This window comes from Tympanuchus pallidicinctus, unplaced genomic scaffold (assembly GCF_026119805.1).
Source record: "Tympanuchus pallidicinctus isolate F22 unplaced genomic scaffold, pur_lepc_1.0 scaffold21, whole genome shotgun sequence".
Lineage (NCBI taxonomy): Eukaryota > Metazoa > Chordata > Aves > Galliformes > Phasianidae > Tympanuchus > Tympanuchus pallidicinctus.
Genome location: NW_026294733.1, coordinates 6,024,633 through 6,312,990, shown reverse-complemented (window position 1 = coordinate 6,312,990; position 288,358 = coordinate 6,024,633). Strand labels below are relative to the sequence as shown.

At 36.2% G+C, this 288,358-nt stretch overlaps 2 protein-coding genes across 6 annotated transcripts; one reads left to right on the top strand and one right to left on the bottom strand.

Moving 5' to 3' along the window:
* Positions 1–23,742: 23,742 nt before the first annotated feature.
* On the bottom strand, positions 23,743–47,220 carry GABRA6 (gamma-aminobutyric acid type A receptor subunit alpha6). The gene is made up of 10 exons (XM_052684849.1): positions 47,019–47,220; positions 46,737–46,855; positions 46,423–46,490; positions 44,619–44,839; positions 44,424–44,506; positions 43,736–43,879; positions 43,196–43,348; positions 40,093–40,352; positions 27,823–28,083; positions 23,743–24,368 (listed from the first exon to the last, which is right to left on the bottom strand). Exons 1-10 carry the CDS (start codon positions 47,054–47,056, stop codon positions 24,318–24,320), a joined length of 1,398 nt encoding a protein of 465 aa, XP_052540809.1. The 5' UTR covers positions 47,057–47,220; the 3' UTR covers positions 23,743–24,317.
* Positions 47,221–67,988: 20,768 nt separating this feature from the next.
* On the top strand, positions 67,989–219,828 carry GABRB2 (gamma-aminobutyric acid type A receptor subunit beta2). 5 transcript variants are annotated; one of them, XM_052684773.1, is made up of 12 exons: positions 67,989–68,073; positions 89,163–89,280; positions 90,023–90,255; positions 90,371–90,462; positions 91,378–91,445; positions 133,024–133,244; positions 154,205–154,287; positions 196,871–197,008; positions 198,169–198,321; positions 199,237–199,481; positions 210,257–210,307; positions 213,744–219,828. In XM_052684773.1, the coding sequence occupies exons 3-12, from the start codon at positions 90,179–90,181 to the stop codon at positions 214,089–214,091; spliced, it is 1,476 nt and encodes a 491-aa protein (XP_052540733.1). In that variant the 5' UTR covers positions 67,989–68,073; positions 89,163–89,280; positions 90,023–90,178; the 3' UTR covers positions 214,092–219,828. The 5 variants fall into 5 exon arrangements, with proteins under 5 accessions (XP_052540733.1, XP_052540734.1, XP_052540732.1 ...); XM_052684774.1 differs by lacking the exon at positions 67,989–68,073 and adding an exon at positions 87,804–87,903; XM_052684772.1 differs by lacking the exon at positions 67,989–68,073 and adding an exon at positions 88,265–88,535.
* Positions 219,829–288,358: the final 68,530 nt, after the last annotated feature.

The following is a 288,358-nucleotide window of genomic DNA, read 5'->3' as shown; positions in this document are numbered from 1 at the left end:
TGCTTTGCAAGTCTTTGAAGAACTAGCATATCTCCCTAAAGATTTCCCCTAGTGGAATGTATTCGGGGAAGGATCTCTCAGTAGTGTCTGGAATAAAATAATGAGAAGTTCATTTAAAAAAACACAGATTTTTTTCCCTTTAGAAAACTATAAGTAAATAAAATGAAGATAGTGTTTAGTACACTGGTAAAATCATATGTTGACTCAAAGGAAAGGCTAGATTGGCATACATGTCAACAACAATGAATTCAAATCTGAAATTATCACCTCTTTCAGTAAAGACTTTCTGAAATCCTCAGCATTTCTATCATGCATGAGGTCTAGGGTTAGTGTGTAGACTGGACTTTGTGAGTTGATGACATCAAGCAGACACTGGTGCATCTCTTTACCCCTCTGCAGGTTTGTCTCCACAGTTATGGATGAGCAGGACCACTATCCTCTTATCCAATCACAAAAGGCCACTCTGAGAAGAGCCTTAGTTTTCTTCTCCAATTTGTTCTCTGCATTTCTGAATGAAAGGCCCTTTCCCTGGAGGTAGCTCTTTATTTCACAAATGAAATAATTCCTCAACCAGAGAATCTCATAGGACAAAAGTCAGATAGATAACTTGGTTGAATACTAGAAGTCAGGCTTCTTTGGTGTGATGCATGTGTAGATTTGCTTCTACAGTTTCCACTTAAAAATGGTAAGACTGTCCTCAGGGCCAGCATGTGTGTGTTTGTGGGCCTGCCAGGGGTTTTGCACACTCTAATTTGAGTGTGATAGCTGATTTGGGGCACACTTGTCCCAGGTCTCTTCTCCTAGATGTACTTTGGGGAATATTTTCATTAAGAACTGCATGAGAACATACTGGAGAGAATAGAAGTAAAGGAATAAATTGAAAAATAATATCTTTGTGGTCATCTATTGGAAGATTCTACATCTCTAGATTCTTGAAAAGATAGGGCTATGATTTAATAAGTATTGTTTTCTGGCAAGTTTGTTGCTCTTGGGTGCTTCTTTTTTTTTTAAAAAAAAAAAAAAGAGTAGAGAGCTCTGTATGTACATGGGAATCTTCAGCTGTGGACTGTAATTAAATCATTTTTATTTCTCTTTTTAGGAATAAAGTCTGAGGTGCTTAACCTAGCACAATTTTTAGACACTAAGTACAGTTTTTCTTGGTGCTACAAAGGAGTACTTTCCAAATAGTCTAGAAGCTGGGAATTTAGGAAGAACGTGCTACATTCTGGACTCCAGTCATGTATTCATATACTATGACATTATTTATAGGGTTAAAAGATTTATGATGCTTTTTCCAAGTATTTCTGGAGTGTGGTTTTCATTAGTTAGAAGAACCTTATTACATCAAAATACCACTTAGCACATTTAGAACACTAAATGTGAGTGTATCTGCTGTCTTTCTTTACTCTCCCTTTAGATAAGCCAGATTTGTCAGCAGGATGGCAGCACGTGCTGAACCAATCCATTCAAGACCTGTTGTCAACTGCTGACATAGTGGGAGCAGCTCTACCTTTGCTTAATGTCAGTTTCCTTCACCCCACTCTTAAGTGAACACCTCTGATCCTAACTAACTGCATTAAGATAGCAGTCAGGTGGCAAAACTTCATGGCCTGTGCTCTTCAGCCCTGCAAGCAAAAGCAACTAGTAACTAAGGGCTAAGTTTTAGGAAACTGAAAATGAAGGTAATAATTTTATCCTTGGCAAGATAAATTATCTGAGAAAATGATAGTGGATATACTATTCTAAAATGTAGTGTAATATTAATAGGGAGGAATGGGAATAGTTTAATGCTCTTTTCTTAATACATTTTAACATTGTTCTCCTGGATATAGATATATAGATATATATGCACACCCTTTCTACCATAAGAATTTATTTTCTTTTATTTCACATCCTTCTGGAAAAGACTGGGGAAGCTGAAATATAAATAATAACATATTAAGTAAGCTCTCACTGCATTTTCTGGATATTCAAAATGCCTGTCTTTTCTGAAAGGAATGTTTTGACATTCTGCAATGCAAACAAGGTCGTAATGTCATGCAAATTAACTTCTGGATTGGAGATGTCTCCCATTCATACACTCATGCTTCTTTTTCGTGGATGCTGGTGACTTAAAAGCATTTAGAAACAATGTTTTATTGCAGTAGCAATACAGTGAACTGATAGATGTGCAATATATCCCACAAAAACATTGCGTATAAAATGTTAACATAAATTTGACAACATATTCCCATTGATTTTCATAAGCATAATTTGGGCTTAGTAGTTCACAAGAAGTTATTTTAACAGATGTTATTTTGAGATATCTGTCCGAAATGAAATAATGCAACATTGTTGTGATACTAAGTAATAAGGCAGAAAATGCTCTACAATGATGCATAGATATCAATTTTGTAATCAAAGCTGCAGGAAGAAAAACATCAAATTTGGCTTTTTGGTTTATAAAGAGAAATAGAAACTTCATATATATTTGAGATGCCTTGGAGTTGCTACGTCTCCTATAAATAAGCAGAAAATAGTATGCTGAACAAATACTGATTTACACGGGTAATACCCCCATGTAAAAACTTATGCTGGGGAAACTTTGAGTTCTGAACATCCTTCTCACTTTTTACCTGAACACCATTAGACTTGACGTGTGTGGGGCATAATTTAAGAGAGGAGTGTGTTATTTGAATAGGTCTCATAATTGTCAGGGCCATTCTAAGCCACAGTTTACGACAAACAGAATCTGTTTTTAGCGTTTGAGGAATGTCTGCAAAAGTGAATGTCTCAAAACTGGGAGATTTGTCCTGATTATGTCTGCTCTGCTTTCCCAATACCTGTAGAGAACATATACATTTAAGATAGTAATAGTAATTGCTTTGGAAAACAGTAATTCTTGTGGGAAAGCATCCCACTATCTTCCAACATTGAATTCGAAAGTAGGATCAGAGGAGTTGCTGTGTAATTATTTCTTGAAAAACTATTTCCTAACTAATCAAGTATACTTAATAGCGGGATAAAATTCCTAAATTTTGGTGACCTAACACAGGTGTTGCATAGATTAACATTTCCATTATTAAAGTTGTGAGAAGTCAAACTTCTTTCACTTAGAGGTACTTGGAAATATTTCTGTAGAACTGAGCAATAGTTCCGCTCATTTCATTAGGCAAAAGTTTTCACATCCTGGATTAGTGTTCCAGGCTTTAGTATTATGAATTGAAATTCTGATAAGAAATAGACAACACCTGCTTTGCGAGGAAAAGATTTAAAAAAAAATTAAAAAAAAAATCAGTATGATATAACCATACTGTATAGAACAGACTGATCACCCAATTTCACTGTAAAGAGCAAGAAATGGATTGCTCTGTCTAAGGAAATGGAAATTCTGAACAATTCCTTTTACTGATTTTGTCATATAGTGTCACTAAACACACCCAAATAGCACAGGACAACTGTATTTTCTATCTGTGTTTCTGACAGTATGAGCAAACTGCTAGATTTTTCCTAGCCTTTCTATTAACAACTATAGTCTTCATGGAAATTATAATCTTCTAGTGTTAGAAAAATACTTTATTGCCTGTGTACTAAATGTGTGATGGTGATAAAAGCCTAAAGCAGCTTACTCTAGAGAAGTCATAATGAATGTTTCTGACATCAAGGGAGTAATTTACTGCTGACCCAGTGGCAGGTTGTGACTTGTTTCAAGCTCCAATTAGAAAAGTCTATTAAAAATGTGGAGGCTTGAAAAATGTCTTCCTATATTGTATGAGATGGCACTGTGAAAGCAGCAGACTTTGTAACGTGAGAAGATGAAAATAGCAAGAATGCATACATTTGCCAAATGTTAAAAGTCTGAAAATTAGAAAAATAAGAGAAGATAGGAATGAACAAGAAGGAGAAAAACCAACTCTACTGAATCTCTGTCTCACTCTAGTATGAAACAATTGCGGTGTTTCTCTGTCTTTCTCCAGTTTTCTTGATGCTGGGGACAGCCAGAGCGTACAAATATATTTGTTCTAACTGAAACTGTAGTTTAGTCATGAGTCCCACCTCTGAGTGGTCTGAGAGATGAGCTGATGGAAAAGAGCTTATAAATTGGCTGCTGAAGAAGCTTTCAACTAGATGAGGCTGTTTTTGAATACTGATGAAATAGGTTTAGAATAGGGATGAAAAATAGGTGATTACAGATGAAGTGTTGGAGTAGATGAAGTGGGAGTTTGGAGCACAGAGGTGCTGCTGACACCACACCAGGGTTCTTTGGTTCCCTGTGGCTGGGTCTGGTGGCTTATGGGGGGGTCTGTGGCGTTCACTGGGTGTGAAGCCCTACAGGAGGGCAACTCCCCAGCATGTTGCCACAGCCCTCCATCAGCGTTAGAGCTGGCTCTGAGGTAATGGCCTGGCAGCACCTCTGGGTGCCCAGCTCCTCCTCTGGCACCTTGCCTCTGGTGCTTCATCTCGTCCGTGAATTAAATGCTGGGTGCCATGCTCTCCATAGAAAAACCTGCCACTTGGTAAATGGCACAGATGAGGAGCTGCAAAGCAATCAACGCTCCACTCCTGTGTACAGCTCTGTGGGGTCAATGAAACCCCTTCAGCCTTTTGCGTGTTGCAAATTTCTAAATGCCTCTCCTGGCATCTAAATGCTGAGGGAAGGCCTGTGCATCATGGGAATCAGACACAGCCTCTGGGAGGGGAAGGACAGTTTCCAAAACTCGTGCACTGTGTTCTGTACAGCGAGCCTGAGTCTTTGCCTACCAAAATTCCCCGACCTGTTTTAGTTCACTCATTCAGTTTCCAAATCCTGTCTCCTTGTGCTGCCCTTGTGCCTTCCAAAACTCAGTTTAGGATTTAAAACAAGGCAGGTGACTCATGTTGTCCTTTCAATGCAAGAAATCCTGACATTGAACTTGTACAGTGTATGCTCTGAATGGATGCCCAGCATGTATGCAGTCATGGAAATTGCATTTAGTCAGCACTCTTCAAGGGAGGTTTCTATTGTAGTAGCACCAAAAAACCAATCAGCAGCCCCTGAAACCTGCTGATGGAGCAGTATTGCAAAATGAACAGGGCTAGGTGTGAGATAAGCTTAAATGAAGGGAGAGAGGTTGGGGAGAAATGCAAAGATCAGATGCAGCAAGCACGGATGGGTGTATTTAATGGAGGCTTCATAACAGTATGAATAGCATGTTGACTTTGGGTCTTACTTTTTGTCCTTCTGGATAATGCAGCTCAATTCCCCTTTTCCCAAGTCTTTTTCATTATCTGAATTGAATCCTAAGTGCTACATTCAGAGGCTCATTGCCTTTACTCAGAATTCCTGAGAGGGAAGCATCTCTTGCCAGGCAATTTTCAACTCCTGCCTAGAGTAGGCTGAGTTGTTTATCTGGATTTTACTTTTCAAATGGTTGATGATAATGAACTGTAATTGAGAACTGCTTCAGGCTCATTAATATGTATGTTGTCATCCATTTATCTCCTTGTTTCCTTTGAAATCACCTTCTCAAAGCTTTGGAGTGATGTTTGGTATTCATATTTTTTTCTGCTATCTTGCTAATATTTGCAGAGGGTTTTTTCTTTTCCTTTTTTAGAACTATGTTCTTGTAATGTCTCTTCTGAGCAAATTTCAGATATTTCAAATACTTTCTGTAACTGTAGACTTGATTTCTAATCACTCCTCATATTCTGAGTGTTTAAATGTATTTCTCATGTGCAGAGAAGTTATTTCTTCTCCTATAATTTTCACTTATATCTTGCTTATGCTCTTGTCATTAACTTTTCATTAACTCTAATCTTTTTGGCTTAAGATGCTACTGAAAACAAGATAGTATATTTCTAACTTTTAGTTTGCTTTGACCAAGGCCCTATTATGCATTAATAAATCTGACCTTACTATTTTGAGAGCTCTTTTTATTGTTATATGATATTTTTTCAGGATGTGATTTTTCAAATTTTCGACTCACCTGCTTTAAAGCAGGTTTAGCAGCTTAAACAACTGTCTACATGCTAGTCTTCTGCAGGTAGAGGAGTAAGTACAAGTACAAGGTGCTTCTAACCTTAGAAGGGCTCAGCCAGAAGTGAATGGAAGACACAAATGCAAGAATCACTTTTGCCCCTTCCCAAGCTCCAGGAATATTTTCATGTCTACTCTATTTAGTAGCAAGAAAACTGTATTTTGAGAATATATAGTAAAATTAAGTGTTGTATATGTGAACAGTCTGTATGAGCTGCTGCTTGCTTTCAGACATGGAAGATTCTTGCTTCTTTATTGCCAGTTGCACGAGTATTTAGGAAAGTGAACCCTGTACGAATGAGCTCCTGTAGCCTTTCTTAGCTATTCATAATGCATCTCTGTTTCTTCTTCTTGTGTTTCCATCACAAGTACTGGGTTTGGAACTTGTTTTTGTAATGTGTATGTGTACTGCTTGTTGCCTGCCTTGTTGTGTACAAACCAGGGAGATATGCGTGTATTTAAGGGGCATCTAATTAGGTACTGCTGGATGCAGGTAGTTCAGGCTCCTTCCTCCACCCTACCATCCTCCCTTCATAAGTCAGTGGGGCATTCTGAGGATCTTATCCCGGGCATCTTATGGATTCATTCCTAAAGCTGCTGCTTCTCCCTTGCTTCCATGAATAGTCTATCTGTGCTTTCTGCTCAAAGTAGGAAGCAGGAGCTCAGCTCTGAAAGCCTCATTAGTGTGCTTCAATCTGAGTGATCCTACATGAAAGAAGACTGTATCATTAGTAAGAGAAACAAATTTTCTTCATGATCGTTCACAGTTAAATGGAGAGCTGAAAATAATAACAGATGAAAACCAAAATGAAATTGTGTTTATTCTAGTTCTATTCATTCTAATTTTAGTCAGCCTTGTGAGAACACTTTTTCAAACATGAGTTTTGGAAGAGATTCTCTTCTTTAAGAAAGCCAACAAAACAAACATAGAACAACAACAAAACAGTCCTGAATATTTGTAACTATTTTGGTGACAGTGCTTGTTTTTCCTGGAAGAAAAGTTTAATATTTTGGTGTTAATGAGAGTGCTTAATTGTCAACTCTTCTCCTTTGGAAATACTGCTCCAAACACCAACACTGGAATTCTGAAAAACTGGTTATGAGAGCTACTGGCAAACTCTGTTTCAAGGATATCTTTGCCTGCAGACACCCCCGATCCAAAGGGAGCTCATTCAGAAACACTCCACTCTTATCAAATGACCTGCACCCCACTTTTTAAACACAAATCCTTCCACTCTTTACATGAGTGCATTGTTCAGGCTTTGGCCTACTAACCATTGGCAGGACACTGATATTATAAGCTGTATGCTTTTCTTTTGTGTTTTATTTGTTCAAATTTCTAGTTTTCCTTTTCTTAAAGTATCTTCTATTTAAAGATTGTTTTGATTTTCTTCTATTTTTAAAAAATAATAGGATAAAGTAGGTAATATATTACTGCATAGCTTTTTCAAAGTGGAATTTTGCTTCTTATGAAGGCTTTTTAGGCATGACCAGCTAGGAGTTCTAGTTACTATTCAGACAGTAATACTGAATGCAGTGCTACAAGCAAGAAGTCTGGCTGAAGTTAGACTTGATTTCACATCCTACCTTTTTATATTTGCACTAGAAAACTATTTTGGGGTCTGAAACTACAATAAAGGCATTCTTAGTACCCTGCATTTTGATGGAGAATGCCTATTCTGCAGGGATCAAACTCAATTATCATGTGTTCCATTGAGTAGCTCTTTGGGTACCTCACTGACATTGGCACAGAGCTTAAGCAATGAAGCATCAAAGTGCAGAACTGTGCAGAGCCTCATGAAGGTTCTGCCCAGGTTTGTTGTTGCCCATGAAGCAAACACACAGGCATACATCCTGGGGCCACTCTGGCATAGCACAAGGAAACCAAGCTGCCATAAGTTCCTCAATTCATGAATGATGTCTTATGTACAGGACCTCGGAGACAAAATCGTGTCACTTCTGACAGCTGCACTTCATAAAAAGGGAAAATCTTAATGTATTATTGAATCTAGCCTTTAAAAGTTTCTTCATTTCTTATGTGTTACAGTTTAAGTTCCTTTTCATCATTGCTATACATCGTAACTTTTGTCATCACAATGAATAGTTTTTGATTCCTGGTTTGTTTCTGTAGTACTTGTTCTAGTTGTGCCAATTTGCTCAGCTTTCCCAAATGGAAAATAGGCAGGAGAGTGCAATTGCATAATTAGAAAATATACATTTGTATCTTCCCCCACTGCTCTGACAGCAGCTTGCCGCCATGACTTCTGCAGGTGGAAGAGCAGCTGTTCTGCAGCTGACATCCGCTGCCCTCGGCCAGCTGGCAGGGGAGCTGCGGCCCTGCCTCCGCACGGGCTCACAGATGTCCTTCCTGAGATGTCTTTGCACAGTGAGATCAAACACTGCCAGACTTGGCACTGCTGTTTGGGACAAAAGGGGGAGATGCATGTCAATGAGTTGGTCTGGATGCACTGATTTAAAAACAAACAAACAAAAAGCAAAACATCTGCATCTGGAGTATCATAAGAAATGACAGTTATATGGATTGTGAGTTATGGTCTTACTCCCATCCTGTGTGTCTCCATGTTCCACAGGGCTCAGCTGCCTCCAACTCATTTCATTGAATGCTCTGTTCAGCTTTGGAAATGAAGTAGGAAGAAAGAACAAAAAGTTTATGAAGAAAAAGAGACAACTTGTAATTACTTGAGATTCAAGGAAACTTTGTATCCTTGCTCTTATATTTTAACAGGAGGATGATAATGCAGAAGATAGCTGTTCTTGGTCATCTATTGCATCACTGTGTGTGAGCTGCATATCAGCAATGTTATAAGTAACAGCTTCATTTTTCCAAGCAGGAACACTGGTAATGCTACTTTTCCTGGATGCCTCTGTTTCCTACCATTACCCAATCTTCTGCTTTCACGAAAATCATGTTGAACTGAGACTGTGAATTGGTCGTATATCAGCCTTCTGTGAAATGTGAAATAGCTGTAAGCCGTGGATACCTTCTGTGAAAAATGTTCTATATCCCTATGTTGCCTGTGGACATGCAGAACAGAAAATGCCAGGTAACATTTCTCCTTTGCAGTCTTTGACTGCAAAGCAGTGTGAAATCAGGCTAATTTATCAAGTAATTATCATAGTGTGATGTCATTGCCAGAAATATTGGAAGTATTTTAAGAACAGAACTTAAGAAGACCTTACTTTAAGAATAGAAATTTTAAATATAATCCTGTACTATCTGCTCCAACTGAACAAGCAAACAAAGCAATGTAAGGTTGGTCTTAAAAAAAAAAAAAAAAAAAAAAAAAAAAAAAAAAAAAAAAGGGGGGGAAATGTTATTTTTGTGTAGTTACAGAAGGTGGGGAAAGATTCATAATAATGGCAGATGTGTTGAATGTAGGAAAAGAAATATTGTTGTGATCTCTTCCCAATTGCTTTCTATAAAATAATTTAAAAGCAATTTTTTGTAGTTGGGACAATATAATGGCGACATTCATTTCAAAACCTTTTGATGTCAGGTTAATAATCTGTCCTTTGTTAGCCCTGAGATGCTTCAGGGTGTGTGTTAGTAGGATATTGATTTATTTTTCAGGCCCTCAAAATCATTTGTCTTCTGACCTCTGCTCACAACTTAGGCGTGCTCCAAGTGTGCTAGAGCAGCCAGCCACTTAGAGGTTGAGAGCAGGCTGGCTTGGTGGGGCTTTGCTCCATCGAACTTTAAAGGTAATCCTTTCTCAAGCACTGTCAGAGGAAATGTGAGTTGGTCGAAGATTATAACATGGAATCAAGTATCTGACATTAGGAAAATTATAACTTTGCAATAAAAACAGGGATGAGAGGAAGGAGGGCAGATTTGGAAAGATTTCTTCCTGTTCAGTGCATAAAACTTAAACCAATGGTCAGTTAGTTCTGTATGAACTGGCAGACAGGTCACATACATATAAACTTGCTTGTGATTACTAATTCCTACTTTCAGCAGTAACCAAACAAGGAGATTTGACCACTACTGGCTGAGGCAGAGAGGTGTATGAGAGTAAGAGTAAGCTTTGCTTTGACAGAGGAGCTATTCTGTCTCCTGGAAATACACCAAATATCTCACTGTTTCACAGCAGCACCATTCCCTAGTTTCTCAAGCTTTTTCTAAAATGACATCTAAATTTGTGATCCATCATGGCTAGGAACAGAAAGGATTCTAAAAAAAAAATCCCTTCAACTATTACAGGGTGGAGGAATCCCAGAGCAACTCCTTCTCCTTTCTTTTATCCACTCCTGAGCTACTAAGCACTGCAGTGATGTTTATCTAATAACTCCATTCCCCTTGAGGCAAATTTTCTATTAATAGTAATTATCTATGACTTATAATTTATCTTGAATTCTCCTTACTAGTGCAGCACTTGAACTGATTATGTACTCCCACTATTAGAATAAAAAATGATGTGACTGCAGTCTTAATAACAGCTGCATATAAGGGTGTGCATAAAAATATCCTATCTTCTGAAAGTGAGAGGTGTTTCTACCCACAGTGAGGTGGATGAATGTTCACCAATTGCAGAGTAAGTGGGATGAAAAGACTCCTGACAATGTCTTTAACTAGATAGAATGTCTGCTGACACTGACTTGCATGATTTGGGAGACTCAAATTATTCTTAGTGTGCTTATATATTATAGGAACTCCAAGAACTATGATAATTTTTGTACTATATTGGGGATTTTCGCTGCAATGTGCATGTAATAAGGCAGGCCATGATTTCACTAGTTGTGTAAAAAAGGACAAAAATCATTACAATCTGTACGATGGGTAATCCCAGAAATTCCAGACGGATCATGAACTTTCCAAGATGATATATGAGATAGAAACATTCTGAATTGTGGTTTAGTGCATGATCGGTAATGTCCTGCATCTTACTGGTGGAAAATAGTGTCCACGTGGCTGCACTTCTAAATGGATTGTAGTTGGAAACTGTACATAAGTTTTTTTCAGTGCTTGGAATATTTGAGCAAATCTATCTAGGCAATGAATGCTATCCTTGCCTGTTTGAAATAGGAGATCGAGTTTTGCTGAATGTGCAAACATAGGTTGGAAAATTCCAGCTAGGAGAAGAGCAGGTGGATTTTATCCCTTTGCAATATGATTTATTTTGAACTGTACAACTCCTTGTGTAGATATCGTGATTCCATTGGTGACTATGAGATGTGCTGCAGAGGAGGAAACTTATGAGTTCTGATTTTTGTTTTATCTTGATTCATCTGAACTTGGAAAGCTGTGCTGAGATTTTTAAAAGCAGTCTATAATTTTGAATGTCCTCTGTCAACTTAGCGGTTCATACGCAACATAAAATGAGCAAGTGAGAATTTTCCAGCATATTTGGTGCTGAATGTTACACTGAGCTGGTAACACTGCCCTTCAAATCAAGAAAATCAAAATAAAAAAAAAAAGAAAGAACACACCTGCAATCACTTCACAGGAATGATGTAAAATGCAGTGGCTTATCATTGCAAAGTCTTCTGATTTTGTTTTTTCTCCTAAGAACAATCACTTCTCCAGCAAGTGAGAGAAAAAAAAAAAAAAAGAAAAGAAAAAAAAACATTGAATTCTTAAATCATTTTTTAAAGCATTTTTAAAATTATGTTAGGAGAAGGTGTCAGGCACTTTGGACCTAAATCTTCCCAATTTTCTATGTACTAAAAAGCTCTTATTTCTAAAGTAGATAGCAATTTGCATTTCTGCGTAGTCATTTCTGCAAGGGGCCTCGTTGGTTCTCATTCACAACAGCTACAGGTGTGCCAGTGGTTGGGGAAAATGTACCTTTTGGGTAGGTTAAACCAGGCAGGAGAGTGTGAACAGCACAAGTCTGTTTGAATATCAGCTGGGATAGAGTATTCCCAAGGGAGACAAATCAGTGATATTGAGATCACCCAGCAAATTAAACAGGAAACATTAATTTGCTTGTGACTCTCTTTCTTTTTTCTTTTTATTCTTGTGCAAACATTGGTGGTTTTGGGGGTTTTCCAGGGAACACTTTTTCTGAATATATTAATTACAATTGAAAATGAACTAGTAATACTACATGTAACTGCATTGTCTGGTGACACCTGTCATTGCAATACACTCAAATTACTGTGTTTAATGCCTCTAATCTTTCAAGGAACATCATATTCTGTTTTGTTTACCTCATTTTAAGAAATAAAAGTTGAAGTTACATCAGGTGGAGGAAAAGACTGAAGGTTAGAGATGATTGCAGGCGCATCTATAGTCACAAGTAGATAATGCCACAGAGAATTTGCATTTGAGGATGTTAATTTATTGCTTGTTCAATTGAAGACACCATGATAAAATATATGGCTAACTTGAGTTCTTATTTAATATTGAGTTCTTGTGCTTTGTGGAGATGAATGAATGGGACTAGACAATGCTGAAGCAATTAGTCCTCTGTTCTGTGGATACAGTGGCATTTATCTATGTTACTTAAGAATTAACTGATGAATATACAAAAATAATGTGCTCCTTCTGGTCCTTGAAATATCTAGCAGTTAATTCTCTGAACAGATGAATGGAATTAACACTTGCTCACGCGCCCCTCAGTCTGCACATCTTTACTAGCAAGTCTTGTACCTAAAAGCATTTTAATAAGCCCACAAAGTGAGAATTAGTCTGAAAGGTATGCTTATGTATGAGTTTCTGTAATTACTTGTTAACAAGCACCTTTGACAATTTTTTGTATTTAACAAACAGAGTGAAGCCCGCTGAAGTTCCCTGAGTTCTGTGAGCGCTTTTTTTCTCTTAGTTAAAGCAGAACTTCAGAGCTGGCTTTTAGCTTCTAGCAGTTAACTGCAAATTTTGCTAATCTTGCAAGGGAGTAATGAGAAGCCGAGAGCAGGAATGCTTTTCACAAAATTCAGTGTAAAATGTTATAACCCAAACTGCTTAGAATGCTTAAAAAGTGCTTGAGAGTTAGTTTGCATAGTAGTCTTTCTTCAGCTTGTAAATTTTGGATCCAAGCTGATTTGCTTAGAAATCCTGTGCTTTGTACCTTTCTTTCTTTGTCTTGTTCCAAATGACAGAGCAATTTCTGAGCAGTGCTGCCAAAGAAATCTCCAGTGTTGGTTTAGCATGTGAGGTAGTTGAATAATCAACTCTGCAGTGCTAGTGATCTTCAGGACTTTGACAAATTATATTTTTCTGAACTTGGCCTGCTTTTTATTTTGCATTTTGCATTGTATAGGGTGATATCTGCTTCACACCTGCTTTGGTTATACAGTACTAGGATTCCAGAAATTAACATAAAAATACTGGATTTTATTCTCTTACATCCCCAAACCTGGAAAAAAATGTACCACCTTTATTCTTTCTGCTTGGAAATACAGAAGCAGAGGTAAGTGGCAGCAGAAGCTATTAGATTTATTTATTAGATTGTAAGTGATATGGAGATATTTTAGGTGTTCCCCAACAGAAGCAGGAAAAATGTGTCCAATAACTTTTCCAATCCAAGAGAATTGACTGTAAATATGCTTACATTTAAAAAGTATCCAATAATCAGAAAGGTTATAGTTCATTTAATTTAGCGTAGGAAGGAAAAGAAACATATTCATATTAGAATGTCAGTTAATTATTAGAACTGGCTTTTGTTAGTTATGAACTGCAAATTTAAGACAACACAGAGCTAATGATAAAACTATGATAACAACTTCAAATCCAAAAGTACTGATAAAAGTGACAAGTATTTCCTGGAGTATCAAGTAGCCAGTTAAAAAACTTGCAAAATGAATGCCAAATGAAGATACAGAAGATATTTGAAGTAAAGTTTACTTGAACTTTCCACAAAGTGATGCTTGCAGAAGTAAGTCATACAAGTCTTTTTCTAAAAGTAAACAATTTTCTAAAGTAAATTTTCTAAAGTAAACAATTTTGTTTTTAGCAAGAGAAAATGCTAATTCTATCCTGAAATTCCTCCAAGCATTTCCAGTGAGAAAATGTTGGTCATAAAAGCCATCAGACTTACTTGGTCTATTTATTTAAAAACAATTTCTCTCTGATCTGCTGGCTGAATGGGAGCCCCTCAAGACTGGTGGTGGGATGTCAGGCCTGGAGCTAAGCTTTGGACCCATCAGTGCTTCATGGTGTCCTCGAACATGTTTCTGTCTCCTGCATGCTGTAACCTGCCACCATGGCAATAACACTAGTTAATCTTGATGTACTGAAAATTTTCAAATGTTTCTGAGTCCTACAACGAGTCAGCCTTTTTTTACAGTAAACTGCATCTTGCATTCAGATCTTTTCTCTGTTTAGATACTCTTTTTTCTTTTAGCTCTCTTTTCCTGAATGGATTCAGCTCAGGTAAGTCCACATTTTTTTAATAAGTATTTCTATCAACACTGTATGGAAATTTTAATCAGTTGTTATTCCAGCTGTAGTATGATGAGGTGTTTTAGAGGTTTCTCAGCATACTTGCTTGTGCAACTGTTTTGACTGGAAACATCTCCTTTTTGCACTACATCTTCTGCTTAATTACTTTGTCATGAGGTTAATTAATCTGTGTGCTCAGCTGGCACATGCAGTACAAAATACAACTCTAGTATCATTTTATTACTTAAGTGCACCAGCTGTTATTGACCGGAAAAACTGGGTCCCAGCAAGCAACTGGCATTGTAATCAATAAGCCGTGCATTATAGGCACTTAATTGACCTATACTGAAAGGACAGATTAACCAAAGTGCATCAGTAAGGTAAGTAAAAGGTTTATATATTACAGGAAAACTGTAAGTATTTTAATAAAAATGTTTAGAAGTCAAAAGGTAGAAATGAGCCCTTAAAGGAAACTCTTGTGGAAAAGTCCCTCTTAGTGTGGATACAGTATCACAAGACGAGTGGTGATTTGCACATCATACAGGGTGTGTGTGTGTGTGTGTGGTTACACAACAAAGTCAATACTGACTTGCTGCAAATGTCTGTGTTTGGAAGCGATCACTTTGTGCCTTTCACAGCCTCTTCTCCTTTTATATGAACAAGTTAGACTGACACTGTTGTTGTGTCTTGGGGTTTGTAAGTGGTGTCCTCATATTTCATGGAAAATTGGAACCTGTTTCCTGTTTAGAGCTTGCTGTGAGGTGGTGAAACTAGTAGGAAGGAGGACTGACACAGGTTAAAGCAGGATGAGTGGTGCTGATGGAAAAAAGCTCTTTGGTGCTACATAGGTATGATAGGATATAGTTTTTAGAGGCAGATGTGTGCTGTAGCAACTGTGAAAGATAATGACAGAGCTCAAATAAATCAGTGTTTTTTCCCGCATCATACATGCATACATATGCTCTCCATACATGCCATAAAAAGCTAAGGATCCTCTTGCCCTCTCCACAGAAAATATTCTTGTAGTTAAATAGTGCTAAAGTGATAAATTGTTCTTTCTGCAGCTGTCCATTCTAAACTGGACATAAACCTCTCATCATATGATAAATAAATATTATAAAAACCATGTTAGTAGTTTTGATTGCAAGTGGATATTAAATAGTACGTAAGATAATAAAAGCTGTTTAAGATCTAAGAGTAATTAACTTATTTTGATATTGTGAATTGTCGCGTTTTTGCAAAGACACCCCAGTAAATTTTATAGAAAAATAGAGTTTTGACTGTGAATAGTGCAACCAAAAAGCACTGCGAGATTTAGGCATGGAGCAATCGCTTGCTATATGGATGGCACAGAACTCTGGAACAATCTTTTACTTTTAGAATAGCCACCAGGAGATGTTCTTCAAGGCTCCTCGTGGCAATGCAGTTATGAAAGCACATTGTAACAGGAGTACTCTGGCCCTAAAATGAACCCAGTATATTGGATTAAAAAAATAATGCACTCCCAAGTCATTTCATTTTATAAAAATAAAAGGCATGGTAAAACTACTCAGTGCACATTATTTTACTATTTCTAGTGCTGGTTCAGCAGTAACAAAAATCTGTTCACAAATAATGTATTTGACAGTTGGCAAAAATCTTATAAAGTAGTGATTTGTATAGTTCAACCATATGTAGAAATATTTCTGTTATTATTATTTTAATGTGGAAAAAGGATGAAGTAGTTATGTAGAGCAAGTTCAAGTTTTCAGAGGGATGAAAGAGAACAGCCTTCATGTTTTGGAAGAAAATACTGTGAATGCCGTTTGAAAACATGAGAATGAGTTTTTGAAAACCACATTGTACGGAAGTGAGAAATGCTGAGAGATTGCCTGTCATGGCCTTGAGCGGGTGATAGCAGGTGATGGCCACAGGCTTGTTATAAAAGCCACAGCAATATGCATCTGCCATAACCCAACATAACATAACATGTTTAAAGCAGAATCTTCTTTTTGTTTTTAATTTAATGATCAAGGAAAGAAATCAGTTGTGACATTCAGCAACTGAAGGACACAAGAACCAATTGGTTTTGCAGGACTGGACACCTCAGTGGCCTTCCAAGCAAGAGGAATCTTTCAGGCACACTTGGGGCAAGGTGACTGCAGCAGTCAGGGCTGTCTCCTGCCCAGCAGAGAGCTGTGGCCATGTGCCCCTCATGCCCCCACCAGCAGCCACTTGTCATCCTTAGCAGAGCACTCACCCTGCTGCAGGGAGCATGAGTCAAGAGGTCTTTGGTCGTGTAAGTCAGGCTACAAACATTCTCTGAGATCCTGTCATAATTCTTACTACTTTATGTGATTATCTGCACCAGCTCTTTTTTATTCTTAGAACAACCAGATCAAATTGCTGCCTTTACTTCCTTTAGTCACTTTGAGCTCTTTCCAAAAGCCTCTCAATACTCCTTACGGCTTTCTACCCATGTCTTAAGCAGTACTGAGAGAGGTGCCATGATCCTCTACGTGTGTGCTCTTCTCCTGAAGGACATGTGTGTTTTTGGACTGCAGACAGTGCACAGCTCTGGTACGTGGGGACTCGTGCAGTGCTTTACCAAGCAACAGGCAGCTCAGCACTATGATATAAATGATATAATATGAATAAATGCCCAGGGATATTCCAGGGTTAGTGTCCTTGTCAAGTTTTGTGTTGTAACTAATTGGGCTTTGTGCAGTCTTTAGGGAAGAAACAACTTTGTTGAATATCATGCCTTTTATTTCCCACCTCTCTTTCATTGGGTCTACATTACAGATAATGGAATTTTGGTTAATTTCCGTTGAAACAGTTTATCAGTGGAAAATGGTTCTCTCCACCAAGCGAAATTTAGTCCACAGTAAACTTTGTTTATTTATTTCATAGAAAATATTGTTTTCTTTAGGGAAGGTGCTGTGGGAGCAAGATGTAGTTTAGACCCAAGCCTAAAACACTCTAGTCAAAAGTATCAAAATGAAGAAAAATAATGTTTTGGCTTTAATAAAATCGCAGAATAACTTGTATGAATGTTCTGTGTTAATTTATGTTCACCAACATCTTGCAGGAAGGGGAGGCAGGATCTTTTATAGGTGTGAACTGGGCCTTGGAGTGGGACACGCTGGAGAAATAAGCACCCTGCTCTGAGACAGATAAATCCGTGTTTCATCCTAGGAAAATGTTTGTATTAATAACAGCTTAAGTAGGGATGACTTAATTTGGTGTCAGTACAGATTAATATTTATTGACCTCAATCTATCAAGTTTTTATTTAATTATCTAGAGATGTAAGCAGAACAATATGAGCACTGACTGAGGAAAACAGTTCACTAACATTCTCTAAGGCTTCAGAAGTGGTTTTTGTTGTTGTTTTTGTTTTGTTTTAAATCATCTAAAAGAGTTGAACTGAATTGAGTACTGTTTGCCTTACGCATTCTGTGGGTTTTGTCAATGTATGCCATCATATCAGAAAAGATCTCAGAGAGACTCCCAAATCTCAGGAACTTCCCATATTCAAATTTTTTGATGCTATTCTCACATGATGTTTTTGTTCTCCTGGATCCTGACGTATCAGATAAAGTACATTTAGTAGCAAGTTCTCAGATCGGGCTCAAGTTGAATTGTTATTTATTCTGTGGTGTTTAGTGATGTGAATGACCTGGAAGACCCACTGTCCTTCAACACCTGAGCAAAATCACTAGGTCCAGGATTTTCCTGCAACTGCAGCAAGACCTTTGCCACCTGTTCAGCCCTCAGGGCAATGTGAGTAGTGTCACCGAAAAGCAGAAGAGCTCAAATACTGAATGTGGTCTTCATTAATCTATTATTAGCAGAGTGCCTTAGAGACCACTGTGGATTACACGAATTTGAATAATCTTGGTGACCAAACTGCCTGCTGAAATATGTAACAAAATCCTGCCTTCTCTTTTTAGTAATAAAATCAGAGCAGATTTACATTGCAATCTGGTGTCTCTGGGAACTTATTTTCCTTGTTAGTGTATCGTGGGAGATGTTTTGAGATCATTACAGAATTGCTTGAGTTGGAGAGCATGTCACTGTAGGGGTTCCATCCCTTGGATCATTTCTGTGGCCCTCCTTTGGACAAACTCCAACAGATTAATGTCTCTCCTGTACTGAGGATCCCACATCTGGACACAGTACTCCAGGTGAGGACTGGGCAGCAGATTACCTCACCTTTAAATGGATCTCTTAGAGAAAGCCTTACGCATCACTGACCTGAATGTTTTCCTGATGATTTCAGACATTAAGGTGCTCACTTATAGTCATGACTGCTTGATCAGCCCCCAGTGTAATAATATCTTGTGAGCAAACAAATTCCTTTCTAATTTTAAAATTAAGAGGGAATGTTGTAGTCTTGTGAGTCTTAACTTCTAGTACAGCTGGAATTAAACTTGCTTACCTTCGTTTGCTTATTGGTGAATAGAGCACTTTTATCCAATAGTTTTAATTTATTTTTAATTTATTTCAAGCACACACTAATACTCTTGTGACTGCTCTGTAAAGAGCTGTTAATGAACTGATCTCTACTGTAGAAAGTCATTTTCTAATAGAGAATATATTTCTGTGTGTGCAGCATAGAGGTATATTAATAGGTGCATTGTATACAGAGCTTTCTAAACATATCTGTTTTTTTATGTCTTCTGATTTCCTGCACCCCTGAGTGTTTTTGGTCCTTTATTCACTGTTACAATATTCTCATGTAGAGACTTCATAGGGTACAGAGAGACGGGTTTGGCCTTTTGAGGCTTAATTCCTTAATTTAAAAAAAGTAATCTATATTAGCAGGCATTCCTGACTATAGCTTTTATTTGCCTTAATACATGTAATTACTGATATTTGTAGGCATTGCTTTTTAGGCATCTCAGTCCATGGTAAACGGATTTAGGTAATTTTTTGTAATAGCTTTATGCAATCATAGAATATCCTGAGTTGGAAGGAAGCCACAAGGACTATGGAGTCCAGCTCCTGAGTCTACAGAGCACTACCCAAAAATCAGATCCTGTGTCTGAGAGCATTGTCCAAATGTTCCTTCACCTGCAGCAACTTGCAGTTACTGCTTTTTCATATGTCCATGAAGTCCACCTGAAAATCATTCAGTTAGTGCTACAAGATGCCTGACTCCAGCTGTGAGACGCATGTATGCTGACGTCTGTCAGCAAGCCTCTGTCCACCTTGTCAGATTCACACTATTTTAAAAAGCTGTTTCTGATCATTCCCATTCTGTTACATCATGGCATTCAAGTCCTTCTCACAAAGTAGTCTAAGGAACTTTGCGATTCTCCAGTATGATTTTCCCAAACAGACTGCAAATGCTCTTAACTGGCTTAAATAGTGATTGGTTCAGTCAGTGGTCAGGATGAGGATAAAAGGAGCATAGTTAGAGTTTCAGTATTGTCTCTTACTATTATTTGTTTTACAAGGAGGTACAACCTTTGGCTTCTTTGCTAAGAACCTGCTTTTTAATCTTCTAACAATTCCCCTCATGGGGCATTGGGTTTCCAGGTATGTTAAATAAACACAGGCTTTTATAGCCCTTAGAAATGTCATCTTCTAACAGTAGCAATTTCCTAATTTTCACTAAAGTAAAGCTGCCATTCAGTTATGGTAATGCAGCTTATTTAATGTACATTAAGAGTAGGCATAAGTATTTAAGTAAAGTGTTAGATTGCTAGTTTTATTTAGTCATAAATTACAAAATATTTCTGTCTGCTCTATGAAAACATTATTATAAACAAAGCAGGTGTTTTGGGGGTAAGGGAGGAGAACAGCCTTTGCAATAGTATTGAATATGTAATTATATACAGCCTAAAGATATTTGCTCCTTAAGGCATGTAAAGAATTTAGTACCTTAAAACAATTAAAAATTACTCTTATTTATAAAGTAAAAAATGGTCATGACTGAGGTCAGATGATGATTCTGTGAACTAAAGACCTCTTTGACGTGATAGAATCCAAATGCATTCTGATTTAGTTGAAGTGCCTGTTTCTTTGTGTTACAAAGTTTTGCTATGTTGTCCTACTTTCGTACAACATTTAATACACAGGATTAGTGTTTTTCCTCAGCTGTGATTGACTCTTATTTTTACAATTGCAAGTGTACTTTAAGTTTCTTTGGATTCCTCTATTTGTCTTGTTTTACAGCTTGCATGCCAGAAAATACATTTGAATTCATGCTTTATCAGTAACTGTTACTTCCAACACACTTTGCTGACCCTCAGTGACCATGACTTGTATAAAACCACTTTCTGAAAAAAATCTATGGATATTTATTCTTTGTACACAAGCACCACTCAGCCACGGCTAAGTAATGATTTTGATGAAGTGTTGGAGAATGGAGTAGTTTACTGCCCAAGGTTCTACTCGTTCTGATAAAGAACTTCAGTCTTCACAGATGGACAACATTTATGCACAGAGTTGAAATGCTTTGTTTACTGATAAGAGATGAATCCTGCAATAATTACTTTTATAAAGAAAGCAAATAAGCAAATGGAGAGCGTTCTTTTCATGAATTGGAAGAGAAAAAAAGACTGTAATAACAAAGCAGCAATAAAATCTCCTCTGATTTTTGTATACTATGTACAAGAGAAAGACACTGAGCTGGTAGATTGACAGGATGTATCAAAATATCAAAACACTTGACAGTACTTGATAAGAAAAGCCTATTGAGGACATTCATGTAACATCTATGCTTCATTAATGCTTGGGTTTATCCCAGCTGATGATAGCTAGTTCTGGTGATAGCTAGTCTTTGAGCACAGCAGTGGATGACTTGGTGTGCCATTGCATAGTTTCTAGACATTAAATCTCTGAATTTTCATCTGGTTTTGAAATTATGAAAAAATGTAGAGGAAGAGAGAAAAACCCACAATGATATGGAAGATTATTACCTAGTTGAGGTTTCTAATTTTGTATGATATAACTCTGTTACTGTGTTCTTAGTTCTTGTGTTTCTCACATTTCGGTTCAAGCAGAACATATGAAAGATAAATTTAAGCCACATTCTGACAATTTTGCAGGGTTGTGAGCTAAAACCAATGCATCCTTTCTACTGGGATGGGTACGAAGTTAGGACAGTGGTGAATAATACATTGACACTGTGTGACAGCGCAAGGTAATTGCTTACCTTCTCCCACACAATGTCCTGTTTCCCACAGTAAAAAGTGCCATTTTACAGAAACTTTAGTTTCTGCTCTTCCTATTGCAAGGCAGTCAAAAGTAATGGGAAAAAAATCCCTTAATTTCCTTTAACTTACACTAAATAGAGAAATAAATATGTTATTTGTATATGTGTGTATATATATATATATGTACACATTTACCACTATTTGCTCTTTTTACTGCATATCTTTTTTGGTTATTTTTACCATAACCAGGATTTTTAAGAACTGACATTAATTTTCATATATTCTAATATACAACTTGACATTATGAGCATTATTGATGCTGAATGTGATTGAATATGAACTCTGAACAAAGTATTTAATAGGATAAATACATCGATCCTTCCTACTATTCAAACAGCTGGGGAGAACAAACCCTTGTCTGCATTAAAAACTCTGGTTTTTAAAAGCTGGTGACAATAGGACTTCACAATTAGAAAATTATCCTTATTTTGTATGTTAAAGTACTACGCTCCAACAGAATACTGACTGTTTAATAATTTTGCATTTGCTGTAAAATTCATACCTAAATTTCTTTTGAGCAAAGAATATCCAATATAAATCTGAGGTTTTTCAGTGTAACTTGCTTTTCCCCCTAACATTTCCACTTTTGTGCAAAAACCAATTCTAAAGCATTCTGAAAACTTTTACAGTCTGGTATATTCAAAATAGAAAATTAGTTTGCAGAGCAAGAATGAATATGGTTAAATCAAAAAGAATAACCTGTAAGTCTGAACAGCACAATTTGCTTTTTGTGAATGTATTTACAAATTATAAAATGTGATCTTTTGCAATGCTCAAAGTTCAATTTGAAAAAAATATATAGTTTAAAAAGGTGAAAGACTTGACCAATTTGGTTTCAAAGCAAAGTGAAGGCAGAATTTAGAGCACTTAAAAATATATGCAAGTGTATTAGCCTGTTGCCAGTCAGGAAAAAACAAATTACAAACATGACATCTCTGTGCAGACAGGAGTTATTATTGATGTAAGTCTACTTAAATTGTCTGCAACTAAGTCATACAACGTGAAGAAAAGTGATTTCATGTGTTCAGTGCAGCTACTACACTAATAAAAGCTACATCCTTCTTTTGAAACATGAGAAAAAACAGTTGGAGCTAGCTAGCTCTATGAGAACTGCTGAATCACGACCTGAACCTCTTGTTGACCACCTGTGGTGAGCAATGAGTCAGGCCTGGGAGCACAGGTGAAGACAATTCTCCTGTGCTACCAGAAAGTGTGGAGCCTGTCTGCACCTCTCTTAGATCCCATTTAAGAGCTGACTACCACTGGGGTAGGAACTGTTTTGGAGATCGCTCCTCTCGGAGTCTTTTCAGTGAGCCCAGGACAAGGGTAAGGTTTCCATCAGTTCTTCTTTAGCGTGATAACCTGTTTAGCCTAACTTTCCTGTATATTTCTTAATTATAACATCTGTATATTGATATTCACTGATTACACAGTAGCTCATCTGGTAGTTACAATTATTCTAGTGTCAGTGAAGCCAGCAGAGCACTTAACAATTTATTGGGGTTGATTGACCAACCCCTAAGTACTTTTTCAGTGACTAAGATATTTACTTAGACAAAAGACCTTCACTTTTTCAAATCAGTGCAGCATTTCATATTACACTTCAAATAATTTTAGGACAGTATACTTCAATTTCTGTTTGGCCACATCTAAGATGTGTGTGCTTTTGATTCCCACCAGTGTACGTTATACCTGCAAAGGCATAAACAAAGGTGGCTTGAATTTGATTCAATGAGGCATATATTTCCTAATGATGTAATTAAAAAGGACTGTGGAGGTGGACGATAAACCAAATAAATGTGACAGCTTTTGTTGAGAGTGAGAAATAAAATCCATACTGCCTTTCAGTTCTGAATTTGCTGGCAATATTGTGCCTCTGGAAGAAGTTGTAGGAAGTCTGCTATGTGCAGGTCCAAAGAATCAGCTGACAAAACAGAACTTGTTCCCTAATCAGCTATCAAGGCTTTCTTGCACTTAGCTTGATGGGTAGCTGCATCTTTCCATCCATTCAGCTTTTGACCATGAAAACTTTCTGGCATCGGTGCTGTACTTCCAGATGTTGCTGCCCAGAAATTGCTTGTAATTAGATTGTAAACTACCTTGGTCACTCTCAACAACAACAACGAAAAAATAGTATAACTAATCAGCTGAAATACATAACCAATCCTTTCTATTTTGTTCCTTTTATTTCCCCCCCCCCCCATAAAAATTGCCTCAGATTAAAGGAAATTAAGATAAATTACAGAAAACCAGGATTCATCATTCATCTGATCTATGAAAATGTTACAACAATGCCATGGGGCTTCAAATCCCTTTCATGGAATTTTTTTAGCATTATTTTGGGGCCAATTTTGACTGCACATCAGTGTGGGTCCTTGCATTTCAGTGAAAGAATGCTAATTCATATGAGTTTTGAATGTGGTTTCTTTGAGTAATCCTCACTGCATTTAGGAGAAAATCTTCTATTATTGATATTTTATATCAATGTAAACATTCAATTATTTGTAACAGAACTACAAGAAATACAAATGTTTTCTTTGACCACTGAACGAAATAATTTAACAATAAATTCTATATTAGAATCACTGTAAGAAATCAAAATTTTGTTAGAACTCTGTGCAGTTTCAATCTTTTTTTATTTGTCCAGTGTTTGTTTCCAGGTGATATCCAGTATGAATGCTCAGTGTTTGAAAACTGAGAGCGCTTGTTTCCTTTGAAATTATTTTAACTCCAGAAGACCTTCAGTGATTTCTTTTAAGCACTGCTGTTCTTCAGTTGGTCTGATGATCATTTCGGAGGTGCATTGCAGTAGGTTCGAAAAACTGGAGGAAGATTTAAGAGAGAAGTTTAAGCTGTCATTTGTCAACAGTGTAAGTAACCAACAACATCACCTGACTTGTGGCTGTCTCAACAGGTTTAAAAAAGAACTACATTATAAGGGAGAATCTTCTCAGAATCTGATGCTCGTTAGCTGTATCATCAAAGCTTAACTGTACGTACATATAGTAATGACTGCTTCCTACTGAACGTCATTTTTCTAGTGTTCAAACTGAAGCATAAAGCACAATTTGCTCTGTATTAGATACTTCACAAGCTCTTGTTTGTCTGTCCTTCTTTCTTCCCACTTGACTGTTCATCACTGGTATTTCATCTTCAACCTGCTACATAACTCATTTTCTGCCATGATTCTGTGCTCTGTGTGTTCAGCTTTTGTCTGGGAATCAGCACATTTACCACATTCAATTCCATTTTACCTTCTGTCCCCAGTCATAAAAGCTGGCCTCTCTGCCTGTTTTTCTGCTGTTTATCATTAAAGCTTTAACATCATGAGCTGAACACAGACATCATTCTGTGTTTTATTACGTTAAAAACTTTAACATAGTATGATGAATATAAAACACTGGGACAGGTTACTTTAGGAAGGATACATGTAAGGAGATGCAAGAACAGTGCATGCATTATGAATGATGTGACAAACAGACCAAGACTTATAATTAAAAGGACATGCCTTACATTCTAATTCAGGTGCGTTTTAAAATTATTAAAATAGAGCAAGAGTGCAATTTGCCTGTCAAAATCACTGTTATAAACTAGTGTTCAGCTCTAAGACCAGTCAAGATTTAAGAAATAAATAGTAAAAAAGTGTATGTGTGACAAAATAAAAAGAATAGCTTCTTCCTTTATTGCTGGACTGTTTGGTTTTTTTTCTCCCTTCAGGAGCTTCGCTATTTGGATAATCGGGACAAACGTGTATTGCTTGTCCCTATGTAGAGCTTTCTCTGGATGGCAGATACAGAGAAACACATGCCATAGAAACATGTGTATTTCATTTTCCGTGGATGTCGCATCCTCAAACCTTTCATACAAATTAATTACAAACTGACCTTATGTAGTCAGGGAGTAGTAATTCCTCTTAGAGTAATTTTAATGCTTTAATTTTTCATATAATAAATGGGACAGCCCTGCTGCCATTATTAAACATCTGTCAATATTTCTGCACAGGAAACTTGTTTATTTTGGTGAACTGATTTGATATTTTTCTATTTGTTTTTTAAGCAGAAGCCAAATGAGCTCTAATTAGTGACTCAAAAAGAAAAAATTGCTAGTATACCTGAAATATTTCACAAAATACACTCTTCTCAAAGAGTCATATTTCATAACTGAGTAATACCTTATCAATACTAATCTTTTTGGCTTGAGATGGTGACTGGAGTTTGAGTGGCTTTTCAGAATGCCATGCTTCACTCACCTAACTTTTGTATCTCCTCTGTTTGAATAGAAAGGCTTTTTTTAAAAGTTGGTGGTTTTTTTTGTTTTTTTTTTTTTTTTTTCTTTAAGCAAAAACAATCTTGGTTTTCCATGAAAATAAGAACTGGTAAAAGGATAAAGTGCATCAAATTAAAAACTTACCAAGGTATATCATGATTATATTAGTTACAGCTGAGCACACTAACAGGAAAATGTAATTCATGAAGAACTTGAGCGATGGTTTACATAACTGTTTAATTCTTCACCACTTAAATCACCCTAGCTGTTAATACTGTTCTGTTCTCTAAATCTTGTTGCAGGATTTCTGTCATTCTATAAGAGTCATTGCATTTCTGAGCAGGTTAGTGAGCTTGTGAAAGTGGGACTTTAGAAGTATCTACATTCAGCTCTAGGTCTTAGTTCTCTGAGGTCTTTTAGAAGCCTAGTTCTGATATAACTATTAATATACAAGGTAAATATAAATATTTCATCGCTAACAAGGGAAAATGGCAACTATGTTCCTAGCATTTCTATATCCAAAATGTGAATGGTTGAAGGAAATCACTGAAGTTATGGAAGATACACAAGCTAAGAAGCTGGCCTCTAAACAGAAGCTGTGATGAATATATGAGAGCTTTATTATATTTTCCTTCTTTGATTGATATAAGTAATGTGCACACTTAGTCAATATTTTAATAGCAGGATCAGTATCTCTGGCACAAATGCTAAATTTAGCATTGGACAGATTTTGAGTGGCCAGGAGGTAGCAGCTGTGACCTCTTGAGAGAGACATCTGCAGGAACATTTGCAAGAGACAGTGCCTCCTATCTTCCTGCCCTTCTGATTTCACATAAGCTGCTTGGCAGCACAGTCCCTCTTAGAGAGATAGCATTTTCCAAATCATACTAGTAGCAAAAATCAGCAAAATTAGGGGCTAGTAGCCTCTGCTTCAAGTAGTGTCAAGATGCCATCCATTAGCTGATCAGCACCATCTTGTTACTTTGAACTGCAGTATCTTCTGGCTGTCCAAGAGATTTCCCTTGGCCTCTTTACCTCTAATTTAGGAAATGAATGTTAAACTTGCACACTGCTTATATCAGATTGCTAGCCCCTGTTATTATTGATATAGGGACTTTGTGCTTTCAGTACTGTCCGAACACCATCGTTATCTCTGTAGCTGTCCTAAATAAAGCTAAGTGTACCAATCATTTTGACTGCAGTGTACACTGAGATTCAAAAACTCTATGGCAACAAACAAAGCAAATGAATGTATGTTTTTCACCAAAGAGATGGGGCCCCATTAGTTGTGTTTAGACAAAAATGAAAAAATAAAGAATTAAAACTTTAAAGACTAGAAGTTTAATAACTGCTTGAAAGCACAAGCTAATCAGTGACCGTACCAGAAATGCTCAGTCTTCAGGATACACAACTTTTCTACACTTCACGGATATCTGAAGACTCAGTAATTCTCAGCTAGATTCAGATAAGCTTAAGCAAGGAATTTAGCAGCTTTATTGGCATAAAATGGTTCCATTATAAGGAGAAAGAGGAAAAATTGGTTTTAAAAAGTGTAAAAACAAGGACTCTGAGTTCACAAATTGCATGTTGCAACTGTCTTAATATCTTAGCAGATATTAATGTTTTCCTTTTGATATTAATCTCTTGCTGCATTGTTGCAACAGTTAATTTTACCATTCCCTGTTGCAGACAAGAAGATGAAAAATGGGAAATTTAAGATTGATGTGTTGCTGAGAATGGTGTCATACATCATCTTGCATAATTTTCCTCGTTCTGTGTTCTGTCATAGTATAGAAGGGTTTACATTTCTCACTTTCGAATAGGCTTTCTACATTTTAGTGGAAGTGACTGTTCTTTTTTAGAGAAAGGTAATATAAACTTTACTTAGAAAGTACTGATCAATTGAAGTTGCATCAGCAAATGAACGATTTAAATAATACTGGCAAACTAAACATGTTATATTTATACATTACAAGCGTATCATTATTATTCTGAAATTTTAATACTCACTTCCATAGTGTCTTTTGAAAGGTAGACAACCCAGTATACCAGGTTGAATCCTGCAAATGCCACTGGAAAGAGGATCCTAGAATATTGGTCTATTTTACTTGTGCCTCCAACTGGTGGTGGTGCTGGGGGGGCTGGTGGAGGAGCAGACACAGGTTGACACTGGGATGCACTGTTTGATATTATGCTTGCTTCAGGAGACTGATCTGCATGAGATGTTACGGAGTTTACTCGCTTCTTCAGGTTACAATTGGAGTCAGAATGCTGAGGAGAAAAAAGATAGAGTTGATTTATGGCTTCAGAAATCTTAGGTTTTCTGCTTTTTACTCTTCTATCTCTTACTCATAGAGCAGAAGACAAATACTCATCCTAACAGTTAGGGGACTATTTTTATTTTATAGTAAAAAATTTTTGTGTATTTTGTGAAGTACTCATAGCAAAGTCCTATTATTCTTCAGAGAGTTGTATAACAGTTCTTAGAATTTACCTCTTAGTTGCTAGGCTGACATGTGTGTTTATTATGTACAGCTGTTTTATCTGGGGACCAACTTGCCATTTTTTCCTATGATCACAGAATCATAGAATGACCTGGGTTGAAAAGGACCTCAAAGATCACCTAGATTCAACCTCCCTGCCACACATAGGGTCACCAACCACCAGACCAGGCTGCCCAGAGCCACAGCCAGCCTGGCCTTGAATGTCTGCAGGGATTGGACATCCACAACCTCCTTGTGCAACCTGTTTCAGTGCTTCACCACCCTTTGAGTGAAAAAATTCCTCCTAATATCTAACCTAAATCTTCCCTGTTGCAGTTTAAAAGAGTTTTACAAGAGCTTAGAGGTCAGAGCTTTCTCCTTGTTAGTAACCATAAGACTTTACTGATGGCTGAGAAAATGCACAAGAATTCTTAAAGCATCATATTGTTTTTTATTGTTTTTGTATGAAGTACTCAGGTTTTCTGACGATAGGGAGCAGTATCAATTCCTTAGATTCTTACAAGCAGTGTAACATTTTGGTTGAGTTGATGTCCGAAGTTAAATCAATAAAAGATGGCAAAACTTATTCCCAGATTGCTGATGAATTATACTGTGTAACATAAATGGTTATTACTGGGTTTGAATAAGCAGTTCTGTTTGTCAGCAGAAGTATGTAAGTTGCTCCAAAAGTAATGCCCCCTATTTATTTCCATGGAAGCTGCAACAGACACAAAGAAGACAGTACTATTTGACAGAACACATTTTCAGCTACAGAAGACTATTTTTCAACACAGTCACCATTAGCAATGCATTTTTGCCAGCAATGAACACAAGCCTGAAAGCCACACTTGTAAAAATCAGCACCAGCGGAGATGGCCCACTGTTTCACAGCTTTGATGATGGCTTCATTCCTAGAATACTGTTGTCCATGCAGTCTTTCATTGTCTCAGATGGAAAATGAAAGGCACACTGAATCCAGGCTATATGCTGTATGTGTTGTACAACAGTCCAGCCAAGACTGACAATCTGCTCTACAGTCTTCAGACTGGGGCCTGGTATTATTATACTGCAAGAGAAATGTTGTCTTCTTCTCAGGCCTGACTGGAATTTCAAACCTTCAGCTTAGTCAGCATCATGATGTAGTGATCAGAGTTGATGCTTAACCCAGGTTCCAGAAAATCCGGGAAGGTTATCCGTTCTGAATATGGCTTTACCATGCATGTTACTTCATGAACTGAGGACTGTGTCCTGTACTTTTCTTCAATGAAGAATTCATGTGTTGCTACACCCCACACTGCCATTTTGACTCCAGTTCATAGAGGTGACATCGTGTTTAGTCACCAGTAATGATGTGATCCAGGTTCTGCTCCTTTGTGAACATTCATGGGACCAACCTGACACAAACTTCGCAATATTGCAAGGTTTCCACCATCGTTTCCAACATATTAGTCAATATTCAGCTCCATAAGAAGTTCTCTGGTTGTAATCTGTCAGTTTGCATAGATGAGGTGATTCAGACCCTCTTCATTTTGTGGTGTGACAGCTGTGCATGGCCATCTAGAACTTGGCTTATGTTTCATGTCACTGTTGCAACTGCTAATACGCACCATCCACCACTTCACTGAACTCATATTTGCTGTTTGGACTCCAAAAATATTTGGTAAGGGTCATTGGGTGCCATTTCTTCCACATGAGGGAATTCAATTCCACACCTTTGCTCCATATGCACTTCCGTGTCAGATGCCATTTTGTCAGACTGCCCTTCCATTGCCATCTGTCACACAGCAACAAAATGTAGTGGAATACTGGTAGGTGGGAGGGTTCAACATCTACTGTCATCCCATGAACATCTGCCTCTGATGTTGTGGTCTAACATAATAAAATAGGAGGTATTACTTTCAGAGCAGCCTTCATAGATGACTGAATGAAGTTGATGAGGAAAATTTTAGGCAGTGTAAATAATACACAGTACAACAGTGTGTAAGTAAATTTAAGCAGAATAGTAATGTTCAGGTGGTTCAAGATAGCACATCAAAGTCTGCAAAGTTAATTGTTTCTGAGTGATTTAATTACAGTCATTCACTGAAATTATTGTCAGCATTTTAGGGGTTGATCCTGTAGGATATCCTTGCAGGGAAACAGATTTTAGTCAAATAAATGATGGGGTTAGTAGAAGGAAAAGAAACATTTTCTGAAATAGACTGCCTACACATGTACTTGGGCAGAATATCTAGATAAAAGATGAGCATTATCAGATATTATCCTTTTAACAGTATTAGTGCCAGATTGTGAGAAGAAGTTAACACTGCTATAATGTAATGCTAAGTTCTCCTCAGGGATGGATGGACCAGTATCTGCAGAGATTAGGGAGGATGGATTCCTTACAGCTGAATTTAGTCTACATAAAAGGCAAAGAGAAAGATTTTTGTTTGTTTGTTTTGTTTGTTTTTTTTTGTTTTTTTTTTTTTAGGTATTTTTATATATACTTATATCTTTTAACTATTGCCTCTTTTTACTTGCTATAGCCTTCCCCCTTGCACTACAGATTAAAATGTCCTATTCTGGATTTGCACCTCTCTGGAATGCAGATATTTGTTTTTATATTTCCCAGTTATACAGCAAGTAACAGCTTTAAATGGAGGATGATCTACAGATGTGTCACAGAAACAGAAAGAGGGTTATCCATTTCCATTTGCGCTAATCATCATAATAATCCCACTCTATAAACAGGCTGACTGAGCTTGGGCCACTGCTTTTCAGTCAAGTTGCTGTTCCATTTTGCTTGTATGCCCTATGTTGAACTCAGCTGTGGGAGTTGTAAGGTAGCTTGTTTTTCGCTTTGCTGCAAGATAGCTTGACCTTCTATGGAGAAGGACTGATTTGTCAAAAGAGAACCATAGACCTTCTCATCTGCAATATTCTGAAATAAGAGGGTGAAATTCTGCTCTGGATCACTCAGGCATGAATCAGAAGTTACTGTGCTGATGTGATGGAGTTAAAATAGTTGGCAGAGCAGGAGTAGCACAGGGTCAGTGGATTATGTTGAATATTGAACATATTTTAGAATCCAGAAGTAGTAAAACCATTGTGATCCTTTGGATAGGCACTTGAAAAAGGGTAGCCCTGGTCATAATTCTATTTATTTATTAAATTTTATGTGCTTGATATGATTTCACTGGATGATTTCAGAGTAGATAGGAGGGAATATCTGAAGTCAGCTTATATCCTCAGAATTTGGGGAGAGCACTGACTGATTATATGCCTGCTTCAGTGCATTTTTATCAATTGAGTGATATTAATAACTTCTCACTAACTAACTAAAATAATTTATTTCATTATTCAGAAAGGATTTTTACTGTTTCAGTAATGCCACAGTTGTTTTCATTTATTCATTTATTTATTTTTGGCCATGCTCTTCAAGCGCTTCTATAAACTATTAAGAAGGTTCCTAAGTAATTTCTTACATAACATGATCCTGTGCAAGTCCAGAAAATAAGGGTCAAGACTATTTTCTTGTCTACCACAACCCAAGATACAGAAGCCTCAATTTATCTGAAAAGAGTAATTAACATGTTTCTCAATTTGGCAAGTGTCAGCAAACCAGTTACTGATGTAGAACAACCCATACTTTTCATGAGAATTTACTATTAAACCAAGAGGAAGAGGCAGCAGGAAGAGATCGCATCATTTCTTACAGCATTTGCCTTCTGAACAGCAGCTGCAACAATTTGTCTACTATTTTTAGATTTCCCTGTTCCGTTTGACAACAAATCCTACCTACAATGACATTGTGACAATTTGGAAAACACAAAATACAAAGAGCAGAAATGAGTGCTCTATTCCTGTTCCTGTTTTGCACACAGTCACTTAAATAGTGAAGACTGTTTTACAAACAGCATAAGCAAGAACAGGAAGCCTGAGACATGGCACACTGGATCATAATAAAAGAAAGCATTTTTATTCATTTATTGAAACTTGATACAGAGGAGTACTCTTGCACTTACACAGAATGCTAGCCCCATCAGGCAATTGAACTTGTCACTGAATATGACTGCCTAGTGACACAGTACAGCTTGCAAAATTGATGCTTAATGTGAGGTACCATAAAACTGGACAGAGATTGGTAGGCATACAATCTAGTAAGGTATTGTCCAGATTCTACTGAGGTTTTGCAACTCAGCTACCTGATGCCCTAAAAAACTCACAAAGTATTCGTGTCTGTAAAGATGTTGCTGATCTCTCACAGCTCTCATCAATATCACTAGAATTTGCTGGTGCTCAGAACATCTTAGGAGGCTCTAAGCAAATTGTTCTGCTTCTAGATATAAAAAATACAGTATATATAACTTTAAACTAAATGCATTTTTTTTCTCTTTTCTATAGATGCTAATTGTGGTGAATGCTCTAAAGATAGTTCTAAAATATATATATTTTTAATTCTCTACTGTCCTCTTTTGTTTATACTGCAGATGTCTATTCTTACTTTGAGTTTAGCATAGGATCTAGCAGTGGAATATCATACATATGTATGTGAATACTGACTATTTTAAACATATGTATGCCCTTACTTCTCTCTTTTCTGCACTTACATCCCTTTCTGCTGTGACTACCATGCACTAAGAAAGAGTTTTCATGGAATAAACTCTGAATGCTTAGAAAAAAAAGAACAACTCTCCTTTTCTTTGAAATTTATTGGATTAGGACTATTGAACTATTATATATATTGAACAAAACTATTTTGCTGGCATCACAATAGAAAAAAAAAAAAAAAAAGAAAAGAAACATAAAAGCCCTAGGATCCAAGCTCCATGTCTGTACAAGGCAGAAAACTAAACTGCTTATTTTTCCCTCCTGCCTCTCTCACCATCTCAGTAGATGCAGTTTCAGTAATTTCAGTGATTCATATTACGTACATGAAATCACATACTAGTAACATAGCTCCCAAAGAGCAAGTTAAGCATGATTTATCTCCCTAAATCCTTCTCAGACTTCCTTCTAACATGCAGCAGCATGATCTGTAAAACCTCTGCTTAGCTGCTGAATGATCTATATGTAGCACCTTGCAGCAGGGAAGTTCACTACATTATATAAGATCTTTTTTTGGGCATGCATTAAGGTACCTCCATATTTACTGTCATGTGCCCATGTCATGTCAGAGATTTGTTATAACCCATAATTTAGATACTCCTTTACATATCTCTTTTGTGGGATATGATTAAAAAAATGTGTGTTATAACCATTTGTGAACAGCATTCTGTATGCTTAACAGCTGAATGTAGTTTAGGCATCATTAATAGTCCCTAGATTCAGGCATCTCTTTAGGCATTCTAAATTTTCTTTCTTAGGCATATTATGAGTAATTAGCCACCACAAAATTGTTTTTTCTTTGTGCTTTACCCTGGTAAAAGGGCTAAATCAATCAACTGGAGCATGGTAAAGCAATGTTCAAATTCTTCCTTAACCTGCAGAGGCTGAAATTCATGTCTCTAAAATTATAGTCTAAGCCTCAGGTGAACGTGGTTAGGGGAAGAGTGTTACTTCATTACTCATTTCAATATGATTGTACCATAACAGAGTCTCTTCCTAAAATTTAGACGTAGAACATCATAAAACTCATAATTAGCACAGAGCCTCTGTCAAAATATATATTTATGTTGAATTTAAATATGCCATCATATTTGGACTCTTTAACTTATCAGTGTCAGTCTAGAGCAATCCCTGATGTTTAGTGGGAGTCTGAATTGGAAGTAAGGAGAAAGGAATGAAAATTCTGCCAGTCTGCAGTACAAACAGCACTACAGAGCTTTTATCCTTCTGTTATTTGACTTACTTTTTTTCACCAACCCCCTGCAATAAAAAGGGATTAAAGTTCAACACTGAGCAAAAATATCTGAAGCCAAAAACAAATTTTCCATCTGTATTTTTTTACATATGACTTCAGCTTCTTCTCAACCTTCCTTGTGCACTGCATTTGCTCTTCCAATCAGATAAGTATTTAATTTTGGTGGAATCTATCAATCCGCATCTACTTTCCTTGTAAAGATGACAAAAAGTCAATACAATTGCAAGTTGTTTCTTGTTTTAAATAGCCTACTTGATACCCTACAGTTGCACAGAAGCAGAACGGTCTCTTTAATTTGATGGAAAGTGCCATGTTCTCAGATAAGGCTTTTAATGCATGTAGATTTTCTAGGATGATTTCATAAAGGGTTGTTGATAATCTGAATAGAAGTGCTCTCCTTTCAACTGTACTACAGTTCTCATTAAACGTACTCACTGTATTCTGACATAATTATATGAAACTAAATCCTCTATACAGAAATGACATATGGCAGCTCTGCAGTTGGGCAGGGTTGTTAAAGAGAATGAGAGTCCTCTCCTGCTCAAGCCATGTTATTTTGAAAAAGAGGTACAGGGCAATGTGTAGGGACAGGAAAGCTCTGCCAGCAGCATTTCACTGTTCTGTGCTGTTTTCTGTTAAAACAATGGGCCTTTTAGAAAACAAACATAATCAAACAACCCTGTAACAACCTTTTGTCTGTTACATGTAGTGTCGTACATGGAAAGGCTTTCTTTTAATCGACAGTATTTTCTCCCTGTCCTGGGTGCTCCCTGAACATCTTGCAAATCATTACTTCAAATGGTGCACTCCAATCAGTATCACCAATTACCTTTGCCCTGCAACTCCTAGAACTAGAGAATTACTTGATAAAGAAAGACATAATAACGAATCAATATGATTAATGTAAGAAAGATATATTTGAAATGAATTAAAAACCAAATGCCAAAATGCTTTATGTACATATATATACATTAAAAAAAAAATTGGTTTTGACAAGCTAGAGCAAGCTTGTCATCACCATATGAATAAAAGGAGGCTTCTGTCAGGGTCCAGATGATCACCCAGCTTGTTGCCATCATATTTTGGAGTGGAACACCCATAGTTTTGTATTTCACACAAGGATTGCCTGCAGCTGACAGAGAGAGCAAGCCAAATTCTGCTCTCAGTTAACTGAGGTAAATAGAGTGGCTTGCCTAGAACCAGAACAGGCATGCTGGGCTGTCATCAGTTAACAGGGCAAGCAGTCACAGCACTGTAACTCTCACTGAAACCACTCTATTCCAGAAACTCTACGAGAATTTCTCCTACTTCATAAGAAAAATACAGCAGAATTTTGTCTTCTGCCATCGTTATTTTCTGAATGTACGGTTTCTGGGGGGATTTAATAAAAACCTGAGAAAACGAGTTGTTATTTGAATAACGCAAGATTTTGAACAGATTTAAGTAGATTCAAGAAGGTTTTTGGATAGCATTTTGAAATACTTTTTTTTTTTTTTTTTTTGCAGGAAACACATTTAATTTGGCATTTAAAACCAAAAACACAAACAAACAAACAAACAAAAAACTGAATATGTTCTGTAGATACTTTATCTTGGTGAGTTCAGGCCTTCACTGAAAGCAACTAAAGCTTCCAACAGTTTTATAAATTCTTATTTTCATTTGCATGAAAATGTTTTCTCTATGCCCGCCCTACCTGAAATAGTAGAAGATGTAGAAAGAACTAGTTCAGAGAGGGTGCAGATATTCCCACCACAATGTCTTTAGCCATATTTCAGGCAATTTTAGACAATATCATGTATAAAACATATACATCCTTGCTCCTACTACTGCTACAAGTAGAAGAGTTGCAATGGCAGTTTTGCAGCAGTGAATGTTTCCTAATAAGAACATCTCACTTTTCTACTTTTACCTCTGGATTGCCCAAAACTAATTAATTCTTTACATTTTTCAGAAATTTTCTCAGTGTAAAATATCATCTGATATCTCTAAATACAAGACAAGAAGCATATTTGACTCATTGTTCATTATTCTTCATCCTACAAATGACCCTCCATGTATCTAAAATCCTGACACCTTTCACACATTCCGAAAATGAAAGGCAAATAAAAATACTAGCATTGTAAGTGGATGGAAAACTTTACTACTCTGTGTAGAAGAACAAGCAAATAAGTAAATAAATCACAGACTAGGGGGAAAATAAAGTACTAGAGCCCAGAGCATGTCTGAAGGGAAAGATCTTAATTTTTAATTTTTTCTTAAAAATATGGAGCAGACAATAAGTTACAATGATTTGAAATGTGTAAGATATGGATTTTAATATATTTTATCTAGTGAATTGGAAGAGAGAAGGAGAAGAGATAAAAAGAGGTGCAGGAAAGGCAGGATAAATTATGCAAAGGATAAAGAATGAGAACTGTGCATTGTAGAAAGAAAAGTGAAGAAAGAACATGGGGGCAAACAAATGGAAAAATTATAGGCAGAGATGAGGAAACGACTAAGTGAAATTCAGGACCTCTGAGACAGCTCCTAAACCTACAGTAAGAATGGAATATTAAGTTGTGTGCCTTACTTAAACAGTTTGAAGATCAGTAATATAGCTATAAAGGAATAGAGTTCAGTGCAGGATGATGATCCTTAAGGAAGCAGACATACACTCATGCAATCAGCCTGTGCTTACTACATTGTTAGCACTCAAATCAGCTAGTTCAAGTCTGTTTCAACTGAAATTAGATTACTGAGAGCATAGGATGTTCATCTATGTGACAGTACAGAGAAACTCTTTCCCATTTGCCTTCATCTCAAACAGGAATATGAGTAATTACATAGATGTTTCTTGAAGCCTGTTATCATGTAATTAGTCCTTTTTCCCACCATGCCTTTCTGAAATGAAACCTTGGAAATCCAATAGTGTTAACTAGCTGAAGTCTTCCAGAAACCATTTTGACTGTATCTTCTTTCCTCCAGTGTTAAGTACTCATCATTTTTATGATTTCCTTGATTTTTCTTTTAATGCAGTGGGGATTCTCAGAGAGAACTGGGCCTTTAAGAGAAATGTGTTGGACTTAATAACACTTAAAAATTACCCTTCTAGATAATTTGAGCTCTGAGCAAGAGTAGCACTATACCATTTTGTGGATAGTGTGGACTGCCTTAGAGACTAAGTTTACCTAAGACCTTAGCATTGCTGGTTTTACTCTTCTAAATCTCTATGTTATTAGCTAGTTGGAAATAATTTTTTGAGGAAATGGTTGCAACGTGCTTGCTAGATGTTTTTAATATTCCATTTTTTGTTTGCTTTAATTTGGAAAAACCAACAAGGAAATATTTATAAAGTTGGGACGTTGTGTCTTCAGTTTAGCTCTGTGATTTTTTTGTGGATGATCTCCTTGATAAAGAAACGTGAGCTCTTACCATTTATTTATTTTTATTAACTTGCTCAATAGCTGTTTTTAAAATTGTGCTTTGTATTGTCTGCAATGGTATAGAAAACACTAAATCTCATCCACAGACTGTGGAACAACTGCAGTCATTAGGAATATATCTGGGCATATGTAGAGGGTTGGTTTTGAAACAGTTGTCTATTAGAGATCTGGAAGGTTTGGTGGGGCAAATGCATCAGCAGTAGCGCATGCAGAGCACCTCAAACCAAGTTTTCATATTACTAAGCAACAAATGCAGCTTTTATTTTCTTTGAGGAAACCACAACATAATTAATTCGAATAAGAAAGTGTGTACAGGAAAAGCTGTCACCCATCTCTTATCTATCTTATCTATCTTATGTAGATATTATCAGTATTTTCCTCATTCTACATAAGGTTATCTCTTTAGCAACTTTTATGATATCTTGTCATACAAAAAAAAAAAAAGTTATCAAAAAATAAAATTGCAGTGTTAGTATAATTTAGAGTTCCTTTGGTCTTAACACTGTTCTTCTCATTCTGTACCATTCTACAGCTACAGTATTCTGCTCACTCAATCTAGAATACTTTTCAGTCAAATACGGTACCATGGGTGGGAGAAAGCATGTTCTAATGTAAACATCAGCAAACATGTGCTCTCTTTTTCTCTCTCTTTTTTTTCTTTTTTTTTTTTGTTTATTTTGTGAAGTTTTAATATAATTATAAACCTTTTGTTTACTGGTTAAAATAAAAGAAGATTTGAAAGTTGCAAATATTGACAAAACTAAATCAGCTTTGCTTTTCTGCTGTCAGTCAGGTATCAGTGCAAGAATCTATGAACACTTACATCTGACCACCTCTTTTTTTTTTTTTTTTTTTTTTTTTACTTTCTTTTATGTTTCCTTTATGTAATGGTGAATTAAAAAGAAAATCCATAGTTCAGAATTAAAATATATGAAGATTTGATTCTTCTACCATTTACGCATTTAATGAAAATAAAATGCATTTTTTGTTTTCTTGTTATGTCTTACACATCTTTTCAATTTCTATTTTTAATATTAAAAAAAAAAAAAAGTATTAATCAACAGTCCTATGGTTTTACAAGCTCAATACTTCCCTGCCAATTGGCCAGTGTGGGTCTGGCGTGGCCTTTATTCTTTTCCTTAACTACAGAGATGGAAGGAACACCACCCAAAGGAACATGGATAAGCTTGATAAATGGGACGGACCGTGTGAACCTAATGAGGCTCAACAAGGCCAAATGAAAGGTGCACTATTTTGGTCAAGGCAGTCCCAGATACAAGTACTGACTGGGAGAAGAAGAACTCTTTGAAAGCAGCCCAATGGAAAAGGACTGGCAAATGAAAAGTTGGATGTGAACCAGAGCTTGCAGCCTGGAGGACCAACAGTACCTTGGGCTACATCACTAGAGGTGGCAGCAGGGTGACGGATGGGATTGTTCCCTTCTGCTATGCCCTTACGAGTCCTCTGGTGTACTGCAGCCAGGCCTTGGGCCCCCAGCACATGAAAGATGCAGAGCTCTTGGAACGAATCCAAAGAGCCACAGAGATGCTCGGAGGACATTCTATGATTAGCCCCAATGAGGACCAGTAGCAAGATGGTTTGTAACTCTGATTTTGGTATTATATGGAACTTATTAATTATACATTTAACACTTTCAATGTACCAAAATGTTACACATGTAACAGTTATGAAGAAATGTGGAAAAATGATCACGTGAGTGGAATAGTGCTACCCTGTTACCCTGGTGTGCTTCTAGTCTCCTACTAAACTTGCAGACCCAATGGTTTTGGAGGGGTCATTCACATTCTGTTATTCCTCTCAAAGTGGGTAATGTGGTGGTGCTAAAACTGATTCTGCAAACAGGAGGGCAGTACTGATACGTTGCAAGACAACATTAAGTATTTATCCTAAAATGTAAGGAATATTATTTACAAGTAATTCTGACATAAGTTTTTCAATACTAGAAAGCTTTCTAATCTGTTACATGTACTGAAATCTATCCCTAAACTTTACATTTACACATTCATTTTTTTTATTTCCCCAACCTTCCTCCAACACAGATTTTATGAAAGTAATAGGTGCCAAGTCTATGTAAAGGATAATTTATCTTCTTCCAGATGACCCACTTATGGTATATGCCAGGATACTACAGTGATCCTGTAATCATCTGGCCTATGCACACATTGGTTGCACTGTACAGTGTCCCACAGATTCTGCAGACTTACTCAAGGGAATAACACAGCTGCCTGGCCACAATGCCTACAGCACTGCTCAAGGAAAGTATTATGGGTAGCAGTCCAGTGTCACTCCTTATATGTATTACCAAATAAACATCTCTCTAGATTTAAATAAACAGTCTGAATAAATGAAGTATTTTCATTTTCTGAAAAAAGAACCACGTCTTTGATAAATAGGCATGATCTGGTTACATGATTTGTTTCAGGTTAAGATCACTTTTTAATATGGTTTCACATTCACCACTTCAGCTGTCTGTCCCTATATGATATTTATTATCAGAAAAGCATGCAATTACCGAGACAATCTCGTCCTCTGCCGGTACAGTTGCTGCTGATAGTGCTGCTGCCAGTGCTGCTGCCCTTGCTGCCTTCCTCATTGCTCTCTGAGTCTGAAGATTGGTAAAGTAGTTGACAGCTGCAAACTCAATAAGTGCAGAGAAGACAAAGGCAAAGCACACAGCTATGAACCAATCCATAGCAGTAGCATAGGACACCTTGGGCAAAGAATGGCGTGCGCTGATGCTTAAAGTGGTCATTGTTAGAACTGTAGTAATTCCTTGAAAATAAGAGAGAAAACAGGCATTAGAATTTTGCTTCATCCCTGTTGTTCTTAAATTCATCTGTACGTATCTGTGTGTGTTTATGTACGTACATAGATAACATAAAATCACTGTTCAAGTAACTAACAAGTCTTAAGTATTTCGTATTCTTACGTAATTCATGTTTAGTGACTCGAGTATCTAAAAATACACTTCTTTAATACATTAAGCAGACTGGAAGTTAGGATAACTACATGCTACAAGTTGCAGCTTCTTAGAATTGCGATAAAGCATGGCTATAACAAAACCCAGGCTCAGGCTCAGAAAAATTCTTTACTTGATGAGTTCCTAAGTGGAATGTTTGACAGAAATGTAAATTAACATGACATGATTTTCTAGCAGTTATGATCCTCCCTATCTCCCATTGTTGCATAAGACAGATCGTGGCTTACAGAACTCTCACTGAATCTGTTGGATTTTTGCATTAAAATCAGTGGTAGGCTGTGAGCCTAATATTCTAATAATAATGTAAGCCTATTTCTAATAATAAGAGTTTGGTCTTCTGTACAATGATCTTTAATTTCTGAATACATTTTTAAAGATTCACTAACAGTGTATCGATTTGAATGCTCCCATAGTAACAAATATGAAATGATGGGAAAAAGTACTTCAATAAAACTTCTTATGTATTTTCACACACAAAAAATGTTATCATATAGTTTGTGAGCCCCATAAGTATTCGTCACATCTATCATGAACTTATTTTTTCTGTTTTGCAATGTACAGCATGAATTATGTGGGAAGTATACTTACTTCCCACTGCTCCCTGATACAAGTGCAAACTCATCTGTTAAAACATACAAGCCTCTGTGACTCATGTTTACTTATAATTATGCCTGCTTGAATCTGAAAAATACAGGTAAAGACAGTAAGCAGGAAAATACCCTCCTCTGCTCCTTTCTGCAGTTGGAAAAGGGTAGGTGGGAAAGTAAAAGGTGTTATCATGTCATGTTGCAATGATGAATCAATATGCTATGAATGATACTGAGTGGAAAGGATGCAGTGTCATTGCATACTGCAGGGTGACTTGATTATTCTCAGGATTTTTTTGCAACTTTCTCACATGATGTAGCTTGCCAGCTGTCTGAGATCAAGTAATTCTCAATGTCACTACTTAACATGTTTTAATGAAATGCAAATAGAAGATATATAAAAATATGTAGGGTATCTACTTCTCCTAAGTCTGCCAGACTCATTTAATAACCTAAGTGCAACTATGCTGAGATAAATTTCAATTTCAGATGTCCAGAATGAACTTTTCAATATGATGCATGATTAGATTAAGATCTGCCTATGTGCTAGTTAATAATAATAAAAAAAAGATATTTTCTGTGTCTGAATGAAAACCTTCTACAGCAAGAATTTAAACTTAGGAATAGGACTCCTTTTCTATTAGAGATATAGATAAGAACGTTCTCAATGTGAATTTTGATGAAATTGTCTGTGCTGTGGAAAACTCCTTTATCAAACAGAATGCCACATTACAGTTGGTAAAGTGTGTAACTGATGATTGTCTTTCCATTTTGAAAAATCTGGTACATAATGCAAATACTGAAATGCTACTTTTTCTTTAAAAATAATTTAAAACTTTCTGTATCTGAGAAGTTACAAATAAAGCTTAATAACTAGATAATATGTTAAAAATTCAAAATTTCTAGGAAGAGGGTAGAAGCTGGCCATGGATCTGTGCAAAATAAGATCACGTTTTGCCAAACTAAAAAAAAGATTACATAAAGGTACCTAAAAATGTGAAACAGCCGTTGTTATATGGTTCAAAGCATTTAATACTTGACAGGTCATACATAGAACCTGGCCTCAAATAACCATGCTTCCTACACCAAGTAATGTCTGATAACACCATGCTTTACAAAAAGATACATATACTTGTATATGTATAAGCATACCTACATACAGAAGCTCCACACAAAATAAGGAATCTCGTATTGCCTATCTGCTGTTCTTTCCAATGTCACTATGATAAAGAGCACAATAATATCTTTTTCCTATATTTCATCTGTAAAGAATAGATGCTTATGAATCTTACTACAATGTTATCTGCAAAAGATAACTGGCCTCCACTCTGGAGGTAAGTAGATTTGCTAAGTGATTTTCTCTGAGATATTGGTTTGGTCACATTATTGTTATTTTTCTACCATTAATTTCTTTCAAACCTATATTTTAAGAAGGTGTGCTTCATAAAAATATAATGTTGTTCAGTTTTGTCACAGTTTTAGAACATAAAAACAAAACTGAAAAATCTTAACAATTCAGGTACTTGCAGTACGATGCAGAAAGGATGCTTACCTCCTCATTTTTAAACTGGCCCTTCTGCTTAAACAAGGGTATTTAGTTTGGCTAAATAAACATTCTGTATAAATAGTTTTGACTCTGGTGAGAAGATTAAATATCATTTGGTTTAATTTTTAGTATATGCTTTTGTTCAATGGAAAGTGCTTTCTGTCTTTTTCAGTTTAAAGGCTAATGCCCACTAGATTACTCTAGCTGATTAATGCAGTGGATTGAATATAGTGATGAAGCGAATGACAAAGGAAACAAAACATGAATACCAGCCACGGTTCTTGCTGGAACAGATTCTTTGTTGATCCAAAACACAACTTGAGACAGGACTACAGTCATGATGCATGGAATGTATGTCTGAATGAGATAGTAGCCTATTTTCCTTTGGAGATGGAAATAGAGCAGCTGAAGTGAATATTCACCTAAAACAAACAAGCAATGAAAGTGATGAATGAATGGTATGTATGACGTTGAGGTGTTCAAAGACCTTAATGCAGCATACCAAAAACTGTTCTGGCTGGAACAGACTCCTTGTTAATCCAAAAAGAGACCTGAGAAAGAATGACTGTCATAATGCAAGGAGTATATATCTGTATCATGAAGTATCCCATCTTCCTTTGTAAGTGGAAATAAACTGTCATGATTACATATTCACCTGTTAGGAGACAAGTATGTCAGCATTATTTTGGCAATGTATGAATAAACATTATTGGCTTAAATTCAACATACTGTGTCCTAAGGAAAGTACTGATAAGCTTTCAAGTGTATAATCAAAATAAACCAACAACAAAGGTAAAGTGACCTATGGGAAGCAGAGAAGAATATTAATTTTTACATATTGTTTTTGCTGGGAGGGGGAGGCCAGGGGAATTCTTAATGTGAGTCTTCTAGGAGACCACAGCTAAACTCTTTGCAAGGATTTTAGTCTTCAAAATAACAAAAGGCAATTACAGTAATGCAATTATAAACTGAATGAAAAAGTCTGTAATCTGTTTTCAAGATGGTTTATGTAGTCAGTAGTACCCCTATGGCTACATCTTACCTGTGTTAGATTTAATTGTTTCGCTAGATACAGTTTGTCCTATGAGATCATACTGGAGGAGACTGGAAGACTCCTGTGGTACTTCTACAGAATGCAGAGGTCCTTTTTTCCATGTATAAATTATTTCACTTTTTGGGTAAGCATCTGAATTACACAAGGAAAAAATACCAATAGACATGATATGATTTATAAGCTATTAAAAAAACAGAAGTAGCATGATCCCACTCATCAAATATCCATAGAAATTTGCATCCTACTCCAGTAAATTTAGCATGAATGACCATATGAAAAAAAAAAAAAGTATGGAGAGAATGCAGAGAATGGCTGAGATGGGAACTGATAGGTACAAACTTTTGCTTTTAATTTGCTATTAAATACATGCATTGATTGCTAAAGATTGTCTAAATGTTTTCAATTTATAAAATTAGAGTTTAATAAATGTACTACAGATTTTATGACTTGTTAAAGGAACAAATTTGAGTACTAATAATTTGTTACAGCCATCCTTCAGAGAACATATCCATATGCCTAAGAATTGTCCGAGCTTTAGAGCAAAGAGTAAGATTCTAGTGTAAAAACTTAATAAAGACTTTCAGTGTCCAAGGATCTCACTTCTGATCTCATGTACACGGAGACATGGAGACCAATTGTATTACTATATGAAATTGAAGGATATAGAAAAACATACAGCTTCCAAACTTCAAAGGGCAAGCATGTCCATCCATTGGGAAGTTCACCAGCCGCATAGGACAGTCAGCATTAATGGTTAGTCTAGAAAACATTGAAGTAGATGACAGTCAAAAATGAATGGTATGCCGGAAAACTGTTGAATGAATGAAAAACAAAGCAAAGGTCAACTAAAAGCAGAAGAAAAAGCTCTCACCTCATTGTGTAAAGAATAGTTCCATTCTGCATAATTCTGAAAAGTTTGTTAGGAGTTGTCATATTATGAGCAATTGATTTTTTTCCATTTCTAAAAAACGTGTCTGGTGTCCATATTTTACTGACCATTAAATTGTTCAATCTCAAAATTTCTGTTGGCCCACCAAACTTCAACCTCTCATCAGTCCATGTCTGCCGGAAGAAGACATCCATTGTGTATTCCTATGGAAAATAAATAGATGAATTATATGTGAGGGTCAGCAATCCTAAGCTGCTGTATATAGAGTAACTCCATGAAAGACCCTAACACATGTTAATAGCTTTTAATTTACTGCTTAGAGACCTAATCTATTATTAGATGTAATCTATTGCTACTATTAAGTAATTGAAAAAAAAAGGAAGGAAGGAAGGAAGGAAGGAAGGAAGGAAGGAAGGAAGGAAGGAAGGAAGGAAGGAAGGAAGGAAGGAAGGAAGGAAGGAAGGAAGGAAGGAAGGAAGGAAGGAAGGAAGGAAGGAAGGAAGGAAGGAAGGAAGGAAGGAAGGAAGGAAGGAAGGAAGGAAGGAAGGAAGGAAGGAAGGAAGGAAGGGAAGGAAGGAAGGAAGGAAGGAAGGAAGGAAGGAAGGAAGGAAGGAAGGAGGAGGGAAGGAAGGAAGGAAGGAAGGAAGGAAGGAAGGAAGGAGGGAGGAAGGAAGGAAGGAGGCAGGGAGGGAGGGAGGGAGGGAGGGAGGGAGAGTTCATAAGAAAAATATCACACTTCTTTGTTATTGTTCTAGAGGAGTTGCAAATTAACCAGAGAACAGATATCTTGATGTAAAAAAAAAAAAATTCCATAGTCCTCTCATAGAAAATAATTTAATTCAAAGTGACTGAAGTTGACGTCCAAAGAGAAATACAAATATCTACTTTTGTATCCTTTCAAAGTTTGAAAACAAACTATTAATATTTAGCTGCCAGGAACAAAAGCACATAATCGTGGCCTCCGTTGCAGCTTATTTTGCATAGTCATGAAGAAAGGACTGATGAGGAAAATATTAATTACAGTAACATTATGCTGACAAGTTTATGTTAGATATTCTCAAGGATGCTTAATATTGTCCCAACCATTCAGAAAGGAATTACCTGAGAAAGTCATTCAGAAAATTGAGCTAAACCTTGGCAGGAGGCAGATATGAATAAAAGCACACTTTCTCTATGCTTTCTCCTAGACTGACTTATGAAGAGAGGTAGAAAAAGTTTTGGGTGCCTTTAGGGTCACACAGTGGAACACTGCCTTTGTTGAGCAGGTATTGGAGGAAGGGTACAAAAACAAAAGTAGCGACTGCAGTCCATTTCCAGGAAGACAACGGTGATGGTTCACCCTTTCCCTGGGAGCTGCTGCCATAATCCATGGATTTTACCCAAGTCTGCAGCTACCTGAATTTTGGGGCTCCCAGCGTGACAAGGAGCTGCTGTCACAAACAGCACTACATCTGCAGCTGCATGGCAGGATGTTTCCTACCACACGGCCTCCTAGCCAACCTCTGTGTTAGCTGTTCATAAGGTTCAGGAGGCATCTTTAAGCTCTCCGTGTGCTTCAGAGGAGGTGAGCGCTGCCCTCGATGCCCAGCTTCATCCGGGGCCACAGGGCTGCACCGGGTGACTGGCACTGGGGAAATAGCTATATGCAGCTCCAGCCAAAGCACCCTGCCGGGCCATAGGGATTGTCAAGATTAAAGCTCGTAATCTGCTCTAATGACGGACAGCTCAGATGCCACCGTAATGAATCCCGGGAAAGGAGAGCAGGGACAGCGTGTGGGGCCCTTACCATCTCCACGTCGGACACCGGCCCAAAGCTGGTCACGTAGATGTCCGTTTTGACTTCTGTCACGGCACCTGCGGGACACGGAGACGAGTTGGGAGCGGAGCAGAGCGGGGCCGGGCCCCGAGCAGGAGGCTGCGGGCTGCCGAGGCACGGGAACTTTGCTCCGCATCCCGGTTTTCATCTCCACCTCTTCTCCCCCCCCTCCACCACCCCGCTGTGTCCGTGCCGCGACCCTCCGCCAGCCCGGGTGCGGCCCGATGCCCGGGAGCCGACGCGCTCCCCCACCGCCCCGACGGGGCGGGAGTTTCCCCTTCTACCTCCAAATCCCGGCCGCAGCCTGTTGTCGTAGCCGTCCAACAGCTTGTCGAGGATGCGAGTGATGTTTTCCGAGTAGAGGTCCCCCCCGTCGCCTTGGCCCCCCAGCGCCTTCTCGATGCTGCGGGGAGAGGCGAGTTCCGCCGTCAGCGTCCCGTTTCAGCCCACCCGCCAGACCCGCGCTCGTCGGGGAGAGCAGGGCAGGAGAGGCGGCCCGGTGACCCCTCGCTGGCCGCTCCGCGTTGAGAGGATGCTCTGGGGTGCGGGGCGATGCGTTCACTCACCTCACAGCGACGCAGACCCAAGCGATGAGCAAAGCCATGCCTCAGGTCTGCGCGAGGACGCTCAGGTGCCCTCGGATCCGTCACCTGGAGCAAGTTTGGGCTCTCATCCTTCCTTTCTCGGCCGGCGGCTCCGCCGGGTGAGGACGTGGAGCCCGGCTGGCTCGGCCCCGTCCCCGCGGTCCCCGGCCGCGCTCTGTCCGTGCTGGGCGAGTGGGGGTGGCTGTGGCTGTGCGCGCCCTCCGGTTCCGCCGCCGCTCAGCCCGATGTGACCGCCTCGGTGGGGGAATTAGGGTTTGAAGGGACGGTGCGCGGTCGGAGAGCAGTGACAATAATCGAATAAGGCATTAGGGGAGATTAAAAGGAAGAAATCCACTGCTAGTTTTGGCATGGAATTAGCAGGGACCCGTTAGGAAATCTGGAAAAGCGCTGGCATCTTGCTGATAGAGATTATGTTAGAAATGGCCTCAGCTTTTATTATGTTTATGGTTCACAGGGAGATTATTATGCAGCTCTGCATCATTAGAACTTTGAAAAAAAATCCCTGTTTTCCGATTTTTAACCTGTCTCAACAGATCTCCACATGATCAATCCTTCAGAACTGCACCGAGGGCTTCAATATCTCGCTGCATTAATATATAAACACTGAACATTCGGAGCTGGTTCTGGGTCAGGTTTTGAGATATTTTTTAATGCTAAGCTGTTTCGGAGGGTCACATACACAGATTTCACTCGGACATTAAAGCAGGGCATTACCAGGACTTCTGTTAGGACTGGAGCTCCTTACTGTAAAACCATGAGGATTGTATATCATTACTAATTTTGTCCTGATAAGTACTGGCTGGATCATTAGTATCTCCTCTTCCAGTAAGTGTGTTAATGTAGCCAGACCTGAAGGAAAATAAGGTCAGGCTGCTCCGGCTTTTTCTGTGACCTTATTACTTCTTATAGAGCCAATGAATGATGTAGCACATATGTCATTTAGTTATGCCATAAACAAAGCAATTGGTTCAATTTTCTTTCCATATGGTAACACAGAGGAACAGGAAACTAGTCTGAAAGCAAATCAGTTGTTGATGTAACTTTTTAACACATGAAACACACTTGCATTACTGGCTGCTAAGAAAATACATTCAATTATCAAATGATAGTAAGAATTTGAACAAAGCTCGGAGACTCATATATAGATGAAGTTCAGGACTGGGATTCTGTGCACAAGTTTTGTGTTTGAGAGACTGAGAAGCTAAAAAAAGAGCAACTCACAAGTGAATTTAAGAAGGATTAGAAGCACAAGATGCTGCGCCATTGACTCCCTTTACCCACTGTCATGGAATAATATCATATAACTCACATAAGTGGCCTGGCTGCACATGGCCAGAGCTCCTGCTTCAAGCAGTTGTGAGACCAAATTCTTGTGCTGTCCTGGCACCCTGTTAGCACACCAAAGATGTATAAAAAGTCTGTCTCAAAAGTCTACTCAAAAGTAAGCTAGAATGTGAATCAGAAGAATTGAATGTTTGTCTATTTGTTTATTTTTCCCCTGCAGAATGGAGTTTATTAGTATGTTCACTTGTTGGACCTAATTGGACCTGAGCATGGCCAGACATATAGTGCAGCAGCAGATGTTCTTGCATGACTGTGATTTTCTTCTCCAAAATAGGCATCTAAATAGTGCAGTCTTTAAGAAATTTAGTTTATATGCACATTCATGGAAGCCTACTTCATCACTTACTTAGATTGAAAAATTAGTGCTTTGTGGGGAGAAAGAAAGAGAACAGAACAGAAGCACAGTGTGAATTGAAATATCCTAGAAGTTCACTGTGCTGTTTATCCTTTCCCCCTAAGAGGACAAAGGAATGATTTCAACAGATAGACAATTTAGCATGTGCCTTCAGAAGAAAACTACAAATCATGACATTTCTCCTCATACGGGATAATTCCGTTGAATCCTAGCCAACAGTTAAAGTCTAGCAGTGGCATGTTTGGTTATCCAAGCTCAGTAACACTGCTGTGAGGAATAGCATACACCTCTCCTGCCAGCTTGCCTTACTGGAAAGGATAATTAACTGGAGTATCAAAGTTGGCATGGGTAGATTCTGTGCTAAACAAGTATTTCCTTTCCAGGCCTCAAGTTAGTTTTTATCTTGCTACACAGGGCTTTGCTCTGTCATTATGCTACTGTTGAAATGAGCTAATGAACGTTGTAAATAAGGAAATATTAGTTGGAAGTTGGGAGTTGAATGTAATTTTAACTACAATAAATCAGTGAGAGTTTGAGAAAACTCAGCTTCCTGTAACATGTGTATTGAGGAAGCTGAGGGAAAGTGAATATGGGTGTCAGCTTGAACACTTTCTGGATTGCTGTAGGTGCCCAGTGTAAGCTCACAGCTGATTCCAGTCCAGCAATCCTTGCACGGCAGCATCCCTGACAGCAAGGCAGGTAGCTTGGGCAGGTGGATTGCAGTGTTTGAATGAGTCATGTAATTTCAGCCTGGGATTTTAGTACAGGAAAGTGACATAATAATCTTCACTAGGAGTTTGCAGAGTCAGAGACTAGCAAAAAAAGATCTCAAAGCAATTCAAAATACAGCAGCCTATCTTCTAAATCCTAAAGAGTCCTTGCACAGGAAAGGCAGTAGAAGGGACTCTGCTATCTGTTGCAGAGCTAGATGGTGTAATGAGATGAATAAGTTTTGAATAGATTTTTGTCTATTTTACCTATATTTTTTCCTTGAACTTTCAGTTAATGTTTTCTTTTCTGTGGCTTTCAAATTTTCAAGAGTGAAACAAATGTATTCCCACTCTCAGCCTGAAATACTTTGGACCAAAAAGTTGTGTACTTTTCAATTTGATTTCTAATTATGAGAAGAAATGCTCACACTGTGGAAAGCGCAACTTCTTTTATTGAAGAAGATCAAACCACCAGCAAATTTTAATGAGACTGTGGTTATCAGGCCAGTTTGGAGTAAACATAGCTGAGAACATTCTTAGGAAATCATTTTTTTTATGTGTTCTGAACAAACTCCATGACGGAATGGTGATCATGGAGACAAAAGGAGGTTGCCAGCTCTCCTGGCAATAAGGAAAATATTTATATTATAAAGGGCTTGCCAGCTGAGTATGCTTTGGGCATATAAGCAAACAGTTCAGAAATCTGCTGAGAAAGTGGCATGAACCGGACAACAGCTTGAAGGATGTGAATTGCAAACCAAGGAGTGTGGTGGCAGGATTACACTTCCCAGCTGCTGATTTTATCAGCTAGTAGGATGTCATTAACACTGTGAGGAAAGATAATATTTCTGATTCATTTGGGTATGCTACTCCTGGAAATTAGACGAGTTTTGAGACAGGAGGAAACTTCTTGAGAAATTTGTTTATTTGCTTGTACCTTGGAAGTGAGGAGTTCTGAAGTATATTAGATAGTAACTATTCTAGCTGAAGTTTCTCTGGCAGTTGGTGTGTTTAAATATGACAGAATTTGCCCAAAAGCTAAAAGACTGCAGCTAAGCTTCTAGTATTTGTAGTTAATCTGATGGGTGCTAATTGTTCATCCCTGACAGAAACGTGCTTCCCCTGCTTTTTTTCTCTACAGCATCTACATAGTAGATAAGAAATAAGCCTTTATGATGTAGCTATAGTTGCTTAATTAATTAAAGTGACACAGGAAAATCTTATTTTAAAAGGGCCCTTACTTTGTGAAAAAAGCAGATTTCAAGGTTGTTTGTTTGTAACTAGGTCTATTTATTTCCCAGTGAAGAATCTCATTTTGTAGATGACAATCAGCAGAGGTATAGGTAAAAATATTTTTATCCTTTCACAATTCTGAGTAAATGAGACACATGCCAGGTTGATATTCATTGTTAGTCATCTTTCTGTCACAGGACAGTGCTAACTGTACTCTGTTTCTCCTTTCAGCATATTTCTTCTGTCTTACAAAATCACTGGGGAGAATGTGTCTCGCATATTGCTACCTATGGGACCCGCCTCACCCTGCTGCTGGCAGCAGTGATGGTAGGTGAGTCATCTGCTCACAGCTTGCTATGCTGCTGCCTCACAGCGTGGGGGGTTGGCACAGCACAGGGCAGCTCTCAGAGCTGGACATACCCCTGTTCCAGTCCTGCATGTGCTGTACAGAGCTCAGCCACTGCAAAAAAACTGTTTTCTAATAGTGATGTACAAGTTTCTTATGCACTTGCAAATATACACACTGATCCATTTTTATTTTCATATATTAAGTGCTTAAATATTTGAGCTTGTGCTCAAAGAAGGTTGAACCTGAATTTGCTTTTTATCCAAGAAAATCAAAGGTCCAAATGAATGAAGCCATCACCTATTGTTCCAAATCTTGGGTTGTTTCTTAAGCCATTGTTCGTAGCCTAGCCTGTACACTTCAGTAAAAGAAGGAAGCTTGCCTATGGCAGATTTATGGAGCAGCAAATTAAACAGATTTGTTTGGATACATTTCCAGCACTGGTGTAAAAGGTAAGGTGAGAAGGAGACCATTCTCCTGCAACAGCACCTGGGGTTGGATGCTCTGACAACACAAATTCACCACACCTGAATTAGGTGAAGTTTAGCAAATTCAACAGTGTTAGCTAATAGTAATGCTGTGATTATATAATAGCGAAGATGAGGGTGATTCTTTTCTTTATGGTAAACAGATAATACCCTGTAAGAGTGAAGTAGTCTGTAGCTAGGCATCTTCTTCAGGTTTGAGCAACCAATGAACGTGGATTCTTAAGTATCAAGATTTCTGCTTTTTTGGAGGTCAGTTCTTTTTTATCGTGTATAAGGAGAATTCTAAAACCAAATTCACAGTGGAAGAAGCCTAGAAAATCTACATTTGCCTTTTGTTATTTGTGTGGTAGTAGTTACGTAGGATTCTATTTGGTTACACAGATTATTATCTGTGCATATTTACAGGTAGATCAAAGTCACATTCAGTATTATTGTCTAATAGGAATGTAAGCCTGTCTGGAAAAAGACTGTGAAAGATACAGAACTTAAACAAGTGATTGAATACATTGTGTAACTCTTTAATATGCTGCTTGAATCTGTCCTTGAGCACATTTCCTTGTGAAAACATATTTAGGAATAAACTTAAAGAAAAAAAAAAAAAACACTAAGCCACTTCTCAGAGGTGTACTTAATAGGTCTTTACCATCTTTTACAAAACATAATTAATTTTACTGTGGAAACATAGGATTAAACTTGTTTGTTTTTTTCCCGGTCATTTTGATATGTGATCTTATTGTGAATATAACCTTCAGATATGTATGTTGCTATTGTGATTTTTCTTCCAAAGGTGTGAATGAAAATCATTTTAGGTCTGAAAAGAGGTAAATTAATGAGATTTTAATTTATTTTTTTTTTTTTGTTATGTCAGTGTGAATGTTTTTATGCAAGACTGAAATATAACAAGAGAGAGTGGGAGTTAGTGGTTTACCTTTTGCTTAGTCAAATCACTGTGTTGCTGGATGGCCTCTTATGTGTATAGAGAATCTCACAGTTTATTGTCAACCTTTGGTGTATGTGTCATCTAATATGTTAATGTAAAATGTTAACTTACTGCAGTAGCTCTGAATAAGATGAATGCATGTTAAAGCTGGGATGTCTCACATATATATTTTCCTATACTAAACACATTAATATTTCACTCTGCAGTAGCTGAGAAACATATCGAGAACCACTATTACCTCCTCTAACACTCATTGACTGTGATCTGAGATTTATGTCACTTTCTTGTAGGTACTCAATTAAGTACGTTAGTAAAATTAATTCACTTATATTTATCTCTATTTTATATATTTTCTCAGAAACAGTTGTGTAACTGAAATATATACGTCAAATGCATGAGTTCCAAAGTATTTTGCTTGTATTTTGTACATGTAATTATGTACTCTCTTGACCTTGCAATCCACCCAGTTTTTTTACACACAAAAGACTACAAGTGTTAAAGCCTTGGGCTGCCAGCTTCTCTAGGAGAATACTGAGAGAGACAGATTGGAAAGCTTTACTAAAGTTTAGGTAGATTATATCCACAGTCTTTCCCCTCAGTGACTAGGCAGGTCACCTGGTTGTGGAAGGAGATCAGATTGGTCAAGCAAGATGTGCCTTTCATGAATCCATGCAGGCTGAACCTGATCCACTGATTGTCCCACACATGCCCTCTTCTTGACTGCTGAGATCAAGATAAGCCAGTTAAGTGTTCCATAATTAGTCTCATTCTCAACAGTTGCTTAAAGTTATTAGAAAAGATTATATAGTTGCATTATGGAGAGCATTAAGATGCAGATTTAATGCTCTATATTAGTAAAAAGAATAATAAAGTGGTTTTCTTCTCAAATTCCCTGGCATATTAAGAACGTGACATGAAATAGTTCTCACAAACTTTAGTTGTGGAACTAGCAGCATTTCTCTGTCTTAATTTTTGTATTTAGCTAAAGGGCATATTAACTAGAATAGTACTGAAATGTACTTGCTGGGCTTCTATCACTTGTACTGAAGCATCACTAGAGTTACAGTACTGTGAAGGATTAACATCCTAAAACTTAGTCTTTGTAAATAACCTTCTCAGGTATTTTATACTTAATAGTTTTGCTTACCTGTTTGGACAGGTAAATAAATTAAGAAAATGAATAAAAGCATCTGGATTTTTGCAATATGAACGATTAACTATGAGTTAATATTTTATATACTTATATCTAAGGTACCACATTTATTGGTTTTCTAAAAATGTTGTTAGGCCTCTCAGGAAACACAAAACTTAGTTACCTTGCTGTATATTTCCATTATGGTTTCCCTGAAATGCCTTGCTATAAGTAGAAGGTAATTATTTCAGTCAATTGACTCATATTTGGAGGGTGAAATATTGACAAATGAAGCTTAATATAAGGCAGTTTTAGGATACGAATTTGTATTTACTAGCATAAAAAGTAAGAGTTCTTTAATTGTAAATATATTTTAAAATATAGAAGTAATTAAAAAAAAAAAAAAATGAGATGGGATAAAGAAACCCACATCAGGAATACATAAGTTGTTTACAATAAATATAAAAGTACTCCCTTCCAATGAAATCCTGAATAAGATACATTTAAGTTTGCTTATGTATTTGTGATTATTTCTCTCTACTCTGCCCAGAGAAGGGCTGCAAAAATTATCAGAGGGCTGGAGCACCTCTTCTGCGAAGAAAGTTTGAGGGATCTGGAGTTGTTCATCCTGAGGCTGAAGGCTCCAAGGAGACCTCATTACAGCTTTCAGTGCTTGAATGAAGTTGTAAGCAACATGGAGACCAACTTTTTACAAGGTCTGACCATGATAGGATGAGGGGGAATGGTTTTAAACTAAAAGAGGAGAGAATTAAACTAGATGTTAGGAAGAAATTTTTTTTACTCAAAGGGCAGTGAGGTGCTGGCACAGGCTGTAGGTGCCTCATCCCTGAAGACGTTCAAGGCCGGGTTGGATGGAACTCTGGGCAGCTTCAGTTGGTGGGTAGCAACAAGCCCACATGGCGGGGGAGCTGGGACCAGGTGATCTTTAAGGTCTCTTACAGACCATGCCATTCTAGAATTTGCCACATATTTAATGTAAAATAATTTATGATGCATTTTGCACAAAAGGTATATTATTTATTGATATTTTAATCCTTTGCTTTTTAACAGTCTCAATTCTTAAGCATTTTGACTAATCTACCCATATTTTAAATAAAAGCATTCAAACATGTTAGTTATTTATTGCAGTTGTTTTCATTCTTCAAAGGTTTGCAGTAGTGTACATGCTATTTACTCATGTTTTTACATTGGAGAAATTGATGTTTCTCCAATGAGCATGTTGGAATCATTAATTTGTCACCAGTTATTAGAACACTATCCAGATAATAACAAATACAAGAATGGGGATCTGCCGGGGCTGAACTTGGGGGGGGGGGGGGGAGGGGAATGGTTTGTTTCAAGTACTTTCCAGATGTGTCTGTATGACATATGCTGTAGCAGTGAAGTACACTACAGATCATTTTTAGAATAGGTAAAATGCTCAGATGCTTCCCAAATTGCTAATATTTCTATCTTAATCAAAGAATTTTTCTGTTTTGTCCTGGAATGGAAAGATATGAACGTGAAGTCAACAGCTGGACTGAATGAATTTCTGGTAGTTCACGTTTAGATGATGTTCAAGGAAATACTCCATTCCTATTCATGGGGAAATCTATTTCCTTATATAATCACCACGTCTGATCCTGAACACTAGTTTCTGTGTACAGATTTATGCAGGGAAGAATTACAATAGACCTTTGTTTTTATAAACAACATGAGGAGAGGGCTGTGGAAATCTTCTGTGAAGTGAGACTATAGATCTCAGGTACGCTGTGATAAAAGAACTCAGTTGCTACTTTGAACCTTGTACAAATTAAGTCAGCAGTTACTTTGTCACATGTAGCAAAACAAATATAATGGGTCTATCTGCATTAAACAACAAGAAGATATGCTTTTATCCATGGGCTGCAAGGTATTAATCTGCAGAAGATGTACTTTGTAGCATAAGCTGTATGTCAAGGACTCTATGGATATCTATTTGTTCAATCAGTATTGGGAAAGTTGTTTCAGAAAATATCCTTGTCATATTTAGTGTTTTTTAGATATCATTACTGATAACTATTCCCCTTTCCCCACACAACTTTTTAAATATAAACAAGGCATTTGTATTTTCCAAACAAATTAAGCCATAGCTTAATAGAATTACTAGAAGACTTGCTGTCAAACCTGTGATTTCTTGGGATGATGCTTATCTGTTCTGAGTTTATTTGCCTCCTTCCATTTCACTAATATGAGTGTATAAGTTTTATTTATTAGTTCTTGTATGTGCATAAATATATATATAAGAATATGTATGTATATATGAATATTTCTATGAATCCATAGAAGTGCATAATCTTAATCAGCTGTCATCTTTTCATACATGCATTAAATGCATTTAAGATATAATAGATTAAATAGTTTAAACTGTGGACAAAACATTGTCTTAGGACAACTGGAGGAAAAGTAATAGTTTAAAGTCGGCTATTTTTTCTCTTTATCCTATTTCCTGGTATAATTATTTCTGGATCAGTGTCCTCCTTTCTACTTGCAGGCTTCTGTGAATATACTATTTATTTTCTGAACTGTGATTTATCCTTTTAATTTGTTTTCCCGAATTTTCATAGCTGCCTTTTCCTGTTTGTCAGAAAAGCATTTATAGCATTTTAAAAACTCTTGCTCAATATTTACATTTTCTAAGCATATTATTTCTCTTTAAATGTCGGATTTCTTTCTTTTTAGTGCAAATGATGTTTTTTTCTAATGGAATCTTAAACACAATTTCTGTTCCCTTCAATACCATGGTAGACCTATGCAAATGTTACATTTGTAGACAATGAAATACAGATGCTGCTATTGACATTTTAATTAGCGTGTTAATTCATAATAGGCTTGTGTTTCCAAACTGAATTTAACTTTGTAAGTATTGGGGGGGGAAAAGCTATCAACTCCCTTCAAAATATCTCTAGATAAATGGATAAAGCTGACCAGTGCATGGAAATTGTTGCATAAAACAACTTCTGCCCAATAAGTTTCAGTATGCTTATAAAGTGCTATTATTGTGTTAGCTGCTTTTGATTGTTACCCAAAACCAAATGGGAGATTTTTACCAGATAACCCTTGTTTTAAAAATAACATCCTAGAAAGGCTACAACAGTAATTATAAATTACCTAACTGATGACTTTCTGTTGTCTTGCATCACGTCCAAAGTTCTGTTCACTTTTATAAGCCTTCCAAGTGCGGTTTCCTTCTATAGATTCATTTTAGATTTTTGAAGACTCAGCTACCTTTATTCTAGCTTAAATACCCTGGCACTGGAAAATATTAGTTGTGGTCTTATTTGTGTGTGCTTACCTAATTGTAACATATTTGCCTGTGATCTTGAGCACATGTGTAAGCTTCCATAAATGCAGGTATACTGGATTTCCAGTGAGAGAACTAGTGTGCATAATTCTTGCCTCACGAGAAGGCAATACGTATTGAAAGGATTGAATTATCTCATAATGGAGCTGATCTTACTAAAATTTGTTTCTCTGTGTGACTTTGAGTCAACAGTTGCGGTTAAAGCCAAATGGTGATACTAGCCAGATAAAAGAAATCTGACTTCAACAACATTTTTAATTGAAATCTGTTCCTCAGAATGAGTTTGAGGGAGCTGCTAAGTTTTGCCTCAGCTGTGAAGAACCTCAGACTTTCTGAGGTTTGTCTGAAGGGTTCTTAAGTTTCTCTATCCTAGTTTTTTGCACCCCCACTGACTGCTAAATAGAGGAGTATGGTCTGAGGATTTGGACTTCTGCTTTTTCAAGAGTGTCTTGGGAGAGAGCGACCACTTGCCATGTCTTATTATGTGGGCTCCCATTTGCTGCAGATGAGTCAAAAACCTTGTTGAAAGGTTGCGATAAAGCACAAGTTTTGTGGAGAATATCAGCATTTCTGAATTTTGCTGTCCATCTTCATAAATTTAAATGTTTAAATTCACTGCAGAGAAATTTGCCTCCTAATCAGCAGTAATGATGCTACTGCCTTCCTCTTTCCCTTTCTCTTTGCTTATTTGTATTCCTCACTGATTTAGATTATTTAGCTTGCATAGGTCTGTTGATTATATTGCCTTCTACAGTAGCTAGTACAATTGGATCCTGTGTTGCTACTGTATGTCAGCCTTTATTGATGAGTTAACATTTGTCTACTGAAGCTTTTAAAATTACTAATCAAATGTCTCATGGGAATTGGAAGCTTTCCTCAGTATATTTTTAAAATCAACAGCAGATTTAACAGCTAAGTTTCAGTCAGAAATGCTTTCTGTGTGGGAGTGCTGTTGAATGTCTGTCAGTTTCAGCAATCAGCAAATAGTTCCAGTTATATCATGGTCTGACAAGCAACATTTCATCAATAGACAAAAATTTTAGTTTTATTAACATTTGTTCAGTAGGGAAATATCTTCAGACCTTGATCCTCTCTGTTGTAGTTATTTACTATTCCGTTCTAAAAGCTCAGGAAATAAAATGTTGTCTTACTCTTTCTTTTTTGCTAATATCATCAGAAAAGGAAGTGTAGCTGCTCCAAAAGTAATGCCTCCTGTTATATTATGTTAGCCCACAACATTAGAGATGGATGTTGGTGGGATGGTAGTAGAGGTTAAACCTTGCCACTAATATTGCATTACATTTTGTTGCTGTGTGACAGATGGCAGCTGAGGCATAGTCTGACAAATTGATGTCTGACATGGAAGTGTTTATGAAGAAAAGGTGTGGAATTGAATTTCTCCGCCCGGAAAAAATGGCAGTGGGCATTCACTGACACTTCCAGGGTCTTCATGGAGATAAAACAGTGGATGTGAGCACAGTGAGTTGGTAGGTGGTGCATTTCAGCTGTGTCAATGGTGATGGTGGGTCACCTCTGCTGGTGCAGATCTTTATGGGTGCAGCATGCAAGTTCTTGTTCATAGCTGGCAAAAGATGCATAGCTAATGGTGGTGACTGTTGAAAAATGGTATTTTGTAGTTGGGAATAGAAATAAATAGGTGGCCTACTTCTGGAGCAATTTATGTAGTTTAGTTTGGAAGGGACCTGGTGGTTATGTTCTCCAGCTCCCTGGTCAAAGGGTACACCCTAATTTATGGACAAGTCGTTCGTCTTAGGATCAAATCTACTGCAGCTTTTGAACATTGCCAGTAGTTATGTTTGCATAGGTTTTTATTGTAGTTGACTCCAAAATTTGACTGGTACTCCTGTGAAATTTTATTCTTATTTATCTATCTGGAGTTTCCCTTCTTGCAGCTTGTCAGTTGCTCATTCTCTTCTTGTTTTATACTAGAGCACTAATAATTTTTATTCAGTAAGTAAATAAACTATCTAAATCTTCAAAACATATAACAAGATCTATCTAGAAGTAGGAGGAAAGGTGTGACTGGGGTTCAGTCTTCCTGTTCTGAACCAAACATCAGATATGTTGTCACTGAAACTCTTACTGTGTTTGAAGCTTTTTGTCTTCCTCTCCATACTCTTCAATCTATCACTTAGGTACCGCTGGTAAGAGTCTCCATTAATTTGCTGAAATGCCAACAAGAAATATGTAATTAGCTTTCATCTCTGCTTGTGGAAAACAGGAAATAATATTTGTCATATAGTGTAATAGACATCATGGAATTGTGGAAGAAAATGGGAAGGGGAAAGGAATGTCAATTGGGTTACAATGAGCCTGTACTTGCCCCCTTGCATTTCAGATGCAAAAGTATTCATATTGGATGCACGCTGCATATCTGAAAGAGAGAATAGAACGTATTCTTAGAAACAGCATGACTAAAAGAGAACACTAGCTATCACGTTGGTTTTGACAAATTCAGGTATCTAACAAAACAGTGTAAGCTCAATGGAAGTTGAACAGAAGTTGATTGCCATACATCAGTTTCATTTGTTTTCCTATCTCCATCTACTGGGAGGAGGCTATATTACACAATTGCCTGCAGTGTCATGTGCTGTTACCTGGACTTTAAGGTTATTTCAGAACTCAGCCAGATCTTATGCTATGCATTACATGAAATGCATGCAATCATCAATTAAGATAATATGCATGATAATTGGAATTTTTTTCTAGAAAAATATTGTTACTAATCTTCATCTTTCTCTATCACATAATTCATAGTTGCAAGGTTTTAGACAAAACCGGTGGAAATATTTACAAAAGAATTTGCATATTAGTGCATCACTTTTCTTAATGTGGTTTTGGCTCATAACACTAACGAAACATGTTAGACTAATATGCGCTTATTGAAGCATTTACAAAAAAATTGTATTGTTTGCAGTAGCAGTCTGTACATTTTAACACAGCTTATTACTATGGAATAAAGTAACTGGTACATTTTTTAATGGCAAGGGCATGATTGTTTTAATTCTGATTTAATAAAATGTTTATTATGTTCCATTATACTTTATCAGAGTTACTTTACCTTTTATGGCCATCTTACATGTCCATACCTGTGGGAATTCTGGTAAAGTTTCCTATTTCTTCATCCATAATGTCTCAAATGCCTGTATATAACTAAAGAAAGTAGGGTTTGACATCTTTGTCTCACTGTGAATTGAGACTATCTGGAGCAGTTATTGTTGAAGATGTATTTCAGAGGCACTGGAAATTCCCAGCAAGGTAGCTGTTGCTTTTTTTTTTTCTAATGCACCAAAAGCTCAATTTGTCTGAGTGTAAAATACCATTAAGAAACGATGCCTTTTATGTTCACCCTTTACTATGTGTCATATTTTACTTAAATTTTTGTCTGAGTAAAAACTGTGTATATAGATGTTCATTCAACAATATATGGATCTAACCAGCTGTCTGGTTTAACTCTTGTTAGATACTTCCAGCTATTTTTTTTATATGAACATGGTTATGTGACTAACTTGTGCTTGTTAGGAGGCCTGATCCTTATTTTATTGGAATACAATGTGGAAGTTACTGCTTACTTGAAGATGATGATCAGGTTATTAACTATGATGATATTGAAGTGATGTGTTTTAGTTATATATGAACTTGCTAATTTTGATCCGAACTCAGTATCAAAGATATAAAGATCTGAAGAAGTTTACGCTGGTCTGTTTGTCTTCTGCGTTTTTCTGTTTATTTTCACAATGAAGTAAGATAGATGTTATATAATCAACTTAAATGCAGATTGTCTTAATGTGTATTTGTTTCTTGATGTCTTCAGCAATATAGCACTGGTTTAAAGTCTGAAAAAAAATTGCACGTGCAATGACTTTAGAATTTAGGCCAACATGATGTTATATTTTACTGTATTTCAAGTCTTTATACCAAATATTACAACTCAGCTCATTTGGCCCTAGACAGATTAAAACTTGTGACTTTGTATTAAACTGTTGTGAAGTTCATAGATTTTACTGTCCTAAGGATGAAATTTATTTCCTAAAGGAAATAATATCCATGCTTTTAAATTTAGTGAGCTATTTATCTACTGATTAAGCAGGAGCCTTGAAATAAGACTTTTCTTTGGGAGCAGCACGATTGCTTCCTGTATGTAAGTTGCAGATAATTTTTCAAATTCTCACTCAAGTAAAAATAGAAGAAAAGATTAAAAATGACCAATCAGACTTAAAAAGCAACTATTCTTGGTATATGTTATCATAATAATGGATATTCAACAGATGAATAAAACATACTTCAGATGAGAAATATGATTCAAGAACAAGATTTTTGATGGCTGTGTTTTGTTCATTAATTCATTAATGAGGGATGGTTTGTCTCTTCTCTAATGTGAAGCATGAACTGTTTCAAAGTCCAGTTATTATTTAATAGCATAAATCTTGTAGAAAATTTGTACCTTTTTTAATCTGAGCAGCATTGTATGAGAGGTTAATGCTTATGCAAAACTTGTGTTCTCTGAGGTACTTTTCATAGATCTTTATGTGGAGTGTCATTTGTGCATATTATGTTACTTCAATTGCTGACTTGGTCAGTCAAAAAAAGAATCCATACAAATAACTGAGTTATACACACTGATGAAAATATGTTTACTTTTGGAAGATAGGTATTTCCATGTGAAAGACTTACAATACATTTATATTACACTTTATAAGCTCCACTTTGATGAGTTCTTCGAGGTATGCCAGGTGATTTTCTCCATCTCTGTAAAACCCTCTCCATCTAAACCTGAAATTGGACATAATTCCTAAAAATCAAGTAAGATCATGTGTTGAGTAGTCTCCATTTTGTGATTACCTTGTGAGTAAAAAAGTTTAATCTGATGAAAATAGGCTTTTTTTGATCTTTCCACTTTTCCTAAGTCTTACTACCTTCTTCAACTTTCCCAATAAAAACAGGTCTTTATTCTTTTCCAGATCACAGCACAAATAAGTCATTTAACTTAATGAAGTGTTAAACATAGAACTTAAATGATATTTAATAAAATCATTAGGTGATTTGCACTAGAAAGATATGATGATTGAACTTGAAATTTGTGGAGTCCTTACAGGAAGTTTTGTTTTTCACTGAAACTCTAACAAAAGAGTTGTGCAGGTTTGTTTTCCTCTTCTCTTTCCAGTTCCTGAATAATGCCAATGATACAAGATGTTCTGGAATTGATCTAATAGAACATAAACCCATTGTAGCTACTAAATAAAAGTTGTAAGGGGACTAAAGGAAAACTATGACAATTTTCAGGTTTATTTTAAATAGTTGTCTACAGTTACATCTGGACAACATGGGTGATGTGTCCCTATAATGGACAGTTGTTTCTTTCAGCATACTGATATGTTTATCTCCAGTACAGGTGAACATGCTTGTATGCAACTTCAGGATATCAAGCTTAGGGTTTTATTTCTAGCAAGGTATAATTGTTTCTGTTTTGTCATAAAATATGGTTTAGGTAATGTTTTTGTTGTTATTATTATTATTAATTCTTCAGTGAAATGTGAAGGATTTAAAAGCAAAAAATGGTTAATAGGACAACAGTATACTTGAGGTTTTGAGCTTTCCTATTCAGAAGAGTTAGCTAGCAAATCCAAGTAAGAGTCTATCGTTTGACTTAGTAAGAAATTAAGTAGGATTTGGTATATTATCTAATTCTCACCTGTCTTGTTTCTGAGTTAATTCAGAGAGAAGTAAGATGAATTCTTAGCATATGCTGTTATATGTGGGGTTTAATCACAAAATCTAAAGGGGGGAGGGACGGGAAGGTGGAGAGGGAGAAGAAATCCAGGTGGGTAGTGGAAGACTTTGGTCTTTTCTTTTTAAACTGTCATGTACTTCCACACTAATAATTTAGCCTCAATGAAATAATTAAATTACATAAATAATTACTGAGGAAAGCATTGTTTGACACACAGAATATGTCCTTTTCCCAGTATTCTAGCCTCCAACAGAGCATAGTAGAGGAATTCATTTGCAAACTTGCTAGCACATTATTACAGAAAATTTTCCAGGAAATTGGGTTGTTAGAAAGTTCAGTAGTTTATGGCCTGATTTGAAACTCATTGAAGTGATTCCTTTTTGAAAGAATGGACCAACTCTTATTATGGTAGTAAATAACAAAACAAAAATCTGGTTTCCTTTTATTTCAAGCAAGAATAAATCTTTCTTTTTTGTTCTCAGACAAACAGCTTTGATGAACTTAGGGGGTTTAAGTTATGGCTTAATGAAGTGGAAATTTAAATATTATACATAATCTTATTTGAAGTAATTAACAAGACTATTTCTACGTTAGTGTACAGTCATAAATGTGGAGACTTCTCTGCTAACGTGGTGCATAATGGATTATCTTAAGGTCCTTTATTTGAAATATTTTCATTATTCACTCTTTTACAGCAGATATTTTCTCTTGATTGTGTGGAAGTTGGGCCGTAGTGATTCACTTATGACTGTAGAAGTTAATCAAATTAGCTTTATATAAACTCTAAAATAAATAAATAAAAATTACCAATTCCTAGCACTATCTTCTAGTGGACTCCCTTCAGGCAGTGTAAAAAAGCTTCAAGTATTTTCTTATGTATATATAATCTATGGTGATTTCTGTTTGTTTTGTTTTTTCTTCTAAATGTTGACCAGTCACTGATCTGGATACAGAAATTCCACCCTTTGCTACCAGAAGTATGATTGAGAAGGATGAATGTAAATAGCTTGACTTTTCACAGGGCTATGTAGGTCCGGAACCTAACTGTCAATGTTTAATGATGTATTCTACTTCTGCAGTTTCAGAGAGCATTAGAAACTGCTTCTCTCTCTTTATCCATGCAAGAATAAGAAAAACCTTGGAAGGGAAAACAGATTTTATAATTAGATTGCCCAAAGCTCATACGTTTTAGAAATTTGTTTTATAGAATTAAATTTGTCCTCCAGAATAAATAAATTCACTATACTGAGTTCCAGTATTTTTCTGCTGTCTTTCTTTCTTAACTTCCTTCAGTTTGACCAGTAGGTTCTTGCTCAGCCCTGCTCATTTCCTGACTCTTCTGCTGGGGGGTGCAGAGTGCTTATGCTGTCAGCTCTGTTTCTCTCCTATGTCCTTAAGGACAGTTTCCCAGAGGATCCCATCCAACAGTTCCATCAACAGCCGTAAGTTCAGTCTCCCAAAGTTCGGAGTCCTGATTCTACTCTTTTCCAGGCTTGTATTCCTCAAGATCACAAACTCAGCTAGAGCCTGGTCAGGTTACTGCAGTCTGGACTGCCTACAATCTTAAACTCTTTAATGATCTCTTCCTTTCTTCCTGGATATGTTTGATAAAGAATGATAGTATCCTTAGAGCTGGAAGGGACCATTACAGATCATCTAGTCCAACTCCCCTGTGATGAACATGGACGTGCACAGCTAGATCAAGTTGCCCAGTGCTTGACCCAGCCTCGCTTTGAAAGCCTCTGGGGGTGAGGTATCAACCACATTTCTAGGCAACCTGTTCCACTGCCTCACTACTCTCACTGTGGAAGACTTTTTCCTTATATACAGCCTATAATCAGCAATCAACCTAATTAACCTTAATCTTCCCTTTGGAGGGGGAACAACTGTTTACATGGATTGATAGTGATAAGATGAGGGCAGAATGCTTTCAAACTGAGAGAGGAGGTTTAGGTTAAATATTTGGAGGAAGTTTTTGCACACAGAGGGTGGTGACACACTGGAACAGATTGCCCAAGGGGTCGATGGATGCCCCATCTCTGGAGGCATTCAAGGCCAGGCTGGATGTGGCTCTGGGCAGCCTGGTCTAGTGAATGGCAACTATGTCCATGGCAAGGGGGTTGAAACTAGATGATCTCTGAGGTTCTTTTCAACCTAGGCCACTCTATGATTTGTTCTGTGATAAATCTACCATCCCAAAGCTTGTCCATTGGTTGGTATAACGTGTTCAATATAACATGATCACAAGATAGTAATGATACAGGACTGAAATAAATGTAATTGGATAATTCACTATTTTCAAAACAAAATGCTTTCATGAAACTAGATGGTGAGCTCATTTAGTACTGTGGTAGGTATATATTCAGTACTTTAAAAACATTCTAGTCTTCAATTTGAGAGAATTCAGTGGAGGTTGAATTACTTCACATTGTGTTTCCAGGTGACCAGTTGCTTCCCAACATATTGAAGCTGCTTTGATAACTAGACAAAACAAAGAGGATGTGTGCAACTAGGTGTGGTCCAGCAATGCTGAAGATTTGGAGATGGATTTAATATGGAAAGAGCTATTTAGATACTTTAATCAGATGTTTAGATATCGTCAGATGTTTAACAGAATTTTTCTGATGCTATTATTTTTGTTTGGCTTCTTCCTTCTACTTTATTTTTTCTAACATGAATTGAATGAAAATTAACTGGTATGTTTATCACATGATTCTATGGCACTATGGAACATTCTAGAGTTTATTTTTTTTAAGATACTGCTCTACAATAACTTTTTAATTTAATCCAGATCTTACAATTTTGATGCTCTTATGTTGGGTAATTATAGGAATACTGAGGATAAGAGTAAAAGAAACTTACAGAGACTAAAATAGTAGCCTTACAGAGATGCCTTTAAAATAAATCTCTATGACAAATGGTTAAGAAAGATATGAAAATGGAGAAGAGCAAGTTTAACCGTCTTTGTTAGAGCAGACTATAATATGCTTCAGGTTTAATGGCTTCATAGACTTAAATGCTTTGGCATATTTTGGTGTCCAAGGCTTTCTTCTGATATTCTAGAAGTCATGGAATTGGAAAAGACCTCTGGGATCATAGAGTCCTACTAATGAATGCCAGTCTGGCACTGGTTTTCAGGGCCGAGACTTGCCCCATCCTCTGCAATCTAAAAAATGACTGTATGTTTTCCTAAATTTAGACAGATGAACTGCTTTACTCTTTTGCGTAGTGGTGATTTGATCAGATATAGGGAGCTATGTACTGGTCTGTCAGAGGCCACTATTGATCATACCTACTGTCTATCTGCCTAATCTTAATGATTAAAGACCTGAGAGGACTGTTTGAAACTGGTTTGTTCATTTTGGTTGTCTAGAAAGAGTGATGAGGTTCAGCACTGAAAGAAACTGACTGCAATGAATATAATTTTGTGAGAGTTACATTCTGTGTTCATAGTACAAAGCACAGTATTTCTAATGTATTTATTTTACAGGCTTGAATTTGACTTACCCGGCATCAGAATGTGTATATATAAGAGTTGACATTTTCATAAGTCTGTCGCTGATTGCATTGGAGCAATGCATTCCATTCTAGCTAATATAATCTATTTTGGTAACAGACATTTGGGTCAATCTGTTCTCATACAAATTCTTAATAAGCACATTCTTTTTCCCTCCTCTATGCAGTCTGAATAGATGGAAAAGATGTAAAGCAAATGGGCAAGCTAGAAGAGTTGCATCTTTATATTTCCAAGAAATGTTGTTATTGTTTACTACTATACAGTAAGAGGGCTATAAAAATAAATCTTACTTCTTATTGTGTTCTATGAACTTTTAGGGTACAATTTCAAAACTGTGTTTTCTGAGTCAAAGAATAAAAAACTGGTATTTCTGCAGACATGGCTAAGCAGGTAGTTATCCTGCCTGCATATGCAAACAAGGGTTATTGCAGTTTCATTGTCTGCACCTTGCCTTCAAAATTTGGCCTTCATTTTATTTACAGAGCAGATTATTTAATAATGCAGGAAGTTGATTCCACTGTGCCTCTTTTTCACAAGAGTTATAGAGTATAAATAGTGTTATGTTCTAAAGCCATTTTATTTTACATCAAGATTTAATATGATGTACATGTAATTAAAATTAGAAGTTGATTGTCAACATCTGATCTACTCGAATGCTTAAATATTTTATTATCTTAGATTATCATTAAATTTTTCAATAGTTGATAAGTATTATTGCGTTTAAATCTATTTAGCATCTACTGCACAGTTGTTAAATTTAATGACCTAGCCAGACTGACTGAAACCATTAAAAATCATTTGAATTAGGAGTGTGTTTTAAATCACTATGCAGTCAGCTCACCAATCAGTGAGCTTGAAGAGCCCATTTCCCAAGCTTCACCAAGCAGGTTTTGTGGCATTCAGTGCTTCATGAAAGGTAATTAATGCTTTCATGAAGGATTTGTCTTTGTAAACATGGAATTTTCCATTCAAATCTTAAAAACTTTGACCTGTCAGATACAGTAGTCAGAGGGCATAGAGAAATATAGATCAGTGATTGTAGTCTGACTGTGAGATGTGTGTATGTGGGGCGAGAGGAGAGTTGTTGTTCTATCTGTTGGATTTGTTTTTTTTTTTTTTGAGAAGGCAGCCTCATAGGCAGAGCAGCATTTTTGCTGTACAGAAAGTATTTCCCTGTTCTGGAGATCAAAGATTGAGTTCTTGATGAATTCAGAATGGAGAAAGGAAAACACACCTCAGGATCACATTAGATTCTGAGGAATGTGGTGTCTATTTGATATTTGGCTCTGTACTAAGAAACAACCAATAATCTTTGTTCAGGAGAAACTCAGAGAAGTGGTGCAAAGGTATTGTGAGGGAAAACCTCCTTGTATCAGAACTTGTAGCCCATAAGTGAGCTAAAGACCTTTTATCTTTATAATTACCATAGAAGATGAACTAATATATAATGAAATGATGTTTGGTGCTATCGTCACAAAACCTGTGTATTGTTAAATCTCAGTTTTAAGTCTTGGACTAATAGAAGCCCAGTTTAGCTCTTGGAGATGAATTTCACCAAGACCACTTCTTTTCTGAGACATTTTAAGTAGAAGAAGCTAGGGCCTGAAATTCTAGTGTCAGCATGAACGGTGGGAGGAATGACTTTTAATTTTTTTTCCCTGGCACATTCTGCTTTGAATGACAGGATGGGATGAGATGAGAAAAGCGAGGGGGAGGGTTTTTCTAATGCATAGTTTTGACTCCTCCTTTACAATGAAGTAATATTTATTTATTTATTGTTAAAGTTCTAATATAAATCAATGTAAAATCATTGTCTCACTGCATGATGACAGAGTTCATTCCTGCATTGATCACAGGTGAGCAAACATCAGTTTATTAAAGTGTTTGCATGGACAAAACAGAAGATCTGTTATTTGTTATGAGATGCTGCTCTTACTTTAAATGGTTCCCTGGGAGGGAGGGGTGCATGTTGTGGTTTATAAGGAGCAAAGCTTTAAGAAGGCGTTGTAGCCATTCTGAGTCACTGGAGCCAAAAGTGCTTGTTCATTGCCTTTCAGTTCTGCTTGGCTTTTGCTACTGTTTTTGTCAATAATGTTTTTTCTTGGTAGCATTTCATAATATATGATTCAAAGTACTGGGGGAAAAAGAAGTGGAAATGCGGCAGCTTTTTCATGCTCTTTTTTCCACTGCGTGCCATCCATACCGGTGTCTTTGCTTGGTTTCCTTGGAAACTGTTGCGGGGCGCAGTTGGATTGGCTGCATTCTCCAAATGATTGCTGGAGTCGTGGGCAGTTCCAAGTGGTAGACATCTCATAGGTTGCACCAAGTAAGTGGCACTGAATGATTCACAATGTAAGATTTTTTTTTTAATTAGCATTGTTATTTTGAAGTAAGCCACATCAAGTGGTCTGTCTGTAATGCCTTTGTGAGGTGTGACTGGAAAGAGAAATGGATTGCAAATGTTATCTATTTGGGGAATATTAGGGATTTTTAATTTTTTTTAATTTTTAATTTTTTTTTACTTTTTTTTTTTTTTTTTTACTTTTTTTTTTTTTTTTTTTTACCCCTTACAGTAGGTGCATCTAACTCTTCAATTAATGTCTAGAGCTATTTCCTGAGATTTTTTTGAGATGTGTGTTCTGGTACTAATCGGAAGGAGCAAAAAACAAACAAACAAACAAAAAAAAAAACCCAGCCCCCCTCCCACCCTAAAAACCTGAAATCACCAAGAAATACCCAAAGAGTCCCAAAACAGAATATATCTTCATACTTTGCATTGACAAATAAATAGGATTAGCTCACACCCCTTAACCTTGAGTAAGCTTTGCTTACAGTTTTTCAACTCTGTCCACCAGAAGTCCTCTTTTCTTTGAATTTTTACTGCTGGAATTTTAACTATTTTACAATCTGGCCTTGATAAACTTGAGATGCTTTAGCAGGCAGGTTTTGTCATCTTTTTCTGTAAGAAGCATGGGATCTGTGAGGGTTCTGCAAAAGTGGTTGGGTGAACAATGACTACAGGAGAGAATACAACTGGTGCTGACAAGAATTAGGAAACATAGATGGTATTGAAGAGGTTCTCAATGGGGAGAGGAAAAAAGAAACTAAGAATTGGAAAGGTACTGATGTGTAAAAACAGGCTAGAAAGCAGAACAGTGTGTCTGTATTCTTTTAATGTCATTTGATGTTTCTGTTGTATTTTCCTATGATAGCGAAGTATGATGGCTAAAACTATTTCTATTATTTATATATATTCAAGAATATTTGCCTAAATCATGATTGTGTGTGTTTTTTTTTTTAATGCTTTATGTTACTTTTTTTTGTTTTCTTTTTAAGGCAGTCCTGTTGCTATGTTCATTTTTGCCTTTAGATTCAAGAAGGATGCTGTTCTTGAACGTGTCTGTCAGGCTTCCTCAGCCTTGACTTGTTAGTCAGATCCATCTTTGAAATGCAATTGTATTCAAGATGGCTTAGAAAACTAAATGTGGATAGAATGACTCATATTGTCCTGAATTTGGATGACGGTCTTTGAAGACTCCTGATAGTACATCATGAAAATTTTGTAGAAGTTGTGTCTGAGAAAAACTTCCTTATGTACTTCTAGTGACTTCATTTAAAATGCTTTTTACAGATTCAAAATGTTTTAATTATTTCAACATATTAGTGAGCGCTTGGTTTAGCCCATCTGTCTTAACTTGTCAGAAAAGGTTTTGTTTCAGTTCTTCCAGGAGCATTTTAAAGTAAAGGTAACAACAGCAAAATCCCTCAGGTGCAGCTAATGGAGCTCTTACAATTCTACCTTGCTTCTAGCAGTTGTTTAGAATAGAGTTTTTGTGGCTAAAATTGTATTAAAGACTGTATCTCGATTCTACTTCACATAGTCTCCTCCCCTTTCATTTGGGTCAGTTAAGTGTTCAGGAACAAAAATCCATATTACAAGTGTCTTTTTTCAAATGAGACTTCTTCAAGGAGACAGACTTGACAGGATTTGTCTCATGTTGTTGAGACTCTGGTTTGGAGAAAGACCTCTAAACACTACTGCAGTTTGAATAAATACAGCAGGTGGGGAGTGTTTTTGTTTTTGTTTTTGTTTTTTGTTTTTTTTAACTTCGCTGTTTAAAAAATAAAATTCACCTTGCAATACAAAGTGATGCTGAAAACAATATTATTTTTATATCATACATTCAACAGTATAGGAACACTCGCTTCCTGCCCATCCAGGTGATTATTTTGAAGAGACAAACTCTGTGACATAAAGCAAAAAACACCGTATACCTAGATAGATGTACAATGGGATCTGAAGCAAACTCCAGTCTTATTTTTCATAAGTTTGCTTACAAATGGTCATTCAGACATCAAGTGTAGACAGCTTATCTGCAGAGCTGCTTCCCTTGGCTCTAATGTTGCCTTATTGTTCATTCTTTCAAAACAGGAAACCCCCGGAATTCACAGACTAACCCTTCAGAGCGATCAGCTGCCCTTTTCACCACACATGTTATATGAAACTGAATTGTGATAGCATCTTGATGCCTTGCAAAAATTAAGCTTATTTACATGTTGGCAATTACTTTCAACAATATTTCTACCCTTTTGAAGGAAGGAAGTCATGCATTTTTCCAGACCAGTTGTTTCTAAAACCATGTAAATGGGCATTAAATATTTTTCCATACTTAGTCAGTTGCAGCAGTTTTGTTATTCTGCCAAGAACTGAGTTTCGGCAGTTGGCCTGTTGTTACCTGATTCATCCCTCTTGTTTTTTTTATTATGGACATAACATTGGCTCTGTTATAATCTTCTGGATTTTCTCCAGTTTTTTCTGACTTAATAAGAAATTAGCACTATCAAATGAGATTTTCTCTGCCTTCTCTTTTTTAGTGCTCTTTGATACGTTTCAGTCCCCAGCTTTTCTGATTTTAAAAATCCTTATCCCTTGTAAAACTTTCTTAGCATCCTTCCTGATAATTTATCGTAAACAAAGTTGGTCTTCTGCAATATCTTGTACTGTCTCCCTCCTGTATCCTGGCACAACACAAGACCCTTTGTACCTTTTCATTATACCCTGTATTGGAAATTCAGATATGAATTATGCCGTGCGATTTTGTGTATATGTAGTATTTCTACAACTGTTTTTCTCCATTAAAGGAGATTTCTACTTTTCATAACATTGAAATAAATTATTTAGAACAGCATAGTAAACTTGAATGTAATTGGAAAGGAAAAAACCTCAAACTTACTCCAAATCAGAAATGACAGAACTGACTTCATTTTAGCAGTCAAGTTGACTAGAACGGGTCACAAATTTCAAACAGAATGGCTAGCATTTGCTAGCCATTTCCTATTAAAACATGAAGAATAGAAGTTAGCTTTGTGTGCCACTAATCCTAAAACCAAAGTTGACAAAAAAAAAAAAAAAAGTGTGTGAGATCTCTCTCTCTCATGCATTTAAACATCTTAAGATGTGCTGGAATAAAAATACTAACTCTATTTTTATTTGATCAATTTTCCATGCTTCATAAATTCTAATTTATTAATCTGATTTCCACCTTCATCTTATCCCTGAATAGAAGTTGTCTCATGCACAACTACACAACTGGAAATTTTAATATGGTAGTCTTTAGAAACCTTTATTAATTCACTCTAAATTTTCCAAATAATTGTTCTTTCTGCTGATGTCTTTCTTTTGAGGAAAGACTCTTCTTGAGCACTGTGGGTAATGGATAGTGTTGTCTTCATGTTGAAAGAAACTGGTCAGCATGATTAGTCTCTAAATGACCACCCAAGACCAGAATACCATCAGGTGCAGCAGATTGTGTTTTATAATTTTAATGGCACTTTTATTATGCTGTCTGTATCAGGTTTTTGGCCAGCCCTCCACGATTAATTTCTCATAATACACTGCTGTTGAGGCCAAGCATTTTGGAGGTGTGTCTAAGAAACAGTTCTTCTTTTGTCAGCTGGTTGAGAGATGAGTCTTCTTGGGCTTATTAGAGCATGAAACATGTTTTAAACCTTGATGTAGAGGTTCTCACAATTCTAAAACAAATGAGGAACTCTCGCCCACTTACAAATTTAAATTGATAATAATCAGTGTTTTCAGTTCTTATAACCACCATCATCAGTGACATCAATTATATGTATGCATAATTTTTCTCATCACTGAGAATTTGCAATTCATCTTTCATGTTACTCAGTCCTTACCATGGATGTGCAATCAAACAAAACATTATTTTTCTTGCTTCTTCTTTGTATTTGTTATGTTAGTATTTCAGTTAATGCTGTGTAATATACAGGCATTGATGTTTGATTAGCCTTCTATTCAGGAAGGTAGCATCTTCATACATGTTGGTTCCTTCCAACTGAGGATATTCTCTGATTTTGCATGTAAAGGTTGAGTATTAGGCTTCATTAAAGATGCCTCATGGAAATTTGATTGATATTCTGCAGATTAATATAATCTTCATACCACTCATCTAATAAATTATTTTTTCAATTATTTTTTGTACTTTTTTCCCTGTTTCACTAATGTACCTTTTAAGACTTATATTTAAAAACAAAGCAGAAAACCCACACATGTTTCTTGCACTCCTTCTCACCTCCGTGCCTTAAGGTTTGTCTGGAAATTGTCATCGTAGAATTATAGAATGGCCTAGGTTGAAAAGGACCACAATGATCACCTAGTTTCAACCCCCCTGCTTCCTGTGAGTTTCAACCCCTGTCTTCCTGTGTATTAAATTCAGCAAACTGTTGAGGTTTGAAGTATTAGCATTACAACATTTTCCTTTAAAAATTTTGAACCTAATGAATTATCTGAATCCTGATGCCTGTGGAAAATTCCCTAATGCCATCTCAATGACCTTAGTACTTTCTCTTGTGGTTACTTAAATGTTTGAACTGGGAATCTGAGACAGAGTAGCACCCTAATCTGTCCCCGGCTGTGCAAGCAATTTTAGGACACTGCATTATAGCAGGAATGGCTGCTGCCTCATTCAATCGTATCTACACATCGTCTTTGCTTACTCTCTTGCTTTGGCTTTTCTCCAGAATGTGTTGATCCCATTCTCCCCTTCTAAGATTCTGTGGAGCCATCAACTGTGAACAGGAATGGGTATTTACACATAAATATGTCTAAAAACAGTTAAAAGCTCTCTAATGTTTCTTTGTTTGTTTGCATACGTGGTTTATGTATTGTTTGAGTGTGGAAATAGCCATAATTTTGCCGTTAGGGTGAGGAATAATAATGATCTCTATGATAGAAACAATGCTAGCCTTATTTGTTGCTTTACACTGAGAAACAGACTTTGTCATGAAGAGTTCCAATACAGAATGTTTGTATTTATTTTGTGGTGGCTTTTCTTTTTTTTTGGTCACACTTTTAATAAGCAGCTCTTAGAAGAGCTAGTCTTGGATGCTAGCAACTAAAGCTGATGTACTGCATTGAATACTCACAAGTAATTGTTAAATATGTCTCATTTATGATAGGATGAAAACCAAAAATTAAATACGTTGGATTGGAAAAGGTGTTTAACCTGCAACACTTAACAGGTAATGTACTTGCTGCTGGTATAAGACTTTGTGTACACCTTTATTTATCCAGAACAGTCAAATATAGTAAATTAATTTGGCCAAAAATTGTTAATTTAAATGCATGAGTCAATTAACATGACTGTAGTCATGTTCATGTAACACGCTCATTCTAGGAGTTACAATACAGAAGCAAAACAAAACAAAAAAACAGGAAGAGGAGCCACTGCTTCTGTGAGTTGGTTTAATCAGCTAATACTTTTTCATTAAAAATCTACTTTAGATTGCTTTTCCAATACTCCAGTAAGGCAGATAAGTTTATGTATAGCTCTACTTTAAGGGCAGAAGAAACGATGATAAAAATAGAAATACAGATAGAAACTGTTTCCCTTTTCCACATGCTAATATTGAACTACTAGGCTTCTTAATCATCCATCTCACTAGTGGCTACATTTTCTAAATAGTCTTGAAAGGATCTTTACATGTGAGTATCCAGGAAGATATATTCACAAATATAACGGTGTAAAATATTGAGAGAGTAAAAATGAGATGCAAAGTGTTTGTTATCGGGGGTAACTGGAATGCAATTTTGAGTGTGCAAGTTGCTTGAGCATAATACATTATTTATTTCATTTTTAAGTGGCAATCTTTAAATGGTGTAATGGGAAGTCTATTATGTTATCTGCTGTTGTTTGAGATGACCATTTCTGTGAAATACTCAAATGATAATTTTTGTTACATATGAAACCCTGAGTTCTATAAAGGGATCAGTGTGAAGCTCAGAGATCAACTGATGTCAGATAGCAAGTTAAAGCCCAGTAGTGGTAATGCACAAATGTGGTAGCACTAGTCTTCTAAGCAATAAACATCTGTGGCAAAGATGTTAGGTGGTCTAACCTTGAGTACAACAGTCTGACTGTTTGAGGTTTGAGTACAAACCTTGAGTACAGGGATGTGTATAATAAAAACCTCAAATTCCTGTGTTGATGGATTCTTTTGAGTACAGTGAAACTTAATTGCATCTACCTACCTAGCAAATATTCAGTAGTCCCTCAAGTTATCCTTCTTATTTGCAGATGTACTGTTCTGCTCACGTTTTCTAACGACCACCTGTAAAAATGTTCTGCATTAAAAATGAATTGTTTCATATTGTTAAAAAAACAAAAAACAAAAAACAAATTCATGTAACATATGAAGTCATGTGACTGTGCTGATTTCCAGACCTGTTTCTTGACTGATCCAGACCATTTCACATGCTGTGCATACACAAATCATGTCCAGGCTTGAGACACTTAGCCACAGATATTTCAACCAGAAGGTATTATATAAACATAGTGTGTGTGTAACATCTTTAGAATATCTGGTGATTTTTATTATTATTTCTGTTTTTTCTTTATTACTTCTTGCTGGACTTAAAACAAACCTTGCTAAGGCATAGAACTACTTTGAAGAGTACTTTCCATTATGGTTAGTAATTAGGAAGTCAGTGCAAAAATTGCAATTAAACATAACAAAATGTTCCGGAATTTGCTTGGGCAAAACTATGTGAAGGACTGTAAGTCTTTGTTATTCCCAACTCTGAGCAGTTCTTACCAGATCTGTGGGCTGTTTAGTTAGGAATTTAGGTTTCCTATGTTTTGAAAAATAGTCTAATTTTAAAATTAGGAAGCAAATAGACAAGTACAAACTGAAACTGATGTTTCTAAATTCCACAGCATTCAAAATTTGGAGACGTGTTCCTGTTTTAAATAATTTTAATAAGGCTGTTCTAAGGCCTGAAAAAAATGACAAGTTTTCCAATCAACTGATACCTCTTCAGTTATCAAAGAGTTTCTAATAGTAATTGCTGATGTTTCAACTCTTGAATTTCTAATCCTCCGTATCACCTGTAGGTGTTGATTTATTGCGTAAGATTTTTACCTTTATCCAACCTTATTTCACCTGAGTTTGTCCTTGGTGGTTTTTTTAACACACAAATATCCCTTGAAAATGTTTTCTTGTGCTTTGTATTTTATGTAAATTATGCGTTTCTTCCTCCTATGTTCTTCTTTCTTATCTTCTCTAAATTCCTAGTTCCTAATGTGGGTATTTGGAAAGCCTTAAAAAAATCTCTTTTTAGGAACAAAGCTTCCTACCCAATTTGATCTATAACTCACAGAAAAGTGTTGTAGACTTGCACTTCATACGTCAATTTTAGTATATCATTCAAAATTTGTCACTTAGAAGTTAATTAATTATTTGGACTTTTTATGATACAAACAAAAAACCCCACCAACTTACAGCAAACAAAAGGCAACAGATTTTCTCCCCCCAGAAAAAACTGTTTTGGTTTTTTTTTTTTTTTTTTTAGATGTGATTTTTAGGCTCACCTAAAAATTGTTAATGTCTGAATCTATGTCATAAATCTATGCCATGTTCTCTTTAAATTTATAGTAACTTGCCTGTAGGACTTCAACCAATAAAATAGTACTAACATGTTTCATGCACCATGGAGTATCTCAAAGTTTTTAAGCTTTAGTATGTATTTTTGGCACTTAGTTGACTCAGTATCTTGGAAAGAAAAGGGACATTTGATGGAGTTACTCCAGAAAGTGAAGGACAGCATCGCAATGTTGAAAGAATGTCTGTTGCCAGAATTGACTGGTCATTTTTTGTGAAAAATTGATTTTCTTTGGATTCCTTTTTTTAAATAAGTAAAAGCTGTTCTTTAGGAATACATTTTTAATGTATCAGAATTAATTTGCCAAGAATCAGCAAGTTGCTTTGTGTGCACAGTGACACAGAGGGAACATATTTAGAAGGCATATGGTAGAGAAAGCAGGGTGTGCTGCACCCTGGGAAATCTCTTCCTATTTTCCTGCAGTACTTCACTGACTGGAGAGCACATACATATGGGGCTCTCTTGAATGTGCATTAACTGAATAAGAGGCCATTTCCCAATAATGAATGCTATGCTCATTTAGTTTCTTTCTTGTTTACAAAAATAACACCCTTGAACAGTCAGTATATAATAATTGCTGGTCTCCACTAAGAAAATGAAATATCACGCTGTTGTTATTCACAATTCAGTTGCTTTGTGCAGAATATACAACTTTCCAAGGATGGAAAGGGATAAGGCAGCCAGAAGTGTAAAAATATAGATATGTGTATATGTATGAATATCTGTGTGTGTATATATATATCTATATATGTGTTCACAAAATATATGTCCCAAAAATGATAATCTAGAGAAAATAAAATAAGATGTAATATAATGTGCACATGCATATCCTATGTTAATCGCCAACTCAGTGGCAACAAGGGCAAAATGTGTCTTTTTTTTTTTTTTTTTTTTAATAATTTCTTTTTGCTGGGTCAACTCTGCTGCAGTCACAACAAAGCTAACTCTTAGGCAGGCATGCATTTCTAGCACCAGCAGTACGCTGCAGCATCACAGAGCTCAGTGTGGCCTGCAAGTGCTTTCTGAGAAGCCTGACTAATTACTGCATGCTGAGTTTCATGCTGCTATCACTGAGCTCCTAAAGCCTAGGCTAAATATAGTTCCACAGGAAGCCCCGCCAAAGATACTGCAACATGGGTGAGTTTTTGTGAAAGATAGAAGCTTAGACTTAACACACGGCTCCAGTCTTTTCTGAAGTATCAAAACATGACTTCAGTGGGATAGGTGTAACATGCAATCTTTTGTAGCACACTCTGTATGTTTTAGTTTCCCACTATTCCTTGAATTTTGTCCTGAGCTATACATCATAAGGAAGAGTATGCCTTGGAACAGCTCCAAGATTAGCAGGTATCAGAATCAGCGTGAGTGCTCTGCATACATCATCCAGACATGAGGGACACAAACAAATGGTTTTATTGTATTTATTCTGTTCCTAACTTGTGATAGCGGCCTATTCACTTCTATGGTCAATAACAGGATTTAAGAGAGAGGTATGAAGCCACGTGACACAGTTAATTTGCCACCTTCATGTAATCTTGTTTTATGATTATATGAAAATTACAGTCCACCATTCACAGTGGGGAAAGGGCAATAGGTGTCCCCTTTTCTACTTTTGACTTCCTGTTTCTTGATAGAATCCCAGAATGGTTTGTATTGGAAGGGGCCTTAAAAGTCACCTAGTTCCAAGCCCCTGCAGTGGGCAGGGGCACCTGCTATGTTGTTCTTGAGGAAGTCACAGCCTTATTCTTCATCCAAGTGACAGAGATGCTTTGAAATGACATTTTTTTATACTTGCGTTGTTTGTTACATCATAAATTTTTACTGTAATGTTAGCATACTTGTAAGTCCTTAATTGCAATCTACATAGTATGTCATGTGTCTCATTCAGCCTTAATGTGAAAGAACTTTCTTATTCTTCACAGAACTCTAAAAATGTTATCTGCCTATTTTCCATTTTACTCTTAATTTGTCGAGTATTGCAAAAAGAAGGGAATCGATAGAGAAATACAATTAATTCAGAATGTATACACATAATACAAGTTTTTGTCAGGTTTCAGAAGTTTTCTGATAATGTTGCTGCTGTAGTCTTCAGTTCTTTGAAAGCCCTTGAAGTTATGAAATTCTGAAAACATTTTGATTTTTCATGTTTCATCCACTGCTCTTTTTAGTATCTGTTTCTGAGAATGCCTCTATTTCATTGTATACATGTTTAAATGTGGTATCTTCTATTCACTATATCTAAAGAACAAAGGAAAAAAAAAAACAAACATAAAATGGTCTCACTGCAAGATCTCTAGAGTTGCTGACATCTCACATGCATTCTGCTAATTGTACAAAGTTATTTTTTACCTTACTTTGTTTTTGTTTTTGGTAATGACATTTGAATCGTAACCTCTTAGCCAACTAAGAGGCCATAACTTTGATGGAGTTCCATTTAGAAGAAATTGTTTGAAGACCTGTATTTTGCATGTTTAAACCACTTTGGTATCTGCCCTGTTGGCTTTAATTTGTTATTTTTTGTGTAAAAGCTCTTTCTGATACTTCCATTAACTCTCTAACTGGATAATACCCAGAAGGTTTCCTACAGATTTTAGCTTTCAATGAATTTCTCTTTATAACTGTTTTCACCTACTCATTCGAAAAGTACCCAGGTCCTGAGTTTCAATGTCACAATATTTTATTTTAGTTTGATTTCACAAAACATGTCAAACTTAATTATGTTTACTCCTTAGTGGTTCAACCATACTTACAGGAATCCTTTCAGGAAGTTACTTAGGGCAAAGTCAAGAATAGCCTATTCTCTTGTATGCTTCAGAATGAGCTGTTCCAAGATGCAGTTGTTTATTACTTTCAGAATTGTCTTTCCAATTTATGTTGTGATGTGACATCCGATTTGTTTATATTTGGAGTGATATTTTCGTAACAGACCTTGTTCTGGATTGTCTTTCTCCCTCTCAAGACCAGCAAATGCTCTCAGTCGTAAGAGTGTTCCTATAACCAGGCTCATTCAGTATCGTGTGCACGATCCTAGGCTCTGACATATAAGCTAGATAAAGAAAAAAGCTTATTTAGAAATATTTCTAAATGGAATGAAAATAGACCACGTTAGAATAAAAGTTACACCTCAGATATATCTCAGAAGTAGAACTTTCATGTGCTAGTCCTGTGTGTGTCTACTGGAGGAACAATGAGGCTGGAGTGCTCTTGTGAAGGTGGCAGGAAGGATTCCTCTCCTGTCACACTGATACTGGACCACATATTCAGTGTAGTGCAGAAAGGCAATACAACATTGGTATGACCTTCAAAATAGTGGATGTATATAGTCATCAACAGAGGCATCATTTTTAGCTTAATTGTGAGTAAGAGCCAAAGGTAATGTTATTAACAACCTTTAATTTATACTTTCCTTTTTTATTTTCAGTAATGAGGTTACACATACAGTGGAAACTTATGATGTATTCAGCTCAGTTTATACAGCTCTGATTTTCTTCATAGGCATGTTTATGTATTTGTGTCTTTTGGCATTGACTGAAAATATTTATCTTGTCATGTTTCAAAAACATGAACCTTTTTCTCAAATGTTCTGAAGCTTCCTTTATGCTTTCTCATTGGAAGATGTTATTTATTTATTGTACTAATACATTTTTAAAAGGATTTGTCATACTATTCAACCTTTTCCTCCTCCTCTATAGGCCATAGGAATGAGAACTTTAAAATCCTTTTCTGAAAAGAAAGGAAGGATTACTAATGAGTGTATTCAAAACATAATGATACCGGAGTGTTTGCATTCCTTGCAAGAGATAAGTTCATTGCTGTCAATAAATATATGACATTATTTGAAGGTGATAAAATAGGAGAAAGGAATGAAAAGTAATTTGTTTTTTTCCTCAAACCAATGTCAAAAACTGAATGGTGAAAGAATCTCTTTTATTGTAAAAGTAGTATAAATTAAAATAAAAGTCTGTTATGTAGATGGCATAATGAAATTGTATATTTAATAACCCTAAGAGGAAAAAAAAAGTCATTCACACAGAATTGTATGTGTCAGTAACGGGCAAATCTTCTCTGTATATGCCATGTTCCCCTGTGGTTCTATGGACTCATACAACACTGCCTGAAAATTGATAGGTTCAGAAAAAAAAAATTGCAAGGGTGTATAACAGCAACATCCATCAGATTTCCTTGAAAAGAGAACTCTTATCTGTAACCTCAGCAATAGGTTTTGACCATGTTAACAGTATCTTTTATTTTGTGTAAAAAGTTACAATAGGGAACTAATGCTGAGAAGCAGAAGCTGATCATACTCAGAGCACTTAGTAGTTTATATTTTTTTGGTTTGTTTTAATGGGGACTGTTCCTTTGTTTCTTGTAGGTAGTGTTTAGCTCTCATTCCTTGATATGTTCAAATGACTTAATGCTTTATGGTGATATAAAATTATCAGTATATGTGGAGTGTAGCTGGAAAAATGAAGAGATGGTTAAAATATATATCCAGTTGTTTCTGGACTTGAACTCTGAGATGTGATGGATGTGCCAGTTTTTTACTTGTTTAGAGGAAAGATAATCAAGTTTTGTTGTGGAAGTTACATAAAGCAGCTGGCTATGACCAAAGTTGAGCTAAAGACACAAAGATGAATAATTGTTTTATTATAGTGAGGGGTTTACTACTCTGAATTCTATTTTTTTTTTTTTTTTTTTTTGTAATGTTATGAACTTTGTGGAGATACTCCTGATTTACATTGGCAAAGATGTCCAAAATTTCCACTTCAAAACCCAAGCATTTTTAAAATGTAGAGCACTACTTTGAGTTTGCTGTGTATCATCAAATATCAGTATTATTCAGCTGCTTTTTCACCTTAAGAATAAACGAAAAGCTAATATTGTGATTAGTATCACAACCCAGAGCTTTCCTATTTCCAGTAACAGTGACTGACCGTTGGTTTGACTGGTTGATTCACAGTCCTTCAAAGTAGCTCTGAAGACAGTTTTACTGCCTAAGATTCTACTGACCTGACCATATCTGCAACAGTAAAATAATAACAGTAGTTGTTAAAATGACCTTATGCGGGTATATAGGGGGATAGATATGATATGTTCATAGGCAATAGTTCACCCAAATCAAATAGGGAATGGTAATCTGCAAACAGTTGTTTCAAATCTCTATTATTCTCTCTCTACCATTACCTCAGGACTGAGTGTAATTGTACCAGACCTTTCTACAGTAAGACACACCCTCCATTTTGGAAAATCAAGCCTCAAAAACTTCTAAGAACCCGGAGATGTCTTAATGTCTGTTTAGTACTTTGTTAGATAAAATTATAATGTGTTCATTTTAATTTCCCTGAAAGTGTAGTATGGACCGTATTCACAAATTATTGGGTAATAATGACTTGGGCACTCTTCCAGGTTTCTGCTGTTGGATGCCTTGTAAGATGGGCCTTCATGTTGCTATTCCTGAGCTGAATGCGGGTTTTGTTATTATTCTTAGCAGGAGTTGGCCTGGGCACTTGCCCATGATGTGCTTATCTATATCATCTTTGGATTTGACATAATAATATGATAGGTTACTTATTTGCATTAATGAGACCTTCTTTGGTTTATGGTTGTTTGTAAATTACCAACTAGGACCACAAAATCAGGTGGGAGAATGAATGATAACTACGTACACAAATATTGAGGTATTTTAGAGAGATTCTTGGATGTATTACTAAACTCAGTATGTAGTTTGAGAAGTTTGATTTGGGATTGGTTTGCTGTTTGTTTGTTTTGTCCTAGCATTTTGAATTGTTTTCCCAAGATTATTAGTATTTCTTCATACTTCACTACTTCATAACACCTTTATATTCCATGCTAAGTTTATTTTATTTTCTGTTTTTAGCTTCTACTTTTGTGGTTCATTCACTCATCTGGTCCCACCTAATTTGCACTGCTGTAGATGTACTTTGCATACATGCCTGTAAATGTAAATTGCTGTTTAGTGTTCTTTCTCATAAGTCAAAATAGTGTATTTGCATTTGCCAGCTAGTGCCTTACCATCTTGGCTGGCATTAAGCCTATTTCCATGTTATACTCTTCAGGTAGTTATGTCCTTTCTGTAGGAAAGTGGTAAAGCTCTGAAAAACATAATCAATTCAACAGAACTGGTCCATCCAGTCTTAGAAGTTTCTGCTGAACAGTAACATCTGTATATGATGCTTCTACCTTCCAATATTTTAAAAAGATCACTTGCAAACCAAGTATTGATTCCACAGAATCTTTGTCCTGTGAGCACAGAATCAGAAATTATCAGTTGGGGCAAACTGTGTGGCAAGATGTGTATTTACACTTATTGCGGCATGGTGGGACGCATGCTCCTCCCCAGGACTAGCTGAAATTTTAGGGTAGCTGTGAAAGAAATGGAATACTGGCATGAGCTCATTTGGGGTGGGAATGCAAGAGAATTAAAAAAGCAAACAAAGAAACAAAAAACAACTATTAAGTCACAGAACTGTTTGAGTTGGACGGGATCTTTAAAGGTCATTTAGTCCAACTCTCTTGCAGTGAACAGGGACACCTGCAGCTCTATTATATTAGAGCTTGATACAGCCTGACCACTGAATATCTCCAATAACAGGGCTTCCACCACCTTTCTGAGCAACATGTTCAAGTGCTTCACTACCCTTTTCATATTTTTTTTTTTCCCATATCTCTCTAGCTCTCCCTCTTCTAGTTTCAAACCATTACCCCTTATCAACCAGGGTGATTCTGTGATTCTGTGATCCTCTTACAACAGACCCTGCTAAAGAGTCTGTCCCCTTCCTTCTTACAGCCACCCTTTAGATACTGACAGGCTGCTCTCAGGTCTCCCCAGAGCCTTCTCTTTTCCAGGCTGAACAGCCCCAGCTCTCAGACTGTCCTTGTAGGGTATGCTCGATGCCAACTGTCAATGTCATTGATGAAGATATTAAAGAGAGTCAGTCACAGTACTGTTCCCCTGAGAAACAGGCGCTTGTCACCGATCTCAATCCAAACATTGAGCCATTGACCACCACTCTCTGGGTACAATCTTGCAACCACTTCTTTGTACACTGAACAGTCCATCCATCAAATCCATGTCTTTCCAGTTTGGAGAGAAGAATGTTGTGTCAAAGTCCAGATAAATGATATCAGTGCCTCCTCCCTTGTTCATTGGTGCAGTTACGCTATCACAGAAAGCTGCTAAGTAGGCTGGGGAGGACTTGCCCTTGGTGATGCTGTGCTGGTTATCCCATATCACCTCCCTCTCTTCCATATGCCTTAGCATAATTTCAAGGAGGATGTGCCCTATGATCTTCTCCAAACAGGAGAAGCTGACAAAGCAATAGTTCCTTGGGTCATCCTTTCTACCTTTCTTAAAAGTGGGTGCCTTTTTCCAGTCATCAGGAGCTTCACCTGACTGACTGACTGGTCAAATATCAGTTAGAGTGGCTTAGAGATGGTAAGGAGCACAGCGTGTTCTCCATTTGCTGGGAGTAATAGATCTGTATATGTCTGCAGAGGGCAGATTGCTCTCTCCTTCTAGCACACCAGTAAAAGAGCACTGTTGAGCACTGTGCAGTCAGATTCAAGCTTGCGTTCTCCTAGTTACTAAACAAAAAACAACTGCTTAAAGAGCAGCTGGAATATTAATAGCTTCTATTACTTCTAGTACTTCTCTTCGAATTCTATCATTGTTTCTCTGTTTTGTTAATGCGGGTTGTATTTTACCAGATAAGAAACTTCTGTTAGTTGGAAAATGTATTGAATAATACTACTATTTTTTTTAATCCAATGTATAAAGTATTTGCCATTTTTAAAACTTAGCAATTGATTGTACTTGGCTGTCAAATGCAAGTCACAGTTTGGGCTTTGTTTACTTTCATTAAAATAGTTTTTCATGTGAAATCTCTTACAACTACAAGCATCCTGTGAAGGTTTGTTATTTACAAGAAAAGTAAATACATTGTTAAATCTCCAAATATTTAATCTGGATCAAAACATGTTTGATTGTTGGTATCACAGAGCTCAGGAGTCTCAATGATCGTTTTTCAGTAATCTTCTTTTGTCCAGAGAATAAAGAATTCATGTAGGAACTGTTTGATTTCTGAGATAGAAAGACTGTTTCATGTTTTACATGTTAGTTTAAATGAGCACTAATTTTGTTTTTTTTCTTTCTTGTTAAATAAATGGCTCTTCTTTCTTCAAATTTGTTTGTGTTGGAGCCTTGACCCCACTGTTCTAACTTCTCTTTCTCTTCACTTACCTTTTCTGTCTCAGTTCCTGCTTTTCTTTCCCAGTGTCAGCCCCTTAACTGGTCCAGGTGGTGGCCACAATGGGGAGAAATTTTGTGAGCTAGTGAGTCCTCCCAGATAAGAAAAATCCAGTTAAAACTATGTAGATTCCTATTTAGTCTTAAAAACATTTTTAACAGGCCCAAGATGATTTTAGAAGCTTAAATCACTTTTCTTATAAAAGTATTTTCATTTTTTATCAAAAGCTTCCAACCCAAAAGTTCTAGAACCCTCAGATAATATTTTTAACAGTATTTTGGAATGTATTACTCAACAACAGCAATAAAATGTGGAAGTTAACTCTGCCCAAGAGAGCTTAGAAATGAAGACCAAATCCTGCAATCAATTGATGCAGACAAATGCCACTCCATTAATTTAATAACAGGTTTCTGCAATCTGCTTTCAGGGCTGAATCTTACACAAACAGCATGGAGGAGATTTGGACACAGTCTAAAGACATAATCTTGGTATACATTTTGTGCTGCCTTTTAAATGTTTTACTATCCTTGTCTCTCCTTGTGCCCAGCCTTCGTGTCAAAGGATGTGTATACTGTAGATATTTGGGAGCTAGTGGAGTGCCAGTGTAGCTTAAATAAGGGAATTAAAAGCTTGTTGTCGACATAACTGTTAAACTAATATATTCCACCACTTTGAAGGAAATTGAGCTTTCAGTGGCGCTTTCATGATACGATAACAGGATTTCATTCCATCATAATTCCAAGTGCCAGACATTTTCTATTTCACTCCAGTCCCCACTGAGTTGCTGACAATTGCCTCCAATCAGAACACTTGTCTCATGCAATGTTTTAACTCCATGTTTTAATCTGTAATTTGATATCACACTAAAAGACTCAACGTGCATCTAAGATACAGCTTTTTTATTTCATTTATTTATTTATTTATTTATTTTATCCTGGGATTAATATCTCTTTGCTAAGAGCAAGTTCTTATCCATAGTACCTTTCATCTGGTGGGACACCATGCAGTGAGTCACAGAATGAGCACATCTCAACTTCAGTAAATAAAATTCTACATATAAATGTATATAAACCAACCAATGCAAACCAAATGGTTGCCCCCCCATTTCTCTTCTGCTATAATTAAGTGAAATTTACACTGTATCAAGTAATACTTGTTTCCTAAGCAACTTATCACACTCAGTTACTGTACAGTGCTGATGATTTCATCTGCTTTTGAGGGCCAAAAGCAGTATAAGAGGCAGATTGTACACTATTGCCTTTGTTGTTTGCTTTACTGCTTTGAAAATGTCTGAATATGCAATATTCAAAACCTATACACATCTGAAAATCCTAGAGTTTTTGCCGTGCAAAACCAAATTCTATTGCCTAAGAAGAGCAGAATCAACTTACACCCTCATGAGCCATTTTGCTTGTGCATGCATTGTAATGGCAGTGTGTGTGCTGATAGGCTGCTTGCTAATGACGTGGCATGGTGCATGGACTGTGCCATATTACATCTGAAGGCCTGAAATGACAGTGAAACCAAGATGGAGTATTGTGGACTTGGGACTTTACAGAAGTTGGAAATAGAAAACATATGAAAATTAATAATCACAAATGTTCTTCTGAAAATTATAGACTGAAAATCGATCTGATTTATGAAAACAACTCTTAGCAGAGAGTTTCTGATATTACTGCATCTTATCAAATTTTCAAGAGTTCAGGAAATACGGCATCCAAAGAACAGTAGGCAGGTCAAGCCACCGGTGTGCAGTGAATGGATTTCTTCGTCAGGGGGATTTTGCCTTTGTTATTCACAACCCCAGTGATGGAGGTGGAGTTCTTGGGATGGCATAAATCAGTACTGCTTCTGTGCCTTGGGACTCTAGTGGCAGTAATACATGACAAAGTGTCTTATCCCATACGAAAATGTATTTAACTTAATCTATATATTTACTGCAAACTGTTTTATAATTGCTTTACAGCAGTTCTCCATACGTGGCCTGGGCTGTTGCTCATGGTGACAGGAATATACTGCCATAGGCAAGGGCTGACAAGACAAGTGAAGTATGACATTATTTATAGCCCAGTTCTTGCAGTGTCACTCACAGGCCAACAAGGATAGTGGGACATCACTTCAGAGTATTTCAATTTTATTTGTGTATTCTTTTGTACTCCTCAAAGTCGAAAGCTCAGAATAAAAATGATTTGCAACTGGCATGTAAAACATGACTATCTTTGCTGATTTCTATTAAAGATTATAGTAATTTGTAATCTGAGGTATTTATAAGATGTAAGTAACTATCATCCAACTAGCAACTGGGTTGTTTCCCCGTCATAATACATCAAAAAACTTAGATAACAATCCTCAAGAGTATGACACGAATGGTTCTCCATCTTGCCAATGCTGCTCTTTGCAGCGGTTATTTAATTTCCTTTTCAAACAAACAAACAGACACAAGAGGAAAAGGGGAACGATTTCTTTGATAAGTGGGACATTTTAAAGGCACTGAAAAGTTTTGAATGACAGAGATGGACCAGAACTTGTGTTCAGACAAAAAGGGGTACTATCAAAAGAGTACAGCAAAGCATTTCCAAAAGGAAAAGTATTGTATGACTTCATACTCGGTGTCAGTGTATAATTATACCCTTATCACATAGGGCACACAGAAACAGGACTAAAGGTAAGGAAGTGCTACTGTCGTTGACCCACTTAAATGGACGAGGAGTCACATCTAACAAAAATCCTAAGCTATACAGATCATCCAAGCGTGGCTCAGGAGAGGCTTTATACATTCATTTTTACTTTGAAAGTGTGGGGTATATGTTAATCTTCTACATGGAATGCACCATTATATCTGTATGCAGTGATTTTATTTGAGAGATATTTCATTCATTTACTGGAAGAGCCGGCCTGAAGTGGGCTTTGCTGCACAGTGTGTCCTAGGCACAGAACCAACGTGCCTCATTGTCAGCGCATGCACCACAGCAGGGAACAACTGCTGGATATATTGTCATGGCTTGAATTCTCTGGGTGTACTAATCCAGCAGTCCAATGGAAAAAGAGTACTCTTCCAGCCCTAATACTATGCTAATATCATGCTAATATCTAAATAAAGAATTCCTGTCAGTCTAGCATTGAATATTAGCAGCCTTCGGCCTCAGGTTCTTATCTGTTTCACATTCAGACACGGTATGTGGAACGTTTCTGGGGCGTAATGACAGCTAATAGCAGAGAGTCAGAGCACAGAACTGGGAGTGCCAGATGTGGTCCCAAGTTCGCACTTACAGGTGAGTTTCACAGTGCAGGATCGAAGTGTTTTCCCTCCTGCTGTCATATGATTGCAGGAGGAAAAAAAAAAAAAAAAAAAAAAAGCATATTATGCACCTAAGGTAGCGTGATTCACTGCACTGTGTCCACCATCTTCCTTTCAGGGCCGTATTTCAAGAGGTTTGAGAGCGAAGCAGAGCAGCAGGGTGAGAAGGGAGAGCTGTGCTGGTGCCCGGTCGGACGGCTCCGCTACCGGAGCGGGGGGAGGCTGGGGGGCGGAAGGGCCGGGGCTGGTGCTGCTCCTATGCTGAGGTTGGCTGGGGCTGGGCTGTATGGAAAAACGCGAATGAGAGCTGGGATATTTAGCATCTTAAAAAAAAAAAAAAAAAAAAAAAAAAAAAAAAAAAAAAAAAAGTCTGTTTTAATTAATTGTTTACGAATGAGAGAAGAAAGTGAAGGGGGATAACCCCCAGCATCACCCCATCCCCCAAGGAAGCCCGGGTACTTCCTTGCTCTCCAGGGTACGACGTGATGTTTTAAGGAAGGGACAGCGGGTGGGTGCAGAAAGGGCGCGATCAGTCCGTGCTTCTGGAGCCGCGGCAGTGCGTTCAGCGTGTGGGGAGCGACGGGACGGGCTGTGCTGTGCTGTACTCGGGACTGCCCAGCCCCGCTCCCACGACAGGTGCTGCTGCGGGGCTGCCTCCGAGCCGGCCGCGGAGCTGCCGGGCCGCGTGAAATGGCTGCCTGCTATTCGGGGCTGCCGCCTGCTTCACGCAGCTGCTGTTCATTTCTTTAGCGGCCCCTCCGGCTCCCAGGGGCGGCACCCGCGGCTCCCCAGGTGAGACTTGGTCCCACAGCCTCCGCATCCAACCCACCCCTTCCCATTCAGGTCCGCCGCCGCCTCCTCCTCCTCCTCTTCATCGTCATCTTCATCATCATCCTCTCTTGAACCCCCCGGCCTTGCATCCCTCCCGGCTGCTCCGGGGCCACGTGGCAGCGCCTCCCGCTGAGCTCACGCGTGGCCGCGGTGCGGGGGCTCCGGAGCGCCGTGTGCGTGTGGGACTGAGCTGAGCCGTGCTGAAGAGCAAGCGGCTTACGCAGCCCGCTTCGTTCCGTGCAACACCCTCACCTCACCGCGTCCCTCTCCACCCCTCGTTTTCTTCCTCCTCCGGCCTCCTGCAGCTAGTTAAATATTGCTTTTGTTAATTGGAGCCCCGAGTGTTTCCAACCCCGCGCAGCCCGGGCCGGCCGGCACCGCGAGCACGAATAGATCCGAGCGGTGAGCAGCGAGGGGATGTGCGGGAGGAGGAGGTGTAGAAGGAGCGACGAACACAAGGCAGATTTGCGTGGAATCATTTAAGCCAGCTGATTTTTTTTTTTTTTTTTGGTCGGTCTGGGGGGGAGGTAGGCTTTTTTTCTCCCCATTTCTCTCTCTATCCTTTTCTTTTTTTGTTTTCCTGCTCAGGATTTAAATGTCACTCAAAGCATCCCTTAATCAGCTCTCTGCTCGTCTCTGGTTCCTTCTGAGGCATTAATTGGATCATACGCTGCGTGTGAGGAGCTCGCGTGCTTTACCCAAGGAGGTAAGGGGGCTGCTCCGGGTGGCTGCGGTCACTACAAGCACCATTACCTTCGGGGGGGCGGTTTTCCCTTCCCAGCCCCGCGGCAGCTCGAGCTCTACCTGCGGAGCTCCCCTCCCCAGGCTGAGTGCGGGGGACGAGTTGGGGGGGCAGCGGATGAGCCATGGGAGCCGGAGGCGGCAGCCGGCCACCTCCCAGCCCTGTGCCCCGGGAACAGCCTGCCAGCGCTGGAAGGCAGGAAGTAGCCTAATCCCCTTTTTCAATAAACTATTCCTCGTCGTTTTTTTTCTTTTTCTTTTTTTTTTTTTCTTTTTTTTTTTTTTTTTCGCGAGAAATACTGTAAGCTCCCATCTCTTCTCCTCCTCCACCGCCCTCCCTCGTTGCGAGCTCCGGCTCCTTTGTCCGCACCTCGCATCGCTTCGGGCGGTTCCTTCCAGGGAGTAAAAAGTTCAGCTGCCCACCTGCCTTCGGCGCTGCACAAGTTCCTGCCAACCTCCCCCCTCCGTGTCAATCCGAATCCGTTCAGCTCCCCCCTCCCCCCCCGCATTTAAACTGGGTTACAAAGCCGCCGGTGCCCTGCACAACTCCTTAAAGTTCTCCGCTTGCTGTGATTTATATTCTATACTAAGAAAAAGGACAACAAAAATATACTCGATCCTCCTGTGGATGACTTTTTTTTGTTTTAATAATGCATTTCCTTCTTCCCCTTTAATTTTTTTTTTTTTTTTTTTTTTTTTTTTGCAAGGAAATTTGCTCCATCTCCAGCAGCAACCACTGCTCCTTTTGATGTTGTGGTACGCCGTGCGCATGCGCTTCACATTAGAATTACTGCACTGGCCAGAATAAGTTGGATCTCTTCTTCTCTTCACTGAAACCCTAAATCATATCAAAAGCTAAAGGGATGCTGAGAGTCCGGAAAAAGGGTTACTTTGGGATTTGGTCATTCCCTTTAATAATAGCAGTGGTGTGTGCACAGAGGTAAGTGACGAAGGCATTGCTTTACTTTGAATTGCTCTGCATGTTACAGCTAAGAGGAATGTACAGCTTGGGTCCGAGAAATTAGAAATAACGCATTATTATTTTTCCTCCTTAGTGTCAATGACCCTAGTAATATGTCACTGGTAAAAGAGACCGTGGATAGACTGCTGAAGGGCTATGACATTCGCTTGAGGCCAGATTTTGGAGGTAATTCGACAGCTTTTCGATCAGAGATGTTACATATCCGGGCTGTTGGACCTTCTCCGTGCGTGCTTTTTAGACGTGTGGTGGGTGCTGTTGCTCTGGGTGTGCGTGTTGCCATTTTCTCAAGATGATCCGAAGTTAAGCTAATTGTTACTCTATTTTCTTAGCACAAGGCGCTCTTAATGCCATCATTTAAATCTCCTGCATATCTGGAATCGGCCCCTCATTGTGTGCATGCTGATAATTTATTAACCCCTCATTTAACTGGCTTTATCGAGATGCAAATCTCTGAAGTTTACCCAACGTTCGCTCCCGTGATCACACAGTTACTATTTTCGAGTACGAGATGCGCCGTTAACCGATAAGAAAATGTCATTTAACCCCCTGCGCGCTCCCACTCCCAACTACTTCGTGTGTTTATCGATCGGTGTCGGACGCGCTCGCCGGAGTCCCCCGCCCGGTACCGGCGGGACTGAGCCTGATGGGGGGCCGGGGAGAGGAGGACCGGGGGGGGGGGTCCCTACAGCCCCCTGCCCGCCCCGGGCTGCGTGCCGCGGGCTCCCCGGGGAGCAGCCGGCGCCGGAGCCGACACGTGTGCGCGTTATATAAAGCGGCGCTCCAGCTGGCGGGGCGCGAAGGGTGAATTCGGCGCTAACGCGTTCCTCGCGGATCGATGGCAAGCTTGCACGCTCGGGGGGGCGGGGGAGGGACGGGCTGGAGGACGCTGTTTTGTCACCTTCCCGGCTTTTTTTTTATTTGTTTATTAATCGTTTCTTCTTCTTCTTCTTCTTCTTCTTTTTTCTTTTTTTTTTTTTTCTTTTCTTTTTTTTTTTTTAGTATGTCTTAGTCCTTGTAACTCTGGTAAGAATGAGTTAAGTTCTTAGCGATCACATTGCGGACCATCTTGTTGGTTTGCAGGTCCCCCAGTGGCTGTTGGCATGAACATAGACATTGCCAGTATAGATATGGTCTCAGAAGTCAATATGGTGAGTATTTATGGTTTGGGGTTGGGAGCTTTCTGCTGGGAGAGAGGGGCTGTCCCTTCCCCCATCTCTACCGAGGCGGAGCGGCGCTCATTGCCGGCCGGGGAAGCGGCGAGGCCTCCTTCCCTGGGGCGGAGCTGGGGGGCATCCGGAGGGTTGCCTCGTCCCGTCCCGTCTACTTTTTCGCGTGGAAGGACCCGGGGAGCACCGGCCCAGCAGCACTGGCCGCGCCGCCGGTTGCAGCAGTTCCCCAGCGCTTCCCGCGAGCAACGGCGCCCCCTGCCGGCCGCGCAGCCACACTGCACCCCGCCACGGCCTGTCCGCCGGGCGGAGGGGCCGCTCCCGCGGAGCCCCCAAGGCAGTCCGGGCTGCTCGGTGCAAACTCTGCTCTCGTCCGCGGGAAAAAAAAGGGTGAGCTTCTAATCGTTAACCTGTTAATGCCTTTCTTAGTTACTCTTTCACCTCTCAGCTTTTTTTTTTTTTTTTTTTTTTTTTAAACATTAAAAAATAGTTTGCTGTTTGCATTGCCTTAGCAGGTAGCTTGTTATTATATATATATATTTAAAAAAAAAAAAAAGGAAAAAAATGAGGAAAAAAAAAAAAACCAAGCTGATTATCTTGTGCGTAACGAAAGGCTCACCACTTGCTTTTATTTTTTTCTACCTTGGCACTCTGTTTATGGTCATGACTGAGTCAAAGTTGACCTATTTGTTTCTCCAGACGCTTGTCTCTTATCTGAGCAGTTGGAAATGACTGTGCTCGAATGGTGAAGTTGCTTTAGGATAATAACTGGGTAGTTTGTGAAGTGCTTGTGTTACCTGGGAGACCGAGCAACTGCGGGGGAAATGAGAGAAGGCTCAGATGTGTGTTGCAAAAGTGACTGTGATTTGGGCAGAACTTTTCCCTCATTTACTGTCATCATTTGGAAATAATGAGGTCCAAGTTTTCATGTAAGCAGTGCGACTTTGTGTAGGATACAGTTGGCCCTGTAGTCTTGTGAGGATGACAAGATGGAGACATTGAAGCAGATAGCAGCACCTGACACAAAATGAATGTGCTGTGAGATGTTTTCAGGCAGTTGAAGAAGTCTGGAACAAACCTTTCATTGCTCTTGAGAAAGAGTTGCAAAGAAACATTCTCTCCTGTGTTCTGTGTCTGTAATTTGGAAATATCTTGGAAGTTATCTGATGTGTTGGTATGATTGTTCTGCTAACTGAAATGTTTTTGTGCTGTCCCAGACGTATGCTTGGTTTCTCAGAAGTGTTGCAGTGAATGAATTGGTCAACATCTGTTCTCAATCGGGACTTTTTTTCTCGATAACATGTAGCCCTGGGCCTAATTTGGGTGTGAGGTTACTGCTGGTTGTCCTGGGAGCTGTGCTGTGCTACGGCCTGGTAGCAGAGAGCTTGGTGTGGTTCTTTCAAGTTAGCAGGAAAATGCTGAATAATCTCTCCTTGAGCAGCGTCACCTGTGAAGTGAGGGCTGCTCAGCTTCACATGGGCTCAACTTGTAGTTCAGGATCTATTGCAGTCGAGTGTTCTTCTTTCAGGAGTTTTAAGAGCAAAACAAGAAAACTGCATTGCATTTTAAAACACTTATCATTAAAGCTAGTGTGGATAGGAGGTATACGGTGTTGTTTTCTAGGTGGTGTGGGAATGATGGGGGTTTTCTTGTGTAACACTGACCTGCAGACAACAGCTCAACCATCTCAGCTCTTCTAAGGTGGAAGACAGTGCAATTTTCTTTCTCCTTGCCTAGAAAAAGGAAGAATGTTTCAATACTTCCAGACATTTGGTCTCTGGTTAGAGGTGATACCATATCAGAATACTGTGATTTGGCACTCAGGCTGGCTATAAGGCTGAATATTATTTTTAGTACTCTGAAGTCAGTTTATTTTGTCTCTATCATGACATGCTTGACTTGTGTGAGACGTTTCAGACTACCTGTATATCTGCTGGGGGAGGTTATACATGGTTAATTTTGTCACACAAGCATCTCTGAAGCATTTAAGCTGCGAGCTTAAATTGCTCTGAGATAATACCTGTTTCTTAAAACTGACATTCGTTTTCCAGATATTTTTTTTTTTCCACTTTACAATTCCAGAAGAGATTCCAAGCCAAGATAGTTTTCTTAATCTTCTTCAGTATAGCATGTAACAGTTCATTTCACAATGAAGTGTACACCTCAGCAAATATTAATGTATCTTGATCAGCCTGAAGTAAATGAGAAGAGGGGCATTCCAGCACAGAACAAAACATTTGGTGTACAAGGCCTTAGCTTGTTCATTGACACGTTATTCGAATTTTGGCTTTGGTTTTTTTGGAGGGCACCAGAAGGAATGCCCCAGATGGTTTTTTTAAGATGTAAAATCTGAAATAAAGAGAGAAAGACAGAAGCACCTCCTGGATTGATGGACTTGTTTTCTGAGCCATTGGTGTACTCTTGTTTGCTCTGTAGTCCTGGCAAAATGATCAGCCTTCTTTTCTTGACACGTTTCATGCCCCGTATGAATTCCATGCCCTTATGCAGGCAGAAGCATTATCTTCAGTAACAGGGAGTTAATTGTTATATTTCTGCTTTATTAGACGGGAGAATTTACATCTGCTTATAGAAATGGAATGTATGTTAGGGATGGTTGTTGACTTTGAGTTCTTATAGAGGTGATGAATACATCTCATAACCAACTCCTAGTGTAATGGGCTTTACTGTTGCCTTGCAAAAACATTTTGTATGCAACAGACTTGAATGTGTGGCCTGCCTTCTTGCTTAACCTTTTGTAGACAGAAACCTCAACTACCAAATATCCTTTTACAAAACTGTTAAGTGCTGGTACTTCTGAACACAATTCCTTCCAGCCCAAGGGAATGTGCTGAATTAACATGAGAAAAATAAGAACTTCAGGCGTATTTAGTTGTTAATGGGTATCATGGCTATTTTTACTCAATCCTTGTATTTTTGGGAGGAAATAATATCCACTGAGTAACGGTTTTATGCAGTGCAGTAACCACTATCGCTAATTCCACTTACCTCTTTGGAGCAGGCCTTGCAGTTGAATGTTAGTTATACTGCAGATTTTCTTGAAGCTTACCTTAATTTTCGGAAGCAAACGTGGAGAAATGTGAACTCTACTTGAACTGGAAGGGTTTTCTCGTGTTAATGAGTTTGATTTTACATAAGATTAGCAGTGAGTCTAACACAAAATGCAATATAGCCTGGAGATTTTCCATATGTTTGTTGTTGTACTTGACTTTGCTTCTTGGCTTCCTATTCCTTAATAAAACCTCACTTAAAAAATAAAATAAATCTTTATATATATATATTTTTTTTTTTTTCCTTTTTATTTTTTTTCCTTTTTTAATAACCATTGCTAGCTGAGATGCTACATTTCCACATCTGCATCTCCAGGCTTAATTATTGAGCAGACCCCTTGACAACACCACAGCCAAGGGAAGAAAAAAAAAAAAAAAAAAAAAAAAAGGTACAAGTTCATTAAGTATTACAGAAATGATTTTATTCAGAAGTGCCTGAGTATTGCATAGAATATTGTGGACTTGATCCATTCAAATAAGACATGAATATTTCTATGGATAATGTTGATAATGTGGTGGTTGTCAGTGTCTCGGCTTATTTCTTATTAAATAGGTCAATTTGTTTTGTTTTCCCCTTGGTCTGTGGCTATTTTGGGATTCTAGTACAGGATGTCTTAAAAGAAGGAGAGATGTTCCATGGTTATATTTTTTACCCAGTAAATATATATGACTTTAGGCAATGGTTTGTGTGTTTAATTAAATATAGCTAACTATTCATATTGAGGTTCTGAGGAGAAGAATCAGAACAGTTTAAATTTAAATGTTTGCTTCCTTATCATCATTCAGATTTTGGCACGTTGCTTTACTGTGTGTCTGTGGAGTTAGTAGACTGATTTGTCTTAGAAGGATCCACTTGGATTGATCGTGTAATCCCTATATGGAGCGGGAGTTGCAGGAACAAAGGAGCTGTAACCGTCTATCAGGGTGAGATTTGCTTATTTGTTATGCCAAGCTTTACACAAATGGACCTACTAACTTTAGTGCTCCTAAGAACACATATGTACATCTTGTAGCATATTCTGACTTCTCTATTCAGAATTTATCAAAGTTGCAAAAAAAAAAAAAAAAAGTATAATACTGATAGATCTGAATAATGTCAGTCCAGAGAAGTATGAGCGCAGCAGTGCTTTGCTGACAGACATCTGGCTTTTTGTTGCTTTTGATAACAGAGACACACTCCTGGCTTTTTTAAAGTCTTCTGTGGCTCCTTGAGGTATTTTCATTAACAACGCTCAAAAGACTGGCTTGTATATCATGAGAACAACAGGATTTGTGTTGCAGCTTCTCAAGTAGTAGCATTTAGCTTAGGTGTGTAAGAAGGAAGAGATGGCTTGTGATCCAGAAAGAAGCAGGGGTTAAATGGTAATGAAGTAGTGTGGAGCTGTTCCAAACCAGAAAGCTTGGAGTAGAACATGGTGATCAAGTCAGGTAAAGAAAGACAGAGAAAAGAGGAAAAGACAATATCAAAACAGGGAAAAGTGTCTCATATACACTGGTATGGGAAGAAGTGAGAAAATGTTTCCTGTCAGCAGTATCTTCTTTTGTTGATCCACTGTGGTTGCACATGTTGCTGTTCTCTGTTGTGATACATACAGAGATCAGGGAGAGAACAGGACTGGAGGTGCACTGGAAAAGAAACATTGGAAATGCTGGAATGGTGTTGCTTCTCTAATACTAAACTCTTCCTGCTGCTAGAGATGGTTTTATTACATTTCCTATATCATAGGTATATGCTTCTTCATATAAAATAGTATTTTTTGGCAGACAGCTCGAGTTTGGCTCTTGCCAAGTTATTGTGCACTGCAGGCTTGTACTAAAGTGCCTCCCAGGACATCTCTCTCTTTTATATATATCTATATACCTATATTTATATATATACATATAGATATAAATCAGGGTGATATTATAGGTGATATAAGGTGATATAAGGTGATATATATATATATATATATATATATATATATATATTTTTTTTTTTTTTTGACTGAAATCTCGTTTAACTTGCTGCTTTAATTGTCTGGGATGGCTTCACTGTACCTTAAGTTTCAACTGTGGTATGTTAACGTGGATTTCTATTTAGCATCTCTTGTCCTACACCACTAATTCATGCATTTTTCTTTCTTAGCTTTAAGACAAGGAAAAATAAGAGCTTCCAAGTTCAGGTGAAACATTTATCCTTGGGGACCTAAGCAAATATTCCTATGGTATGTTGCATATGGATTGAAGTTTTCATGCTGGTTTTGATAGAATACCACAGTCTGTAATTACTTATTTAGGACACATACATGAGTGCAGCAAGTTGGGACCTAACTTTTAAGCTTGTTCAGAGGTGATTATATATTATATATCTTAACATACATGATTTATGTTATGTGCTATTACCATAAACAGTAACATCAGGCAATATCTGGAAATACGTATATTTTATCAGAAATTAAAGAAGGGAAAGGTATTTTAATTTCAGAGTATTTACTTGCTATGTCCTAGCTTCTACTTACAGATTTCAGCTGTAAAAGTTGACTCCTTGTTTTATTTTATGCTTGGGGAATTGCTCATAGGATGGTACTAACCTTTGTGTAACTGTAGTTCATGTGGAACATTTCTGAGGTCTTCAAATGCCTGGCAAACAGGGAACTCTTGGATATTTGCTTTTCTTCTTTTTCCTTTTAATGTTTCCCAGGTGAAAACTTCTCTTCAGCACTGTCATAGCTCGTGGTAGCTGTAGATTCAGACTCATGACGTTTTTACATGAGAAGGGGGGAAAAGTGATTACATAGGTATTCTGTTTGTAGTCATCTATGTAGTCATCATCTGTTTAGTTTTGTAGCCTCATCTAATTTTTTTTTGAAAAAGGAGCTCCTGGGAAGCACCTTGGATTATTACAGCAGTATGCATTCCTGGTTTCATTCATTTATTTACTTATTTTGTAAGGTGAGTTACACTGTGGAATCTCAGTAGGCCCAGGCATGAATTTTAATTCCACAGAGGTGAAAAGCAAACTGCTTGCTTACAGCTGTTGGTCCTGTAGGCATTATCCTTTTGCAGTAATAAGAACTCCATTTTTCTTTTTTCTTTACTGTAGATAGATTCTTGTATTCTCACATTTGAATGCATTGGGGTGCCCAGTTACCCTGCAGGTACCAGCAAGAGGTTAGTGGGTTTTACAAATGTAGTTTGGAAAGCAGTGTTGATCAGCTCTAGAGATCAACCTCTGGTCTTTGCTGAGCCATTGGACCTCAATCCGTACAGAACATTTTGACCTATGAGTAAGCAGCTACAGGACCTAGGGAAACCAGGGCAGATCTGTTAGTAAGTCTGTGTAATGAGGAATCACCACTTTTATTTTTTACTTTTTTTTTGCTTTTCTTCTTCAGGAAGCATGACATAATTCTTCTATTTCTTTTTATGGCCAATATAAATAGCTTGTTAATTGGATTGCACTTTGTGTGCTAGTCTTGCAAAACTTCAGTTGGTAGGATGTCTTCTTGGTTCGTTGGTGCTGGGGATTTCTGCAAGTGATTGCTCTGAATGTTTCCTGAAGGCTGGAGTATGGTTGTCAGAAATTTAACGAGATTGCTTTGGAGATGATTTGTACAATTGAAATAATAATTATTGCTACCTCGTTTTTTAGTAAGCCTCGACCTATAAATATCTAAGTAATTTGACATCTGCCATATAATAAGATAGATTTGTCTGTAATACATTTTATGGCCAGTATCTTTGTGTTAACATGTGGGAATGAACATGCAGTGTACTTTGTAAGCTCCTAGTACGGGGCTGCTTTTTCATAACTTCTCCATTGAAAATCACATAAAATCTTTATGGACGAGCTGTGTAGTAGAATGAAAGATTTTATTTTGTGCTCTATAAATTTGTTACAAGTTTAAGCTATTCCCATAGCAGTGTTCATGCTTCTTAGTGACTCTAAAAGTCTGTCAGTGCACCATGACTAAATCCTTATTATTCCTCCCTCCCTTTTTTCTCCTCATACTCTTTGCAGCCCTCTCCAAGATTTATATTACAGCCTTTATTACTCAACCATGTTAAAATACAGTCTTATATAGTAATAACTCCTTTTTTTCTTTTTTTTTTTTTTTTTTTTTTTTTTGGTTTAAAAGTAAGACAAATCCCTCACAGGCTCTTAGTGCCATAGGTCTCTGCAAGTGCTTGTATGAATTCAGGAAACAGGATTTGGCCCCTGATTTCAAAGGAGGGTATTCTTCCATGAAGTTGGTTTGTTTGTTCTTAACTCTTAAAAAAATTAAAAAAAAAAAAAAAAAACAAGTCTTCGGATTTAAGAGCTTCATCTAATGTCATGAGTTCTTAACAGTGGAAAAATAGGCTACTGCTGATGGATGCAATCTGTACTTTAAAAATAAATGGATGTGGATAATTACATTGAATTTATAGGCATGCTGTGGGTTTACAGAAAGATAAATGTGACAGAAGCAGCATTTGGGCTTTATGATAATGTATTTTGCTATACTTCTATGTGGATTCCCTCACATTCTACTCACATTTCTTGACAACAGTACTGTCTACAGTGGAACTGTAATGGCTAGCATAATGCAAGCTGTGTAGGAATAGCAGTATAATGGGCATGTATATGGTTAGTCTTGTCTGATGGCCAAGTTGCGAAGTACATGCTCACTTCATAGGCTTTGTCTTTGCATGTAAATTGTCTAGCTAAGTATTTTCAAATTAACTAATCAGTGCAAAGATTCTCTCAGACTTGCGATTACATCTACTGCATGAGCCCTTTTGGATGAGTTTTGCAAGCCATTACATATGTATTTGTCAATCAGAACCAAAACTTGTGTCCTATTCTGTAAATACGAAGAAATTCATTTATTAGACCTGGAATAATAAGAATGTAGCTTTTGGGGAAAGGAAGGGAATGCAACAACAACCCTTCTGAGAGATGGATTTTATACTTTGGGTGAGGGACTGTTCAGAAGATATAGCAGTTTGGTGATTTATGTATAAGAAAATCAGTGAAATAGTCCTGGTTTCATCCTGGTTGTGCTGAAAGACAAAATCAGCTTTCTGTGTTGAACAAGAAGTACAAAAAATATCTGTAAGAAGTTCAGGATTGGGCAGGGGTAGTATATTAAATTCTCCTAATGTATGCATATTGAAAACCAGCTGCTTGAAGTGCAAAGTCCTTGTTCCAGCCCTTGCTCTCTGGGGACTGTTAATGAATAGGCATTTCCATTAACTAAGCAACTCTGTGAAAATGGATTGAAAAGAAAGAAAAAAAAACAAAACAAAACCCATCAGATTTTTCCCTCAAAGTTGAGTGTCCTGATTGCTGCTATTGGATGCTTCCTTCCTTTCTGTTGTCATGAGTTTGGAGCTCTTTGCTGCATGGTAGCCAGGGTGCAGTGAACCCTTCCGTGTTCTGTAGGATCAGTAGCTTCTGATGGTTGTGTGTAGCAGTATTCACACTGCTGAAGGACAAGCACAGAGGTCATTTATGCCATGGATGAAGTTGGGAAAGGCTGCCAGGACACATTCTTTGCCTTATCCTCCATCACTGGAAATGTTTTTTTGAATGACAGTAGCTTTGACTGGTCATTGTGTTAGATATGACTTGAGCATACCAGCTTTAGCTGGTATCTCATGAGATTGAGACCCTGTTAGCCTGTCTGAATGTCCATACGTAGAAGCAAGTTGCCTGCTCAACTAAACAAATGCAGTTCTATGTAGATGTGCAGTACCAGCCTTGAGAAACTGGGGAACTAGTCCAGCTGGCACTAGCTTGTTGGTGTAATTTTTTCTGGAGTGTAATCATTACAGATAATTTTCCTGAAAAGTTGTTTTGGATTGTTACAAGTACAAAGATCTCCATGTCTGCTTACACGTGCTGGTTGTGGTCTGTTGGTTTTTAGTTATGATCTTTGGAGAAAAATTGAACTGAAAAGCATAGAATTAGGTAAAGGTCATGATAAACCTATTAAGATGAGAAAAATGAGTGGGTTTCATATATATAATTTGAAATATATATCTCATGATCTGTGGGATGTCTGAGAACTCAAGTCCTATGGTTTTGATTTTTAGAAGTGTTTGCCATCCAATGAGTTTCTTCCAATGAGTGCCTAAGTGAAATAGCCAGACGTTCCTGTTGCTTTTAAGCAGCTGAAGATTTTTTTCTTAGTGAGAGCAACATAATTAAAAACATTTAGTAATTAATGTGAACAAGTGCTGAAGAGTTCTGAAAAAACTATGTACTCCTACAGGTGTAGTCATCTTGCAAATCTCTTCCTAATTTCTATTGTAAATTTATTTTATGCAGAATTCTAAACTGTTTTTTAATAGTTGTAAAAGAGACCCATTCTGCTTAATGAAGTAAAATTGGTGCTCGTGTTTATTCTCTGTGTAGGTCTTTTTTTTTTTTTTTTTTTTTTTTTTTTTTCTAATTGCATGCATCCATTTTATTGCATCCATTTAACAAAAGTAGCAAAATAAGTTGAAGTTATGATCTGAAAGTGTAAACATGTGTTGCCATTTGCATAACAGCTATTACCCAATAGTCCAGAAGGCATTACGGTCCATTTTGCGAATCTATATTTATATTTGCTTTATAATGTGTATTTTGAGTTAATAGACCCTGCAGTTCCAAGGGAGCTGTAGAGCACTGTTGAATTCCTCTCTTCTTTCAAGGACTGCTGACCTCTATTGGGTCCCTTTGGAGCATTGGAGTAACAGTGTTAATCTGTGTTTGACAAGATTTGCACTGAAGGAGTCATGAAATTTAAGTGAAATGAAATTAGTTTGAAGATCCATTAGGCTGTTTCTAAATTTAGGAATGTAAGTCTTATCATTCCTTATTATGCAGTGACATTCTTTCAGATAATGTACAGGGAGGAGGGAAGTATGGTTAAATAAATACACGTTATATGTACATATGAAAAGCTTCATATTGCAACATTATTTCACTTACTGTGCAAGCCCAGAAATGTCCAGGGAGACCTTTTACTTAGTCTGAAATCTTGTTGAAATTTATATATGTGCTCGATCCATTATTCTGTTCTGCTGCTCTTTTTCATTGACACTTTGCAATGTGAGATGTATTTAGAAAATCCATCCCTAATACAATTACAAATATGCTATTCATATCTAGTACCATATACCTCTTTAGGTTGTTCAGGATAAAATACTTAGCAACCTAAGTAGATAGAAAAATTGCCTTTTTTTTTTTTTTTTTTTTTCCCCTGTTTTGATAGAAGCCTTTTCAAAGGTAGAAATTTTTGCCGATTCAGGCACAGGTTTATAACAAGTTTCAGGCAAAAGTATATTATTATAGTTGATATGTAAGTCCCTGAAAACAGATTTCTAATGGAAATGCCAAGAAACCCTTAACTATAACTGTTCTTGTTAGTGTGATGCATAAAAATGTGTTACATAATGGTAGATCAATGAAAAAGGCATTCAAGTGACCACTTAGAAAGAAATCTATAAATCTCGTTAACTGGCTGCATTCAAAACTGGAGTTAGAAGTACCCAGACCTACATGTAGGCTTTGCAGAATGCTTGTGTGAACTCACGTCCCACATGAGTCTTGTTTGGAAGCCTTAATATGTGAATCTGATGCTGACTTTTCCATTGAGGCTATTTCTGCCCTGCTTTCATTGAAGATTTGTGGGTACTGAAATGACTGGAAATGCACTGAAATATGTCTTCTGTATTTTCTGAGATGTTGTGTGTGAATGTGGCCAGGGTACTCATCTGATATTATTGCTGTGTGACAGGTGTGCTTTTGAAATGAATGGAAGTACTTAGCTGCTCTTATTGGCCAGAAAATCGTAACACTTTGTAGATGTATTTGATTTAAGGATTTTTAAAAGCTGAAGAGTCCAATCATAGGAAAAATGCAATTTTTCACTATTTAAACTTGAGTCTGTAAGATGCCTTAAATAAATGCGTTGGCAAGGCAGCGTTAAGGAGGCTTGTGTGGTTCCTACCAGGATCAAACTTCTACTGTTAATGAGCGGAAGACATCAGTTTACATCTGTATTTTTCCAGCATCTTGTTTAACTTTTGATTAAACGAATAAAAATTCACCTCTTCACTCCAAGCCATAAAATTATCCTTGGGAGTGCAGAAGGTAATGAGAAGACTCGAGTGTACATTTTAATTTTGGTCAACATTATACCTGCACTGATTTTCTTTTTGAAAACAAAATGGCTCCTGAATGTTTGAGATGTCATTTGACACTTCAGAGATTGGCATCTATGCTGTAGTAACATGCTGATGGGTAACATTTTGTCTTTATGCCGTTACAACAATTATTTGGTAAAGATTTAGACTAAGAGGTTTCATTCAAAATTCTTGCTCCTGTATAGAAAAGGGTTTTGCTGTAATTGGTTACATGTGGAAGAACTGCCTTTTAAGGTAGTGTTACATATTGCATGTGACTTTAATTATATCTTTTGATGTAATTACTATAGAGTTATTATTTTTTTTTTTTAATAAAAGGATGCATGTATGCGTTTTCTTCATTAAATATACTTGCAAAGAAAATGTTCAAATGGAACCTGTAGTACAAGTGATTGGTAAAGCTCTTATTCATGTCTCTTTTATAATTTCAAATAGTGTACTTTTATCCCTTATTCTGTTTGAAGAAGCATATATATATTTTTAACTGGATATTGTGTTATTATAGTGAAATAATGTATTGACTGGAACATCCACAGCCTTTTTATCTTTGTAAGCATTTGGCACCGAAATATTTAGCTGGAGAGATTAATATTTCCGCTTACTCTCTGCCTAGGAAAACACCATAAATTTCTTCCTCTCTCTCTTGCACATCTTTATTCTGCTGTGCCTTCCCCATTTTAAAGGTGAATCCCTGCATGTTTGAGCCTGGCTGTGACTCAGGTGGAAGTGCTGTTTGACTTGGGGAAAACCTTTTGAGAGCTCTGCGCTTGAGAAACGCTTTCTAAAGAGCTACATCAGTGCATTGTTTGGATGCTGAGGAGCTGGCATCCACTTCTGCCTTCTGAAATGAGTGTTGAGAATAGCAGGACGTAATGTGAGAAGTAATATGTTAAAACCACAGCAGAGTGATTCAGGTCAAATATTAGCAAAAGCTTTTAGAAGTACAAATCCAAAAGTGCTGAAATTGATCATTTATATTGTTAAAGAACCACCATGGTTTTGTTGCAAGAGATCACAGCTATGGATGATCCTACCATGGGAGAAAGGACGTGGCTAGCTGATGCTTTGCAGTCCATCTCAGCTGAGTTTTTTCTTTTGTGTCATGATCAGACAGAAGATGTTTTGTTAGGCTGAGGGCATCTGTTCTGGATGTGGATCTCTGCATGTATCTGAATCCAAAATGGGAGCTACCTTTTCAAAATTCCTTTGAGACTAGGGAGAGCTGTGAGGATATGCATTCAGGCCATTGTGTTTGTTTTGCTTTGTACCTGAGCCTGGTATAATGGCTCACCTGTTTTTAGCTGATCTGTTTTTGCATCTATTCTAAAAGCTGATATAAATCAATAGCAGTTATTTGTCATTAGAGTTTTCAATGTGAATAAAGTACATTTATTTTTCACATTTGTGTTCAGCTGTAGAACTGTTGCCTTACACTTAAAAGAGTTCTGCATGCCTGCTTGTGAAATGTGACTGGAGTTCTTCAAGGAAACTAGGGCGAACTTTGGGTTTTTTTTAATGTATTCTCTTTGTCAGAAAGAAAGAAATGAATGCACCATTTTGAAAGTAACACAGCTGAATTCAGAGAGGAAAGGACATCAACATTACAAACTGTCATTCAAGCTGTGCATAGAAACCAGTGTGTGGAGAAGTGGGTGAAAGTTAAGAGTGAGAAATGCACAAGATGCATTGTATGTCATAAGTGCATGACTTCATTGCACTTAGCATTCTGGACAAAGATTTGCGTTTTCTTATTCATCTATTTACTTTGAATGATAACTTAAAAGGGAATGAACTGTGTTTGGATGGCTTGAATTCAGAAATAAAGGGATAGGACAATATTTGCACTTCATTGTAATAGGTAATGGGGAGCTGAATATTAAATGAGTTTTATAGATAAATACTATCAATGCTCTGTCATTCATACGTTAATTTTATTTTTTTTTTAAACTTGATTAGGCTTAGTTGGGAAGATGGTGATCAGGAGGAGAGCTTGGCTGGAAAAGGTGTAAGGCAAAATCTCAAGAGGAAGACTTCAGGGGAATAGGCAGAAATAGAAATGTCAGGTCCTGTAACACAGCAGTGTGACATTCTATGCCAGTTTTTTAAAGAAACTGTTTTACATTTCTAATGTTTGTGATATTTGGGTATTAGTAGTACCAAACATAGGAAAAGTAATTCCAGCAGCTGTGGTAGTATTTATGTGTACTAAAGTTGTTTTAATTGTGGAATTTAGTCACATGGTAATATATCATAAGAAATGATTTTATTTAAAATTTCCTGTGTTCTTAAACCGAGAAGAATTGAAGTCAGTTTTGTGTGTGGCATCATCCAAAGTAATTGTGTTTAGCTGTTTTTCTGTGTGATTAAATTAGAGTGCTTGAGACAGAGTGGAGCTAATCAAAACAACAGAGAGCCTGTGCTGGGGTCTGAAATGGGAGAGGTTGTAGTTTTACTTCTATGGGCCATTCATCTTTTCTCTCAGGATGTAGTGTAGAATTTTTTCAATATATTTTTTTAAATTTCAAACTCTAGTGGGATGTTTTTTCACTTCAGGACCTTTACCAGACCTCGTGTTCAGGTCTGAAATATCACAAAAATATGACACTGAGAATTTTGCATGTTGTTATGTAAAATATATATTAAAAATGTAGCCTTACTTCAGTATGGAAGGACTCTGGCACATTTATTTTCAGCATATCTGTGCTAGTCCAGTAGTTCTGGCACTTACTGAGAACATACTATGAATGCAATATTTGCATAATTAAGTTCCTACTGATTTTTCCAATAACCTACTGCATCAATGTTAGTTTCCAAGAAAGTTTTTGAAATAAATGCAGTGTGATTATTTGGAAGCAGCACTGCATTGCTCCTTATTTTTCAAAATAATAAGATGACTTTCAACCCAAGTGGTTCTAGCTGATGTCCTATGAGTTTAATCCACCAAGATCTAAAGTTATAAAATGGCTTATTTTTTGAGTTAGTATTTATATCATATATGTTTTTCTGGGGAAGAGAGGCTTTCTGCCTTATTTATTTATTTATTTATTTTAAATGTTGATTAGCATTTGTGGCTGGACTTTCTAGGACCATTTGTTATTCCTTTAGTAGGTGTGCTGTTGTACCGGTGTCACTGTAAGCAATTATCTAAAAAATACTGTATGACAAGCACTGAGTGCACTGAGATGATTATTCTGGTAGGTGGGTGTGTATTTTTTAATTATCAGTTTAAGGAGAGGCAGTCTGTGAGGGAAGTTTATGGCTGTGGAATTGGAGTTATGGTTTCTATTAATGGCACAAGTTCTTGTCAGCTACTAAGTGAAGAAGAGCTGCTTTTTGCTCTTCTAGGCAATTAGACTGTTAATGGTGGCTCACACGGGTGTGTTAAAGGAAGTCTCTTTGTACCTCATCTTCCTGTGCTTCAGGACAGTATTCAGTTGGATGTGTATCAGTGCATCTTCCAAACACAAAATAGTGAAGGAAGAAAGTAAAAATGGTGCATGTGTATACTTTGGAGGCTGCGAAGAGAGCCAGTGGAAAACAGTGCCTGTCTGTTGTCTTTAATAAAGTTGTTTATGTAAGATCTTGTTGAGTTTTATTGTGCTTAAATTTTCTTGTTCTTAAATGTAAGGCATGAGCAAAAGCTTATATGAGAAAGATAGGTGAAGACAGGTTATGGGTGGGGGCTTGGTTTTGTAAATCAGTGTTTCTGTGTTTTAATACAGTTTTAGTTGATATTGGTCTCATGGATCTTTTAAAAGGAAAATATATGGCTCCATTTTAAATGTAGCATTTCTGACTCACAGCCTCCATCTTATGTTCAAGTATCCTCAGCAGAAACATCGATCTGCTCTTGAATTGTCAGTTATATCAAATCTATGAAGCACGTAGTAGGCTTTGAATTTTAAACATTAATTTCATTTCATTGTGGGGATTAGTGAAATTTGACTGAAGAGGTATATCTGAGATTTTCTTTCTGCTGGTATATGCCACTCTTTCATTGTGCCCTCATTTTGCATGCAGTGACATGACATTTTCTTGAGAGTCTTGGCCTTTAAAAATGTAGTTATTTTTTCTTGTCCAGTTTTAAAAGGTTGTGGTTGTTTTTTTTGTTGTTATTGTTTGTTTTGTTTTGCTTTTTTTTACCATGAAGTGACAGATTTCAGATGCTACTCTCTGCTTTTACTGTAAACTGGTAGACACAACTCATTGCTTATTATTATTATTGTCATTTCTTAATCTCTATTTTATGTTGGATTCAGGTTGCTGCAGACAGCTTGCTGACTGTAGATAAATGTAGGGAAGGGTCTCCTGGGGTGAAGTCAGTCCTGGTGACCTATATGATTTTCATGAGTTTTCCTGTCATGTTCTTTAGTTGGTGTTTGACCTCAACAGTTTGGGGCAACACAGGCGCACAAACAGCGCATGTACAGAAGTTGAAATTGTCTCATAGTCTTGTTAATATTGATTGTCAGCTGAAGTATGAAATTGCCTTCATCATAGCTGTCCTGTTTCACCAGTGTTTTATCTTGTTCCTCATGCTTGCTGTATGTAAAACTTCATTGGTTTCTGTCATGTTAGGCCTAACTGCAGTATATTTTTCCTCCTTATATGCACATGTAGTGCTTCCCATTCTTTCAGTTGCAGGATCTGTTATGTTTAATCTGGCTGGTAATAGTGAAATGATTGAGCATTAATGGTTCAGCAAATGTAAGCACATTTTCAAGCAAAAGATGTGAATGTCTGACAAGTCAGCCTTCATCTAGGTGGCACAGCTGTGGTTGTATCACGGTACTGCACTGTGGTATCCTTACTGCAGCAATAATAGCAATAGGATGCTTACCGAGCTAGAAAAAGACATTTTGTGCATTTTGTCTTTATTTTGCTGAAGATGCATATCCTTTAAGACATGAGCATGTGCTGGAAGTTAAGCTTGTAAGTGTTTTGCTGAACAGAGTCCTTTTGATCATCCTGGCTTCAGCCTGGATAATTGCACGCAGCTGGGAGGTGAGGAATTTCCATTGTAACGAATGGTATTGTCATAAACATTGTAACATCATGAGTTACATGTGGCAGATTAGACAATCATCAAAAAAGAGAATGTTTCCCAGCAATTATTCTCAGTGACTAAAATAACAAAAAACAAAAACAAAAACCTTAAGAGTCAAAAATGAAGTAATATATAGGTAAAATGATTTCCATGAACAATTCTTTTTTTTTTCCCCAATTTCCCTTGAGGCCTCAGCTGTTCTGTGAACATCTAAGAAGCACGTTGTGCTTCTGATCAGCTTCCCACTCGTTCTCACCCCCACTACTTTGCTGTGTCATCTTAATGTCATTTTTAAATACTAACAAAAGGATCTCTTTGTTTATCATGCAGAAATAAAAAAATCTTGAGAGGGAAAGAATGTCTTCTGTATGTTATTCTGGCAGATCAAAACTGACTCATGAGTAACAAATGTGAAATGAAGTAATTGATGTATTTAAAATGCACAGATCCTGAGTTAAGGATTTAAGAAGTACTTTGATTATGGTCATGAGATTTTACAGGCTTTTTTTTTTTTTTTTTTTTTTTTTTTGGGAAAGCATACCTTTTTGGAAAGCATTATATTTAAAATATTTAACAGTATAGCAATTTGTGGTACTGGATGTATAACTCATACTTCAAATAATTCTGTGTGTAGTTGAACAGTGAGCAGGTAAACTGATGGCCAGGTAGGAAGATGGAAAACAACCTTTCTCTGGAAGTACAGCTATAGCTATACATAGCATTTCTCTGGAAGTACAGCTTTGGCATAGCATGGCATGGGAAGTGTGTTAGCCAACTCTCATCATTTAATGATTTTCTGATAGCCTGGTATAGGGAGTTTCTAAAGAAAGTAGGAGTACGTATCTGGCACCACCAGAGAAAGTATTCATTTTTTACCCAAACATAAGTGGTAAGTACTAAACTTACGGTGAATGGTGTCTTGTAACTGCTGGAGTGGCATAAACTATTTCTTGAAAGATCAAGAAGTTTAAGTATTTTGCTTCCAGGGGTAAGGGGGAAAGATGTCAGTATTAGAATGGGAACTTGTTGATGGTACAGCATAACAAATGTCTTAAAGAAAAGCAGAAAAAAGAACTGTTCTAGTCATATTTAAAAGTCACTTTGTAATAAGGGCAAGATCATTTCCTTATAAGACTATTTTTATTTTTTTTCTTTGTCTCAGTGGTAACCAACAGTAGCTCCCTGTCTATCCCAAGGATGCCCCAAAAGATTCATTCAGCAAAACACACAAAAGCATCTACAAAAAGCAACAGAAGCATTGTGTAGCTGTCACTGAACATAGTGTTTTCCGACAAACCTTACTTCCGAAGCTCATGGGTGAGGAAAATAGTGCCAAATACAGAGTGCTGTAGTGTAAACTTGCAAAATATCCAGTGCAGAAACATCTGCTACTGGAGAGGCTGGGTTTTATCCTGCTTAGATTGTTTCTTTATTTAAAGCCAAACAAAATAAAAACAACCCAACAACCACAAGGCTAGCCAAAACGCTTTTCTTTCTCCAGTATTCCTAGAACACAATTAAGTCGATGACTTCTAAGGTAGAATGTCTGAAGTTAATTTTATGGATGTTAACTTGATTTTTCTGTTATTCTCTCTTTACATAATGGTGCTTTTGATATTAAAGAATCTGAGACTTTAAATGAATGGATATGGAATGCAATGGTGATAGCAAATCAATATTTGTTTGAGATTTTCAGGTAGAAGGAATCTAAGGGCATTCCGCATGAGCTAGATTATGGTGTTGAAACTTGGAACTCTCAGTTAAGGTAGACCAAAATTGTGGTCATTTGCTGTTAGGCAACTTCTAACTTTGTTTATTTCATATCTGAGACAGTAACTGCTAGCTGACACCTGTCTAATGTAGGAGGAGGCAGAAGGTTTTTTGTTTCTGTTCGGTTTACCATTCTGTCTCCTTACAAGATAGGACATTATTACTTGTTCTGGACCCTTTCTATAAAATAACAATAACAAATATTCTTTTTTGAATGGATACTTGTTGCTAATTCACAGGTGGAATTTACATGGATTTTTATTTATAAACAGTTGCCATGTTGCTTCTGTCTTGGAAGTCTTCAACAAAAAAAAAAGGATTGCTATGTTGGGCTGTTTCCCCTCGTGTTTTCTGAATACAGCTCAACTGCACTCTAGATTCTGACGCCCTCTGCATCAATATGTCTAGATAGAGGAAAATATCATATCGCTTATTTTGTAGGTGAACACGACTTGGCAAAAATGAAAATAGTGCTTAATAAGGAGCTACCCTTTTAAGCAGAGCTCTTAACACAAAGACGAGAGTTCTGTGAGACTAATGGTTTCATTCATTTCCTGTTTATAGGCACCCAACTGTGGAGTTGCTTTCAGAACGTTTAGGACTTAGTTTTGAAAGTGTGCTCATTATTCACTTTCCTTTGAGATTTTCATTTCCTCTGTTCTCAGCCAAAAGCGTTATTTAATAAGATGAGGGTGCTTCCTTTTAAGACTTATTTTGCACAAGGATGATGTGAACTGGAGTAGCAGAAGGGCAGAAGGTTTTAAGTGAACAGATGGGACTCAGGTAAGCCTGTGGTCCCAGCACAACAGTAGCATCTATTTTCCATAATTATTGTACTTATGAAAATAATATTTAGGGGGACAGAGGCTAAATAAAATAACCAGTATTTCATTTTTTTTTCAGTAATGTTTCTTGGTTTCTCACCTCTTTCTTAATTTTGTTTGTTTGTTTGTTTGCATGTTTCCTTTCCTTAGTGTGTTAGTTTTGTGCATTCACTAATGGTTGTAAACCATGATCAAACCTTCCTCATCATTCACACCTGCAAAGAATTTCACGAAAGGTCAATCATTTAAAAGTGACATCGCTTGAGGCATTTTATCCATTATTTCTCTTTCCTACTAGAATGGGCTATGCTGTTCTTACACTGAGCATACCAAAACTGGGGATCTGCTGCTCTTTGAGGGGTCCATCTGCCAGGCATCAACATGTTACAAGTCCTCAGTGTTGTTGTGGCTTTTTTTTGTTTGTTTGTTTTTGTTTTTTTTTTTTTTTTTGGCCCAGTCCTCCAGGTGTTGCAACTGCATTCCTTTATATTTCTGTGTGGCTTTTGTTCAGTTTTTTTGGTTTAGCTAACTTCCTCTCCTTTTCTGAGGCAAAGTGAGGCAATACCAGCAGATGACTTAAGGTGGTTTATAACTGAGCATTTGTTGTTATTATTGGTTTTGTATTTATTTTAAACCAGTAAAATTTTTTTCTGGAGGTAATAAGCTGTAGCATTTATAATGATGGGAAACCCTTATGAACCTATTTGTTCTTTATGATAAATATTGTTACAGTACAGATAGTTGGATTTATGGCTCTAGACTACCAATATCTTCCAATTTTGGCACTTGGCATGTTTCTCTGCAGCCTGTGCAGTCTGGATGCACATGACCTCTCATCTTGTATAAACGTGTTTTTTTCATTCAGGAGTCAAAGTGGCAGCTATAACAATCTTCAGACAGTACCTGAGTCTTTTAATTGTGTATGTGCATGTGTTCCTTCAGCCATATTCTTGCTGTAAATCCTGTGTAGTTAGGCAAATTATATGAGTGGTCTAGTTAAATTTAAATGTCTGGCTCCAAGCTGTTTGTGTCACAAAGGGAATCAATAACATAATGCTTGTTTTGTTGCCTCAAAAAGCAGTGGCAGCAGTGCTCAGGTCAGAGGCTACTGTGAGTATTCTCAGTTTAGAGAAGAAGGAATGATGTACTAAGTAGAACTAATATTTAACCATTTGTTAACTTTCTGTGGATACTGTTAAGCCTTTTGCTTAAAGGCTTCTAAAATTTTTCTTTGTTTTCTTAACACTTTCCAAAACTGTCATTACTGAACTAACAGAGTGAAACAGAAATGTACAGTAAGAGACTGAATAATGTTTCTGTATTCCTCTGCTTAACTGGTGCTTTGAGAATTTTACTCAGGGATGCTGCCTGTAAGAAAGGAAATCCAGCAGAGAAGACTGTGAACATCTGGAGTGCAAGTATGTAGGTCAGCAACTGATGGTTAAGTTGTTGCTTAAAGACGATACAGGATAGTACAGCTAAGGATAGTGGTTGAGCCTCACTTCTGTAGGATTATCTCAATTACTTACTTTATTCAATGATTTATTCTTCAAGTTACTATGAGAACACAATTTTCAGCTTCAGCAGCTTTCCATGTGCTATTGTTCTGTAGATCAACTGGTTTTATCGATGTTGTTATTAGTGTGCATCAGAAAGTATCGTTGCAACAAAGTTTGTCATGTAAGACAGTGTTTCTTGAGGAACACTTGCACTAAAGGATAATGTGCCTTTGATGCTTGAATGATATTTCTCTAGAGAAGAGAGTTTTTCTTTACATTTTCACTAAAGTATCGGAATAAAAACATGTGCCTTTCTATATTAATAATTCACAGCATTTTTACTGAAAATGAATGCATTTTTTTAAGTGTTTTCTTAGAAGCTGATTCCCTTCATTAACAAGAAGGCAAATACGACAGTATGTCCACATGAGAACATTTCTTGCAGACCTTTCTACAAGTTAAAATAAATTAGGAGTGGAGCCACGTAACAACAGAATAGCTTGTTCTTCATGCGTTCATGAATCATTACAAAGAAGCATCCTGAAGTGCTTGCTTCTGTCACTGTAAACAAGGATAAATAAATAAGAGGTAAGATGAATAAAGGCTAAAATTAGTAAGCAGCTACTGGTCTGCTCATTGCTTAAGGCAATGTGCAGCTGACAAGTGATGTGATGACAGACAGCAGAAAATTTCTATTATTAGTCCACAGAAGGTCAGAAGTCAAGGAAAATGTTATTTGACTTTTGTATTGTAGAAGCCTCACTGTAACATACATTGTGTTACCTACGGAAGAGTGCTTACATTTGAAAAATCTTCCGAGTCTTTAATTTGAAGCTAATTCCAAATGTGAACTCCCAACGATGCTGTCATGTTCACTGGGAACTGACTTCTTTGTCAGTCAGCTCTCTAAGCCCTGTGTTTTCAGGGACCAAAAGCTTTGTGGCATCCTTATGGCAGATGCTGGAGATGACTGGAATTGAGCTTTCCAGAAGTTGCTTCTCACCTCTCAGTATTGAAGCCAAGGTTGCAATTGCAGATCACATACAGAAGTGCTAGTATGCTATAATGCTTCATCTGAAAAGCTCAGTTTTTGGAGGAGAGACAGCTCTAACTATCATTTGTGATGCAATTAAAAATGACTGGAATTTCCAAGGACCTGTATTATAGGAAAAAGAAAAAATTAAGAAATATCTGGTATCACAGTAATTGCCTCTTGGATTTAAAGCTTCTATAATATATTTTTTTTAATTTATATGTTTCATACTGAAATGGTAGACTTAGTAACAAACAGTTATTCTAGAGCATAGCTGTATGCCATAATTCGTTTCTCAGCGCTGGTGTTGACTAATTCCATTTCATGAATAGTCTTCATAGTAGAAAATTTTATATTTTATTTCGCAGTTAACTTTCATAGCATCTCACCTGAAATAAAAAAAAATAAAATAGAATGTAAACAGATGATTCCTAGACCTAAGAAATATTAATTTTTAGAGCAGCAGCCTAATTGTCAATCACCAGTGTTCCTTAGCTGATGTTTAGTAGTGAGGACAGTGCTTTGTTTCTTAATTTTGCTCTTACTTCTTGTGACATTAAGTCAAGTGAACCAAGAACTGAAGAAGTGAATGAAGTTGAACATACAAGACTAAAATTAGTAACGGTGCTTTCTTGCTGTGAGCAATGTGCAGTTGATTCATGTTGAGTGTCAAGAGACAAATCTCAGTTTTCAGTTTGTGATCTATTTGTTCTGTGTCTTAATAACTGTGGAATAGGTTTTATTGACCACATCAGTTGCGACACCTTTCTGCCCTTGTGCTTTGTTTTATTTGGAAATCTGATGACTGAGGATTTCTTCTGTTTATTTATTCTTCCTAAATTGATAAATGTGGAGGTCTTGCCTATTTGGGAAATTCCACTTTTTTTCCTTCAAAGCATTTATATGGCTGTTTATGAAGTGAGTGGGATGATAGGCTGGAGGGCCTATGTGAGAAATTAAGTCTTTCCCCTCCTATCCTCTAGCAGGCTATGAAGAATGTCTCATTTGAGTGCACCCTAAAATGGGTTTCTAATTCTTCACTTGCTGCTTTCTGAGGATTTTGCTTTAACTCTCCTCCTTTTGCTGCGCTGCCTTTTTGTATGGGCCTGCTACCTGCTGACTGCCTCCTCCCAGTAGCAGGTGCTTTGGTTTCCTTTCTTGCATCCTCCCCATATCTTAATCAAGGCTCCTCAGGCTTACGCATAGGTAGATCCCTAAAAATTTCCTGATGGAAATTTAGAGTTGTGGTTTCACAGGCGTGTGCAATCTCAAATTTCTTCTTGCAAGCAGAGGAGTTTGAAGAATCTTTTGATGTTTAGGGATCAAAACTGCAGTCCCTGAGGTCTCCATTTATTTGTTTATACATTTGCCATGCTCTGATCCTTGCTGCATAAACTGCATGTTGAGACATAAGACAAAATACTGATTTTTAAAATGTGAAGCATCTCTACTTCTGAGGGAGAAGTAGAGGGAAACAGGTATTTCAGGAGCATTCTTTGTGATAACTGCACATGCTTCTGTCCTGTGATTTTACATTTTAAATCAGATGTACTAGAGTAGAAATGTATCTGGTCAATGCAAAAAAATGTAAAACAGCTGTGAGGGTGCCAGTCTAAAGAGGAAATGGGTCTAAGTAGGCATCTATTCAGTTACAGACAGTTTTTCAGCAGAGGGCCATGATACAAGAGATGGAGGATATTTGGATGGTATATGAGGCAACCAAAATGCATAGTTCTGTGCTGTGGAGAAAGCCAGCTGTGAAAAGAGCAGTGTTTGTGGTGTTTGAGATGAAAGTCTTTGTGAAGATACAGTTTTGTCAGCTTTGCTTTATAGGCACAGTTAGGAACATGTTTGACTGAGTAATTTTCAGCCAAGTTTTTGGAGGCAGAGATCATTCTTTTGCTACATTTGACTAGTGCCAAACCTGTCAGGGCTTTAATCTATTATCAGAGCTTTGAAGTGATTAACATAGGCAGAAATGTTTGTTATTGCTGTCAGGCTAAGAATCTTAGACAACTGGTCTTCAGGAAGGGGCATAGCTGTGTATTTGTATCAACAAAATAGCCAATTGCTGCCAGAAGAATTATGTTCAGAGCTATTCTTATACAGTGCAATGTAATTTGTGACTTACAGGTGTTTAAATCCACACAAACATTTAAATGCAGAAGAGTCAGTAATAGCAGCTGAGACATGAAGGGCCATTGAATTATTGGAAGCTGGGAGGTAATGAGTGTAAGACACCTTGCACCTTGTTTTTAAGTGACTGTGGAAATTAATGGATCTGTACAGGGAGACGCTTCAGGAAATACAAAACAAAAGAAAAGAAACTGAGTCAAAGGTACATCTACTTTGGAAAAGACCTGTAAGATCATGAAGTCCCACCATCAACTTAATACTACCAACTCCATTGCTAAATCATCTCCTTAATTGCCACATCCATGCATCTCATCAATTCCACCTCCAGGAGTGAGGACAGCACCTCTGTTCTGGGCAGCATGTTCCTGTGCTTCCCATTCTTTCTGTAAAGAAATTCCTCTTGAGGCTCAATCTAAACATCCCTTGGCACAACATAGCTTGAGACCATCTCTTTGATTCCTATCTCTTGTCACCTGAGAGAAAAGACCACCAGGCTCCTCACTTCAACCTTGCCACATAGTTGTAAAGAGCAGTGTGGTCTCCCTTCAGCCTCTTCAAACTAAGCAGACCCAATTCCCTCAGCTGCTCCTCATATATTTTGTTTTGTAAAGCATTTTCCAGTCTCAATGCTCTTACCTGACTGCATTTTGGTGACTCTACACCCTTCTTGTAGTAAAGGGCACAAAACTAAGCCCGGTACTCAAGATACAGCCTCACCAGTGCCTCATACATAGGGACAATTGTTTCCCTAGTCTTATAAGCTACACTATGATGCAGGCCAGGATGCCGTTGGCTTTTCTGGCCACTTGGGTACACTCCTAACAACTTTGGCTTCCCTTCTCCCAGGCAGCCTTCCAGCTACTCGTGCAGAAGCCTATACTGCTGCATTGGGGCTGTTATGACCCAAATGTGGCACCTGGCATTTAACCTTGTTGAATGCCATGCAGTTGGACGCAGTCCATTGATCTAGCTTATCCGGATCCCTCTGCAGAGCCTTCCTACCGTTAAGCAGCTTGATGTTCCTGCCCAACTTGGTTTCATCTATGAACTTGCATTCAATTTCATCATCAAGATCATTCATAATAATATTAAACAAAATTGGCCCCAGTATTGAGTTCTGAAGACTGCCACTTAAGACCAGCTGCCAACCAGATTTATCTCCATTTTTGTTGACCATCCAGCCAGTTCTTACCCAGTGAACAGTAAACTTTGTCCAAGCCACGAGCAGCCAGATTTGCCAGGAGGATGCTATGGGAAATAGTGACAAAAGCTTTGCTGAAATCCGAGTGATTAACATCCACAGCGTTTTACTTGTCCACTGAGCTTGTAGGCTTATCATAGGAGATATTGTATAAAAGGCAGGATCTGACCTGCCTTTTATAAGCTTATGCTGACTGAACAAAAATATATATATATTTGAGGAGTCTTTTGAAAAAGAGAACAAGAACTGCTATGGAGAAATTGCATGATACTTTTCACAGTTTCTGAGATAGAGAAGGAATGCAACTTACTGTCAGATTTGTGATTATTTTTTTTGATGACACTTTCATGTCACCAACCAAAAGAAGTCTATGATACAAGTGAAATCTATGATGGATGATTCATACCAGTTTATCTACAGTTTTTATGTTTTGTTCACGTCTAGGTCTACATTTCATAATAATTTTTTTTTGGATATGAGGTAGTGATATTTTCTTGCCTAGTCCACAACTGGATAACAGCAGTTACTTCTGGTCTGTACTAACTGAGAAAGCAACACATTTTTGTGCTACTATTTATATTCTTCTCCCAAGTCAAATCTGCAGGTAGACTGAGTCACAGCTTGTCTGGTGGAATGTTACTGTTACAAGTTTAAGGGGAATCAATATGCTGCTTCTATGATGTTGGAGGTATTCAGAATCATTGAATAGCAGTAGTTACAAATCCAAGGCCCCAGATAAAAGTAAAAACCAATTTTTCTCCTCAGTAGTAAGAAGGATGTATTTTGCTTTTGCTTATCTCCTTTCTCTGCTACCCTCCTTATCTCACATAATCAACAGGGTGAAAAACTCATGATTTATACCTGCACGCCTGTGAAAGCTCTATGGTAGAAATAATTACAGTTTGAAAATCAGTTTCATTCCACTCAGATTTTTATATGTATGTATAATTTCTTTTACAAGATTAATTTTGGCAATAGATGCCATGAGATCTCTTATGGGACGCCTTGTTCACAGGGCAGAAATAGATTCAGAAAGACAAATGTCCTGCCAATGCAAGACCCATTAGCCGCACAGGAATGATCAGGATAGACAAGTTTGGAACTCAAGGGCAGCTTCTGCACTGTGACAGTTGTTTTTAGTAGCTGTATGCTGAGTGCTTTGATTAATTTCACAGTATGCTTGCAGTTATGCTAACTAGGGTGAAAATAAGGTGCTTCAAGACAGTGACCCTGTTAGCATCTAGTTTTGGAAAGAACAGAAACATGTAATTCTGAGAGATCTTCATCCTTCTGCAGGACCTCTCTTAGAAGGAAACTTTAACTCAAAGACTGCTGCTGTAATTGGTAAAAGAACTTCTGACCAGAGATTTTTATAGATACTTTGGAGTAGACTTGTTTCTGGAAGTTTTGCTTGCGCGGTTCTTTAGGAGAGATTTGGTTTTTGAAGATGGCCTTTAAGCAGGAGTAATTCTCACATTTTAAGAATTTCTGTGAACCCAAGACAGCACTTTTTTTTTTTTTTTTAATTTGCCTGCACAAGTTGTCAGTGGCCAAATTATCATATAATAGCTGTATATTAATGTCATGCATAATGTAAAATACTATTCAAGTTCTTCCTGCTTTACATCTGAATCACGATGTGAGTTTGGGGAAATTATCAGAAATGATTCAAAATATATCTGTGTTTCTGAAAACTATAATTGTTTTTCCCTCCATTAATATTCCTCCACTTGTTATGAACAAAAATTTCTGTTTTGGTGCAATGCACACAATAGTTTCAAAGACATGCAAAGAGTTATAGAGTGCTTTATAGATTGTGGCCTGAAACATGTGAAATGGTTCTGTAACAGCATCATGATGATGATTTGTTCTTTAGCGATCTTATCAGTTGGTTCTGTTCACTGTGATGACCTTACGGTGAGAATGAAAAATTGGGGAAGAGTGGAATCATCAGGGCGAAAGATGCTTTTTGCCTCCCTTCTGCTTCGTCCCACATTCTTACAGACAATTCTATTGTACTATAATTCAGCTGTTCAGTTTATTTTCTTGTGTTTTCTTCCACTAATATCCAAAAATAGTGAAGTTGCAGGATGCTAGGCAAGTTGAAAAAATGGGAAAAAAACAAACCCTGAAACATGACATGTTGACTGGATGCTTCTGCACTCTACTGTGCACGTTTTTGCTTACTTAGAGGATAATGATTTTTTCTCACTAAAGGGGACTACTTTTGGTCTTGCTTAAAGCACCTTGAGTTTGGAGGCAATATACCAGATGATGACAAAGTGTGTTGTATGCATATTTTGCATATTTTTATTTTTTGTGTGTGTAATTCCTCCTAGCTGTGAAAAGCATGGTTATGCCTTGGGGTCCTTGCTACTGCATAATTTTGTAATGTGTAGAGGAGAGAGATCCATTTTTAATTTTCATTTTACAAAGTATTTCAAAGTATTTCAGTATACTTCTACTTTCAAATCCAGTCAGATTGCTTATATAAGGATGTTACTCATAGCTATATTGAAAACACTGAGGAACTAAAATGAACATATATCCTTAAAATATAATGGCTTTGTTCATTGTCTTGCCCAGAGATGATTAACATTGTATGAGCATGAGATATATTTATTCACTAGAATAATCCTGAAAGCCTTTTACTGTTCTTAAACACAGAAAGTAAAAACAAACAAAAATTAGATCTGGCAGTGATGACAGCAGAAACGTTTCTTCTCATAAAATTCAGTTTGATAACCTAAAAGAATGAAGAAATATCTTAGAAGTGATTAGCAGATGTCTGAATAGTTGTTGATTTTAAGGTGCTTTCACTTGCTAGTGCTAGTCATGTTGTTATAGTATGGGCTGCCAGATTTCTCCTGAAGTGCAAACAAAGTGATGAAATGGTGGAGGAATCCTTTTCTAATTTCCAAATGAGTGTTGGTGGTAAATCTACTAGAAGAAATAGAGCATCCTCTAAGATTGTATAATAGATTAGAATTTTGTTCTGAGTAATGAATTAGATCTAACGTACTGAATTGACAATTTTTGTGTTGCTAGTTTCCAGTGCAATAAGTTGCAGTACTGAAGCATCACAATGTCCAAGAATGTATTTAGCATTTCACTACTTCTGTTTTGTTCAACTTCATCAGAGTAAAAGACAAAAGTAAAACTTAGCAACTCTCAGTGTAGTGGAATCATAGAAGGAAGCTCTGTGCTTTGAAGTTCTACATATCTGAAGAAATCATCCAAATATTTGCGTGTACACATCTTCATACAGCTGAATACAGAAATAAATATTTTTCATGCTAAGAAAAAAATAGTTTTGAGATATTTATGGCAGTGTGGTCTCTAAATCATTGTGAACCATACTCATGTAGGAAGTTAGAATAAATGTATAGTGGGAAATAAAAAAGATATTTACTGTTTGTTAAACTGCTTAATAGTTAATTTTCTGACACAATATGACAAGAACATAAACAAAATGCAAGTGAAATGAAGTTACTAGAAATGGTATCAGATATTTAGGAACTTTCCATGCACCCATCTGGATCTGGAGGAAGAGTCTAAATATAATTTTAAAATCAAATAGAATCTCAGGATTTCTGTTATAAAATGGCCTGTCATCAATTTAGGGAAGATCAGAATTGCAGCTGTTTGTATAAGCTGTCCATAAAATTCAGATACCAGTATTGGATTTTGGCTTATGCGATGTTTTGTACCTCAAATTCTGAAGTTCAGTGTAAATGCAAATCAGAGCTATTATATTATTTTTTCCCCTGTGTGTGTTTACTTTTTTTTTTTTTTTTTTTTTTTAAATCAGTATTGATTTAGGAAAATGATCAGAGAATCTTTGGAATGCTCTGAAAGATATCCTTTATTTTAGATTCTAAACACTTTCCTCAGGAGAACAGCTTTCATGAAGCATTAAGTACATATTTACCTTCCCTTTGTGGAAAATCTGCTATAATTTTAGATAAATTCTTTTCTGTTGTTTCATTTAAAGACTCTTTAATTCTCACAGGTCCTGAGAGCATCTTCAGTGCTTTGTTTTCCTGGCCAGATATCTCAAGCAGATACTAAGAGTAGTATTACAGTGAATTCCTAAATAAGTGAGGGTTCATGTAGCATAACTCTTATTTGTTAATTATAAACTGCTACAGATAGTCGCATTATGCCATAGGATAGCTGAGGTCTGTCTTGACTTTTTGAACACTGTACAGATGTGGAGATAATTTAAGAGGAGTGCTTAGTTGTTATATTTGGTGACATTAATAACAAGTTGTCTAATGCAAGAAATAAAGTAATTAATTTATGATATACTCTTCTTGGTGTTCAGTAACCCAACATTCTTACACACCTTCTCTCTTCTTCCTCTTCATCTCTTACTGAAAAAAAACCTTATAATCTTGCAGCAGTTCTGTTAGTGAAGAGTGTGAATTAGAATATGAATCAGCGCCTAGGCTAGCAGTCACAATGTTTTTATTAGAGATACTAATGCTGTAACAATATGTTCTATGCATACTTTAGCAAATAGGAACAGAGCTTTGGTACAAGTAAAGAAATATCACCAAGCAATAAAGTATTTGTAGTAGAGCTATCAATCAAAATTTCAAGCCAATTTGGCATATAAGTGGTAAGTGATGACACAACAGACATGAAGTAAAATCAATAGTGGCATTTCCAAGAAGAGCAAATAAGTAGTGGTTCTGAAATGCTATTTGAAATTAATGGTAACTGTTTGTTTATTTTTTGGAAGACTTTAACTTAACATATTAGAGTTGACTGAAGCATTGGGATACTAATGGCATGAGTCAGTATATATATAATGTCTGTACGGCAAGGTTTATTGGCAGAATTTTCAAAATCCTCTGATTGTTTACAATTCCAAAACATTTGGTATATTCTCATCATATATTTTAGATTTTTAGGTCAAAAGAAAAATGTTCCTGTTCTACTCTGAGCTAATGGATTTTAGTCAATTTGTTGATATGTCTATCTATTGTCTATCCTTACTTGAACTGGTTTAGACATTTGTGAAAGCTATTCTTGCCTTCTTTTTTCAAACCTTCTTTTTCTAATATGCTGTAGATGTTTGTTTTTTATTTTAATGGTCTTAGATGTAGTGATTCTCACATGAAAATGCTATAAAAGAAGAGCTACTGTGTTTTTTTTGTTTTTTTTTTTTTTTTAATTCAATCTAGCTACCAATTAAATTTGAACCTTACACTTAGCATTACGTTTTTCTCAAAATAGTTGTGCTGCCAATATCTTGTAAAAAATGAGGCTGCATATGAGCTTCTACTCATGTACTCAATTTTTCTTATGTTTAATTCATTTTTCCTGTACTACTTCTGCAGTAAAGAATGTATAATCACTGGTTATTGGACTGGCTGGAAATAAAACAAAAACCAAAAATACCCCACTTGTCTGTAATACTGTAATGGAACTCAAGACCCCTTTCAAGTGGCTTCCTTTTGAAAGTACCATTTTTTCTGGAACTTCCATGGAAAAGGTGGTAACCAGAATTCAAGAATAAGGTGTTGACTTTACAGACACAAATTTCTAAAGTGTAAGTAATGTTGGAGATTTTGTGCTGGTTTTTTTTCTTATAGTGGGAGGGAAGAAAACAAGGAAGAAAATGAGAGACCACTTCAATGAAACATCCTTTTTGACAAGTGCAGTACTTAAGATTTCTTCTTTTTTTTAGTAAAAATCAGGAAAATCTCAGGGAAGTTCTGCAACATTTGGATATGACTGAGAAAGAATGTGTCTCAAAATATAATTTCCTAAACTAAAAAGCCCTTAAGCTTCAACTAACTTCATATAGCAACGCAGCAATACACTGCAAAGCATTTTGGTGGCTTTTGAGCAGGAAACAATGATGTTATTTAAAAATAAATAGATTTGTTGTAAATCAAGCCAGTGAACTGATATGTAAATGCATGCATTTCATGCATGAATTAACCATCTACAAACTAGTGGATTTCAAATTGATGTGTTCTGCTTGCCAAATATAACGTAGGGTTCTCAAGCAGAATTACTGTATTAAGCACATATGAGGTAACAGCCTGAAATATATGAGCTATTTGAGATTTTCCTTGTTCAACACCTGCTGAAGCTGTGCGCTTACTGCAATGGCTTCAAGTCTAATCATTTGAGAGAGTAGACAAAACACTCAAGCTAATGTTTTTTGAAGCTGTTGAGATTAAACTATTAAACCAAGTCTTTATTGTGGAGTTGGAAACAAGTGCAGAAACCTTGTGTTAAAAATTCAAGACTGACCAAAAAATTCATCAAGACTGACCAATTTGCCAGGAGAGACCCAGAGAGGGCCATTATTTTCAAGATGGTCTCGGAGGAATAATAACAGGGCTGCTTGAATTTTATTTATTATGTTATTGTATCTTATTTATTAATTCTGTGTTTAATGGTTTAAAAATGGATTTTCTTAGTGTCATGGAACCACACACGTATAGATACTGTATAACTGGAACTTAATATGCCTTAGATCTGCAATTTGTATGGTGCAATGGCAGTTTATTTGTCAGGGAGTAAAAGTGAACATACACATGGGTTTTAGTGCCAGTTGGTTTGTGTGTTTTGTTGTTTTTTTGTTTTTTTGTTTTTTTTTTAGCATGGTTTTAAATGAATTGGGGTAGGGAGGCACACCAGCAGAGGTTAAAGAAGTTGATTCTAATATGGATTTAAAAAAAAAAAAAAAAAAAAGAAAAATTTTCCTGGAACAATAGAGAATTTTCATGCTTCAGTGATTTTAACGTCAAGAGAGAAATACTTTTTGTGTCATTTCCAGTTAACCGTTCACCTTTCATGTCTTGAAAGGAGGCAAACTTCTGTCTTGCTCTTGATGTTTCCAGCTGTCAAAGCAGTTATTTCCATTTGGTCACTGAAGTACAGATGATGAAAAGCATCCCTGCTGTATTTGATCTGATCTTTCCTGTTGTCCTTCCGGTGTTCTTTCCGCATTACTTTTTTTCTCAGCTCTTTTTGCAGGATGTGCGTTAATCACATAACTCCATTATAGCATTCAGAGCATGCTCTCTCTTACCACCTTGAAAATCTACGTATTGAGTGCTGAATAATTGTGTGATGGGAGTGGAAGGGAGGTGTTTCCAAAGCATTCATATCTGCTTTCCTCTTTTTTTTTTTTTTTTTCCCATCCAAAAGAAGGAAATACCAGCATGAAAAATTCAACTCGTAAATAATATCCAATCTGTGAGAGTTTTAAAAAATATTTTGCGTTATGAATTTGATCCATAAAACCTCTGAACAAAAGTATAAGATGAATTCACTAGTATGTTGATATATTGTTTGAGAAGAATTGCCTTTTAGAGAATTCAAGGTAAACTGATTAAATGCATCTATTACATGATGAATTTTCAATAGGAGAAAGAAAACAGATTTGTAGATTAACATTTATTTTTTCCACATTAAGCTTCTAAACATTAAAAATTATGGGAGCACATTTGTCATGAATAGAATCATCTAAGTCACTCATAAGAGAGAAACAGCAATGTATTTATTTATGGAAAATAGTGATTTAATACAACTTAATTGTGAATAAGGCAGAATCCTAACAAAAATCAAAATGGCAAGGTACACCTGAATATTTACAGCGTAGAATGTAGAGTTCAACACACCTATCCAAGCGTGTCTACCTGTTGAGTCCCACGGTTCAGAGTTGAGTAGATTAAATATGCAGGTTAAGTATGAAAGCTAGATGGTTTTTTTTTTTTTTTTTTTTTTTTTTTTGTGGGTATTGCAGTTAAGAAGGCTTCTTTATCTGTCAAAGAAAAATGGATCCTTGTAATAGAGGCACTCAAAATGAAAATTCTTCCCTATGGGATATTCCGACAGGCTTTGGCTTTGCTGAACCATAAACAGTTTATAATTAATGCAGATGCACTGACTGTTAAAAATGCAATATTTTTGCAGATTTAAAAAAAAAAAAAAGTCTCCTTACAACATAATAATCATCTCTTTTTCATCTGAATACATCACTGATTCTCTTGGAAGCGTTTCTGCTAAGTGTATTCTCTTTGCTGAAGCGTTTGGCTGTCGTGCAAATTGGACTTTCTATCAATTTCCACACGCTTGTCATCACTATGAAAGGAATGATGTGGCGTTATTTAAAATTGTCCTTTTTACTTCAGTGCTGCCAGCACTCTGCGATGCCTGACATTTTTGAGAGTAGCAACCTGTCACATCTTGGGTTATGGGGAAAGCATTTAAAAGACCAAAAAGGCCTACATGATGTGGCACTATCTGTGTTTTTGTTCTTTTTTATTTATTCTCACAGTCTTCACTGTTCAACCTTATGAAATCTGTACATAAGGTTAGAGAATTCAAGAGCACTGCTCAAGTAAGGCAACTTAATAACGGTGCTTCGTCTATTCCCACAAGATTTATGTGTAAACAGTAAGGAAACACATTAGTCTAAAGTGCAGTGTGTAGCCTCCAGTGTATTAGACCGTGATATATAAATGCTTATAGGAATGTATCTGTGGGAGATTTGTACTCTCCAGAGTACACTGCTTCTTTAGAGACATCAGTTTGTCACTAACAGATTAATGAGCCATTTTAGAGAACTTGGAATCAGCAGGCTAGAAAGAAGAGTAACAGAATCTGTGAAAGTGTTTGAGAGAAACCAATTGCTGCTGGTGCTTCATATGTGAGTGCAAAATAGCTTTAAAAATAGCTGGCACATTCCAGTTGTCTGGAATCATTTCCATTTGTGCTTCCTAAGTGGGTGCGTGTACTAAGAGCATGGTGGGTATCTGGGATTTTATCTAACCATACTTACCATACTTTCTTATTTTTTATTTACACCAAGAAGCTCAATCAAGAAAGGCAAAATAGAAATCTAGCAGGATTAGTAGTAGAGTGTTTTACTTTTAAACACTAATTCTTAAAGATTCATTCTTTCATTTATAATTCTGAAATGAAAAGGGAGAAGATAACAGCCACTCATCTGAGCTTTGTAGGCACTCCCAACCTGGAAACTCCATGTATGTGTTTTCTTACATGGAAATAATAGCAGATAGACTTCAGCTTCAGAAAGAATAAATACTCTGGTGTCTCAGGTTAAGGGAGGTGATGCAAAGCTCCTTAAAATGTCAGGAGGCTGTATGTTAAAGGGATGGACTGTAACTGTTGACGTATGTTTAACAGATTTTGCAACAAGCAGCCACTTTCCCTATCTGCCTTGTTTATTTACGTGCTCCATAGTTGGTCAAACGACAACCTGTTCTAGTAGTAAACACTGAGCATATCTCAGTTCTTATTAAGTCTTAATTTCTATTGGACCAAAGTCTGCAGTTGGGAATTTAGCAACTGTACATCCTTTTGGATGTAAAAAAAAGGCAGACTAGCTCGCTCACACAATAGCAGACACATTAATAAATCTTCTGTCGCTGGAATCTCCTTGCCATCACAAAGTGATCCTTCTTCAAAAGAAAACTTGTTCATCAGCAAGGCTGTATTTAAAGTATCTCTGCATATGTGTATACATTTGTTTATATATTTATTTTCTTTTCATACAGTATATCTATTTATATTCTCAAAATTATTGGAAAAAAATTAGAAACAAGTATCATTCTTTAAATGAATGTGCATTCATTTCATTATTTATTTTATAAGCTGTTCAGAAGTTATTCATGATCATTTGGTGCAGCATTTACTTAACCATTCTTTCTGTTTCTGAATATGTTCCAAAGGACTCGTTTATATATGAGTATCTCCTGAAGCTCTGCTCCAAAAGTAATGCATCCTATTTATTTCTAAGGAAACTGTAATGGATGCAAAGAATACAACAGCTGTACTTGATCGAGTCAGTTCTCAGCTACCTGTGAGAAGTTTAGCTGTGTGTTTTCACCAAGAAGAAAGAGCAAGAGCCTGCATGCTGCGCTCATAAACTTCTGAACTAGCAGAGGTGACCCATGGTTTCACAGCTGCTATTACTACAGCATTGCTAGAAAAATGTTGCCTATGCAGTCCATCATTCGTTTGCCCAAATATGTGGAAGTCAGAAGGTGCCAAATCTGGACTATGCAGTGGGTGTAGTAAGACAGTCCAGCCAGGATTAGCAATGTGCTTCAATGTCCTTCAAACTGGTATGGGGCCTGGTGTTGCAAGAGAAAGGCTGACTTTTTCTCCACATAGAGGAGTTCAGTGACACCCCCTGTTCACACACAGCTCCACATCAGATGCTGTTGTGTCAGACTGCCCCTCAGCTGCTGTCTGTTGTGGAGCAACAAAATGTAATGGAATAGTGGTGGGAAGATTCAAACTATGCTGCTGTCCTGCCAACGTGGTAAAATAGGAGGCGCTTTTCGTAGCAGCCCTCATATAAAGTATTAGGAAAAAGAGCACTTGCTCAAATGTTATGTAAGTTCAGGTCTGCACCTAAGCACAAACTGATTTCCTGTGTTTTACCTAGAATCAATCTCGCACTCAATTACTGTATTCCTATCTTGTAAAAATATTATCATTGTTATGATGATTCAGAACGGCCAGTAAAACATATGTGTTTCTGGTGGCAGTCCCTTCTTCTGAATAATTCAGGCCACCACTTACTCTCATCAAAGTTTCCATTTACATCTCTGGTTCTGCTTAATCACCAGTTTATTTCCACTTTATTTAAGCAGTTATGATTATTTTTCTTATTTGAAATACTGCTAATAATGAGCTAGAGTAAGGGAATCTTGATAAAGATGGCAATAGAAGTGATTACTGTTGTAGGTATTTACCTTTCTGCAGATGTGTAGTATTGTTGAATTACATATGAACTCAGAATTGGTCTTTCTGGGAAGAATGTGACGTTTGAAATACAAACATAAACTAATTTTTGGATGTTTCTTGTGGTTCAAAATAATTCATTTTACTTCTAAGATCTGACTAAATAACAATACCACATAATTTTATGCCTGAGACAGAAAAATAGAGTATGTATATTTTTGTTTAAGGTGAGTATAGTTTAGATTTATTCATTTTAATTTGTTCAGTTGAGAATCCTGTGAAGATTCATGAAGAGAAGAGTAGATCCTTTCAAAAGAGAAAAATCTGAAGATATCAAGATGTGTGACTCCAGAGCAAGTATCTTTCTGCTTTCATTCTAAGTTCACTTTTTAAATCTTTGTCTTGTTATCGAGAGATTGCAAGTCAGAGAGCTAAAAGACATATAGCATCTGTTCTTTGATTGGAATGACATGCAGATTGCTGGATCAGTAAAAGTGCAGTATTATTGTTCAGTCTGGATGACTTGTTACAAATGAAAACCAAGTGTCTCAGTGTCTTGCTGAACTAATTTAACTGATGGGAGACACATTAGACATAATGGCTTTATTTCCTTTAAGTGTGTGAAATACAGTGGTGCTGTATTGAAGTGTAGTGGATTTGCTATAGATAGCAGATAGATATAGATAGAGCTACTGTGTTCTTTGCATCTGTTAGGATGCATTACTTTTGGAGCAATTTCCAGAGATATTCATGTATAAATGAGTCCTTTGGAACATATTCAGAAACAGAAAGAACTGATAAGTAAGTGCTGCACCAAATATGCAAATCACTGCAAAGAAACCTCAGTAGTAACTGAGGAAACAAACATTCACGATCTTGATGCTGGAGTGATGATCAGTCTGTTACTCCGAGTTTCATAGCTTTATATTTCAGGCTCCAATTAGTTTGCCTTCCTTACACAAGTCTCTAGCTTGATTCCATAGCACTGTGTTTTTCCAAGAACCTCGTTGCAGAAGGTAAACAACCCATCTCTTTATTTGTTCAGCGGAAGGATGAGAATTGCTGATAAATAATTTGGAGATGATTGCAGCAGAATAAATGGTGAGCTTTGATATTGGGATCTTTTCATGTTTTGGAAATATCATAGACTTCAGATCATACAATTCCCATCAAGAAAAATTACCTGCAAACTTTTAGGAGACACAAATAACTCAAGGAATTTAAAAGGATGTGGAGCCACCTTAGGAAGTGAGATTTGATGGGCTGAGGGAATTCAACTTTGATTCTGTGTTGGGTTCTTGATGTTAGTGGGTCATTTATTGTTGTTTTTGATGAAAATACTTAAGGAACATGTAAATGTTAGTGGTTTTTTGTCTTTTTTTTTTTTTTAATAGTTGGCAATATATTGTATTTCTTTTCCATTATCCATTCCTAAAAGCCACTTTTTCAACAATTTGTTCTGCTTTCAATCCAAGTGGCAAAACTAAGCCACTTAATGGTGTCTTCAGTGCCAACAGAGCAGACTTGTCATGTTGATATTCTTGACCTGTGTGAGATAGGTAGTTAAGAATAGAACATTTTGCAATAGTTAGATGTAAAGAAAATGAGAACTGAAGGGCTTCTCAGTGACTTGCTCTCAGGGAAAGCCATTGCTTTTGAAGTAAATCCACTGATGCTTCTTTTGCTTGAAGCGCTTTGCTTTGGATTGTTTTCTGGACTGCTCAAACACTGAAACATGCTTCCCAGTGTAGAAACTGCATTCTTTGTTAGTAACTTCATTTAAGTCTGAGGAGGGGGTAAATTTTATACCTCTTACTTTCTTCTTGACTAAATAGCTTTTAATATATTAAGATACAGGTTTTTTTTCAGCACAGATCTATGCTCTTCATAATTTACTTAAGCCGAACTTAAATATGTTGCAAGCAGCCAGCTATTTAAATATGTGTAGTAAATAAATACAGCATTCAGGCAAAATCTTCAGCTTCAAGTATTTTCAAAGAAAATTAGCTGGTTTTAAGAATGCCGTATTGGGAAATGCAGTAAAGCATTTTTTTAAATGCAAGTTAGGAATAACCGGGGAAGTGAAGAAGAAGGGACTTAAGCCAAATTGCAAATTAGTTCTCCATTCAATACTAATGAGTTGAAATAAATAGCTTATTCAACTCCCTGCTGCTGTACGTTGTATTTATAATACACAAAATGTTCCTTAGACTTATTTATTTTTCTCCTCCTAACAGTCCTGATTTTATTACTTCTAAAGCGTTACAGCAGCTGCTTTATATCCTTGTTAATACAAGTGCAGGTATACATTTTTAAGCTATCTGTGGATCAGTCCTGTTTTCTGAAATGCAGAAGAAAAAGAACTATATTTTTTATGTTGTTGTTGTTCTCAAATTGGAGTATCCTTTGAAATGCATGGAAGAAAATGTGTTTGCCTCCATCTTTTGCATGTCACTCTTCCAGTCACTTTGAATATTTATGACGTTTATTTCCTTTACTGCCTTGATCCTTCTTCTAGCATAAAAAGAGGACCAAAAATATACATTTGAAAATTATTGACCAGGGATGAGTCTAGTTAATACTGGTGTTCTGATCTTTTTGGCTTGTAGTAATCCCCAATAGGCATTTTAATTTCTTTTCTTTCTTTTCATTCTTTTTTTCTTTCATGGCTTAAGAAAACTTTCTGAGTGTTTATGATGAAAGAATATGTGTGTGTGTATGTATGTATATATTAAAAAATAGGTATTACTAGAAAATATAAGTAAGTGTGCTAGTTTTCAGATGTAATGCTTTCCTGTGCATTAACTTCCCCATGATCATTGGAGGTCATTGACAACTTGACTGCTTATAGCAATTGCATTCGTTTAAGTTTAAATCTCCCAGTGTATGTTAGCAGTAAATGCATTTCCAGACAACTTTCAAACAAAGGTAACTTGTGAACTCAGGGTAAAAAAAAAAAAATAATAATAATTCATAAATACACTAAACAAAATTTATTTTTTTTAATTTAATAGGTAATTTAATGGAAGTTTTTACAGTGCATTTTAAACCTTGTATTCAGGGTAACTGACGAACCTATTTATTTATATATGTGAACTATATCTCTGTATTCATGTATTGTAAACAGCCTGTGCATCCATAGCTGGTCTATATCATGTTTTACAAAGCATAGTTAGCATAGTCATTGTGAGGTTTGGTTTCATTACTCTTTGAGCCAGTTGCAGTTGGCTTCTGTTTCATCTATACACTTACAGTAAACTACCAATTATTTCACTGTGAATTTAATAGCATGCTAAGGTCCTACTTCCCAAACTACTATCGTATTCTACTAGCCACTTCAATTCTTCCACTTCTTCACAGTGTGGCTGTCTTCCTAAAAAGACAAGATACTTTTTGATATGTATTTGTTTCGATGTTTATCTTAACAGCCAAGGGGAATTCCCATATTTAATGTGAAATTAGCTGACTTTTATTCTTAGTAGTGTTTCTGGAGGGTGAGGATGGTCTTAATGTCAGAGAGCCATGGGACAGTACAGGACTATTTTATGCCTGAAAATCTTTTTGAATTTGTTGGATTTTTGAGAACAGATGTCTCTTTCTTTATTAGGGAATGAATTGAACCTTGTGTGCAAAGGTTTCATCTTGTTCTCGCTAATCAGACATTGAGATATGTAACTTGATTTATTTTTTTTTTTTTTAAATTAAAAAGTTTCATAAAGTTATTTAAGATATCTCAATTTGGCCATCAAACGCTGCAGCCATGTCAGAAAAATAGGGCCATTTGATGCCGAATAGTTTTTAGTTGATGCACCAGATCTTTTCTGGGATGCAGTCCCTGAACTCCAGCATGATGTCTTGGCATTTCTTTCAGCTATACCAGTGCTCCAAAATTTGCAGATTTATGTAATTCATTTTTATGCACATTTAATTTTCCTTCTCTGCCTTTCTTCTTCTTTAAATGAGGTGTGAAAGGGAAGAGTCTTTCATACATATGACTTACGTGGAGACTATACTTTAGAATAAGAATAAAATGTGATAACACAAGGGCGATAGGGAAGTGATTGTTACAGTCCATCTATTTCATGTTGTGATATGTTATAATAATCAAGTCTAATACATTTTCTTACTGACAATATATGACTGAACGTTTTCTTGTTTCTAGTTATGAAGCAAATACTGCAGTACAGTAGAGCACAATGGAAAAATTCTTCCTGTGTAGGTGGAATGCTCTTGCAAACGGACTCTAATCCTAATTCTGAAGGGGGGGGGGGGGAGAGGAACAAAAAGCAAACAAGAAAAAGAATGATCTTCAGATCATTAAAACTGATTAAGTTATAATATTTAACAGGTAAATACATTTGGTATTAAAACAGGGAGAAGATAAAACTCTGGTTGTATATTGGAAAGGAAGAAATACCTGCAATGGAAATATATATCTTTAAAGAAAAAAATATGTACTGATTCATCTCAGAGCACAGCGTTCTGCAGAAGAGGCAGGGTTAAATGGTTCCTGGGTACTGTGTCATTACTTAGAGAATTCCGCTGTAATAAAGAGCTATTCATGTGCAGTTTTCAAAGGCCTTACCTAGTACCCATTTTTAATGATACACTGTGCATATTTTAAAGGGAATAATTGTACCAAACTGGTGTAGGTCTAAAATGTTTTATCAGTGCAGAGAAGAGAAACAAGTTTCTGATTATTCAGGTATTGATATTATGAATTAAAAAATTTGATTTTGATTTCCATTTCAATTTGTGGTCGACAGTGGCTTTCATTCACTTCATTTGGTGCGTTGCTGAGGTACGTAGCTTAGGACTGGGTGCTCTAAAAGCAGAGGAGGGAGAGGTGTATCTGAGTGCTTGAGGATGGGTTGAAGCCTATCTCTGCATTACAGCCTGTGCTCGTTCACCAAGGAAAGCAACTTTTTCTTGGTTTGTTACTTGTCAAGAGCTTGGCTGTAGTGTGAAAAGGTAACTTCTGGAAACATGAAACTTTTTTTTTCACTAAGTATATTTCAGTGATTTTGTAAATGGGCATTTTTGGAGGTCTTCTGAAAGTTCGGATTGCACAACTGTGATGTGGGAAAATAAAATAATTAAACTGTTTGGTTTTGTAAGAAATTCTGTGTACAGTTTATGCCATCTTTTTTTTTTTTTTTTTTTTTTAAATGACATTGTTCATAAAATACAGGTATGATAGGTGTCTTTGAATGTTTTTTTTTTTGCCAGCTGAAATAAAAATGTATTTTCAGTCCTTTAAAATATGCTAACGGAACAATGAAATATAAAGCAACAATTGAGAGCCAGTATTGCACTTTTTGCAATAAAATATTCAGATCTTACATGATTTTCTGTTATCCAATGCTAGAAATTAGTTTATGAAATATCATCACAATACACTAAAAATGAAAATATCTCCCAGGTACTGTTTATTAGTGGCCTGTATGAGAAAAAGAGAGCCAGTAGTCTTCTAATACTGCAAATATTTAGTTAGATGCTTAATTGCGTTCTCTGAATTGTCCCATTGAAGTAACCAGAGTCACTTCATCTGTAAAATTGAGCATAAGACTCTAGCACAGAAACACTGGGGACTTCCCATTGATTTCAGTGCCCAGGGGAAAGTTAACAGACTGAAGAGATTTTAATTTAGAAAAGCATTTGAATGGGTAGCTGCAATTTTAAAGATGCAGGGGCTTATCCAGAGATCTTACCTCGCTGAATACAGTGGAGGCTGTGAAGTAAAATTTAGGTCTGTGAATGTTTACTTCCTAGAATTTGTTGGCTTGTAATGTGCTATAGAAATTGCAAGTTGTTAACCATCTGAAAATATTTTTTTTCTCTATTATTCTTTCTTTTTTCAAATATTGAAATTCCATGTCAGTCTCAAAAAATTAGTCTTTTATATTTTCTCATTCCTGTTAAGTAGATATAAGCTCTTCAGCACAGTAACAGTAAAGTTTACTTACAGAAATTCTAAACTGAAAGAAGCAAAATCACAACAGCTAAATTTGCATACTTATGTCTTTATGCTCTCTATTTTAATGTAAATCATCTTTTCTTGTTTTCATAACTACAGGACTATACCTTGACAATGTACTTTCAGCAAGCATGGAGAGATAAGAGGCTGTCATATAATGTAATACCTCTAAACCTTACTCTGGACAATAGAGTAGCTGATCAGCTATGGGTTCCTGATACCTATTTCCTGAATGACAAGAAGTCATTTGTACATGGTGTCACTGTGAAGAACAGAATGATCCGCTTGCATCCAGATGGGACGGTCTTGTATGGACTAAGGTCAGTGCGAAACATTTCTGACTCCTCATTTTTAGTCTTTTAATCGTGGCTTCAAATTTATGATTTGTTTGCCTTATTTATTGCTGTTCTTTGCATTTCTATGTTCTGTAAAACTGCTGATATTCCAGAAACTATTTTAAGTATTTAAAGAATGGATGAAGATTTTTAAAATAAAATTTGGATTATAAATGAACTTCGATTTTTAGTACAGTTCTAAAATATTTGCTTTAAGAACACATAAGACTATAAATACTATTGTAAATACACATTCTGGATTAAACACTGTTCTTACAACTGCATCCTCAAAGGAATTGAAATAACAATTATAAGGAGAGGATTGGTGGAGAAAAAGGAAAATGTATGTCTGAATTGGTTGTTTAATTAAATGATATATTTTATAAACAATGTTAATTAAGCATTTAATTGGTTTGTATGTTACTGTCATGAAAATCAGCTTTCTCATTTTTGCTAATATAATGTTTGACCTGAAATGTCATTCACTCACAAAACTAGGCTGAATGGCTATATACTCATTAAATAAATTTTTAATGACTGCAGAAATAAACAAAAGAACTTTTGGAGGTTTGAAAAGTGGAACCTCTTTTGTAGCATTCATAGAAAAAAGAAAACAATTCCCTTGAGAGATTTATGTATATTCCTGCAAAAGATGACTGACTTAATATGGTGTAGTATGTAACAAAGCAGAAAATGCTGACTGGCTTAAAAAAAACAAAAACAAAACAAAACAAAAAAAAACGAAAACCCTGCAGAACTTCAGTCTGGAAGGTTTGATGTTTTCATGTTGAGGAAAAGATAGAATGTGAATTTGGGGGGATGTGAATTCTAAAAGCTTTCTTTACTACATTTATCTTCTTGTGAGATTTTTCTACTCTGCCTGTAACTCAACTCAAGGAAGAGGTGCTTTTATGTTGATTATTTTTTTTCCCTAATGTAAAGGAAAGCAGCACACAGTTGTATGTATTTATTTCTGTCACTTGTACAGTGAATTTGATTCTACACTAGGAAAGGAACTGGGCTTCTTGATTCCCTTGTAAATTCCTTAAGTGAATTGTCTGTAATTTTAACTAAACAAGGTAAGGGCCAGATTCTATTTTCTTTACTCATGCAAATAGTTCAGTTGGCAGTCCAAGGGAATTCACCACAGGACTAGTGCTTCTGTTACTTCTAATCTATAAACTGAAGACCAGGACTCCCTTTGTGGCATGAAACAAACTGTACAATTCCTCTGCCTCAGTTGTTCCATTTATTAAATTGAAATAGTAAAACCTACCTTCTCACAAGGGTGTTGTGAAGATTAATTAGTTTGTGAAGTGCTTTGATCTCATAAAACACGGTGTAAGTGCTAAGCATTATTATGAAGAATTATAAATTGTCAACCTTGATATGCACTTTGGGATGGTAGCTGTTTTATAGATACAAATCTACTCTGCTGTCCTTAGAATCACTGTTGCACTTTTTCTATGTGGCAAGACATTGACAAAATGAGCCAATTTGGGGAAAGATGCAGTTTTTGGAATAAAAAGGGAGACTGCTGACTGTCTTAAGGATCTTTCTTCTACGTAGGACTCAAAGATTGGAGATGCATTTTTCTTCAGAACACCTCTATCCACAGCAGGAGAGTGGGTAGTTGGATTTTAAATACCTCCCCTATCCGAAAGAAAACAAAGATATCTTTTACTTCAGTTCCTTAATGAGATCTTAAGTATAGGATAAGTATTCAAGAGGATCTTTTGCTTCTGTTTTATATGAATAGCTGTTAAATCATTAGTATGTGAATAATTAATTCAATTAAGCTTAATAGGAAAAAGGCTTTAAGTCACAGGAATCTTTTCCATTAAAAGCCCTATTATCCAAGATTATTACATTGCAATCGAGTGAAAAAAATTCAGAGCTTTATTGCCTAACAGGCAAACTGTGGCATTTACTCTATTAACAAGAAAATCTCTATCAGCTAAAGAACCATGTAATAGTTTAAGTTGCTCTGAGGATATTGCATAGATGCATTCCAAAAACAAATAAGGGTCATCAAACATTTAATCTTAAATTGAAATTTAACTTTTAACATAACTGAGAATTACAGCAACATAAATCTATCTGATTTTTCTTCTGTAACGTATTCTATTGAATTGGTTTTGCTGATACTTGAAGATTCTGAAAAAGGAAATTTTTGTTTAGGAAAGATATTCATAAAGTTTTATTGCAGAAGGCTGAGATAGAGCCTCAGCTAATGAGATGGATGCTAAATGTGTACTTAGAGTTGCTATACATAGACTTAGATATATGTTTATATAATGTATATGTGGACTGTATGTAGATATAGATTATATAAATTTCTATTAGCATATTTTTAAAAGTCAAAATTTGAATTCTGAGATGGGTGTTGGGACTGGATCAGAACGTATTAAGAGTGAAGCTTTAAGGCCTTGCATGTGGAAGGAAAATGAGTCACTTGTTTAGAATTAGAAAAAACTTACCTTCCCTTTCTTACATAGATTTGTTCTTGTGATTCTATAGATAATTTTTCTTTTACATTTTGATGAGCATTACAGTAAAATTTTGGAAACTACTTAAATAAATTGATTTTCTATTTTTCTGATAAGTGTTTTAAGAAGCTGCAAGTACTGGAGGTCCTTGTTTATTTAAGTTATATCTCCCAGGATTTTTTTTAATTTTTTCCAAAATGTTTTTCTTTGAAAGGGAACAGCTCATTTGTCTACCTGCTGTTTCAACTTGTTTTGTCACAGAGCTTTACAGAACGGTGAAGACAGTTTTTGAGAAATAATTTTCTAAACTCCTGAAATCTGGCTGTTATTTTTTAATTGAAAAGTCCAGGTGGTTTCTGTATCTCTTGGGACTAGATACATATTTTTAGATTCCTCCAGAAATGTAAATTTCATTTGGCTTTCAATGTGCAAAGTACTTGAGGGAAGCTTTTTCTGGACCAGTATGCGGTCTTGCTTAGATATGGAGAAATCAGGTACTGCAAGAACTTCTGCTCTTGTGATATTTCCAGATAAGTTCTCCAGACTCGAGGGATATGTGTAAACAATTCAGAAGAGTGTTTTTAAGCATGCTTATCCTTGGTTGTTATGTTAGCTGTTTAGGCTGCAATGCAGGCATTTGCTGTAACCGTTTAGTTTGCACACATTTCCTTCTGAGTAGGCATCCCTAGAATAGTCTCTGCTTCTATTAGCCTAGAACCATGTAATTCAAGGAGAGAGAAAACAGAAAAGTTTGGAAAAACATTGTTTTAAATTCACTTGATTGTGCCATCTGTACGAGCAGATGGGAAAAATGTCTCAAGGCTGGAGGGAGACTACAAGATCAAATCACAGAGAAAGAACTTACACACAGGCATGCTCAATGTCAGAACTGAAAGGACCTTAGCAGTTAGTGCAGTGACCTGACCTGCAGCCTGGCCCCTCACAGATTGCTGGCTTTATAGTGGGTGACGTTTCAAGGGGGCATCATCTGTATCCTGTAGATCTCCATGACTTGTAGTCTGCAAAACTCTCAGTTCTGAAACAGAAAAGAACAAATGTTCATGTCCCCAAATTTTTCTCACATGTGAACTGTAAACCCAGATTTAGCACTTGATGGAGATGGTTTGCCAGAGCGTGTCATCCTCCCAGCTAATTTCTTAATTGGGTGATCGTTAATTATAGACTATAGAATATACCAACCAGGCTGTCTCCACTGAGACTGCTTTTAAAAATCAGACACTTCAAAATATTTGTTCCAAGTTTTGTCTTTAAAAGTGAAAGGTATTTAGAGGCATATGGCCTTTTAAAAGACTTTCAGATTAATGTAAAAAACCAACTACTTCTCTGGAAGCCTTCTGCAAGGTAACAACCACTGTTACACTGTCAGTTGTACTGTAGAAAGTGTTGCATGACTGCGTGTTGCCTATTTAAAACATTTATTGAAAAAGTGTTCAAAAGTTACTGAAAAACATTACAGTGCTTTCTCTTCAGTATCAGAACAGAAAAAAAAAACGAAAAGCACAGGGTTGAATAGCTGCTAGGGAAATGCTTTTGAGATGTGTTTCATGTACATTACCCAAAACTGATGCAATATGGCTAGGACCAAAATGTTCTGTTTTGCAGTCTTCCCTCTCATGGACTTTCTCAGGACTCTTGAACTGTAAAAATTAGTAGCAAGCATTTTTGGTACAAGATCACAAGTTAAAGCCGTTTGCCTTTGGATTTTGGGGGTTGAAATGCACTCTAATAAATGTAGTTAGTCTGTAAACCATTAAGGTCTGTTTTATCTTTCTGGAAAAAAAAAAAAAAAAAAAAAAAAAAAGTAATTTACTGTTGCAAAGTAGTTTTTAATTGTTTTAAAATCTGTTTCATTGAAGTGTATTGTATGTGGATAAAGAAGAGACATTAGGACTGACGTGGTAAAGGGTGGAGTCTTCTCTGACTCTTTACTCGGTTTGACTTAGGATAAGATGATTTCCTTCTCATGGGACAGAATGTCAATTAAGAACCACCATGTGTTTCGGTGTGGGAGAGACAGCATTACTTACAATATTACTTATTGGCTTGTTAAGATAAATGGCTAACATTAAGCCAATGTATCTGATACTGCAAAGAAAGAAAGATTCCGAAGTTCTAAATGCTTCTGCTTATATGGGAAAGTAACATAACATTAATTTACCATGAACATAAGGTTTATCACAATCTACTTTGTAGTTGTTTTTTTTTTTTTTTTTTAACCAAGATATTACAAATTTCAAGCAATGAAAAATACTTGAAGAGAGCTTATAAACTGCCAACATTATGATGACTACAGAGTGTTTTATATAGTTTGTCGAGGATGTAAATAATTGATAGACCTTGCTGCTAAGCGCCATTCTTTCAGAGATAGACTGTATGTTTCTTTCATTTTATCATCGTCTCTCATTATCTCTCTATCTACTCCATCTGGTTCTGTATGCAAAAAAATAGAGATGGCAATGAGTGCACAATCTGGGAAATAAGACCCAGGCAAGGAGGCATTTACTGAAACATAAAAGTTAATTCCTCTGCTTTTTACATTTATTAAATTATATGCACTAAAGTTTATTTCATAACCGCATGACAGATCATTACATTTTTATCTCAGCTAACATTCAGTAGTCCGTGCATCTTTAGTCCGTTGGCATTTTCTAGAAGAGGATCTCCAAATCACATAATACTTACAAATATTCTGTTATCCTTAATTACGTTTAAACGTGCTTTCATAGTGTTAGCATTACTGCAGAAATGTCATGTCATCCCCTCTCTGACTGCTATACATTTTTTACTGTTAGATTTTTAAAGAAGTAATGGAATAGCCATAAGACAGAGATGTCATTTGTTATTTTCATGTAATTTCAGTAGACCTTCAACAGAAGAAGTCTTGTTGTGGAAATATTTATCTAAAAAGAAATCGTGCCTTTCTAGGGGCTTTGCTGTTCATTTAAAACAACCAAGGGGGGGCGAGGGGATGAAAACCCCGTTATTTGAAACTAAAAACATCTTTGTATACACAAGGATTAGAAAGAAATCTTCCCTCTGCACATTGTTCTCTAGGTACCCACTTAGATGCTCATGATGTTGAAGCCAAACTTCCTGTCACCATCTCCTTTGACTTAGTTGGATGGACTCAAAGTCTACAAGGAGTTTAAATATAGTGGTACTATTCATATTGCTATATTTAACACTTTATGTGATCTCCAAAACTGTCCAGAAACATTACATAAGGGTGAATTGGTTATTGTGGTGATACGGTACTTTTTTTGATCCTTTTGTGTTAGTATTGTCTATCTATAAATACTGTAATTTGCATATATTGAACGTGATAGACTCCACCTGTCACATCTTGTCTGGTCCTCTCCTCTTTTAAGTTTCTTTAAGCTTAATCTGTTTGTTTTATTTCAGTGTAGCTTTAATTTCTTTATCTAATCTATCTAATCAATCTAAATCTATGATTTATGACATTGCTAGGAAAATATGCTTTGTACTGGTGGTAAAACTAATACTGAAAATCATTAGTGATGGGAATACAACCCCCACAAGAAAATACAACCCTGCTGAACTGGAGAGTAATGTTTTTCGGTGTCAAGAATGAAAGTAAATATTGTTGCTTTTATTATTCATTATAGTGATTACAGAATCTTGGAAATTAATTCAGAGGAATTAAAAGATATTAGATGAATAAAAGACAATTGGGAATTATGTGACTGATAGATGGGATGCCCGAATTATGTAAATTCAGAAAGGGAAAGGTGAATATGACTTAACCTTATGATTGAAAAGAAAGCATTGATAGAACAATTTTTCTCACTTAGATTTTGTTTTTTTTTTTGTTTTCTTCTTGTTGTTAGGTTTGCCAGTGCAATTAAATAGCGGGAATGGCTTTTAGTTTTGTTTCATAAGGTAATGGAACTGTTGCATATTGTGCTTTGACTTATGCTAGATACATTACTGATAGCTGAGATGACAAACCTAGAAAACTTAGTTTGGCCTGAGCAAATATCTCAAAATATCTCTCCTGTATTGCTGAATTTCTGAAGTCTGCAAAATGGGGTGGAAATATGCCAAGCTTAAATGTTCCATCCATAGCAGAAAAACACAAGTATCTATAGCAATAAGGTGAAGAAAGCGACGTCCTGATAATTCCAGATTTTTAATTCAACTTCAATTGAGAGAAAAGTTCTGTAAATGAGAATGCATTTATATTTGTTAGTTTTGACAGGTAGGAATAAGTGAAAGGTTTTATTCATTACAGTTTTTTGTTGCTCGGCAGTTCTCACTGGCCATGGAAAATACGATGTTCAATGTGTTGTTTAAAATAAGCTGATAGCTTGAATTTAGTTTAACAAATGATCTTTTGTACTCCATCTCAAAAGCATGATATCAGTTAAGAGATTAAGGTGTCAGCTCTGCATTGTAGCCTTTATTTACCAAGAAAGAGGTCTGTCTTGAAGTCATCTCATAGCCAGAAACCTGGCAGAGCTCCCATTTAGATAAACAAGTACCTCTCAGTGTAGACAGAAATGTCTGTGTTAGCAAAGAGTCTGAAGGGGAATGGGAAAGGGCCTCTCTTCTGTCCCCGTAGGATGTCTGGGCTTTTCTTTTACATCATTTTTAATATTGTATTCAAATGAAAATAAACAGAGTGAGTAAATATACATCAGTGGCTGACAGCAGTGTGGCAACTTGAGTGGTTCTGCCCCATTTCTAACTGATCATATTATTAGCATTAGCAAAGCTCTCTTCTCCTTTCTTTTGTTAAAGAAAAGCACTATCCTCTCCCCTTCTGACTTTCCTTAGTGTGCTTTGTTATTTGCCCCATCTAAGCATGCTTAGCCAGACTTTCTGTTCAATAATTTCCTATTGTAATGTCTATACAAGCTATAAACCTTCAGGAAAGTCAGTAGTATTTTCATGGTCAATTTTTCGTCCAGTTACAGACCTTGCTTATTCCTTAGTCGATGTTTTCCTCTGAAATTTGCCATGTGCTCTGTTTTCTTTTTTTTCCTCATAGAAAAACTGTTTGAAGTAGGGGGAGGGAGCAGTTATTGCCTTAGATTAGCAGCATTAAATTACCAATTTATCTTGATGTCATGCTTCTGCTTACTAACAACCACTTCAAAATGCACGGTTTTCACCCAAATCCAGTGGGGCCATTGTTTCTTTTGTTTATGGAGCTGCTGTGACAGCCACAGTAAATGGTGAGTTTTTAATTCATTTTCCTTATGAAGATTAGGATCTTGGCTAATGACTGCATAGTCATAAGTGATGATGCATTTTCCTCCTACGCTCTTGCTGCTTAGAACATATATTAATTGTGCAGATGGTAGTGGCTCAGCTATGTGTTTGCTTTCCATCTCTTTCTCTCACGACATTTACACCGTGCAAAGAGGGTGTATTGCCATCTCCTTATTTATGAAGACTTGTGATTCATCACCTGTCTTTTAAATCAAGTACTAAGATTATATTTTGTTGCTAAGAGGCAGAATTTGGATGTATGCTTTCTTGTTTTAATCACACCTGTGTCAAGCTTTGCCTGAAACCTTCAAGGAAATAACAGCCATAAGCACTGGATTTTCTTCTTCATTCCTTCATGTGAAACTTGCAGTGCCTGTTTTATTTGGGTAACTCTGTCATTCTTTATGTGTTCCAAAGATTCACAGATATCTCTAGCTAAACAACCCAAGATTTATAGATATTTCAGTTTCACCTTAAGGACTTCCTTGAACTGCTAGACATCAAGCATGGCTTGTATGTGGCAGATGATAGAAAATAACTACTTACATATTGTTCTGGTTTTCTTTCTTACTCATGTTTATTCATTCTTATGGTTTGTTAGAAACAGTAAGAAAAATAACAACTTAGGCATAACTGATAAAGATAATTGCTTAAAACTTAATTTCTTCATTGATGTCATATCTGTCATGACCACGTTACACATCCAGTTGATATTTCTTTCACAGAAAAGTAGGCTTTCCTGTGTTCAAACATTTGTTGGGTTTGTTCTTCACTGGTTTTATCTATTTTCGTATTCTTCATTTTAAGTCTTACTTATTTGAAGTATCACTCCTAGGCTGTTACTTGCAAATTCAAGGACCATTTATTTTGCTCTTCCTACTTTATTTTGCTGTTCATTTGTGTGGGAACATTCAAAGGAAGTGTATGGAATTACTTTTTAAAATGGATTTGTGTAATCTGAGAAAATGGTTCCTTTCCTGTCAATGAGTTCTACCTCTGATGGTTCCTTATCAAGTGTGTGTACTGCCTGTGGTGGTATAGGGATTAATACCTCTGTACTAGAAGCTGCTTGTGGAGGGGACAGGAATTGGTTAGCTTTGGAGTCAGAGAGAAGTGTTACACTGAAGGAGGTAAGTGTCAAGATTCCTGAAAGAAATGGTCATAAAATATTAAAGAAATACTTGAGGGAGGTGGAACAAGAAGGAACTTATCTCATCAGAGAATTGCAGGCTTGCACCCAGTGCGTGGTTTTTGTTACCAAGCACTGATGCAACAGCAAAGGCTTTGCATAACAACTATTTTGTCTTGTGATTGAGTTGCTGGTGTTCTGGATTTAGGAGTCATACTGGTGTTCCAAGTGGAGAAAAGTTACTGGGATCTTGTTAAGGCACTGCAGTTGTTATTAAACAAGTTGACTAACTAGAAAATAGCTTTATTGGGATAAATGAAAAGCTGAGAGAGATCTTCTGTACCGTAGATATACTTGCATGCTTTCGGTATTATAGTTTTAAGATCATTGAGTATTGAAAGTTCAGAAAAATGCAGCAGATTTGAGTGAGATTACTATCATCTCTGTTCTGTCTAACATGAGTTATAATGTAAGTAAGCTCCATTTGATTTCTAAGGGCATGAGCATCAATACTGTGTTAAGGATGCCTATGATTAGACTTACTATTTTTCAGCTTGGAAGAACACTGGGAAAAGGCATTTAACCTTAACAATAAACTTATTAAACTGTTGGTATTATTTGCTAAATCTCTGATCTGTGTTTAGAAATGAAATTTACCATCTATAAGAGGCATTTTGCTGAGTCAGTAGCTGTAGTTTAACTTAAATGATCATAAGAAATGTATGACATTAATGTTGAATTCTAGTCCACGTCTGAAATATCTGAAAGCAAATTTCTAAGTGAAATACTGGAATCTTGTGGTAGAACAAATAAGAAGCTTCTGGATATTTCTGAGTATTTCACCCTATGCAACATTTAATTAGATGAGAGTATGTATTGTGAAATGATTAAGTCTGAGAAGAGTGCTGGAGCTGGCCTGTACAGATCTATCTCACCTGCTCAAGACATGGCAAAGATAATTTCCATGTGCCTTACCACTTTTCTCAGTGGAGAAACACACTTGTTGGTTCATTTTGTAGCAATTGTCTCCTACTGTCCCCATATTGCAAGCAGTGCTGACCTGAAGTCCGTACCCATGCTATGGCTTTCTGTTGAGCTATTATTTAATAAAAAATCTCTCTGAACATCTTTCCAGTAAGTATTATGCTTCACACTGGGATTGATGTGAACTATTATTATCCTTGTACACTAAGAAAATTAAAATGTTCTATCCCTGTTGTTGATGAAAACTGTCATGTCCTATTACTATCATATGATATCAAACACCAGCGTTGACATGCTGGCATTCATAATGAATTGAAAAATAACATCTGAAAACCATGCGCAGTGGAGAGTCAAATCACCAGATTTGACACTGGGCAACAAACTTAAAGTCTTGAGTTTTGAAATTCCTCCTTCATAAATCCTGGAATATATTTGTTTTGTTGCTGGAAACTTCCTGCTTTAAAGCCTGTCAAACAGACTGAGTTTGTGAAGACACCTGTATCATTCCAAAGGGCTGTGTCTGGATGGCCATTACTCCATGTCTGGGCTCAGAAATGAGTAAGAATCTGTCAAATTAGACATGAGAGTTGCAGACTCACTGCTGTGCCTCCAAGTCTACTGAACGTGCTGTGCAAAAGATGCTTTCACCTCGCAGGCTTCTGCCAGTGCTTTCATTCACCTAAAAGCACCTGTGCATTTAATCAACTAAATGTTTTCCTGAGATAATGGTCATTGCTGTGAATTTGATTTACTGAGTTTTAGCAAGTGTTGTCTTATTGTTTATGAACAAAGGACTTTAAGTAAAGACAAGAAGTTATTTTAATGACAGTATTTTTTTTTTTTAAAAAAAAGCACTTTCTGCAGCACAATGTCCACTTTAAAAAGGTCCTTGGGTATATGGAATGAATGGCTCCAGAACAGGTCCAACTTATCTGGAATGAGCCTTTTTTCCCCATATTTTTGGTGTACTCAGGTATGACTGATATTTTTCAATTGAAAGCTCATGTACCTAAGATGTGTTCTAATTGTAAGTTTCCTTTGAAGAGAAGGTCTTATGAAGAGTCAGGCTACAAGAATAGTACATGAAAAGTAGTAAGGAACATGTTCTCCAAACTAAATTATAGAAGCACGCAATATAGAAAATAAAATTCATGTTACAGGGGGAGTTGAATTAATACATTAGTAACACATGAAATGTTAAAGTTCCAGATTCGAATATACAAAATGTTAAGCAATACTGTATGCAGAAGTATATGGAAAACATAGATCTGAATAAAACTGATTAGAGTCAATGGAACTCTTGTGTACAGAATCATCCCAGCCTGTTGGGCAGATCAGAGTTGTGTATCTTCCAAATCTATTTAGCTTTGTTGATCATAAATGCCGGTAAGTAACTATAGAAACCTATGGATCAGACTAGCATTAAAAGAGAAAATGAGAGAAAGGGATCTTGTTAAAATGAATGAGCTTTCTCTACAGTTGTCTATCTGCGGAATAAGCTGAGGAGGAATATGAGTAGCGTATAAAATAAAATGTGCAGAATAGACTGCTCACAATTAGTGTAAGTTAGACCTATCTTAAAGCATTCATTTGAATAAGGATTGCTCTTTCCATTGTAGCATTTTCATAGAATCATAAAAACATTTCAGTCAGAAATGACCCTTAGAGGCCATCTGGTCCAACTCCCTGCAATGAACAGGAGCACCCACCGTTCCATCAGTGCTCAGAGCCCCTTCAGCCTGACCTTGCAGGTCTCCAAGGACAGGGAATCCACCGTCTCTCTGGACAGCCTGTGTCAGTGTCTCACCACCTTTATTGTAAAAAACTTTCTCCTTACATCCAATCTAAATCTCCCCTCTTTCCATCTGAAGCCTTTGCCCCTTGTCCTATCACAGCTGGTCCTCCAAGAGTCGTGTATATGTTTTGTTGTTGTTTTTTTTTCCTTTATAGGTGTCTTTACTAAGATGAATTTGTGCTAATAGGAATGTGTCATTTGATGACTCTATACTGTGAATTAGGCTGAAAATTATCCCTTAAATTTTAGCTGTCCTCAATTAAACAGTGTTCAGATGGAAATAATTGTTTAGATGTGGTACATGGCTACAATACAAAAAGAAGATGCATTAAAGACAGCTTGAATGTGTCAGATCTGGCTGTTAATTGTGGTGGAGGATCTCCATTGCTGCTTGGTGAGCACACAGGGCAGGAGAAGGATGAAATTGTGTAACTTTATATTTCTGGGGGTTAGTTGTTTGTCCATACATATAGAATATTTTACGTAATGTTTCTCTGTAATTTACAGCTGCCGCTTGTTTTGCTAGCTGTTATTTGCATTAACTGGAATAAGCTGTTGCTACTCTTAAGAATTTTGGTTGTCATTTTAAGTGAACTATTTCCCTAGTGTTTTTACATAATTTCAAAATACTTTTTTAGAATGGTAAAAATATAATACTTTTTGTAGTTACATACTAACAATTTTTATTTGTATTTTACTTCTTTGCCAGACACAGCTTTTCATTTACTCAGTACTCTAGAATGGATTTCTGCTGTTCTCTTTTAAGAAGAAAAAGAAAACTAACTTTATTTGCAGTCCTGTCTCACATCCATAAACCACTAAATGATTCAATTAGGCATATATGCCAAGCAGGATATCATATCGTATATATAAATGTCTGCTGAAGTAAATTGGAAGAATAACTATGACCACTAAATCACCAATTGTTAAATAATCCATGGTTTAAGAATGTTAAATAGATCTATGTTCTACATAATAAATGACCTGTCTTTATTAATACAACCAAAATGTTTCTTCTAAGATTAAACAACAGTGAATTAAAAGCAAGCACTTCCAGCTCAATTAACAGGGATAGCTTCTTGTCTTTCTTTATTTGATAATAATGCCTCCCATGCACTTAGTAGTGCAGAATCAGGCTCTTTAGACAGTGGCAAGCACATGAGGTGATCAGAGGTTCCTGTGGAATGTTAAGAGCAAAAGAAATAGCTGGAAGTGTCCTGTGAATAACTGCATTGGCCTGAAGAATGTGACTGTTGAATATTAATGGCATTGTGTCTCTCCCAAGAATTCATTTTGCTTTAGAAATGTCTTTAGCCCATCCCTTTGCAGTTTTGTGAGGTTTCAGCAACTGATATCTCTAAAGTGTTTTAACATGCCTTGGTGTAGAAATTTTTGAGATCTGTGTTTCTACAAGTAGATGTATGTGATGTAATTGCTATATGGTGCATAATTAACATCAGTATTAAAACCAAATTTTAATATAGAAGTATGGTTTCGGTTTGTTTTCCCATTTTTTTGTTAAAAAAATTGAGTGATTCTAATACATTAAATTACTGCCTTTTATAGGGAACAGCTCTTTCACATGGAAACTCAAAATGATAAACTCAATCTGTTCAGTAATAACTAGTCTGTGGACATGACAATGGCCTCAGAAAGAGCCATGAAATCCTCCCCTCAAGCTTGTAATTTCACAGTGCCCCTTTTAATTCTACGTGACAGTCCAGCTTGCTATGTATTATGGCAGTTATACCTCTCTAATGCCTAAAGTAGGCCATCAGTACTGCTTTATGTACACTTTCAATGCGTGTGCTAATGGTTTTGAAAACTGGCTGTGGAATGTGGCCAATAATTTGGTTCTGTGAAGTGTTCATGATGTGCTGACATCACAGCTTTCAAAAATAGGTAAATACAGTCAAGTAGTTCGGTGCCAAATATCTTATTGCAGCAGTGGTGGTGGCAAAATCTTACCATCTGCTGATTACAAATATCCGTCACTTGGTAAAATAGAAAGTGAAATGATACGTTAGTATCACTGTGCTATATCTAGATAAGTGTTGTTAATATCTCCTAGCGTTATGGGCCTAAAGTCTGTAGGCAATACATAGGATATTTTGAGACTTTAAGATCATCCCTGTTACTTGCTTGCATTCTTTCTTTCTCTTTATTGACAGTTAATGTTATAGTGATATTTGAAAGGATGTCAGTAGAGGACAAGTGCCTCTTATTGTTCCCTAAATACCAGAGCAAAATTGAAATGTTTATTTGCAAAGCAAGAGATATTGATCAAAGATAATAGTCAATTACATTTAGGTTGTTCTGTTGAATGTATAAAGTAGGTTTAATCAGCTTGATTCCCGGTAGTATAAAACTGGGAAGTTTCTCATTCCAAACTTTTGCTGGCTGCATTGGGTTAAGATTTAGAAGGGAGGTGAAGACAGCTGAGAATTTATTTACGTTGCCTTGGAAATTTTTCTGATGTGCTTAGTTGCTGCTTGTGCTTTCAACGTTGACTGCAAAGAAAAAAATTCTATTTCAGATTGTGTAGAAGCAGTAGTGATAGTGAGCAACTTAGTGAGTTATTTATTGGGGGGAAAAATGTAGAAAGAACTGGTCTATCTGAAATCCTACAGCCACAGTCTGTATCCTACAGTAGGGAAGCAGTGCAACTATCCTCTTGTTCCAGTCTGTGGTTGAAATTTTCTAATCGTAATTGATTTAATAAGGATTAACCTGTGTCTGTTATTCTGTAGCACTTTCCAGAGTTTGCCTTGAATCTGACAGTTAACTGTCTTCTGGTTTGATTGCTTTTGAAGTGTCAGTCCCACTTCAGCTCAGGGAGACTTTGTTTTACTTTTGTCTTCAAATTTTCTGAGGGTTAGAATTTTACAGGTCACTGCTTGTCTTTAAAGGTTCTTGAAAGAAACATGATAATTTCAAGTCTGCATTATAGATTTTTTTTTTTTTTTAACTGACTTATTTTTCCCTTTTTGGATCTGAGGGTAATTCTGCTTATGAAGAATCCACATAAATTTAGTATTTCTATTGACATTTCCCTGTGGAAAATGAGTCTTCTTATTCTGACTCACAAAAGCCAGAGGAATAAGGCACTGTGGGCTCTTATCTTGCTGCTTCTAGAAGAATTATTAAATAAGCTGAAATCATAATTCAGCTTTTCCCTTTTTTTGCTGAAAGTTGTTTTGACTTTCACATTAATTTTTTAGTTGGGTAAAAATTCCCTTCTCCACAGTTCTGAAAACACCTTATTGTCAGATCGTCCATGTAAATGTTTTTCTGAATAGGCAGGTTGTTAGTAATTGGTGATATTTTGTGATTTTATTTTGCCGAATTAATTATGTCCTAGAACATAAATTAGGAAAATGAAGAATAAATAAATGCAATTTCTTTGTAAAATCATTGTCCTGGGCACGAGTTCATCACTAGCTGAGGAAGGAGCTGTAGACTGTCAGCACGAGTGCCACCCACCTTGCAGGTTTCATCAGCAGCTGTGTCCAGCTCTTGTTGGAGATTGGCTTATGTTGACATTTTTGGGATGCAAAGGAGAAGTTGCACACTGGTTAATAAAGGGGAGCACATGATTCTACATTAGGATACAATTCCTGAGGGAAACAAGACTTTAATGCAGGTACCAGTGTTGTGGCATAGAATGGGAGTGCTACTGTAGTTGTTCCTCTCTGAAGACTCAATGAAGAGGTAGTCTGAGGGCAATTTCATTCTAGATAAGCTATTATAATGTGTTGTTTCTTCTACATTTTTAATAGCACTATTATCTGCAGAATCTGTGCACTGAGGCAGTATGTATTTTCTGAAGAAGATACTTCCTTTTTTTTTTTTTTTTCCTTTAACTTTTCAATTATTTAATTGACTGTTGTATCTTTATCATCCAAGAAGAAAAAATGATAGTACTGGGTATGTATAAAGTTCAGCATACTGGTTAGAACAAACTGTGAGTTAGACAGTGAGAATTAGATACCAAATCCTTGTTGCTCATGAGAAAGCTTACTTCCAATTCATAATTTCAAAACAGTAAGACAACTGTGTTTAAAGAGATTGTACGGTTGTAGTGCTTTTTTTGCTTTTCATGCCCCTATGTGAAGTTGAATTTTTTGAAGAAAAATCAAAAGCAAGAATTAGGAAAGTTTGTGGTGAGGATGTTCCATACAGTCTGAAACACATCAACATTTTTCTCTTAGAACTTGAAGAATGATAATTTTTTTCCTTTTGAATATGACACAGCTTGTTCAGAGATGTTTTATATATGTGATGTATACTTGTGTGCAGGTTGACTTGTGTGGAAGCAGTGTAATTTTTTAAGAAAAAAATAGCTGCAACTACGCAATTTTTATTGCAGTGCTGGCATTGTCTCAGTGAGGTGCACATGTTGTTGTTCCTACTGGAAAAAGAAACATGTTTTGCAAAATGTTTGGAAGTAGAACTTTGAGTTTTCTAGTGTTAGGCCTGCAGCAAAACCCTTATAAACTGGAAAAGTAGAGGAGATGGACTGGCTCTTTCTTCCAAGGCTGTTTCTTTCACAGACTGACTCAGTCACGGTGCTCACGTTGCTTCAATGTTCTGTAAATCCTTTGTTTTTTTTTTTTAGGGATCTTCCTTTTATTTATTTATTATTTCTTTTTAAAGGGAGAGATGAAGTGAATGCTGAAAGACAAAGATACATTTCCCAGTGATAAAATATTGAAATTCTGAAGTGCACCTTCTAGTTCTTCTGGTATATCTGTTTCATTGTGTTCCCTTGGTGTTATCTTCTAAAGGAGCTTGTAGTATTTCAGGGAGAGGCTGAGGTTATTGTACCAGAAGATTTTCCTGTTGTGTGCTTTTCGCAGGGATTTGAATTATGAACATAATGTTGTGGCTGAGTTTTGGATTTAGTGATAGGATAGCAAGCAATGCTATCTAATTTAAAAAACATTAAGAAAGCTGTGTGGGAAAAGAGATGGAAGAAAACTAGGCATCACTACACGCAAATCTTCAGCAAAAATTTGATCCTTCATAATGACAATTCTTTTACTACAAAATAACAGCCAAATTCTACAGCTTTCCATGAGTCTTTTGAGATGACATTCAGATAGAACAACAGCCCATCCTTCACTGGAGAAAATTAGACTGAGAAAGAAGGAGCACAGGCATAGATATTTAATTTGCTCTGGAAAATCTTGTGTGCTCAAAAGTTCTGTATGCTTTCCAACTCCTCGTGTACTGTCAGCTCCAAGAATTCCTCCCTATCTTGTATTACCTTTAGAAAAAGTTTTAGCACTGTATATTTAGAGTTGTGCCTTCTAGCTTTAACAAGCACTCTTAGTGCTTTCAGGGACTGCTTACATATGTAAGTGTTGGGCAGGAAATAAAGAGAATATTTAAATGTCATTTTGGTAGTCCCAAAATGAAAAGAAAAGCAAGAGAAGTTGGAACTTAGGTGGAAATATAACATTTTGAGAAGAGGTATTAGAAGACGGCACAGATTCTGTGTAAAACTGAGTATATAATTTCTTTCCAAATTAAGCCATTGACACCAATAAAACTGTTTCTACATTTTATTATTTTATTTTATTTTATTTTTTTTTTACATTAAAGCACATTGAGAAACTCTGTGAACAATTTGAAAGATCTTAGCAGTTGGTAGCTGGATGTTTGGCACTAACGATTGACATGTAGAAATATCCCTTGTTTATCTGTTGTGAAAGCCAACACTCAATCTGTGTTCATATTATATTTTATGTGAATAAGCAAAAGAAAAATGTCCAAACTCTGTAACTAGCAATAAATGTATTTTAATTTAAAATCAGATCTGTTAGTGTTTTTAACAACCTTGAAAAATGTTTAAATCCAATATTACTGCTTAGGAAAGTGATTTAATGAATTACATTTTTTCCCAGATTGTGCTGCATAGTTGAAACGGGGTGCTTGCTGCTGCTGCCAGTGCTTCCAACTGTCACACAGCAGGGCTGCTTCCGAGAAGCAGAGGTGATCAGTGGGTGTTGCTGCAGTACATGACTTCAGTAACTGATTCTGAGAGAAACAGATAGCAATTCCCAGTCAGTGTGCACAGAACTCTCTGATGAAGTCCATGATAAAGAGCAGTCTTAAGGAGAATAGTTTCCTTGCAAGCTTGCATTGGTCCTGTTAATTGAGAATCAGATTCTGCCTTAAGATCTGAAGTGGGGTCTCACAATGTCTTCAACAGAATGTGTGTGCATGCATTTGAAGGAAGTATTAATCCTTGCATTTTCCTTGGCTTCAGCTTTGCCTTTTACTCAGTAGGGTCACAATCTGTCAGTGCTGGAGCAGAGAAGTGTATTATGCAGTTTTCGTACTACCACTCTGCTCAGAGGAGCTATCTGAAATTGTCACCTCCTTACTCGTCATTTCTGCTCTGTCTGTAAAGGTCAGAGCTGCTTCCTTCCAGGGCAACAATACGTTTCTGCTGCTTCTTATTCCTCATAGCTTTGCAGAGCCTCTGCAGCTCCAACAGGAATTCGGGTTCTGTCCGTCTCCACGTATAAGTAGTAGGGCTGTCCCGTCTCTCAGTGATGTTCTGTATTCTGCAGTGATGTCAAAACTGTTCAAGTTGCTATTCTGATTTTCACACTTGAACTTATAGAAAGGACAAAATGTATTAGATTTTGAAAAAATAGCCCCTAGGCAGTATTAAAAAAGAATTATTAACATTACCAGGACAGTATTATTTTGTTTTCATCTTTTAAATTTTGTTTTAAGAGTTTCTCATGATCTTCGGCTTTGGTCTGAGAAAGGAGCAGGACCACTTTCTGAGTCTTATATGGTGCATGGAATCTTCTTAAGGTTTGAAAACTGATTTTCTCTTGTTTTCTCTTAAGTAACAGTCATCTGAATTATTGTGAGTTACTGATATCAACTTCACTTTCCCTACAAGATATTTGGGGTGCAGGTCATTGCACTGAAGACTGCTTTAGATCATTAAGGATCACAGAATGGACTATCACAATGTTGTTCTCTGACAGCAAATAAAAAAATCAGTGTATGAGACAGTTCTGTACCGTGTTTCATTTCACACAGTGTATCCATGAGGGAGGGCATTGTTACTCTCTCATCACTCCTAATGACTGCAGTGTGTTGAGTCATGGAGTTGTTTTTATAAGGCTTTTGCTTTGTCCGTTGTTTGTTCTCAAGGTTACATTATACAGAAAATAAAATATATATTTTTTTCACTTGTCCAGGCTGAGTAAAAAATATTTGTAATTATTTTATGAAAATTAAAACAGCTCTGCTTTGAGTAGGAGGTGGTATTCCTGCTTCAAGCATTCCTAACTATAAGGAACTGCTGTTTTTTCCTCTGAAAGAAGGTATAGATTGGGAGTCATGAATTTGAGATCTTTCAAAAGGTGGTAATTCTTCGGTGCTCTTTCATTAGTAATGTTATTTAGCTATTCACCATGAATTGCAAGCCATTAATAATTATCAGAAGGCAGTTTTGTTGCTTAAATAATTTTGAAGATGAAAGGGATTTCTATTTTCCAAAGGTGAGAAAAGTCAGGGTAAAAAATACAAGGAGATGTGAAGAGAGGAAAGGACAGATTTCTTTTTTTTTTTTTTTTTTTTTCTCCAGTGGATTTGCATTACGGATAAGAATAAGCAAGTGAGTTCAATTGAAGACATTGTAAACTACTGTTTTGCTTTGATTGAAACTCTACTCTACTGATGATTTTTATTGCTATGCTTATTTTGTTTTTGTTTGTTTCAAAGCATGAGGACAGCACTATTTGTGCTTTTGCCTTCATTTGGAATGCCTTGGTTTTGTAGATTCAAGTGGGAAGTATGTGTTAATTGCAGAGAGGTATTAGAGAACTTACTAGTCAGCCAAGCTGGTGTTTCTCGAATCTTTTGTGCACTTAGAACTTAAGCACTCAGATGTATTCTTCAGTAGTTTGCTTTTGTTAAGTGCTGGCAGACTTCCATTCAAGAAGAGACAAAGGATGCTTGTTCTTGTTCTTTCCATTGCAGAAATTGCAAGGCTGCTTTTTTTCTTCTTTTTTTTTTTTTTTCCTGGAATGGCAGCTAAATGCGGTTAAATTCAGCAGTAAGGATACTAACAAGAAATACTTATTGTTTTAACAGTGTTCAGGTGTCTTGTGGAAAGGATTATTGAAGTCATTGTGGAGTGAATTTTGAGTCTATCTGAAACAGCTGTAACTTCTTGCTTCTAGAGAAGAGTAGGTATTTAAGGAGGAAGACTGAGGTCCATCAAGTGAAAGGTCTCTTTTGGTCAAATTGAAGAGTGTAAAAGAAGTTTATGAACAGTTACTGAACAATTGAAGTATCATAGAAAATCTTAGTTTCTCTGAAAGGGCTGTGTAAATTGCCAGGCTTTAGAACCTGTGCAGGACAAAGGCTCTTACCAGATGGAGAGGGAAAGAAGGCTAGAAAATGCTCCAAATGTCCGCTTAACTCCACTTGGAGTCTGTGTAGAATATAGTTTTTTCGAATATTGGCTGATGCCAAATAGTAGACTTTTTTTAATTGCTACATGTTCTTACAAGAGAAAAAAAAAAGATTGTGTACACACAAGGAAGCTTTCCAGGTACACAGTTAATAAAAAGCTGCTGAGCATTGTGGTTTGATTCATGTTATTATGCTTAGGATTATTCCCGTGTTAGATCTATCTGCACAAGATTTACTGATGATACAGATGTTTGTCTCCACTTCTGAGGGAGATGCCTGACCCACGTTAAGGTTTATTGTTGAGGCACAAACATGGTCTAAACCTTTGATGAAAAAGTTCCTGACAGTGTTTGCTTGTTAATGTGAAACTAAAATATTGGTTCATTTGCAAAGCACTGTGGAACAAAGGAAAGAATAATTAAGTTTCATATGAAGGGATTTGAGTATTAACCCAGGATATGAAGTACGCATCTTTCTTTGTTCATCCTCAGGTTCATTTTGCCACCTTTCTTTAAGACTTCCTCTTTTGGGCTTCTTCAGTATAAAATGGAAGAAGTAATGCTATCCTAATTTGTGGCGATTTTTTTTCAGGATAAACTGATTGCTGATTATTAACGCTTGCAGTACAGTGATAATGTGAATGAAGAGGACTCTTGTCTGCTTGCCCACCAGAGTGGCATAATCTTTTTGGAACAGTATTAGTTACAAGTAACCAGCATACACAGTATTTTAGTAAAAATAGGCAAGTGTCTGTAGAAATATATTTTGTTGTTTCAACTGTGTGCAGTCAAAGGAAGATTGAAATGAGACGCATTAACAAGCTCTTCTTTTTCCTTCCTAGAATTACAACAACAGCTGCTTGTATGATGGACCTACGGAGATATCCGCTGGATGAACAGAACTGCACGCTGGAGATTGAGAGCTGTAAGTACTTCTGCAAATCCTACTTATTCTGTAGTCAACTGCTTCAGACATTTTTATTTCCGTTTATTTATATATTTATTTGTTTTATATGCTACTAACCTAGTTGTCTCTGTCTGATGACATTTAGATCCTTGTAAACACATGCAAAAAAAATAGCTTTCCAGATGGATTAGTAATTTGTGGCACAAGGATTAGCAAAAGTTATTCTGCTTTGACAGTTTTCAGCTTTAAAAGTCTCATTCAGATGCCTTGTTGGAGTTCATGTGAGGAGCATGAGGATTATTATCAGTTCTTTATCCTCCCTTACAGCTGAACTATGTTGCAGCTTCTTTCCATTTATAAATGATGGCAAAAGGTTAAGACTGTCTTTTCAATAGGTGTGTTATGATTTGTTTGTTTTTCTAACCTCTCTGTGTTTAAGCTTTCAGTGCATTCAGTGCAACTACTTATATATTCTGATTTCATAGCTGATGTCTCTATCAAGATATCCATCTAGATAAAACTTGTGTTGTGAAATAGAATTTCAAACCTCTTTTCACTGAATCTTTAGCAGACTCTAAGTACATCGAGTCAAAACAATTCATGTTCATTTATGTAAAGCCAGCATTTTGCATGTGCAATACTTGATGCTAAATAAGATTGGATCAGCAGTTTCAAGATACATGTCCTTTTTCAAGGGAACCATATGTAATAGATGGAGTCTATTAGTAAGTTGAATGGAGCACGCAAATGAAAGGTAATGGCATTAAGATACAGTCCACAAAACTGTATTTAAAAAATACCGTATGTATTTTAAAAGATTGTATGGGACTTTTTTGTGTATGTGTGAGCAAAGTGATTGCAGCTTTTGTAGCGGTCTGAAAAGAGCTTGGTATGGTTGAACTTCTTTTTAGTGATCTACAAAGCATTTAAGAGTATGATTTAAACTCAGGTCTAGTTTTCATTCATTTAATGTAATTTAAAGATATTTCGGAATCTCTTTCTGGATTGCACTTGTGACACTGCTGTCTCATTTACATTCATGTAGTAAGCAATATAAGTCTTTACCATTAAAGTTCACCCCTTCTCTAGTCTGAAACACACGAACATCAAATGTGATGGACTTTGCTATTTTGAGAAGGAATAAAATCTTTGGGTTTTTTTTTTTTTTTTTTTTGCAGTTGGTTATATCACTTATTGATAGCATTTGATTTGGAATTTTATACTTGCAGCCTTTAAAAATCAGCCTTTTACGCTGATAGTGTGTAAAAGAATTTTGTGCTCATACAACTGTATTTAGGTTTGGAGAGATTCTTGTATTTGTTGCACTTGGTATGAAACATACAGTATTCATTGTAGCATTGAAAAGGAGGATGCTTAATTTCCCATAGCCATTAGGATGCTTATAGGAAAGCTCCTCTGTGGCTCTATCTCTTAGCTCAGTTGTAGCATTACAGCAGTAAAGTGGATTTAAAACAGGATACTGTGTTTAGCTGGCCTGCCTTTCATTGCAGTAATAAAGGTCATTAAAGAATGTGGATAGAAGTAGTGCTTGAACTGCATTTTGAAAGAATTTCATGCTGCTTTAGAAAGTTATTACTCTTTATATGTGTCACTCTGTCCAGGTAAAAATCTGAATAATCTTTATAAATTGCTTCAGAGAAAATGGTAGTAGGTAGGTAGAGTAAATAAGATTGAAAGTGACTTTTGAGTCATTTTATGCAGATACTCAAGTCATAATCACTGATTAATCTCAATAATCTCCATGCTGAAAGTAGCTTATTTTGTTGGCCTGCTGGTTCTGTTGGACACTTCTTTCACTAGTGCTTTGTTGTGATGGTTAGAAAGACTCTAAATTCCATGTCAGGAAGCATAAAATTATATTCACTGCTCGTGTCCGCTGTCCTTTTTAAAAAAAAATTATTTTAAAGTTAATGTCTTCCTCAGCCCTGCTGTAGTTGTTATTATATATCTAAAGAATGTGGTCTCCTCATAAGCTTCATATCATAAAACATGCACATTGCAGTTCGTTTTAGCTTTGTCATATAAGACCCTTCTGTTATTTTATGTTAAAAGAAATGCAGAATTAGCAAATGCTAGTTTCTGCAGATGCTGTAGTTTATCATTCTTCTTTAGGAACAACAAGTACCACAGACCATGCTCTAAATTCTCTGTTGCATTATGGCATTTACCCTGCCCTTTGTCATCAATGCGGTCCAAGAGCCACCTTTATGTTTTTACATACCTGCATAACTTCTTCAGATACTAGCCTTTCCTGGAACATTATAGTGAGTTTTCCATTCCTCACCCATCTTCCAGCAGTGGGATTTAGCTCTTGGTGGAAATCTTTTTGCATATTCAAAGGACGCATGACTTAATATTTTATAACACTCTTCACATAAATCAGCATTCTTAATTTAACTACAGACCTCAAAATTCTCCAGCTCTTCCTATTTTTTTTGTCTGTACAGTGCTTTCAGGTCTTGTCTCATTCAAAATTATTTACACAGAAATGCTAACAAATATTAATGATAACAAAGAAAGACTTACGTTGCAATCATTCTCTGTACTGAGCATTAGCTATTCTTTTACATTTTCTTACACATTATTTGTCTTTACTAATTGTCTTCTCACAGATAGCCCCATATCAAACATTTTTATAAAGTACAGGTTAATTGTGCTTTGATTGGAAATGCAGAAAGGATCTGGCTATAAAGATCTAGCTCAAAACCCTTTGGAGTTTAGCCATGATAGACTTTTATACCATTTCCATGCTTATTATTGTGTCTAATGCCCTTCCATTCTTTCCCTTCTGCCTTTATCTCTACTCCTATTATTGATGCCAGTTGTCTAGCTTCTTTTTAGATGCCTAGATTACTTTTTTTCTTTGTGTAATTGTAGTTACTGAAATATGGGGACAGTATCAATTTTTGTTAATGTAGATTTCCGTATATCTAGACTAATTCTCAAGTTAGGAATTATGGTTTTATGTTAAAGCAAAAACCTAAAATGGGAGAGGCTGTATAATCTGTTAAGGTACAAGAGATGTTACTTTACCTGCTTTACTATTGGGACTAGATGTTGAAAACGTAAGAGAGGATATTTTTTGTTGGTTCAGAGAGTATCAATTTTGAGAGCTTTTTTTTTTTTTTTTTTTTCTTCAAATAGGTAGCTTGTTTCTCTGTGATCATTTTTTGATTTGCTCAGATGTAAAGGGGGCCAAAATATGTAGAATGCTTGGTTTTCCTTGGTTTTACACTTTCAAACTTTTACAGTGTCTTTTCTATGGTGGTGTAATCTATCCACCCTGCTTTTCTTATTTCTTTTCTTATTTCCCAACACACTAAGTTGTAGGATTATAATACCAGAAGGAAATCAGTTTTTCTCTGCATTCATTTCTTAGATTCCCAACTTGGAGACAGCAGAGATCTTGTTCTTTTTTGCTTGTGTATTGACTTTACTCAGTCAAATACTCTCCTTTTTGCTTCCTATTTCAGCCATTGTAGTTTGAAGGTTTGTTGAATTTCTGATGACGCTCTTGAAAAATTTTCTCTATCTGCTGCTTTTCTGAAGGAAAAAGCAATTCCTTAGCAAATCAGTTAAAAGACTAAAGGTAGCTAAAAAGCAAAAAGTAGTACTAAGAAGTTGGCAGAACATTGCCTTGTATTCATAAACATAAAGAAAATATCATGTTGCACATTCTCTAGCGTTACAGAGAGAAATGATTGTGATTTGAATGTTTTCAAATGTAATTATTTTAGATTCATGTGGTAAATTTGGACTTCTGTCAGTTTTAATTACATAGTGACATACAGCGATGTTAAAGTTCACTTTAGTTTTTTTCTCTCATTTCATAATGTCTTTGGCACAGCTATATTTATGTTATATTGGAGTACAATTCAGAATACGCCTGCTGTGTGGCAATGATATTTTACGTTTCTTTATTGCTTCTGAATAAACAAGAACACACTGAGTTTCTTTTCAGAAATCTATACTCAGAAACATTTTCCACTGTGTGCTGAAGTTTTGCCATTGAAAGAAACATATTCTACTGTCTAAAGCCAAAGCAAATGGGGCACATGAAACCGGGAAAGTTGGCAGCATTAGAACAGCATGTTCAGCAGGAGAGGAAGGACTGCTTTGGTGATGAATGAAGAATGATTGTTTTGGAGACATTTACTTAACAGCCAGGGATATTTTGATCAGAAATACCTTACAGATCACTTTTTTTTTTTTTTTTTTTTTTTTTTCAGTATGATGGCAGAAATGCCACAGAAGCACGCTAAATAAGATCAGCTAAAAACTTCAGTTGGGTAACAATCTAGAAAAAGGCAGGAAGAACCACAGTGGAAGAATATCATTCCTCCCAGTGGCTGGATAGCCCGGTATCAAACACTTTCTAATCAGACTCTCTGAACGCTCATCTCAAAAAAGAAAACAACAACAAAACCATTCATTTTTGTGCGCTGAAGGTGACTTTATAAGCACGTTCAAAGCACTGAAAAGAAATTGAAAATACTTCTTGTTGAACTACGTTGGAGGTGGCTGATCTGGCCATCAGTCAAAGCTATAATCAGGTCACATGGGACAAAGGGTGCAACCCCAGGAGCCGACCAGGGTTTTGGGTTAGAGGTGGATGTGCCTGATGCTGAGCAAGAGGCTCTGCTGTTCCTGAGGGAACAGGATGTTTAATAGGGGAGACTACCAAGGGAGTATATAACTTTGAATATTTACATTGGCAAGTAGAAAGCTGAATGCATGATGTTTGGGCCACTGAATATCAGAATCTAAATAGTTGTTCATTTATTACTCTTCATTTATCAAACCTAGCATGTCCCCTTTGTTCCTTCAGTTAAGTAATTTTTTGCATAGCAGGCGTTGTACAGGATCACATGCTTCCATGAGTAGAAGCTGACCTCATTATCAAAGTGCACCTTTTTTCCTTCTTGATTATCATTTACATGTTGAGATGTCTTAATGTCTTAATTTGGATTGTAATGTGAATTCCTTGGGACAGGTGCTACAGACTGTATTTGTCCACAGTAATTTCATTTCAAGATATCAAGGAGAGAATAAAAGAGGTTTAATTTTAATGGTGTGATGCATACTGGCAATGATAAGGTAATCTGTGACTTCATTGTGTAGCTGGAGTGATTCAGTAAGGGCTAAAAAAAAGTACCAACAAAACTAGCACATGATTCTTCTAACTAGTATGAAGAGGGTAAGAAAGTTTAGACTAACAATCAGTGTATATGACTGGGGCAGGTTCTATGCAAGTGAACCACTCTTTGCAGTGTATTAACAAGGTTATTAGTATATGCTTATATTTAAAGATATATTTCTGGAATTATTCAAGATGGAACAGGCAAAAGGGATCTCTAGTCTATCTTCTGCTCAAGACAGGGTCAAGTTTGAGATCAGGCTATGTTTCTCAGTATTCTGTTCAGTCTAGTCTTGAAAATCTTGGAAGATGGAGAATGCAAAACCTCTCTATGCAACCTGTTCCAGTGTCTGACCTTTTTAAAAGCAAAGATGTTAAATTGCAACTGTAGTAAGTGACAACCACTAGATGAGGCTGCCCAGGATCCCATCAACCTGGCCTTGGGTGCCTCCAGTGATTGGTCATCTACAACCTCTCTGAGCAGCCTGTTCCAGCATCTCACCACCCTCTGAGCAAAAATTTCTTCTTAACACCTAACTGAAATCTCCTCTCTTTCAGTTTAAAGCCATTCCCCCTTGTCCTATCACTATCAGACTGTAAAGAATTGGTTCTCTTCCTGCTGGTACTTTAAGTACTGGGAGACCCCACTGAGGTCTCCGCAGAGCTTTCTCTTCTTCAAGCTAAACAAGCTCACCTCCGTCTACCTATAGGACAAGTGCTGTCGCCATGTCATTATCTTCATTGTGCTGCTCCAGACCTGCTCCAACAGCTCCACATCATTCTTGTGCTGGGAGCCCCAGTCCTGGACGCAGTACTCCAGATGGAGCCTCATGAGGGCAGAGGGGGGGGCGAGGGGGTGTCTGTGTTCATAACTGGTCTTTATCTGCACGCAGAACTGTTGACAACAATTCCATGGCTAAAACCATCCAACAAATTCCTTATCCACTGAAGAGTTCACCCCATCAATTTGTATTTTTCCAATGTAGAGATGAGGATGTGGTGCAGGACCATGTTAAAGGCATTGCACAAGTCCAGGTACATGACATCAGTTCTTCTTCCTTCGTCCATCAGTGCCATACTCCATCATAGAAGACCAACAGATTGGTCAGGCACAGTCTGCCCTTGGTGAAACTATACTGGCTGTCTTGGGTCATCTCCTCATCTTGCATATACTTTATCATCTCTTCCAGCAGGATCCACTCCATGATCTTCCCAGACACAAAGGTGAGACTCACCGCCCTGTGTCTTCCTTTCTCCCTTTCTTTAATGTGGGAATATCTGAATTTTATTATGATTTAAAAGCTCTCAAAATAAGGATTCTTTTACTCTGGAATAACGAGAAATTTCAGGAGAACATCTGACTGGGTAAAAAGTTTCTATTTGTATGTACATTTAAAAGGCAATTTTTTGTGTTTTGCAGCTGCACAATGTATAAATCATCTTTATTGTGCATGGAGTACAGGTATGGATAGTCTGTTCTGCAGGAATGTATTGCAAATAAATTTATAGCTTAAAATTTATGGTATGTCATATATTCTTCAGCAGCAGAACAATTGGCTACCTGTATTCAATATCATATGATTTTGGCTCATCTTGTTTGGTTGATGTAACAAGAATTTGAGAAATTGTGAGCCTAGGCAAAAAACTTACATGGTAACTTATAGGGCAACGTAGCAGGAAAAACAAAAAGAAAGAAACAAGGAATTGATGCAAGTCATTTTTAAGACATAAAAATATACCTTTTCACTTTAACGCTGTGTGTGAACGTACTGTGCTCTGGATAGGATTACACAATATTGGAAATATCTTTCAGTAGTAATCTGCAGTTGTCATGAGTGGAATTAAATACCTTGCTGCATCCGTTGTATGTTATTGATTTGTGAAGGATGATTATCCAAGGATCTGATGGTTTCTGAATAACCCATTGAAATTATTTCCTGGTAAAATCATGGATCTTATTCTTTTCTCTGAAGTGGTTAAATGGTAGCGCGTATTAGAAATGTATACTTATTCAATAGCAGGCACAGCTTATTTCAAGGGAAAGACTTGTGGGCTGCTACAAGAACTAGCTTCATTAAAGCACAGTATATTCACATATTTTACTGTACAGAAGCTCATCTGTACACATCTGGTGCTCTCCAAGAAAGCAGGAATTTTCTTCCTCACTGCAGCCTGGAATGATCATGTCTTTTGAACAAGTCACTTCTGGAAGACTGACGTTTATCAAAATGTTACACAGACAACCTGAGAATGAAATGCTGGTAAGTTACATTTTGCTTGTGAATTTAGTTTCTATTTATTATTAGTAGTAGTATTTGAACCTCTGTAACCTGTTATATGAGAGGTTTTCTGTCACTGTTTTGGGGAAATTCTGTAAAGGCTCAAAGAACAGTAGATTCTTTTTTTTATTATTTTTTCTTCTGTTTACCAATCGTTCCTCTCTATCTTCTTTTCTATGCAGAGCCAAAATGAATGGATATCATCAATAATATCAGTAAGTAAGTCAGAATGGTCCTAGGGACGTCATCAATGTCAGAAGCCTTCTCATTCTTCTTATACAACTAACACACTATGTGTGCAGCAGATAAGCATCAAAGGGATGGATAACTCACTCCATCAGCATAATGCTTTTGCACTGTAAGTTTCTCACTTTGTTATGGCTTATTTGGTGTTAGTGGCCCTGTGTGCGTATACTTACGAGTATTCTTTTCCTTTCAGGTTTCAGGAACAACCTTTTGCAAGTCTAGAGAGACCTACAATCTTATTAGGTAAATGCATGATACTTCTCTCCTGCAAAATGTAGCCAGGTTCTTATCAAAGTTTGTTTTCTTGCTTGCCAAGATGAGCTTCTGCTCATCTCTGTTTTGTTTGTTGTTTCTTTTTCAGTTGTGGAAAGGATTAAAGAGGGTTTTACAATTTTCTCTGAGGACAGAAAAATGTACAACTTGCTATATGTCTAAAATTTTTATTGTACCCTAAAATTTGTTACTATAGCCTTGCATTTGTACTTTACAATGGCATTTCTTGTACTGCTGGTAATACTATGGATATGGAAAGCTTAGTTTCATTATAAAATTACTTGATAAAAATTTTAATTTCCTTTAAAAAAAAAATAAATAAATAAAGCTCAGATTTTACCCTATGTCTGTGTGTTTCACTATGTGCATTAAAGAATTCTGAACATAGTAAAGCATGGGAAACTTGAGAAGTTATGTGAGCCTGGGCAAAAATCTTATGTTAACGTAACATGGGAAACCTTTAAGTCCGCTAAGACTGGAATCCCTGTCAGCTCCAACTCAAAAATTCTTCTTTTTATTTTGGAAGAGAGAAGTTGAATATTTTACAAATATGTGGCATCTGTGTTGTGCACATCATTACCATTTGTGCTATGGAGTGATGCATTTACTGAGTTTTAGTCATCTTTCTTCTTTGAAGATCTACCTTTGTGTAAATGCGCAGTATGTTCCTTTTTGCACACATTGGCATATGTACTAGCTCTTATTTGGCCTTGAGACTGTATTCAGGGCCACATTGTTCTGTGGCTTGATGCCAGTTTGCTTTTCATCTTAAGGGATACCAAGAATATGCTTGATAAATTAGGTCGTTATGTCTGATGTAGATGGCATGTCCATCCTTTTTTAGTGAACATTAAATTATAGACATGTTCATGTAGCTATCACTTAAAGATGGTTTTCATTGTTTTAATAGCCATATATGAACAGGCACCTTAACAATAGTCTCACTCTTAGAAAATATCTTTAAAATTGATTGCTTGTTACAAAAGCACATGTGGGAACAGTATTAATCTTGCCTTTTTTACATCTGGCACATAACAAAAACAGATTTGGGTCACAAACTAACTGAATGTGAACTAAAGTTGGAGGCTCTGGAGGGGTCTGGGAATTACAGGTTTGCAAGGTGGTGTATTAAGTCAAAGAATGTTTCAGGCACTGCCTATGAAATGTATAACCAATTTGGTATTTTGTCTTAGAAGCGGATGAAATCAGCTATATAATATCTTTCCATGTCAGTATGTTTAATGGAAAAATGTGGTGTTGAGACAAATGTATGCTGAGACAAAACACGGTGGAGATATATTTTGTCATGGGCTCCAGAATAGTGAAAATGATCATATAATTCCGCTTTTTTTGAAGTTTGAGATTGAGATTAGCAAAATGTAGCCATTTTCATTGTACAGTGGCTCTCTGTAATCTCATCAGGGGTTTGATGGCTGGATGTCCTTTAGGTGATTCTAGTTTAGTGTTTCTTCAAACCCAGTTGCAAACAGGACAGAATTTCTGTGTGTTAGTATCTGATTTATTGTCTTTATTATGAAGTGATATTAATGATATATTTAAGTAAGATTTGATGCCTGGAGTCATACTGAAATTTCTCTTTTTTTTTCTGGGTATGAAATGTGCCATTGTCAGAGGAAATTCTGTCTTGAGAAGTCAAGAGCAGTTGCTCCTGCTAGAATATAAGCCAATACCTCCAAATCAGCTGAGCTATTCTGACCATGGAAAAACCAAACAGTAAAGAATAGAAAAGCGTCATCTTGAATTAATACAGTAGTATTAAGATAGATGTGTTTTGTATACTGGCATGATACCAGGTTATATAGAAACCATGTGATTTTGTGAAATGATTTGCTCCTATAGTGAAAATGCAGTCCTTTTGAATGTAGCATGTTTTCTTTAAATACAGGGATTTAGGCAACCTAGAGCAGCTGCTTGTTTATGTGTTTTGTTTTTCTTTTTTTAAATCCCCTTTTCCCTTCAGGGATTTGGATGATTGTAGAAAGTATTTAAGCCAGAAGGTAGAGTAAAGCTCACTGGGGAGACTCCAGCTGGGACTGAAAGCACAGCACTGTTGGTTCCACATGATCATGAGTTAACGTTAGTCCACTTGACCAGCCAAAAATGAGCTCAGTCTGTTAGAAAGGAGATAATACCTTCTTTTAAGTGGTGTTCTTAAAGACCTATCTTACAGTTATGAGAAATATATCTCCAAATTTTCTAATTTTCTCATGAATATTGGCTATTTCAGAAGGTGTCTGACCTTCGAGGAAGTAAGCTCAGCTATCAGCTCAAGTGCTATCATCCCTGGTGAGTAATTCTCACTGTTTCCAAAGAAAGGATAAATGTAAGCCTTCAATAATTATGAAGATGATGAGTAGGCAAGCCTCTTAGTTTGAGCTTTCCTTATCTAAATTATTTTTCCAATCGTGATAAAAATATCAAAGTATACATTAAAAATATCTGAGCAAAATATCAGAATCGTTTGCACAGAGGAAGATAATTAGCAGATAGCATGCATTTCTTCTGACAGAGTCCAAGAAGAAGGGCAGATGAACTGATCTGGAGCTCTACATTCTTCAACCTGGACTATTTTCAGCCCTTTGTTAATCAGTATCTGTGCACTGCATTGCGACTCTGCAAAAAGGAAAATCTAACAGTAATTCAGTGTTGTTTTCTACAGTGTACATGGAACGTTAAGGTTCTGACTTTACTTGTGATAGAAATGCCTCATACTAGTGTAGTTTTCCATTCAATATGGATGAAGAAGTGAATGATATAGAGATGCAGTCCAATAAGGTCCAAAAGTCATGAAAATCTGGCCCAAATTAACAGTAATTAAGAGCAACCTTTTACTGTGTATAGAAGATGTCCCCATCTAAAGATGTTATTGCAACTGGAACAAATGGTCTGAAAGTACCTTTCATGAGCTGAATTGTGCTTGTAATATATATTATTGCTTGTATGTGGTGACAACTACAGCCTTTCACAAGTACAGTTCTATTCCAAGCACTTGTATGAGAATGGGAAAATACTGAAATTTAAATCAGGGTATTAAGGTTTACCTCTAGAAGCATTCTGCTGTCTTCAGTGTGGTATAGTGTGTAAATGATGTTTTTCTTGCACTGTCCATTCAGAGAGGAATTTGTGCAATCTCTTCCAGATATTTAACATTAGAGTCAAAGTTGAACTTTGAACTTCCTGCTGGAGAAAGCACTTCTTGGTGCTACGTATCATCCTCAAAGACATACATCTACACTGGCTATATAAGCAGGTTCCCAGCTTTTAGCGTCTGTGCCTAAATGAATGAAGTTCTTTTCAGCATTTCCAAATAGATCAACATAACTACATTTGAAAATACAGTGTTACAGTTAAGGGGAGAAAAGCAAAAATAAATAATAATTTATAAAACTATTTTGTCTGGTTTTCAGAATAAATGTAGCAGTTTGGTCGAACGAAAATATAATTTCACTTCTCTTTTCCTTTAACCTTCTTTTGGATGAGGAAATTGGTATTTACTGGGTGTCTGCAGCTCAGTTACATACTGTTGCATTTCCACTTGTTGAGGCTAGTGTAGAGAGATCTTGAGTATATGTTAAATTTCTGAGATACTTGTTTTGCAAGGATAGATATACTGGTTTATGAAAGCAGGAACAATGCACTTCCATAAATCTTGGTAATGGTTTAGTTTGTCAGCTGTAGAACATAGGTTCATTTCTCATCCATTTTCACTATCCTTATACACTGCAGAACTTATCTGAAAACTTGTGGTACTAAAGAGTGGGGAAAAAATGTTCTGTTCCTCCAAGGCTATTTTAAGAAAGAAAAGCAGTCCTATTGGAATTGATGCCATACATGCCTCAGAGAGTACTGCCTCTTTTCAACGTGAATAAAAGCAAGCATCTCAGAAGACTAGCCCAATCAGTTTAAGAGTGATGTATGATTGAGATTGCCAGAAACAAGTATAAACAGATAATTTATATATAAAGTATTAAACCTGTGGTTTTATCACCTGCTGTGACACTTCCTTTGTAACAAGCAGGAATTTTCCTTCATTTGCTTTTTTTCATACATTTATGGTTCATTACTGTATTTCTAGCACTCAAAAAGTGGTTTTTAGAATCTTACTGCAAATTCTCTGCTTCAGTGCTCTGCATGATTCCCTTCCATTATTTTGTAACTGTTTTTTTTCTCTGGACCCACGTTTACTTTTTAAATTCAGTTTTCATTCTCTTTCTTTTTACATGGCTGGTATTAATTTCTCAATCTCTTTTACTAAAGAATCTCTAAAGTTCTAGGTTTATAACCTCAAACTTACCAAGAAAACCTGTTCTTGATTATTTAATCCCCAACCTACTGCATACAGAAGAACGAGTGACTTCACCAGCTTTCTCAGGTATAAGAGAAAACTGGAATAATCACAAGCCTCTTCAGGAACAAAAAATGTCTTGCCACATATCTGTAAAACTCCAGCCACTTAAAGCATCTAGATTCTTGCAAACTTCTATGAAGTTCTTATGGACTCACAGCCAGTGAATTTGGTAGTAACTCCTACAGTGTCAGGATGGCTGAATAGCACTTGCTATGCTGCTTTTGTCCATCTATTGTAAAGCAAGTTAATTTTCTCATTTTCCCGTGTTATTCCTAGACCTGTTTGTTACTTTAATTCCTTAAGATCTATACCGTAAACTTGAAGCGTGTTAAATATTTTGTGAAGCGTGTCCACATCCACATTTCATCAAATCTGAAACATTTTCTTAGGTGTTTTACTCATAGGATTTGCTATAAAACCTATTCTAGGCTGTCTGTATTTCTGACTGTCCTTGTTTTCTATCAGCATTTTCTTCTGTAGGAATAAACACACACATGCATGCACACACACACACACACACACACATATATATATACACACACACACACTTTTCTGTATGTATCTCTTAAGTGTATTGGTAAGACACAGTCCACTCGGAAGGGATATTCCTGTGTCTCTACTTTGCATGTCATGGGGATTTCAAGCAATCTGACTGCTGGTGGTTTCCTGCCGGACTTATGATTATTTGTTTTCTAAATTCTTAGTTGAAATGGGATTGTTCACCTTTTTCCAAGCCGTGTTTAACAAAGCATGCACCAGAGTAGTTGCAAAGCTGGCAACACAGTGAGACCTTGCACCCTCTTCTGCCATCTGAGGAGACTTTGAGGCTTCTTCCAGCACAACGGCACCATTAGAGGCACAGCCTCCAGAGAAAAAATCACCTCCTGGCGCTCACAGTAAGAGCTGGAAATGGTGATGATTTTAAATGAGCAGCAGAATGATTTGTTCAGCATTCCTTTTCATGATTGGATCCCATGTGGTGGTGCCTAGACCACTTCTGAACAGCAGAGTTGTTTGCTGGAGGCAGTAGATGTCCTATATTTTGACTTTAATAAGGTTGCCGACATTGACTCAAATGACTTTCTTATAAACAATGTGGGAAAACACAGATCAGACAGAACCACATTTGGAAATAGCACAAAGAACATGATTATGGAGTTTAGTGGAGGGAAACAATTTTGAATCAAGTCCATCTTCAGTGTTTTCATTAATGATCTGAAAATAATAAAACATGCCTTAAACCTTTAAGCAGCTTGAAGCATGGAATTAGGTTTTAAAGGATCTCAGCTAGCTGGAGAGGTGGCCTGCAGATGTGAAATTCCAAATTTTACATGTAACAGTCGCACCTCAGAACTGGGAAAGGACTAGCTAGATGGCAACCCCTTGTTGGAATGAGGGGTGAACATAACAACAGAAGAAAAAAAAAAAAAAAAAAATGGATAAAGTAACCCTGGGAGGATACCATAGATAGTAGTGATTCTGTATAAGCAGAGATCTCTTACAAACTGTAAAGGTAGTTTTGGTCTGTTTTCTAGTAGAAGGTCTTTTGCACTTTCTACATGTGATGACACAGATTTCCTCCTGAGGTCCAATGATAAGTAAGAGTAAGTGCTTAGGTATTGTGTTGGGCAATACTGAAGTATGCATAAGTCTTTTGGGACTTGTAGAACACACTGAGGTTTATAGGATCAGACTTTGTAAATTTGTTTTGAGTTTTCCTCTAAAATAGCCTTGGAAAATAAATATTATGTCTGATTTACCTCGTGTATGTGATTTCTATGCTCAGAAAACAGCTTATGAGGGGATGAGTACTATTGAGATTTTCCTCAAAGATAAATCAACTGTAGACATGATCTGGCTCCATTACATTGTGTGTTTTATTCATTATTTCTTCTGCTTTTGACAGTAAAATGAAAAGCTCGTTTAGACTTATGATATTATAATCCAGGAAATATATACTTGATGGACAACTTCTGTTTAATGTCCCCTGGAACTAACATAGGCATCACTAGGTTTTGAACAACTTCAGTTTCTCAGTATTCCTGCCTTTACTTGTTCGAGAAGTTGGCAACGTTCTGTGTTGTTGTTTAGTTTCTAATACAATACGTTGAACTTGTTTTGCTTCCAGTATTTTGCTTTGGAAGTAATTAGATTTTTCTTTTTAATGTTCATTTTGTCTCTTTTCCTATTACTACTTAACACGCATAATTCTTTGAGGGTATTCTAATCAGGTATCCACTGTAGCTGGTCCTAATGTTCCAAGGGAGAGTCGTGTGAAAAAGAAAAGGTGATGTGGTTCCACTTCTCTTTACAAAACAAGGTAAGGAGGAGAAAGGATAGCAATCTGCATCTTAAAGAAAGACAGAAAGTCTTTCCAGGATTTTTCAGATGAATATATAGAAATGAAAGTTTGGATTCTTCGCACTTTTTGATTTCACTTTATTCACTGTTTCACATCCAAGAATTGTGTCTCTTAGCCTGATATTTGGTAAGAAAAATGTTTCACCTTAAATATGGTAGAATAGTACTATTTTGTCAAATACAGATGTGCCAGGAGCCTCCCCTGAAAGCGCATTTGTGTAGTGTCTGATCTGTAGTCTACACCCGGATAGTGGGAAGAGGCTGTGTCTGTCTTCTGTCCTCGAACATCATGACTTTATTTGTCTCCTTTATGAGTTGTGCTCTGTCTTGTTCCTTAATTGTTAAGAGTTGACTTCCATTTGATTAACCGTAGCAGGTCCTTATTAGTTTTGACAAACCAACAGAACATGTGGAAGAAAAGTCATAAAAGTGAATAAAGTAAAGAATTCTTCCATTTCGTAGTATGAAACTGATTTTCAGTTTCTGCGTGAAGTATTTTTCTAGTTAAAAGTCCTAAATCAAAGAGCAGCATTTATTGTTTTGTAACATATGCTTGTGCTTGGCAAAAGTAATGGAAGAAAGCATGTCAAACAGCAATGCTTAGAGTATTAAAGTTTTAACAAAACGTCAGAGAAAACTAGAAACTGGTTAATCCACAGAAATCTGTCATAAAGATTGCATTGTAAGGTTGTTTCAGCATGAATTCTGGTGACATATGGGAGCTTAAAATATAATCTAATGATATATCTGTATCGGTGAGATGTTTATATAACATGATTGCAACAGAGATGTCTTTTCTTGTTAATTTATTAGGATGATGAAAATTACAGTGTTTTTAGAACAATGCAAGGAACAAGTTTTGCTCAAGAACAGTTTTGTCGCTGGAATGAAAATATTCTTTTTTTTCTTCTTATACACGTTTAAGAAAAAAAAAATTATGCATCCAGTGTAGAGTGTGCTGAAGATAGGCAGCCTGCTGTACAGAGATCTGTGGTGGTGCTGTCTTCTGCTGTTGTGAATTGCTGTTCTGAGCATCAGTGTATGTAGCAAAGCAATGCAGTAGGAAAACGACACAAACTGACTTCCCAAAGTGGAAGACAAAACTTAGTTCAGAGGAAGTTGTGAGGGAAACGATCTCATGCCAGAGGAATCAATTAAAGAACTTTTCTAGTGAAACTGGAGTTCTGAAAATCTGTTTATAATCCTCAATTGAGGAAAAATCCTCAATTATTTTGATGTGCAACTTATAAACTGTGTTTTTGGCTACTGTGCTGCTTGGTTTGTAGAAATGTTAACTATAGGAAAAAGAGTGGCAGTGAGTTTTAGCTATTCATATTGCTCTTAAGTAGAAGGTTGGATTTTTTATTGATTTGTTTGTTTTCAATTCAGTTGTCATCTTTCTGAAGATTATTTGTAAGATAACGAGCTGTAATATAGCACTGATGCCCCATAAAAATGTGCCTGATTTAGTTAAAATTTCACAGGTGAGCATGTTCGAGTTATTTCTGATATATTTTATGTCAGTTGTCACTGTTACACTGATTAATCAAATACCGGGATGGGAGCTCAGAAATATTTTTATTGGCTTTTCATGTTTTTTTTCAGAAGGTAATCCTGTGTTAAGTATTGCGACTGAGGTTACAGCCTCCAGTGCATGTCAGTGAGGAGACGTTTCCCTGCAGGTGCCCCAGGTGCCCAGCTGGGAGGCATACCAGGGGGTGGCACGGCATGTCTTGCTGCTTCCGGGGAGGTGTGACAGCCACGTCACTGCAGTGTGCTCTCCAGAACACCCGGGAAGCATTGGTGCATGGGAGGTAAAGCTGTCATCAGCCTTACGCTGGTAGGGCCTGGAGCTGGAAGGGCTTAGCTCTGCAAATGGTCAGGCACTCTTAATTCTCACCACTTCTACAGCTGCCTAGATAGACAAGTTCCAGCCTTTTTATAAAATTTGTCTTTTCTGTTTAATAGTTGTTATAAGTATGTTACAGATGGGCTGAACAAGTCTCATCTGATACACTGCTATAGACAAATAGTTCTGTTAGATGGAGATACAAGTTATAACATTGTATGTATTTTGTGTGCTTTTCCTAGTTAGTTGGGGAGAAGTTGCTTGCATCTGAATATTATACTTTGATATATTGTTACTTATCTCTCTCCTGTTTTCTCCTTTTTTTTCCTCTAATGAGGGATGAAGGGAGAAAAATTGATGTTTAATTTTGTAGATTCTTTAGTATCAAGGAGCAAGGTTGCAACAACATCTCTGTGTTTAAAATTGTTTATAGTTGCTGGAGTATTTTCTGTATCTGAGAGAACCATTTTTATAAGTCACTGCTGGCTTTGTTTTGATAGGCAAAATTATGTAGGAAAAACACCATGTGACTGCCTTCCTAAGAGTTATATCATAATGCAAATGCACAACTCAGCAAATTAAATTGATGAAAGCGGACTACAGGGATCTGTTGCTGGATTTAGGATATTCTGTGTTATAATCTTCATAAAGTTGGAGAACAGAGATATATCTCAAGGTGTTCTTTTCACATTTCATAGCTCAAGTGTGTGCCAGCAGTATACCTCATGCATCTGTGATGCTTAATGTGTCTTGAAGATGTTTGTGTATGTGGTTTACAGTAGATATAAAAATGTCGTGGTTTCACAGGCAAAATAAACATACTGTCCCACAAACAGGGTTTGTTGGAAGTTGGATTATATTTTCAATTTTTTTCCTGTAGTATGAGACCAGTTTTAAAAGTTATATCCTTCTGTTCAGGAGTCTGTTATTTTGCTTCATGGTTTTGTAGAATTCTTCTACGTGCGCAGTTAGATAACAAAACACAATCTTGGGGTATGATGTGTCTTGTGAGTTAGGTCTGCACCTAGGGATGAAAATCTCAAGATCAGGTGTCTGCACTTAGAGGAGCTGAATCTCTCTCCAGCCCAAACTGCACTGGTGGTATCTCAGAATTCCTGATATCCTAGTTTTTGTGCTTTTGCACATTTAAGGCATATCAATATATTTTAACCCTAAGAGAATGTAATCATGGTTTTTTTTATTCCAAATATGAATGGTTTCAGGTTAGGTGTGATCATGATTTGAAGGACAGTGCTTCTTCAGCCATCTTGTAGTCCAAGGGGTGGGGAGGAAATAGCAGAAGAAGCCACCGCTAACAAAGATGTATTCATGTCAAAGACATATTTAGAAAGATGGGGTTTCCAGGCTGGTAAACTCTGCCATAACATTGAAAGGAAGGCTTATTCTCTTGAAGTTGTGCATGTGTTTTCCTTGACTTTTTATTTATTGCTAGGCTATATACGTGCTAACTCTGAGAACAGTCTCACCTCTGTGGTTCATATCTATCAATGGAATAAATTAAAAGCCAATCAAGTGACGTCGTGCCATATTACTATGAGTTGTCACAATGTGCTTCTCAAAGAGAACTCATTTCTGATATTTTGGTTTCAGTAAGGGTGAGCATCAGGTGGGAAACAAATTTGAATTCTGATTCTACATTTACTATTAGTTTGGTCACTTCAGTGACATTATGGTGTAAATTGGTGCTTATTACACATATATTGTAATATATTAATACTTCTCTGGCTAACAAACCCACTGAAAAAATTGTAACTGTGCAATCTGGAATAGTTTGGTTGTTAGTAGTACAGAATATTAGTAAGAAGCTCTTCATAGTAGTATAGCTGGAAGTGAAATACAGCATAGATTCAAGCAGGATGGTAATGTAAAGTAACTACTGAATAGCTCATTGTATTTCCAAGTTATCAGCAATATCAGCATTATGGCCTATCAGCATTATACCCTTTACATCTAATTATCTCTTTAAGTAAAGCTGTTTTCTTAAAGCTTTTTCTCTGTTTTCACATAATGTTTTATGATTCAGACACTGAATGATTCCCAGGAGAAAACATACCGTATAGAGATTGGCCCCATTACTGTAAACCATGTAATAAGTTAATACCACACTCTTACACATTAATTTTCCCATTATTGCTTTCTTCTCTTATAGATTCCCAGCTGAAATTGGTACCGTTAGGTCGTATATTAGAGTTCTCTAATACGTTTTGCCTCTCCCTGAAGATTACTGACTGTATGTGATTTCTCCTGCTTAAGTACAATTAACAGTTTACATTATATTTCTGATAACTTAGAAGTGACTTCATACCCTAGCAAAACGCATATATAATGTTAGAAATTAATTCAGTATTTGTATATTTTCAAAGGAAGTAAATTATTTCAGGTAATCAAGAGATTTACAGTATCAGTAAGATTTGAAAAATAGAGCAAGTATCTTGAAATCCACAGGATTAAATGCACTTCACCTGATTGCGTTTATATAACATATGCATGAATTTCTGATTCTGTCCCCTTTCTCTATTTCTTTGCCTTGTACACTTCTTTTTTGTGTCTTTTACAGAACAGAAAAATGCTTTGTATGTAATTTTCAATATCACCCAGATCAGCTTCTTTTTGCATTTGAAATGTTTCAAGAGGTGCGCTTTACATTTAACTGTAGAGGAAGTTGAGGTTGGCTAAAATAATCACATAGAATATTGAAGACCTTGGCACATAAGGCACGTGTGTGCAGTGAGGAGAAAAAAATACTGCTTTTGTGCAACATAGTCTTCAACAGGGAATGGAATTACTATTTCCTTTTAAGACTATGGTGTATCAAATGTGAGAAGGAATGTCACAGAAAACAGACATGCAGAATTTTAAAAAACAAACAAAAGATAAGAATGAGCCATATTGTGTGTTTATTAATAGTAGCAAGCTTGCAAAGACATGAAGATCTGAAATGTTTGTAGGAGAACTCTCAGGTCAGAATTTTCAGCAAAACTTCAGCAACAATATCATAGTGGCGTGCATGCTCCAATTTCGTTCTCTTTGCAACCAGCCAGAGCTTTCATCTGGTCTGTAGACTGGGATGGGACTCTGGGTTTTCATTTGCATTTTTTTTTGTCCTCTTGTTTTGTAAACCTTGACAGGATGATTCAAAGTTCATGCCAATTCAGGGATGAAGATATAGAGGAGTTGGGTCAGGAGATAAAGTCAGAAGTTTGATGCTCCTTGCTGCTGTTAGGAAGGGAAGCAAAAATCACCATGATCTTTACATCAAGAAAATCCCCTTTTCCTCTGAAAATGGCAATTAATTTTACAGAAATTCAGCAGTGGAGAGTTATTTGGACATTCTTCGTGTGAATCCAGCTCTCACTGAAATAAATGTAGGAGAATGTGATTACTTATGTGCAACGATGTGGAGTTTAAGTCTGTTTGATCATTTTTCTCATGCTAAAAAATGATTTTTTTTTAACCTTAAGGGATGGATCTTAACCTACGTGTGGAAGTGGGTGCATTTGTGCACTTTTCTAAGGATTAGGTCTGACACATTTGTAAATATTTCTCGCCTATGATAAAAGCAGTAGAATATAACTGAGATTCTTTAATTATTTTGGGCAATAACTTGTGATATGATAATCCAATGAGATAGGATATTCTATTGGAATATTCTGATAGGAGTAGTATTATTATGAAAAAAGGTCTGCTAAAGTACAAGGAAACTGAAGTACAAGGAAAACAGTCTTGTCTTTCAAACAACACAAGATTGAAGGAACGAGGTACACGACCTGCAATTTACTTAGCTATAATAAGGTACAGTGTGATTTTTTCTGTTCGAGGCTGGGTTACAAATCTAAATGATGAGATTATTCTATTACCTACATTTTTTTTTACTGAGTGCAATATAAAACTAATACAAAATGTGCAAAACATATTTCTTGAGATCGCTGATAGTTAACCGTGATTCCAGATATAAATGGCTTCATCGATGTGTAAAAGCCACAGACATTAAAAGCCACAAGAGTGAAGCCAGAAGGAATAGAGTAATGATCAGCACAGTTGCATTGTGAATCTATCCAATTTTCACTGCTTTAAACTGATAGTTTTTATAAGTATGTAATGGATAAAGCTAGAGTAATGTGTGCAATCATATTCTTTGCACATTTTTCAAATTTCTTACAGCTGCTTAGCCCCATTTCAGCTATAAACCTTTTCTTATTAAAGGGAATTCATTATTAGGAGGAATGAATGATATTAGATGACAAAATAGTGTGTCAAAGTCTCTAGCTTCTTCTCAGCAGTGTATGTTGAGCAAACCTGTTGTAAGTACCAGTGAGGTGAGAAGTGACCTGATTTTCAATAATAGTTGATCCAGCTTTGTGGTATTATTCTTAGATAGAAAATAAGCAGTTGGAATTAGTATGCTTTTATGTCAGTTTTGTGGTTTTTTTCAAGCACATCAGTAGGATATTGAGGGGTGAGTAGGAGAGGACTATACACTCTTTAGGTATTGCAGATTCTTAAATGTTTTCCTGTACTTCATTATATGTCTTAAGAAAACTAGGAATTCATAACTATTCAATGGGGAAAAAAAAACCTGTATATATGTTGAAAGCCTTGAAATTGATTTCTGTTAAAGATGAGCAGAGAATATATATATATATAATGTATACGTATACACAGATATATAAACCAGCATGAGGTAGTTTTTTTGTTTCTTCTGAAGCACCAGTTGCCTATTTCAAGTACTAGGTGAATGTTATTTGTAGTAACGTATACATCTAGTTATTACTTATGAAAGTCAATGTACAAAAAGTCAGTGGAGAAAGTGGAATGGCTTTCTCTCAAAGCTTGATTATAGACTACTTAGTTGCATCTCTATCAGGTTGGATGATCTATATAATGAAGATACTCAAAATGTTCCCACAGCAGTATTAATTACAAATAATTTGCTATTTAAACTATTGACCAGTCAGAGAACTTTTGTTGGATTGTTGTATCTTTTTGCTGCGATTGTTACATGCAATTAAAACTATAAAGATTTCACTGTAGTGTGGTATCAACACTGGCTATTTTCAACAAAGAAAGAAAGAAATGTGGAATTTATTACCATAAGATAGAAAGGTGAACCAGATGGGATCTTAGATGAAAATAATGCTGTAGTATTTCTGTGTTCTTATTTTTTTCCCTTTTAGTGTGTGTGTGTGTGTGTGTGTGTGTGTGTGTATGCCTACGTATATATATAAACACTTGATATGCTGGATACTGATAAATCTGGTTATACATAGACTGCTGTGAAAGTAATGTCTCCTTTTTATTCATTATATGGAAGCTGCAACAGATTCAAAGAGTGCAATATTACTATTTGTTAGAGAAAATTTTCAGCTACAAAACAGCATTTTTAAACATTGTCACTGTATTTTCACAACTGATGAACAAGAATCTGCATGCTGTGCTCAGGCAAATTTGAACCAGTGGAGGTACCCCACAATTTCATAGCTGGTATGATGACATAGTTACCAGGAAAATGTTGCCCATGCAGTCCCATCGTTCATTGGCCTGAACAGTTAGAAGTTGGAATATTCCAAATCTGGATTATACAGTGGGTGTGGTAGGACAATCCAGCCAAGATTGGCAATGTGCTCCATGGTCTTCAAACTGGTGTGGGGCCTGGTGTTGCAAAAGAAAGGTTGTCTTCTTCTCTGAGCTGACTCAGTTCAAGCCTTCAGCTTGGCATTCCAGTGCAGCAGTCAGAGTTGGTGATTTTCTGGTTCCAGGAAATCCAGAAGGATCATCCTTTTCCTCCCTTAAAAGACAGCACGCATCACTTTACCCACTGATGGCTGCATGTTGAACAACTTCTTTGTTAGGGAGTTCATGTCATCACTCCATGGAATGCTGTTTTGACTCTGGCTTGTGGTGGTGGCACCACATCTCATCACCACTAATGATGTGATCCAGGGAACTGTTGCCTTCAGGCATTTATTGGTTCAATAGGTCCTGAAAAGTTTTCATCCTAATACATTACTCCAGTGTTGCCACCATCATTTTCAATGCATTGAAGTGGATGTCCAGCTCCATACACAGTTCCCTGGTCTTAATCCACCAATTCACACAGGTGAGATGATCAACATTGACAATGTGGGCCAACATAATAAAATAGGAAAAATTACTTTTGGAGCAGCCCTCATATATCAGTCTGTAGATATGCTTGAGTTATTACACAGTGAAGTGTATGAATGATTTCATGTGACTGTGTCGCAGCCTGAGCATGTTATTTTCCTTGGCTTATGCAATATTTCCTAGTTGTGTTAATTCCCCGAACAAACTGGTGCGCTGTGTGTGCTACAATTTCTCATCTCTGTGACATGGAAGATATGCTCTCACTGTAACTGCTGTTGTGGTTTGCTAATGCTAAGATGTAGAAGTGCAAAGGTTCCAGGACAGATGTTACGTTAAGGGCTCTGCTTCACAGGTTACAAATCCACAGATTTGAGATGCCACTGCAGGCAGCATGTGTTTTTCAGAAGCATCCTAGGAGGTATATTATGTCACATTTTAGTCGTCTTTTTTAAAAATGTTGATTCCTACATGTTGCAGAGATTTAGAAGCTGTGCTGAGGTAAAGTTTAAAGTTAAGAGTAAAGAGTTTAAATTCCTGATTTTGTAGACACAGGCTGTAATTGGCTGTGGTAGGTACAGGCACAGGAATTGAGACATTGTTTTTAAAACAGCAGCTTGCAGTCACTTCACAGAGGATAATTAATGTCACTTGCTGTGTGAGAGCTGAGCTGGGGTGCCAAATGCTCTGGGTGAGAAGCTGGGAAGGAAACTCGCAGTGCACTAACAGGAAACATTTGCACAGCACGCATAATGCTCTGAAGATTTTCTTGCCATTGTAAAAACAGTTTTGCTTCAAAACTTCTTACAAAGTAGGATTTATTAGCTAGTATGTATTTAATGAACACACTACAGAGAAGATCCAGTAATTTCTGTGATTTTGATGAGTCTGTGAGGTGGATTTCCAAAATATGTACTTTTTTTCTCCCTCATGACCATCTATACCAGTGACTGTATTCCAGACAAATTAGATGCACTACTCCAAACGATTTTTTCCTTTATTTCCTGCTTGTTCATGGCTTTTCCCCTCTACATGAATCTACAGCTTTAATTCTCTCTTATTTGTGCCACCAAAAAAAAAACAAAAACTTGTGAAGAAGAATCAGCACTGAATTCTTAAGCACTGCCATGACACCACTTTGGAGGAATACTGATAAGACGTGTGCATTCCAGAAAGGAATTCTTAGCAGCTGAGCTACAACAGCTGTAACATTCAGAATGCTTCCTCACGTTTTCTGTGAAGGGCACAGCACCATTCGGCTGTAGCTGCAATCAGCTGTGTTTGCATCAGGGTGGAAAATGGCTCCCTCTGTATTTTCATTAATGCTTCAGCTGGGGGAAGGGAGAAGAAGAGTATCATTAATTAGTGTCATACTGTATACAGTAGGGCAAAGATTTGCTGTGGAGCAGCTTGTTTAGAGTCATTCCTACTCCCCTTTGACATCATACCCATGCTTCTCATGAAATGGCAGGCCATGATACATTTTGCATAGATTTATCTGAGTCAAAGCCAAGTAGTTCTACACATCTTCAGCATCTACTTGTTTGCTAGAAGAATACCAAATGTCTCAGGTCTTCAGAGAATCGTGAGGTCTTTGAGTCTGGTAGTGATCTCTGGAGCTCACCTCCCATCCTGGCACCAAGTGCCACTGAAGAGAGCCTAGCTTTCTCACAGCACTAAGTAAATTATAAGGCGTTTTGTTTTGTTTTATTTTAAAACAGATGTTCACTGAGTTTTCACTACCATAAATAACATATGGGACTTTGTACATCTCAGCTGAAGCTTTCAGTGCTCCTGCACTTCTACTAAGCCAGCTTAGTAGTTCAGCAATGCAGTTTGACTGCATACAGCTGAACAGGTCACCTTTTTTATTGTTTGATATTAGAACCCTAAGTTGTAGCATTTGATTTGAGGAATCGATAAAATATGGATTTAGTTCGCTGTGCTTCAAATCACAACATATTATTTTCCTGTTACTTACAGTTAATTTTAAGAAATGCAGTGCAAACCATTTCATGATGAAAAATTACTGAATTCAAAGTGCTAATTGACAATTAAAGTGTAATGGTGCTCTAGATTTCTGTTGTTGAAAGGACAGCCTTGAGGCAAAAATGAACATTTTTGAAACGCTGCATTTCCACTTAGAGACTCTGGAAAGGCCTTTTAAAGTGGGGTTTTCAAAATAATTTTCTCTCTCATTATTTGTGTAATTATCAAAGCTCAAAGCTTTAGTCTTGATGCTTTATTTGTTGCACACTGCAAATATATGTGGATTTACTAACAGGAGGGTTCATTAATGCTGAGTTTCTAATATCTGTTCCTTTCATCATTAATAGCATTGGATTTTAACTCATAAGTATAATGCAGATGGATATAATGAGCAGCTTAGTGACTTCATCTTTTCATTGGTGAGGTAGTCCAGTGACCTGCCATTAATTGTAATGGAGTTTTCAGTGCATCTAGTGAAAAACATTAACTGCATTCATTTCGGAGAGTAAAAATGGATTTTAATTGACAAAGTTAGATACTGTAACAACAGATGTAGAGAATATATTTTGTAAGATATTGCTACTAGAATTGTAGATGAAATGTGTTTCCCTTGAAGTTTTGCATACATAACTATTAACTTACTCCAAAGTTAGTAAAAATGAATGAAGTAATGTAACAGAAGTGAGTTTGTGATTTCAGTTCATTTTTAAGACTTCAAATATTGGGAATAATTATGAAAATTATCAATCCATTCTTCAGTAGGTCCTTTCAGTAAGTAAGTGAATGTGGTCATTGCTAGTTTGGTCATGCAAAAGATGCTGCGCGGAAATTAGAGATGTTTCAAACTGAGTCAGCTTTAAAAATGCGATGGAACTGCATACATTGCTGAGAAGGTATTCTCAACCATCCAGATGGAGCAGATGGAGTGTCACAGCTGTATCCAGTTGTTTTCTCCCAAAGGGAACAAGGCTTACAGTAGAGGCTGCAGGTCCTCCGTGTCCCCTTGCCACGTGGTGCTGGCATAGCCACTTCATCCTCTGGCCACTCAGCAGTCTTCAGAAGGCCATGTAGTTCTTTGTACAGACTGTGTGCAGAGATGAGAAAACAGGCATAATTCAGTATTCAGACAGTATTGTTTGGGTTTGGTGAGGATTTTGGAATGAGTCAGAGACATCTGAAAGCCGTGCTGGGGAAGCAATACATTTCTCAGTCTAAGGGAGAGAAAGATCTAAATGAGACCAGTGGAGCTCTCCTGCAAACATAACAAATGTTGACCTACACGTTTGTTACTACATTTTCCATGTTGCTTTGTGCTTCAGAACAGGTGTTAGCCACAGTCTTCTCCTGGCAAAATTATATCTTTGCTGATTAAATTCTGCCCTGCTAAATTCCCCCTGAAATTTTAATTGGATTTTTTATTCCACACTGTATGTCATAAATTGCTGTATGGTGCTGCTTTTTGCTGTTAAATGACTGCATTTAATTGGTAGGTGACATAGTCCTTATCCTCAAATACCTGATAACAAAATGTCTTATCATTTGTAAAGCTATTTAAAATTTATTAATGCTGGTAGCTTCATCACACAAAACTCATTCTTTGTTCCCCCAGTATTCTGAAGTGACGTGATTTGGCTAGAAACTATTGGAAAATTGTCTAAATGGACTGTGCAAGTAAAAGTAAACCATTCCATTCTTAGAAACAATCACAAACAGCCCCTTCCCCTCCTCCCCCCCCCGCCTTTCCCCAACTGAGAACTGATTTAGAAACAGTGTATAGTATGCAGACTATAAAATTAACTAAGCTGAAGCATTTTGTGTTCTCATTAGAAAGACATATTTTGGAAGTAGACTGCATAAAGTTGTTATTCTCTGTGCTTTAAACTCTAAGTTAGCACTTCATAAAGCACTATGCGGGAACTTGCACATTTCCCAAGTATGTGCTTGAACTGAATTTAGGTATGAGTCATAAACACTTCATAGTCTACCAGAGCTGAATTAAGTTAACTTGTAGCCAAATTCTTCCCATGCATCTTTTCTGAGGTGTTTTTAATTCATGATGTGTTTAAAGAAGGTTTTTTTAATTGTGACTATGCTATTTTTGCTTTTCAAAAATTTTTTTTTCATTTTCTCACCCAGTAATTCAAGTGCTAAAATAGTTTTAATGTTTGTAAATAGAAATTAATTTGAGGGAAAATTAAGCTGATTTTCAGATAGTCTAGTTTATAATATTGTCTAGCATTGTCATGATAATAAAAGCAACCAAAGGTAGGTACCCAGTATTAGTTGAGCATTCTTTCAGATCTTATTTTCAAGCTGAAACAAGCTTATTGGCAGATCCTCAACAGTAAGCTCATAACTCTATTGACAATCAACACCACCATTTGAGCATCTGCCACTGTATCACTCTTCTCAGAAGCAATTTCTTACTGCAAATACAGAATTATCAATGACTGAAATATTGACATATGGTAACTGTGGAACACAGATGATGATGATATCTCTGCTAATGGTAAAATAACACTTTTAAGATTTTTTTCAACAAAATCATTGGAAGTTCTTTTTCAAAGAAGGCATCATTTCATGAGTGTAGTTTAGAGTTTGGTTCTGCAGTGCTTTGTCGTCATGTACAACAAATATGACTGCATGGTGATTTCTTTTTTTTTCCCTGATATTCAGTGTTATTTATCTGTGGTATATTTTGGTATAATTGATATTCAGGTCATGTATAGAATGTTTATATACCACTTAATGCATTAGACCATGTATTCCTACTCTGGTGCTACAGAGATAAAAATATTTCAAAATCTGATTTTCAAAAACCATTTCTGCATATTTTTTTATGTATACTTACAGGAAAGAAAAAAAACAACACAGCACTACTTTTCCTTGTTCCCCCCTATATTCGATGGATTACTTGCTGGTTTGGCAGTAGGTATTTTGAATGTTGGCATTATGCTAATTCCATGTCTTCAACTATTGACCTTATTCCAAGTGTTCTGATGATTGAACAAAAAATGATGACAATGTAGTGCCATTTTCCTTATTTAATGAGGCATCAAATAGCTATAATGATTAGGGTCATGAATAATTTGGTTCAGTGAATAGGAATGCAGTTTGATCAGTGCACCGTAGATTTTCACTTTATTTATTCTAATGTAGCTACACTGCTTCCTATGTATATGATTTCATTAAAAGTAAATGAATTAATAAACTTTGCAAGGAAATTTGTGGTTAAATTGCCCTCCACTTAGCACTGAATATTATTGGTCCTTTTTCCCCCATTTATGCCGTGTTCTGCAGATTGTGCTCCATTCTCTAGCAGAGTTTCTGATGGTAAAAGGTTTCTATCAGTGATCTCCAGCTGTACATACAGAAAGGCTGCAGGAGGAATTGGGGTGCGTCTGAGGAGGGGCACAAGTGAGCGTGTAGCATAGAGCCTGATGGTGCATCCTCTCAGGAAGCTGCTCTAAGCTTTGCCTTTCTGCTGCTGGGCTGCTGGTAGTTACTGTGTTCATGGCCAGAGGAATATGGGTGCTTTGCCTTTGGAGTTGTGTGTAAAGTTTAAAGAGGGGGAAACCCCCTTCCTAATGCTCCTCATGCATTTATGTTTATGACAGTTGTTAGTATAAAATATGCTGTTGTTAATGACCCCATGGTGTCTTCAAGATGAATAGTCTGGCCTGTGTTAACAGACCGCAGTAAGAGCCTTTTTATTTGCTTCTCTATGAGTATTTTTCATGCATCTTTTCTGACAAATTTTCCACGGCACTGCTTTGAATTTGCAGATCTTAATTTTTGATTTCCCTAAAGAAAGGTAACAACGTTTCTTCCACTTTTGTGATCAAGGATAGCACTCAGCGTACCCTTTTAGTTTCAGTAATACATAGTGCTTTGTAAAGCAAGAGTCAGTTTTAGTCTGTGGTTTTTTTCTACAAGTGCTTGGTGCTGGGAGAGCAGTGAAGTTTCATAGCCATTTCAGCACTTTACACACTAGCTGGGTGTAATGACAGACTTCGTTTCCACAAAAACATTGTGCAGCCTAATTACATTTGCCTAATTACAGTTCCAGGAGATGTTTCAAGTTAACATGGCTGTTTAAAGCCACTTGGGGCAGCTCAGCTCTTCAGTGTTCCCACTTCTAACTAGTGACAAAATGACATGATAAAACCGTAATGAGATCAGTATCTTCCTCTCAGTGCCTTTCAAAGATACGCGTTGCATATTCTCATTTATATTTCGCTATGTAAGAGGCCTTTCAGTCTAAGCTTTGGACAAATAGTTATTTCATACAGCACTAGTAATAAAATCCATCCTAATAAATACTACATGGTATTTGTACTTACAGTGAATTGCAGCAGTAATTCAAATGTTATATAAAGCTGAGAGCACCACAGGTATGACAATGGCTTAATAAACACATTGACACGGTGGCTGTTAGATACCTGCAGTGCCAGTGTGCCCCTGAGCTGTGACAGCCTTATGCAGGCACAGAATGTTACAGAGAAGATGGTTTTCATGCAGTAGCAGAGCTCACCATAACTCTGGTCTCTTCCTTCTGTGCAGAAGCAATACATTTCCTGCGCATAAGAACATTGAATGCTGCAGGATACATACAGGATAACACTTTCGAAAGTAAAAATATGGAATGCTGTAGAATCTCATGTGAATACGTTGTCAAATTGCTCAGTATTTTGAGACAGAATTTGAGTCATAATTCCTTCAAGAATTAAGTTGGGCAGTTGTGAGTTTAAGAAGAAATAGTGATTAGCAAGTACTAAACCAGCACTTTCCATTGCTGCATTGTGTGTTATTTGTTGTTGTATTATTCATGTGTTTTTCTCTTAGTAAATGACTTCAGCTTTTTTGAAGAAGGTTATTTATTTCAAAGGCACGAGAGAGGAGCAGTCCGTATGGGCCTCTCAGCATAAAGATGTGGTCTTTTCACTTCTGTATTTGAGGCTGATTTCCTTTTATTTATGTTAAAATATTGTACTAGATTCTTTTTAATGAACATTTACATGCAGATATCCTGCTTTTCCAGCCCAAGAGGCAACCTTATGTAATACGTATTTGCATATTGACACAGTTGCAATACTAGATCTAGTGGAAAACAGAATAAAAGTCAAGAGCATGTGTTAAAACCTACTTGCAGAGAGAAACTCCTTTAAGGTTTGGCATTATATTTTCTGTTGCATCTGCTTCACAAAACAAGCATAGCCTGAAGCTATGCCTGAAGTTGCTAGTCAAAAGAAAAGTGAATGCTAATGCAATGTAGGCCTTTTTTTTTAAACTTCTGAAATGCAAAAATCAGTGATGAAGTCTTGATGTAGTATCTGTGAACCTCACAGTGAATCACAGAGAGGAACAGCAGATACAAGGTAAAGCAGGACGTTACTTGTAGACTAGGATTTCACATGGTTCTATGTCATGTAAAAGGACAAAACTTTAGACTAGAGAGAAGAAAATGTGAAGGGACGTTGTTTCTGCTGTGGATTTTGCTGTAACCATCTCCTTAGCAAAGAATTGGGGCCTTGCAGCCTTATAGTTTCTGCACTGCTTGCATGCAGAGATGAAGAAGATTTTTCTCCTTCTTTGGCCTTGTCCTATCTATAAAAATACTTCCTGCTACCTTGTGCATAGCTATCCACAAATATTAGCATCTAGTTACCAGTCAAATAACTTTTCTTTGTTTGCTGTTTCTAAAACCTGGAGGCTTGGGGTGTCAAAAGCATTTATTCTCACCTTTTTCAGTATCCTAGGAATGTAGCTGGGGTACTGCCAGCCAACCTTTTCTGTCTTTTCTGATATAGGTGTCACAACAGAGTTTCCTACAGAAAAGTCCTCTGAGCCTTGAGGCACGCAGCTCCCACTGAAATATTTTGAGAGCACAGCCATGTGGTTTCCTGTATCACTTGGCTGTATGAAGGTCATATAGGAATGTTACATCTGTTACAGTTTTAAGGGAATAATGATGCAATTCTAACAAGATCAGAATCTGTAATTAACATTCTAATAAGCTTAATTTACATGATACTGTGTGAACAGTTCTCTGCAACAAGAGTACGTGCAATTATTCTTGATAAACTTTTTAGGAGACAGAGAACTTTATTGAGATGGGAAGCAACATTAAGAAAAAGTTTCCAAATCTGTGTATGAATTACTTCAACAAAACAAAACAAAACAAAAGTGTTCATTAAGATGTATTTGTTAGTAAAAGAAAATTAATTTTTGCAAGCTCAGTTAAGTGCCCGGAACCAACCTCAGTTGTGTGTGGGCGAATATAGCTTGTTTTTTCTAATGTTGTAATGGTGCCTAGCTGTTACCAATAACAGCTTTTAGCATATGGGCAAGTACTAGTGAGCAATCTTTCTATTCTTTATAACAAATCTTTACTTATTTTGTTTTAATTATTGTAATGTTCTGAGTAACTGCAGGTAAGGATGCAATAATATTCCAGAGCATTGCCTCACACAGTACTGCAAACTGTCATCTTAATAAATAAATATTTTCCTAAATTGAGCAAATGACACAGGCATTGACAGCAGGGCTTTCTTCTACAGATTGCATTTTTCTCCTTGTGGCCTTGGATATTTAATACAGCAATGGAATAATTAAGCAAAGTGGAGTATTAATGCAATTTTATTAATAATATGTTAAGGTTGCCAGATGTTCTTTTTGTTTTCCTTTCATTTTTAATGTACATCAGCATTCAAATAGCAGGCTGATAATGGGTCATGCGGAACTTAGGTATGAAGACCAAACATTGTAAGGTATTAAGAACAAAAAGAGGAGGTTAATGTAGATGATCCTTTACTGACTTTTTTATTTTGATATACCCACCTCTTTTACTTAACAGTTTTGAGAGGATCTAATCTTATTTATTGATTGGAAAATTCTATTTTACATAGTCTTTATTGAAATCTTAAGTACGAAAACTGAGTTTTATTTTATCAGGAAAGTATATTAGCCCTTTCATCACTCCAGAACGTGTGTAAATGTTTTCTGTGCAGAATTTCTACTGCATATCTTTGAGGCCAATGGAGTCAAATGAAATAAAAAAGTAATAATAAGCACAAAAAGAGGAGGATGAATACAGGTTATAATGATGGCATCAATAGAAGATGAAAATGTAGGTGTTTGTTTTCCTCATGTGACCTTTATCTATAATAAGGATAGGGAGAAGGAAAAAATATGTTACTTTTACCTACCCAGTGTGTAGGCACATGTTATTATAAGAGTTCTGTTAAGGAAAACATGACCTCCTGCTCATGTCCAGAACACCATTGCTATTACTTGTTTTCAAATTTCTGAAACAGTCTTCAGATACATGCAAAAACTTGGGGTTTAAGACCTTTCCATCAATCTTCAAAGCTATCTCTCTGGAATGCAATTGAAAGATTCAATATATTTTTCTATCAAAATATAAAACACTGTTCTCTTTGCACCATCTTATTATCTTTAATATTATACAAGAAGATAACTACTTTCAAATTAAGCATCAGTTATATATATTCTTCATTTAATAGAATCACAGCATGGTTTGGATTGGTAGGGACCTTTAAGATCATCTAGTTCCAAGCCCCTGCTATACGCAGGGGCACCTCCCTGCAGACCAGGTTGCTCAGAGCCCCGTCCAGCCTGGCCATTGAATGCCTCTAGGGTGGGGATATCTACAGCCTTTCTGGCCAACCTGTGCCGATGTCTCATCACCCTCATACTAAAGAATTTCTTCCTGATATCTAATCATTAAAACTACATAGGAGAGAGTTCAAAATTTGATTCTGCTGCTGAAAACACCATCCATGTTAAATCTACCAAATGTTTAACTACTTAGCAAGAATATCCTTCAGTTAATTGCAAAATCTGCAAGTTAGATTCTGCCAAATTATTTGTTCAGCTATAGTCATGCATAGCAGAATAAAATTGATAAATGAAGTCTAAGCAGCAGTTGAAAAGAGGCTGACTGGGTTCCAGGTACTGGAAGGCCAGTTGCTTGAGTTTCTTATTAAGCCTAAATCTTTGTAAAGTAGGTGAAACAAATATTGCTTGCAGTTTTCAATGCCAAAGCATGATATTTATTTCTTTTCATTTAACTTTATCTTGATTTCATTGACAATTCTGGGGAAAAATAGTTGTGAATGAAGAAGTAACATTTTCCTGTGTCTGAGAAAACAGTAAGTACTTCATACTTTCACATTGAAGAGTACTCTGAGAAAGGAAAAAAAAAAAAAAAAAAAAAAAAAAAAAAAGCCCATTGTCTGCTCAAATCTGATTGCACTTGTCTTTTGAAAATGGGTATTTTCTCATGAGTTCTGTTCATTTCATGATTTAATAGAGCTGAAATAGATCACTTAAGAATTGATGTATTCATTTCAATCAAATTTACAGCAGCTGCAGTTCATATTTAAATAGCAGTTTGTGACTTCTGCCCAAATGTTGCTTTCCTCAGCAATGATACATATCCATATAGTTATAAGTTGCAATTTCCTATTGTGTCTTTGAAAATCTAATCTAATGAAAAGTGAATGTCTGCTTCTTGCTTTTTTCCACATAGCTGATAATCAAGTCAAGCTTCCAGAAAATAGAACATTATTTTCACAGAATCACAGAATTGTAGGGGTTGGAAGGGACCCCCAGAGATCATCGTGTCCAACCCCCCTGCCAAAGCAGGTTCCCTACAGCAGGTCACACAGGTCGGCATCCAGGCAGGTCTTGAACATCTCCAGAGAAGGAGACTCCACCACCTCCCTGGGCAGCCTGTTCCAGTGCTCCGTCACCTCACCGTAAAGAAGTTCTTGTGCACATTTGTGAGGAATTTCCCATGCTGCAGTTTCCGGCCGTTTCCCCTTGTCCTGTCTCCACTCACCACTGAAAACAGTCTGGCCTCGCCATTCTGCCCCCCACACCTTAGATATTTATAGACCTGGATCAGGTCCCCTCTCAGTCTTCTTTTCTCAAGGCTGAACAGATCCAGTTCACTCAGCCTTTCCTCATAGCAGAGATGCTCCAGGCCCTTCACCATCTTCATGGCCCTCCGCTGGACTCTTTCCAAGAGATCCTTGTCTTTTTTGTACTGGGGATTCCAGAACTGGACACAGTACTCCAGATGAGGTTTACCAGGGCAGAGTAGAGGGGGAGGATCACCTCCTTCGACCTGCTGGACACGCTCTTTTTAATGCACCCCAGTAAGCCATTGGCCTTTTTGGCCACAAGGGCACACTGCTGGCTCATGGCCAACCTGTCATCCACCATTTTGTGCTTCTTGAGATTCTTAGTGTTCTGCAAGTCAACTTTTTATTACAAACTTATGAAAATAGCCCTTAATGTAGCCAAAAGTAAGAAACAACTGTGGTGTTTTCTTCTTTGTTTTTGTTTGCTTGTTTGTTTCCTTTGACATATAAGGTATTTAATACAGTTAATTGTGTGTTTCAGAACTCATTTTTTGATGTGATATGTTCAATAGGGAACAAATTGGTCTGAAACTTTACTGTGGAATTATAATGTATTACTAATCCATTTTTCTTCTATCACCAAAGTCACTACCATGTTTTGTTCAAATAACGTTTTCTTAATCTCACCCATGCCATGCTAAAATCCCCTTTAGAGATGATGTAATGTTAATCAATGCAAAAACTGACATATTGTCAACATCTTCAGAAGATGTGAAAATTTGGTCCTCTGCTAAGTAAATAAATGACTTAGAAGAACTCAGATTTGGGCTAAGATGTTTCTAAGTACTATGCTTCTGTGTGGTTACATTACATTGGTTCTTAAAAATTAGAAACTAGAGGTAAAAACAAACAAACAAACAAACAAAAACACCTAGATGGAGATCCTTAAACTTCAGACATTTAAATAAGTAAAATAGGATCAAATTGTGTGATAAATAGCTTTGTAGATGTAGCTGCTAGATAGTAGTGTGTTCTATTATCGATGGAGTCTGAGAAACAAAACAGTTCTGACAGTGTGGTACCTGGTTTGACCTAATTAGTCATGGTTAACTTCATATCACTGTGCATGACTGTGCTGCAAATACTCATCTCTGTAGCTTGAGGAACTTTTAGATTTGAGGATCTCCTTGGTGTTGAAACCAATGCCTTCGATCATTCGTACTAGAGAAAGTAAATCACCTTTTAGAAGGATTACAAGAAATTACTACTTTCTAGATGCTGAAAGCTTTTTGAGTATTGCCTCACTGATGTTGTTCTATTTCTTTCTTCTGATATATTTATTTTCCTAAAAACATTTTCACAGTTGAAATTTACTTTCAAAAGCACTTTGTAGCCAATGCCCTAAAGCACAAATGATTTCCATGAATTTATTAGGGAAAAAGAAAAACAACAGCAAGGAGGTTTGTGTTGTACCAGGACACCTATTCTGTAAGGTTTTAGGGCAAACTATGAGCAAGAATCAGGCTAGAAGTGCTTACAATAAATGATCCCTGGTTGTGATAGTGCCGTAAGAAGTCCACTCTGTGAGAATCAGTTGTATAATATCACTCGTCCAACAGAAGACCTATTTTTAATAGCAGTTTGCAGTCCTATGTTGGTCACGTTTCCCTCTAAGTTTCTTTCTTTTCCCCAGTCCACTCTTATCTAGTAACAAACCATTTGAATACCTTGAAGATAATATATATATATTTTTTTTTGAGAATGTTACCAATTTAATTGAAAAATCAATTGTATTTCATTGCAGTCAGAAAATGGTGCATCCTCTTTGTATCCAAATCCTCAGAGCCTCAGGGGAAGAACTCTTTGAAGTGAAATGTCAAAAGAATTGTTAATTTTTTATACAGAAAGACAGAATGGGGGGAAGGCAGGTCAGAAAAAGGAGAAAGAAGGAAGAATGATGTGCTTTTTCCAGTTGTTCCAATGCCAGGTGTGTTCAGCTATACATAAAATCTGCCTTACCATATCATCCTACTGACTTCAATGTGCAGTGACTTGTATTCCCCTCAGCTCTGAAGAGCTCTACGAACTCAAAGAAATACTTCTTATTCTTTCTGACTGCGTTTTTGAATGAACCAGTGGATAGTGAAGAATGAAGAGGTGCAGTGAAGCAAGTATGAAAGCTCCGAAGGATTTCAGGGTTTCAGAATATGGTTTGCATGTGAGTTATGATTTTGCAATGAAATCTTAGCTGTTTGCTCTGTGCAAATGAAAAGCTGCTGAAGAAATTGCTTCAGAAAGAATTTGGTGATTCATGGTTTAAAGATAAATAAAATGCACATACACTGTTATTAAACATCTTCCATTATGCAAACAGGATTAACCATCTATTTAACCTTTCTATATAGCATTCATCTCACGCTTCAGGGTCTGTAGATATCAAGTTTCTCAATCAGGCAGTTCAGAGTCTGCTTTTAAATAGGTTACTACAGCCTAAGACTATTAGCTTAGAATATTTTTTTTATTTTTAGTCAAAACATTTAGTCAGGTACAGATACTGTCATCCATCAGTTGTTTCATTTTACTTGGGAAGCTGTGATGTTAAGAAAGGCTAGGGGAAGAAAATCCAGTTGCTGACAGCAAAGATTCCCTTCCTCTTCCCCTCCCCATGAGTCCATAGGTTTTTGTGTGTTTTAAAGACAGTTATAATAAAGATAATTATAATGCAGTTGTTTTATCCTCCACAGTGTATATGCTGTTCTTGTAAATGGTTGCTTTCTAAAAATATTCATTTTCAGGTCCTGCTGAATTTTAATATGTTTTGTGTTGTTGACCAAAAGCCAAATACCTTAGGTGACCAGAAAGATCATGCAATGCCAGCTTTTGTTGAGCCTCCAGACCTGCTGGGCAGAAATCTCACAGGACTGACCAAGTTGTCCTTCATCATCTTTGAATGCTGGCAATGCCCAGAATGACTGAGAGAAGGGCAATCAGTGTTAGGATTAGGAGAGTTCCCAACAGGATCCTTTTGTCTCATTGTTAATGATGAAATGGTTTTCCGTAGCTTGGAGCTATGCTGTAAGAATATTCCTGTTCCCCACTGCTGTTCCAATCATGCTCAGGCTATTTGGTGATGGTTCAGAACTGAATGAGATGGATTCATGGCTTCAGAATCCTATCTACATTCTGGATATGTTTACACCATTTCACGTTTGCCATTATTTTTTTCCCTAAAATCAACAAATATCTCTAATCTGTGTATGTTACTGCAGCATTAATACTGATATGTGGGCTACTCAAATCCCTACACAGAGCGCACGCTGCTTGTAGATCTGGTTGTGTATCTCTATATCATATCTAAAATACAGTCCTGCTGTGCTATGTACAAACAAAAGCATCGTGAGGCAATGAATCCAACTGATAAATTCTGAGATTTTTTTTAGAAAAGTTGGCTTCCCTTTTTTTTTTTTTTTTTTTTTTTTTAACATTGTGCAGTGTCTCTGATAACTGCCTTGAGTGTAAATAATCTCATGTGCAGCTAGTAACTTTACAGCTTCCATTTTAGGTTATCTGTATGTAAAAAAATCCTGAATTTTGATTTCTCATGAGGTGACTGAAAAAAATAGGTGATTTGTAGTTTCTGTATGAAAGGGTTTTTATTCTGCATTCTTCTAGTTGTTTGTTTTCCTCCTACCAGGAATGACAGATGATAAAGCTCTGAAGTGCAGGCAATGATAAACACCCTGTCCATGTTAATGGGAGTTGAGAATGCTTTGCTTCTCGTGGGATTGGTGCCATATTTCCAGGGCAATGTATTGATTTGGTTGGCTGCCGATGTGCGATGCATGACAGAAATGAGAAATTGAACTTTCTGAATGTGAAGTAAATTGTGCTGCTGATGATATATAAGTGATTTAGGAAAAAGCAATCAATCAGTTTCTCTGTCCTGGTAGCAGTGCTATCTACAATTTAATATATGGTAAAACAACAACTTCTGCAATCAAAATCAAACAGGCAGTGCTTTTTGCTAAAATCGGACTCTTGCAAAAAATGACTTGCAGAACTTCGTTTTTAGTATGCTTTGCTTCCTTCATTACTGATGTTATCTGACAATTTAGAAATATTAAATTCATTTATTCTGCTTTTCTTGTCAAAGTTCATAGATCATTTTCCTAGACTATTACTTTTTAAAATTGGTTGGTCTTTAAATAATTTTAGTTTATATATGTAGAGCTGTTTTGAGTTCCAAATACCTGCAGATGGAGTTTATTATAACCAGAGATAATTGGACCTTAATACCTGTAAAACATCCGCTAAAGACATGAATAGGCCTTTTTTCTTTTCTGGCAGATGTTTTGCAGATTCTAGACTCATATCCAATTATCTGTGAGTACTTCAGCAGTTCACAATAGCATTCATTTGAAGATGACTATATTATTCTTTTCTCTCCTTCCTTATGTTATGAAATGAAAGAGATAACGTACCCTTCTTGGAAGGGCAGAGAGGTATTTTAATGAAAGCTTGAAGAGACTTCCTAAAACTATTCTTACTGATGCCCGCTAGCCAGTCTTGTCATTCAGCATCAAAGCCTTAGCTTAACATTTTCCTCGGCGTAAAATTAAGCAGCAGGGAGTTCTGCATGTATTTCCCAGAGGAGTGCAGAGATGCTTAGATTGGAATCATCAACTTGAATATTTTGGTGAGAATTTTTAAAGGAGTTCAGCTCTCCTCAAGATGGAATTGTCAATATTTACCTAGTACTAATGCTGTGAGAATAGGGAGCAGCCTAACCACATCTCTCATCCTTATTGGCAGAGAGGGAGAGCTGGAAATTTTGGCTACATGCTGGAAATTCAATCTGGAGTTCTTTCCTGCATTACCCTTGGTATGATTATATGATTCAGGACCAAACTGTGTGTAAGCAGTTGGGCAGAAAAATCTATGAATAGATGTTCAAGAAATGAATAGAATAAAGGACCATTGAGGTTTTTTTATGAATACAACAGGTTTTTTTCCTGCTGTAACTCATTTTATTTGGTCAGAAAGGAAAACAAAAGATTGATTTATTAGTTGTAAAGCTTACCAATTAAACTGCCTCAAAATGTTTTCCTGATAAATCCTTCCAAATTCAGTAAATGATCTTTTATCTGGAAGATGTCATTGGAATTGGTAGGCTTAAGATATAATAGAAGCAGAACTCAGCAGTATCAAAACAATATATGCAATGTATGTAATATTATTTTTAAACTCAGTATATATTTTTCCTAATACAAACCTGCTTTTATAGCTCACCACCATCCAGTTTATTATTTCTTTTTGTATGTTATGTTTTCTTATGTTACTTCACTGAAGGCTGAGAATAAGACATGTCAGACAGGAAGTAACAGTATACAAGGAAACAAAAAGCTATCTGCCTTTTTTCTGAAGATGGAATTGTGACCGGAAAAGTAAAAGATATCATGACAACCTGATATATTTCAAATCTGCAGATTCTGCATGTGTTTCTCATGCCATGTAACCCTGGGAAAAAAATGACCAGCAAATTAACAAGAGTTAAGGATTTGCATCTTTCTTTAAAATGACTCATTTAATTGGGCCTGTTTTTCTGTGAACACAGCTACTAACAAACTCCATCCACGTACCACTAATCTCCCTGGAAAATACCTTTTTAAAGCAAATGAAGTAGATCTAGTAGTACTTAAAATCTAGGATCGTGTAGTGAGTGGAAACAGCCATTCAACAGGTAGTGCCCCACTGCTAACTTCCTGTCATGCAACAGCTTTTCCACTGGCCCTGCATTGGCCCTACATGTGTCACTGAAAGGGCCAAGTCTTTTTTTCCACACTGTATTTGGGAAAATGCCCAGCTTTTGTTACTGGCTGATTCAGGTGGAAAGTAACATTGTACAAATTGAATGTAATAAATTCCATTTGCTGGAAAACATCTTTTATAGGTATCCACTGGAGAACCAGAGGACTGTCTCTGGCAGGATAAGGCATTTGTAGCGTCAATCCAGGGAAGGACCAAAGTTATACCAACAGTAACAGAGACAGAACCTGATGTAAACTTGCAACAAAAATATTGAAATAATAATAAAAAGCAGAACACCCTAAATTAAAGGTGATTAAGTGTGAAGTTTTTCAAGCTGTGTGCAGGATAGAACAGTCTGTTAGCTTGGTAAACTAATTATTTGTTTCTTAACATGTTCAGTAACTAGAAGAGCCTCAGTATTTCAGGAAGGGAAGGGAATTTAAAGTGTTGCACTCTTCTATCATGTAACATTTACTGTCTTTAGCTGTCTTTGGACTGTGGAGGAAGCAGGACAAGACTAATTGAAGAAATGAAAGATAGGGAGGAAGGCTCCCATACAATTAGGCAGTTTCAGAAAATCATTACTAAGTATCAAAATGCATTCTTTTCTGTTGAGAACAAAACAATTCCCATTTCCTGGGAAAGTCTTTAATTTTATTTTTTGTTATATATTTTTTAAAATACTGATACTATAGAACAAATCAGTTCTAACTCTTCTTGGCCAAACTAAGAATGCAGTGCATGATCATTGGAAGTCATTCTGCTTTTCTTATTTCTAAATATAGCATCACTTGGTCAATGCAACAATTTATGCTGTAGTTTTCTTCATGAGATAACTCAAAGCTCCTAGGTTCTTATAATTAAAAATGTATGTCTGAGCATACTTTTTTGTATCACAAAGTGTCATCAGTATGATTGTGGAATCATGGTTCCTGTTTGTTTAATTACAGAGGATAGGCCTGCTGACAGATAGCATTAATCTTGGCTCTTTTTCAGACCTCTCATGGTTTGGACTCTGAAAAGTAATGTGCAATCAATACAAAGATTGACATCTATGAAATACTTCATTTCACAAAAAATCAGTATAGAAGAATGTAGATGATTTTGTTTATGATGCTGTCCAAACAGACGAGGGAAGCTAAATATTATCTGAAGCTGTTAGTTCAAATTATGTTTTTATTTTCTTCTTGATGAAGCAAAAAAGCAAGTATAACTGGCAAAGAATCTGTAACCACTGATGTAAGCTATTTGTTGCTGTGAATTTAAGCTCCGTTTCTTAAGAAGTTCTGGATACATCAAAGGCAATGTTTTGCATTGCAGGTCTTTTTCTCCTTTCACTGTTGAATCTTAATTAGAAGATACTGTCCTTGTTTTAACTTGGTTGATGTTGCCTATCAAAGGTAATTTTTTATAAATGGAAAGGTTAAGAAAACGTGTTTCACAAGCAAGTTCTTAAAATCTGTTTTCATTAGTTTATTTTCTGTCAATTTCAGCAACTTTGAAAGAAGAGCAGGTTTGCCTCTTGAATCCTTGATGCTGATTATATGTTCAAAATCTTTTCTCTCTGAATGAGACTGCTCTGTTTACAGAATTTGGTTTTCAGTTTTCTACCATTAGACTGCTTTAGGTTTGCTGCTAAACCCATGAAAAACAGAAGGAAGGAGTGACATATACACAAAAGTGGAATTGCCTTCAAACTTCTGTAAGAATACAACTACCAAAATACTTCAAAACCTACTGTATTTGGAATAGATTTCTATGGTTGTTTCAATGTTTTCATGGAATATTGTGTTTGCATCTTCAAACTTGCAGGCCTTCTGCTACTGCTGTGCACCTGTGTTTTGTGTGGATTATCAAAAACTAATCAAAAACTAATACTATGTGGTACAGGTTTTATAAATTGAGTTATCACAGAGTGCATAATCTGCAAAAGTGCTTGAAATCAAGTCATACTCTTGAATGGTGCTTAGTGTAATTTTGATTTTTGTCTATAGATAGGAATGTGAAGTTCACTCAAATCTGTTTATTATTTTATCTCACTTTTGCAAAGGAAAATGGTCATTAATTGTTCAGAGCTCGTCTTTCTTTTTTCAATTTTCAACAACAAAAACCTTTAATAGGTTAAAATTTTTTCTGTTTTTGTTTTTTGTGAACTTATTTATGTTCTCCACTGTTCAGTACCCTGTATCAACTCTAAAGTATGTAAGTTAGCTCAACTGCTCTATAAAGAACTTAAATTCAGATTTCGTCCATGTGTTTTATGACTGGGAAAACTAATACTGTTTTATGTTTCTTTTTTGTTTCTTTTTTTTCTGTGGTGTTTGTTGTTGTTATTTGTTGGGGTTTTTTTGCCATAAAGAGCAATGGCTTCTGAATCTATTATTGTTGTGTCTTGTGAGTGCCACACTAATTGTGGCCATCTTCTATTGTATTTAAGCTTCCTTGGGAAAAAGGAGTGACCTTGTTTTACAAGTAAATCTAAATGGATTTGAACAACAGTTCAGCATCAGCCAAAAAAAAAAAAATTATTGACTATTAAAATGGTTTGGGTTGGAAGGGACCTTTAAGTTCATCTAGTTCCAACCCCCTCCCCTGCTATAGGCAGGGATGCCTCCCTCTAGACCAGGTTGCTCACAGCTCCATCCAGCCTGGCCTTGAGCATGTCCAGAGTGGGGACATCCACAGCCTCTCTGGGCAACCTGTTCCAGTGTCTCACCATCATCGCAGTAAAGAATTTCTTTCTGATATCTGATCTAAATCTGCCATCTTCCAGTTTAAAGCTGGTGAAACACAACCAGTGAAGTTGTAAACTACATTGTATACAGAGCAAATATCATGAGCTACTCTATGCTGAATTTCTCTCTTGGCCACTGTTTGGGGAATGGCTGAGCATTACTTGGCAGATGATGATCATTTGCAATACAGGTGTACGTATATATATTTAGAAAGAGAGTTATTATCACATTTTTACTTCTGATTTCCTTTTCTGTCTTAGTAAATAGCTTGTATCTCAACCCATGAGTCTTGTTTTGAAGGGAGTGAGCAAACAGTAGTGTGGTGCTTAGCTGCCTGCTGGGTTCAACCACAACAAAATAAAATTTAGAATTACCAGTGCCTGTCTGTGCATATATATCTGTTCTATCATTAATATTTTATTTTCAGAAATATATTTCACATATTTTCTGAATGAATTCTCCAGATTGTTCTCCATTACATAAGACTTGATGCGTATTTTAACACTTTGCTCCTGTTTTATAGACGGCTATACGACAGACGACATTGAATTTTACTGGCGTGGTGGTGATAATGCAGTCACAGGAGTCACAAAGATTGAACTGCCACAGTTTTCCATTGTAGACTACAAGCTTATCACCAAGAACGTTGTTTTCTCTACAGGTTTGTGGATGGGCAGCTAAAAGGGGAATTAACTGGGAAAACTAAAAATGGTCTAATTCTCAGTGTGCAGTTCAGGGTCTGAAAATTTTAGCAACAGGAGTAAATCAGAGCAGCAACTCTGCACTCTAAAACAGAATTTTAAAACAAGCGGATTTTATTACAGCTTCACAATCTGTTCCTCATTAATCTATAAAAAGAATACAACAGACCATTACGTTAAGACTTAGTCAGATTTTCTGGTTTTCTGTGAACTGACCAAGACACACACCCCTCAGCTCCTTAATTCCCAACAAGAAATAGCTCAGTTTGTAAGAACTTTTCTCTCCATTTGCAGGTGTTGTTTTTTTTTTTTCCAATCCTTGGTTGTGTTAGGCTAATTATTTGGTCTTCACCATAAAACCTTTCATATTGTCCTTCCACAAGATTTGTAGTTTATACTATGCTAGCAAACATACGACTTTCTGAAGGCTGAAAAGGTGTTGTGTAACAGGTTGAAATGACATTAAATCACTCAAATGAGTTATTTCTATTTGGTGTTCTCCACCTACTCAAGAAAGCTGATAGGTATTAGATTAGGAAGGAAAAAAAATAAGAAAAACAAAAAAAGCAAAACAAACAAACAAGAAAAACACATAATCATTTTTTAGATATAGACAGAAATCGTCTTGGGAGGAAATACAGAGGCACTGTGTATTCCAGATTCTTCAAAAGTGAAGCAGAAATGGGACTTGAATACATTATGATTTCCAGGTGCCCATTTCAATGAGTGCTTCACACACCACAATTTTTCTGCTGTTGGTGACAAAAGGGAAGCACTGCAATGCCTGAAGAGGTTAGAGAAAAGGTTACACTGAAGGAAGCATACTGCATCTTGTCAGTAAAGAAACACTGTTGCATTTTGATGCTGTGAAATGTGTTTTGACTGTTGATTTTTGAATATTATGGTTACCAGCAGAAATGAACCCAGTAGCTTCCTTGTACCCTTCAAGTAATAGATTAGCTAATCTCAATTCTTGCTAGAAACCCTACAGCTGATTATTCAGGGTCTTTCAGCTCTCTGTGTAGTCTTTGCTGCAGGAAGCAGTAAAACTGAAATGACAGGAAAATGTTTTCAGGCTTTATATGAGTAAATTATGGCCATACCAAATATTCTCTTTTAGGTGCCTACCCAAGGCTGTCTCTCAGCTTTAAACTTAAGAGAAACATTGGTTACTTCATTCTGCAGACCTACATGCCTTCTATTCTGATCACTATTCTGTCCTGGGTTTCCTTCTGGATTAATTATGATGCTTCAGCTGCAAGAGTTGCTTTAGGTAGGCATTTTTACACCTCTCATAGTGTGCATTAGTTGAAGTGTTTTTCTTGCTTCTGGCATGGGGGATAGTGCATGGTTGGAAAAATAAATCTGTTAGATCTGGCTTGCAAGCTTTGTATTATTTGAATCAGTGTTTAAGTCATCCCAATTTAAATATAAATTAAAGTGATTTCATGTCTAGTTTAGCTAACTGTATAATCATTGTAACCAGAATTAGCCTAATTGTCTGTATTCTCTGTTGTTGTTTTACTGCTTGTTCTTCTGTTAAGAGAATGCATTCAGTTTTCTTTTGCTCATGGCAGTTCAGAGCTGTGTATTGTAGAGTATAAATTGCTTTTTCTTTTGGGTATAAATTAAATAAAGTTTTACTTGGGTTGTATAGGTAATGAATATCTATTGCCAAATTCTGTATAAATCAGATCAATTCTTTCCAATTTTGTTCTGCTACAGATAAGTAAATTGCTGCAAAGGACAATTGAGAATTTGTCATTTTAACATTGTGGAATACTGTCAGAGTTTTGCCAGGCCTTTTTGTGTAGTATTTTATGATAAGATTGTAGTCTACAGGCAGCATTGAAAATGCTGGAGGAAAGCAAGATATAATGACCCTAGGCTGGTGATTTGTAACTGAGACTGTTCCAGTAGGGTATGGTTCAGCTGGTTAAAAGCATACTTGTACAATCCAACTACTGTTTGATACTAGTAATTTTCTTTGCTGTACAAAATAATTTAAGACTAAGGAAGACCAAGGTTTTCTGTTTGTTTTTCTACCTGGAAAAAAAAAAACAAATCTAGAATTATTTCCAGCACTAGCAGTTGATTATTTTGAGCTACAATGCTAGAACATTTAAAATAAGTTCAGTCAGCAGACTTATAATTATTTTTTTTTATTATTTTTTTTTATTTTTTTCAGGAATCACAACTGTCCTCACCATGACAACAATTAACACTCATCTTCGAGAGACTCTTCCCAAAATCCCATATGTGAAAGCCATTGACATGTATCTTATGGGATGTTTTGTCTTCGTTTTCATGGCTCTGCTAGAGTATGCTTTGGTCAACTACATCTTCTTTGGCAGGGGACCTCAGCGTCAAAAGAAAGCAGCAGAAAAAGCTGCCAGTGCCAACAACGAGAAGTTACGAATGGATGTCAATAAGGTAAATTTAAATAGATATATGTTTTAGCATTGCCCCAAGACTACAGTAGACTTGCACTTCTGCCAGATAGAGCTTTTAAATGTAATTTCTGGTAGAAAGCAAAGTGGGATTATTATGATCCTAGCTTTTTGCAGGGTCATGAACTTAGCCACCTCAGCATTGAATACTGCCCTCTAGTCTGGAAAATTGAATGTTTGTTTTCTAAAGCATGTGCTCAAATAAGTTTTACTGTGAGATGTTTTCTCAGTGGAATGTATGGTTAAATATTTCTGATCTGTTTGTGAAGGAACAAAACCAAAATGATGGCTATAGCTAATATTCTAGTAAGAGCTGTATGAAACATGATAAATAAAACTTAAATTTAACCTACTTGAATGAATTTTTCAAATGACCTGGATAAGAAATATTTTCTACAGAAGTGCTTAAAGCTTGGAAAGTTTGCATATTTTTAAAATAAACTGGGCCCAGAATGTTGTTGACTAAATGAGAAGCCGCTCAGAAATAAACTATCAACTTGCTGTGCACTTAATTCTGAATCTGAAAATGGTCCCCTGGGGAGGGGGAATTGAGGCAGAAAAGACGTTTGCCAAGATGCACACTTTTAGAAAACGTGTCCATTATGCTTAATGAAAATGAAGCACTTACCATAAAGCACTTGTCATTTTTCACTGTGGCAATTTTGGATGAGTTTCATACTGTGGCATATCTGGGTAGAATGCTAAAATGTACTCAGTGTGAAATGTATAAACTTTCACACACATGCAAAATTAGAAAGTTAATTAAAGTTAAATTCTCCCTCTTCATTTTTTTATTAATTGGAAGACTTTGTGTTCTGTGTTCAACATTATACTCCAAAGGAGAATAAACAAAATCAGAATTAAAAATAATAATAATAATCTAAATCAGAAAATGATTATTTGTCAGTGGAAACATAAGTTTCATACAGCTCTGGAATTTCTCATGTTTGTTCAGAATTTCTGCTTTGTCATAATATGTCCAAGGACAGAGGATGAAAGTACAAAAAACATGTTGATATAGTATAACAGCTATAGTTTCTATAATGTATATAACAATTTTATTGGCTTTTAAGATAAAAGTTTATATTTTCATGTGTGGGATCTCACCTGTTCAATGGTTTTTCTTTTCATTTAGGATAAATGTTTTAATGAGTTAAGACAAATGCGTAATGATTGTATTAATTTTGATGGTCTGATACCATAAATAATTAATTCTTCTTTTAACATTACAATGTTTTTGAAGACTGTTGTAAACCCCAAGTAGTCTTTTTCTTTCATTATTATTTCATTTTATAAGTAATCATCCATATTTATAAATAACAAGTATTTCATTTTTCATATGTAATTTTTAACGATCAGTTTTCCTTTAAACAATCAAAGCTAATAAGGAAGCCCAGTAGTTAATTTTATGAGAGTTGATCTGTATTAATTAGACCTTTCCTCTAACGTACATGGAAATCTAAGGTTCATATGTGCAGCATGTCACAGAGCCCCTCGTGAGGCGTGTATTTAAACACTGTTTTTGTGTTTGTTGGTTTTTTTTTTTTTTGTGATATTCTCTCCACATACTTATTCATATGATAAGTCTATCAGACATATAGTAGAATACCAAAGCCTACTGGCAAATTACTTAACACAAACTACGATTGGAAGGCACAAACTAGTACTAATCCAATCAAATAAGCAGAGTAAAATAATTTGGATGTCCATTGCAGGAGTTCACTAGCTCACAAAGTTAATAGGGAATATACTGGGAAAAACTTTGTACTATTTATATTTTTGAAATTGAGCCTTTGGGTTAATTTACCAGCTCATTATGGTTCATAATCTGTGGCAGTTTTACTTTAGTGTGCGGGTAACACTGATCTGCTAATAAAGTTTGCAATCCTTTGAGTAATAGATAATCAAATAGGAGAGGAGAAAGGAGTAGAAATTTGTCCTACTGCACATAGACTGCTTTGGGGAGGAGGAGATGAATTGATAGTTGCTCTTTATTGACCATCAGCAATAAAAAAAATATTTATATTTAATGTATCTGAATATTTTCTTTCTGAAAGAGGACCAAATATTGTATAATAGTTTTTGTGCATGAGAGCTAGTACTGTAGAAATTTGTTCAGATGCAAGTTTCCATGAAAACTCAAGTATTTAGGAAAAGGGCCAAATGAACATTCCATCTCTAATTAGGATGCAACATCAAAGGAGTAATTTTATGAAGTTTGAGTATTCTTTTGTGATATTACTAGATTCTTCATGTATCAGTAGATGGAATATTATGAAATTGTGCCTGTGGCTTCAGGGACAATGTGAGAAAAGGGTAAGAAACCTTAAAACAGGAGGAAAACTTTTCTATATCTCTATTACTACCTTCACCATAGACTTTGTAAAAACAATAGATGAATAGTTATTGGAACATGCAATGCAGCATCTCTGTGTATACATTATGCAACAGCAAATCTGTACAGGCTGCCCAGAGAGGCTGTGGATGCACCATCCCTGGTAGTGTTCAAGGGCAGGTTGGATGAGGAGTTGGGCAGCCTGATCTAGTACCTAATTTATTGGTTGGCAGCCCTGCCTGAGGTACGGAGTGGTTGCAGCTGGGAGATCCTTGAGGTCCTTGCAACACAAGTTGTTCTATGATTCTATGGTTAAGCATAGATCTTGATTTACCTCTTGCATTCTGAAACTCAAGTAATGGAGAAATTCAAAGGAAATAAAATCAAGGAAAATAGACTTAAATACCAGCATATGTGCTATCAGAGACTCATTAAATCATATTGGACATGTTCAGCTTTCTGTGACTTTAGGTTAAAATGGCTCTGTATATAGCCATTCCACTCTTGAAACTTCTCAAGCTACATTCAGAAGTTGATTCCTTTATTCTAACTCTCATCATCTTTTGCTTTAGTCAAGGCTAATTGTTCTATCAACAGGCAGTTACCTGTTGCTTGAAGGTAAATTTATATTACACTGGCTTTTTTCTTACTCCAGACATCTTCCTGTTGTTGAAACTACCATTCTCATAATTTCCTCTCCTCTTTTGAAGAAATAAGGATGGGCTTGTAAAAGTCCGTATTATACTTTCTTTATAGTCTTCACGTATCTTTTCTGTTGTGAAGGGCTTAGTACTGAAACTGTACATAAAAGGATGAATAATATGTAAAATAAATGTAGTGCAGAATATGTATAGTGTAATCCATGAGTATTTTGTTTTATTCTGAGATATTTTATTCACAGTTTTTTTTTCAGTAGACTTTTCTATTTTTGGTAGAAATGTCAACAGTAATTGGCATTCTTTTGGTCTTTTGTAGGCACATTTCATGCCAAGTCTACTTCAAGCTCAGTGCACTAATCTGGTACATCCTCTGTGGTACTTCCAGACGTTGAACAGATATGTTTTTAAAAATGTAGGGCCAAATTATAATCAGTCTTCATTAATGTCACTCAGTGGGATGTATTCTTTATGGTGATTGTACACGCACCTGTGTCTTGTTTTATTTTATGACAGTGTGTCAAAGGTGGTAATGAGGGTTCCATCTGCTAAACTGCTATACAAGTTAGTGTGATACAACCCTTCTTGTTTTTTCCTTTTTTGAAGTTTGATTTCATCTTCAAGAATATGATTAGCTAAATGTACAGCCTGCACAACAGCCATTTTAATATATCTAAATATGTCTAATTTCTTCTATTATAGATAAAGGAAAAAGGTTCTTGGTAAACTCTCTCAAATCTAATCTATTCCCTGTAAGCTTCTTTAAGAATCCAAGTCAAGGTTTTTTTCATTAATTTTTTTGTACTTTTCTCTTTCGTTTCCAGTAATTTTAGCTTATCGGTTTCCATCTTGAAACTGTGGCTTGGATAGCCTTGGTGATCACACTTATGTGTTGGATGCATCTTCTCTTCTGTGTCTTGCTTAGACTTAACAGTTTGATCAACTCTCAAGTATATTTTTCTGCATTACTAAATTCTCATCTAAGCTGCTACTGTTATATCTTTTGGATTTGTCATCTGTTGCTGTTCATCCAACCCATTTAATCCAGACTACTACATGCATTAATCAACTTCTGTGGAGATGTAAGTAAGGTGAAAGTGCTTTTTGGTATCAGTGAAATCTGTGTACCCATTATTCTGGAAAGGTCAGAAAACCTCCTTTATGGCTATCTAGTAATTTAATTGAAACCAGAACTATCACTGTAAAAAACATGATAAAACCTACTTGGCTGAATGCAAAGCTGATTTCTGTCTTCTTCCACTGTATAGAAGTGCACTTACAGTCTTGCCAGCTGTACATCTGACAAGGGTTTATTATAATGGAATAGCAGCTGTATACCATTCTCCTCCAAAGCAGCAGACACTGAAAGAGTGTCAGGCATCAGAGAGAGCATACTGGCTGTAAGTACTGATGTCAGTTGCTTCATCATGGCTCTTGTTTTTAAAGAAGGGCTTCCATCTCTGTAGAGATCACGTTATGAATCTTTTTTTGGACATTGGTGTTCAAACATATCCAGAATACCAGAATGCTAACTAGAAACAGGATATAGGACTTGGATTTTTTTTAATCCAGATAGATAACCTAACAAAGGCATAATCAGTGTTTTGTTGCATCTTGCCTTCCATTTCAAGTCCTATCTTCCTCATTTGTACCTGAGTTATGCGTGCTGTCTTTAAATTATTTCTAAATTATATTCATTGTTTTCTTTGTAGTTAGGTTAACTATGTTTAGAAAAGTGGCTAATGTAAATTAAAATTTCTTATATAAAATTTGTAATATTTATTCAAAGTAATTCAATTTGCCACTTCATAGAAGAGTTCTGCATAATTTAAGTACATCATTGAATGCAGCTTAGCAATGTTTACATTGCAGTAATAATTCAAACTTTGAAGTTTTCAGCCTAGCTAGAAGCAAAGAGTTGCTACAAGTGTGTACAGGCTATGTACCTGAAATACGTGGTGGAAAAATTCACACAAATAAAATTTTACCTCTAATACTGCAATCATGCTGTTATTGTAAGCATTAATACACAAAATTTCCCTCTGGAAAAGAAGGAAAATATGACAATGAATTATGCAACGCTTCAGATAAACTGTTCATATAGAAGATCTGCTCTGAAAGTAATGCCTTGTATGTTATTATGTTGGCCTGTGATGTCAGAGACAGATGCTGGTGGAGTGGTAGTAGAGTTTGAACGTTCCCACAAATGATCAGTTACTTTTTATTGCTGTGCTACAGATAGCAGCAGAAGGGCAGTTTGACAAAGTGGTGTCTGCCATTTTAAGTATGTATGAAGCAAAGGTGTGTCATTGAGTTCCTCTGTGTGGAAAAAATGGCACCTGTTGATATTCACTGACACTTGCTGAATGTTTATGGAGACCATACAGTGGATGTAAGCACAGTGGGGTGGTAGGTAGTGCATTTTAGTGGCAACTGCCATGTGAAAATCAAGTTCTGGAAAGCCACAAAATGATACCACAAAATGAAGTCTATCTCAACCACCTCATTGACACCAATTGACAGATTATAACCTGGCAACTGTGTACAGAGTTGAATATCAGCTTCAACATGTTGGAAACAGTTGCAAATTGCCAGGACTTATTGAATGAATAGGAGCCCAAAGATGACAGTTTAGTGGATCACATCATTAGTGGTGACAGAACATGGAATCACCACTGTGAGCTGGAGTCAACATGGCAGTCCATGGAGTAGCGATGTGTGAATTCCTCATCGAAGGAAAAGTTCAGAACACAGGCCTCAGCAGTTAAAGTGATGTGTGCTGTCTTTTGTGGTAGGAAAAGGTTGATTCATCTGTATTTCCAAGAACTCAGACAAACCATCAACTCTGACCACTGCATCATGATGCTGACTAAGCTGAAGACTCAAACTTTTAAGAGTCAGGCCAGAGAAGACAGCCTTTCTCTTGCAGCACATTAATGCCTGGCCTCATACCAGTTTGAAGACCTTGGAGTGCATTCACTCACTGTATAGTCTGGATTTCGTGCCTTCTGACTTCCATCTGTTTGGGCTGATGAATGATGGACTGTGTAGGCAACATGCTCCTAGCAACAGTGCCATCATAGCAGCTGTGAAACAGTTGGTCACCTCCATTGATGCAGAGTTCTGCAAGCGTGGCATGCAGGCTCTTGTTCATCTCTGGTGAAAATGCGCAGCTAGTGCTGGTGACTGTGTTGAAAAAATAATGTGTTGTAGCTAGGCATTTGCTCTATCAAATGGTGGTGTCATGCTTTGTTTCCCTTGTAGTTGCCATGAAAATAAACGAGGCATTACTTTTAGAGCAGACTACATAGAGTTATTTTGTCAGTCACCCAAATCATTAGGGTGTTTCTGGTGTGTGTGAGTAAGAAGATAACACAGAAAAAGCTTGCCTTTTTTTTTTTTTTTTTTTTTTTTTAAAGAAGTATTTTGGAACACCGATGTGCACACTCAGTTATCGAACTGAACAGGATGTTAAAATGCCATGGCAACATGAAGGCCTGAAAATTTCAGTTCAAAATCTCACATCCTCACTTCTGTATATCACTGGAGCTAGTGCTACCACTGTCCAGATTTCAGTGAAAGTATTCTTTCTCCTCCAAGGAGTTCTCCTTTTACTTAAAGTACACATAAGGTAGCATGAGGGCTGACTCTTGAGTCAGGCACAGAAGATACTCCTTACCTGGTTTATTGAAAGGCATGCAGTAAAATTGGGAATGGACCATAGAAGCTCAGACTTTTTCCTCGTTTTACATTCTAGCATTATCAAGGAATAACTGCAAATGAAACAAGTAGCAACATGCAGGGTGTTCAGCCAGCCTGTTCTTGTGTGGTTGAAACTGGGGGGGGATGACAGCAGTGAAATTAGAGGCAGTCCCAGTTTTAGCCTGCAGTACTTTGCAGAAGCAGTCAGAAGGTGATACATTTCCATGATCTGTAGCGATATTCAACATGACATCTGAATAAAGGTCAAGTCGACTGCATGAGGGTTTCTTTCTGCAGCCAATCTCCTTTGAACGCCATGGTTAATTAACATGAGAATGGCGCTTTTCCATTTGTTTAAAGCAAGTTGTTTCCTTTGCCTTTATAGTACATCTAATCATCCAACAGCAATCCTGAATTAAATGCACTTTTGATTGGGAAAAAAAAGAATCAGTTTATCCATTAATGTAATAATAATTAATAATTCAGATCGCAGGCAAATAAGAACTCCATAAAAAGGGCAAATGGTAAGATAAGATGATGTATAGTGAAGTAGAAGAAAGGTATATAGGTGCAGACTGGAATGGATGTCTGGCTGCTTAATCTGGAGAAAATGTTTTTCCCAAAGCAGATCAGTTCTGAGCAGTTTGGCAAAGGTTAGTTGAATGGCCATAAGTCAGTCACTTTCATTGAGAAAAAGAAAAAAAAGAAGAAAATTAACTGTTTATGATGGGTGTACTAAATGTTATGTGCTAGGAGGCGTTACCTAGTTGTGCTCATGAATTTTGACATCACTGAATTATGTTATGTAAGTGTGACAAGTGGTGAAAATCTTACTGTAATGAAGGTGGTAGGTGTTTGTCAGCTTCTTCTACCTTTGCTTTATTGATATTGACTGAAATGATCATCTGATTTCTTTCTACAAATCACAAGATTTCATTATGACTATTTTACGGGAAATAAATTTCAAACAATGTAGAAGTTGTATCAGAAATATTTATAAGCAGAATCATAGTATGCTGAACTGAAAGACATCTCAAATTCCTCTTCTGTAATTTCTGCCCATCTATATAGACTACTTGTAGCTGTTAATTATGAAGCTTTACCTCTTCCTGTGATTGTTTAGGCTGTAAGATCACTTAGACTGAAACAATTTTTTCAACAATAGTAAAAGTAAAAATTCAAAAAATACTGCATTAGAACATTTGGAGCACCTCCTAAAGATTTTTCACCCAGTATTTCAAAAATATTTTTTCCTCAAAATGCCTGTCTTTACTATACAGTAGGGTTTTGTTGTTGGTTTGTAGAAGAGTTTTGTTTTTAAGATGCAATCAGAATTAAGAAATTGATCTGAATGATGGTTTTGATGGTTTTCAAAAATGAAATCTGAACCTGAAGTTTCTCAAAGGGGTGATGGCAACTACTTTTAAATATCATCTATGTGAGCTTTACTCGTATGTGCAACATCCAGACCTTGTGTAATGCATTCCTTCCACTAAAGATTGCATTGGCATGAATTACCTTGGCCAAAACTGGGATAGAGGAAGAAACTTTTCTACAGAATCATATTGCAGTCTTGGTTTATCTGTCTTGATTTTGCTAAGGCGCTTTACTGAAAAATAAATAGGTAAAAATAATCCCATAACCATAAGACCAAAGAAGCTTTTGCAGTATTTTACAAGATCTTAGCGTGAGCTTCAAGATCAGGACAAGACAGCAGCAGGCTGTTTTTCCATCTCTCACTATCTTCCTCCTGCTTTTGCCTATTTGTCTTGCTGGATTTTGGTTCAGAATGTGTCAATCGGTGCAGTAGTTTGCACAAGTTTTGTTTCACAATTTTGATTCAAGTGCCAAGTCACAGATAATTCTTTCATTTTCTTTGAGCACCTATTATGGTGTATCTCAAGTACAGAATCTTGAATGGATGGATGCCAAAAGGAAGAATATGTTTTCAACTATTTTTCCAGAGTTCTACAGTACTTACAACTAATTTACTGATCTGTTACTAATGATAATGATCAAGAAATTACATATGTTTGGGAGTAACACTAGATGCTTACAAACTTAGAATTATAAGTCATTAGAGAATTATTTAAAGCTCTGCGTCCAGATTTTACATGTTTACTGAGTTTTTTTTTCCCCTAAATTCTAATTGGCCTTTTTGGCCTTGCTTAAAGTTTTAGGCTTAAAGTTTGAGAACCAAAAGAAAATTCACAGTTGAATTTGCAGTATTTATCTGTTTTTTTTTTGTTTGTTTGTTTGTTTTTTTTTTATCTGAAACTGAAGTAAGCTGAAATTATGAGTCAACCTAATTTTACTGTCCTATAACTGCATACTTTACAACCTGACTCATATCCTAGGAGCATAACATAAATTGAGTGAATGCTTGCTACTGTGGTTTCATAAACAGTCCTAGCAATAGTTTTACATCTTGCACAGACAATGGAAATGCAGTGTTTGTTACATTCTTAAGGGCATTGTTTCATATATTGATGTTTTGAATTATTAGGCATTTCTGCTGTATTAGTTCGAATAGCATTATCTTAGTGAATTTTCTACACAGTGCATTTTGTACTTGCACCAAATATTGTTGGAGCTATTGAGACTAGTCAGGAATGGGATGCCAGTGGTTTTCAAAGAAAAGCTCTGATTCCAAGAGGTGGGAAACTATCCTGTGTATAGTACAAGATTTTTCTCTCTGCCAAATCAAATTATATATCTAGACCTGTAATATTTTCTTGTCTGTTAGGCTTTCAGTGTTAAAGGGGTATTTATTTGTGTTTTCATTTTTTAAGAATATTGATTGACTGGATCTATAAATACTGAACCTTAATATTCAGTGTTAACTTTCATAATGGATTAACTACTTTTGTTCTTCTTCACTAATTCAACTTATAATTTTCTACTGATTAATGGCAACATTACCTAGCAAAAGGATATTTCTATATAATTTACAGTGGTTTTGATTCTGAAAGTTTTTCAAGTTGGAAATTTGCTGTCTGATGATGAGAATATGAGAAAGCAGATGAGTAAATGCTATATATTTTTTATTTATCAATGCACATTTATCTCCTACTGATAAACTGTTTGGCATATCCACACAATTTTATCATCCAGGTGCTGGTTTACTATATGTTAATGATCTTAGAAATGTGATTACACTTGGAGGATTCCTAATGTACTTATGTCTATCTGCATATATAATTGCGAGTTGCGATTTCCTTGTATCTTATAGTTGCTGATATATTAGCATAAGAGGAATTCCTCAAGATAGCCATCATTTTGGAGTTTCTAGATAGCAAGAATAATATATAATGGTAACATTTCTACATTTTCCTCAGTATTCCCTTTGAGGCCATAAAAATGTTCATGGCCACTTCCCAGGTTCTGGAATCAACTTTTCCACTGGTTGACCCGAACCTATAAGTGAATATCATTTATATCATATTTTTTCATCCACCTTTAAGATTATTATTTTTTTACTTTTATTTTTTAAATAAAAATACATTCTCTTGCATGGTTGCTGAGCTTTGGTCATTTCTTCTCCACTTCTGTGTTCACCTTTTTTTTCTTTTTATCTCCATAGCCCTTGCTTCTGCTTTTTCTTCATCTTTGCATCTTCCCATTCTTCTTTGCCCTTGGGAATTTGTCCTTTAAGTTTGAACTCTCCTGTTCACCATGAAGAGTCTAGTTCTATGGTTGAACAATCTTTCAGCACCAGGAGATCTTTCTAACCTTCTTCCACCTCCTTTTGAAATCACTTTTTACACTTACGTTTCCCCCAGAATAATTTTAACAATTATTTTCATATCATCATATCTTCCTTGGTCACAGTGACCACTTGGAAAAAATACATTTACATTGTAAAGTTATGTTACCTTGAGTAGCAGGGCAAGGCAGTAATAGCACCTCTGAAGCCAGAATGTACTTTTAATAATTGTTGGCTTAGAGGTCCCTGTATCTTTTAACAAGTTGTCCTATTAATACCCTAGAGTGCTTTAATTTTAAATGAAAGATAATAGCTGCCTTATCTCTAAGGAAACTGGTCTTGATTTTATTAACTTACAGGACAGAAGAATAATTGGCACATATCATTGTCCAGAAATGTATTCAACAAAGGTATCTTTCATTGTTTTCTAATGTTTTATCCTCAGAGACTTAAGATTCAGATCCTTACCACTTAATGGTCATTAAAGATCCCATGGCACTTTTTTTTATAGAGTGGTCATCTCAACACCAAGCATGTGGCCAAATATCAATTTTTGTAACTATTCTGTTTACCTAACATTCCCCACCACCACTCACCCACCCCATAGTTTCAATTGGCTATGACATTCTCCATTTCCTCAACTAAAATATAGTGTATGATTCTGCATTGTCAGACCCAACCTTTTACCTCACAGGTGATTGCGCTTCACTGAGAAGTGAAGTGGTTCTTCTTTCTAATGCTTGTAAAGCGCTTTGGGATCCTTTAGAATGGGTGGTGCTGTTAGTCACAAAAGCATGTTTTATTTAGAGTTGGGCGAACCTGCTTGGTGCAAGCAACACTCCCAGCTCTCTAATCTGACAAGGAACCTGTTGTCAGAGGTTGAAAATTTAGGTTAATTTTTCTTGTTATTGGTGTTGTTTTATTTTCACACTCACTTGTACTTCTGGATTGGAACTGGGAGTTCTGATTGGGAATTCAAAATACCATGAAAAATGCAGTTCTTGTAGCTCTCAATCTATCCACTGTTTCAGGTTCAGAAAGGTCAGATTAGGGCTAGAGAAGCACCTGAAGTTTGTGGTGTTTACACGGCTGTTCTAACACTTGATGGTTCGCCCATCCCTAATTTTTGCTGTATTTTGAATTATGTCTTATGAAAAATTCTTGAAACATTGAGCAATGCTTTGTTCCAACTCTTATATTAATGTGATATGTGCAGAAGACACTTTGCCCTAGAAGATAGTCTTAGAATATTGCTGAATCTTCTTTCTGCCCGGCATCACTAGTGTTACTAACTGCTGCCAAAATTACTAGATAGCTGCAGCAATTTTCTCTGTTAGAAACATATATTCAGTACATTTTTTACTTCACTGATTTTAAATGTAAAATCCAATGTCAAATGATTCAAACCAAAAAGTCAGCTGAAAGAATGATACAACCAGTATACTAAAATATGTCTATATCAAACTCTGTCAGACTAGACTTTGCTTGTGTTACACAGAAAGAGCATGAGTGTGTAAAGAGCACTCAAATTTCTGATATTATGGATCAAAAGAATGAAATGTTTAGAATAGATTCAGCCCAAGAACATTTAAGATGTGAGCAAATATGTCGATGCCAAAGTTTTTCCAAACACAGTATCTTACAGCGCACAACACTGAGATGTATGTAACCCAATCTCTAGGCTTTCAGTTAAAATCACTGCACTAGATGTTATGTCAAATTTCCCCTTGTGTTAATTGGGACTAATTTCTCTTCTCTTGTTAAAAAAAATGTGAAACCATATGGACAGTGTAGTTTCTAAATGGCTTTGCATTCCTCTTGTAAGATAATTTAACTACTTTCTTTTGAACATTCTTAAGTTCAGGATACTGGAAGTCCTTTATGTTTTTTTTTGAGAACTTATGACAAAAATGACAGCCAATTTTGATTTACCCCAGAAATCTCTTCAGAATTTTCTAAATAACTGCACTCAGTACAAAAATAAATAAATGATAATCACAAGCTCTCTTGAGAAGTTTTTGATATCTATTTGATTTGATGACTTTTCCGTTTGCTTCCTTTTATTTGTACTGCAGTAACATAACACATTTTTTTTTAACTTAATCCTGTTTCATGCAGATGAAAATTGATTTGATGTCCTTTCTGACTAGAATGCAATATTTCCCCACCATGTTTAAAATCGTGTTGGGAAGTTCTTAAAGGAGTTTGTCTTGAGTTTCAGGCCAACTTTTCAATTTTTATAGTTTCTCAAAAACAGTTTATTTCCCTAGCAAGCTTCAGATTTCAAAGATTTTATATAGTTTTAATTGGAAGCAAACAAAAATAGGTGATGTTGGCTGTCTCACAGTGAATCACTACAGTTAATCTAAAATTGAAAGAAATTTAGAGGTGTGCAAACTCGCAGATTGAGAAAAAAGTGTGGGGAGGGGGGGGGGGGAGAAGTGGAAATCTGGCATCTCAATGATGGCAATTCAGAATGCATCACTTGAGCAGATGTAATCACTCAAATGGCAGTGTTTCAGTAGGTCCAATGTACTTTTGTGAATTAGTGTATTTCCAATCCATAATGGTGTGCAATAGATCCTCCTAAGAAGTTAACATTTTCAACTCATCATGCCGTGTGAAATGTTACAGAAGAGATTAATGCCATGTTGTTGGATAGAAATCCACAAAAGTCACCATTTGTTCACTTTTAGTAATAATTGTATATATTGAATACACAATAAACGGTTAATGTAGATCAATTATTCTTAAAGTAGCTCTGGGACAGTTCCATTTCTTATTAGATGCTGAATGTATCTGCACTGCCATAATTCAAGTCTTTGTAGTTATTTAGACGCTAATTGCCCATTATTGCTTTTCAAAACATTGTTATGCTCTATGATTCTATTCTTACACAATTCAAAATATATACATAGAAGAGAAGCTGAGGTGAATTAGAATTTCCAAGATAACTAAATGGATCAATTTGAAGTTCTCCAATCATACTTTAAATCTAATTCCAGACTGCCTAGGAAGGAATAGAATTTAGTTCATCTTCGAAGTCCTCTTAACTTTCTAAGTTTTATTTACAAATCTGCATTATTTTCTTCTCTCTGAAATGCATTAAAAACATATATAGTAATCAAAGCTACCCATTGAAACAGCTGTTTGAAGTACATTTGATGTGATTACAGTCTGAACATTATATATTTTTCCTTGCTTGAAATTGTAGGCTTCTGCTATTCCAGTGTTTTGCACACTGCACTTCTATAGCACATTAGCACTGGGGAACAGGGATTCTACGTAGTTTAGATTATACTATCAGCATCTTTCCCAAGCAACTAACAGTCCTGTTTGGAATATGAGGACTGGCTATTCTCCCATGAATTGCTCAGGAGTTCTTTATATTGAGGCAGAAGACTTTGTGAATACATAAATCTTTTGTCAGAACCTTTCAATTTGAGAGAAACAGAACAAACCAAAGTAAAAAGCAGACTCTTTTCCATTTGATTTTCTTCCGAAATCCCTGAAAAGCACAATAATAGCTCCAGATATCATAACCAATAGCAGAATTCCACATTCAGGAGCTGATAATACACACCATTTCCAGGTATTGTTTCTACTCACTAAACGTAGTATCTAGGGAGACACCATCTATTCTATTATATATTTTCAGCCTAATTGCTCTTTGAGTTTATAGATAAACAATAATGATTAGTCACAGTTTTGCTTAAAGCCTTATAGACAGGCTGGCATCCAAAGAATCAGTAGTTTTGGATCTGGCCCTTGTCAGCATGGCTTCAGTTTGCAACTGAATGGGCTTCCTTTCTTACTTTGTTAAATCTGCCTTCTTGTTTTTTACAGATGGACCCGCATGAAAATATTTTGTTGAGCACTCTTGAAATTAAAAATGAGATGGCTGCCTCTGAGGCTGTGATGGGGCTTGGGGACCCTAGGAGCACGATGCTGGCCTATGACACTTCAAGCATCCAGTACCGGAAAGCTGGCTTACCCAGACACAGCTTTGGTCGCAATGCCCTGGAGAGGCATGTGGCACAGAAGAAAAGTAGGCTACGGAGACGTGCATCTCAACTGAAAATTACTATCCCTGACTTGACTGATGTAAATGCCATAGATAGATGGTCGCGCATATTCTTCCCTGTTGTTTTTTCCTTCTTCAATATTGTCTATTGGCTTTACTATGTGAACTAAGAAACAAAGCCACACAGGAAGCAAGAACTGGATTTCTCTTCAAATCAGTTGTACAGCCAAAAGTGGGACTTAGAAAAATTCTATTCAGGACAAAAAGTTATTTTAAAACACCTTAGTTGCTGGCCCACTCTATGGTATGTTTCTGTAACATTTTGGTTGTTTCTGCTAAATCATAAATATATAAATTTGCAGTATGGACATATCCCCTTTATGAAAATATAAGTGTATTTCAAATGTGAAGGCAAATTAGATTCTGACAATCATCTCTATCTCGCTGTCTCTCACATCTTTTTCTTAAATGCTCGTGTGAGTGTAGTGACACAAATCAGAGAGGCATTTGAAAAAAAAAGTTTTGTTTCAACTGCAATATAAACCACTCATTCCCTGAAACTGCGTATCCAAGACATGCATGTACACATATTAGAGTGTACTAAGGTATTATCGTGCTTATGAAACACACTTTACCTTTCAAAGGTGTAAACTTGAAAACAAATAGTGCCTATCATCTTTCCAAGATGATGATGGTCAGAGGTTTCCCAACCGCATTCAGGTATTTCCTGTTATTTATTGAAAGAGCTAAACCTTTGACTGATAATATTTTGGGTTGGGTGTTTGCACAGATACTGAAGCAAAAAGCACTAGTTTTGTTTGGGTTTTTAAGAGATAGCATATGCTCACAGTCCCTATGACTGTAGCTGTGATCAGGAGAGGAATGTAGCAATGGTGTAAGACAAGTTAAACAATCATGTTCTGAATGGGTAGATGTAACTGTTTTTTTGTGTGGGGAAGGGAATTGTTTGTCCAATGTGCCAAAAGTTGGTTGGCCAATTAGTAGTTCTCTTGGTGGTTGAAGGAAACCAATGGTGCTCTGCCATTCTACTGAAAGGTAGAGAACAGTTGAAAACAAAGCACCAGGGAAAGTGAAGGCTACATATTTGTAAAAGTATATATACATACATATATATAAAAGTATACTGTGCAAATGAATGTTGTCAGTCGTAGTACATACCTTAGTCTGAAATATTCATGTAGATTCGTGTGATTTTTTTACAATTTGTTATCTTTCTAGTGTTATGCTTACCACTGTCATTATGCTTTACACCAAACATCCAGATTGATTGAAGGTATCGTACCTCTTTTTAAAGCAAAGAACTGAGCATTTGTATTTCAATACTGATGAGTTTTCTCTCAGTCTGGATTAAGCAATACCATTTCAATTTTTGTTTTGTTTTGCTTAGGGGACTATTTTAAAGGGAATAAATTGGTAGTTTACACTATAGCATCGTAGAATGGTTTTGGTTGGAAAAGACATTGAAGACCATCTACTTCTAACCGCCTGCTTTGGCAGGGTTGTGACCCATGAAATCAGATTGCCCAGGGACTCATCTAACCCGGTCCTGAACACCTCCAGGGATAGAGCACCCACAGCTTCTCTGGGCAGCTCATTCCAGTGCCTCGCCACACTTATGGAAGTCTGTCCTAGGGTGTTTTCCATTGGAAAAAGTACAAAAATTCAATTTTACTTTTGGAAAATATATTTCATTCCATAGAGCTTTAATTTTTTAGGCAAAGTAGATTTTCCCATTTAGACCACTGTGCAAAAGTTTTCTGTAATGAAAAACTAAAAGTTTTCAGGAACTGCATAGAAAGTATAAATTTCTGATGGCTTCTATAAAATTAAATTCCCAATCTTGTTTAAAAGAAAATATTTAATGAAGCAAAAGCCACATACTACTGTATCTATGCTACCTCTCACATGTGCAAATTTCTGAAATGAACTCAAATTTCAGTACCTTCCAGATATCATAGGAAGTGTTTTCATATGTAGATACTTTTTCCCCTTATAACTTTGGCAGTGCTTTAAAACAGCGTATAAGGATATTTTTGATAAAATATTTTATTTGAAAATTTTGTTCGTGCTTTAAAAGAGTAATTTTCCAACAAGTGACTGTGCTTTCCTGCCTCCTTTAACAGATAGGAAGAAAACAGTTGTGGGAAACATAGGAGACTTTTTGACTTTGTTTTGAGCATAAGACATGTATTCATTTTTCAAATGAGAGATTACTGTTTTGAGGCTGCATTTCATGCACAGTGCAATAAGCTTTGCAGATGAGTATGGAATTTCAAGTATGAATCATGCTGCAATTTTTCCCAATTTGCAGAAAACTTCAAAAGTGCCACATTTAAATGCAGAATTTCTCTTCACAGTCTGTTCATTAATAATGATACCCGTTATCATAAATAAAAGCCGTCTTATAGTATTCTACTATAAGTTTTTCTTTCATTTCACAAATTGCTATCCATTCTTTGTGTAGGGTTGGGTTTGTTTTGCTCTTATATTTGTTTGTTTCACAGAATCATAGTGTGAACACAGGTTGCTCACAGCTCGTTTGTGGTTGATGCACCTCAAATATGAAACTTTACAAAAAATATGTTGTTTGTCAGCATTTACTGCATGAAGTAATTGTGAAAACCACAGAGGCTGAAACTTTGAACTGCACATTAGTTTATCTGAAGTTATAGTATAAGCCATAATACTCTCTGATGTCACTGTTCAGAGTGTGAAAGAAAATGTTTGGTTTTTGCTCAGGTGTCACTAGAAAAGGCGTATTACCTGGGAGGAAGGAGATCTTTTGCTTTTACAGAGTCCTTCTGGCTACTAATGTGGTACATATAATAAGTGAAAGGGAAGGTTTCTTCCAGAAATTGAGTGGTTATCATTTTGTACTTAAGGCTCAACACTGTGATACAAAAAGATGCGGGTAAGAAAGACTGGCGAGGCACTGTCAAGGGAAGAGTAGAACTCAAGAGCCCATGGTGAGCACTTGCTCTTTCTGAGATACTAGAGTGAAAGTTAGAAATTATGCCAATATTCATGAGGCATGGGTACTAATGTGTGCGCTACCCTGCAGGTAAACTAGAATAAATTTGCTTTTACTTTAGAACTGGCAGAAAATTTTCTAGATCCTACTAATTCTTTTGATTATTGATAGTTTCAATAAGCAAAATATAAAATTTAATTTTAGGTGAATCTTGTAATGCAATTATAGTCACCATTTTATTGTTCTAGACATGATAGCCAGCAATTAAGGTGTTTTTCATCTTATCAAAATGCATTGGCAAATTATGACTATAACATGGCACAGTTTTAATGAAATCTTTGAGATCAATCTGTAAATATCTACTGTATATGACTGCTAGTAAGTATGATACACATTTTCAGAACTGAAAATCCATGCAACATATTTCCATGTTTGCATAAGGAATGTTATGTTTCTATCCTATTGCAATTTAATGACTGGGAAGAAAGACTCAAGCAATGCCATTGTGAACATTTCTTTTCTTGCTCCTGAGGAGGAAAGCAGGTAATAGTATGTCACAGAGTTCTTCAGAGTTTTTACATTCTAATACAAAGGATATAAAATCTGTAAGGTACAAAAGCACAATGCATAGAGAAAATGAGTGGTAGTCTTGCACCTGGGAGCAAATCCTTATTTCAGACAAAATATGCATTAAAATTAAGGTTTGATTATTTTTTCATTGTAATTATTAGTCTGTGTTACAATTCTATAATTAACACAGAACTTAAGTGAACAAATGTTAAACATTATCCAACTGTATGTGCATATGGACATGTGTCTGTATGGACATATGTGTGTATATATACACATGGTGAGTATATATATATACACAAACATTCATATGTTGGTGTGTTAAAGGAATAAGCTAATAATACTTTTGTTTCTATCATCAACCAGTGTATGATTATATTTTTGAGAAAAAAAGATTAATGTATTTAAACAAAACTTACAATACAGGGTAACTGGGCATTTCTATATCAGCAGATCAATGCATATAATTCGTATGGAACATTGCACCATTTGACATGATGGTAGTACTGTACCTCCTAGCATCAGAAGTTAGACTAGTCCTCACATTGCTTGCCTATTTCTTCTCTCTCTTTTTATAACAGCATTGTCCACTAGTAAGTTTTCAAAAACAACAATTCTAAGGGAACCAAGGCAAAAAGGCAAAATTATTAACTATTTCTAGAAAATCTAGAGTGGGATGGCCAGGGTACAATACAATCGTTAGTGATCATTACATTTTGCTATGTGTACATAGAACATACAATGTGAGCAATCATAACTTAAGCTGAGCGTGTGTAAATATTATCAGATTTCTTAAACATTTTTAACTCCTAATTTGTACTTTATGGTAAGGCAAAAAGCTAATTCTATGGTTTAGATTATTGTGTCCTAAAATTATGTAAATAATGAAATAAGCTGTAAATGAGCAGTCAATAGATACAGTAATTGTTTAGTGACTTTTTTTTACTAAGTACAATAATTGCAGTGCTCTAGCAGAGTAATTTAAACACCCTTTTGCATAAACAGATTTGGATACCAGATATAAAAAAAATTAGAAAGTACTGAGGTGCAAAGTAACCATTTCAGCTGTATTACTGCTAGCACAATTGGTTCTCTTGTATGGTTAAACCGTTCAAGCAGCGGAAGATTGTAGTTTGGCACTCAGTACTCAGCATAAACAAATAAGGCCTGATTTTCACATACAGTAAGGTACCTTTATGTTGCTCCTGCGAGTGGCGATGTGAAGGAATCCAGGGTAGGTGAGAATTCAGCTGCTGGTGATCTCATTACAGAAAGTCTGCATACTGCATCTCTTTCTGCAATCTGTATCCCTTATGGTATCTAATAGTAGATTTACAGTTTTTCTTTAGAAAAAAATATATATTTGACTGTCATTAGATAGCATAGTCCCCCAAAGCCAAAGAATCTTCACTCCAGAAATTGTTTAAAGGAAATCTAGAAAGTCACTGCTTAACACCAAAGGTAAAGCTTAATAAAATGCACTAGGAATTTTGTCTAAATTTTCAAGAAGCAAGTGGAATGTTGATCAAAAATACTGCCCTGTTCTACTTTGTAAAAATAATAATAATTTAAATATCCATTAATATTAAATTGAAATAGATCACCTCTACAAAAAATATGCAACGCGGACATTTCGTAAGTATAAAATTATTTTCTTTGTAAGTGCTTTGACAAAAAAAAAAAAAGAAAAGATGAAAAGTTTCACCTATACTTTCATACTAAGGGTTGTATTTTTTTATTGTTTTTTTCAGACATAAGGTCATCTATTCCAATTTGATAATGTTTTGTATGTTTTCACTGTTAACAGTCATTTGACAATTATTCACCAGGCTGTATTGTTCATGGTGTGTCCTGTTACTTTCAGTTGAAGACAGAAAGAACATCTGAAACATGATTAATTCTAACAAGCTGACTATTATTTGACTTCTATCACGTTTTTATTTGCATGGGTGTTTAAATGGTTCTGTTAGTACTGTCTTTGCACAGATCTGATTTATCTTTTTTACTTAGTACTATTTACTTCATAATGTAGTAATCATCAGCCTTACTAATGACCTTGTAGCCTTTCTTATATGCACATAATGCACATTTTCCAATGGCTAGAAAATGCAAAATACTAGTGGATATCATCGCATCAGATCTTCATGTCTTTCTCAAAAGGACTGCTAACCTCTGGGATACACGAGGTAGTAAAATGATGATTGTAAATGAGTAGCACATAAGAGATATTTTCTTGAATTTAAAATTATTGCAGCCAGTTTCAGCATGTAAATATATAATAATGTTGGCTAGTGTGTAATTCTTGAACTAAAAAAAATATAAATAAAGAAAACCTAAAAGATGTATATGTAGTTGTGTTATGTTGAGCAGGTTCTCTTCTCAAAGCAGGTGATCACTAAAGTGTCACAGCTCCCATCTGAAGTGAGTGCGTATGAAATTTTGGGTTGGAAAGGGACTCAAGGAATCTGGGTATAAAGGCATCAAAAATACAGGTTTAATATGTGAAGGGGATCCCATAACACAGTGTAGATTTGCCTAAGTAGTGATTGGGAAGCTGGTCATCTCAGGAACATCAGCAGGGTACAGTGAGATGCTGACCACTAGTCAGCATGAAAATGCTGAGGAGAGGAGCACTGAAAATCTTTTCTAAGAAGTTTGGTAACTCCTTTAAGTTAAGTCTTCCGAACCTATTGCTGATTACTTCTGGTTACAGAAATATGGCAGTGTCTGATTTTGGTGGGATGGTATTTCCTTATGGGGAAAAAGGTCTAACAAGTCTTATGTTTGTCTATGTGGTATTAATGTAAGGAAAACTCAAGCTCTGTCCTTCCTCTTTTTTCTTAGTACCTACCAGGAGAAGGTCTGGGTGACCAAATTATTGATTCTTTCAAAACAATGAAAACAGCATGTTTTCCTGTTGGAGTTGTTCTATTGCATTAAAAAAAAAAAGTCTCAAGATTAACAAATCAGGAACAGAGTTCTGTCAGGCATGCCCATGAGTGGCAGTCATAAAGCTGTTCTACACCTTCTGCTTGTTTTTTACAAAATTTTATTAGCATTAGTGGGGACCAGAACTTGGGTCTGTTCTTGTGCTTGCAAAATACAGTGTCCACCGATGCTGCTGTTTTGTTGCTGCTTCTGGCAGGTCTTGATCATTAAATAGAATTCAAAATTAATGTGCCTATTTCTCTGAGGGGATAGTTCATGCCTTTTAGTTTTTCTCATAATATGTCAGCCTGGCCAGAAGCTCTAATAAAAGGAATTTCATATCTGTGTTTCCAAACCCTAAATATTGCTACATGGGGAGTTGTCAGGGTATTACTGGTAGCCTTATGTCTACACACCCGCAGGTCCGGCCACAACTTGATTATCCTTCATCTGGCCCAACCAAGGGAGGCAGATGGAGAACCAGAAAAGAGAAGAAAAGGCTGCCTGCCAAAGGCTAAAACTGCCAAATCCTTACCTTTGTCTGGAAACACAGGCAGTAGTAGGTAATTCCAGGTGAAGTTATCCACCTGGCTACTCTGTGTTCCCAGTCTCACAACAGCACTGCTTTAATGGCTGATGTGTTCTGTCACACTTTTTTGTGGACAAAGAACACCTTTTCTGCAGAGAAGGACCAGAAAAGAAGATGAAAAGACCGGGGAGTCCTGCACCTGGTACCGAGGTGAGGAGCTGCTTATGACAAGATGCTGGTTCTGTATTAGGTAACGCAGAAGAGAAGTAAAATCTTCCAAATTTATAGGAAACTCTAGCATTATTTCATCTCTTCACTCCTGAAAATAGATTTGCCTCTTGAATGGTAGATCTGAGCTCTGAAGAAAGACTAAAATGTTAGCACTATTGCTTTGCTACAAGTGCATGATGTACAGTTGCCTAATATTTTCTGAGATTATTATATGCTGAAGGAAATGTATTTTGATTTTAACACTGTTTCATGATTTTTGTCTCTAAAAATACTTATATTCATTCACAAGTATTTCCAAACTCAAATAGAGCAACCCTTTTCCTTATTGTTTCTATAAATACATTTGATACTATCTCATCCTAGCAACAGTTGTAACCAATTCACTAGCACAAAAGATAAGTCTTAAACTGCAGAGTATTTAAATAATCTATTCCATTTTTCTTCCTTTTTTTGAGCATTATGCTTATTTCATGTCTTGAGAATCATAATCTCTTTTAATGAAATATTAGTACTGACTTCTTATTGGTAAATTGTACTGTTGAATATTTACCAATAATCTGAGACTAAAAAGTGCTATCAGAAATTATCTAACAAATCTCAGTTTTCAACCTAAAAAAGGAAGATCAGTATTTAAAGGTAGAAATGCACCAACTGTGAACAGCTGTGAAAGAATCAAGTAATGAAAACTGGCTTCTAACACATTGAAACTGTCACATATAAAATTAATGTAACATTAATAACTAAATAGCAAGTACATTCACTAATGAAAATTCTTTGGTTATCAAAATTAATGATCAGCATGACAGTATTAATTTGTAATCTTTGTTATACCTGAAGGATACTTAGACTAAGTTATCACAATGTTAATATGAGTACGGGCAATCAAAAATTCAAAAAGGATATGCAGAAATAGGGTTAGGTATTCCAGTGATGTAAATTGCTGATATATATAGTAATACACTTGACAGACTTCTACCAGGACAAAATTGTTTTTTGGTTTTGTTTAGCGTTGTTTGTTTGGTTTTGTTTGGTGAGTTTGGTTCCTTTTTACTGTCAGGGCAAAACTTCTGAATTCTTGGAAGAAAGGTATTTTTTCCTTCTTTCTGACGGGTTGTCAGAGCTGATTTACTGCATTCATTTTGTCACTTTAATGGCTAACAGAGTGTTTCCAGCTGTGACCATTTTTAAACTTCTCCTTATTTTAGGAAGAATATAGCTACAGAAACAAAATCTTGAAGTTCTGGGTGTCGGCTTGACTCAAGTTTCCTTTCAAATGCTTTCAAAATTAAATCATGTAAACAGTACACATCAGTTTTGGTGCTAGTTATTTCTCAAATGGTCCGTGACATATTTACAATATATACATTGAGGTACATTGCCACACATAAGTGCAATTCTAAGCTTGGCTGATATGTCTCAAGACTGATGCTTTTTAAGCTTTACTATCTCCTCATTAAGGTGTTTCCAAAAAATTTGTCTGAAGAATGTGATTGAACAACTCTGCCTTCAGTCTTAAAGATTTTATTGAAATTTTACAGCATTGAAGCTTGTTGAGATGGCATGAAGAGAAATCACAGGCAGGCACAGGAGTACAGTGTCACACAGGTTACAGGGAACAAAGTCCTTTTGTGTGCTGTTCAACAGTAGCAAAAAGGGCAAGGTGTTCAGCCATAAACCCACAGCTCAAAGGTGTGGGTAGTAGTAGAGGGATCATTGTTGCTCTAATATTGTGGATGATATTTCCCCTTTCATGACGTGAAGAAATTGTTCCTTGAGGTGAGAGGACATTTTCAGGAGAAGGAATGTGGATAACATATATGCCAAAACCTCCATGCCAGGGCAGCAAGATCTGTCTGTGGTATATGCAGACATGTAATTGTTTCTGCTGTTTGACTGTATTTTACATTATAAAAGATGTTCAAGACATTTATATAAAGTAGAAGAATGTGCCAAACACACAGCATAAAAATACACTATAAAAAATACAAAAAGAAAAAAGTACACAAACCACAACATGGGGCAATCCTCCCAAGCAACAGCAGAATCTAATACCAGCATTGCCTAATTTCTTTTTTCCCACTCAAAACAAATGCTTTCAAATTAGAAGGGTTTAAAACTGCAGGAAGAACAGACTATTCACACCCCACCTCCTTATTTTAATATTAACTTTTTTTACACAACTTTGGAAACCTAGCATGCTGACCTTGGTTAATTCCTGTGAATCATACAAGCCTTTATTGGTTGTGGAAAGGTCTTCAGATCTCTCTAGAAAAGGTTAAGCATTATTTATTTGCCTTCATTACTATCCAAAGCTTTGTGATTTCTGAACAGGTTTGACATTCAAACTAGTGAAGGATAAGTGAAAGAGGAAAAAAGCCTTTATAAGAATTCTAAACAAAAATTTACAAAAGGAAGAAATGTAAAGCAGTGATGGCAAAAGCTTTATTATGTAACACCCCTGCACAATCCTTCTTTAGCACAGAAGAGTTGCAGAATGCCTCTTGCTAGTTCCTGTGTTTATGAGATCCAATCTGAAAGAGAGTAAGAGTTGTGCCAGTTTTTTTCTAGCTTTATAGCACATGCTAACCACATCTTTGTCATTAATTTCTAAAATAATAGATGACTTTTGATTTTGTTTCATTAACAAGATGTCATTCATATATGAGATATGCTGAAAGTACAGCTCTGAGACCTACAAGTGTGAGAAGTAGGTTCCTGCACGGTGATCTCCCTGCAGTCTTGGCCTCTTCAACCCCTCTGCTGGCTGCAAAGGTAGGACACATAAATACGCATGTCGGTGAAATGCAATTATTTTGCAGTATGTTTGTTGCACCCAGGTCAATTTGATTTGAGGAATTAAATTAAGATTCCCATAGGTTTTTAATACTGTGAATTTAGAAGGATATTTACGTATTTCTAAACACATTTTTCAGCTAGACAAAAAGCCTGCTGGCAGATGGGAGTTAGCCCGAGGTTTGCATCCCACATGGTGACATTCCTTTTTTTCTCTCCTTGAAGAGAAAAATGCCCCTCTGCTGTCCTCCAAATGTTTGGTGTTATGTGAGAGAGCGAAGGCAGCAAAGAGCCTGTAGAGAAACCTTGAGCACGTGGTAGTGCTTAGGTCACTAGTATGTACTAATGGCGTGCAAAAGGACAGTCCTACAAGATCTACCTCACAACTGCTGTGAAATTAAATGTTAATTATACTTATCACTCCTCATACTGTCATGTGATCTGTTAGGCAAACAGACACCCACCACACACCTGCAAGGACTGTGTGAAACAATGAAGTTTCTGACAGATATGTCAGAAATAAAGGCAGTATTTGTAAATAGCCAGCACCTAATTAGTTTGCAGCAGATAGGCAGTGCCTGTGGTCTCACAAGTATTGCTGAATTTTGTTACTGTACCAATTAAAATTGAGTACTGCCAGCATTAAAAACTGAAACATTTTCTATGTGCTTAGAGGAAAGGGATGCTGTTAATTGACTAAAGAAGCGTACTGTGATCCTTTGTGCTTGTTTCCATCTCAGTTATTTATTCTCTGAAACACAAAGAAAAAGAGCTTCAATTCTGGAACATTTTAAACAACCAGCCAAACCTCTCCATTTCTTCTAGCTGACCTCAGATAAGAGGTCTCAGATCTTCAACAAGACATTCCTTTAAGACAAATGATCCAATACATCTTATTTCCTTGGAACCAGATCCCTTTTTGACTGCTATAGTTCATTATGGTTAGTCCGTTATGAATTACATGATATCTCCAGAGACCCATTCCGAACTTCAAATATCACAAGACTGCTATCACGCATAATGCTGAAGACAGCTGCTAAATTTGTATCCACTAAAAATGTGCTTTTCATTGCAAAATGACCCTCTTTAAGTATTATCTGTTATTTTCTGTTTGCCCAGTTTTATCTTTCTCAGAAATTGTCCACTGAAAATTTGGTTTTTTGGGTTTGGTGTACAGTGTGATTATCATTATTTTATAAAACTTGAACATTCCCTCAAATTCCCCCAGATACAAAGCAAGTAAAGGGCAATTTTGACTGCCAGCCCATGTAAATTCCCTCAGACCATATAAAAAGACAACAGTGGCAGATTGTCTCCAGGAGCTTATGGTTTCTTCTGTTACTGAATAGCACGGCAAATAGAACAGGTTGTGAAGTGAAAGCTGTGCTAACATATAGCTGATGACAGCTTAGTTGCAAGTTTCAAAGAATGCCCTACGATGTCATTTCAAAAGTTGCATTTATTTATATATTTATTTATTTATTTATTTATTTATTATTCTACTTTGAAGTAGGGTGTATTGTGGCCTGTTTTCACAAGATGAAAAAGCAAAGCATAACTTTCTCTTTCTGCATTACTGTTTCACCTTCTGTAGAGGGGAGAATGGCTTTTAGTGTCCTTGGGATCCTATATTCTATAAATCACCATCTACAAAAAGTACATTCATAGGAATTCTGTCCTAACGCATCCTTAGTGTATAGTAAGAAAAATATATGGCAGGACTCTTCTGTTACTACTTGACATGGCTTCCTGACATGGTTAAATAATAATTTATTCCACTGAGGAGATGTTTACAAGAGTAAATAGAAAGGAAGAGAAGCAAGTTAAATTGAAAGGATTATTCTGTCTGATTTTTTTTTTCCACTAAATCTTCTTTAGATGGTAACAAATTACATCCTTTCAGGCAGGAAACAACACAGTCATAGGTGATTCTACATTCTACATTGTCTGGAGAATGTGTTGAAGCCACTGGCTACTGGAAATGAAGTTGTGTACAATGGATGGATAATTATGGATTCGTTGGGTTCATAAATTCTTTCAAATCTTGGAAAAACAGAGATGGGAGAAAGTAAGTTCTCCAGATGTCTTGACACCATATTACATCAGATGAATGTTGGGCTAGAATTATTTTTCAATGATGGTCTTCATTGTCCCAGATGCTATCCCTTTATTATCCTTTGGAGCCCTTCTAAAAAATTTAATCTCCTCTCAGATCTGAGGTGTTGCTTAAGAAAATAAAAGAAAGGATTCCTCACTATGTCTGAAGGGTCACTCTCGCCATTTGAAAGAAGTCAAAGGTAGGTACTACATGTCTACATATTTACCTACACATCTATAATACTTCCCATTCTCTTTAGAGAGTTGCACTGAGAAGACATAACAAAAAAAAAAAAAAAAAAAAAAAAGGGCAGCATAAGTAGTACTATTTTTGAGTCAAGGGCAAGGAAAGGCAACAAAGTTTGAGGACTGCAAATCTGAACCTCTCCTTGCAGGCTGTGTGAGTCTTAGGGAACTAATAAATGTCTTTTGATCATCTGGACATCAGGAAAGTTCATGCATAACCTGAAGATTCATAAATTATAAAATATGTTTTCTTGAGCTGATTTTAATGAAGAACAAGAGCTTTCATAGGTTAGACTTTGAATGGGAAAAGGTTAATGTAGACAGTAATTACTGATCTGTGAATACTGCTGGAAATACTGTACTATTCTGAATGCTTATTTGGGCTATTTCTATGTAGGAAAATAATTCAACACTATGGAATTACTATAATATTGCGAAACACAAACGTGTTTGCTAGGTCTGGTGATTATGTAAAGGAGGCACTTAAAATAATCTAGTAGAATGGTAAAAAGGGCTTTTTCCATTCTTCACAGATGCCAGCACTGTAAAAGGGGATACAAATATGAAAATCATGTTTAATGCAATTCTTTGCTGCAAGTGGTAAATTTCTACCTTCAGAAAGTGTCAGCTTTGTAGAAAAGGCCCTGAGAGGCCTTGGGGATAATCAGCTGACATCAAGTCTGTAGTGTGCCCTTGCAGCAATGAGGCCAGTTTTACTTGAGCAGTATTATAAGGAGCATAGCAAGCAGCTAAAGAGAAAATCTCTCTTGATCGATGATGGCTGTACTTAAATATCATGCACGGATCAACAAGTCCTCTTAAAGTGTAGTGATCTGTCCATAGGGTATTGATCCAGTAGCAAAATAATTGTTGACTGGAGTACCTCCCCTATGAAGACAGTCTGAGGAAGCTAGGCTTGTTCAGTCTGGAGAAGAGAAGGCTGCAAAGTGACCTCACTGCAGCCTTTCAGTACCTAAAGGGAACCTAGAGACAGGAGAGGAATCAACTGTTTGAAAGGGTAGATAACATCAGGACAAAGGAAATGGTTTTATGTTGAAGGAGGGAAGATTTAGATTGGATGTCAGGGGGAAGTTCTTTACCATAAGAGTGGTGAGTTGTTGGAACAGGCTGCCCAGAGAGGTTGTGGATGCCCCATCCCTAGAGGTGTTCAAGGCCAGATTAGATGGGGCCCTGGGCAGCCTGGTCTAGTATTAAATGTGGAGGTTGGTGTCCCTGCATGTAGCAGGGGGGCTGGAGATTCATGATCCTTGAGGTCCCTTCCAACCCTGGCCATTCTGTGATTCTGTGATTGATTTCTCATTTTCTTTTAATTGATAATAATACAGAAAATTCGGTGCAACTGAGTGTAATATGAGCATCTTTATTAACTTCATTGTTTATGCAAGTACTTTTCAAAATCAAAAGTATGTTCCATATAGCGTCACATTACTGTGGTGTACACATGTGGTGTATTTGGAGGAATATTTAAGTGGGAAAAGTATTATTTTTTTCTGTGCTATACCCTTACTCATGTTTGTTGAAATCCAAAATGAATGTAATCTTAATGTTAAGACAGTTATCTAAATTATATGTGTACTTAATGTTATTTTGTCAGGCAGCTGCTATTCCATATTCTAATACCCCTCTCCTCCCTTGTCCACCAAAATATTATCACACAGTTGTCACGTTTAAGGAAAGTGAAGGAAATACTGTATAACTCCCTACTTCCATTCTAATCCTAGTGATTTTAGGATGGCGGGGAAAAGGCCCATATGCATAGCAGCAGCTATTTCATTTGTGTTTTCACTCAACTTGCTTAGAACTTTTAAAGTGCACATCAATAAATGTGTTGATTTGTTACAGAAGAAACAGCATAGAATTGTGCTAACTGATGATCATGGATATTCATACGGTAAAGCTGAATAATAAAATTTGGGTGTGAGTGATGAAGAATCTGGAGAAGATAATAAAACAGGACTTTACTGACTTTTTGCAGTACTCAATCCTAAAAACTACTAATACAATCTGAAGTCCTTAGATATAGAACTATAAAACTTTGAGAAACTTTAGAGAAGTATGTGTATTTAACTATCTATAGACATAAGAATAGGTAATGGTTGCTGCATTCTCTATGCTACTGATTGTGATTTCCTGCTTTATAAAAAAAACCTGCTCAAACTTTCAGCACAGGCAGCAGCAAAGAGTAGGCGCACTATAGAAAGTGCACTTTTAATAGAGATTCTTGCAGAAATCGTGATGGTGAGTTATAAGTGCCAAAAGAGAGGAGGTTATGGGTGAAACATAATGAAAGTCTTATTAAAATTCTGTAGATTTTTATTGGAAGATCCTTGCTTTGCCAGAGCAGTAGTTGCTCTCACTGTCTGATATTCTCTGGGCTTTGTTTGTTGTCCTTCTTAATGCCTTTGTCACCTTTTTCACTTTGGTTGAAGTCTAGGTGACTCTTTGGAAAGATAGGATCTTGATTTGGCCCGAACAGTCTAATGTGCTCCTTTGCAAAATCAACTTTGCCTGGAGATTATTTTGCTTGAATTCTCTGCAACTACAAGAAAAATTTTTAGCTAGCTCTGGACGAATTATTTGTTCCATCAGAACTAATATTTCAGAGAAAAAACGTTTTTCATGGGGCTGCATTTATTTCTATGAAAATGTGACTCCTCTGGGCCATAGGAAAAGTCTTTTCAATTAATAGGGAATGCTGACTGAAAACTGGAAGCTCTGTTAAAATTGCCAGCCTTTGACATTTGTTCTTTATTCTATGAGACAAATTAAGACGGTGCAAATTATGTTTGTGAAAACATCAGGAAAAGCAAAAATGGTGTATCTGCTGGGAGCTCGAGGTTTGAGATGCTGTGCTTCCTGATTCATTAACATCTTGGGCAGTGTTCCAAATCACTTTTCATTTGTTTGATTGATATTTCAAGTATTTTAAATGGAACAGAATACCAATATCCTAGTGATCAGGATTTCCACCTGAGGCAAGGGAGACAGATATTTTTGTCCCTTTTCTGTGTAAATATTTGCTGTGGCTGGAAGTCTCCATCATTCCAGTGCAGTTTTGCTCTGCATAACACACTATGCTCCTAAACACAAATGCTTCAGAAGATTGTTGTCGTTTAACTCGAGCAGGCAGCTCAGCACCATGCATCTCACTCTCCCCGGATGAGATGGGAGAGAATATCAGAAAAGTGAAAGCAGGAGAACTCATGGCTTGACATAACAACTGCCTACTAGGTAAAGCAAAAGCCATGTGAGCCGGCAAAGCCAAACAAGGAATTCATTTACTATTTCCCATCAAAGGCAGCTCTTCAGTTCCTCCCAGAAGACTCAGCATGCATAGTGATTTCTTGGGAAGACAAATACCATCACTTGCGATATTCCGCCTTCCTTCTTCTTTCCCTCAGCTGTTATTGCTGATCATGAAGCCCTATGGTATGAGATATCCCTTTGGTCAGTCTGTACCAGCTGTCCATGTCCCCTCCCAGCTCCCTGTGCATCCTTGTTTTTTAAATAGCCTTGATTTTAAAAATTGTAATATTGTATTGTAATATTGAAGAGCAGTACAGCTTACTGTGAGTACTTTGGAAAGTTTTGCAGACAGGCACTGAACCTTTCAGCTGGAAGGTATGTTGGTAATAGTTTTGATTACACTGCCCCTCACTGCAAAAATATAAGGAGGGGGAGTTCATTTAAGATGAAATGAAGATTGAACTACCATGTATCTTTTAACATGCAACAAATTAAGTACTGAAGTTATTTTACCTCAGTGTGCAAGAGACACTGCATGACTTTGCAAACACATAGAAACCTGTTGTGCCTGCAAGCAAAGGTTTGGAAGGTAAGAGTAACGATATCAGTTCACTGTTATACTCTGTATACATAATTGAATCCTCTGAGAAATTAAGTACACAAATGCTGACTTTTAACAAGGTAGAGAGATTTGCTCGAATCAGGACAGCAACAAATAAAAAACAGCAATATCTATCTATTTAAAGGGAGAGTCTAGAGAGAGAGAATCCAATCCACATTAAAGGCATGAGATAATACAAGAGTGACCTTTTCAGTCGAGTTTCTCTATTTTTTTCTAAATTACTCTTTTTATCAAATGTTTCAAATAATTCCATTCACCCAGACTAGATGGGCTATTCTAGAAGTAAGATGTTACCCACTGTGCCGTGACAAAATCAGAATGTAGACCTAATGAAACTGGCAGTATCTCATTTAGCTCATGTTTGGAAAAAGGAAAAGTTCAATATCGGTGTGTAGAGACTTCCATGATACAGTCTCAATTTGGTCCCTCTTCTATGACTCTTTTTCATATATACAACTTTATGCTTTTTGTCAAAGAATATTTTGGTAGCAGTAATTATCCATTAGAAGATTTATCTCTGCTTCACACTGAAGAGCTTTCATGGCATCCATAGTTGAATAATTTTGATATTGATGGCTACTTGGTGGTTTTGGACTGAGCAATTATACATCCGCGGGGAGAAAGAGGCATAGTGCCAAAGCATTTCAAGTGCTATCTCAGCAATGCAAAAGACTTGGCATTTCCCACTGTCATTTTTCATACTCAAAGTGCTATAAACATATGCTGAAGAAAATATTTCAAGAACCTGAGAAGAGTAGCCCAGTACACTATCAGCTCAACTCTTCTGGACATTCTTATTTATTTTGCTAAATGAAGGCATCACTAGAAACTAATTATTACACAAGGAATTATTATCCTTCTCATTACTGTTGCACAGATGTACTGTATTTCTCCATAATCTCTTTTTTAGTAATCAGAATAAGAACAAATAATCCTTCAGCCCTTTCCCCACTGTGTCACATAGCAGATACCATACGAACTGTTATATTTCCAGAGAACAGATTTTGAAGTCTGATATTCAGTTTTGGTTTCCTTAATCTGTCCTCATGTTTAATCCAGGGAACAGAATGAGGAAGGAGATGAGTATATTGCTGCAGTTTAGTACCAGTGTTCCCGTCGACTTGGTAAGTTACTGAATTCCTGGAAAAGCTGTGGTTTACATATATCCAATGCCATCTGGAGTGTGGGTGGAAGGCATACTTGAACTAAAGGTGTTAAAATTACACTATTAGTGGTTTTGGATGATGTTGTCCTTAGGAGAAAATAGAACTTCAGCCAGTTAATTATTTTATCTGCAAAAAGTAACAAAAGGACTTAATTCGGCAGGAGTGTGACTGTGCATCTATGTAGTCACATAAAAAGAATGCTTCATTACAGCGATAACAGGGGTGATTTGAATTATTTGTTTGATCTCTTTATTTATTTTTTTCATGCTTGCCGAGACAGAGAATTTCTCAGCTTCCTGTTGTGCTTCCTTCACTGATCCAGACACAGGAGCAGTCTGTAAAAGGATTCTCTGCTTTACTGTCTTTTCATTTTGTAATTATTTTACTTAGAAATCATTTTTAAGATATTAATAAGTTATTTTTGACAGAAGTTTTCTGAATCTGAATTCTACAACGTGGTTTGGATTCAGCAAGAAATGTCTTGAGAAAGAGTGGAACAGGGGATAGAAAATGGCTGTGACATCCACCTTTGTGCCAGGCACATTGCCAGTACTTCCGAGCCACACAGCACCTTTCTCCAACCTCACATTCGTGCTTGCAATTCAAGACACACTTAATGATGTATATCGATGGTTTCTCCCCCATACAATGTTAAAAACAACTTCCAGTTGTATTTTCAGTTATGTTATTTTTCACACAGACATGTCTGAAACTTAAGCAACCACAAATCTTTAACTTGTTCCCTTCCTTTTACTTTGGGTTGATTTCATTATTGTTTTTTGTTTGTTTGTTTTTCTTATTCTGTCTTCACAACATACTGCAGGTTTGAGTCTCTCAGAGCCAGAGAGAAATTGGTATCAAGACGTGCTAAGAATGTATTGTAGTTACTAAGGAAGTGGTTTCCAAAGCAACAGTAACCACATGAAATTTGACAGAATTTCTTCCTTTGCTACTATATCATGTTTGAAGATTTCAAAGAGTCAGGGTGTGGGTAGCATAAGTGATTTTGTCCTTGTTAAACAGAAGCAGACACGGTAATGTTCTTGCTAAAGAAAGAGTTAAATTCAGTAAATTACAATTCTCCTGGTAGAAAAAATGTGGATGTGCCAAATAGTCCTGCAGCATGTAGGCAGATGCTAGAGGCAACATTTTCAGTTGTTACATACTCAGTGATGATATTTACCATTCAGGAAAGCCATGCCAACTCTTTGGTTTGCTCCAGAAACTGGAAGAGACATTTGCCAGCTTGATGATGTCAAAAAGTGTAGGAAATCTGCGCTTGTTTGATATTAACAGAAGGATCAGAACCAAAGTTAATGAAGTTGCATTGTTCTAACTTCTTTGCGGTGGTGCAAACAAAATGATTAGGATTCAGCTGGGCATCAATCAAAGAATGCAGTGTCACTGCTATTCTGTTTTGATCAAGAAATGAAAATAACACAGTAAATGCTGTTCTCTGAAAACTAATTTAATCCTTGTTCATAGAAGGGAATTGAAAATAACAGGTTCTATGGGTTAACAAGCAGTGCAATTTAATATGTTTTCTCAATAGAAAATATGAATAATTTCTACCTGCTTCTATGTGCTGAAGTTTATTGAGTGGTAAGACAAAACAAAGGGACTTTCAATAAAGAGCTCAATCATTCAAGACAAAGAAAGAGATGACTCATTTTTCATTTGATTTTCAGGTAATAAGAAAATCAAAATTTCTTTCAAAAATTTTTCTTTAAGAAGTGATTTTTTATATGTACTTCATGTTTATGGTGAAATTTAAGAAGAAAATGTGAACCAAATCCCAAAGGAAGGTATGCACTGAAGGAGGTGTGTTTCTGTAAGTTATTAATGTTCATGTCGTGTAGGTACACTCACACCTTTTCTGAAAACTTAGATTTCTGCTTTGACTCAAGTAAGAATTTTTTTACAATTGTACAAATTCCTACTTATCTCCTGGATTGCAGGTCACCATGCATGGTGAAGCATTTGAGCTGTGAAACCTTTTAAAGTGTATGAAGAAACAATTATGTGTATTATGAAGCTGTTCAGCAGTATGGATTGGGGCCAGCTCTGTGCATTCCCAATTGTAATGGACATAATTGTAAGTCTCCAAGCACAGAACTGAAGTGAATGACCGAGGGGATTTGGGGGCTTTACTGGCTCTGGATCTGTATCAGCAGTGCCAGAAACAAACTGGCTCATTAAAAGCTTTAATCTTATTTCACTTATTACCCTTTCACTTATTTCTACTTTTGTGAACTGCTTCATACAAAGAACTGTCTTTTTATACCATCTCTCAAACCCTCTGCAAGCTGCAGAACTAATGTTTTTCTTAGTTTACAAGGATTCCTCTTAGTTAAGTAAGTGGTTAGAAAATTTGTAAGTCCTTCAGAAGGCTTCCTTTCACTGCATCTTCTGTAGACATACTAATGTGTTTGTATTTCTGTGATGCATTAAGACTTCTAAAGGAAAAATGTTTGTAGGCAGGTAAATGTTATAATTAGAAAAAAGCAAATTGAGACTCCAAATAAAGTCATTTGCTTCTTTTAAAAGTATAGTAAATGCCCTATAATGTAGGAATTGAATTTATTTAAATAAAGTTTTTTTTGTATTCATGCACAGAGCTCAACTAAATCAAATGTCTGCAGCTTTCATGCATGCTTTCATTTTAAGCAGTTGCATCTAACAGTTATCATTTTAATGGGGCACATTAAAAAGAGCAAGGATGAGGGATGTTATCCTTCACTTCTACTCTGCCTTGGTGAGGCCACATCTATAGTCTGTCCAGTTCTAGACTCCTCAGATCAAGAAAGACAGAGAGAGTCCAACAAAGGGCCACAGAGATGAGGGGTCTGGAGCACCTCCATTTTGAGGAAAGGCTATGAGACCTGGGACTGTTCAGCCTGGAGAAGACTGAGAAGGGATCTTATCAGTGCCTACGGATATCTAAAGTGCAGAAGTGATTGGGGTCAGGCTCTTTTCAGTTGTGTCAAGCAACAGGACAAGGGGCAAAGGGCATAAAGTGGAACAAAAGAAGTTCCATATGAACATGATGAGAAACCTCTTTGAGGGTGACAGAGCACTGGAATAGGCTGTCTGGAGAGACTGTGGTGTCTCCTTCTCTGGAGATATTCATGTCTTCCTGGATGCCTTCCTGTGTGACCTACTGTACAGTACTTGTTTTAACAAGGTTTGGTCTAGAAGATGTCCAGATGATCTCCAGCCACAGTGATTCTGTGTATCACTTTCTTTTTTTTTTTTTCTTCAGAGAAATCTGCCTCTGTCCTGAATGGCCTCTCATTTTACTGGAAAGCATGCAGTGGACACAGACCTGATAAGGTTGTACATTCTGTTTCAAATTGTGAAGGTACATGAAAATAGCTTATATTTTGAGATTTTGTGGAAGAAATGGTTGGGATTTTATATTGTTTATTTAAAAGGTTGGAATTCACCTACAATATGGTGTTTTTGTGGGATAGTGTCCCTGTATCACAGTGCCAAGAAACTCATGAAAAGGCTGAGTGACAGAGGCCCAAGCCTTCTGCTATGGCTAGAGTGAATTAAAAGCTCTTCCTTCCAAAAAGGAGAGGAGACCCTCTGATCCTCTTTGTTTTTGACTACTGGATGACAATTACCTTCTTACTGCCTAATGTATAATGTTTAGAGACATAAAAGTTTAAGAAGGACCAGAAATCTCCAACTCTGCAGCTAGAATAGTTTCTTATGAGCTAAATATAGAAGATCTGTTACTGTCTTTTAGGATATTTTCTTCCAGATATCAATATATAGTTATAGATAACAAAGTTTTATCAGAGGTTAGATGCAAGAATTGATTTAAAATTTATAATTCAATGCATTTTGAAAACTGACACTCAGGAATTATTAATCTAAGTAACCTGCCCATTCAATCTGCTTGCTTCTTTGTATGAGATCACTTATCACATATTCTTTCTATTCTTATCTATCAGTAAACAAGTTGCCCCTTATCTCTATTAAAAATCATTCATACTCCTCAACTCCCCAAATTATGATCCATATTCCTCTCAACCCATCCCCACCCATTATTCATTTTCACTTCAGACTCTTCTTTCAACTACCTTTTCCCTCACTTCTACCAACTTCACATACAAATTTAATCAAAAATTTTCCTCTTTTCCTTCCTAGTTATAATTATTTGGTTGGTTCTGTGTTTTTTTTCTCATGCAAATGAAATAGCACTTGGATCACATGATTTAGAATGCTTACCCCGAATGCTTGATGTTGAGCTAGCATTTTTATGAACTATTTTCTGCTGTGCCAAAACCTGCTGATCTGAATGCATTATGGGAACAGGTGGTCCAAGCATAGGCAGCAGTAGGAATCCTTTAACAGAGTATTAAAAAAAGTGGTTGTTTGGCTTGGGAACAAATCCTGAATAAAGGCCAGAACTCATTTTAAACTCTCTTCTTTTTCAAATTTTGCCCTTCTTAAATGTAGGTTGCTCCAAAAGTAAAGCCTCCTAATTATTTCTATGGAAAGTACAACAGAAACAAAGAACACACTATTTGATAGAGCAAATTCTCAGTTACAATAGCATGTTTTTCAATATTGTCACCAGAAAAAAAAAGCTGTGCATTTTTACCAACGATGAACAAGAGCTTGCATGCTGCACTTGTAAAAAACTGTACCAGTGTGGGTGACCCACTGTCACTCACTGCCTCACTGTGCTCACATTCACTGTTTGGTCTCCATAAGCTATCAGTGAGTATCAATGAATATCCATGGGTGCAATACTTTCTGTAGTTCCATACCTTTGCTTCATACACACTTCCACATCAGATGCAATTTTGTCTGCTGCCATCTGTTGCACAGCAACAAAATGCTGTGGAACGGAATGGAATATTGTTGAGAAGGTTCAACCTCTACTACCATAACACAAACATAATAAAATAGGTGACATTGCTTTTGGAACAGCCCGTGTAGATAAGCATTTTTTGCATTTGATATGCTACAAGAGCAGTGATTTAGCTAGTTTTGCTGAGAACATGTCATGGTTTATGTTTCTGAAGGATTGTGTTCTTTTTTTTCAGTCCCTTCATCTGCCCCCAGTATTTTGGTGAATGCTGAGATAGAGTGTGCTTTACCCAGCAGGGCAGTTCTGATGATGGAAACATCATACCGGAAAGCAGAAGCAGCCAAAATGTGGAACTTGTGGCTCCTTACTGTAATCAGTTGATTCAGAGGTCCGTAGCTACATTCAAAGTCAAACTCATGTTCTAGAACATCACATTCCGTATTATTTTTTCATGAGGTAATTTAGAAATTTTGTTTTGTTTTTCTGGGAATATCTGAGACGTGTTTCAATGTTTTTCCTAATATTTAGAGGTGCAGCTAACTAGTGATGGAAATTTTTGTGGCTGTGGATGATTCATTACTGGGGATGGACCTCGCTTTCTATCATTTCCTCAGACAGCTACAGGCGGCCAGAACAGTTGAAAGTTTTGCATATTTGCCAAAATGTCATACAGCTTCTATATGCATATTGACCTGAATTACTACATCCATCTGTTTCTTTTATTTCATATTGGATTTAAACAGTAGCATTGTTTGCTGAATGCTGTTATTTCAGAAGAGTCTAAATTTCACCAGCCCACTTTTCAGTGACTCCCTCCTCCCTAATTGGAAATTCTCTTTCATTGATCCCATTAAATCAATTTTGTTTTCAAATGATGAGGTACTGGAAGGAGACTGCTGATAATGTCTTTACACATTAAATCCCATGATTTTTGAAGTTATAGTGGAATAATGAAGCTATAATAATTCATACATAATCTATGACATTTCTATTCTTTGACTGCATCCAATTAAAAAATAATAATTGGAGATTTGGGGACTTAGAACCAAAATTTTTATTGAAGCCAGACAGAAAAATTGTTAAGGAGATTTTAAGTCTTTGTTTTTGTTTATTTAATGCAATAACAAATGTCTTCTGTTTTCTTGTAGGAATTATGACGTTGCTGTTTTTACTGGAATAAGAGTTTCATACAGTCACTTACCTAGTCTTCACTTATCATGTCTGAGCACTTACAGCTGTAACTTGTAATCTTTCTGGTTTATTTGGAGGCACAGCAAGCCAGCTCCTGAACACAAAGGTATTCACATTGAAGACAGTAGGCTAACCTGGTGTATATAAGGTGTAGACGTACAGGTTTTCTGTTTTTGCTTCTTGGTTTAGCTCTTTTAATGTGTTTAAAAAGATACCAAGAGAAAATGTCTCAGTTTTCACATTAGTGGCTACATTGTCATCATCCAACCCATTCAAGCTGTACAGTTTAAAACAGAGAGTAAAATATGGGAAATCACCATTTCTACAAATATTTTATAACAGTAATCAGACTTAACGAGCTCTCGCATCCAGAAATCCTAAAATCAGCTAAAAATTCTTCAAGTTTGCGAAGGCTTGTCCAGAATTTGCCTCTAGAATTCTATAATATGCAAATATTTTTTGTTTATTTTCCCCTTACTGTCATTAAAACCAGGAGACTGTAGAGCTTTCCTCTTTAGTAAATAGGTACTAATCATTTCTTCAGATCTGCAGTGTGCTTGGTATCCCTGACACTTACTGCTCTCTGAAAAGACCTTTTTACCATCTTTAGCCTTTCTTGTTCTGGGCACTCTAATATATTGTCAAAGTATTTCTAAATGCCAACTATAATAAACAACCAGTGAATTGTGACTACTCTAAGTCTACAACAAGTGTTAGCCTGCAGCAAATAGTGACCATTAAATATTTTCTGCAACACTTTCTTCAGTCATTCTTATAAGCTTTCTAACACGATGCTGCTGCCTGGGTTATGGAGATCACAGTGAAGGTCACAGCACAAACATTTGCATACAGATATGTGTTTGGTGTCCAAGAACAAATATTTAATTATTCTGTAAATATTTCAATGGAACAAAAGGAGGAAAGGGAAAACCTTCCCTTTGTTCTTTTCCTTTTTTATGCTTTTCTCTTTTCTTTTTCTTCTCTTTCTCCTTTTCTTTTCTCGCCCCCTTTTTTTAACACTTTTCCCACTTCTTTTAATACTTGTGAACTCGAACAGAAAGACAGTTATAGGAAATGCTGCAATGAAAAGAAACATTTTATAGGTGCTTTAGGGATATTGTTAATAGAAGGAATTTAAAGGAAAATCTATCCTAGAAAGTTTTTCATCATTTACTTGAACCACGATTATTGTAAAGATAAAATACACTTATACAATTTCTTTTTAGCCATGCTCTAATGGTAATAATGACTTATGATCATGTTCACTCACAACTCATTGGAAGAAAAACCATTTCCCTTTCCTCTTGTTTTAAAAGTTAGAGCTACTTGATGATTGAATGAGGATTTTGACATAATTTTCTAAGATCTTTGTTCTACTGTGTATTTTGGCTCAGTTCTTTTGTTATAGAATGTTACAGCTTAATTTTTAAATAGTGTAATTTCTAAATCCAAGGAGCAGTTAAAATCACAGCTGTTTTCCTTCTTTCAGTTTCTGATCTTTTCTTGATTCAAAATGGAATCTATAATGAAGAAATGCCCTTCTGTGTATATGAAGGATGACTTCTTTCAAATAGTGCTAAGTTATTTTCTTTAAATAGTATTAGCTTGTTAATTCCATGTTTTCTTTCTGACAAATTAATCCACTTCAAGTACACTCATTCAAGAATCGCTAAACAGTGATTTATGAATGGAGCTTTTATCTTGAGGATCCAAGCAATAATAGAGACAGTTTCTAGCAACAACAATTGTTTCAGTGCGTAACATTTCAGAAAGATTATTTCTGAAGTATTAATTGTGTATTTATTTGGCATTGGAATTTCATGTCACTATTTTTACTGGCTCTTTACTACTGAGTTATGTTTGTTACATTCTGTATAATTTGTAATGCATCCAAGGATTGATGGGCATGTGAGTTACCTTGGTTTCTATTTAATGTATTTTCTAGAAGACTTCCCTATGTTTCATCCTTTGAGCTGTCTGCATTATATTTCACACTTATGTCACTTATGTTGCTCACTATAATGAATATAAGGTCTTCCAGTACAAACACTTACAGTTACTGCACTTATTACTAACCTTTCTAAAAGAGAAAAAGTAATAGAACCACTGCAAACAGATTTGGTTAAGATGCATTTCATTAAATAAACAAATGAAAGTAGATGTGGTAATAAATACAGTATCCAGGAATAGCTATTTCAGCAAGTCTTCAAACAATAAAACACTTTCTTTATAAAGTTTCATTTCTTTCATCCTGTGTGGGTAAGACCTCTTTCAGAAAAATCAAATAGTGTGTTTTTGAGGTCTTCAGTTTTGACTAAAAGAGCACAAGTATTTCACTTGGCTGAGAACTCAGAGGTTTATTTCTCTTTAGCAGAAACTCACATTTCAAAATTACTGTGGGCACTAGTAAATTCAGACATCATGGTGAAGGATGTAGAAAATGACAACAGTGTCATTAGTTAATATGCTCATTCCATGTGCAAGTCAGATATCTCCATGTTACAACATCTTGCTTGCTCTTGTATTTCTTCTTACATTATAAGGTGAAACAAACAAGTGAGTTGTTAAAGATTTCAACAGATATCCAAAACTCTATTAAGGATTTAGAAGCAATTATAGTGAGTCTTGTGACAAAATTCAAGTTAATATTTAGAAGCCTTAGAGCAGCATAGAGCTATGACTGATTCAAAATTGTCTCTCTGAAGAGTTATTTTTTAAAAAAATAAAGGGCCAAATCCTGAGACTCTTAATAAGCTTTGGCTTATTCCTGGATAACTGTAAGAAAAGAATTACCAGTGACTTGTAGTCTAGCCTACAATCTACTAGAAGGTTTTAATAATATATAAAAGCATTTGGAAGTCATTTCTTAAATATGAATAGCAATAGGAGAATGAATTAATTTTTAGTGAGTGTCACATAGAAATACATATGTAGATCCTTTGCTAATCTTTTTTTACTGATTGCAGAATCCGTTTTAGAAATTCCAGATCACTGATTTTCTGATCTTTCTCAGAATACTGAGAGGAATTTTTCACTCTCTGAATATATTCTCAGAATCTCATTTCTTTTTCCCATTTTTTTTCTCCGTTCATAGCTCAGTTTCCAAATTGTGTTTTCAGACTTTTTTTCCAGTAGATGTTCTTATTATCTTATGTTATTTTAGTATTTATCTTTGAATGTTAAAAATAGGAGTCATTTTTCTTCCACAGTTGTTGAAATTTCTTACTTTTTCTTTTTTTCTCCTGATTGAGTTTCAGTCTTCAAAAGATTTCTAAGAGTTTGATGACTCTGTTGCATGATAGGATACAAACAGCAGAGAGAATTGTGTATGCTAGTTCTATCGAAGTTACAATTACCACTCAGCTTTGTTTCTGCTGCATTCTTATGAACTCCATTGAGAAAAAAAAGATCTAAAAATGTGCATGCATTATTGTTTTTTTACCTAGCATTTTGTTACTTACTTTCCAGTACCTCTATGAAGAGTAAATGATGACAAGTTAGTATAGCTGAGCTGTGTGTTTTCAATCTCTTTTTTTTTTCTATTTTTTTCTTCTTTTTCCTCAAATCTTCATCTTTTAACAATTTCTGCTTCCAATTATTACCCACATTCTTCTAACTGGTCAATCTTCAAAAATCACCTGTTAGTGTATTCTATTTATTACAGTGCTCCATTTTCATTGCCTTTATTCAACTATAAAGCTCTTTAAGATTCTGTGTATGGACGACATTAGATTGAGCCAAGTAAAATGAAACAATTCAGCTCTACTTATCTGAGTAGTACCAAAACTTTTAAACTCAACAAGAGAAGTTAAGATTGCAAATTAAAGTGATTTATTGGATAGGAAGATGCTGTCGCAGCTACGATTTCACCTTTTGTCCAAAATCTTCAAGGAAGAACAGATCATTGAGAAGAATTTCTCAGATTACCTTTGATTTGCTAGTGATATTATTGCTGCTACTAAAATCACAGGAAAAGCTTTTGGCACTTATGTTAATGTTCACCTGGAGACTTGGGAGGATTTGTAGAGCACTAAGATCTCACTTAAACTGACAATAAAGGAAAAAATTACTCCAATGAACACAAAGCTGTTTTATAGTGAGAAATGACACAATCTTTAAATCTCAAGGGAAAAAAACAGATTTAGAGAGAGGTATATATAAGCCCAGTTTGTTTACACTTATTAATAATTACCTTGTCTGTTTCCGTACATTAAATTGAGATATTTTAAACTGGGGTATTTTATTACACCAGTAGTTTAGTATTATTGCAGGAAGAGCAAGTATAATTTATTTTCCAAAGATGGGTGGCCCTGCAGTTCAATAAAGTACAACACTTGTCCTATATTTAATACATTCATTCTAAATGCAACATGCCAAGTAAATTAGCAGTTATGAGTACTTCCTTTCAGGAGCTTTTGGCCATACCTGGTCATAAAGATTCAATACGTTTTCGGAAGGTTTTTGCTTTGTGGAAAATAAGAATAACAAAAGAATGAAAATCAGTGAGGATACTAACAGAGCACATTCTGTTGCACAGAGGAATTCTCTCTTGTGAAGTCATAAATTTAAGAGAAAACTATGTAATCCTTGTTGGCCATAACAGAACTACAGAACTTCTTCACTGCCACAATATTTACTCAGCTGAAGAAATAACAACTAAAATCAGACTTATCAGAGTTTAACCCACAGGAAACTAATAATATGTACTATTAGTACACAAGTTTCACCAGGATTTTTTTTCTGCAAAACCAATAATTTTAAGGAAATAGCCTATGAGTAACATGGGGCCAAGAAAAGAAATTTGTTTACATACCATGACAAATGACATTTTCTAACAAAATTAGGAAAATTCAGTGGTCCAAATTTGGGACACTTGATTGACATTGAAGGTAAATATGGGTTGAATTCAAAAACTGTAGGAAGGGTGTATGCTCTGCCCTTCTCACTTTGAAGAGAGAAAACACTCTCTGTAGTAGAGGGATGGTGAGGATACCACCAAATCAGCATCATCTGTTAACTTCACTGAAGTTTCAGTCAGTTATTTTCATGCAACTGGTTCTTGCAAACTTAGCAACTTAATATGTTAGAAGATATACACAATTGTGGTTTGTTTGTTTGTTTGTTTGTTTTTAAATTGTTGTTTATGTACTTACACCTGCTGCTATTCTAACCTGAGGATGGCTATAAGGTAAGTAGTACATCATAGCATGCCTTGCCACCTGGATTTGCTTGTGCTTGATTCTGAGAACTGTTTTCAACTGATGGTCAGAAAGTGGCAAGCATTTAACTATAGGTAACATTTTAAGAATTTTTGTTTTATATGCTCCTGCTCAGGGATATGATTTAGCAGAGGGCTGTTAGGGTAGTATTGTTCAGTAGTGGTTGGACTCAGTGATCCTTAAGGTCTTTTCCAACCTGAGTGATTTTATGATTCTATAAAGTAGTCAGAAATCCTTTTTTCCTCCCCAGGATGAGTCTTAAAATAAACAGTGTGTCAGCAATGAACAAATGGATTCTGAATGCTGAGTCAGAGACATGAGCAAATGTTGAATTTTAAATTGAATTGAGAATCAAAGGTTAAGAAACAAAGATGTTTAAATGTTACTTACTAAAAGTTCCAGATATCTGTAAGCAGAAAACCGTATGCATTCAAAATAAACAGTAGGAAAAAAATGAATATTGTAATTTAAGCACTGTGTTTTCAAGATAACCGGTAATCAGAATAATTAATGGAAATGCAAATGCTATACTAATTTCCAGAAGAACTTTATCTTGTGAAGCAAATGGCTTAATTATAGTAGTAAAGCTTTAAGCTGAAACAAAAGAGTGAAGAAAGACATTTTCCAAGAAATGACTAGGGCTTTTCTGATTTTTTATTGTGAAATGCCAGTTAAGTAAAAAAGAAACTTTCTACTGGAATACAATTTTTTCCTAAAAAAAGATCCTTTTTCTTGTCATAAAAATAAGTTAGGATTAAACAAAAGACTTATTCTGAGCAAAGCAAAGGATTTCTCTACTTACAGCCATTGTAGTTCCTCTGGAAGAAAGTCTGTAGTCAGAGTTCTTACCTTCGATTTAGCAGACTGAAAACCTTAGAGCAAGTTCCCTACGTCCTAAATGAACATGTAATAGTTACAGATGTAGTACTGTCTTTTTTCCCCTCCAATACCCTCTTTCCTTTTGAGCTGTAAACATCTTAAAGAGTGATTTTGTTGCAATATACTGTGTGAATTTCTGAAGTCCCAGAAGTCCATAGTGATACAAATCCATGCCCAGCTCCATTTGTTTAGTGTGCTCTTCAGCTGTTCACGGTGTGCAGAGTCCATTCATATTGGGTTGATGTAGATACCTGGCAATTATTTTGTTTCTTATACGCTCATCATATCTGTGGATCAAAAGACAGATTAGTATGAAACTTTCTATAACTTTGTTATAAAATTCAAATGTTTTGAAGTTTTAAGAGGTTGGAGATCATTGAATAAGTATGAAAATTTAGTATGACTGGATTTTGAATGATTACTTAGAGTAAGCATTTAACCTGAAATAGATCTCCTACAATTTCTTTTCATTTTTTTTCATTATCACCTTAAACTAGTAGTGCAGGCTACTAGTATGTACTATTTACTCTTGTAGTATGCGATACGGGGCTGCATGAACCATGGGATTACAGATTTATCTGTCTGATATAAGCTGTAAAATGAGATCACAACATCAAATAAGAATGGCAAGGGCTGCAAGGTCAACCCAGGAAATGACTCAATTGCCTGTTAGAATGTTACCTCTATTTCAGGTACAGAGTTTTATTCCTGAAAGTGGTCGAGGAGTAAGCTGCGTAGCAAAGTAATTTTATTAGCCACAGTACTTTTGACTTGCACAAGGATAATCCTGTACTCTAACAGAAAATATATGGCAGGTCATTGCAGCTGATTTGCATGGTTACCTGCAAGATTAACAAGTTCTGTGTGTCCCACTGTTAACATATCTTTTTCATTTGTGGTGTCACATTGATGTTTTATTAAGCAATCAAATATAGTAAGTGCTTAATTTTTTGTGCTTGTCTGTAAACTACTTGGTTAATGGTGAACAAAATTGATCTCTTTGCCATAGATACACAGGAAAAGCAACATGCACAGTTTTCCAGAGGTTGTAAAATGTTTATAAAGAGTCATTAAATAAAAATGTCAGCCAAGATATTTAAGGATTTATTTGGCAATTTTAAGAGATGCTATAAGTTATTACAAATTTTCAGGTTTTGGTACAATCTTTTTCATATGGAAATGATAATGTCTTAGGTATATTCCTCCAAACTGCACTATTTTCTTAGATTATTCAACCAAGTTAAGGCACGTGCATGTCTGATTTTTAATTTCTTCTCTCCAGATCAACTCCTGAGGTATCTGACATTTACCAGTGCAGACAAAATTTCATAATCTCTCCACCATTAATGCAGCCTATAGCAGCAATTTCCTGGTTGTGAAGTCATTTTGCTCATTTGGTTGTGGGTTTGGTAGCTTTTACTTTGGAAACCTGTGACTTGTTATTTAAGAAGGAAAGGAATGTCCTTAAAACTCATGCTTGATTCCTAAAATCTACCTTTGTTTTGATTTGGAAATCGACTGTATGAATAGTAGAAAGAAACCTTTCCGTGTATGAGGATGTCAGAGAAGTATGTTGAAACAACACTTTACATGCATATTTCAGTTGCTTAAAGAATTGGCATCCTGATAGGAAATAATTCTGACCTAATTTCTTATATCACTTCTGAAGCTGTGTTTATCTCAGCCTACTCATTCCTGTCTCACTTGTAAAGCACTTCTGAAGCACATTTTAATGTGTTTATGCCTCTGTATCCCAAGACGTGGGCCTTTCTGGTGGGGAGAATATCCATTCTTAAACATAACTTAAGCAGAAGAAAGCAATCCCAGTGCCTGAGGTATATTGGCAATTTGGTTTTATGTGTTAAATAAAAGTTTCTGCGTTGTCAATGAAGGAGGATCTTCTGTGGCCTGAGGAATTGCAAAGAGGGCGGGTTAGGATGTCCTGTCAGCCAGGCACAAGGCCAGCGCAGGTGAGGGGACACCACTGCAGTGTTAAATCAAACAATTAATGCTTAAACATGCCTTCGATTTCTGTGTCCAGAACTTCTTGTTTTAATTTCTTCTAGGAAAGTCTTTGTGTCTGACTCTCTGGAGACCCCTGCATTAAGGCTGTGAATCTGATTAGATTCCAAAATGGAAGAGCAAGGCATCTTGTTCTTGTCCATACTCTTGAAAATGTAAGTGTATACAATGTCTACTGCAAGGTCTGCATGTGTATCTTTCAATGGCAATCTAAAAGAAATAATAATTAATCTGATTTGCATTAAAAAATTTTAAATCTATGTACAAAGAGTACAATGTTAGTCACCGTCATAATGTTCCATTTCACCACAGAAGTTTAGAAGCTTTTATCTCTGAAAGTAGTTGACTAAATGTAATATTTAGTAATAGTGAATCCAGTGTTGCAATAAACTTCTCATTAGATGCAATGATAGTATTCAAGGCAGACTTAAACTTCCTTCCTGTAACAAATTATTAAGAATTATTCAGAGTAAAGCATATAGATGATTTGTTAATGGAGAATCTGTTAGCCCAAAATACTGTTTTAATCAAGAATTTGAAAAGCAGATTAGAGGAGTATTTGATACTATAATAACACCTTTCATACTGAAAGTAATTTTCAGTAATGAGCTAGATAGTGTGGGTGCTCTGACTGTGAAGGGAATACAAATAGTAATAGCCACAAATTATTCAACGTATCTCTTCTTATAGAGATTAGAGTAAGGAAATATGCTGCTTGACTGGAATGAAGAAAATTGCTTATGAAATTGCTCATGTACCCAAAAATCATTTAACAAAAGTATGAGCACTTTTAGCTCAGCACAGCAAGGAATTAAGTAGCCAACTAAAAGGCTTTTTTTGTTTGTTTGTTTTCAGCAGTAATTTCCAGGGTTTTGCACCCCCTTTCACCAATGATCCAAGGATCAAAAGTAAAACACATGCATACACCTTCATCTCAAACAGTCCAGGGAAACAAACAGCAATAAAACTAAAAGCCAGACAGCATCATGACAGATGAAGCTTTAGAGAGAGAATGCATAATTAAGATGTTATGCACTTCCTAGTTCTCTGGTTTCAGAGAATGTTTTGCTATTCAACCAACCAGCTTTCAGTCTCAGTTCCTCCGGGTTACTACATATACTGTAGCCAAAATATTTCTTGAAGTTTGGAAAAGTGATTTTTATTTTAAGAGAAGGGGAAAGAAAAGATTCTGTGTACTTGTATTTGGAAATCTGTACTGTAAAGATTTTCGTGATGAATGGTATTAGGGAATAGAAGAGAGAAAAAATCCTGCTTTGGTATGTTATGCATTGAAATACTTTGTGTATTTAGTTCCTTGTAGCAACTGTTGGCAATGAAGTCTCTAAACTATCAATTTATGTAACTCTAGAAAACATCCTTTCCGTTGAGGTAAAAGTATAAAAGCTCATGGAGTCGCATTGAGAATGGTATCCTCATGAACTGTACAAGTCAGCATTAACCTTAGACAGAGAAAAAAATGTGAATATCTGAAGAGACAAACATCTATGTAAACCCTAGTTAAATACAAAGTGGAAAGTTAAAGAAAAGAAGTTATGGTTTACTCTGACTGGAGAACGAAGCTTGGTTTCAAAACACAACTTGAATCAAAAGTATTCAGAAAACCTGATATTTGATCAACAGAGGAAGAGATATGAAAATATTTCTGAATTGGTATACCTAAAGAAGTAGGAATAAGATCTTTGGTCAGTAAAGTGAAGATTTGCTATTCCAGAGATCAAAGGTTTCTTTCTTTTTTTCTGAAAAATATCAGTAGCTTAACTGCGGATTTGAGTATGGCAGTTTCCATGGATAACAAAGGATAAAACAGTGACTTGCAAATTCAAGTATGTGGGATAATCACACAAGAAGAATAACTTTTTCTATAAGCTGTTGGAAAACTTCGTTTTTTTAAAATTTTGTTTAATTATGTTTTTGATTTTGACAAATAGGTCTCTTATGAGCTCAGGCAAAATACTGAAGCAATTACAATTCAGTGTTTTGGAACACCAGATCCGCCATTTTTTTCCTCTACTCATGAAATGATCAGATTCAATCCCTTCCTGGATTTGAAGGGATGGTGTCATAAATTTCAGTTAGAAAATGTGGTTGAGATATTCAGATGTCACTGTGAAAAGTTATCGCTGCCAGTCTTAGAGATTCAAATACAGAAGAACTACGTTTCTTCTGTGGATTTTTCTTATCACCTGAGTGAAACATTTTAGTTCTGACAGAACTTCTTTGTATGTTTGGCTTTAATTACTCTCCATGTTTATTCATATGGTATTTGAAATATATTTTTGTACATCAGCTACCATTCAAATTTTGTTCATTTTATTAAATATCTCACTGAAGAAGAGAGAAAATAATGTGGCACTGTATCTTGTAAATGCTGTGCAGCAACACACCTCTCCAAATGAGCAAGGGAGAACAGATAACTTTTTAGATATAAAAAGTATAAAGAAAAAAACTGCTGTGTGGTAGTTATTTGCCAGTTTTTACAACAGATAAACCATTGGCATTTGTCAGGACAGAGGCTATCATGCTAAACAAACATGCTGACAATATAATTGTCTGCAATGAAACAGTCTGCTAATGACAAACAAACAAACAAAAAAAGATCAGGTATTTGAGTAATTAAAGATATGACAATATTGATTATTCTGTGTTAATTCCTGCTTGCACAACATTACTTTAAATGAGCTAGAAACCCACTTGTATGGTAGCTACATGAACATCTAATATTGCTGCAATCATGCTGCAATATTCAAGGTTCCAAAATGCTGTCAGAGGATTATGGGACAGAAAAAGGGGTATTCCTTAAGCAAAACCTAAGCTGTTCAATTGCAATCTGTTCACTTTTTCTTTTTTTAGTTTTGTAATTTCATAAAATTAATGGGAGGTTTTTTCTGAATGTGTTTGAAACTACTTACCTCTATTAATATTGTTCTCATAATTTCCTTCCAATAACTAGACAAATTACCTTATAAATATCCTGTTCTCTTCTAACTACAGTGGCAGTGGTTTGTTCTGAAACGTACTTTGGACTGATTGTCTTAAAATTCATCCCATAAGCATACATATTGTAAAATACGTAAAATACTTCATTTGAATTGATTCTGCTTGCTATTAATCATTTTTTACAAATGTATATATATATATATGCATATGTATGTGTTTGGGGAGGGAGGACTGGTGAGCAGCACATCTTCCCTAAAAGCATTGTTTTGGTGCTTGCAAAATGTATCAAAGATGCCATACAAGATAAGAAATCATCTCCTCAGTACATCCCTAATATACAAGTAGTTCTTAAACATGCTTTACATTACTGCCTACCTGCTATGCATGTGCCATGGCTATTCTCCTATCAAAATAATAACTTCTGTGGTTAGACTGTTCACAATAAAGTACTTCTGCTTTTTTAAAATTAATTTATTTATTTCAAGGTTATCCTAATCCTCAAGCACATTAAGAACATTAAGGCTATGAAGAGAATGGAGAACAACTGGAGTTCCATTACAAGTCAGTAAGTTTAACATTTTGACTTTTGGCATTGTCAGTGAAGAATATAGAAAAGATATGGGGACCTTGCACTCTGGTGCAACAAAATGTCACTTCAGTTGAACTCTCCTAATTTGGACTGTGAAAAGAGCACTGCTTAATGGCATAATCTGAAGATAATCACATGCAGTTTTGAAAAATAATTTCTTTATTTGTGAAGTGGTAAGGGGATAGAGAGAGTGTCAATTTGCGTGGTCTAATTACAACCATTCAATGATGTTTATTCTGTAGTTACTAAAGGGATTGAAAGTGACTTGCTTAGACTTTTGCGTTGATATTTACATGTCTAAGTGAAATTATTATGCTGTGCATCTACCTAATTAGTGATAGCCAAAAATATATTTCAATACTATTTGGAAATTTCTTTTTTGCATAGGTACAAGTAATTTTAAAATCACAAAACAGAATTAGTAATTAGTTTAAATTGACTTTGAATACGGTGTCTACAAGATAGAATAAATGCCTCTGTTCTGAAAATTTCAGTAAATTGTGTGAAAAATAATTGTTATCTTTTTAATTATTGCTATTATTTTAATTTTTCTGGATAGTATCTGGAGTTTGATACACTCCTATATTTTGAATTCAGATGTTTAATGTCACTGTCTCATTATTTAATTTTTATATCTCCTATGGTTTAACTCCTTTTTTCCCCTTTTCTTTGGTTCCCAAAATTACCTACTGTAATTTAATTAGAAATACATTAGTACCTTTTTTATAAAGATGAAAATCAATTTCTGGCATAGCTGACCCTTTTAGTCCTTTTTCATTTATTATAACTGAATAATATTGAGGGCTTATTTTAAAGTTCTTGCTGATAAAGAAATCTTTCTGAGGTACTTTTAAAGCAAAAGATGGGTTCTTTGTAAACATGATAATACAACATACCTGACAAACAGAAGAACAGCTCAAAATGTAGCTCTTTCTTCTGCTTCACAGTTCAATTCAATATTGTTGAATAAATACATGAAGAAACCTAACCACATATTGAAGAAGATATTGTTACATGTTCTGCTTTATATCAAATCAAACATGTAGACAATTTCAAATGGAAAGGATGTTGGACAGTATAGTAACAACTCTGAGTCAGGAGTAAAAGCAAAATTGGTTGCTCTCATACAAGCTTTTGGCTTGTTATGGAGGAAGATGATTACTGTAATTAGTGACACTGAAGGTGTACAATTCTTTTTATGAAATAGTTGTGGATGAACTCCAAAAAATAATTATGCTGTCTGTCTAGCCAGAAAATATCAAAAAGGGACACCTGTGTTCCAGATAGAAACAGCTGTAAATATGTTATTACATAAGCACTCGCTCTGCTCCCATGTACTGTGTGTCCTCCTGTTGTCAACCTAAACTTGAGAAATGGTTCCATTTGGAAGGAAAGAAAAAGCATGGAGATATACAACATTTAACAAAAGATCCCTGTTCCTTCATTTTTTTCCTTAATATTTTCTATTATTTTTCTACTTTTTTTTCCCCCCGGAGTTCAGCCCAGCAACACATCTTCCTCATAATTTGCTGTAATTCATAGACTACAGAGTAACCCTTCTTCCCTGCTACCCTAACAACTAATCTTATAATTTTTATATGCAAAATGCCACTGCCTACAGAGGAAGTCTGTCCTTGCATTCTCAGTTTTTCTTAGGGGGTGGATACATACATTTTAATGTCAATTTAAATAGTAAAGGGAGTGAAACCTGGGTCACAGCTTCAACAGCTTTTGCAAAAAAAAAAAAAAAAAAAAAAAAGACAACACCAAACAACAACCCACCACCACCACCAAAACAACAACAACAACAAAAAAAAGCAAAAAACAAAAAAACCTCCCACCACCTTAAATGTTTTTCTGGCCATTTTGAAAAAAAAAAAAAATTAATTTTGGAGACTTTTTTATTATGTTTGTTTATTTATTTAACTTGTGAGGAAATAAATAGTAAAACCTACTGGCTCAAGACTCTTAGAACAGTAAAGCATTGGAATGTTTAGTTTTGACAAATGCACTGATGTACGTGACACTTCATCTTTTCATGACTGAACTGTATCTTGTCTTTTAGAGAAGCAGAAATTTTGTGGGAGAGTTGTAATATTCCCTCCTTAGTTTTTACGCTACCTTGAGTCCATGTAATGCAAGGACATATTTGAAATGTTGTCTTTGGATCTGGGAGCTTAAATTTCAGTAATTGATGTATTAGACATTCAAGTCCATATCTGAAGCTGTACTTATGCATCGTATCTATTTTGGTGTGATTTTACTTTTTTAAAATGTAATTATTTTCACATTCAAACACGCCTGCAAAGAGAACTTATCTGATATTAAATGCAACTTCAGCCAAATTGTTTATTATCCTGTGAGTGTGATGTAAGTCCTACTTATATCTTTCAACTGTAACTTTACAGCCATTACTGATTGCATATAGATTATTTTTCTTACTTTTACAGTGCTGCCATCTATGATATAGAAAGAATGAGGAAAAGCTTGTAGCAGCAAAGCTACATTAATAGTACCTTCAGACCAAAAAGAGAAATAGAATGTATCCAAGCAAATATTAAAGAGAATAAGTGGAGAAAGAAATCAGGAACCCTGGAGTTAATGAGATCATTCTTACAGAAAACACAAGGCAAATTATAAAATCTGGCCCAAAAATACATACAAGCAAAAGAAATGAAATTCATTAATTTCATTTATGCTTTTTATTTAATGAAATAATAAATAATATTATTCAACTACCTCTGAAATCATGACTGAAGTAACGTTGCTAGAACATTTGGATCTAAAATAAATTTTTATGAAAAATTATGCCATACTTCTAAAATGAGGACAAAATCTGACTTGGCAGATGACAGCTGAGTCTTTCTGCTTTTTTTTTTTTTTTCTTTAATCTGTTTAAAAGGACAAAAAAATGTGATCCTTTTATAATGGTCCCTTTCTTTCCAAAAGCAGAGATCTGAGGAGGCCATGTATTTGATGCTTCATTTCGCAAGCGAAAATCCCCTGCCCTGACATTGTTCAAGGTGAGCTTAAATAGGGCAAGACACATGCTGTTCTTACAGGTGTATTTGTTCAGATGCACAGTTCCCAACTGCATGAGGCTACCTACTCTCTGTACTAAATGCCAGAAGATAGAAAAAGTGGAAATGGATAGGGAAGATAAATTCATTTAAAGGTCTTGCTACTGTTAGTACAGCCATGGTGTGCAAACTTGTTACAATTAACAGGATCGAGCATATGATTTTCTCTTCATTGTCATGAAAGAAAATAAATTACATTCTTCCATAGTGATTACGTTCAGATCTGACTGTTTAAGAAATCAAGGAATGCCTTCCCCTTTCCTTCTAGGGAATTGCATGCTTTACCTTTTTTATTTTATTGTTTTGTTAATTTCCGAGAGTCCTTATAAAAGAAAATAATTGTTAGTGGGATGCCTTTAGCAGTTTAATTAAAACTTTCTGGCTTGATTAAAGTATGCAGACTATACCATAATAGATTCAACCATTGACATTTTGGAATATGCAATGAATTCAGAAGAAAATGTCCCAAAGGGGCTTTACTTCCTTCTAAGTGAGAATAAATCCTGACAACATTTGAAGAAGAAAAGAATGTACAATGTAATAAGACCAATAAAATACTTTTAGGTATAAATGAGGATTGTAAATGTTCAACCAATAGTTCATACTGTCCTCACAATCCAGAGGTTTGCATAGATATATATTTCATATGTATTGTGTATGCATACTGCTTTAATTTCTATATTATCATAATGTATGTATGTAATGCATATTCACCAAAGATTGTGCCTGACTAATATGGTAGCCTTCTATGATGGAGTGACGGCATCAATAGACAAAAGAAGACTAATTGATGTAATCTACCTGGTCTTTTGTAAGGCCTTTGATATGGTCCCACATCACGTTCTTATCTCTAAATTGGAAAAATATAGATTTGATGGGTGAACTATTTGGTGGATAAATAATTAGTTGGGCAGTCACAGTCAGTGTGTTGTTGTCAGCAGCTCCTTGTCCAGGTGGAGGCCAGTCATGTGTGATGTCCTCCTGATGTCCTCCTAGGGCTCCAGCGCTCTTCAATATCTTTATCAATGACCTGGATAGTAGGATTGAGTGGACCCTCAGCAAGTTTGCTGATGACACTGAGTAGTGCAGTTAATGCAAAAGGGGGAGGGGATGCCATCTAGAGGGACTTAGAAAAGCTTGAAAAGTGGGCACTCAAGAACCTAATGAGATTCAAAAAGGCCAAGTGCAAGGTATAGCACTTGAGTTGGGTAAATCCCAGATATGTGTACAGTTCTGGAAAAAGAATTCACTGAGAGCAGCCATGTGAGGACTTGGTTCTGGTGGATGAAAAGCTTTATGTGAGGTAGCAGGGAGCACTTTAAGCCCAGAAGGCAAACTGCAACAAAACAGGAATGGCAGCAGGGTGAGAGTAAAAATTGCCCCTCCCCTTCTGTGAAGAGAAGTTGAAGGAGATGGACCTGTTCAGTCTGGAGAAGAGTAAGCTCCGAGGAGACGTCACTATGGCCTTCCAGTACTTTGAGCTAATATGCAGGAGGAAAATCAACTTTTTACACAGTCTGATAGTGATAGGATAAGGGGGAGTGATTTTAAACTAAAAGAAGGGAGATTTAAATTAGATATGTTGAGAAAGTTTTTCCCTGAAAGAGTGGTCAGACACTGGCACAGACTGCCCAAAGAAGCTGAGGGTGCCCTTTCTCTGGAGGCATTCAAAGCCAGGTTAGATGGGGCACTGAGCAACCCTGCCCATGGCAGGGGGATTGGAACTAAATGACCTTTAAAGTCCCTTGCAACCCAAGCCAGTCTATGATGCAATCATTCTATGAATATATATGAAATGCTATGCAAAAACAAAAATATACACATAAATATGAATGAGGCTCTGTATATGTAAAAATGCTTGTGCTGCAGACAGTATTGGTATCTGAGAATTTGGCTTACTAATGAAGCTAAAAAACTGGAATGAATTGCTGCAAGGAAATATATTCTGTGCTTTTTTGAGAGATTTCAGGGATTTCAGAGGGAGTGGCAGGGAAGGCCATGAGAGCAAAGGGCAGATTCTATGATTAACTTTTAAAAATGAAATAAAAAATGAGGAGGCCCAGATTATGTGTGCGATCATAGCATGTTCTGTTATGAACTATCCTTTTATCAGGGAGTGAAATAAACTCCCAGCTGATGTCAAGGGAGAATAAAATTGGTGCATCACAACAACTTGCAGAAAGCAGGAAAATGATCACTTAAAATGACAAGAGAATATTGATTCTATTCCTCAGTTCTCTGCAATGGTCCTACTGTATCCTTCCTTCCCTCCTTTCGTCTATCAGAGATGAAAGCGTGACACTGCATTGTAATGAAATTCAATCATTGTGGTGCAATTTTTAGTTAGAAGTATTCAGGTAGATCTCTCCCTGGATGTGGAAGATGTATCCCACATTTGTATGTGTGTGTTTAGGGATTCTTAGTGTCTGATACTGGTAAGGACATTCTCAAATCAACATGACACTACCAGCAGCATTTTGTGGACAATTTTACAATTGAAGGCATTTCTTCGGAGTTGTTTTCCCTTGAAAGGGAGTGCTCAGGAGTGTTAATTGGCTGAAGACTTGGCCTGGAAGCAAACAACTCCAGACTGGTAGATGATAGTCTTGTATCTTCTGAAGGCGGGAAACTTGTTGGCGTCTCCCTGCTTCCTCTAATCGGCTGACTCAAGGCCTGGAAGTTGGGAAAAAAGAAGTTCTTGCTGAGATTCCAGAAGCTGTCACTGTAGAAAGAGCTGACTCCCCCACTTTGGACTTTGGTACTATCTTTGTCAGTAGTCATCAGTTGAACAACACCACCTCCAACGACCAATCACTTCTGAAGATCCGCACCTGATTCCAACACGTCGCTGGATCAAGGAGTGGTGAGCTGCTTTGTTTTGCTGTCTGTCTCTCTTTCCCAGTTTTCTCTCTTTTCTGTTTATGTTCTTTTATTGTTTTACTCTTTGTAGTAGCCGTTGCCTAAAATTGTCTCACCTGTAACGCTTACTAGTCATAATTAGTCAATTATCCAATTTTACCTCTATGTAGTTGTTGATAGTTGTTAAGAAAGCTCTCAGTAAATTAATGTGTATTATTCCTCTGAATCTTGGATGTCTCCATCGCAGTAGTGACCTATTGCTGACTAGGGCAAGTGTGACTCAGGAGATAGAAAAAGATTCACGTCCCTCAAAACCCACTGAGTGGGATGAGACTTGGTGAGAAAGTTAATCAGATACACTGGATTTCAAGGCTTCTAAATCCCAAATAAATAATTCTATTCCTACTGTCAGCCCATTCTTTTGTAATAGCTTTGCACATGCCATTTTACTTTTGGATCTCCTCAGTGCTGATCCTAGCATTCCTGAGTATGAACTAGTCCCTGCTTCTTGATGTCTGAACTATACCAGGTTCAGACAAATCTAAAAACAACAGAAATATTGTTTGTACTGAGCCATTATGTAATTGCATGACAGATCCTTCCTGCTAATATAACCTCAATATATAATAGAACTATTATGACTCACTCTGACATGCAGTGTGCATAGGCTCACCCTCTTCATTTTCTGCATAGATGAAATTAGCAGTACACAGGTGCATCAAGATCAGCTACCTGGAGTCTTTCTTCATCAAGATGATGGCCTAATTCATCTCACTTTGTTAGGCCTTGTTTGAGTTTCTTTTCCAGTATGATACATACCAAAGAAAAATAGCCCTTTGGAATACTTAATAGCCTTTCTCTCACTGATTTTATTTAAAGATCTCTCTGATGATTCAAGTTTAACTCTCCTTCAACTCTGAAACATTTTTGCTACATGGATTTCCCAGATTTGTTACATAATTTCTCACTGGCTGAAGAAGCTCAGTTATTACCATGTTTTACTTGTAACAATTTTTGAATGCATTTGGCAAGATTGAAAGAACAAAAGCAGCCAACAACTGAAGAAGAGTAAGCGTTACTTTATTTTCTCTGAAGGCCACACGTTTACGTGCTGTCTTGTAAATGGGCCATGAGTTTATTTTCCCTCAAGAAGTGTCCCTGAAACACTACAGGGAAAATTCAGTTCAAAACTCAGATGTAAATTCATAACTCTCTTCAATTTTCAGCTTTTGTGAGTATCAGTGTTCCATAATTATTACTCATCATGGATTGCTTTCTACTTTATGCATCTGCTAGAAGATGTGTTTCTCTTTTGAGCTTTTGGGGAAATAATGATATTGGGAAAACTGGAATTTTTGGGTTTGCTCTATTTTAGGATGAGGTTGATAGTAAAAACTGTTCCATTCTTTTGTGTTCTAATATCGTTTGTAACTTAACAAACTACAATAATAAATGAAAGGGGGAGCCAGTTAGTAATTTCCAAGTTATGAACAGTTGTCATGTATATGTTCGGGATTTAACACTGCATTCTTCTGAATATGTTACATATGGAGTTTTACCTGTAAGTTAGCTATGCATAGAGGAGGCATAAATGAAAGCTGTCAGTATCTGAGTTTGAAAGAGTTTTACAGACAGCATCTGTCACAAATTTCAGGGTATTCAGTCCTGCTATTTCATTCACTTCCCAATTGTCATTTCTCTTTTTACTGCCCACAGTTTTGGAAGTCATGTGAGCAGTGGAAGTACAAGTAGATTGAAAGATGCAAATATTTACCTGAAGTGTCAAAACATTTTTTTTCTCAGAGAGCTCACATAAAATTAAATACAATTAAGAAACAAAAAAAAAAAAAAAACAAAACCCAACACTTCCTCCCTTCCCTCCCCCCCCAAAACAAAAAGCCCCAAACTTCATTTAGAAAAACTGTCTGACTTGAACAATTGTATGTAAACATTTTTTCTGTTTGATAGATTCTGCAGTAGCCTAAGGCACTTCAGTTAGCATAGGTAAAATGTCTATAACATGTCCAAAGAATTACCCATGTTGTACAGAGGGATTTTCAGGTAATAGTAAATTGATACCCAGGAGATTCTGAAAACAACACTTCATTTGCTTCAGTTGTTTCTTTGGAAAAATTACAAGTAGGAACCGAGTTACAAAAATGTTTGTTTTGTCATCTTGATATCCCTTCTTTTGCTTTTTCTCTGAGGTGAATTGTTGTGATCTACCGAGTCTGCTGTTTTACAAAAGTGAAAAGTGTGATTGTTCTATCCTCCCAGTTAGTTAATCTCAGTTCCTATGCTGCCTTATCACTTGTCTTGACATAAATGCTTGTTGTACCATATGGTGATTCTGATAAATGAAATGATTCAGTTTATTACAATTGATTGTAACCAGTTTTGTTTGTTTGTTTGTATTTGCCCAACCAGAGTAATTTCTAGCTATTCCACTATACAGCCTCCTACTGTGTTGCCTTATGCAAGCTTTTCTATGCCTCCTTCCCATCCTGGTGTTTATAATTTATTTTTATGTTAATTTTTAGTTTGGTTGATTTGAAATTGAGGTTGATTTGAGAAACCACCTAAAAATACTTTCTATTTTGCTCTGAGTCCTTTTATGCATTTCTCTAAAGTTCTGAACTTCTCCTTTACTGCTATGGAGAAAAAAGCTTATATTTTCATAGACTCCAGGTTTTATTTTTGACTGTAGTATTTAGAAGCTGTACCTATACATATATACTTGGGACTTTTCCCCTTATGTGCATTAGTTTGTATTCATATTGGACATCACCTGCAATTTTATTACCAAGTCACGTTGTGCCGTGAGATATTTCTGCAGATCTTTGTAGTAAGTTTTGCTTTTGATTGTTGTTTGATTGTTGAACTGTTTAGCACAGACAGTGTAGCATTAAGCCATTTTTTTCAGATCATATATATGTATGTAAGTATGTGCATTTGCAGCACACATCCAGGATATAAGCCTTTGAGAATTCAATGCTAAACTCTTCTACTGTGCAAAACTCTCATTTGTATTTGCCTCTGTATTCTTAACACTTTGAGATAAAGATCTTCCTTTTTTTTCTTAAGATAAAATTGCTTTCTTGCAAAAGAACATGAAAATTAAAAATGGCTTTTTTTTCCCTTCTTCATCTAAAGAGTTTGGAAGTCCACATGTACTTTATTGAGATGGTTCATCTTTTCCACTATTTACTGGTTCCTTTAAAAATGCTAATACTGTTTATGGGCTGAGACTTTCCACTGTTTCTGTACACTGCTGTAAAAGTGTTTTGTGTACAATCAAATCCCCCCCTTTTTTTAAAATGAAAAATTTGTCTTTTTATTTGATTGAAAGCTTGTGTTGCAAGGTACAGCTGTTTTTCATTTTTTTCTTTTAAAGAATATCAATCCTTACCGTGGCTTGGAGTGGTCATGTGGAGATGCATAATTATTTTAAAACATAAATCCCTCTAGTGTTTCTTTACAAAGAAGTGGAGTGTAGAGATTCTGCTGCAGGTTACTGCAGTAAATTAAATCTCAGAACACGGTGCTGCAAAGCGAGGTGGTGATAGTCATCCACTTGCTCAAAGAAAGAACTTGGAGAAATGAGGAAAAGGGATTTAATAATGAATATGTTTTGTACAGTGAACAGTATTGTGCAGCTTGGGAAAACTAGAAGAGCCTTATTGTCACAAATGTTTAAATGTTACCTAATTATTTTCCATCATGCATGATAGGCGGATGGTGGTGGCCATAGGAGTGTATCCTTACATGTGTCCAAGTTAAGCTTGATATTTCCAAAAACTTCCTATGGCAAAAAGAGAAGCAGGATGTTGAGAGAAAAAAAAAACAGAGGTAGAAGGGAGCATCATTTCAGATAGCTAAGAAATAGAAAGCAATTTATGTTCTTCAGACCACCATAAGGATGGGTTAGATTAACAGGCTAAGGGATTTCTTTGAGAGATTGTTTGTGGTTGATTAGTGTTTTCCTCTAACTTTTATTATGCCTTAGGTGATGTTGATTTATCAAAAAAAGATGGGTTGCTTTTTAGTGGTTTGAGGGGCATTTTTCTTTACTTTTTTAACTTTTTATTTTGAAACAAAGGAATTGATTATAGAAATTAATGTGGAAGGAGGAGAGAAGAGAATGATAGGTTGAATATAAAGACAATAATCGAGAGGAACAGGATAAGAAACATAAGAAAGCCTCACTGAAGACCACAGGCTTGTGTTACCTATCATATTCTGTAGTTGCTTTTTATTCAAATGCAGTTTTCTGTAATTTTGGGAGAATGGTAAAGCAGATAAAGCAGAAGAAGGGAACTGAGTGATGATGCAGAGTATTAAAATATAAATTAAAGGGAGAAATAAGGAAAAATAAGTCATAAAATTCGGATCAAATTCTGCCCTTCTTTATTTTCTCTTAATTTCTTGGAGAAATTGATTGCAAAAAACTTAAATTGTTTTTATTTACAATTTCTGTAGTAGATTTAATGTCACTGATTTTAATAGTGCTATGTAAGATTTGTAGCAGTGCATTAAAATACAGCATTTTGTTTTGATTATTGAAACTATATTAAGGCAGAGTTATTTGGTGTAAAATATTCAGTGCCTGATATACACTTGACAATTTTTGTTTATAGAACTTCTTCATGTGAAATCTCTTAAAGTATATCATCCATATTTACCTCATTAAAAGATCCCATGCAGTCTAACCAAAGGCTAAGATTCAGAATTTTACATCCTGTCTTCCATCTCTCTCTGTGTAAATAGCCTTAAATATGAATATCCTACTTTGTTTAGTAGATGATCCCCATGTACAGTCAATACTAAAACATTTAATACTTCCCATAAAAGTCCGTTTTGTACATTTCACTGAACAATGTACATGAGATGCATTTAATGAAAAAAAAACAAACCTGAATTCCAAAAGATAAATTAATTAATTAATTAACCATACATGCATACACAAATAAAAAAATAAATTAAAACAGCCTTCGATGATTAAGCCAGACTTCCTCCGTTCTTACATTTTCTTTATTTCAAAGGTCCCATTTTCTCTAAGTGAGTCCTGTGGAAGAATATTTGAGGAAACTTTCTCCCCATGGTTTCTAAATTTGTCTTATTTTTGTAATTACAGCCAAAATCTCAGTAGCCCTCAGCAAAGCTAAGTCTCCCTGTTAGCCTTCTCCAGTTAGGGCTACCAAAATTTCTTTTTTTTTTGCATCCTGTAGATACAGTAGAAAAAGACTGTAAAATACTGTGATTACTGACAAACGCACAGGCAAATTCAGATTCTGTTGACCTTCAAGTGTATTGGAAAGGCCATCTGTTTGGACAGGCTTTTGCTTGATAGGGTGCATTCTTTGTCTAATTGCAATGTTATCCCTTTTGTCATGTTAACTAAACTAAATTTCATTTGCATGCACACTGTACTGTTCAGCGGGTAAGACAGATTGTTTTGCTCAAGTCCATTCCCAAAAAAAATCTCAGGCACATTTGTATGTAATGTATGACTGTCTCTGCCACTGTCTGGAGACACATGTAGTTGTAATTATCTTCTTAAATACATGCTAGGGGAGAAATGTTGACAATTCCAGCCCTGTTTCATTCATTTGATAGCTTTACTATTGGCTGTACCAATACATTAATTTACATTGATGCTAAACTGAATTAGTCATGTCTATAAAAGCTCATCAGAGTTGCATTTCTTATACTAAACAGAAGTATTTCCAGCTGGTATGGCAGCTTGTGAAGCTTTTTTTGGCAGAAGTGTCATGCAATTTACCATTAGTTACAAAATAAGAGTTACTTCCAGTTTGTTTTACAGGTCTTACTACATAAGTGATACCTTCAGTTGCTCAGGGAGGTAAAGAAAGCTCATCAGATACTGTTAATCAGTTTACTGTAAATATTACATTCAGCACTTTGCTGTGTCAATTTGATACAGCAAATGGAATATTACTCATGCAACCCTTTATATAATGGGTTTCATTAACATTTCAGGCATACTAGTGTTTCAGTAAAATACAAATATGTGGTCAATACCTCTCCTTACACCAGTCTCTGTCTTGAAAGACAGGGCGCTCAGCCGTTGCAGCTTCGTTATCCTGTTGCTTCTCTTCTCATAATTGTTGATTATGATGATGATATTAAGAGTATATTTGAACATGAATAGATTCACCTGAGGATTAATTACAGTACTAATGTTTTTTTAAGGTTCCTATCAAATTATAGACTTATTCTTAAAATTTTCTGTCTTGTGTGCTTACATCACAACTTTAAAATAAAAGCAGGGGATTTAAGTTAACTGAGGAAAGCTGGGGTCATACTAGAGGAAGACAATTCTGTTATTAGGAATGAAGGCTACATAACACTGAAAGTTAGAAGAAAGCTAGAAAGTTAGAAAGAACAGCTATTTCAGGCAGTGTGTTTATTCCTCAGGTTACATATAAGTACTCCTGATTCCTAACAGACCTACCGAAAGCAGCTTCTGATAGTTTTTCTATGTGTTAACTTCTGGGAAAGAGGATCCTACTGTTTATAACTGAAACTGTTCTTGCTTAATCACTCTTTTTTTCTTCACATTGCCCAGAATCCCTCATAGAATTTACTATTAGCCTACCAATCTCAATATCACGTACAACATGTAAGTTTACATTAATCATTTTTCCATCTGACCATCCATCTGTTTTTACCATTATTCTACTTCACTGTTATTTTACTTTCTGTTAATCCAGCCACTGGCTTGAAACTTATTAACAATGACATGCTATTTTTGTTGTCCAACGTACTCCAAATTGAAGTAGTACTTTAAAGAGCATACAGCAAATAATTAAAGGGATGTTTTTGTTCCCAAACCAAAAATCATTTCCCTTTTCTGATCTTGTTAACAGGAGTTTGTTTAGGGTTTTGTTCTTGTTGTTTTGTATCTCCTCCTCCTTTCTTCCCCCCCAATACTTTTTGGTAAACAGTTAAACATAAATATGCCCCAGTGATGTGAATGATTTCTTACAGATGAACTTTTATGTTGTTGGTAAGTAAATCCAGGCATCCATTTCTATCAGTTTCTCTGCTGTTAAGTGGGAGGTTCTGGCCTCAGACATCACCCTTTAAATGGAGTTGTATTAACTGAGACACTTTGGATTCTGCAGGGTTAGTGAATGAATTCTGTAGTGAGCAATGCAGTAAAGAGTGATCTTGGGAGCCATACAGTCTCAGGCCAGGCTATATGTTTTCTTTACCCAAACTCCCTAGATTCATTCCCTTGAAGTACATTAAGTTGCCCAGTATTTTGCTAAGGGTAGTAAAGGTGACAAGCTCTGATGAAGGACAGAACCTTATACAGTCTCAATCCATAAAGTTTATAATCCATAAATTTTGTGAAGGATATTTAAAAGCTGTTAATTTTTTTCTTTGACGAAAGTATCGCTTCCTCAAGATTGAATAAAATCAATTGTTCCCCTCAACATTTTCTGACAGTCAACTAAAAAATAGAAAAATATGTATTTTGAAACACTGAAAAAATTACTTTGAAATCTATTTTGAAAAAATGCAAGTAAATCAATTGTAATTCAAACACATTCTTCTAAAAGCTGAAGTAAGCTATCTTCATTTAGAAGAAAAACCTGTTGACAGTGGAGCACTGGGGCCTAAGTTGTGATGATGTAACCTAATTGGAAATGCAACAAAGATTTGTTTAGAAATGCAATTTTTTTCCAATGAACCACCTTTACTATGAAGTAATTTTCATGCCTGAGAATTCTGAAGCAGGATATTTTTCCCCTTTCTTTTCTTCATCTGTGGCAAAACCTAGATTTTTTTTCTGTCAAGATTATGCCTTTTACTTGGATGCTATCTTGGCTTTACTCTTTATAAGAAGTTTGGTTGTCCATGGTCCTTTGATTTAAAAATAAAAAAATAAAAAAATCACAAAGCTCGGTGCTATTTCCTAATTTCTAAGAGATTTCAGACATGGAGAAAACTATATAGCTACAACTGCTTTAGGAGGATGTGTATGGCCCAAGAAAAAGCTCGTTTCCATTACTTAAACTCTTGAAAACCCCTTAGGGATGAAAAGTACCTGTCATTGCCAATCACTTTCCATACTAAATATTGATTTACACCTTATTAATAGTTTCTATTTTTTCCAGGTACTTCCTCTGAAGCAGACAAACAATAAGATTAAGTGCTTTGAGACATGTGTACATGAAAACTGGCTTAATTCATAGCTGAACAGTAGCCTTGGCACTGCAGCATGTTAAATGCAAGTAGCCACTTTAGTGAGGGGAGTATTTTTTGTTGTAGTAAAATAGCTAGATGGCTTTTTATGCAGAATTCTGTTCTTGGGTCTAATAAAAATACTGAACAAGATATTGAACAAAAAGCAAGGTGATTTGCTTTCTTTTTATTCTCCTAAATGATTCAGAAATATTCAAACATTCAATTATTTCAAACAGTCTGAGAAAGATAAGAACATGCAGTGCTACGTGACCTTCTGGCTAATGTGAAATGAAAATTTTCCACTTCAGATGTAGCTTAAAAGCCAGAACTGTAGGATTTTCCCTATTCTTCCCAAATATCTGAAGAAATTGTCATTTCATGTCAGCTTTTAAACTTCAGCATTCTCCAAAAATTCAAAGGCATTTGAATACAACCATGGGTCCTCCTGCATGCTGATTTAGTACAAATGCAATGGTAGTCAGGATAGCATATAACTGTTTCTGATATCAGAATCTTTGCTTATATCCATCTGCAAGAACAAATAATAGGCATATAAAAGGTTAGGCTCCTTTTCAAAGCAAGCACCATGTTAGTTATCAGATTCGATTTGTAGTTAAGTATTGCACAGGGTTTCGTAAGGCTTAAGTTCATTTCTTAGCTCTCCTGCATCACACTCAGTGTTTTGTTCCATTTTTCTGTATCAGGATTTTAAAGACCAGTTATGATGGTTTATGATGCTTAAATCATATTGACATTTACTGTTTCAATCTATATGCTTGTCTTTCCAATTGTCCTTATTAACCCATTTTATGGCAAGAGGAAAATTACCAAGACAATGAAGTATCATTTTAAGTAGTCATGATGGAAACAGTGTTCTCAAAATATTACTGATTAGAAATAGGTTTGGCAAATGTGTAACCTGAATTTATATATGTAGCTTCTCTAATTCAGGATTATGCCTCTATTATGGCTGTGTAAAATACAAAACAGTCATCCTTATTGTCTCTGATACATTTGGTCAAAGAATAGGCATAAATCATATCTGAAACATAAGAATTTAAAGAGGTAATGTCAATTTTTTACTGTATTTTACAGGAGTTGTACATGACTGAGATGTCACGTAAGAAACCAATATTTAGACTTTAACTGAAGCATTCTATATGTGCTTATAGTGCATTTAATCACAGGTATATTCTGAAATACAGCTTATCAAAATGATTCACACACAGGAAAAAAAAAAAAAAAAAAGACAGAAGCCAGAAAAATATTTTATATAAAAAATGAAAGACACATTTCATTACTATCTTGAGATAGCATCTGTGAAGAGGAAATACAGGAACCTTTTGATACTGCTCATTTTCAAAAATAGACATCTGTGCATAGAAAAGCAAGAGTTGTGCCCAAGAATTCTTGGACTATGTGCCTTGTTTTATCTTCATTTTTATGGATATGTGTATAAAACCACCATTAGGATTTGTCCTCATACTAGAAAGCCACCAAGATTGTAGTCACCACTTAAAAAAACATTCTATGGTAATATTTATGTTGACATCCACCAACATATTTTGTTATTTCAGACAATGTTTCTGAACTTAAAGATTCAACCTTCCAACTTTATATTTGCAACAAATTTTCCTGCACATTATTTTAATTGTTTTTACCTTCTTTTCTATCCATTTTATAATTGTATTTATAATTAAATCCAAATAAGAACATCGAGTCCAATAATCACCTATCAGTAAATATTTTCTTTCTTATATGGTAGATTCATAACATAGCCATATTTTTTCAAATTATTTGGAAGTCTTTTGTGTACATAAAACAGATCCAGAATTGCATCAGGCCCAATAGTTCAAACATATGTTAAGAGGTTAATCTTGAAGATGTAAAGAGAAAATCCTTTCCTCATTCAATCCAATGGAAGTAGGAGTTCATTCTGCTGTTTCGACATGACTGAATAGGTTTTTTTTCCCCACTCGTACATTGTTACTTCTATAAAATCAGTCCTGCACAAAGATAACACACCATGAGCAGCCAATATTCAGTATTGAATTCTTGCTCTTGAATTTGACTAAAAGCTTGTTATCTACTGGGTGATCAGTACTGAAGTGGGTCAGTTGGCATAATGAAGATACAATAAAACACAGTTAAGGAACACTTCAAAATTTCAGTTCTGAGCAGAGCTGTAAGATTCTTTCTTTTACTTGTCTAACTTCAATCATTTGTTATACAGGTGTGATGAATATTAAATGATCTATGGAGGAAATCATATTAACAGACTTCTTTTATTATTGGAATGACTGCAGGGAATTATAGTCAGTTGCTTGAGTGAGAGATGTGCAAGGCAAAATAATAAAATATGGAGATTGGGTGATAAATCATTTTGATCATATATGAAAGTAATAAATACATAGAAGCTGAAAAGCTCACACTGCCTAATAGAGCCAAGAATTTTCTATTCCTGGAGGGCTTAGCTCTTCCTTCTACTGGACATATACAATTGAAAACACCATGTCTTTCTATGAAAATACATCTATAGATTGAAAGCAACATACACTTTATTATTATGGTTTTTTTACCATTGGGCATTCACCTTGACTTGTGGAAGGATGTTAAATTGAGTGTACTTAGACAGTCTTGTAACAAAAACTTAATCCTACCCAGGTAAAATAGTTTTTCTTTAAAGAAAACAAATTGTTTTGACTTGCTGTCTACTGAGCAGATTTACATTCCAAGGAATGTATTACATGTACATGATTTGCAGTATGAAAAAGGTAACATTCCATTCTTTTCCCTATCATGAAAATGTTCTGGATCAGGATGGGACATTTGTTTTCAATTTATCCTTAACTCTCTGTCTCTGTTCTTTTTTGAATCCTGTCTTGTTCTGTTTTATTCACATACATCTTGTACAATAGGTAACTGACATCATAGTGTCATTTGACAGAGTAGGGGCAGACTTTTGGATGCTGGCACGTCACATGCATTCAGATGCATTTTTGCATCTGAAACAGCAGGTCATCTTCCAGATGTTAGTACTTTAGCTATAAACTGGATAGCAACAACTTTAACAATGTATTTTTTCAGTCAGAATAAATAAAACCTATTACAGTTATTAAATGCTAAATGTGCCTAAAGTATCTTTTCCTTTGCCTTTGTGCTGCAATCTCTACTTTATGCCTTTTTGTTTAACAGCTTGTCTCTCATTTGCTCAAATATTTTTTCTTCTTTCTAATTTGTTTTATTTGAAGAAAGCTCAAAATAAATTGGAAAATGTTGTTAGAATTGTCACTTTGAATCGAATTTTCTGTTCCCAAAAATCATTTTAAGGTGATTTTTTTTTTTCTTTTTGTATTGTACTCACTTTTTCCAAGTAACAGGGAAAATAGTTATTAGCTTTTTTTCAGTTCAGAATAGTAACAGATTAGAAGAAGTCCAGAGCTAAGTACCAACCTATTCTATAGTAACTTGACCTGTACTGATGGCAGGTCAAAAATGACAAATCCCATCACTTCAGTGACCTTAGAGTGAATGTGGTTTTTTCCAATTTTCTGGAATATGCTTAAGGATGCTGTATGTTAGAACAAGGTGTTGTTTACTGCCTGCCAATCATCAAAAGCCTAAAATTGCTTGTGAGCCTTAACTTTTGTTTGTTTTTAGGAAGAACAGTCACTACCAAGGCCACATTCTTTGTTTTTTCGTAAAAAGATTGACTTGGCCTGTGTGCAAGAGGCCAATTCTAGGGAGTTTAGCATGTGTCTGGGAACTGAATTGAATGTGGCAGCCCACAGGCAACCTTTTTATTCCTTTTTCTTATTCTGACTTACTGTCCTAGAAATAATATATACTTCATTACATCTCATTATTTGTCCTGTCTGGGAGCTGACAAACAAGCTGTCTCAATGGTGTAAGTTAATGAAAAAGAAAACAGTATAAACTTAACTCCGGTGAGTTTTACTGTCTACCATTAAAACATTCTTGCTATTCATCCTTGCTCATTAGCAGGTCTATGCTAGCACTATCAGCTGCCATCCCTGACTTACTTCCAGTGTTTAGTTTGTACAGTAATATTTTCCTAGCTGGGAGCAAAGGAGAATTCAGACAACCAACTCTTAGTCTTATAAGGTTGTCTACATGAGTCAGAACTAATCGAGGCTGATGACTACTTTAAAGGGAACTGGCTACAATTTAAATGCACTATGAATTGAATTAACGATAGAACAGCAACAAAACAGCTTCAAGGTGGAGCTGGAGGACAGCTGAGGGAGCTTCATGTGAGTCATACTAGGTAGATGTCTAGTAAGTGTTATGACCTCACTTCTGAGCAGCCTTCGCAAATGAATAGCTATGTCAGTTATCTCTCAATCTTTTCACTAAATTGTCTTTTTTTTTTTTTTTTTTAACCTATCCAGTTATTGTTATCTTTTCCATCTTCAGAACAGTGTTCTGTTCCAGAAACTGTTTGCAATTTCTCTGTTTCACTTTGTTCTTCAGTCCTTTGTTGCCCATTTGATCTGAATTTTTCGCTTTTCCTGTGGAATCACCATTCTCTCTTGTAGAACTCAGCACTGCAGATACCGCATACAAATTGTGCTGCAAGAAATGAATTAGTACAGACCTTTGTATAACTATGCACGTCATGTAATGCGGGCCTGGAAGCAAAGCTACACGGTTCACAATACTCCTGTATATCCCTACTTTCTACCTTTATAGTATTCCTTTATATCTGCCAAATAAACAGTTCTAGCACCTTGAGATTGACTGATATTGAAGCATGTAACAACTGCAGAACTGTAGTAGTCAGAAACATACACTGCTCTACTTTGATTAAGAGAATCCTTTTAAAATGCTGTCAGTAAGCAAGTGTTGTACTTCCTTGTAATCTTAATAATTATTTATAATCAATTTTCTTACAGTCTTTAAAAAGAAAGGAAGAAAACTTCCTAGAGAGACAAATGCAGCTGTTCTGATACTATCTCCCCTCTCTGGGGACAAGAAGACTCAGTAACTTGAAAAATCAAGTTTTACTAAAGAACATTCTTTGTCCTGTGAGTTGAGTATACAAGAATCACTTGCTGAACTTGTAAAGAGTTGTTTCACAGGGCAGAAATAAAATGTGAAGTTCATGAAGATGTCATTAAGATATCATGAAAAAAATAAAATAATCCAATATATGACAGTAAATAATTTAAAACGATTATCTATTTATTTATTTTGCTTATAAGTGTCATCTCTTCGTGTTCTCTAGCTCTATGCTAATACTATGTCCATAGGAAAAAAGGTAGTAATTGCATTGGTGTACTTTTGCTTTCTGCAAAGGGTCCTGGAGGATATCACATGGGATAAAGTCAATCAAAAAGAGCAGTGGAAACCCATATAAATATAGTCATTTAGTCACTGTCTTTTTACTTGGCCATTCTGTTAAATACCAACAAAAATATTCTGTACTTTGCATCCTGGCTATAAATGCATATAGTTGCTTTATTTTTTTTAATAAATGTTCTCTAGAATTACCAGGTGGAGACTGCAAAGCTCTGAAGTCACAATGGCAACATGTGAAGCTGGTGTCCTATTTTTCTGTGGAATAACACCTACACACACACTGGCATCATCTTCCACTGCCAGAACTTGCTATAACAGTGTCACTTTTAGTGTTATTTTTGTTTCACTTAATACCAAGGAGAACTATCCTTCATTTCCTCAGTTTTACTTTAAAAACTCAGACTGGTTTGTTGGAGGTGATCATGTCATAGTCTATCTGGGCAATCCGCTTCAGTGCTTTGCAATCTCAGCTCTCTTCCCTGTCCAGCTAAAGACCTTTGTTTCTCATCATATTCTTTGTTGGCAAAACAAAACAAACAAAAACAAACATACAAAAAAACTAGCTTCTTTTTCCTTCCTTCTTTTCGTATATTTTCAGTGTACATAAAGTTTCATATTGTAAACTCTCCTTCCTGGATTAATCAAAACCAGTGCCTTCAAAGCTTTTTCATATCTTGTGCTTGCAGGTTACTTTTTATTATTGCATTCCTAGGACTTTTTCCACTTGATCCCTCTGTTTCTTACGTTAGACACAGTCTGCCAGCAGAGATCTTATAAGTATCACATAGAGGAAGTAATTACTTTGCTTCTTACACAATATTTGCCTTTCTGTGAGAAGCATGACATTGATTTTTCTTTAGTTGTGATCCAATAGCTGTTTTGAAGAAATTGCCCGTTGAAAAACAGAAAACTTGTATTTATTCATAGTAGATTGCTTCCAATAAGCTTGTACATTTCATTCAAGTCCTCTCTTTTGCTGTGTTTTTCAACTTTTAAAGAATGGTGTCATCTAGGAACTTAATAAATACATGAATTCATCATTGAGATTGGCATTGTATCTTAAGAGGGGCTAACAAAAACAGCTGAATTTAGAATCCCATGAGGTGATGGGATGCGGATGCCTTTGAGTAGTGTCTGATTTCTAGCTGTACAAAATGAAAAGCTTGGAGGATATTCAAGTCAGTAAAAGTTGAAGTACCTCCTCAGTTTAATTAAACATTTTAGCAAAACAGCAGTATTTAAAAATAGAATACTTCCAGAGTTGAAGATGGCGCAGATTTTCGCATTTCTCAGTAGATCATCCAATCAAAATCTATCAGGAAGATCACTGTGTTGTGTAAGAGATGCTGCTTCCATAAAAATTCACAACCATATAATGTCATGTAAGATATTTGCAAATAAAACAAAAACAAAAGCAACTAAAATATTATGCCTTAAATTTTTCACTGAAATTTTCCATTTCTACACAATCAGAATTTTAAGAAACTTTTGAGTTGTTACAATTTCTCTCGTGTACTTTTACTCATTTATGGTCTCATTTATTCTTCTGAAACTTTGTTTCATAGAATCATAGAACGGCTTGGGTTGGAAGGGACCTCAAGGATCACTAAGTTCCAACCCAGTGCCACAGGCAGGGTGCTAACCTCCATATCTAATACTAGATCAGGTTTCCCTCCCATCATTCAGCACTGATTTTTCTGAGGAGAGTTTTGCAGTTGTGTGTAATGTCAAGGAGTTCAAAATCAGAATTTATAGGATCATTTATTTTAAAAAAACATTTGAAAATGAGTATGTAAATAGCTTCTTAGTGAATGATCATTTTTTCTTTATGAAAATGCTATGCAAAAATATTTTTAAATGCAATTAACATTCCAACAACAAAATCACCTCCTTCTTCACTGGTCTGATGTCAATGAAAAGTGACATTCAGGACACCATGGAAATAACATGTTTGTTGAAATTTTTCTTACTTTTCAAATGCATCAAAATTCAGAAAAAAAAGAAAAAAACCACCTTTTTGGTTTGTTTTTAAACGAATAACTCAGTGTTTTTCAGTTTGTTAATTGGGGAAATTAAAAATGAATCTTATTAACTCATCCATATTTGTATTAATATTTCCATAATTTTCAATGGAAAAATTGACAAATGCCTGAACCTTCAGAAGTTTTTTCAATCTGCCACATAGCCTGAAAAAGACAGATATTTTTACAATTTCCCATACATCTGTATTGAATAATTAGAAGATAAATGCCTTGTTGGTTTGACTAGTACCACTTAAGTACAAGTAAAACCAATTAAACAAAGTATCACTTACTGACTGATCTACCTAGGCAGACTTGTTCCTCTGCATAGTCCAGCTTGCCTTAGGATGGTACATTACAATAACCTTAGCTACAGGCCTGCAGTCAGAACAGATTCTGGGAACAGAAATGTAAAGTGATTATCCAAAATAACCTTTTAAGTAGGCTACTGACAGAATGGATAAATGAAAATGTTAGAATGAAAGAAACTGCAAATGCATAACACAGGTGGGATGAAATAAAGCGAAGGAGGTCATAGTAAAAACTGAGGTGACAGTGACAGTGCTGGATGCAGCAGCAACAAAACTGTTTCAAATTCTCAGCCATAGAATGCAGGTGTGATGCAGGCAAAATAAAAGTAGGAGAAAGCCTCCTTAACTCAAGGCAATTGTCCAAGCTCTTGAAGGATAATGGCAGAAGATCTTTCAAAGGAAAAGCTTACCCACTAGGGCGTGCATGGTCTTCATGTTCTTCAATTAGCTTTCAATTACATATTTCTGGAGAGTCAGAAGAGAAAAATGAAAGTTCTGCTCTGTACTTTACCTGTGATTGTCACTATGTCATGAATTGTTTTCTCAAGGGAATGTGATGACTGATCTTGGGGCAGTTAGATTTTGATAATCTAACATTTCACAAGCATAACATTCACAGGAAAATCCCGAGACGTATTTCTGAGCTCCCTGCCTTCACAAAACAGGATCAAGCTTTAGAATCTGTCTCTGTCTGTCTCCCTCCATCTCTCCCTCTTTGTTGCTCCACATGAAGCCACATAACATTCATTTAAAGGCCAAATTCTTACTTCAGCGATGTGATTGATTTTAATGCTATCAATTTTATGTTATGACTAGTAATACATTGTTTACTTTGAAACTGAATTATGAATTCTGTTGGCTATTTAGGAGTAACAGCTTTCTAAAAATAAATAGAATTAAATGAAAAGTAAGAGGCTTATGAATTACCATAGTTGCTATTGATCATTTAAAAATGTGATCTATAACTCTGTGACTCAGAAATCAGAACACAGAATTAAATCAACAGTATACTTTAATAAATATTCAGGAGACTTTGGAATGCAAAGTCTCATGATTATTATATCTGATACTGATATATCAATTCATTAGCATACATTTTATTTTATTTCCCAGAAACTATCTGTGGAATCAGGACACCTCATGGTAGGAACGTGCATAAAACACCAGTCCGTGTCCAGGCAAGTCTGATGAAGGAGCCACTGATCTTCTAGATGAGGAGTCATCTTCAGCAGCCTAAGCCAGGTGAATTATGATTCCTTTCTTTTTGTTATATCAGTCCACATTGGAATGTTCACACTGCGATTCATTTTTACTAATTTTTTTAGGTGGTTTGATAGAGATATGACAAGGGGGAATGATTTTAAACTAAAAGAGGGGAAATTTAGGTCAGATGTTATGAAGACGTTCTTTATTCAGTGGGTGATGAGGCATGGGCGAAGGCTGTCCAGAGAAGCTGTGGATTCCTCAGCCCTGGATGTGTTCAAGGCCTGCTTGGATGGGGCCCTGGGCATCCTGATCTATGGAGGGCAGCAAGCCCATGATAGAGTGATTAGAACTGAATGGGCTTTAATGTCCCTTTGAATACAAGTCATTCCAAGATTTTATGATCTATGATTTGCCATCTATGGCACTGAAGTGAAGGATATATCCCTTCGTACCATTCTGAGTAAAGTCAGTACAGAAATATGAAACCCATTTTCTTTTTGAATGTGTGTCTACTGTGGACGGGGGGAAGACATTTTTTGCTTTTCATTGCTTCTTTCCTTCTTGGACTTGCTTTTATTTCTAGACTGTCATATGCAACCTGACCCTGGACAAGTGCAAAGCAAATGCATGTTTTATCGTTCTTCTGTCCTTGAGGCATGCTATGGAGGATTATAGCACTGATGCATCTTGTTACATATATATATTTGTCCTTAGAAGTACCTACGTTCACATGCGCAGAAAGATTATTATATTTGTTATCTATTTTTCATTTTGCCTATTGAATTTTGATTTACTCAAACTGAATTTCAAATGAAAGAATTTTGCTTTTATGAGTGTTTTCTTAAACATAATGAGTGGCATCATTGATGTAAATGGGAGATTCCCTGTTCCTTCTTTGGAGACAGTCAACTACTAATTATTGTTGAATGTTTTGCTTCTAGAATATGACTCAGAAATCACAACTGGTACACACCAGTCCACGATGTCATAATATGTTTTATCTATTTAGCTACAAATGAACTAGACTGACCAAAAAGAACAAGAAGGGGAAGGGAAGGGAAGGGGTGGGGAACAATTGGCATGTTGCTTTTTATGTTCTATTCACGAATGTTTAATTCCACTATTTCAGTTTGTGCTAAATACAATGAGGTGGTGACTGAGTCTGAAAGCTGGATCTTGCTGTAGAATCTGATTCTGAGATAGACAATAGGCAGTATTTTGGGATACTGACATAAAATTCAGGGACCAAACAGTGAGGATAGATTTAATATTATTAGAAGTAAAAGATAGCTCAGAACACGACATTTCATTTTTCTCTTTATACCTTGGAGAAAAATACTATTAGTATTGGATAGGTCCATGAACTTCCGGCTATGCTTGATGACAGACATTTTTCTTGTTATTGAATCAAAAGAAGTCTCTATGATTTTTCAGACTGAATGTTAAAGAGAACTTTGGTAATGAATGGTAAAGATCAGAGGAAAGAATTCTGGATTGATTGACCCTGATTTAATTCAGTTTAAGTTTATATAGATATAACATAAAGAGTTTATTAATTATTTTTGTTATTATTATTTCAGAAGGGAAACATTTGAGAAATTTAGTGAACTGTGAATTCAGCTCAAGTTCTTCAGTGTGGATGAGGCTTATGGGGTTCTTTTGGTTGCTTGGTCAGTTGGTGGGGGTTTTTTGTTTTGTTTTGTTATGAATTAAAAATCTGTAGGTCTTCAGAGTAGTTTTTTACAAACATTTCTTTTTCCTGCAGGAAATGGCCTCAAAGCCACTGGATGGATGGGTACTCAAGAGGAGAACACTAGGAATATGCAGAGAGCCCGTGGGCAATACAGAGAGAGACTGATCAGAAAGGAAATCTGCTTAAAATGTCAGAAAGTTTATGAAAAAAAGGTAAGAAGTGAAATATATATATATATGTTCTTTTTAAATTTCTTAAAATAAAAACAGGAAATGGAAGATTTGTACAGAGCAAATAAAAATAATGTCTAGCTCCCATGGAAAATATGGGAACGTAAGTTTAACATTGTCTTCTTTCTGAGGGTAATTTTTATTTGTGAGACTTAATGGAACCCTTCATGCTGGAAACATCTTTGAAGACAAGTGAAAATAATCTGTCAGTTGCCATGGACACATCTTTGTGAAAACCTTATATTCCTCTTTTACCGTGTGACTGCATACTGATATTTACTATACAGAAGACTGAGTGTGCCCATCTTAATTCCTAACATGCACTGTGATTTTTATGCAACTCCCTGCACATCTAATTTACACAGCTTGCCTTCATTGCAGTCTGTATCAATTTTGGCAATTTCTTGTGAGATGCATGGCACCACAGGCTAAATGATAGCTCATAATAAGCCAGTATCTTTGCTTCAAAGATAATTGTGAACATCATTAAATGAATGTTATGCCAGGGGGAATGGGTATCCATCCAATAAGGCTTTCCATTTATCCTGTGGTGTCAAGCACAGAAAATAAACAGTAGTAAGCATGAGCTTCTTGGGATTTCTGGGACTGGAAATGTACTGCTGTGGAAACAGTAAAAATCGGTATATACTTATGTGAGGACAGTAGCAAACATTTCATCTTCTGATAGTGCTCTAGAAGTTCTAGGTAAAATCTTGATTGCTGTTTGCTTCAAAAATCTGTCTAGTCAGGCACTTCAGAATGAAGGATTACGTGCTGTCTTTATAATTGTGTTAAAAATTAAAGTGACAGGAATTGAGGGATACTACTCAGCAGAGATCATGTAGGGAATGCATTTTACTTTAACATATGCATAACTGTATGATAATAACTAATAAGTTCATTTATTATAAAAATGATTTTATGAGATTATAAAAAAAAGAGTGTACTAGTGGAATGCCCAGCTGATAGGTCTGGTACTTTGTTTATCAGATACAGAATATATCATGCAATCTGGGAAAAGGCTTCATTCCATTTATATTCATCCTATTCATTCTGGGTTGAATTCAAGACCAGAGCTCATAAAGTAAGGGTTCTTCTGGGACCCCTGGCAGGAATAAATTGCCATAATGTAAATATCGTTGCCTATGTCTGCATGAAAATCTCCACAACCATTATTGAAAGCACTGGCATACTTGTCCAGAATATGCTCTGCTCTTTTGCTTTGATCTACCTGTTAAAGCTATTTTGTTTTGATCTATGTAATACTGACAAGACTGGCATTGACACAGTTCTGCAGAAGATAAAGTGAAAAGCTGGTGCCAAAGCTGTGTAACTACAATACAGTGAGACAATGTCAGAATTAATGAACTTAATAGAGATACAGTGATAAGAACACAAAAGCCAGTAATTCATTAATGCAGTTCCAGGAGCATTGTAATGTATGGAAAAAATTCATGACTGTGGATAGTTCAGATTATAAAAATGTCTGCTACTGGATATGTACATTTGCCTGTACTTGTCTGTGTGCATTGGCAGCTGGAGGTGCTTCCCACATTTTCCTTTTTAAATATATATAAGTGATATGAGAGTCTGTGAGTTTCCTGCTGTAATATATTAGGAATGAAAGAATGTTGAGCATATACTGTTTTGGTAAATCCAACAAACTGTTGTTGAATTGTCAGAACTGAAATCTTGTACCATAATCTAAAAACATGATATATAAGTACTCTGGATTAGTTTTTTTCTCTCCTAGCTGGAATTAAAAAATGGAAAAGGTATGTGAAGGCACTGTCAGGAAGACTTTCAGTAGTTCAGTAAAGCTGCTGTATGGAGCATTGCTGACCACACAGCCCTCCTTCAGGCCTCCCAGAATGCTGATTCCAATTATTCTGGTTGGATTTGGAAGGCAGAAAGCCAGGAAGAGCAAAGTGTTTGTCCCCTATCAGGAAAGATGAAAGTGCAAAAGCAGTAGGCAGATCTTTAAGGCATTTTTGGCTTCCTCTGTGTGCCTGAAAGCTTCCGTAAACTCAGTGGGATTCATCACATCCCACTTCTGCCAAAGCAAGAGACTCCCATCAGTTTATGTAATAACATGATAATATTGTTCCTAATAAAAATAGATTGGTACAAAAAAAAAAAAAAAAAAAAAAAAAAAACTTCTCATAAATAAAATATTGAAGAATTTTCAAATTATTTTTTTAAAGCAATTAGGATTGTTCCACAACAAAAATGAACTAACCTTATAAATGAAGAGAAAGAGCTGTCTTAGAAGTAGTATTTTATAACATAAAACTTTTCTTGTACAGTATTTTTAATTTGAGCATTTTTGACATGGACGTGATATTTCTTGGTCAATTAACCATTACTGATGAACAGCAGAGTAATTCCTTGAGCAAACTCATGCATAACATGTTGGCATTTAATTCAGTGCAGCCTGAAGGCATAACAGAGAATGGATGGAGCCATCTGGGAGAGGAGAGGGATTGTCTCCTGAGGGAGCTCTGCAATCTCCCAGATAACTCTCTAGCAGAGAGGAGTGCTTTCAGCATCATGTAATCCTGCCACTTGAACACATTTTGACACTGTACTACTTATTTCTAAACCACTGATCATTTGTGGTTTCTTAACACCAGTAGGTAACTAAGCTCCACCAGCTGGCTGCAACTGGCTCTTATCTAATATGTGGCAGCTTCTGGCCTCTTCTGACAGAGGCCATCCTGTAGCCTCCCTGCTGCTAAAATCTTGCCAGATAAACAAAATGTATCATTGAAAAGGAAAGTCAACTTTACCTGTCTGCTATGTGTTTAATATAGAAGCAGAACCTGCTTTATAGTTCTATCATTACAGCATGGAACTGTAGGATAGCTGTGAGGGCCAAATTGCTTTAGCTACCACTCACTGGAAAAATAACAGAAATATGCTTTGTGCTCTCTAGGCAATGCAAGGTTCTGTCTCCCCTTCTGTGCTGCTTTTGTCTTCTGATCTAAATGAATGCTCGTTTATAATTTCAATTGTACTCAGCTACAAAAATACTTTAGAGTTATGCGGGGTTGGAAGAGACAGTAGCTATGAAATAATTGTTCTGATCAGATCAAACTCCAAAAGTTTATTTGAAAATATGCCGAGTATTTTATATAAGGAAATAAAAGAAACTGAAGGATTAGAGAAATTGGAATTGAATTCAGTAGTACTTTTCTGTGCTTCTTTCTTACATAAAGTGGCTACCTGGAGGCTGCCTGAATTCAAGATGAAACAGACAAAACCTCAGAAGATGACAATTTAGATATTAAAAAAGATGTTCTACATGCTTAATCTCATATCTTACTGTAGAGTCTGCTTTCAAAATAAATTCATATGGAAAAACAAGGGAAAGAAAAGATGCTTAGACAACATATTATAAAAAGTGATGTTTAAAAGTAGGGAATCCTTACAGAAGTTTAGAAGCTAGGCCTAGAATTAATCCTCTGGATCAGGCACAAATAGGAGAAGTTGTTCTCAAATGGACGGAATGGATTAATGTTCAGATATAGATACCCATATTTTATGACTGAGGAGTGTGATGGTCGGCTCCTTGTAATGGTGGTCAGAAAATAGCAATAAGCTTTCTTTTCAAATATGCTTTTAATTGTTTCCTTCAAGTAGTTATTACTCAACTGGCATCCATGTTATGCATAGTGAACAGCGATTACTGAAATCAATAAGCATCCTGTGACTACCCTTTATAAAGGCAGTGTACTGACCATAAAACAAGGTTATAAGAAAGAATGAAATGCAAAACTCTCAGATCTGCTACATCATAGTTTCCTTAAATAGGTGAAGATTATCAATATGCAAACATTAAATGCTTCTTTTCCAGGCCTGTCTCAGAACCACAGGGCTCAGTGCTCTGGAAAATTAGTAAATTTCTGTCTGAGATGCAAATGAAAAACTGCCAAGAATATAGAATAAATTCATCATAATCCTTTATTTAATTTATCTAATTAGGACTTCAAGTAAGAAAAACAGAAAATTATTCAACTGAAGTTCCAATGAATGAATAATTTTAAGCTTCAGTCCTCATACTCTTAAGAGAATGCAAACCCTGGAGACAGGAGGATTCCTCTGTGGAAATAATGGAGGAGTTGTTTGTTTAAATCGCTGTTGTGATTTGTTATCCATAACTAAAAATAGTTTTAATAGAATTATTACAAAATAAATTACCAGAATACTCTTCTTTTTGATTGTACATAAGACAGAATACAAATAATAAATAAAAAAACCCCACAAAACTCCCCCCCCCCCCCAAAAAAAAAAAAACAACACCAGAATTTAAAACCTGTGGTGTAACAGATACTATTATTTTTATTTTTTTTAACCAGTTTCTATCTGGTTATATTTCCCCTACAGAAATAGAAATGCTGATAATGAAGTCCGAGGTTAGAGACTTCTCTGAATTTGTTACTTCATTAAGAAAAATGGTACTTAGCCAGTAGATTTACTGCTGATGGGGATTACATGTTTCCTGGCAATGACCAGCTGAGTGAAGAGAGTTTAACAAGTGTTTTAATGTGTAACTCAAAGGTTACATGTCTTGGCAATATTGTTTTTTCAACTTGGACCATGCATTCTTCATCACATATGGCTCAGGACTTACTGTGAAAGACTAGAGGACTTTATTTTTTTTCCCCTTAATGCCAAGCCATAATTTGTAACACCACATCATTCATGGATTATAGCTTGAGGAAACACATATTTTGTTCATGAACAGTTCAAGGCTTTCACTGGATTAAAACTGATGTTTTCTAAAGTTGTAAAAATTACAGAAGCTGCCAGGTTCTGCAAAAATTCCCAGCTCTTTCAATAGTAAAGAATGTGTGTCAGGCAGCATTGCTTTTGTTGAAGAAGGGTGTTTGGGGCTGTTCTTTTGCGTACATATCTAAGTTTTAAAATGTCTCTCTGGCAAATATTTATAGTTGTATTCTCACTTCCTTTACAGTTGTTTTTTTAAATAATTTTAAAGTTATTCAAAGTGTAAGTGGAAATGATGCCATGTTTCCAACCAGCAAGCAAAATTATGCTTACATTGTTAATTTGTGGGGTTTGAGGTTTTTGGTTTTTTTGGTGTTTCTTTGGTGGGGCAGGGGAGATAAGGAAAGGTGGTTTGAGGTACGTAAACTTTTAACAGCTTTTACATAAGCTCATGATGGTCATATCAACCAGTTATAATGCTACGAAGATGAGATGGTCCAACACTCATCCCCATATGTTTTCATTGATTTTAAGTCTACGTTGCCAATGGCAATTAATTTAATACGAGCCTAAGACTCCCTCAGCATATGTCCCCTCTTCCTTAGGTATGTTGGTAATGAAGGAAACCATAGCTATAGAAACTGCATTGTATGCCTTTTCTTTTGGATGCTTGCCATATTACAGGTGAATATCTTGTCTCCTTTTAATTATCATTATTATGATCTAAAGATCATTATTATGGATCCACCTATTTCATGTCACTCACTGGTAGCAGATCAAGATTATCTCTTTCAAAGTAACATATTCATTTGTCTTTTGTACCATTTTGGGTCCTTCTGTTGTATGCTATGGCACCAAGGAGGTAAGATAATTCCCTCACCTTGCACTGTAAAGATTTTTTTTCCTGTTGAAGCCTCTGGATCAGTACCTGTAGAATTTGTTCTATTTATTTCTTGTACTCCAGTGTACATGGAGTGGCAGAGCAGCACTTGGAATATTCATCATGACTTCTAAAGCATGTACTTCCTTAGAAATTTTGTTATGAGATAGGGAAAAAGCAAAACAAAACAAACAAAAAAACCACAAATGCTTTACATTTTTTAGCTTTACCTGATACAATATTTCTAATTTAACAATAGCGCTGAGAATGAGAATGCCATTTCTACACGAAAAATTCTGGTTTTCCCTTTTTATATAATTATATTTTATTTTCACGGTATTTTTTTCTTTTTAAAAAAAGTCTCAACATCTTTTTAGTCAGATCTCTGTGACTTTTATATCCCCTGCATCTGTTATACCACATCAGGTTGTCATGGCAATGCTACAAAAATATGCAGAATCATAAGATGTTTGTGAATCATTCCAGCCAGGTTTCTGCAATTACCTCAAAAATGACCCTTATGTCTGTGTATCTCTTGAGACTTTACCTCAAAAGTCCTGGGATTAAGTCTAGGGAAGGATGGTGGTATCCATTTAAAGCCACAAGTGTAAGTAGTAAGCAAGGCTCATGCACTAATCATACCTTAGGAATTTTCTTCCCTTCTCCTGCCACTGGAGGCATTAATTTTGGAGTGACCTATGTAGCTTAAAGTTCTTGCTATCTGTAGCAAATCCATCTTGCTCTTTTGAATACTGCCCTTTTTTTTTTCCAGACTTCTGACAAGAACAGTATGAGTTCTGAGCATATTTTCCTAATTGTCTGAAAAGTAGTATTCTGCAAATTTTATGAACATAATGTTTATTTCATCTGCCAGGAAAATATGAAATTATGGACTAAAAACATACACTTTTGGAACCTTATTCAATGCTTCCATTTTGATAGTGTCTAATCTGTTCTTTTGTAAAATTAAATAGAGAAAAAGCACCAAACTACCAAAATGATGGAGAACTTGAGCATACAGAAACTTTGTATATCTTTATCTGCTGCTCTGAAGTTATACTGAAAATGGGACTGTATTGCATAAATGTACTTAAAGTACCTGAGGCAAATATCAGATGCCATACACAGTGCTGTACAAATGCAAGGGAGATAGTGCATACAGCCAGCTAGCGTTTCCTGGCCTGTAGTGCCATGATTAGAATGCTATGGGAGTCTGAACTGTATTGTAAAGTGCAGTAATTAAAACTGCTTAGAAACCAAAAAGCTTTTGAAAATTTTACATCATTAATATCAGTCCCTCAATGTTAGTTAAATAAAATCAATTGTAACACTGACATTGCCAGGATTGCTCCAGGAGTTAATTTACCATTATCACAAGTATCTCTGTCCCAAGTATCATGGCACATAAGCTAATTGGTTCAGTGACCTACTTAGATTTTTGTTCCTCCTGCCCATGTTTGTGTAAACCTAGCATTTAATCACAGCATGAGATGTGTGTCCCCATTCAGTGCAAACTCACACAGAGATGAGTTGTTTGTTTTAGCAGAATGAGAAATTTAAAAGTTGTTCCCACTGAAATTAGTAGTCCTCTGAATCGTTTCTGACTGAGCTGTGGGATGTAAGTGTACATCCCAGTGTGCTGCAAGGAGAAAATCCACTTTGTGCTCTGACATTTGTGAGCATATGGATAAAGAAAAAACCATGAGCCTGCTGTCCAATAGAGAAGTATTTGTGGGTACTCTAGAAGGTATCCTAGAAAACACTTTTGTTGGGGTACTATTAGCCTGTGTACAAGAGAACCAGACTACGGTGCACTCCTGACATTATGTGCCCCTGTAAAGGATTCAGGTATTCATTTAATACAAAAGTAACTGGCTTTGAAAATACAGTTGTGAATATTTTAGTATGCAAGTGTCTCTGGGATATTTGGTAACATTGAACAATTTTTCTTATTTAATCTTCTCCTTGTGAATACTGGTCCAGCATATTTCTTTCTTTTCTCAGATGATACACCATCCCATTTCTCTGCAAACTCTAAAATATATTCCAGTACTAATTTGTATGGATTTACATAACTGATACTAATTTAGGGGAAATAAGCAGAATGATTTAGAGCAGAGTAAGTGTTAATTTAAAAATAAAAAGTATTAAAATAATTTAACTCCAAGATATTATAAGAGCCAAGTAACAAATTTGGGATAGAGTTTTATCTAGAGAAATATAAATTTAGCTCACCATGCAACAGTCAGAAATATTAGAAACACTGGAAAGCAGAAAATATACTTTTTCTTCCCATTATTTTTATCATAACAAAATAAAGTACTTCAAATGAGCTGCTTAGTTTTAAGTGTTCACTAAAAGACTACAGTAAGCCTCTTAACTACTTTACAAATAAGTTGCATTTAGTAACATACAATTAAGAGAACGCTGTTAAAGCTTATAAGTACATCTTATTAATAATTCCCATGATAAAAAAAAAAAAAGCATTTATTCAACCTCCGTTCCACCTAAGTTTCACATAATCTTCACATACAAGATCAAGCAGGCTATGTGTGTGTTTTTGCCACTTTGAATCTTTTCAAGGCAGGAGAGTGTAACTTCATGCAGAAAGTACTGAGTACCAACCGTAGAGATTTGGCATGAGAAACAAAGGTCACTTTAAATAAAATAGAAAAGCACCTACCATAAATATATGTCTATCTGCTTTACACAATAATTTAACTAATGATCCAATCTTACTTCAGCTAAAAAAAAGTAGTTAAGGTAAAAATATCATTATCTTTACTAGCTGCAGTGTAGGGAATTAATTATCTGACATGGCTTTAAAGGTTTGATACAGGTCTATTGAAGTGAAAAAAAAAGATCCTTTAATGATCTTATGAGATCCAAAATCACAGGATCAATTCACAGCAAAGATCAAAGATACTTTCAAATGTTTGAAGCATTCTCCTCCCCATCCCCATGGCCCCCCTTCCTCTCTATGCCTTAAACTCTTTGCTGGTTCCGACTGCATCCCTGCCTTTCTTCTCTCTCTTTTTTTTTTATTTAATGAAAACTGATGATTCATAGTGGTAAAAAGAGATTATGCTTTATTCCTTTGTAAAATGACAGCACTAGATTCTGAAATCTAGCGTAACTGATAAGGATGTACTTGCACAGAATTTAAAAGCTACTGGAGATCTTTGTACTAAGCAGTGGTGATTTTATTTTATATTTCGGAATCCCAATATTTTAAATGGTCCAAAACTTTTATCTTCAGATATCATTAAATTCACTCTGATATTTGTTTTAGAAAATGAATATAATGCAGAAATGCAAATGGTCTTTTGTCTATCTTTTTTACTCAATTCTAAATTTAAATTCAGTGGAGACAGGCATCTTAAGTAAAACTACATTTTTCCCTACTTTTTCTTTCTGATCTTAATGAGGAGTTATAGAGCTGTATTCACTTTCTCCACGTCGCTAGAGTGTGGATTTAATGTTTTCAAATGAAGATAGTTTGATTTTCAGGAGATTTAAGCATTGCGTCATAGAACTCTGTGTACATCTGTTGGAAAACAAGATTGTAAAGGGAGCTCTAGGAAGGAGCTTTCCCTATTTTTTCAATTATTCATTTTTTTTTTCTGAAGGGTTTTGGTTTGAGCATCTATGACACTGATCCATTCAGTTGCCATATTTCTGCTGAAATATTTGAAATCTCTTTCAAATACATGATATAACAACCCTCGGGTTCTTGAAAACTAACATGTCCTGCTGGACTGCATCTCATGTTTCTATCCCTAGCCTGCTTTGTGATGTGATTCTGAGCAGATTAAGTGCTTGGCAGGAAGAAATAGTTAAAGAGAAAATAATCATATCTTTATAAACAATCAATATTTTTCCTCTCCTCGGATTAGGGCTATTTTTATTTCACTGCTTCTAGTGAAGGATAAATAATCAAGTGACCAGATTGTAGTGTTCCAGTGAGAGGCTGTGCTGCTTTAGCGTATCTTTAGTACAGGTCCTTTTTCAAATGTCAGGATGCCTGAATGTCATAGGCAGAATCCTCTTAGGATATGCTACTTCAGCAATTATTTGCAAAAAGAGGAAATGCAGAGAAGGATTTGAGAACAGCAGGTCATTCAAAATAAGATTTTGACCAAACTTTCAGCTATCTTGATCCCTGCTGCAAAATGTAGAGGTTGAGAAAGCCTTGGTGTGAATGTGGGGAAAAGATCTTCCCTTCTATGTTACCAAGAACAACTGGAACCAAGCCACAACCACTCAGCAGCAAAGGTTAGTTCCTCTGGCTGGAATTAATACAGCGAAGATCACCTATAACAAGGCAAATGCTTTCAGTTGATCAAAACAAACAAAATTTCATGTTATTTTTCCTGAAATCGAATGCATACTTTTATGGAAGTTATTTCTGATTCCTCATGTTTACAAACTCCTGAGAATTCTCTGCGCTGCCCCTGTGGTTTCCCTCCCCATTTGTTCCTGCTATGCTAATAATTCTGAGAGGAAAAAAAAGAAAAAGACACAGCAAAAGAAACTTCTGTTTTAATAGTAGGATACGTCAAACAAAACTCAGAATATTAAAGAAAAATTGTCAATGTGGGAAACTTGTTTGGACTAAAATGCTGTTTATTTTCTTTTATTACAGTTTACATTTGTATTTTGAAAGGGAAATCATGCAAAAATTTATGAAGGAAACCTAAATATGAAGGAGACATTAAAAATCTTTCTCAAAAAAAGTAAAAAATCTTAGAGGTACTGCAGAGGCTTCTCATGGTGAAGGAAATAGAACTAGAGATTAATTTCAACATAGCAGTTACAGAATATTTACTGAGTTAACTGAAATGTTGAATGAAAAGAAAATGAAATGAAAAAGGAATAAGGGCTGTATGGGCTTTACAACAGCTACAAAGAACTGGGATGATGTTTAAGCCATTGATTTTATGTTTTGTAATATAAAAGATAATCAAATGTTTGGTAGTACAACCAGATGTTTGCCATTTGTAGGCACTGAACTACTTCTTCCTATGGCTGTGTCAGCTCTCTGTCTCAGAAACTATTTTGTGATATAACCAAAACAAAAATCCTAAGCCTGATATTAAAATCAAAGCTTTAAGTCTGTATTCGGGCTGTGGCAGACAAGAGATACTTAGCTTATCTCAGTCCTGAAATTTTTGAACACAATCACTTCTGAAGATTGCACTTCACGTACTGGTGTAGTTTTGTAACTTCAGTTACAAACATCAGTTCAGAAAAAAAGTACATAACTTCAGTTCTTGCTTGCTCAGAGATGAAAGCGAGAGTACTATTGATGTTGTCAGTATCACAAACTGATTAGGAAAGCATCAGCCCATTCATCATTTCTTAGAAGTAGCACAGGGCAAATTTATTTTACTTACAGGCTGGCTAGGTCATGTGACTAAAAGCTTAATGCTCAAAGTATTCCATTAGAGATTTTGTATTTTATGTATATATTTTTTTCTTGCTGCGCCACATTTACTGTGCATGTTATGTTGACATGCCTGCATATTTTCACCCACAGACAGTCACTGAATTGGTCAATATACAACTTATTTTCATTTAAAAAACAATGAATACACCACGGAATTGTAAACACTACTTAAAACACATTTAGATGTCAGACCCAGAAAATGCTAAAGGTGAAACAATAATAAGAGGGTTGATTACATGATTAAGGCCATATACGATTGTTTTGTAAATTCAAGTGCTTCTAGCTTGAGGATTTCTTGTCCATTAGTGAGGTAAACAGGGTGCAGTAAACAGGAGTGATATTAAGCTAAACAAATTTGAAGTTAATGGTTTTGTTGCCTCTTGTAAAATATTTATGGCAAATAACATCATTTATTAAAACCCTAAATAGCATGAATGCTTTTGTACTGTGAATACTTTAATGATACTTAATGTTTAAACCATGTTATTATCAAATAATTTAAACAAATTCTGCTTCAAAATCCACAGTAAAAAAATCTCTGAATGCCAAAAGCAATCACTGTCTTTATGAAGATATTTCATTCCACCTTATATGTACATTATAACACATTATTTGATGTGATCTATTATCATCTGGCTTCTGAAGGGGAGATGTTAGCCTTACAATAGTAGATAAATTGCATCCTTGAAGTGGTCATTTCTCAGCAACAAGCTGCCAGTTTGATAAATTCATTTGTCGTTCCTCAAATTTTGTTTAGTGATAATGAGACTGTGTGAAGATCTTTGTGCTTACCTCTAAGTGCTTTGAAAAACATGCTGTAAAAATGCCTCCAGGAAGGCTTGGTACTTTCAGGTCTTTCAACATTACAGTTAAGGTCTTGAAAACATCAGGTCTTTGTCAAGAAGTAACTATACTTTGCTCCAAAAGTAATGCCTTCTTTATTTTCTTGGAAACTACAACAGATACAAAGAGCACAGTAACACTATTTGATAGAGCAAATTTTCAGCTACAAAACATTCTTTTTCTGCACAGTCACCATTAGTTATGCATTTTCATCAGGAATGAGCAAGATCCTGCTTGCAGCAACAAATATTATCTGCACCAATGGAGATGAACCCTTGTCACCATAACCACTGCCTCACTGTGCTCATATCCACTGTTTGGTCTCCATCAACATTTAGCAAGTGTCAGTGAATATCAGTGGGTGGCATTTTTTCTGAATGAATGAATTCCATCCCACACCTCTGCTTTATATGCACTTCCATGTCAGATGCTGTTTTGTCAGACTGCCCCTCTGCTGCCATCTATTACATGGCAATGAAATATGAAGGAATACTGGTAGGAAGGTTCAAATTCTACTGCTGTCCCACCAACATCTGCCTCTGACACTGTGGACCAACATAATAAAATAGAAGGCATTACTTTCAGCTCAGCCCTCATAATTATCTAAAATTGTTGGGGTACTTCAAATTACTTAAATTAAGCTGTTAAAATTAATGAACAACTCATACCTCATCCCACCTTTGAAATTTGTCATCTCAGTTCTTCCAAGCACATTTTACTTCAGTCTGCCTCCATTTTCAGATAACAGTTAGGTTTGAGAGACATACATGACTTATTTTCTAAGCAAGATAGTACTAAAAACTTAATGATGTGATAAGCAATCTCTGTAGTTCTGTACCTAATTTATACTGGAGTACTGAGCCATGAGTATTCTCACAGAGTAACTGTTCAGCATCAGTGCATGTGCAGTAAGTTAATCCTATATATATCAAATACACAAAGGTGTAGAGCTTAAAAACTCTAAAAATGCTCTGTTCTGCTATGAGACTGGTTTAGTAAGGGGTTAATTGCAAATTATAATAGACATAATCTCTATATTAAAACATTGGTCTTGACAGAGGCAAAAACTCGAAATGTGAATTTTGCTTTTCAGATTCTAGCAATAAGATCTTCATCTAGAAAAGTAATTCCACTGCTTTAAACTCACTATGCAGAGGCACTTTATACTTGCAAGTAGTTTCTACACCTATGGCAGAACTTCATGAATAATAATCCAGATTTGCTTTAAATTTGAGGCTACTGAATACAAAAAGCAATAATTTCATTTCATTGCACTATAAGCTGCAGTGACCTTAGCATACTACAGATGGAAATTGTACTTTACTCACAGAGTTTTGTACTAGAACTTATATACATTTTTCTATGTTAATAGATTCCCTTGAAAAACAATGTATTGGTGGAAGCAGGGAAAGAAGTCCCCTGGTAACATTTTAGATATATGAAGTGTATTGTCCTGACTCACTGTAAATCCAGAACACATGCTTGTTCAGGTTCTTGGTTCGTCTACCAGACTGTTCAATGTTGGTTCCATTTACTTCCATTATTGTTGTGGTTTTGGAAAAGAGATACTTGTGATTCTTAAGTGTCATTCTGGTGCTTTGTTTTGTTCCTCATACCTATTCCCTTACTCTACCATAGTGTAATTTGTCCATGGATTCCCTTGTAAGCAAGTCAGTGACATTCCTTTATGGGAATGTGGGCACAGTTGATAGAACAGACTCAAGTGTCTTTCTAGAACTGCTGAATTTGCTGCCTACTTTGGTTCCTGCTGCCCAAGGTTTCTTCAGATGTTACTGAAGACAGCTCAGGGTTCTCACATGCCTTCCTTCCTAAAAGCCAGAGCATTTAATACTCAGTTACCCTACAAAAACCTCTCTTTCAGGCTACAATGACTGTCTCTTGTCATTTTAGACAATTTGAACTGAAAAAGAACTCAGCAAACTCTGCTTCAGAAACTAGTAGCTATGGGCAAGGTGAGCAAATCACTCAAAACAGCTGGTCCTGTCACAGCCCACAGACACAGTGGTCTGTGTCAACCACATCTCTTCGAACTTTGAAGTGGATGGAACCCCCTCTCTCAGATTGTCCTGACTCTAGGAGAGGAATGAGTTCATGTCTTGCAGACATGTCAGTTGATGATACCAGAAGCAAATGTATGAGAATGTAAAGTTGCTACTTGACTCAGTTTTACAGAGAGGTTGAGACAAAATCAGAAACATTGTTTGAACACATCAGTAGAGGCTTGAGATATAGCTTTAAAATTGTTGGGGACTGATTAAGAAAAGATGCTGTCAGTTTTCTGGTCTGGTGGAGAAGACATTCAAAAGGAGCACAAGTGCAGAGTAATGAAGACAGCTGGAGAGAAAATGTCACTAAAAGAGTTCTAAGGTAAGTGAAGATCATGAGGGACAAATATGGCTATTAGGAGTCTGAGGACAGATGATAGCTGGAAAATTTTGAAAGATACATGG

Excerpts from the sequence above, each read along its gene's own strand:
- GABRA6 (XM_052684849.1), bottom strand. The coding sequence starts at position 47,056 with ATGGCTTTGCTCATCGCTTGGGTCTGCGTCGCTGTGAG. Across the intron at positions 46,856-47,018 it reads TGGGTCTGCGTCGCTGTGAG|CATCGAGAAGGCGCTGGGGG; the intron begins GTGAGTGAACGC and ends CTCTCCCCGCAG. Across the intron at positions 44,507-44,618 it reads ACTATTCTTTACACAATGAG|ACTAACCATTAATGCTGACT; the intron begins GTGAGAGCTTTT and ends AATGTTTTCTAG.
- GABRB2 (XM_052684773.1), top strand. The coding sequence starts at position 90,179 with ATGCTGAGAGTCCGGAAAAAGGGTTACTTTGGGATTTGGTCATTCCCT. Across the intron at positions 133,245-154,204 it reads ACGGTCTTGTATGGACTAAG|AATTACAACAACAGCTGCTT; the intron begins GTCAGTGCGAAA and ends TTTCCTTCCTAG. Across the intron at positions 197,009-198,168 it reads GAACGTTGTTTTCTCTACAG|GTGCCTACCCAAGGCTGTCT; the intron begins GTTTGTGGATGG and ends ATTCTCTTTTAG.